General features: G+C 45.9%; 6 protein-coding genes and 5 long non-coding RNA genes across 21 annotated transcripts in view; 5 read left to right on the top strand and 6 right to left on the bottom strand.

Annotated features, from left to right (window-relative positions):
• The window catches only part of LOC141078405 (uncharacterized), a 6759-nt gene extending 5152 nt beyond the window's left edge, over positions 1–1607 (top strand). The window contains exons 7-8 of the mRNA XM_073565145.1: positions 1017–1084; positions 1528–1607. Of these exons, the coding sequence (XP_073421246.1) occupies positions 1017–1084; positions 1528–1607 (148 nt within the window). The remainder of the gene's footprint in view (positions 1–1016; positions 1085–1527) is intronic.
• Positions 1–96241, bottom strand: part of LOC141080491 (uncharacterized) — a 119013-nt gene extending 22772 nt beyond the window's left edge. The window contains exons 1-15 of one of the 6 annotated variants that reach the window (XR_012228941.1): positions 95865–96241; positions 91251–91463; positions 90400–90467; positions 89846–89961; positions 89663–89765; positions 89412–89579; positions 87690–88049; positions 86824–86922; positions 69899–70099; positions 69662–69802; positions 69421–69538; positions 66445–68894; positions 45318–45378; positions 45158–45241; positions 44386–45029 (exon numbers count right to left, since the gene is read on the bottom strand). Coding sequence is in view for 1 of the 6 variants with exons in the window: in XM_073565738.1 (XP_073421839.1) it covers positions 86824–86922; positions 87690–88049; positions 89412–89579; positions 89663–89765; positions 89846–89961; positions 90400–90467; positions 91251–91463; positions 95865–96241 (1504 nt within the window). In the remaining 5 variants the exon portion in view is untranslated. Of the gene's footprint in view, positions 1–44385; positions 45030–45157; positions 45379–59820; positions 68895–69420; positions 69539–69661; positions 69803–69898; positions 70100–86823; positions 86923–87689; positions 88050–89411; positions 89580–89662; positions 89766–89845; positions 89962–90399; positions 90468–91250; positions 91464–95864 lie in introns of those variants that run through there. The other 5 variants (XR_012228940.1, XR_012228939.1, XR_012228942.1 and 2 more) reach the window with 5 other exon arrangements.
• Positions 17699–18580, top strand: LOC141080496 (uncharacterized). Its single transcript, XR_012228949.1, has 2 exons — positions 17699–17837; positions 17934–18580. It is a non-coding gene; the product is annotated as an uncharacterized lncRNA (long non-coding RNA).
• LOC141080488 (uncharacterized) lies at positions 42258–44169 on the bottom strand. Its single transcript, XM_073565734.1, has 2 exons — positions 43861–44169; positions 42258–43750 (listed from the first exon to the last, which is right to left on the bottom strand). The coding sequence occupies exon 2, from the start codon at positions 43513–43515 to the stop codon at positions 42307–42309; it is 1209 nt and encodes a 402-aa protein (XP_073421835.1). The 5' UTR covers positions 43516–43750; positions 43861–44169; the 3' UTR covers positions 42258–42306.
• On the bottom strand, positions 77709–78220 carry LOC141078143 (uncharacterized). Its single transcript, XR_012227666.1, has 3 exons — positions 78100–78220; positions 77938–78011; positions 77709–77817 (listed from the first exon to the last, which is right to left on the bottom strand). It is a non-coding gene; the product is annotated as an uncharacterized lncRNA (long non-coding RNA).
• LOC141078136 (uncharacterized) lies at positions 85847–86657 on the top strand. Its single transcript, XR_012227665.1, has 3 exons — positions 85847–85965; positions 86054–86127; positions 86248–86657. It is a non-coding gene; the product is annotated as an uncharacterized lncRNA (long non-coding RNA).
• A 60118-nt stretch (positions 96242–156359) lies between the features above and the next one.
• On the bottom strand, positions 156360–287864 carry LOC141080493 (uncharacterized). Of its 5 annotated transcripts, XR_012228946.1 has the most exons (15): positions 287252–287863; positions 282415–282627; positions 281564–281631; positions 281024–281139; positions 280841–280943; positions 280590–280757; positions 278876–279235; positions 278010–278108; positions 260928–261128; positions 260691–260831; positions 260450–260567; positions 257731–259923; positions 236627–236687; positions 236467–236550; positions 235727–236338 (listed from the first exon to the last, which is right to left on the bottom strand). XR_012228946.1 is itself a non-coding variant. In XM_073565739.1 (9 exons), the coding sequence occupies exons 1-9, from the start codon at positions 287626–287628 to the stop codon at positions 156712–156714; spliced, it is 1521 nt and encodes a 506-aa protein (XP_073421840.1). In that variant the 5' UTR covers positions 287629–287864; the 3' UTR covers positions 156360–156711. The 5 variants fall into 5 exon arrangements, 1 of the variants encoding a protein (XP_073421840.1); XR_012228945.1 differs by having other exon boundaries at positions 235728–236338; positions 236467–236687; XR_012228944.1 differs by lacking the exons at positions 235727–236338; positions 236467–236550; positions 236627–236687 and having other exon boundaries at positions 255299–259923.
• On the top strand, positions 180896–206125 carry LOC141080494 (nuclear envelope pore membrane protein POM 121C-like). Of its 2 annotated transcripts, XM_073565740.1 has the most exons (11): positions 180901–181060; positions 182215–182292; positions 182496–182661; positions 182753–182844; positions 185313–185478; positions 185570–185661; positions 187062–187129; positions 187573–187691; positions 187772–187874; positions 187956–188123; positions 205479–206125. In XM_073565740.1, exons 1-11 carry the CDS (start codon positions 181044–181046, stop codon positions 205505–205507), a joined length of 1098 nt encoding a protein of 365 aa, XP_073421841.1. In that variant the 5' UTR covers positions 180901–181043; the 3' UTR covers positions 205508–206125. The 2 variants fall into 2 exon arrangements, with proteins under 2 accessions (XP_073421843.1, XP_073421841.1); XM_073565742.1 differs by lacking the exon at positions 187956–188123 and having other exon boundaries at positions 180896–181060.
• LOC141080487 (uncharacterized) lies at positions 233564–235463 on the bottom strand. The gene is made up of 2 exons (XM_073565732.1): positions 235170–235463; positions 233564–235059 (listed from the first exon to the last, which is right to left on the bottom strand). The coding sequence occupies exon 2, from the start codon at positions 234822–234824 to the stop codon at positions 233613–233615; it is 1212 nt and encodes a 403-aa protein (XP_073421833.1). The 5' UTR covers positions 234825–235059; positions 235170–235463; the 3' UTR covers positions 233564–233612.
• Positions 268957–269404, bottom strand: LOC141080486 (uncharacterized). The gene is made up of 3 exons (XR_012228937.1): positions 269284–269404; positions 269122–269195; positions 268957–269001 (listed from the first exon to the last, which is right to left on the bottom strand). It is a non-coding gene; the product is annotated as an uncharacterized lncRNA (long non-coding RNA).
• LOC141080495 (uncharacterized) lies at positions 277033–277867 on the top strand. Its single transcript, XR_012228948.1, has 3 exons — positions 277033–277151; positions 277240–277313; positions 277434–277867. It is a non-coding gene; the product is annotated as an uncharacterized lncRNA (long non-coding RNA).
• Positions 287865–288358: the final 494 nt, after the last annotated feature.

Below are 288358 nucleotides of genomic sequence, written 5' to 3'. Positions count from 1 at the left end.
TCTACAGAGATCTGAACAGCAGTGATATCATTGTGACTGATGCGCTCAGATCACAGTTCAGCAGTCCGTATCATACATAAGGGTAGATACATATGACTACCCTGCTCAGATTCTCTGCTATTACAGATGACTGACGAAAATTGTATCCCAGGCTACATATAATAGTGCCTGGCTCAACCTTCAGCTGTGAACTGGTCATGTTTAAGGTCATGCCCAGTTCATACCTGATAAAGTCACAGTATAGGTGATGGGGTTGGGTGTCGACTGCAATCTACTATGCCTTGTGGCTTCAGTATATGCAATGTGTAAAGGGCCCGTTACACATAGCGATATCGCTAACAATATCGCTATAACGTCACTGGTTTTGTGACGCAGCAGCGATATTGCTAGCGATATCGCTATGTGTGATACTAACCTCCGACCGGCTCCCCCACTGATTATCGCTGATCGCGCGAGAACGTCCTGGGCCGTTTCTCGTCGGCCGCTTCCTGTGGCGCCGACGAGCGACGCGTGGAGGCGGGCGGACTTCTTCATCGCCGCATCTGACAGGTAAGCAGCGTCCGCCGACCGCTGCTGTGTCGCTGGTGAGATCTGCCTGTTTGGCAGCTCACTACCGACCACTTAGCGATGCACCAGCGATCCTGACCGGGTCGTATCGTGGTCGGGATCGCTGGTGCATCGCTAAGTGTAACGGTACCCTAAGTGTTTGACTCTTATGCCAACAAATAGAAAAAAACTCAGTTACTTCAAAAAATAAAAATTGGCACTTCTCTTGTGTAAAAAAAAAAAAAAAATTGCATCGGGAAGTTCATTGTCGAATATCTAAGACTCACGCAGTTCCTAACACGTCCACGTCTGGGAAGGTCTACGGGACTTGGGGTGTGTGTTTTTCGTATGGCCCAAGTTAGAATCTTTCAAACTTTTACTGATGTCAAAGATCAGAGCTACAGGTCTTCTCACCAGCTCAGTTCTGAAATTCTGTAGTAGTTGTCATTTGATTTCCTTATTTCTTGTAGGGACGACACGCATGAAACGGGCCTCTCTACCCCAGTGAAATCAGGCAGTGGGAATCAGTTGGAGGACTGTAAGTTACACTGCTGCTGTCAACTTTGTAAAACGTAATATGAAGTATATGTTTTGGTGCTTACGTATATTATGCTAGCCATTGCAAAAGTTTGCGGAAGTGTATTTTGGTGGCATCAGACCAGTAGACTTCGTAGCTGACCAGAATGGGGTGCTGCTTGCTTCCGACATATTATTCCTCATTTTCTCCTGAAATATATAGATGCTGCAATCAGAGGCTTTTCACTTTCCGCATTGAAGTAAACCTGCATGCTCCTCCATGCCAATGCCACAGTTATAAGCAAGTGTCCGCTTTAATAACTGACTTTTCCTCCTGTTCTCAAACGTTTGTGTGCTTTCAAAAACAATATGAAGGAAAAGTGTAGCAGATGCCCATGGCAACTAATTACATCTATCATAAGTTGACATTCCTTTTTTATTTTTTGTTTAATTTTTCTCCCTTAGTTAACACCACTTTGTCCTCCAAGTCTTCTGATTTTAAATCATCTGATAATAGAAGTAGTGAGTCACTATTCACAATTTAGTGCCCGGCTTTTCCCGGCCTGCTAGGCCGCAATTTCAATAACGCCGCCCACTAGCGCCGCTCCGCCCCCCGACGCCTACCGCGTCACAAAACCATTTTTTTTTTTAGGGACCACCTCACATTTGAAGTCATTTTGAGGGGTCTATATGGCAGAAAATACCCAAAAGTGACACCATTCTAAAAACTGCACCCCTCAAGGTACTCAAAACCACATTCAAGAAGTTTATTAACCCTTCAGGTGCTTCACAGGAACTAAAGCAACATGGAAGAAAAAAATGTTTGTTTTATCATCAATATTTTAATTTTTACATGGGTAACAGGATAAAATGGATCCGAAAATTTGTTGGGGAATTTCTCCTGAGTACACCGATACCTCATATGTGGTCATAAACCACTGTTTGGGTGCACAGCAGGGCTCAGAAGGGAAGGAGCGCCATTTGACTTTTTGAATGGAAAATATGCTGTAATATTTAGCGGTTGCCATGTTGCGTTTGAAGAGTCCCTGTGTGCCGAAACATTGGAGCACCCCCACAAGTGACCCCATTTTGGAAACTAGACCCCCCAAGGAACTTATCTAGATGCATAACAGTGAGCACTCCGAACCCCCAGGTGCTTCACAAATTGAGCCATAAATATGAAAAAGTACTTTTTTTTTCACAAAAATTTTCTTTTAGCCTCATTTTTTTTCGTTTTTTATGGGCAACAGGATAAAATGGATCCTAAAATTTGTTGGGAAATTTCTCCTGAGTTCACCGATACCTCATATGTGGTCATAAACCACTGTTTGGGTGCACGGCAGGGCACAGAAAGGAAGGAGCGCCATTTGACATTTTGAATGGAAAATTACCTCCAATCGTTAGCGGACACCATGTCGCTTATGGAAAGTATGTAGTGTATGTCAGGTTGGTGTGTGGTGTAGTATACACCACCCACACACACACGACAACATGTACACTATATTACACCACACACCAACCTGACGTACACTACTCCACACATACCAACCTGACAAACTACGTCAGGTTGGTGTGTGTGGTGTAGTGTACATCAGGGTAGTGTAGTGTAGTGTACAGCACACATACTCACCAACCTGACGTACACTAGGCCACACACACCAACCTGATGTACACTACACCACACACACACACCAACTTGACACACTACGTCAGGTTGGCGTGTGTGGTGTAGTGTACGTCAGGTTGGTGTGTGTGGTGTTGTGTATATCAGCCTAGTGTGAGTGAGTTCTGTCGTGGAATGTCTGGATGTGTTTAGTCCATGGACGTGTGATGAATTCTGAAGCATTCATTCAAGCACAGTCCAGGTTTGTCAGGACACGTTTCACATTGGAAACAAGTCGTTTTTCTTGTCCCCCTTTTATAGCACACCCGACACCTTTTTCTTGTTATCCCCTCACTGGGAAAATGTTCCCCTGGTACCATACGGGAAACTTGAGTTCCAGAGGTGCTGGGGCGCGCTCCGTCCTCCTCTCCAAAAATCATGGCCTTTATCATCGCCTCCTGGAACTCAAAGAAGGAGTGGTTCTGGCCTGCACATCGTGATAGCACGCATGCATTATACAGTGCCATTTGTACGAGGTACACAGCCAGTTTTTTGTACCACACCTTCGCCTTCCGCATGGCACTATAGGCCTGGAGGACTTGATCAGAAAGATCAACTCTCCCCATGTGATGGTTGTACGCCAGGACACAGTCCGGTTAGTTGACCGGTACTGGGGTACCTCGAACGGTGGTGGCCGTGGTGCCGGGACCATGGATTGTGGTCAAGACAAAGACGTCTCTTTTGTCTTTGAACTTGACCACAAGCATGTTGCCGCTACGTTGGGCTCAGTTCTCACCCTTTCGGAGAGGCTGCTCAATTAGCGGCAAAGGGAGACCCCTCTGGTTTCTGCGCATGGTACCGCAAGTGACGGTAGCTCTGGCAGAGAGGGATTGAAATAGTGTGATGCTTGTTTAAAAGTTATCAACATACAGATGGTAACCTTTATCAAGCATTGGGTGGACCAAATCCCACACTATTTTCCCACTCACCCCCAAAGCAAGTGGACATTCTGGGGGCTGGATCCTACTGTTCTTTCCTTGGTAAACTCTAAAGCTGAGAGTGTACCCTGAGGTACTCTCACACAGCTTGTAGAGTTTTATCCGGTACCTCGCCCTTTTGCTGGGCAGGTACTGACGGAACTGAAGCCTCCCTTTGTAGTGGACGAGGGATTCATCCACACAAATTTCCCTTTCGGGAATGTACACTTCAGCAAACTTGTTGCTGAAGTGTTCGACGAGCGGACGAATTTTGAACAGTCTATCAAATTTCGGGTCATCGCGGGGAAGGCTTTCAGTGTTGTTCCTGAAATGGAGAAATTTATGAATCGCCTCAAAACGTTTGCGAAACATAACCATGCCAAATACTGAAGCTTGATATAAAATATCGGTACTCCAGTATTGGCGAATTTCTGGTTTCTTCACAATCCCCATGTGAAGGACCAGTCCCCAATATTTAATCATTTCTACAGACAAGTAGAGAATGAAGAAATTGGGTGTTCGGCCAAAAATTGCTGGGCATACAAGTTTGTTTGCTCCACCATGGAACTGACGATTGACTCAGAGAAAAAGACTTTGAAAAAGTCTATTTCTCTGAAGTTGGCAGTCTCAAACTGGATTCCTGACTGGGGAACGAAATTAGGAATCCGTGGAGCAAAATTTTCAGGGATGGGGGTCCAGGAGGGAGCACTAGTGCTAGGTTGGGCGTGACTAGCACTAGGATGGGGGAAACTCACACTTGACTGTGGGACTGCCTCCAAGGTACCCGACTCTTCCTCCCCCTTGGCTCCGGACGATTTCTCGTCCTGCGACATCTTGGTGGTGGCAAGTCTATGTCGCTGGAAGAGGAAGAGTGAGAGGTATAGGGAAAGGTGGGGTCCTCCTCACTATCAGTTTCAGAGGCAATAATTTCATATGCCTCCTCAACTGAGTAGACCCTTTGTGACTGGGATGAGCGGGACATTGTGTGTGTGCGTGTGTAAAAAAGCTTTATTATAGTGTGTATGTGCGAGTGTTTGGTGAAAAACTTTCTACTGCAGGACGGGGCAGTGAGGCGCGGGCGAGGGCACTCAGGCGGGGGCTGTCGGGCGCGGGCAGGAAGGGGCTGAGGAGATGCAGTAGCAGCAGGTATTCAGGGGTGATTGGGGTGATCACTGGGAGGGGGGGTGATGACCAGGGAAGGATGAAGCTATCAGTTGCGGGGGGGCAGAAGGGGAGCTGAGGACCAGCTACAGATGGAGCCGGCAGCAGCACGTGATCAGGGGGTGATCAGGGAACCACGGGGTGATCAGGGGGAGCAGAGGACCAGCTGTAGATGAAGCCGGCAGCAGATGATCAGGGGGTGATCAGGGGGTGATTGGAGTGATCACCAGGGGACGATGGGGCTGTCAGGTTCGGTTGGGGGCAGGAGGGGATCAGAGGACCAGCAGAAAATGTAGATGGCAGCAGCAGGTGATTGGGGGGGCAGGGGGTGATCACAAGGGGAGGAGGAGAGAAAATGGAGCTGTCAGGCGAAGGGGGGGCAGGAGGGGAGCAAATGGAGCCTGCAGGAGGAGGTGAGCAAATGCAGCAGGTGATTAGGGGGGGCAGGGGGGAGGGAGCGGAGGTCGGGGGCGTGGAGGACAGGAGAGGGGAGTACCTGTCCTCAGCACACAGCAGCGGCGGTACTAGCGGCGGCGGCGGGCAGCGGCGGCTATCGCGGGCTCTGTGGGGCAGGTCAGTGGTCAGGCACCTCGCTCCTTGGCTTCCACAGATGGGATGAAGCTAAGAAGCTAGGCAGACATTGTTTTTCTCCGCCCCTCCACATCTGATTGGAGGGCTAGCGTCACATGGGCGCTAGCTCCAATCAGATCTGAGGGGGGGTGACAAAAAGGTCACCAGTAGTGATCGTAGACCCGGGGGGGCTAAGCCACCCCCCTGGGGTCAAGTATAGGTCCCCCTGTACCTGCGGGCCGGGTGACCTTTCATTCACCCCGGTCACCCGGCCCACAGGAGGGCGATCATTTTGTGACACAGGGTATGCGTCACAGGTCAGATTGGCACTGACTTTCATGACGCATACGCTATGTCACAGGTCGGGAAGGGGTTAATCCCGCTCATGACCGGAGCTTTTTTCATTTTCGTTTTTCGCTCCCCTTCTGAGAGCCATAACTTTTTTATTTTTCCATCAATATGGCCATGTGAGGGCTTATTTCTTGCGGGACGAGTTGTACTTTTGAACCATTGGTTTTACCATGTCGTGTACTCGAAAACGGGAAAAAATTTCCAAGTGCGGTGAAAGTGCAATCCCACACTTGTTTTTTGTTTTGGCTTTTTTCCTAGGTTCACTAAATGCTAAAACTGACCTGCCATTATGATTCTCTAGGCCATTACGAGTTCATAGATATAAACGAACCTAAACATGTTTGATGTCTAAGTGGTGAAAAAAATTCCAAAGTTTGCTAAAAATAAAAAATTGCCCCATTTTCCGAGACCTGTAGCGTCTCCATTTTTCATGATCTCGGGGTGGGTGAGGTCTCATTTTTGCCTGTCAAGCGGACGTTTTGACTGAAACCACTTTTGTGCAGATACGTTCTTTTGATTGCCCGTTATTGCATTTTAATGCAATGTCGCTGCGACCAAAAAAGGGTAATTCTGGCGTTTTGATTTTTTTTTCTCGCTACGCCATTTAGCGATCAGGTTAATCTTTTTTATTGATAGATCGGGCGATTCTGAACGCGGCGATACCAAATATGTGTAAGTTTGATTTTTTTTTTTATGTTGACTGGGGCGAAAGGGGGGTGATTTAAACTTTCATGTTTTTTTTTTTAATTTTTTTACTTTTGGCATGCTTCAGTAGCCATAGTGCGATCGCCTCTGCTACATAGAGGTGATGCATAGATCACCTCTATGTAGTTGAATTACAGCATTGCTATGAATGCCAACCACAGGGTGGTGCTCATAGCAATCTGCCATCAACAACCATAGAGGTCTCGAGAAAACCTCAGGTTGTTATGGCAACACACTGATGACCCCCGATCACGTGACGGGGTCATTGATGCGCGTATTTCCGGCCGCGCACCAGAATCTCTAGTTAAATGTGCTGTTGCAGGCACATGTCAGCTGTTTAAAACAGCTGACATGTCGTGGCTTTGAGGTGGGCTTACCGCCGGAGCCCACCTCAAAGCGGGTGATACTGCCAGCTGGCTGTACTATTCCGTCAGCTGGCAGTAAGAGGTTAACCCACTAATCTGAGCGAAGCCTTAATTCCATTTGTTAATGTTGACAATATATTTTGTGATTATTCTGTTCCTATGTTCTGATTCCCAGGGATTGGAGGCTCACAAATATAAGAACAATTAATTCTTAATTGCACAATTACTTTCTGAACAACTCTCTGAATCTGTTGCCCTCACTGAAACCTGGATTCAGGATTCTGACACTGTCTCTCCTGCTGCCATTTCCCATGGTGGCTTATAATTCTCCCATTCTCCGAGACCCACAAACAGACTTGGTGGTGGAGTCGGCATACTCCTGTCCCCACAATGCACTTTCCAGGTCATTCCCTCCCCCAGTTCCAACACTCTCATTCCTTTCTTTTGAGGTCCACGCCATCAAGCTCTTCCATCCCCTCTCCCTCAGAGTAGCGATCATTTATCGGCTCCCAGGCTCACCCACCCACTTCTTTGACCATTTCTGGGCCTGGCTACTGCACTTCATGACCTCAGAACTACCAACCTTTATCCTGGGAGACTTCAACATCCCCATTAACAGCCCCACTTCTACATCTGCATCCCAGGTTCTATCACTAACCACTTCACTAGGCTTCTCACAGCTCTCAACCTCCAAGACACACAAAGATGGTAACACCCTTGACCTGGTCTTTGTCTGGCTCTGTTCAATCTCCTACCTAGATAACTCACGGCTTCCCTTCACTGACCACAACATTCTCTCCTTCACGCTCACAAATCTTCGCCCACCCCAGCACACTCCTACCTACCACACATTAAGAAATCTACAAGCCATTAACTCTCATATACTTTCAGACTCCCTCCACTCATCACTGTCCCCAATCTCCTTTGTTTCCTGTCCTGATCTGGCTGAACATCACTATAACAACACTATTAGAAGCACCCTTGACTAAGTAGGTCCCCTCACCCTCAGAACATCCAAGCACAGAATAAAACAGCCCTGGCTCACATGACAAACTGTACTTCTCCAGCAGTGCTCTAGGAGTGCCGAACGTTTATGGAGGAAAACCCAAACACCAGAAGACTTCATCCACTTCAAATTTATGTTAAGGACCTATAACTCTGCCCTTCACCTCACCAAACAGACGTACTACACCACCCTGATCTCCTCACTATCCAGCAACCCCAAGAAACTTTTTGACACCTTTCACTCCCTCCTCAGGCCAAAAGCACAAGCCCCTATCACTTAGATTTGTGCTGATGACATGGCCTCCCACTTTATAGAGAAAATAGATAATATCCATCAGGAAATCCTCTAACAGCTACCAGGTGCTGTGACCCTTATCCCTCCCTGCATTTCCCCTGGCTCACTCTCCACATTTGATCCCATCACAGAAGAAGTCGTCTCCAGGCTCCTGTCTTCTTCTCGTCTGACTACATGCACTACCGACCCAATTCCCTCACATCTCCTCCAGTCATCACTACTCGCCTTACTACAATCTTTAGGCTATGTGCACACATAGCTTTAGGTGCTGTGGATTTGTCCGCGCAGATTTGGGAAAATCCGCAGGTATAAATACCTGCGGATTAGCCTGCGGTTTCACACCTCTACAATGGAGAAGGTGTGAAACTGCTGCGGATTCCGCACAAAGAATTGAAATGCTGCGGATTTGAACCCGCGGAAAAATCCGCAGCATGTGCACAGCGTTTTTCATTTTACATTGAAAACAATGGTACTGTACAACGCAGCTAAATCTGCTGTGGTTTCGCAGAGCAAAAAACGCTACGGATCCGCAGCAGAATCTGCAACACATAGCCTCAATCGCTCCCTCTCCTCTGGCATTTTGCCATCCTCCTTCAAACACTCTCATTACTCCATTATTAAAGAAACCCACTCGACCCATCCTGCACAAACAACTACAGACCAGTCTCCAATCTCCCCTTCATCTCTAAACTCTTGGAGTGCTTTGTCTACTCCTGCCTTTCCCGTTACCTCTCCACTCATTCACTCCTAGACCCTTCACAGTCTGGCTTCCGCCACCTACATTTGACAGAAACTGCACTCACCGAAGTGACCAATGACCTTCTGACAGCAAAATGTAACAGTCACCACTCTGCTCATTCTTCTCGACCTTTCTGCAGTTTTCGACACTGTTGACCACCGTCTCCTACTCTCTAGGCTCCAGTCACTAGGTATTAAGGACACTGCCCTCTCCTGGTTCTCTTCCTATCTTTCTGACCGCTTCTTCAGTGTTTTGTTCACTGGCTCCACGTCATCTCCTCTTTCTCTCACTGTTGGGGTACCTCAGGGCTCAGTCCTTGGCCCTCTTCTCTCTCTACATGGCCATCAGCAGATTCGTCTTTCAGTACCATTTTTATGCTGATGACACACAACTATATACGTCATCCCCTGACCTTACCCGGCTGCACTACAGAACGCCAGTGACTCTGTCCGCAGTCTATCTGAAGCTCAAACTTTCCAAAACTGAACTTCTGCTCCCGCCGTCTACTAACCTACCCAAATCTGACATTTCCCTCTCCTTGGGTGACACCATAATAACACCCAAGCAGCAGGCGCGCTGTTTGAGAGTTATGTTTGACACCAATCTCTCCTTCACCTCCCATATACAATCTCTTGCCGCTTACACCTAAAGAACATCTCTAGAATCTGCCCTTTTCTCACCATGGAAACAACAAAAACTCTCACTCCCGCCTGGACTACTGCAATGCTCTATTAATTGGCCTCCCCCATACTCGACTTTCCCCTGTCTAGTCCATCCTTAATGCAGCAGCCAGGGTCATCCATCTGGCTAATCGGTACTCGGACGTATCTGCTCTTTACCAGTTGTTACACTGGCTGCCTATTCATTACAGAATCCAATTCAACGTACTTGTTCTCACCCACAAAGCTCTCCACGGTGCAGCACCCCCTTACATCTCCTCCTTCATTTGTCTATCTGCCTAGCCGATGGCTGCGCTCTGCAAACTACTTTCGACTAACCTCGGCACTAATCCGTGTCTCCCACTTCCGACTCCAAGACTTCTCCCGCGTTGCGCCAATCCTCTGGAATGCTCTACCCCAAGAAATTAGGACTATCCACAATTTGCACAGTTTTAAGCGCTCCCTCAAAACACATTTGTTCAGGGCAGCCTATCACATTCCCAAATCAGTCATTTCATATATGTGTGTGTATAGCCCATTTACTATCTCTGTCTATCCCCTACTCCCTCAAGATGGCTGGACCATCATTGTAAATACACGCCTGTACTTTTTATCTCCCCCACCTCATTGTAGATTGTAAGCTCTCACGAGCAGGGTAGTCTTATTTTGCTTTAATTATTGTATTGTTAATGTTGCTAATTATGTCTTATTTGAAACTGTTAAACTGTAATGCGCTGCGAAATATGTTGTGTTGGCACTATATAAATAAAGATTATTATTATTATTTTATTAGAAAATGAGAAATGACCGAAAGCTTGCATTAAAACAACTGTGTTCTCTGTCCTCCTGTCTAATATGCAGTTCTAGCTTCCAACGTGACAATTGCTGCCATATTTTTATATCCATGGCTTTCTCCATGTTTTGCATCTTCTACCATTATGGCAAGTGAGGGCCCTCATCTCCTTTTTTTTTTTTTCCAGGGAGTTATCTTTTTAAAGGAATACTCCACTTAATGTCTAAAAAGTTTGAATATCTCCTCCTATTACTTATAGGCATACGACTACATTAATTTTTTTTGTGTGTATACTGCCCCCTACAGATTAAAATCATACAAATTACTTTCAGCACATCTTAGTGCATAGCGTTTGTGTTCCTTGGAATATAAGTCAGGCTTGCTTTTATGAACACCTTTTGACATGGAAAAAATATTGTTTTTCCATGTGATTATTTACCAAAGTTAATAAAATAACACCAAGTTCCACTCTGGAATCTTCATTTCTTCATTTATTTTCAGGCCTTTCTTATGCAGTTTGCAGACATGGTCAACTGTGTCTTGCTGCCTGCCGTCAATAGGTGTATATAGCCTTAAAGGATATCTGTCACCTTTTTATGCCCTATCAGCTGCCGGCATCGACATCGGGGGCTTATCTACAGCATTCTGTAATGCTGTAGATAAGCCCCCGATGTTACCTGAAAGAGAAGAAAAACACATTAGATTATACTCACCGGAGGGGGCGGTCCGGTCCGGCGCCTCCCATCTTCATGCGATGACGTCCTCTTCTTCCCGTCCTGTAGTGGCTCCGGCGCACTGCTCTGCCCTGTTGAGGGCAGAGTAGAAAACTGCAGTGCGCAGGCGCCAGACATCTCCCGACGCCTGCGCACTGCAGGACTCTGCTCTGCCCTCAACAGGGCAGAGCAGTGCGCCTGTGCCGGAGCCACTACAGGACAGGAAGAAGAGGACGTCATCGCATGAAGATGGGAGGCGTCAGACCAGACTGCAACACCCATCGGACCGAACCGCCCCCTCCAGTGAGTATAATCTAATGTGTTTTTCTTCTCGTTCAGGTTACATCGGGGGCTTGTCTACAGCATTACAGAATGCTGTAGACAGGGGTGACCCTAGCCTCTCTGCTGCCTGGGGTGAACAGCTAAATGATGGCCCCCCCCCCTCGCGCACACAGTAAATTTTCATATCTATCCTGTAAAACTGAGTTCAATAGTGGACATTTAGATAAATAGAAAAAAAAGGTGTCCAAACACAAGGATGTCAGCGCCATCACACACACATACAAGAACAACACAGAAGTATCCAGAACAAGGGGCAATAATGGCAATGGTAGGCCTGGCACAGGGCCAGACTGGGACAAAAATGCAGCCCTGCCACACAAATCCCACCAGCCCACAAACTATACCACTCCTCAACCCGATCAGTGAATTTTTGCTATACTTTGTTGTCCCCTCATCACTCTCTTTAAGGAGTTATTTGAAGAGCCACATGTGAATGGCACCACAGTGCGTATGATTGACCACAGCTCCATTTACATGGTGCTCTTCAAAGCTACGTTTCCCAGGATCATGGGGGTCCCAGCGGTCAGATCCACAACAAACAAAGTCATCCCTTATCCCCACATAATGCTCCATACAGTATTATGGGTCCCATATATTACTGCATACAGTATAATGGGCACCATATAATTCTTCTCCCCAAACCCCGCTGCTCTCGTCTCCTCAGTGTATTCTGATCCTCCGCACTGCTTGGCACAGGGACATCATTACCTTTACGTATATAATTGTCCACTTAGACTGATAGTAATAGTGATTTGTTTGTACCCTGTTGTCTGGGGCTGGCCCTCTGTAAGGGGGGCTCAGGGCATATGATTATACACCAATAAAAAGTATGAGAGGCTCAAAGTGACCAGTGCCACCTAGTTTCCTACCCCCCTTATTCTACTGGTACTGTGGGCACGCTGACTGGTACTGAGGAAAAGAAACAACAGAGAGAAAGAAAGAACAGAGAAAGAAAGAAATAACAGAAAGAGCTAGAGAAAGAAAAAAAGAAAGATTCTATAGCAGCCCGGCTCCCACTGTAGTGCCCACCTGAGCCTCCCAATGCAGGACATATCATGAGCTGCTCACATGGCCGGCATCCCCGAGTTCAAGGCGATCCTGCTAGCCGCGCTATTGGAGGAGGACACGGTGATGCATCTGCAGCATTCCCTGAAGTGCCTCCATGGTTCCGTCACAATCTCCTTCCGAAATTACCTCATTTCCGGTCAGCTTCTAGCACGTCACTTCCGGTGGAACGTCACGTGCGAATTTTAAAGTGCTCCTCGGGGCTCTGGCGTGTACTCGTGTGTCCGCGGGAAAAATAAGCTCCAAGCCGGGGCAGTATCTCTCTCAAAATCGGGACTGTCCCGCTGGGAGGTATAAATGCTCCCCACCATACACCTTGTACATGTATGGCTCTGCATACATCATACACACACGGTTCTGCTTTTTATGCCTCGTACACACGGCTCCGTTCTGTACACCTCGCACACACACGGCTCCACTCAGTACATACATGGCTCCACTACGTAAACCTCGTACACATGCGGCTCTGCTCCGTACACCCTATAGGCACGTGGCCACGCTCTGTAAACCTTGCACAAAAATGGCTCCACTCCGTAAACTTTGTACACATGCGGTTCCGCTCCATACACCTCACACACACGGCGCCGCTCCATACACACATGTGAGACTCTGCTTCGTACACGTGTGGCTCCGCTCCGTACAACTCACACACTCGCGGCTCTGCTCCGTACAACTCACACATGGCTCTGCTCCGTACACCTCGCACACAGAGCTCTGCTACATCCACACTGTAAACTCTCCCTGACCCCACACATAAACTTCACCTCATCCAGGACTATGAGAACCAGCACAGACAGCAGAGTCCTGCATAAACCAAGGGCTGATACTGGGTACTGGGGGAACATTATACTGTGTATGGGGGGATGGCGGTACTGGGGGAACATTATACTGTGTGGGGGATGGCAGTACTGTGGGAATATTATACTATGTGGGGGGGGTGACGGTAGTGGGGAACATTATACTGCGTGTGGGGGATGGCGGTACTGGGGGAACATTATACTGTATGTGGGGGGGATGGTGATACTGTGGGAACATTATACTGTATCGCCTGTTTTCCATACTTGGGTCATATGCATCTATCAGAGGAAAAGGAACAAAATGCTATGATTCTTAGACAGTGACAACAAAAAAGCACCAAGATAGTCTCAGCTCTGAAAAGGTTACTTCCCCCTGTGCCCAGTAATGAGGAATCTCCAGCACCTACCTCCACCCGCAGAGCCCACACTCCACATGGAGGCCCCATTATTCTCTATGTGGAGCGGGGCTCTGCGGGTGGAGGTCGGTGTTGGAGGCCCCATTATTCTCTAGTACCGACCTCCACCCGCAGAGTCGCACTCCACATAGAGAATAATGGGACATCCAGCACCGAATTCCACCCGCAGAGCCACACTCCACATAGTGAATAATGGAGCCTCCAGCAACGACCTCCACCCACACTCCACATAGAGAATAATGGAGCCTCCAGCACCGACCTCCATCAGCAGAGCCCCACTCCTCACAGAGAATAATGGAGCCTCCAGCACCTACCTCCACCCGCCGCAGAGCCGCGCTCCACATAGAGAATAATGGAGCCTCCAGCACTGACCTCCACCCGCACTCCACATAGAGAATAATGGAGCCTCCAGCACCAACCTCCACCCGCAGAGCCGAGCTCCACATAGAGAATAATGGGACCTCCAGCACCGACCTCCACCCGCAGAGCCGCACTCCACATAGAGAAAAATGGGACCTCCAGCACCGAATTCCACCCGCAGAGCCACACTCCACATAGTGAATAATGGAGCCTCCAGCAACGACCTCCACCCACACTCCACATAGAGAATAATGGAGCCTCCAGCACCGACCTCCACCCGCACTCCACATAGAGAATAATGGAGCCTCCAGCACCGACCACCACCCGCAGAGCCGCACTCCACATAGAGAATGGGGCCTCCAGCACCGACCTCCACTCACAGAGCCGCACTCCACATAGAGAATAATGGGGCCTCTGGCACCGACCTCCACCTGCACTCCACACTACACATAGAGAATAATGGGGCTTCCAGCACCGACCTCCACCCACAGAGCCGCACTCCACATAGAGAATAATGGGGCCTCCGGCACCGACCTCCACACTACACAGAGAATAATGGAGCCTCCAGCACCGACCTCCACCCACAGAGCCGCACTCCACATAGAGAATAATGGAGCCTCCAGCACCGACCTCCACCAGCAGAGCCACACTCCACAGAGAATAACGGGGCCTCCAGCACCGACCTCCACCCACAGAGCCGCACTCCACATACAGAAAAATGGAGCCTCCAGCACCGACCTCCACCCACAGAGCCGCACTCCACATAGAGAATAATGGGGCCTCCGGCACCGACCTCCACCCGCACTCCACATAGAGAATAATGGGGCCTCCAGCACCGACCTCCACCCACAGAGCCGCACTCCACATAGAGAATAATGGAGCCTCCAGCACCGACCTCCACCAGCAGAGCCACACTCCACAGAGAATAATGGGGCCTCCAGCACCGACCTCCAGCCACAGAGCCGCACTCCACATAGAGAATAATGGAGCCTCCAGCACCGACCTCCACCCACAGAGCCGCACTCCACATAGAGAATAATGGGGCCTCCGGCACCGACCTCCACCCACACTCCACATAGAGAATAATGGGGCCTCCAGCACCGACCTCCACTTGCACTCCACACTACACATAGAGAATAATCGGGCTTCCAGCACCGACCTCCACCCACAGAGCCGCACTCCACATAGAGAATAATGGGGCCTCCGGCACCGACCTCCACCTGCACTCCACACTACACATAGAGAATAATGGGGCTTCCAGCACCGACCTCCACCCACAGAGCCGCACTCCACATAGAGAATAATGGAGCCTCCAGCACCGACCTCCACCAGCAGAGCTGCACTCCACATAGAGAATAATGGAGCCTTCAGCACCGACCTCCACCAGCAGAGCCGCACTCCACATACAGAATAATGGGGCCTCCGGCACCGACCTCCACCTGCACTCCACACTACACATACAGAATAATGGGGCCTCCGGCACCGACCTCCACCTGCACTCCACACTACACATAGAGAATAATGGGGCTTCCAGCACCGACCTCCACCCACAGAGCCGCACTCCACATAGAGAATAATGGGGCCTCCGGCACCGACCTCCACCTGCACTCCACACTACACATAGAGAATAATGGAGCCTCCGGCACCGACCTCCACCTGCACTCCACACTACACATAGAGAATAATGGAGCCTCCAGCACCGACCTCCACTCACAGAGCCGCACTCCACATAGAGAATAATGGGGCCTCCGGCACCGACCTCCACCTGCACTCCACACTCCACATAGAGAATAATGGAGCCTCCAGCACCGACCTCCACCAGCAGAGCCACACTCCACAGAGAATAATGGGGCATCCAGCACCGACCTCCACCCACAGAGTCGCACTCCACATAGAGAATAATGGAGCCTCCAGCACCGACCTCCACCCACAGAGCCGCACTCCACATAGAGAATAATGGGGCCTCCGGCACCGACCTCCACCCGCAGAGCCGCACTCCACATAGAGAATAATGGGGCCTCCGGCACCGACCTCCACTTGCACTCCACACTACACATAGAGAATAATCAGGCTTCCAGCACCGACCTCCACCCACAGAGCCGCACTCCACATAGAGAATAATGGGGCCTCCGGCACCGACCTCCACACTACACATAGAGAATAATGGAGCCTCCAGCACCGACCTCCACCCGCAGAGCCGCACTCCATATAGAGAATAATGGGGCTTCCAGCACCGACCTCCACCCACAGAGCCGCACTCCACATAGAGAATAATGGGGCCTCCGGCACCGACCTCCACCTGCACTCCACACTACACATAGAGAATAATGGAGCCTCCAGCACCGACCTCCACCCACAGAGCCGCACTCCACATAGAGAATAATGGAGCTTCCAGCACCGACCTCCACCAGCAGAGCCACACTCCACATAGGGAATAATGGAGCCTCCTGCACCGACCTCCACCAGCAGAGCCGCACTCCACATAGAGAATAATGGAGCCTTCAGCACCGACCTCCACCCGCACTCCACATAGAGAATAATGGAGCCTCCAGCACCGACCTCCACCAGCAGAGCCGCACTCCACATAGAGAATAATGGAGCCTCCGGCACCGACCCCCACCCGCAGAGCCACACTCCACATAGAGAATAATGGAGCCTCCAGCACCGACCTCCACCAGCAGAGCCACACTACACAGAGAATAATGGAGCCTCCAGCACCGACCTCCACCAGCAGAGCCGCACTCCACATAGAGAATAATGGAGCCTCCAGCATCGACCTCCACCAGCAGAGCCGCACTCCACATAGAGAATAATGGAGCCTCCAGCATCGACCTCCACCCGCACTCCACATAGAGAATAATGGAGCCTCCAGCACCGACCTCCACCCGCACTCTACATAGAGAATAATGGGGCCTCCAGCACCGACCTCCACCCGCACTCCACACTCCACATAGAGAATAATGGAGCCTCCAGCATCGACCTCCACCCGCACTCCACATAGAGAATAATGGAGCCTCCAGCACCAACCTGCACCCGCACTCCACATAGAGAATAATGGAGCCTCCGGCACCGACCTCCACCCGCACTCCACATAGAGAATAATGGAGCCTCCAGCACCGACCTCCACCCGCACTCTACATAGAGAATAATGGGGCCTCCAGCACCGGCCTCCACCCGCACTCCACACTCCACATAGAGAATAATGGGGCCTCCAGCACCAATCTCCACCCGCACTCCACATAGAGAATAATGGAGCCTCCAGCACCGACCTCCACCCGCACTCCACATAGAGAATAATGGAGCCTCCAGCACCGACCTCCACCCGCACTCTACATAGAGAATAATGGGGCCTCCAGCACCGACCTCCACCTGCAGAGCCACACTCCTCATATATGGCTGCTCTGTGCGCTACGCACAGGACCTGTGAAGAGGTCACAGGAGGGGAGGAGTCAGGGGTCACATGATCAAGGGGCACCGACTACTTCCCTCCTGTGATCATCAAGACAATTAGAGCCTCTTGCTGGACCGCTGCCGCAGCAAAGCACCAGCGTGCAGACTCAGAGGCTAAATTGTAGGTGCTGCAGGTAGAGGAGCACATAATGCCGCCCCCTGCTGCCTGCCGCTTCAGCAGGTGTCTCAACATGGCTCATTATAGGTGCGGCCCTGGCTGTAGATAAGCCCCGATGTCGATGCCGGCAGCTGATACGGCATGAAAAGGGTGATAGATTCCCTTTAAATGATGGACGGCCGAGCACACACTGATGCCTTCTCCATCATTCTAGTCAATGGTCCCGATGGCGCACGAATCCCGTTTTGCGGAGGTTCTGACATAAGCCCTGACGGAGCCACAGCATACTGTGTGAATACAGCCTAAGGGAATCCCTATTCTCTGGTGATTACTACAATTGTATTTCTTGTTTAATATGGACTAAATGCCAAAATCTCTCCTCTACAGGTTCTACAAAGGGACCGTGCCACATTTGAGCAGAGTGTGCCTGGATGTTGCCATCGTTTTTGTCATTTATGAAGAATTCGTTAAAGTTCTGATCAGAGTGTGTGACTGGGAGAGCCGCACGCAGCCTTCTGGAGGGACATGTCTTCTATCTACATTTTACCTCTTGAATGGATTGTGCTTATTGGAAATGATCAGAAAATGTCATTTTAACCTGTTACTATATTATGGTAAATGTCTAATCTCTGGCTTTGCCATAAAGCTGCCAAATACCTTGCAGTCAGTGATTGTCATACACCTTATTGTGAATTATTTCTTCTGTATTTGCCTGGATTCTTTGTAATAATTATGTGGATCTGATATATTTATATGACATAGACCGATGTCCTGGGTGGGCTATCGGGGTCCACCTGTTTATCCATCTCACCACGGCAGGGACAATACAGCACCCACCTGAGTGTCCCCATAGAAGATAAATTGGTATAAAGCTGCCCATGCACATTAGATCATCAGTGGATACCAGAAGATCCACTGGGCCCTACCAGCAGATAGAGGGGTGTGAAACAATGATTAGGCATATTGATAACGAACATGCCTCACCTGTGGTTTTTCTGAGAAATAAAGCTGGTTGCGGCTTTTTTTTTCTTTTTCTCTGTCCAGTAGAACTAAATATATTCTAAGCCAATGGTTGGCAGAGATGGTGATCAGCCAACCACTCTATCTTTAAGACCTATCTAAGTATGAATCTGCTTGTGATCACTACGACTTTTTAACATTTGATTTCTCCACATTGTAGGTTTGCGTTTATTCAGAGAATAGGTGATAACCTGCTGGTGGTCTGATCAATGGGACCCCCACTGATCCTGAGACCTGAGCTCTGAAATGCCTGCTCTCTGGGACAGGGGTGCTGTATTTGGCTATCTAGGCCCATAGACAATAAGTGTGGTGTTGGCATGCGTGTACATCCACCACTTGGAAATAACCCTTTAAGATCCATAGACCTTACACTCATGAATACTTTACACTGAAGCAAGCATGCAAGAAGTGTGATCTAAAGACTTGTCAAATAGATGCACTCAGATCTGCAAACCGTAAGGCCACGTTCACACAGTATTTCTAAGCCAAAACCAGGAGTGGGTGATAAATACATGTTTCTATTTGTTCCTCTCCTGGTTTTGGCTTGCAAATACTGAGGTAAAATACTGACCAACCACTGGTGTGAACGTGGCCTTAGAGACCTTGGCCATTTCTCCATGTGTTCTACTGAACAATGGAAAATATTCAGAAGTAATTCTCAGTAGGTTCATATCAATGTGTCTTTTTTGATTCTTCTGCATTTTTTTTTATTATTTACTTTTGATATGTTGTATATTTTTTTATCAAGTAAATATATCCCCTTATATGTGACCAACATGTGGTGTAAACCAAACACTAGGCTCCTGCCCGCCTAACATTAATGAAACCCCTAAATATACAACTTGGTAAAATATTAACACGACTGGCTGGGGACTGTTCCTGGTGTTGCACCTCATCCTAGTGAATGATATGAGCCATCATTTTCAAATAACTTTATTGAAATTTCAAAAATAACAGTAATATTTTGCAATAATGTTTAAATGTAGAGGTTACAATTATACGTATGACAAAGGGAAAGGAAGGATAAGGGATTCGGAATGGGTTTTAAGTTGCTTTATTAAGACGTACAAGGGGCAAAACAGAAGGAGGGGAGGGAAGGGTAAATATAACAGTAATATTATATATAAAGAAAAAGTTGAGATACAAATCTAACTATATCTAATAGTGTCGTGTCTCTTCATTATGATTGGGATTGAACAAACCCCATAAAGAAGAGACATGACAATCACCCGCCATACCGCAGATCCTAGGGTACTCAATAGCAGGAAAGAATTGTGTTTAAAAAAAAAAAAAAGAGTGTGTATATTCTTTCCTCTATATCTCTGAGGCCGTAGGGGGAATTTTTTTCTCTCTCAATGGAGATAAAGCAATTGTCTGATCGTGTGGAGCAGCTCGCTGCGGAAGTGCTGGGAATTTCCGCCTACCTTGCTCGTTCGCATGCTGTTGAACCAAAGATCCCTACACCTGATGTATTTTTTGGGGATCCATCTAAATTTTTGAGTTTCAAAAATAATTGTAAATTATTTTTTGCCTTGAAGCCTAACTCGTCAGGGAGCTCCGCGCAGCAGGTTAAAATTGTCATCTCTTTGCTGCGTGGCGATCCCCAGGATTGGGCGTTTTCTTTGAAACCAGATGATCCTATTCTGACTAATGTGAACGCATTCTTTCAAGCTTTGGGGTTGTTGTATGACGAACCTAATGCTATTGATCAGGCTGAAAAGACCTTGTTGGCATTAAACCAGGGTCGAGATTCTGCAGAGTTGTACTGTCAAAAGTTCCGAAAGTGGGCGGTCCTTACTACCTGGAATGATAATGCCTTGGCTGCTCTCTTTCGGAAGGGTTTGTCAGAAGCCGTAAAAGATACTATGGTGGGATTTCCTGTTCCCTCTGGTCTGGACGATTCTATGTCATTAGCCATTCAGGTTGATCGGCATTTACGTGAACGCAGGATTGCACGAGAGGTGTTGCCACCGGTTGAACTGACGTCTGAACCTATGCAATGTGATAGAGTTTTGTCTAAGGCGCAACGTCAGGAGTTCAGAAGGCGTAATAAGCTGTGTTTTTTCTGTAGAGATGCCTCGCATATTATTTCTGTTTGTCCTAAACGAGAGAAACGCTTTGCACACACGTTTTCTGTTGGTGGTGTTCAACCTAAGTTTCTTCTGGCAATTACTCTGATCTGCTCCCTGTCCACATTTTCCGCCAAGGCTTTTGTGGATTCGGGAGCAGCGTTAACCCTAATGGACTTGGATTTTGCTAAACGTTGTGGATTTCCGATGACACCTCTGCAGACGCCTATCCCTTTGAGGGGATTGATGCTACTCCTTTGGCTAAAAATAAACCTCAGTTTTGGACCCAGGTGGTTATGCGGGTCGCCCCAGACCATCAAGAAAATTGCAGATTTTTGGTGTTGCATGGTCTGCTTGATGCCGTTGTTCTGGGGTTTCCCTGGTTGCAAATTCATAATCCAGTTTTGGATTGGAAGTCTGTGTCTGTGGTGAGTTGGGGTTGTCGGTGTGCCTTTAGTGAGGCTCCGGTTTTTTCCACCTCTCCTCAGTCGCATGATGTTCCTATTTGGCGGACTTTTATGATGTATTTAGTGAGAATGAGTCTGCGTCCTTGCCTCCTCATAGGAGTTATGACTGTGCAATTGAACTAAGCCCGGGGTGTAAATTTCCCAAGGGTCGGCTCTTCAATTTATTTGTACCCGAGCACGAGGCTATGCGGTCCTATATAAAGGAGGCGTTGGAGAAGGGTCATATTAGACCATCCTCTTCACCCTTAGGTGCCGGGTTTTTTTTTGTGGCCAAAAAGGATGGTTCTTTAAGGCCTTGTATTGATTATCGTGCCCTCAATAAAATTACTATTAAATATCAGTATCCGTTACCCCTGATTTCAGATCTATTCTCTAGAGTTAGAGGTGCTTGCTGGTTTACCAAGCTTGACCTCAGGGGGGCGTATAATCTTATCCGCATTAAGCAGGGGGATGAATGGAAGATGGCGTTTAATACTCCGGAGGGACATTTTGAGTACCTGGTGATGCCTTTTGGGCTCACTAATGCCCCTTCTGTCTTCCAGTGCTTCATGAACGATATTTTCCGAGACTTTGTCGATAAATTTTTGATTATCTATCTGGATGATATTTTGATCTTCTCCAAGGATTGGGATTCTCATGTGGAACATATTCGGACTGTGTTCCGGATCTTGAGGGAGAATTCCCTGTATGTCAAAGGATCGAAATGCCTTTTTGGAGTACAGAGGATTTCATTTTTGGGATTTATTTTGTCTCCGTCAACTATTGAAATGGACCCGGCCAAGGTACAGGCCATTTATGATTGGGTTCAGCCCACTTCTTTGAAGGCCCTCCAGAAGTTTTTGGGGTTTGCTAATTTTTATCGGAAATTTATAGCAAAATTTTCTAGTATTGCCAAGCCATTGACTGATCTGACTAAGAAGGGTGCTGATGTGTTGAATTGGTCTCCGGAGGCTGTTGCTTCTTTTCAGGAGCTGAAGCGAAGATTTACCTCCGCCCCGGTTTTGCGGCAACCGGATGTCTCACTCCCGTTCTAGGTAGAAGTGGATGCTTCTGAGATTGGTGCAGGAGCTGTTTTGTCCCAAAAGGATCCTGTAACATCTAAAATGAATCCCTGTGCTTTCTTTTCCCGAAAGTTCTCTCCATCTGAACGTAACTATGATGTGGGGAATCGGGAACTGTTGGCCATGAAATGAGCATTTGAGGAGTGGAGACATTGGTTGGAGGGAGCTAAACATCAAGTTGTGGTCCTCACTGACCACAAGAATTTGATTTACCTAGAGTCGGCTAAACGCTTGAACCCTAGACAGGCTAGGTGGGCCTGGTTTTTTACACGTTTTGATTTTGTGGTTTCTTTTCTTCCTGGAACTAAGAATGTCAAGGCAGACGCCCTCTCTAGGAGTTTCTTTGCTGATTCTCCTGTGGTGACTAAGCCTGCTACCATCTTAGGCGAAGGGGTAGTTCTTTCTGCCATCTCGCCCGATTTGAGACTTGCTCTGCAAGAGTTCCAGGAGGACAAACCTGAGCGTTGTCCCAGTGGAAAGTTGTATGTTCCTGACCAGTGGAAGAAGAGAGTGATGTCTGAAGTTCATTGCTCTGCATTGGCTGGTCATCCCAGGTATTTTTGGTACTAGAGATCTGGTGAGTCGCTCTTTTTGGTGGCCCACCTTGTCTCATGATGTCAGGAATTTTGTGCAGTCCTGTGGGACTTGCTCCCGGTCTAAATCTTGTTCTCGCTCTAGTGGGTTGTTGATGCCTTTGCCGGTCCCCAGGAGGCCATGGACCCATATTTCAATGGATTTCATCTCTGATATGCCGGTCTCTCAAAGAATGACTGTTATTTGGGTGATTTGTGATAGGTTCTCTAAGATGGTTCATCTTGTACCACTCCCTAAGTTGCCATCTTCCTCTGAGTTGGTGCCCCTGTTTTTGCAACAGGTGGTTCGCTTGCACGGGATTCCTGAGAACATTGTATCTGACAGAGGAGTTCAGTTTGTGTCTAGATTTTGGAGGACTTTCTGTTCCAAGCTGGGAATTCAGTTGTCCTTCTCCTCTGCTTTTCACCCTCAGACCAATGGGCAGACAGAGAGAACAAACAAGACCTTGGAGTCGTATTTGAGATGTTTTATTTCCGCTGATCAGGATGATTGGGTTTCATTTTTGCCCTTGGCCGAATTTGCTTTAAATAATAGAGCTAGTTCTGCCACTTTGATGTCACCTTTTTTTTGTAACTTTGGGTTTCATCCTCGATTTTCTTCAGGGCAGGTGGAGCCTTCTGCCTGCCCAGGTGTTGACACTGTGGTGGAGAGAATGCACCAGATCTGGGACCAAGTGGTGGATAAGTTATCTCTCTCCCAGGAAAAGGCCCAACGGTTTTCCAATCGACATAGGACCATTGGTCCCCAGTTTAAGATTGGTGATATGGTGTGGTTATCTTCAAAAAATATTGCTATGAAGGTGGCTTCTCCTAAGTTTAAGCCTAGATTTATTGGACCTTACAAGATTTTGGAGATTATTAATCCGGTCTCTTTTCGTTTGGCTCTTCCTGTCACATTTAAAATCCATAATGTGTTCCATAAGTCCTTGTTGAAGAGGTTTGTTGAACCAGTTGTTCCTGGGGTGGCACCTCCAGACCCTGTATTGGTTGAAGGTAACATGGAATATGAGGTAGAGAAAATACTGGATTCCCGTCTGGCTAGAAGGAGACTCCAGTATTTGGTTAAGTGGAAGGGTTATGGTCAGGAGGATAATTCCTGGGTCTCTGCCTCTGATATTCATGCCAAAAGATTAGTGCGTGCCTTTCATCGGGCTCACCCTGATCGCCCTGGTGGCGTGGTTGAGGGTTCGGTGACCCCTCCTCAAGGAGGAGGTACTGTTGTGAGTTCATTTTCCCCTTCGTCACTGAGGTCTGGGGAACTCCCTATTCTGGTAAAGGAAGGTAATGAGCCTGATTATCAGGCACCTGAGTCTAATGAGGATGACTGGCTGAGTGGAGTCACTGACTGGATATAAGGCTGCCGACGCCCTTCTGCCCTGCGGGTGATTTCTCTGTGGACTTCTAGGACACCAGTCTGATTCCTGCTTCCCTAAAGCTAAGTTTCTGCTTTGCCTGTTTGCATTTATGTTTTGTGTTTGTTTTCCTTGCTTTTCTGGATTCTGCCATTCCCTGCTGGGATGAGCTGAATCTCCTTTTGCCGGTTGATCTGTCTTCAGAATATTCCTGAGTACTGACGTAGCTTTTTTGAAGCCTAGCGTCTTCAGGGCCTTTTTCACTGTCAGTCTGTTGGCTCTTATTTTCATAGGGTTTTTCACGGATTGCAGACAGCAGCCTTCCTGTCCTTTCCTAGCTAGGTAGTTTTGGGCCCCGTCTTTGCTCAGTCTATCTTTCTGTCTGTGTTAGTGTTTTCATCTTGCTTCACCGTCATTATATGTTGGGGGCTGCCTATTGCTTTGGGGTCTGCTCTGGGGCAGTTTAGATTTCCCCTTTCTTTCTTTAGGCCTATTTAATTCTCCGGCTGTGATCGAGGGGTCTAGGGCATCGTAGGAACCCCCCACGGCTACTGTTAGTTGTTGTGATAGGATCAGGGGTCTGCAATCCGATAGCTGCCAACCTCTCTGGTTTTCTGGACTTAGCTAGCATTTTTGTTCTTGCCTCCTACGGTGACTCATTCATAACATTCACCTGTAAAAAAAAAAGTTATTAATATTCCTATAAATAAAACCACTGATATACCAAAATGCTTATAAAGTACAAAGATGCCTCAAAATGATCTATATGTAGACTTGTCATAATTGGCCCGAGTACCCCGGTACCCATAGACCAAAACGGAGGAAAGTTCGGCTTCTTTCTCAAATTATTCTGGTAGAACATGAACCACAGACCATTAAAGTCACTATTATTAAGATAAATATTAATTGTAATCCAAATGATGAGAGAACAGTTCCGACAGACCAATTTAACGAGAACCCCTGGCAGTCTATAGAGTTCATGTATGATGGAGACGAAGATCCTGCGCAGATGGATGGAGAGCGTTGGAAGAAGATACATATGGGACCAATCCGGCCTTTCTAATAAAGTCGCTACCCTCCTCTGGAGTTTGAATATGAATCATCTTGGAGGCGTATTTCAGAAGTAGTGTGGACGATTGGGACCAATTGTATTGTATACCAGCACAGCGAAGTTCCACCGTTATTTGTCGAAAAGACCTACGTTTTGATATGGTAATCTTGGATAAGTCTTTAAAAAAAATTAAATTCTTATATGGTGAAGATAGGAAGATAGATTCAGTAGAGATTCTAAGAAGAGAGTTTCTCACCCATGTAGGGTAAAACGAGACGATGACATCGCTAGATAAATTAGACGGCAAGGAAGAAGGTCTTTGGATTCTATATACTTTTTCAATGAGGTTTTTTTCCTCAGTTCCAGGTATTAGGTGACGCACCATTGAGGAGATATATTCTTTTAGTCGTGATGAATTGATTGACTGCGGGATACCTCTAATTTTTACGTTGTTTTTCCTCTTTACGTCTTCATAGTTGGTCAAACAGCTTCTAAAAGAGGCAATATCTTTCTAAATGTTATTTAAAGAATTCGAGACCTCACGAAGATCAAAAACTTCTTTGGAACACAAAATTTTCGAATTTTCAAGCATAGATTTCACATTTTGAAGGGGAATGTTGGAAATACTGTTGGATTTTTCTTCACTCTCTTTGATAATTTTAATAATATATCTTTAAAAAGTTGCTTAATTTGGCTTCCTGATGTCTTAACATCTTCAGTTCCTGAATTGTCATCATTATTAAATCCTAGTTTATTCAATGAGGTTAAAAAAGCTTTGCATAACTTTACGAGGAGATTTTCCGTACAATAGTTTTCAGAAACCGGGATATTATCCAATGAAGATGAATAGAGAAAAGTCCCTTCTAAGCCCGCATCAAACTTTTTTTGGGCTATTATAGGTTTGTCAGCTTGAAGTATCAGTTGGTCTTCGATATCCTCATGATTACCAGAACCCTCCGAATATGAGCAGAGCGAAGAAGTCTCTTCAGATTCGCTCCCATCAGTCACGTCGCTTTCTGAATTTTTAGCAAATATCATCTCCCCGCAGGATTCCTCTGAAAAACCCCTTTCTGAGTCCTCCTTGCCCTCCGAAGAAATAACTGATTCACAATCTGATGTATGGGTTAACTCTAGCTTCTGACTAACATATAGCTCCTCAGAGATGGATATAGAAGGATTATGATGCCCTCCATACCTATTGTTTTCAATAAAATCATTTAGACAGCTTTTACAGGCATCAGTAATGAGCTCTTTAATAGTAGCTGATGAATTGGCGCTTTTATCACCTCTAGTATGATTAAAAAGAGTCTTAACAGACTCCTTCCTCTCTGAAGAAACAGTAGACAATTCCTCCCGTACCCCACTCAGTAAAATTATAGTTCTATTTTTTTGTAGTCCCTCATTAATAACTTCTAGAAACTTGCCCCCTTCATTGTTTTGAATATCAGCATGAATATTATCCCCGTTAGCAACCATCATTAAACTGACCCTTTTGCAATCTTGAGTAGCAACCTCCTCCACATCCAATCCCCCTGTTGCAAGACGGCTATTCCCCACAGTCGCTGCGCCAGGCACAAATTCTGCTGCATCGTGACTCAATTTGCTGTTAGAATACCCGTTAAACAATATAGACGCAGCAGAGCTAGGTAGTAATATAGAAGGATTTCTCTCCGATGATCTGGGAGCCGCCTATATTTTGATTGGACCCGGATTCCTCCCATAAGGGCTCAGGGAGAATAGACCAGAGTCTCCATATAACTGGAGTAGTTGAGCCGACACTGTCATCTCCCTGCAGTTGCGCAACTTCATCACATTTCAGTTTCCCGGCCCTCCTCCCCGCTCCCCTCCATTTGCCTGTATGTCTCAGCCAGCACCGCACCAAGTCCCGAGGTCCCCGACACCAGTGACCGGCCGACAGGATTAATTCCAGAGCCACCAACGGGCGGCTCAGCTGATCTAGGCAGCGACGCTGCAGAATCTTCACCGCCGCTTCTCCCCTGCAGGCGCGCGGCCACCGTACTCACCGCGGTCTACCCAGTCTTCTCATCAGTCTGCGCATCAGCTGATGTCGGGGCCACAGTGAGAGGGAGATCCCCGCCGGCGGACCGCTGCTGAAAAGGACCCGCTTCCTGTAGTCTCCCGACGTCTGAGGCTGCACAGGTCTTCCATCTCTTCTCCATTCTGCCCACCGATGTCTGGATCACTGTGGAGGGGGATTTCCCGCTGCTCGCCTGCTGCTTTGAAGACCCCATGTCTGAGAACTTCTTGGACCCCGGACTCCTCTCTGCATTGTCGGCCGATGTCCTCACCGCCGAAGGGGATCCTCCACCACCAGGCCCCCGCTGTGAAGAGGCCGCTGCTGAATTAAGTAAAGATCTGCGTTGTCCGCTCCCAGCATGATGGAGGCTTGGGCCCGACAAGTTGCCCAAGCTTCTTGGACCCGTCACATGGTCCCTCCTCACCGGAGCTGCTCTTCTCACTTCTCCTAGTAGACATGTTCTTTCAAGTCCGTGGCCCAGTTCTTCCAAGAAATAGTAATCTTCAGTTAGCTTAAAATAGGGAAAAGCAGGAGCTCCGAGAAACACGACCGCTCCGCTCCCCTGCAAGCCACGCCCCCATGAGCCATCATTGTCCTAGTTGCCAGATCAATATACAGCTGTTTATGGGAAAAATGAACTTTTCTAATCCTTTTTAAGAATGATCTCCTTTTTTTTGTCTTTCATGCACTGATTTCTTCAGTGATGGCTCTGACTGCAGCCTGTACAACCCTCACAACACTGGTTCTTCCTGCATATACACTATTCTTACTCCATTCTGTCGGCCAAGAACACTTCGAGTGGATATGGAAACCAAAATGGCAGAGCATTGAGATAACAACTGCAGCCAGATGGATCCACCAGCATTAAAGGGAATCTGTCACCCCTTTTTTGAGATATCATATAATGATATCACTCCATTGTGTGTCATATAAGGATTCTCTTAGTACTTTTGCTTCCCCCTGACCCCGCACCTTTCATGCATAAATACCTTTTTTATATTGGTTCAGATGTATGTAAACTGCCATGGTCCGGTCCGCTGGGAGGGGCTTATTCAACTGCTCCCCCCCTCCCTGCCTTGCTCTACACAAGAAGAAATGCATAGAGCAAGACAGGGAGGGGGAGCAGGTGAATAAGCCCCACCCGGCGGACCGGACAGCAGCAGTTTACATACATCTGAACTGATATAAAAAAGGTATTTATGCATGAAAGGTGCGGGGACAGGGGGAAGCAAAACTACTAAGAGAATCCTTATGTGACACACAATTGAGTGATCTCATTATAGGATATCTCAAAAAAGGGGTGACAGATTCCCTTTAAGTGCTGAATGATTTAAAGGAGCAAACTTCTGAGCATATGTAGCATACTGTCTAATGTGTGTTGCCATTTTACTGCACAGTGTCACACTTTAAGCCACGCCTCTTTGACTACGACTACACCATCTTCTGACTAATCCATGCCCCCTTATCAGATGAGTAGCAAAAAATGGCTAAATAAATGTGGTGCAAATATGTTTAGTTTCTGGGACCCCTGATGATGCTGGTAGAGAAGTGGCCGCAGCGATGGTTTACTTGGTTCTGCTGGGAACTGCAGTGGGTTCTCATTTACTTTAATGGGGCTACATTGCAGCTTCTTACACAGCATGTGGCAGGGGCATTCCTGTAAAATGGCACAGTGCTATATCAGTGCTATGGCCCCTACATTCTCTGGTTTGGTGGGGGTCCTAGAGATCGATGATAAAGTAATGGCATATCCTATCACTATGCAACTCTGTAGTATGGGAAGACACAATTAATGATTTATATTACAGCAGAATTGCATTGGTTGAGACTAATCACCCACTCGGTGGCATTTCACACAACAACTGTACACCTATTCTATGTAATTTGTATGGTAAAGGGATTCTTCGGTGAAAACAAGTTCTCCCCTCTCCACAGAATAGCTGATAACTTGCTGATTTGTGGGAATCCAACTGCTGGATCCTTCACATATTGGCAAAACATGGAATATTTATTGCCAACAGGGCACTTTTATCCCCGTTAGCATGCAGTTGTTAGTACACATGCCTGACTTCTGCTCCATCCATTCTCTATGGAGCAGCCAAAAAAAGCCAAGCACAGTGCTCCACAGGGAATATTTGGCCATACACATTAGCAGCTCCATTCTAAGAAAATCCGCTGACCTTTTTTCATTTAAATATCAATATCTCCTATATCCGCAGATTGGTTTATGTGAATGGAGGATGATTTGTTTTGTTTTTTACCTGTTGCACCTTACTCATGTTTTGTCTTTTCTAACTTTGTGCCAATTATGCATATTAACTATGTAACTGTGTGGCTATTTGCCAAATACAAAATCTCCTAAACTGATGGACATTTTCAGGCTCCATGCTGATTCATTTAAAGGGAATCTGTCACCTACTTTTGGTGGGCTATTAAAACGAGGTCTGTCCGGCCCGGAACACAGCAAAATACTTCCAGGGCTTAGTTAGTAACCGGTGCATGCGCAGTCAGGCTTTTCGGCTTTGCCCACAGTTGGGCAAAGCATACTGCGCGTACACGAGCCAAGAATGGTTAGCGCACGCGCGAAAAATGGTGGACACCTACTGCTATTCCTCAAAAAACTATGGATAGCGGCCAAGGATGGGGAGGCGGCAAAGATCGGGAACACTGCCCATCGGACCGGGCCTACCTTGTTTTAATAGCCCGCCAAAAGTAGGTGACAGATTCCCTTTAACTTCTAATATGTGAAAATAAGCCAACCACGTGATATGTATAGGGCTGGGGAGGGCAATTAATTTTGCCGAAGGGCCACATGAGCGACTGTGACTGTTGTGAAGGGTTGAAGCAACAGGCTGAAATTAATTTTTCTCAATATTAACCCCTTTACAAAGAACGACGGACATAGCACATCATGAGCAGGTATCGGTTCCCGCATCATGACCTGCGATGTCTGACATGGAACTGTGTGAAATCACAGTGACAGTTCCGTGTTGACAGCAATCGCTGACTTGGCGGAGATGCAGACTGACCGATCACAGCATAATCATGTGGGAGGAGCTGAAATATCAGAAATTCTCTACATGATTACTGCCGGAGCTCTGCTCATCTGACAGCTGAGCTCCTGCGGTAACTGCCAGGGCAAATGCCTGCACCACTCCTGGCTGATTAACCCTCCAGATTCCATGATTGATGTCGATCATGGTATTTGGAAGGTTGTGTGAGGGAGGGGCGCCCTCTCTCAACCCCATGATGAAATCATAGGGAGCTGATGGTTGTCATGACACCCGGAGGTCAAACAATGACCTCCTGATGTGTCAGGAACGGTGGCCTGTTAGACCCAGCCATAGGCTGAATGTAACGGGCGATCTGCCTTTGAAATATCACAGGACTCATGCATTGCAGTGCTGGTGCATTGCAATGCATGAGGAAACTGATTAGAGTAATAAAAAAAATTAATGTCCTATAGAGGGACTAAGTAAAAAAAAAGAAAAGTTAAGATTGAAAAAATTATTACAAAAACACAAAATGAAGAACAAAGTATTACACTAATAAATACATATATTTTTATAAAAAACAGAAGGACCCAATCTATAAAACTGTCACACTAGCTAACCCCTACAGTGAACGCTGCAAAAATCTATAGCTTTTCATTATACCGCTGGAAAAAAAATGGAATAAAACATGATAAAAAAAAAATGTAAATTAAAAATGTACTGCTGAAAATGTCATCTTGTCCATCGAAAAACAAGCCGCCATACAGCTCTGTTAGTGCAAAAGGAAAAAAATTATAGCTCAGAATATAGCGATGCAAAAACAATATTTTTCAATAAAATGGGTTTGATTGTCTAGAAGCGACAAAACCAGAACAATTGATATAAATGTGGTATCTCTGTAACTCTAGTGACATGAAGAATAAAGCTGCCTTATCAACTTTACCACGCGGTGAATGATATATACAAAAAGAAGAAAAAAAAATTGCTAGTTTTTGTTCATTCTGCCTTTTCAAAAACTGTAATAGAATGCGATCAAAAAGTGTTATGTTCCTGAAAATGGTACCCAAAAACATCATTTGCACCTGCAAAATTCAAGTCATAACATGACTTTAATGGCAGAAATATAGGAAAATTATAACTCAACATATAGATATGCAAAAAGTTTTTTGTGTGTGAAATGAAAAAAAATGCGTCTTTGATGTGTGTGTGTGACAGCAGTAAAAAAAAAGTCAATCGAATATCGTAATCATACTGACCAAGAGAATCATTGCCTAATCACATATACTGCAAGAAAAATGGTGTAAAAAATAAATAAAATCAGTTGATTTCTTCATTCTGCCTCATCACACATTTATCTTAAGCGCTACACTTAGAAGGAAAACTCCCAGCGGTAGATTCCCTATAATGAGGCATATGCAGGCATTGTGGAAAAGTGGTGTCCATCTTTTTAGGTGTGCATAAAAGTGCGGCCATCACCGGTTTGTGCATCTCTTAAAAGTTGGAATGAATCGCTCGCGAGTTTCATCAGAATCACGTATTTTGCAGATTTAGATGGAAGTGCTCAGGGACGGGCACAGGATAAATGTGATCCAAAATGTCACCAATAAAAGTTTCTATTCGGCCTTCAAAAAAAAAAAATCAAATCCTCTCTCAGGTCCGTCATCTGTTAACAAATATAGAGGGTGTCCATATTACTGGCAGCACAAAGGCTATGGAAAAAGAAATCCAGGAAAATCTACGCGCCCAAATCCAAATGGCCACGTCTTCCTTAGCCCCGCATAGTGCGTAATCCGCAGTTAGCAGCCACATGTTTTGCATTACTGTAGCGACAAGAGCCCACTTAATATGTGGGTGCTTATATTCAGAATAACAAGTTGGAAACTACAATGCATATTTGCATTTTCACTTAGCAACATCCATTGATAGCAAAATATTCAACACACCTAGATACATTTCCAGAGGGGTGTAATTTCCAAATTGAGTCCGCAAACGATTCTACAAAAACTTGTTCTCCAAGAGTCAAATAGCTCTCCTTCCCTTCCAAGTCCTGCCATTTGCCCAAACAAGAGTTTGAGCACACATGGGGCATCCCTGTACTCAGTAGAAATTGCACAACAACTTATGTGGTCCATTTTCTCCTGTTACCGTTCTAAGGGCCCAGTTACATTTAGCGATGCACCAGCGATCCTGACCACGATATGACCCGATTGGGATCGTTGGTGCATCGCTAAATGGTCGCTAGTGAGCTGCCAAACAGGCAGATCTGACCGGCGATGCAGCGACGCAGCAGCGGTCGTTACTTACCTGTCAGACGCGGCGATGATGATGTCCTCCGCCCATGCGTCACTTGTCGGCGACAGCAGGAAGCCGCCGACGAGAAACAGCCCAGGACGTTCTCGCGCGATCAGCGATAACCAGCGGGGGAGCCGGTCGGAGGTAAGTATCACATGTAGCGATATCGCTAGCAATATCGCTGCTGCGTCATAAAATCGGTGACGCTTTAGCGATATTGCTAGCGATATCGCTATGTGTAAAGCCCCCTTAAAAAGGCATAAAAACAGGCTAAAACAACATTTTCAGAGAAAATTTTTAATTTTCATGGTCCAATGTTTTAAAATTTTGTGACATACTTGTGGGTTCAAGGTGCTCACCACACTTCAAAATAAATTCCTTGACTAGTGTAGTTTCCAAAATGGGGTCACCTGTGGTAGGTTTCCACTGTTTGGACACAAGGGGCTCTGTAAATATGACATGGCGTCCACTATCTATTCTAGCCAATTTTCCATTCCAAAAGTAAAATGGTGCGCCTTCCCTTCCAAGCCCTGCCTTGTGCCTAAACAGTAGTTTTCCACCACATATGGGGTATCTGTGTACTCCGGGGAAATTGGACAACAAATTGTATGCTCCACTTTCTCCCGTTACCCTTGTGAAAATTAAAACTAAATAATGTTATGTTAAAAACAAGCACACCATTGTTTTTCTTGTGAAATTCTCAATAAGTTTGATGTGTCACATGACCCTCTTTCCATTGGAAAAAATAAAGTTGGATCCAAAATGGCTGACTTCAAAATGGCTGCCATGGTCACGACCCATTTTGAAAAGTTTCCCCCCTCCCATATACTAATGTGCCACAAATAGGAAGTTGATATCACCAACCATTCCCATTTTATTTAGGTGTATCCATATAAATGGCCCACACGGTATATACTGTACTAAAGTGCAAGTGGTAATGGGCTATATAGAACTGTGTGTATAAATAATCCCTGTGTAGGGAAGCAACTATGAGACATGGTAATCAGATGTTTGAGAGGTAACAACTACATGTACACAATATATGCCAAATAGGTTGAATGAAAAAGAGCATATACCTGAGCCTGTGGCATAAATCTGTATCATTTGCTGCATATACGATATGCACCTGCCCCGATGCGCATTTCGGCGGACCTTTGTAACAGGATGGAGTCATCTTAAGTCTGGCAAGTTTATAAATACTGTTTAAACCAATGGGAGGTGGCTGGGGTGATTGGCGACGCATGCTTACATGGAGGATCCCAGAAGATCGCCACCCACCCGTGTCACATGGTCCACAACATCACGGTCAGGTGAATGTGACATGGAAACGTGTTGACACAGGATGGAGACCTCCAAGGCACAATGCAATCATGCATTCCACCCCACCAACTGCATTGGGAGGAACATGTAAGCATGAGAAATGAGAGAATAAGGACGCCGCTGTGTTGTCTGAACTGGTCACAAGATGGCATTGCTATGAATAGTCAAATATTTGATGACATTGAATATTAGGTTGGAACTAAACATATGATGCATTGTATGGTAAAATATGGCAAAAAAAAAGAAAATAAATGAATAAAAAATGAAGAATGAAGAACAGGTCTCTAGTTTATAACTTTTTGGCTTCCATATACCGATATAAAATACTGACCTAATACTGAAGGTGGGGACATGGCCTAAGCAAGAGACTGGACAAAAATGTCCTGCATGGCAGAGTTCCAAGATTAAAACCACTGCTGAACAATAGGAACATAAAGGCTCTTCTCAGGTTTGCCAGAAAACAACTTGATGATCCCCAAGACGTTTGGGAGAATACTCTGTGGACTGACAAAACAAAAGTTGAACTTTTTGGAAGATGTATGTCCCATTACATATGGTGTTGAAGTAACACAGCATTTCAGAAAAGAAACATCATACCAACAGTAAAATATGGTGATATGGTGGGGGTAGTGTGATGGTCTGGGGCAGTTTTGCTGCATCAGGACCTGGAAAACTTGCTGTGGTAAATGGAACTATGAATTCTGCTGTCTACCAAAAAGTCCTGAAGGAGAATGTCCAACCATCTGTTCATGATCTCAAATTGAAGCGCACCTGGGTTATGCAGCAGGACAATGACCCAAAGCACACCAGCAATTCCTCCTCTGAATGGCTTAAGAAAAACAAAATTAAGATGTTGGAGTGGCCTAGTCAAAGTCCTAACCTTAATCCGATTGAGATGCTATGGGGTGACCTTAAAAAGGTGGTTCATGCTCGGAGCCCCTCCAATGTGGCTGAATTACAATAATTCTGCAAAGATGAGTGAGCCAAAATTCCTCCAGAGCGTTGTAAAAGACTCATTGCCAGTTATCGCAAACAAGCAAAAGAATAGGAAATAAGGAAGGGGGCAAACACTTTTTCACACAACTGTATTGCTTTCTTTCTGTGCCATACCGCTGTACCAGCAGAGCATGACCCTTGTACAAATAGAGCATTCCCCATATACCAGCACACCACTTCCCAAATACCAGCAGAGCATGCTCCTTGTACCAGCAGAGAATTCTACTTGTGTTGCAGAGCATTTCCCTTGTTCTAACAGAGAATTCATCTTGTATCAGCAGAGTATGCCCCTTGCACCAGAAGAGTGCCCCTTCTACCAGCTGAGTGTGCCCCTTTGCATCAGCTGTGCGTGCCCCTTGTACCAGATGTGCGTGCCCCTTGTACCAGATGAGTGTGCCCCTTGTACCAGATGAGTGTGCCCCTTGTACCAGATGAGTGTGCCCCTTGTACCAGATGAGCGCCCCTTGTACCAGCTGTGCGCCCCTTGTACCAGCTGTGCGCCCCTTGTACCAGATGAGTGTGCCCCTTGTACCAGATGAGTGTGCCCCTTGTACCAGCTGAGTGTGCCCCTTGTACCAGATGTGTGTGCCCCTTGTACCAGATGTGTGTGCCCCTTGTACCAGCTGAGTGTGCCCCTTGTACCAGCTGAGTGTGCCCCTTGTACCAGCTGAGTGTGCCCCTTGTACCAGCTGTGTGTGCCCCTTGTACCAGATGTGTGTGCCCCTTGTACCAGATGTGTGTGCCCCTTGTGCCAGCAGAGCGTGTCTCTTGAAAGTTGCTGCTCTAAAGGTTTTCTAAATTCCGTTTCCATTTTTATTCCAGATGGATGTCAATGAAATTAGGAATTCTCCACAATCCGAATAAGAACAATGAATATGTTGTACCCCAAATCAGAAGTCCTAGAATCATGATCTTTTCTTCCCTCCGAGGCCAAAATACTTTTGGTGCCAAATGATCTAAAATTTGTCTCAAACGCAACAAGCACAACAGCATCTTACTAAGGACACCCTGGTGATTTATCTCCTGCTCACCCACATGTATATCGGTGGTCTCCATGTAATGAAATAATAAGGGTATGTTCCTACAGTCAGTTAACGCTGCGGGTTTGATGCTGCGTATATCTGCAGCCGCCAGATGTTGCAAACAAAACAGAAAACAAGGAGTACAAGACACCTTTAAATATGAAATGTATTAAATTTATTAAATATATTCATGAATATTATTACATAATAAAATATTGTATAGACAAACTAACAATGTAAAGGACATAAGACAAAGTCGGACACAATTACATTAATATATCGATCGGGGATATTGAGATCATATTATTCAGTAACAATTACGCTTGCAATTTTACCAAAATACTAGACACAAATAAAAAGTTATCAGATACCACTCTGGGTGCACTAGAAAAACTCACAGCATATTGCCATTGCATATATACCCAAAATGGACCTCAGAATAAAAGTGCAATACTTAGGAAAGAATCTCACCCAGATAGATCCACGTAAATGGTCACACCGTGCAGCCCCAACGCATGTTTCGCGTGGGATTCCTCAGGGGGCTGTGCATACCTTTGATTGACTTTATTTGTAGTATCAATTTTAACCCCTTGTTTTCTGGAATTTTTTATTTATTAGCCGCCAGATGTTACAGCATAGTGGATGGGGTTTCAAAAACATCCCATGTTCACTATGCATGCTCCAACTCCAACACGCGTGGCTCACCTGTGGAGACTGACATGCAGCGCGTCTTTCCAGACCACAGCATGTCTATTTATCTTGTGGAGATGCGAGCCTCTGCAAGAAAAATTTCACCCGTCCAATTTATGGGACGCAGTGATTCCGCACGGTTCTATGAACACATGCAGAATCACCTGCGTTTCAAAGCCGTCAGCGCTTTTGACGCAGCGAACATGTGCTGTGTTCAAAGTGCTGCCGATTACTGACAGTGGGGACATAGCCTAAGAAGCAATGAAGAAAGACGATGATTGTGAAAGTCAAGGCGTCCCTTGTTTACAAGCAGCTGAGGTTTCTGAATTCCACCCTAGTGGTGACGTTTGGTACTACATGCAGCTTATTTGAAGCCACTAGTTACAGTACAACAAGAGACCTCTAGTGGTACAAAATTGTAAAAGACACGTTCTACGAAGGATTATATTTTTAATTGTATGGTGAACAAATGTTTAAATAAAAACACGCAATATTAATATATACGGTATTGATATCCAGCATGATCTAGAAAAGTGTGGAATGAAGTCTAAAAACTATCGTTAATAATCACAGATGTAGATAAACTGGTAAAGATTCTGCCCAAAACAGCATCTTATATCAGAGACAATTGTGTGGATTATCGGTATTGCCATGAGGTCGGTTGAGGCACTTCTATGAGAACTCTTCCCTCTATAGGTTGCAAGAATGAAGAGTAAGTCACTATAGCTTGCACCCATCCAGGAGGTGCTGGTCACGTTTTTCTGTACAGCTATTTTGGAGGGTGTGACTCCCTCTGCTCTGGCACTGCTCTCCTCCCATGGACCTGCAGGTGTTCTGAGCCAATTCTACTTGCCCATTCAAATTGTTGTCTTATAGCCCAGGAGAGGCATGTTTGGCCATTATTGTAGGCTTTTTAGCCCGAAAGTGGCATGTACAGTAGGATAGTGAAGGGTTATGATAGGACCCATCAGAGAAGCAGCACCTTGACATGGTTGATGGGCACACATGAATTGGCCAACTTATGTGCTAAGAACCTTTGCTTTTTTTGTAAGCACATCTTGCTGAGGGACAATGCGGTTGGAAGTTATTTCCATTGACACTATATGTCTTGCCACTCGCAGGGTGATATGGGATAAACAAAATGAGGAGCGTAGGAAAAGTTCCAGCACGCAGACTGCAACCCACTTAGCAATGGCACAGAAGTAGGCAAAAAAAAGAGGGCAGTACTTAAAAAAAAAAATACATACAAAAATGGTGTATTTATTGGCCCATGTGAACAGGTGGCAATGTTTACTCTCAGAAGAAAGTGAATTTTCATTGTAACTAAACAAGCCTTATCAGGGCTAAAAAATCTATTTAACCCCTTTCTGACATCAGACGTACTATCCCGTCCATGGGACCCGGGCCCCTATGCCCATGGACGGGATAGTACATCTAGCGCGATCAGCGGCGCCCACGTGGTGAGCGCCGCTGATCGCGGCCGGGAGTCAGCTGATTATCACAGCTGACACCCAGCACAATGTGTCAGGGGCGGTCACGGACCACCCCGACACGTTAACCCCTTGCACACCGCAATCAAACATGATCGCGGTGTACCGGGGGTTAAAGGGAAGCATCGGCAGGGAGGGGGCTCCCTCCGTGCTTCCCTGAGTCCCCCACAGCAGCGCAATGTGCAGCGCTGCTGCGGGGGTCTCTTTCCCTACAGGCCCACGAATCCAAGATGGCGACGGGGGCCTGCAGGGAGCTGGCTTCCTCAGTGCTTGCAAAGCGCAGGCATGAGGAAGTCTGCAGTAGTGCCTGTGACAGATTCCTCATCTGTCACAGTGATCTGTGATGTGACAGATCAGCGATCTGTCACAGGACAGTGAAGTCCCACCTGGGACTAAGTAATAAAGTAAAAAAAAAATAAAAATAAAAAAATTTAAAAAAAAAAAAAAAATCGCCAAATAAATTAGAAAAAAAAAAAAAAAAAAAAATTCCCCCAATAAATCCATTTTTTGGAAATAAAAAAAACAAAACAATAAAAGTACACATATTAGGTATCGCCGCGTCCGTAACGACCCGCCCTATAAAACTGTTCCATTAGTTAACCCCTTTAGCAAACCCCTTAAAAAATAAAAATAAAAAACGAAGCAAAAAATAATGATTTATCATACTGCCAAACAAAAAGTGTAATAACGCGCGATCAAAAAGACGCATATAAATATCCATGGTACCACTGAAAACGTCATCTTTTCCCGCAAAAAACGAGCCGCCATACAGCATCATCAGCGAAAAAATAAAAAAGTTATAGCTCGCAGAATAAAGCGATGCAAAAATAATTTTTTATATAAAATAGTTTTCATTGCATAAAACCACCAAAACAAAAGAAAATTACCTAAATGAGGTATCGCTGTAACTGTACTGACCCAAAGAATAAAACCGCCTTATCAATTTTACCGCACGCGGAACGGTGTAAACGCACCCCCCCCAAAAGAAATTCATGAAACACTGGTTTTTGTCCATTCTGCATCCCAAAAATCGGAATAAAAAGCGATCAAAAAATGTCACGTGCCCGAAAATGGTAACAATAAAAACGTCAACTCGTCCCGCAAAAAATAAGACCTCACATGACTCGGTGGGTCAAAATATGGAAAAATTATAGCTCTCAATATGTGCTGATGCAAAAACCATTTTTACAATAAAAAGCGTCTTTTAGCGTGCGACAGCCGCCAACCATAAAAACCGCCATAAATAGTAAATCAAACCCCCCGTTATCACCCCCTTAGGCTAGTTTCACACTTGCTTTTTTTTGCAGCGCGTTTTTCCCGCAAAAAAACGCATTAAAAAAACGCATACAAATGCATACAAACGCTGCGTTTTTTTCAAGCATTTTTATGCGCATGCAGGAAAAAAACGCAGCGTTTTTGCGCGTTTGTATGCGTTTTTTGTGCGTTAGCATTTTTTTACAGATTTTGGAAAAACCCCACAAAAATGAAAAAACAACCATTCAACAACACACAAGACCAATGGGACTTCATTGTGGGTGTGGTATGTTAATATATAGACCCTGTCTACAGTATTCTTCACATTTGCTTGATTCTTCTCGTGACCATGGATCTGCGCTGGAAGAGTTTTCACTTCAACTTGGATTTGGACATCGCGATGGCTCAGGCGTATGCAGTTGCTTGCCATGAACAAAGGAAGAGAGAGAGGCAGCGAAGACGGCGGCGTATGTGGATACATCCGATTGTTTAACTCCGGGAGAGCCGTGGGGCATACCACACCCTCTACAGCGAGCTACGGGCAAACCCGGAGAAATTTACAGATTATATCCGGATGTCCCACGAAAGTTTCATGGATTTGCTTGCTCGTGTCCAACAATCCATCCGGAGACAGGACACACAGCTCCGTCGTGCGATTCCTCCTGAGGAACGGCTACTGGTGACATTACGGTATGTTTTAAAAACCAAGGGGTGTGGTCTGATGTTTTTTTTTTAAATTTAGTATTCAAAACCTTGGGTAATTAGTTTTCGTGAATGTACTAATATTTTATTTTATAGTTTTTAAAAATAATATACATAAATATTAATTTTACTTCTTTGTCTGTTCACAGATTCCTGGCGACTGGAGAAACCCTATCTTCACTACACTTCCAGTACCGTATTGGAATCTCTACCTTGTCTGGAATTGTTGCTGACACCTGCCGGGCTCTCTGGAATGTTCTTTGCCCAGAATTTATGCCCCTGCCCACCGCTGAAAAGTGGATGGAAATTGCTGACAAATTCTGGACAGTATGCAATTTTCCCAACTGTTTGGGAGCTGTTGATGGGAAACACATACGGATCATCAAACCCCAAAGAACGGGATCTGAGTACTATAATTACAAAAAGTACTTTTCAATAGTACTCATTGCGATTGCGGATGCCGGATGTATGTTTGTAGCAGTGGACATTGGAGCATTTGGCCGTGGTAATGACTCACAGGCTTTTAAAAACTCAGACATGGGCCGGAGGTTGTATGGCAACCAATTTAATTTCCCTATGCCACGGCCTCTTCCTCACACCGAAGCTCCGCCACTGCCCTTTGTAATGGTTGGCGATGAGGCTTTTCAAATGTGCGGAAACTTACTGAAACCCTACTCCAGCCGGGACTTGGACCACACCAAAAAAATATTTAATTACAGGCTGACCAGGGCCAGAAGAACTGTCGAGTGTGCTTTTGGGATTCTTGTTTCCAGATGGCGAATTCTGGGCACGGCCATTAATCTTAAACTTGAAACAGTCGATGAGGTGGTGAAGGCCTGTGTGGTTCTACATAACTTTGTGATGGCTAAAGAGCACCCGACCTTTGAACTGGACGATGATGCTCCTAACCCATTGCCTGAATTCACTCAGCACACTCTCAGGTCATCCGTTGAAGTTGGCCAAATGAGGGACAAATTTGCGGCCTACTTTATTTCTGATGTAGGACGGGTGCACTGGCAAGATGAAATGGTGTAATGTTGTTGTTTGTTTATGGTAATAAAAATCCTTATTTGATACCATTACTGAGTGCACTATATTTTTTAAACTCCAATTAATTAAAAAACTTCCCATGTATAACTGAATTTTTTTATGTTCACACACCTGGGCAGGTAAATACACATATGAGTTAAAATGCAGCATTGCTAGTCTGCGTGAAATATATTGGAATGAGCAAAGCTGCAGGCCATGAATCAGGAAACCATTTTTTTTCAAGAGAAAATTGTGCAACTAGTTTAAAACAAAGTATGTGATTTTCTCAAAACACAACCCTCAAAACCCAACCCCAATGAAAGTCCATGGGGAATACAAGTCAGCATTGAGTGGATGAATGTAATCTGCTCCATTACAAGTTATTACACTAGGCCTTGGAATGACTATACTAGGCCGTGGTATTTCAAATATGAGTATAGTAGGCCTTGGGCCTACTAGTATAGTCATATGTGAAATACCACGGCCTAGTATAGTCATAACAAGGCCTACTCGATTTTGGCCAACTAGTATCTTGTTTCACGAAAAACAAACGGGTGAAACTTGACAAGTTTCAACAGTTTGTTTTTCATGAAAATAGATTCTAGTTGGTAAAACTAGAGTTATTACACTAGGCCTTGGAATGACTATACTAGGCCGTGGTATTTCAAATATGAGTATAGTAGGCCTTGGGGCTAGTAGTATAGTCATATGTGAAATACCACGGCCTAGTATAGTCATAACAAGGCCTACTCGATTTTGGCCAACTAGTATCTTGTTTCAAGAAAAACAAACGGGTGAAACTTGACAAGTTTCAACAGTTTGTTTTTCATGAAAATAGATTCTAGTTGGTAAAACTAGAGTTATTACACTAGGCCTTGTAATGACTACACTAGGCCGTGGTATTTCAAATATGAGTATAGTAGGCCTTGGGGCTAGTAGTATAGTAATATGTGAAATACCACGGCCTAGTATAGTCATACCAAGGCCTACTGTAATAACTCGATTTTTAACAACTAGCATCTTGTTTCACAAAAAACAAACTGGTGAAACTAGAAAGAAACTTATTTTTAAGACAAGTTTCAACAGTTTGTTTTTCATGAAACCAGATCCAAGTTGGTAAAACTCGAGTTATTACACTAGGCCTTGGTATGACTATACTAGTCCGTGTTATTTCACATATGACTATACTAGGCCTTGGGTTGGTTTTTAACATGTATTTACCCATCAGTGTGTGTGAGCGGCGCAAACAACATTAATGAAACTTAGCAATGGTGAACCACAAATGTAAATTTATTTTTTATCACAAAAATAAACCTAAAAATTATTTTTTACGGCGTTTGGGGGCAGATGGTTTCAATTTGGGGGTGTGCAGGGAATATGCAACACTTGCAGTTGAAGACGGTGTTTGAGGGGAAGGGGCAACAAAACTTGTGGGGGAAGGTAGTCCAGTTAAGGGAATTAAACTAGGAACACTTGGAGGAGAGGAAATCTGTTCAGGTACATTAGTTGTAATGGCATGTCGCCGTAGGCTTGTGTGCCTGGACCGACTTTGGCCCAATGCCCGCCTTGATTGATTTCGCCTTGAACTAGGGGCAAATATGGAATGTAGGTCCCCCGTCTGCTGGTATGGCTGCTGCTGCTGAGGTGGCGGCTGCTGCTGCTGAGGTGGCGGCTGCTGCTGCTGAGGTGGCGGCTGCTGCTGAGGTGGCTGCTGCTGCTGAGGTGGCGGCTGCTGCTGAGGTGGCTGCTGCTGCTGAGGTGGCTGCTGCTGCTGCTGAGGTGGCTGCTGCTGCTGCTGAGGTGGCTGCTGCTGCTGCTGAGGTGGCTGCTGCTGAGGTGGCTGCTGCTGCTGAGGTGGCTGCTGCTGCTGAGGTGGCTGCTGCTGCTCTTCGTTGTCAGTGCTCGTCCTTGCAGGAGGACTGGTGGCGGCAGTGATGGTCCAGGTTTGCAGAGTGGTGGTGGCAGGGCTACTACATGTTGTTGTAGCGGCAGGGCTGTTCCATGTTTGCCTAGTGGTGGCTGAGCTCCACGCATGCATGGGAGTGGCGGTGGTGCTCCAGACAGGAGCAGCGCTTGCCATGGTGGTGTCGGTGAAGTGACCAGCTGCACTCAGACTTGTGGTGGTGTAACGGTGGGTGTCCTGGCTTTGAATAGAGGTGTCCGTGCAGTGGTATGCAGCACAAGTCGGTAGTGAGGTGAAGCGAGTCAATGGTGGCACAGGTGGAAAGGACACCACTGACTGCTGACCGTACCGATTATGCTGCATAGCCTGCAAGAAAGCATTGTTGCAGGCCTGCAGCACATTCAGCTGTTGATCAGGACTAAGGTGTTCCGCCATGCCCTTTTCAATCTTACTAAAAAAATGGTGTGCTGGTCTGTTGAGGTCAGCCTCCAGACGGTCAAGGCGCTGTTCTACAGAATTGAAGCGGTGTTCAAAGTGGTTAAAACCACGTTCCATGAGTGCAAAACCGCTTTCAACTCTGTCGGACAGTGACTTGAGGCTGGAATTAAATGTCTCGCTCAAATGCATAAACTCGGGCAAGACATTCCTGTCCAAGGCCCTCTGCCGCTGGCGGGTAGTGCCCGCATAACCAGTGGCAGAGACCTGGGACAGGGGAACACCTGATGGCCCAGCTTCCTGGTCACCAGCTGTGTGTGTGGTTGACCTGCAAGGTGCTTCCTGGCTGTCGGATGGCTGGGACGGGTCAGAGGACGTCCGAGGAAGGACCGCTCCAGGGCCAGGTTGCAGGGTGCTGCTCCAGGTGCTGTGGAAGAAAGGAAAATCATTACTACCATGCCTTTACAAGAAGCATCAGCTGTGGATTAGAAAAACACAGATTAATAAAAATAAAAACCCAAAATTTATAATACTTACGATCTCGTGGCAAGGACCGGTCTTAGGAACTGCAACGCGTGATAGTGACGGTATCTAGTTCTGGTCCTTGACGCAGATCCACTGCGAACCTGGCCCTCAGCACGAACATCACTGTTGAAGCGGTCCTTGATCGAACGCCAACGTGTTCGGACTTTGTCCACTGTTGATAAAAAAAAAACAGTGCTGTCAAGGACAACAGTCACTGCGGCACAATGTAGCAATACAATACTCAAAGCAGTCACTGTAGACCCCGATGACACTGTTGGGTTTCCTGCTAGAATACACCTAGCACGAAACCCAACAGTGCCGTCAAGGACAACAGTCACTGCGGCACAATGTAGCAATACAATACTCAAAGCAGTCACTGTAGACCCCGATGACACTGTTGGGTTTCCTGCTAGAATACACCTAGCACGAAACCCAACAGTGCCGTCAAGGACAACAGTCACTGCGGCACAATGTAGCAATACAATACTCAAAGCAGTCACTGTAGACCCCGATGACACTGTTGGGTTTCCTGCTAGAATACACCTAGCACGAAACCCAACAGTGCCGTCAAGGACAACAGTCACTGCGGCACAATGTAGCAATACAATACTCAAAGCAGTCACTGTAGACCCCGATGACACTGTTGGGTTTCCTGCTAGAATACACCTAGCAAGAAACCCAACAGTGCCGTCAAGGACAACAGTCACTGCGGCACAATGTAGCAATACAATACTCAAAGCAGTCACTGTAGACCCCGATGACACTGTTGGGTTTCCTGCTAGAATACACCTAGCACGAAACCCAACAGTGCCGTCAAGGACAACAGTCACTGAGGCACAATGTAGCAATACAATACTCAAAGCAGTCACTGTAGACCCCGATGACACTGTTGGGTTTCCTGCTAGAATATGCCTAGCACGAAACCCAACAGTGCCGTCAAGGACAACAGTCACTGCGGCACAACACAGAGCAGGGAAATACTCACTAAACGCCTTTTTGGAGGATGCTGTGGCGCTGTCCCAGCCATCCATCAACGCTGCGGCCACCTCATTCCATAGCCGCCGGGTCACCACATTGTCCTTGTACAGCCGGTCACGGCTGTCCCACAACGGCGAACGCTCCTGGACCAGGCTGATGAGCTGCTCATTATCCAGGTAGACGTCTTCATCCCGTTGTGGAACCTAGACAAAACACATTCATTAGAATAATCAAATTTAAATTGAATAAAAAGTTACAAAAAAAGAAACATAAAAAAGAGTAAAAATAGAAGATAAAAAATAAAGAACATTACAAATCATTTGATACTTACATTCCGTATCACCACCGGGACTTGGCTTCGCTGCTCCTGCTCTTCGCCCTCACTAGTCCCGTCCGCAGATGATGATGACGATGTCTTAAAAAAGTTGAAAAAAACGTAAGAGATTTGGAGAAGCAGCAGATATACTTACCAGATGCACGAAAATAATCACCTCACGGTCTGCTTGCGCCAATTCCTGCCGCGATGGGGAATACTCGGATTCTGAAGACATACTGCATGTAAAAATAATAAAAATCATTAGTACATACATAATTTAAAAGGACAGGCATATAATGTAATATACTCACATTCTTCGCTGATATAATGGGTTCTTGGTTGACTGTCTGCTCTCCAATCTGTCAGTGTAGTAGTGGCAGAGTTTTGGCAGGCACCTCCTTTATATAGACTTTTTTTTTTTGACTTTAGAAGATTATAACTAGGATAACAAGTGGACACCACCCAAAAAACGCAGAGCTAAAAAAAAGCATACATGCGCATGCCAGTGCGCACGTATGCGCATCCATAGGCTATAATGGCCATTTTTAGCGCAAAACGTGCGCATACGTGCACATGCGCTTTTTTCCAGGGCCAAAAAATGCAACATGCTGCGTCTGGAAAATACCAACGCACACCCCAAAAAAACGCAGCGCATGAAAATCGCATACGTGCGCATGCCAGCGCGCAGGTATGCGCACCCATGTTAAATATAGGGGAAAAAATCGCATGCGCACGTATGCGTTTTTTTCCAGCGCTAAAAAACGCAAATGTGAAACCAGCCTTAGTTAGGGAAAAATAATAAACTTAAAAGAAAATGTATTTATTTCCATTTTCCCATTAGGGTTAGGTCCAGGGCTAGGGTTAGGGCTGAGATTAGGGTTAGGGGTGTGTTGGCGTTAGGGTTGGAGTTAGAATTGGGGGGTTTCCACTGTTTGGGCACATCAGGGGCTCTCTATATGCAACATGGCGTCTGATCTCAGTTCCAGCCAATTCTGAGTTGAAAAAGTCAAATGGTGCTCCTTCCCTTCCAAGCTCTGCCATGCGCCCAAACAGTGTTTTACCCCCACATGTAGGGTATCAGCCTACTCAGGACAAATTGCAAAACAACTTTTGGGGTCCAATTTCTCCTGTTACCCTTAGGAAAATAAAAAATTGGGGGCAAAAATATCATTTTTGTGGAAAAAAATGATTTTTTTATTTTCACGTCCGAGCGTTATAAACTTCTGTGAAGCACTTGGGGGTTCAAAGTGCTCACCACACATCTAGATAAGTTCCGTGGGGGGTCTAGTGTCCAAAATGGGGTCACTTGTGGGGAGTTTCAATAGTTTAGGTACATCATAGGCTCTCCAAACGCACATGACACCCGCAGACCATTCCATCAAAGTCTGCATTCCAAAACGTCACTACTTCCCTTCCGAGCCCCGACGTGTATCCATACAGTAGTTTTCTCCCACATATGGGGTGTCAGCGTACTCAGGACAAATTGGACAACTTTTGGGGTTCAATTTCTCCTGTTACCCTTGGGAAAATAAAAAAAATTGGGGACTAATTGATCATGTTTGTGGAAAAAATACAATTTTTTTATTTTCATGCCCGGGCATTATAAACTTCTGTGAAGCCCTTGGGGGTTCAAAGTGCTCACCACACATCTAGATAAGTTCCGTGGGGGGTCTAGTTTATAAAATGTCATTTGTGGGGGGTTTCCACTGTTTTGGTACATCAGGGGTTTTCCAATCGCGACATGGTGTCCGATCTCAATTCCAGCCAAAAACGTCAAATGGCGCTGCTTCCCTTCCGAGCCCTGCCATGCGCCCAAATAGTGGTTTACCCCCACATGTGGGGTATCAGCGTACTCAGGACAAATTGCACAATAACTTTTAGGGTCCTGTTACCCTTGGAAAAATAAAAATTGGGGGTGAAAAGATCATTTTTGTGGAAAAAATATGATTTTTTAATTGTACCGCTGTATGTTATAAACTTCTGTGAAGCCCTTGTGGGTTCAAAGTTCTCACCACATATCTAGATAAGTTCCTTGGGGGGTCTAGTTTCCAAAATGGGGTCACTTTTGGGGGGTTTCCACTGTTTAGGTACATCAGGGGCTCTCCAAACGTGACATGGCGTCCGATCTGAATTCCAGCCAATTTTGCATTGAAAAAGTCAAACGGCGCTCCTTCCATTCCGAGCTCTGTCATGCGCCGAAACAGTCGTTCCCCCCACATATCAGGTATCAGCGTACTCAGGACAAATTGCACAATAACTTTTGCAGTCCAATTTCTCCTGTTACCCTTGGTAAAATAAACAAAAATTGAACCTGAAGTATTTTTTTTGTGAAAAAAAGTTAGAAGTTCAATTTTTTTTTTTAAATATTCAAAAAAATTCCTGTGATGCACCTAAAGGGTTAATAAACTTCTTGAATGTGGTTTTGAGCACCTTGAGGGGTGCAGTTTTTAGAATGGGTATTTTCTATCATATAGACCCCTCAAAGTGGCTTCAAATGTGATGTGGTCCGTAAAAATAAAATGGTGTTGCAAAAATGAGAAATCGCTGGTCAATTTTTAACCCTTAACTTCCTAACAAAAAAAAATTTTGGTTCCAAAATTGTGCTGATGTAAAGTAAACATGTGGGAAATGTTAGTTATCAAGTTTTTTGTGTGCTGTATCTCTGTGATTTAAGGGCATAAAAATTCAAAGTTGGAAAATTGCGAAATTTTCAAAATTTTCGCCAAATTTCCGTTTTTTTCACAAATAAACGCAAGTTATTTGAATGAAATTTTACCACTATCATGAAGTACAATATGTAACGAGAAAACAGTGTCAGAATCACCGGTATCCATGGAAGCGTTCCAGAGTTATGACCTCATAAAGGGACAGTGGTCAGAATTGTAAAAATTGGCCTGGTCATGAACGTGCAAACCACCCTTGGGGGTGAAGGGGTTAATAATGTGAACAGTTTGTATTGTGGAGTCTGCTCCACTTGAAAGTTATCACATATATTGGGAATAAACCTTTAACCCCTTCTTTTTCACCTTCCTAACCGGGTCAAAATTTATAAACTAACATGTGCCATTTTATGCTATGATTTTTTACTGGACTAATTGTAGTTTATGCTCATGGTAAATATGATTGGCATTTATATATAAAAAAAAAAATAATAAATTTGATGAAAAATTCTTAGTTTGAATTTTGAATATTGTTGCCCTTTTGAGCCATACCACACAAAAATGGAATAACATTTACCATACTTCTACTTTAAATAAGTGTTATTTTAAATTATTAATTTTTGTTTAACTGTTTTATAAGGGTTCAAAGTTTAGCAGCAATTTTTCATTTCCAAACCCTGTTTTTTATATGGGACCAATTGCGCATTTGAAGTGATATTGAGGGGCCTATATGTCAAGTTTACCCCCAGACCAGATGACCCAATTCATAGAAACTTCACCTCACTGTGAATTACTCTATGGGTGGGGTGAGTGTCTTGAACCCACAGGCACTTCAGAGAATTTTATGACATGACTTTTTTTCCAAGTATGATGCTGAAGTAGTCCCCAAATTTTTCATTTTTACAACGGTAACATAAAAAAATGTATCTCCCAATTTGCGGTGCAATTACTCTTGAATACATTGATACCTCATAAGTGGTCTGAGACGACTCGTTGGGCAAATCGTCAGTATGTGGCCAGAGAATACTCTTTGGGCACACTGCACAGCTCAGAAGGGAAGGAGTGACAATTTTAACTGCAAACTTTGCTGGAATGCTTTGGGGTGCCATGTCACGTCAGCAGAACACCTGACATACCAGAAAAGCAGAAACCCCCAAAATGACCCCATTTAAAAAAAAACGCTGTACCCTACAATGAATTTAGAGGTATAGTGAGCATGTTGACACCAAATGTGTTTCACTGAATTTTACACAATTGGACCATAAAATAAAATTACATTTTCACTACTAAAATGCTATTTTAGCTCCAGATTCATGTTCCAAAGGAATAAGAGTCGAGAATGGGCCATACAGTTTAACTTTTTTCTGTGTGCGGTAATAGCCTATATGTGATCGTAAACTATTGTTCTATTGTTTGGGCACATGGCAGAGCCCAGAAGAGAGGATCGCCAATGGACTCTTAGAAAGCAGATTTTCCTAGTATTTCTTGTGGTTAGGCCAGGTTCATACTGCGTTAGGCAGCCCGATAATCGCATAGCGCTGACGGCTGCTTAACGCTATATGGCATAACGCGATCGCATTATGCTATATCGCTAGTGCAGATGCTTCACCTGCGCTAGCGGTGACGGAGCCTCAGACGCTGCAGCCCGCGTCCGAGGCTCCGTCACTGAATGACCGCACATCGCTAGCCGATAACGGCATGCGTTGGCAGTGCGCCCGATAATAGGGGTTAATGGCAGCACTAACGGACTGCGTTACACCACATTATGCCGCGGTGTAACGCAGTCTAACAGACTGCCATAACGCAGTATGAACCCAGCCTTAACATTTGGTGATCCTTAGGAGCCTGAGTATGATCTGATTTACGCATGCAAATCGTGTATGCTGCAAATTTTTTTCCCCCCAAATTCCAAGGAAAAAAAATCGGACAAGTGCACGGTCCCATAGCATAACATCGATCAAGTGTAATGTGACGTTCTGTTGGATCGCACTCGGAACTACGCTAAGCACTTACAATAGAGGGGGGTTCCATCCAAATCTGTCAGAAATGTGACTCGGATGAACCCCAACATTTCCATTTAATACAATGAGGCAGGTAGTCACTCTGGACTCCGTCTGGCCTCTATTCTAGCACCTTTTTAGAGGTCCGGGCTACTGCATTTTTATACATGCCTAAAAGAATTGAACACTGCAGGAACAGAGGTCACAGAGTAAAAACAAGTTTTGTTATTTAATCTGAGAGCAGCATAATGTAGCGGCAGAGAACCTGAATCAAATTATGTATAATTTATTAGGCTGTGGGATGTTTCAACACAATGTTTTATCAGCAGGAGAATATCACTGCCTGACTAGGTCTCACATGCAGGCTAGTCCAGATAATCGGCGTAACCCCTCCCGCACCACTGATTGGCAGTTTGCTAACACAGTACAGTGTACACAGGAAGCTGCATATCAGCAGTGGGGGAGGGGTTATGCAGGGCTCAGTATTCTGACCACTGACACATCTACAACAGATAAAACCGGGATTATATCAAAACTGCACCAAGCAGTCCAGTAAGTGATATATTGCTTGAATCAGGCTCTCTTGCCCTAAATTATGCTGCTTTCAGATTGCATAGCAAAAACCTGCTGGCAGATTCCCGTTAATCTAATATATAAAGCTCAATGTGTGTGTGTATGTATGTGTGTATGTCCGGGATTGGCATCTGCACCATCGCAGCTCCAACCACAAAATTTTGCACAGTCACACGTCTGGACCCCGAGAGCGTCATAGGCTATGTTGTGAGACAAAATTTTAACCCCGCGCATTTCAATTCACCAAAAAACTTTGCCTATTATTCTTATCATTTCTATGGTTTTATCATCTTTCTGTAAAGATGAAATAACACAATTTATTACTGTGCCAACTCAGACCACCCTCTGACACAGACTGCAGGGGTAGCCTAGCATCACACAGGATAGGACTAGATACACGGCTCAGCAGTCAGTAATTCACAGGATAGGATTAGATACATGGTTAAGCAGTCAGTATCACACAGGATAGGATTAGATACACGGCTCAGCAGTCAGTATCACACAGGATAGGATTAGATACACAGCTCAGCAGTCAGTAGCACACAGGATAGGATTAGATGCATGGCTCAGCAGTCAGTATCACACATGATACGATTAGATACATGGCTCAGCAGTCAGTATCACACAGGATAGGATTAGATACGCAGCTCAGCACACAGTATCACAGAATAATATTAGATACACAGCTCAGCAGACAGTGTCACACAGAATAGGATTAGATACACGGCTCAGCAGTCAGTATCACACAGGATAGGATTAGATACACAGCTCAGCAGTCAGTATCACACAGGATAGGATTAGATACATGGCTCAGCAGTCAGTATCACACAGGATAGGAATAGATACACGACTCAGCAGACAGTATCACACAGGATAGGATTAGATACACGGCTCTGCAGTATCACAGAGGATAGAATTAGATTCACGGCTCAGCAGTCAGTATCACAAAGGATAGGAATAGATACACGACTCAGCAGACAGTATCACAAAGGATAGGATTACATACACGGCTCAGCAGTCAGTATCACACAGGATAGGATTAGATACACAGCTCAGCAGTATCACACAGGATAGGATTAGATACACAGCTCAGCAGTCAGTAGCACACAGGATAGGATTAGATACATGGCTCAGCAGTCAGTATCACACAGGATATGATTAGATACACGGCTCAGCAGTCAGTATCACACAGGATAGGATTAGATACACAGCTCAGCAGTATCACACAGGATAGGATTACATACACGGCTCAGCAGTCAGTATCACACAGGATAGGATTACATACACGGCTCAGCAGTCAGTATCACACAGGATAAGATTAGATACACAGCTCAGCAGTATCACACAGGAGAGGATTAGATACGCAGCTCAGCAGTCAGTATCACACAGGATAGGATTAGATACACAGCTGAGCAGTCAGTAACACACGATAGGATTAGATACACAGGTCAGCAGAAAGTATCACACAGGAGAGGATTAGGTACACAGCTCAGCAGACATTATCACACAGGATAGGGTTAGATATAAAGGCTCTTGAATGAGTTGAAAATAAAATACTATCAATACTTGGGTAATCGTCTAGTTAATTTGTGTTGCAAATCTGTAGTGTTGAATATATGATGTGAAATGTTTTTATGTGCAATATAATCATTATAATTTGCAATAACTAACCACAGTTGGTTACTATGCCCAGGCAACGCCGGGCTCTTCAGCTAGTAGTTTATATAAGTAATTTGCTAGTAAGCAAGTTTTTGGTTATACTTTTTTATTGGTGCCTTTATTTTTTATTCAGTTCGGGTTTCTCTTTGTACATTTAGAATCACAATCATTAAGACTGGAGTTATGCACATTGGTTTTAATGAAAGGGCTTGCTGGACTGCAATGCGTCTTACTCATTAAGTTGAATACGACGCTTAATGAATTAGGTGCATCTGAGAACCAGCGTGCACCGTAGCCAGAAATGTACTCCAATTAGTAACTGGGGTACACTTCTGGAGTAAGTTACGCATTAGAGTGGCATAGCGTATCATGATGTGAGTAGCCGCGCCCCGTCCATGTCCTGCACATTAAGGACAGAATTCTGGCATAAATACCTTAATACATCATGGCCTTAAACTATTTAAGGAGTTGTCCTCTACTCCGACCAACCCTTCTCAATCACTATGTTTCTGTAAGGTGGTGGCGGAGAATGTAATCGTCTTCTCTCTCTCCTATGTCTTGGCCCCGTGTGCTTTATGCGGTACCCGGACAGTGTACCGGTTTATTTATGTTTTGTTGTGCCTGTACTGTGAAATGTGTGTACAAGCAATGTACAGCCATATGTTAATGTGTCCATGTATTGTGTATTCCTGTATATGTAGAGCAGGGAAAGTAAAAGGTTAATTTGGTGGGCGGAGCCAGCAGCCTCAAGGGAGCAGGAACCTCCTGCTTCCAGATCAGAGCCCAGCACATCTGCCCAGGCTGAGAGCCTTGCCAGACCCCAGGAGGGGAAAGGGTGCTGCCCCCAGACCTTTGGGCAGCGAAACGGGCACCAGGACTACGTAGGTACCCCATCGAAGGGACTTCAAGCATCTAGATTCCGGCATATGGATTACCTCCTCTTTCGGCCACCGTGGCTGTGGGTATGGCCGTGGACATCCTTAGGGAGAGAGCAGGAAGTTGATATTGCACTTTGTTCATCTCTTTCATTAAAACTTTTTCCCTGCTGGACTGCAGCTGTGTCTGGGGTTGCATCTGTCCTGTCCATTTCTGAACAAAGTGCCAGGGTGTACACTGATGGTGGCTTAGTTGACTCAGCTGGGACTACCACCCCGGGCCACCTTGCTACATTTTCACAAAGTAAAATAATAGCATCTATACCCCTCCAGTCCTGGCGCCATTCCAGCAGGATCACTGAGGGGTTCCTTCAGGAACTGAGCAGTCAATGTATTTGATCCTAGCTGTTAACTTTAACTAACCCCTTTGATGCCTCAACCTATAGTAACAGTGGCATCTAGGTTGTTAAATAAAGGTAGGGGGCTTTCTTAGTCAACCAACTCACACAATGGTCCCCACAGCTGCGATGGTAAATCATGCTTGGCAGAATCGTGTAAAAAAGACTAAAATTTTTATTTATATAGCACCATTGATTCCATGGTGCTGTACATGAGAAGGGGTTACATACAAATTACAGATATCACTTACAGGAAACAAACTTAACAATGACAGACTGATACAGAGGGGAGAGGACCCTGCCCTTTCGGGCTTAAGGTACCATCACACATAGCGACTTACCAGCGATCCCGACAACAATATCAACGTGTTAGGATCACTGGTGAGTCGCTATGTGATCGCTGGTGAGCTGTCAAACAGACAGCTTCACCAGCGACGCTGAGCGCCCGACATCCCTTAGAAACCCGATGTGTACCTTAGTTACCAGCTCCCTGCATCAGCGCGCTGGTAACTAAGGTATACAGAGGGTTTCTAGGCACCGAACGGTGCTTAGAAACCCTGCGTTTACCTTAGTTACCAGCTGATCGGTGGTCTGCCGCCTGTCACACGCAGCGATGCGTGAGGGCCAGCGGGAGACCAGCGATCTAAGAAATGTCCAGGGCTTTCCAAGAGCGATCAGCTATACCGGCAGGTTATAGCTAGGTCGGGTAAGGAAGATCTGTGAGATGGAGGAAAGATGATGAGTTCAGATTTGTCCACATTGAGCTTGAGGAAGTGAGAGGAGAAAGAGGATATGGCTGGTAGACACTCTGGGATTCTGGACAGTGTCGTCTGGGCCAGAGAGGTAGCTCTGAGTATCATCAGCATAAAGGTGGTACTGGAATCCGTGGGACTTTAGCAGTTTCCCCAGACCAAGTGTATAGATTGAGAAGAGTAGGGGTCCTAAAACAGAGCCTTGTGGGACTCCAACATAGAGAGGGTGGGATGAGAAGGTGGTGTGGGAGACGATGAATGTGCGGTTAGAAAGGTATGAGGAGAAAGGGGCGGGGCCTAGCTCTTGATGTGAGAAGTCGGGTGGCTGTGCTTCTCTGCCACCATTAGCCTCAATTATCCTGCACAGAGCCCGAACCAGCTAATTCCTTTACCAGGATTAGATGTCTGAAGGTCCCAGGAGTCAGGGGTGAGCTTCTGCCAGACTCAGAGAGACAGACATGGGCCGCAAAAGGCAGAAAGATGCCGGAGCCTGCAGCAGTGCCTCAGTCCAAGATGGTGCTGAGAGAGAGGAGGAGGCGGGAAGAAGAAACACAGCCTTTGCACAGAGGCTGGAAGTCTCAGCCCGGCTGAACAGGTATGTGAAGGGCATAGAGACAGATGAAGAAGGAAATGGAGAGAGAAGCACAGAGATGAGGAGGAAGATGATGAGGAGATGCCTGTGCTGAATGCAGAGCTGGAGCAGGAGGAAGAGGGGGATGGTGACACTGTGCAGTTAGCTGAAAGTGCAGATGTAGCAGAGCCCACCCTGCGGGATGTATTCCAAGCTGTCTTATACTGCAAGACTGCCTTAACTGCTCTAACAAAGCAAGTGAATTGCTTGAAAGAAGAAATGGGAGGCATAAAAGCATCTATGCAGAAAGTTACAGCCAGATTAACTGAGGTGGAGGACAGAGTTGGTGTAACAGAAGATCACTTAACCTCAGTGCAAAAGACACAACAACAGCACACTCAGAGGATCACGGTAGTAGCCAATAAAAATGATGACCTGGAGAACCGGTCACGTAGGAACAATTTGCGCATTGTGGGCATCCCTGAGAGAGCTGAGGGTGCTGACCCCACAACCTTTATTGAAACCTGGCTGCTGGACAAGTTTGGTGCTGATAACTTGTCGAGAGTGTTTGCGGTGGAGCGTGCCCATCGCGTACCCATGAGACCCCCAGTGCCGGGAGATGGACCTCGCACGATGCTAGCCAGAATCCTGAATTGCAGAGACAGGGACACTATCTTACGAAAGGCTGCAAAGTTGACAGATCTTAACCTGGAGGGCAAACGAATCGAAATATACCCGGATTACTCAGCCGAGGTGCAAAAGTTGCGACTGCGGTATGGCGAAGTGAAGAAACAGCTCCGCTCTTTGCATTTGAAATACTCTACAATTTATCCTGCTAAATTAAGAGTGGAAGCTTTTGGAAAGGTCATTTTTTTCCCGTCACCGGTTGAGGCTGCTTCGTGGTTGGAGCGCAACCGGAGCAAATTGAGCGAAGATAATGGCAATATGACCACATGACCCTGCTAGACTGATCACTGGACAGGGTTGTGGCGCTGCTTTACTCTGCGAAATAGGAGCGCAGAGGAGGGGGAGAACTCCCCACTGGGATCTACGTATTATGGTTAATTATTTGACTAATGGTTCGGGACTATGCATACTATTGACAATATGGCGGAGAGGCTGCCAATGATGGAGGAGGACACGACGCATGTTGAAGTGCGGAATACTGAGAAGTTGCTCAGGTTCTTTGAGCTCCCACTCTCACATTGGGGAGAGAGTGACAACTGCAAAAGGGGAAGGGTGGGGGGAGGGGAAGCGGAGAGGGATGGGGGGAGGTGGGTGGGGCGGATTTGTAGGGAGATGGGGGTTTTCATGCTGTTTGACCGGGTATGATTGGGACCACAATGTAATGATGTTACTTGATGATGATGGATTGTTCTTTCTAATGCACAATGAGTAACCGTACTGTTCGGATGTTAAGTTGGAATGTACGTGGTATATCTGATAAGGTTAAGAGGGCGGCTGTTCTGAATCATATCAAATCCTGTGAACCTATGATCGCGTGCTTGCAGGAGACACATCTCACTAGAGACACTATGCACTGGTTGTCAAGAGCCTGGATGCTAAAGACATATCATTCTACTTATTCCTCATACTCCAGGGGGGTGTCAGTCCTAATACACAAAAACACACATTATGAAGAGCTGGAAGTGCATGTAGACAGTGAAGGGCAGTATGTATGGATTGCTTGCAGATTGTTCGGACACAAAATGATTTTAGTGGCTTTATATATCCCTCCACCTTACTCTAAAAAGAAACTACAAGCAGTACTGGAACTGACGGGCAGATGGGGGGAGACTCCATTGTTGATTATGGGAGATGTTAATAACACTATGAATAATTTTTGGGATAAAGTACGACCGGCAGGTACGGAAGCTGGACAGGACAGGATGACTGCCTTTGGCAAGTATGTAGGGGAACTTGGGCTGGTAGATCTGTGGAGAGTACGAAATGAGGGTAAGAGGACTTTTTCTTGTCATTTGGCAACACATGGAACACTGTCGAGAATAGACCTGGCTTTGGGGGATACCGCTATGGACGGGATGGTGGGGGAGGTGGAATACCTACAGAGGACTCTCTCGGATCATGGTCCTATGGTGGTCACGCTTCTGGTGAGATCTGCTCGGGGTCAGAGGGGAGGTTGGCGTCTACACCCGACGTGGCTTAAAGTGGTGGACATGGGTGGCATAACCAAAGAGCTAGAGCACTTCTTCCAAATGAACGAAGGGAGTACTGAGGCCACAACGGTATGGGATGCCATGAAGACATTTACGAGGGGACTTTTTATAAGTGAGATTGCGAGGTGTAAGACCAAAACTAAATTGGCAGATCAACAAATAAAGGATGACCTGACAAGAGCGGAGGCAGACATGATTTTGGCGCCAACGAGTGAAGCTCACAATAGACTAAAATTGGCTCAGGAGGCAGTTGATAAACTGCACATGATGCAAGCTGAGTGGAAAAGGGCATTTCAGCAAGCTCAATTCTTTGAAGAAGGAGAGAGAGTAGGTCACTTGTTGGCGGTGATATCTGCGGCACAAAGGGAGTCTTCCAGGGTGTATAAACTGAGAGATCAAACAGGGGCGACTCTGACAGACACAAAGGACATACTGGAGGTCTTCAAGGCATATTACATGGCACTGTACACTTTGAGAGCACGGGACACAGAGGGGGATGTGGAGAAATTTTTGGAAGGCATTTCACTACCTAAATTGTCTGAGGAAGATAGGTTGAGGTTGGAAGAACCTGTGAGTGTGAAGGAGGTGGAATGTGCAATACTGTCTATGCCCAATAACAAATCACCGGGAGCTGATGGTCTACCTGGGGAGGTGTACAGGGAGTTAGTGGAACTGCTGGCTCCGAAATTGAAATCTGTGCTTGATGAGGCTTTAGTGATGGGGGCACTGCCGAGATCAATGGAGGAAGCGGTGATAGTAGTTCTGCCGAAGGAGGGAAAAGATCCCATGGATGCGGAGTCGTACAGGCCCATTTCGTTGTTGACAACGGATGTCAAAATACTCGCTAAGATCCTGGCCACCCGGCTCACCGGGGTTGCGCATACCATTATACACGAGGACCAGTCGGGCTTTATGCCTAACCGCTCCACGGCTGTTAACTTAAGAAGATTATTTCTTAATATGCAACTGCCTGCTGATAATGGTGGCAGGAGAATAGTGATGTCATTGGACGCTAGGAAAGCATTTGATAGCGTGGAATGGCAATACTTATGGAAAATCATGGAACTGATGGGATTCGGCCCCGCGTTCATGGCCTGGGTGAAGTTATTGAACTCATCCCCAAAGGCGGTAGTTAAGGTGAATGGAGAACAGTCCGGGATGTTTGACTTGCATAGGGGCACAAGGCAGGGGTGTCCGCTGTCCCCGCTATTGTTCGCGGTGGCAGTGGAGCCCCTGGCGGCCAAGATTAGAGCTGAGAGGGGAGTGGTCGGATTTAAATTTGGGAAGCTGGAAGAAAAAATATCATTGTATGCCGACGACATCCTGTTGTTTTTGGAAAGTGCAGGAGAGACACTGGGGTGTGCGATGGATGTAATTAAACAATTTGGAGCATTTCGGGACTGGAGATAAATTGGCACAAGTCTTATGTCATGGCTGTGGATAGAGCAATAGAAGCGGAGGAGATAGATGAGAGGGGGAAACAACTCCAGCTAGTTTCACAGTTTAAATACCTAGGGATATGGGTAGCTCTTCCACTGTCCCGATTCACGGATCTGAATTTGGTTCCTCTGCTAGAGAAATTTAAAGGGAAAATAGGTGCATGGTGCAAATTGGCTTTAACGGTAACGGGTAGAACTAACCTGATTAAGATGGTCCTTATGCCACAACTAATGTACGTTTTGCACAATTCGCTGATATGGCTACCAAAAAAACGGTTTCGGGGCATTGATTCTATCTTCAGATCCTTGATATGAGGCAAGAAGCAGGCACGGATTAAATTTGGAACTCTGCAAAAAGGAAAGGAAGAGGGAGGACTAGCCGCACCAAATCCATGGGTCTATTTCTTGGCAGTACAGGGCCAGCATGTCAGGGGATGGAGAGAGCTCGATTGTGGAGGAGCAGCTCACCGGGTGCTGGTACATGTGACGGGGAGAAGCCCACTTATCCAGGGTCTAGAGGATGGTACCTTTAAGAAACTGGGAGCACCATATCCTACCATAGGCATGATTCAGAAGGTATGGGACACCATTAAAAGGATCAGAGGGGTGGATGAGCTGACTAGGTACTCACCGGTGTGGGACAATGAGCATCTGCCGGAACTTAATAAGCTGCGTCAAATGGGCAATTGGAAGGCGAAAGGAGTAAGATATGTGTGCCAGCTGCAGAGTGGAACGGACCTGAAGACCTTTGAGACATTGAGAGAGGAATTTGATTTGCCTTCGGTATGGGGGTTTCAATACTATATGCTTCGACATGCTTGGAGGGCACAGTGTAGATTGGGAGCCATGACGGTTCAGGGCGACATTGTACTAGAATTTGTGTGCATGAAAGGAGGGACGAGGGGAGTTATATCGAGCATATATCATGATCTACTACACTCCTACCTGGGGGACAATCACCTCACTGCAAAGAGTAAATGGGAGAGGGAGGTGGGTACCCTCACAACAGAACAATGGGAGACTATTCTTGAATATGTCCCGAAGATCTCTCTAAGCGAGCAGGCACGGCTCTCCCAATTATATGTAATACATAGAACATACAAAACACCGCTGGTCCTATTCAAGGCGGGCTTGAGGGGAGACTCTAGCTGCCCTAGATGTGGCACAGACCAGGCCGGACTGTTACATATGTTATGGTCGTGTCCACGGCTGGTGGCATACTGGCTGGTCGTTATCAACAAAATTGAGAGAGCTTATGCATGTACGCTCGACAGGAATCCAGTGCTGTGTGTTTTGGGGGAGGTGGATGGGATACCTGTCTCAGAACATTACAAAGTGGCAATAGCGAGGTTGCTGTATGTGGCACGCAAACTAATAGCACGAAAATGGAAGGATTCGGAACCCCCCACTAGGAGGGAATTTATTGCTCAGACATGTACGGTAATGCATTTAGAGGAAAGCATTTACAGGCGAAGGCATGGTGAAAGCACTTTCGAAAAAATATGGTCCGCCTGGATGGCGGTGATATGATTGCTAAGACTCTCAAGTATACCCGGCATAAGGAGTATTGGGGGAGGGGGGAGGGGGGGATGGCTTTGATTGTATTACTACAAGATATGTGAATTGTTACATGTATATTGATATCCACTGTTTATTGTTTAAAATCTTTTGAAACCTAAATAAAAATAACTGGTTTAAAAAAAAAAAAAAAATGCTAAAAGAAAGGTATGAGGAGATCCAAGATAGGGCAAGGTCTTTGATGCCGAAGGAGGAGAGGATCTATAGTAGGAGGGAGTGGTCAACTGTGTTGAATGCAGAGGACAGGTCTTGAAGCAGGAGCATAGAGTATTGTCCATTTGATTTCGCTGTAAGTAGGGCGTTAGTAATTTTGGTCAGGGCTGTGTCAGTGGAGTGATGGGGTCGGAAACCAGATTGTAGATAGTCAAAGAGCAGATGATAGGTGGGAGGAAAGTTCAGCGTGGACGTGCTGCTCCAGGAGTTTGGAAGCGAATGGGAGCAACGATATTGGGCGATAGCTGAACATAGCGGTTGGGTCGAGGGTTGGCTGTTGTGAGTTCATTTTCCAGTCCACCAGTTGTGAGTTCTCCTTCCAGGCTTTCTCTGGTGGTAACTGGAGGTAGTGAGGCTGATTTAATCAGTAGAGATCTGCCACCTGATAATGAGGATGACGATTGGACCTCAGGAATCTCAGACTGGATTTAAGACAGCCGACGCCCTATTCTGGTGCTGGTGATTCCTTCTGCTTGTCAGGTCTTTGTCTTCAGCTCTGTTCCAGTCATTTCAAGCTAAGTTTTTCTGCTAATTTTTACACTTGATTTTGTTGGTCTATTCAGTTTTTTGTGTGGTCAGCCAGCCCCGGCTGGGGCTGTGCTGAATTTCCACTCTTATTTATCTGTATTTGCCAATTTGTTTTTTTTGTCCTTTATTAGATTGGCCTCTTTTTGCTCTGTCTCAGAATATTTCAGAGTGCTGATATAGTGGGAGAAGTCTAGTGACATCAGGGTTAATTTTGCTATCAGATGTGTTGGACATTTTTGTAGGGTTTTTGTCAGATTGCAGACAGTGTCTTTCCTATTCTGTCTAGTTAGTTTGGGCCCCATCGTTTGCTCAGCCTATTTTCCTGCCTGTGTTTGTGCTTTCATCTTGTCTCACCGTCAATACATGTGTGGGGGCTGTCTTTCCTTTGGGGTCTGCTCTGGGGCAGTTAGTTTTCCCCTTTTCTTGCTTTAGACTTTAGTCCTCCGGCTGTGACGAAGCGTCTAGGATCATCGTTGGCACGCTCCACGGCTGCTGCTAGTTGATTGGTTAAGATCAGGGATCTGCAATCTGCATAGTTACCAACCTCTCTGGTTTTCTGTGACTTAACTTGTTTAATCTTTTTCTCCTCGGTGACCCATTCATAACAGTTGGCTTTTTAAAGATAGGCGTGATTGTGGCATATTTGAAAGCAGAAGGAAAGGTATCGGACGTTAGTGATAGGTTGAAGAGGTGGGTTAGGGATGGGATAAGTGTGGTGGTGAGGTTGGGGAGGAGGTGGGAGGGAATGGGGTCAAGTGCACAGGTAGTGAGGTGCGATTTGGAGAAGAGACAATTAAGCTCCCCTTCAGTGATGCTGGAGAGTGAGGTTATGGGGTTTGGGCATTGGTCTGGTATACAAAGGAGTTGTGGTGGTTGAACGATGAAGACTTGCCTTGTTTGGTCAATCTTATTTTCGAAGTGTGTGGCAAAGTCCTCGGCAGAGATGAGGGAGGTTGGAGGGGGCAGTGGTGGGCGGAGGGGGGAGTTAAAAGTTTTGAACAACTGTTTGGGATTGTAAGATAAGGAAGATACGAGGGTTGTGAAGTAGGCCTGTTTAGCAGAGGTGAGGGCAGATTTGAAAGCAAGTGTTGCCCGTTTGAATGCGGTGAAGTAGTCTTGCGAATTTGTTTTCTTCCAGCGCCGCTAAGCAATCCTGGACACTTGCCGGAGCTTTTTAGTGGTGCTATTGTGCCAGGGTTGTCTGTTGATACGTCGCATTCTGCCATGAACGAGAGGGGCAACCGCGTCAATAGCTGATGCGAGAGTGGCGTAGAAAGCAGTGGCAGTGTCTGTTGTGGAGTGAGGCTATGGATGCCAGTGGTAGAATAGAGTCAGAGAGCGTGTGGGTGTCTAGGTGTGCAAAGTTTCTGCGGGTGTGCGCGTGTTGCTGGATATGGGTGACAGGGGAGGACAGGGATGAGAAAGTGAGTAGATGGTGGTCAGATAGAGGGAGAGGGGAGGTGGTGAAGTTAGAAAGAGAGCAGAGGCGGGTGAAGACCAGGTCTAATGTGTGTCTGTGTGGGTGGCTGAGGAGGACCACTGAGTAAGTCCAAAGGATGAAGTAAGGGACAGGAGTTTGGAGGCTGCTGACTGAAGGGTATCAGTGGGGATGTTGAAGTCACCCATGATGAAAGTGGGGATGTCAGTTGAAAGAAAATGAAGAAGTCAGGTAGAGAATTGGTCAATGAAGGCAGTGGTCGGGCCTGGAGGTCGGTATATGACGGCCACTTGGCGGTTGGAGGGAGAGTAGATGTGGAGAGAGTGGACTTCAAAAGAGGGGACGATAAGGGAGGGAAGAGGTGGGATTGGGTTAAAGGTGCAGTTGGAAGAGAGGAAAAGACCCACTCCTAAAATAAAATGCTTCTTAAAAAAAAATAACATGCATCCCTAGTCCCGCTCTTTGATGTGGGCTAGGGAACTGAGATGGCAGATGATGGCTGCGTTATTTAGCGATCATCTGCCTCTAATAACGGAGGGAAGCTCCGACTGTGGCTGTTATCCTGTTAAATGCCGCTTTCATTTTGCGATGGCAGCATTTACAGTGAGTGCCCCGGCTAGGGACCGCACTGTTGGAACTGTCCATAATCACCCCCGCAATGCGATTCTGGGGTGCCAAATGGTTGCCATGACAACCTGGGGTCTGCTGAACACCCCAGTGCTAGTCATGATAGTAGTACTCCTTTGAACACCAGCCTGTGGAGAGTAGGAGACTGTGATTTTTCCTATATACACAAGCAGGGCTTCCACCAGGAATTTTAGCACCTGATAATGGTAACATTTTCAAGTTCCTTTGAGACTCCACCCCAAATCTGCCTCCACCCCATGAATCTTCCACTGTACCACCGCCCACTCTTGGGAAAATTCAACTTCCGCACCTTGTCCTCACCAATCACACATTATCTATTCCCATTGAACACCATATCACATACAAAGCCATCAGCTTTTGTTTTGGACAAAAGTTTTTTTTTTTAAGCCTGCTACCACGACAAGGTAGACCCTTTTGGCAGGGCCCTACTCTACTCTAACCTATTAAACATTTCATAAAATATCCAATACTCTTTTTAGGTATAGTTTATTTCTTTTTCTTTTAGGGAATGTCACATGCATTTTTTTTAAACTAATTAAAACCAGATTGTGATAATTTTTCTATAATTTGAATTTCTGATTGCAGATTATTGTATTCTGTTTTCTGTACATTTATGGAAGCTGCTCTCTTGCCTGTTTGGAGTTATGGACATTGGACATATGCATATATATATATATCACAATACATTACAGGGGACTATTTATTTCCATGGGAGAGTTTTCTATACACATTCTCATTTAGTGACATGCAGATATCATTGTGCAGGAAGGGGAAAGAGGTGAGCTGTGACACTACCTAATGTGAATGATGGATTCTGTTATCTCTCATTGCAATCCTTTCTTGTTATGATAATGAGGGGACTACTGAAAAGTTATCTCTTCTGGATGTGTCGGTCTATTAGAAAATCAGTTTCTGTTAATTTATTATTTTATGATATAAGGGGTGACAAACTTTAAAGTAAATTCTTCCAAAACTTTAAACTAAGAGGCCTCGCCATTTTCTGGTTATTATTGACCAATGTGTTTGAGATGATGATAAGGCCCTTACTAATGCGGCCTTTCTTGAATTTCGGCACTAAATATGAAATATAGGAGATCAAAATACAGCTGTGTAGAATTTCTGCACTAAGTAAAGTGCCTTTTCATCATGTCACAAACACATTGGGTAACAATAACGATAGAGTGATCGATGCCTTTAACCCAAACCATTTGTAACACATTCCCACTATACATTTTGCTAACTAAATATTTTTTTCATAAGAGTCATTTAGTTAAAGCTATTGGCTAAATTATGTAAAGTGCAAAATTATAGTGACAGTAACAAAACAAACAAAACAAGCAAACAAAAAACAAGAACGAGGTGTTTCGTTCCGCTTTGCAGCAGAGTTGTTATTTTGACAGCTTGAAAAAAACCTGCATGCAACATTTTTCAGGCTGTCAAAATGAAGATCTCTGGACGGAATCGTCTCTATGTCAGTGTCTGGCTGGCGATTCCTCTTTTCATGCTAGCGCTAAACTAACAATCCAGCGCTGGCTTCTACTATAGAATCTAGTGATGGATCGTAGCACTGGTGTGAAACTGGCCTTTCCTGAGCCGAGTTGAGTTGCAAGAAATCTAGCCTTGTTGGTTTTCTTGCGACTGCCGCAGAGATCTATTCACTTCAAAGGGATCCCTGCACCTCGGTAATACTAGCTGCGACCCGTGTTGCGCCACCGGTGTCGCCGTGTAGCCCCTGCCTAGCAGGATGTAGAGAGCTTTTCAGACAAATGCTTTACAGCAGCCACATAGGCCATACACACTGTAGACTGGAGGGACCCAACTGAATTGCATGGGAGAGTGATCTGTACAAAGGTCTGTAAGATAAGCTGTAACAATCATCTATTGTGAATAGTGGAGCCTGTGCTATGTATACACAATGCTGATATCTCTCATTCTAATCCTATCTGTAATAATATCAGATAAGTGCAGCAAACTGATTTGTCCAGACCAAGAAGTGGCATCAATTACTACATGTCCCAAAACCAGTGCGAAAGCTCCACGATTTTATGTTTTTTTTTTATATATCGACACTGACCTGTAACATTAAAAACAACTTCAGCAAAAACACATTTTTTCCCTTTTTAGCCCCACACTAATTACGCCTCTACACAGCTCTATCGAAAGACAAAGTTATGGATCTCGAGAGGTGGCGATGAAAAAAAGACAATTACCTATTTTTGATAAGGGGTGCAAGTAGTATAAAGTAAAACTAAAAATTTTGTTATCACTATAATTGTACTGACCCAGAGAATATTGGAAAATTTATGTGAAAAATCAGTAACTGTATTGCTGTTTTTTCCAACCCCATCAGAAAGTTAATAAATTAATCTGCTATATATGTGTACCCCAAAGCGGTGGCATCAAAAACTAGAACGTGTCCTGCAATAAACAAGGCCCATACAGCTAAATCAATGATTATGAAGAAATCACTAAAGAAAATACTCAACCACCCCCTGAAATGAATGGAGCAGCTGGTCAGACATGTGTGAGGGCACTTCATTCATTTCAATGGGAGTTCCAGTTATTTCCAGAACTCCAAGTCAAATGATTTGAGTGTCTGCACACGTCTGAGAAACCGCTCCATTGATTTCAGGTGCCGGTTAGAGTTACGGGGCCCCTGTTCTCAGGATCAGTGGTTCTACTTCTGGGACCCCCCACTGATCACAAGATTGGGGGCCCATAAATCTCATTGCACCCTGAAATGAGCGGAGCAGCTGATTAGGCATGTGTGCCGCAGCCCGATTGTAAGAGCCAGCTCACACGGCACATTTTCAAGCAGAATTTTGGTGTAGACAGGTCCATTCTCAGCACGGCTGCTGCTAAAACCCACTATTCTGCAATCCTCATCGCTGTCTCCCATAGACAAGAATAGGAGTCATGAAGGAAGCGGTCACTGTGGAAATTCTGCGGAATGTCGGAGTAGCTGTCTGCGCCAAACTTCTGCTTGAAGATCCGCCATGTGAACTGGCCCTAATAATTATGCTATATGTTGTGTATAGAGGATTAGTATTAGGTTAATAGAATATCCCCTTTAAGACAGGCAACTGTACCGTATTGCAGGCAGACAGGCAGCAGTCAGTAGGATTGACTTTAGTAGTACTTAGGAGTTTGCAGGCAGGTAGCAGACAGAGACTGTCTCTATCTTCCTACTGTACAAGCAGGGAGGGGGGCACAAGAAGAGTAGCGGGTCAGTGGGCCAACAGGTGGGCAAATGGGAGGGCGGATGAGGGAATGGGAGGTCGGTCAAGCGAGTGGGCAGACATGAACTGCAAGGGCCAGGGGTTTTCCGCAGCTTAGTAACAAAGGGCATCCCATCATCAACTGATGTCAGACACGGCTGCCCCCCTCTCCTGCAGCCATACAATGTAAATAGCTGCGGGTGAGACTGCCTGGGACCCCGGTCACCTGCATTAAAAAAAAATCCGGCCTCCTCCTCCCCTTAATAGCTGGTCATCACACACCTTTTCCCAACACTCATGATAGCACTTTCATGAGTGTGAGGAAATCTTACTAACGGTAATGGTAAAAATGATCACAGACATGTGCAATAATGTTAGGTAAAAAAAAAAAAAAAAATCAGGCCTCCTCTTAATAGCCAGCCATCGCACACCATGTTATTTCTTCTTAGCCCAAGGCAGCACCGAAAGCTAGAGCTGTCATGAGCAAGAGGAAATCCAATTACCGGTTAGTGTAAAAAGTTCTGCACATGCCTATGGTTAAAGTGAAGCGCAGACGTTGGGGCGCTTATACTTACTGCCAGTGTATGATCAAATTGTCTAGCTTCTCCATCTTTGGGGTCCATCGGTATTGTGTCCATGGTCAACTACAATACAGCAGTGTTTCCAGTAATGTCCAATCTTCTGTTCTTCAAGGTCTTCTGGAGGCTCAGGACAGCTCACTCTGGTGATTATGGAGCTGGTGTCTTCAGGGCAGGCTCCAGGTTTTTCAGGGCCCCGGGCGAAAGAGTCTGTGGGCCCCCCTTTAACACATACCACATGGCATCTGTGGTGCAGGCCAAAAAATGGACTTGTCTCCATGTGGATCACACGGACACGCATGTGATCCACACGGACACACGCTCTATGGCAAAACACGTTCATGTGAAGGAGGCTATTGATTAGTAGTGTACGTATGAAAGATGATAAAGAAAGAACAGACAGACAGAGAGAGAGGAAAGAGAGAAAGAAAGAACAGAAAGAAAGAAAGAAAAGAAAGAAAGAAAGAAAAGAAAGAAAGAGTGGAAAGAAAACAGGGAAAGGACAGAAAGGAAGAACAGAGAGAAAGAAAGATTATAGAGAGAAAGAAAGATTATAGAGAGAAGAAAAGAGTGGACAGAAAAAAGAACAGAGAAAAAAGAACAGAGCGGTAGAGCGAAAGAAAGAGGGGAAGCAAAGGAGAGAGAGAGAGAGAGGAGGGAAAGACAGAAAGAGGAAAGAAAGAAAGAAAGAACAGAGAGAGAGAATGAAAAAAAGAAGAGAGAGACAGAAAGAACAAAGAAAGAAAAAGAGGGGAAAGAAAGAACAGAGAAAGAACAGAGAGAAAGGAAGAACGGAGAGAGAGAAAGAAAGATTAGAGAAAGAAAGTGGACAGAAAAAAAAACAGAGAGGTAGAGAGAAAGAAGGGAAGGAACAGAGAGAAAGAAAGAGGGGAAAGAAAGAACAGAGAAAGAGGAAAGAAAGAACAGAGAAGGGAAAGAAAAAGAAAGAAAGAACAGAGAAAGAGGAAGAAAACAGAGCGAAAGAAAGAAAAAGAACAGAGAGTAAGAGAGTGGACAGAAAAAAGAACAGAGAGAAAAAGAAAGGAAAGAAAACAGAGAGGGAGAGAAAATAAAGAAGGGAAGAAACAGAGAAAGAAAGAAACAAAGAGGGGAAAGAACGAACAGAGAGAGAGAGAAAGCACAGAGAAAGAAAGAAAGAAAGAAAGAAAGAAAGAAAGAAAGAAAGAAAGAAAGAAAGAAAGAAAGAAAGAAAGAGGGGAAAGAAAGAGAATAGAGAGAGAAAGGAAAAAAAGATTAGAGAGAAAGAACAGAGAGAGAGAGAAAGAAAGATTCTATAAAGATACTATAGCAGCCCGGCTCCCGTTGTAGTACTCACCTGAGCCTCCCGATGCAGGACATATCATGATCCACTCACATGGCAGGCATCCCCGATTCCAAGGCGATCACGCTGTCGGAGGACACGGTGATGGATCTGAAGCATTCCCTGAAGTGCCTCCATGGTTCCGTCACAATCTCCTCCCAAAATTACCTCATTTCCGGTGAGCTTCCAGCACGTCACTTCCAGTAGAACGTCACGTGCGAGTTTTAAAGTGCTCCTTGGGGCTACGCCGTGTACTCCTGTGTCTGTGGGAAAAGTAGCTGGGGCAGTCTCTCTCTCAAAATCGGGATGGTCCGGCTGGATCTGGGACAGTTGGGAGGTATGAATGCTCCCCACCATACACACAAGGCTCTGCACACCTCATCCACACACGGTTCAGGTTTGTATGCCCTGTACACACATGGCTCCGCTCTGTACACCTTGTATACACATGGCTCCGCTCCATACACACGCGGCTTCACTCTGTACACCCCCGTTTCTGCTCCGTACACACAGGGCTCCATTCAGTACACCTCGGACACACGAGGCTCCGCTCCGTACACCTCGTACACATGGGCTCCGCTCCGTACACCTCGGACACCCACGGCTCCGCTCCGTACACCTCGGACACATGGGCTCCGCTCCGTACACACACAGCTCTGCTATATCCACACTGTAAACCCCTCCTGACCCCACACGTAAGCTTTACCTCATCCAGCACGATGACAACCAGCACAGACAGCACAGCAGAGTCCTGCACTGAGGCTCCTGATCATGTGACCCCTGACTCCTCCCCTCCTGTGACCTCATCACAGGTCCTGTGTGCACAGAGAATCCCATTCCCTGCGATGTCATTGCTGGGATTTATCAGGGCTGCGGTGGTCGGTGCATGGGGGGGGCGTGGCGGCGACCATTGGGAGCTATGTACGGAATCCCAGACAGTGTGAGTGGGCCCCCAGTCTCGCCAGGGCCCCGGCACTTGGGTGTCTTGTCAAGGGTTTCCACGTTGACAAAAGAAAAACCCTTGAACATGGCCTGGGTCCTTTCCTGATAGAGGAAACTTTTTGGCATCTACTGCTTCTAATTTCTCCAGATGGTATGGTCGAGAACGGTGATGAGCTTTATTTGGCTGTAAAACACCAAAAAAATGAAATATAACATTAGGATTATGACCTTTTTATCAAAGTCAATATTTTCAATTGAACTAAAATAACCAAAATTTGAAATCTTCTGGAGAAGGATGAAATCCACATTAACTTGCATACAGCTAAAGTGAAATGATCTGAACCATCAAACCAGGACAGCAGCCCTAGATGATGTTGACTTTCCAATGCTAGTGTCAGCGGTAAGAAAAACTCAACAGAAAGTCAACATCAAAAAACTATAGAAATAACTATCAGCTTTCAATTAGTGTTCTCTAACCATCAGTGATTTCCCTATAGGCCGGGGTAACACTTGCGAGAAACTCGCATCTCAATACCCGGCAGTGGGACCAGAGCTCTCAGATGGTTAGAAATACATGCAGCCACACACTCCTGTCCCGAGTGCCGGCGGCAGTGCCGGGTATTGAGATGAGAGACTCGTGATAGTTTCTCGCAAGTGTGACCCCGGCCATACAGTGATGATGGTGCAATGTGATCAGGATATATACTTACTACAGGGATGTGTGGTGGAGGCACTTTCAGGGCTTCCGCAGTCAATACACTGAAAAAACACGTGCTCTCTGATGTTACCATGGACTCCTAAGCGTCTGACAGGATCTTTCTCAAGGAGCTAAAAATGATAAAGTAAAACCCATGAATGTAAACAGTAGAGGCAATAAAACTTTCTTGCAATACCACCATTTAAATGAATATTGTAGAAGCCATAGTACTAATAACTTGGAGTTATACTAACCTGCTTAATGATGTCATCAATGCCGGAGGATGCCTCATCAAGTGTCAGATGGTAAGTACACTCACTGGTAACCATATATTTTAAGATGATCCCAAAAGAATACCAGTCTACTCTGGCGTTATACTCCTTGCCAGGAAAAATCTGTCAATGAAGAGAGAACAAAAAAATCAAAATGTCAACATGCTCATGGTCTATAATTTTTGTGAAAACTACATGGGAAAGTACTATTGTTTGCACCTCAGGAGCCATGTAGCCTGGTGTTCCAGTGTATTCGGTGGCTGTTCTGTCTCTATGTTTTTATCAATTGCGAGACCGAAATCTGTGATCTTAAAGTGGCCCGTTTCAGCCACCAAGATGTTCTCGGGCTTGAGGTCTCTGTGAATGATGCCCTTGGAGTGGAGGTACTGGATTCCACAGACCAGTTCAGCAGCATAGAATCTGACAAAAAGACATGAATGAGTGTTCCCCAGAACCCCAAAGGCATGTAATACAACACCGAAGTGAACAGAACCAATCCTATACAGCTATATACAATTAGGATGAGGTTTGTAGGTATCATAAAAAGTACCTTGCACTGGGGATGTCAAGCCGCCCCTTCATCAGTAGAAAGGTGTCCCCGCAGCTTATATATTCCAGATCAAGTAGCACATAGCGCTGTAGCACAGAAAGACAGTTCCCTGAAAAATCCCCACAGGAAATAGGGATTTTTGTGTACTCACCGTAAAATCCTTTTCTCCGAGCCAATCATTGGAGGACACAGCACCCACCCTGTTTGGCCTATTGGCTCACACTAGCATCTTTAGGTTTTGACAGAGTTATGATTGTCATTCGTTTAATGCTCCTACTGCTTTTATCACCGAACTGGGGAATTCCCAGCCAGCGAGAGCGTGTATACTGCAGAGGAGGAGTTAACTTTTTTCTAAGCATACATCTAGATTGTTTTTCAGGGCTGAGACTATTGTACACATAATATTTACTATGTGGACTTGCTGCACACATTACATATGTATAACTGTGTGAAGTTATGTAGGACTTGTCACTGCTCCCAGGTTTACAGGTTATGCCAAAATAACCGTTGTTCCTTTTCAATGTTTTTAATATTGTGGTGTTTTTGTGTATCCTATGCAATAAAATTGATAATTTTTCTATGGTGATCCCTGCTTTTGGTGTGTGTCTTCTTGGCTTTTTTCTTTGATAGGAATCAGCCCCAGTCGTCGCAGGAAAGTGTGCGGGGAGGTATACTCCGCATGCTTGCCTGTTGTTGGTTCAGAGGAGAGCGGGCCGTAGAAAGGAACCGTCACCCCCTTCACGCCGTTAATTAAAAAAAATACAAATTTACAGAAAATTCAAAAATAAAATAAAAACGGTGGGGTCTGAAGCCAGACCCAAGTGCCTCCTGCAGACACTAAGCAAGAACTGGGGAATTCCCAGCCAGCGAGAGGGTGTATACTGAAGGGGAGGAGTTAACTTTTTTCTGTGTTACTTAGTGTCCTCCTAGTGGCAAGCAGCATAAAACCCACTGTCTGTGTCCCCCAATGAGGCGTAGGAGAAAATAACCCACAGGAAAATTGCCCACACAGGAAATAGCCCACATGCATAGCTCCCAAGCATCCTGGATTCCGCGGGACAGTCCCGTTTTTGCTCCGCCCACCCGCTGTCCCACACGGGACTCTATTTGTCCCGCACTGCAGGGAGATAAACAGCACGCCCCCCATGCACTGACTCCATTCTCGCCCTCCCCCACCGCAGCCCCATACAGCCTGCCTGCAGTGGTGTCGCTAGGTTGTGTTCTCTTCTGTGGCACAGGACCTGTGATGAGGTCACAGGAGGGGAGGAGTCAGGGGTCACATGATCAGGGGCCTCTGTGTCCGCAGAGCTCTGCTGTGCTGGTTGTCATGTTGCTGGATGAGGCAAAGTTTGTGTGTGGGGTCAGGAGGGGTTTACAGTGTGGATGTAGCGGAGCCGCGTGTGCACGAGGTGTACGGAGCGGAGCCGCATGTGCACAAGGTGTACGGAGCGGAGCCGCGTGTGCACAAGGTGTACGGCGCGGAACCGCGTATGTACGAGGTGTATGGAGCAAAGCCGCATGTGTACAAGGTTTACGGAGTGGAGATATGTGTGTACAAGGTGTACAGAGCAGATCCGCATGTGTATGAGGTTTACGGAGTGGAGCCATGTGTGTGCGCGAGGTTTAAGGAGCGGAGCCGTGTGTGTACAAGGCATACAAAGCTGAACCGTTTGTGTATGAGGTGTGCAGAGCCATGCATGTACACGGTGTATGATGGGGAGCATTCATACCTCCCAACCGTTCCGGATCCAGCAGGACAGTCCCGATTTTGAGTCTGCCCCACTGCCCCGGCCGGGAGGTTACTTTTCCCGCGGACACAGGAGTACACGGCGGAGCCTCGAGGAGCACTTTGAAATTCGCACGTGACTTCCACCAGAAGTGACGTGCTGGAAGCTGACCGGAAATTAGGTAATTTCAGGAGGAGATTGTGATGGAACCATGGAGGCACTTCACGGAATGCTTCAGATCCATCACCGTGTCCTCCTCAGACAGCGGGATTGCCTTGAAATCAGGGATGTCGGCCATGTGAGCGGATCATGATATGTCGTGCACCGGGAGGCTCAGGTGGGCACTATAATGGGAGCCGGGCTGCTATAGTCTGTCTCTCTGTTGTTTTTTTCTGTCTGTTTCTTTCTTTCTCTGTTCTCTCTTTCCCATCTTTTTTTCTTTGTTTTTCTCTCTCTGTTCTCTCTTTTCTTCAGTACCAGTCAATGTGCCAACAGTACCAGCCACTGTGCCCTTAATGCGAGCCACTGTGCCCTCAGTACCAGTCAGTGTGATCAGCAGTGCTAAATGGGTGCGATTTGGGTCTGCACCTCAAGCCTTCGATGCCAGGTGGAAATTAACTTTATTCCCCCCGGCAGTATTCAGCACTCCATCACAGGGATGGGGTCAGTGCTGGGTCAATCACAGATGTGTATATAGAGCAGCAGCTGTAACCGCACCGCCAGCAGATCACCGTTAGAGCCAAGTGTCAGTCTGTGCCACTCTGTACAGATCGGCAACTGCACCCGCATGGGCGCCTCCCCCATGCCTGAAACCCAAACAATGCCAGGGGGAATAAAAAGTTCATTTCCTCCCAGCAGCAGGTTTTTCACCCCTTAGCAATGGAGCCAATATTGGCCTTAATAACCAGGCCAAATTTTGACCGGTGTCACTTTATGAGAACCCTGGAACGCTTCAATGTATCTTACTGGTTCGAAGAGTGATATTTTCATAATTATACACAAATCCTATTGAAATTGACAATTTTTGCAATTTCTCAAACTTTACAATCTATGCCCTTAAATTATTTTGTGTGGTACAACTAACATTTCCCACATGTCTACTCAGTTTTGCAACACCAAAAAGTAAACCCAATAGTTTGTTACAGGATTTATGAGCATGGCGATACCCAACATTTAGTCAAAAATTTCTGTTTGGACAAACATCAAGGCTCGGAACGGAAGGAGCAATGTTTGAAGTTTGGAACACAGATTTGGCTGAAATTTGTAGAGCCTGTGGGGTTCAAGAGCAACAGAAATCCTCCATAAATGTCTTTTGTAAATTGTAGCCTCTAATGTATTTATCTAGGGAGGTAGCGAGTAGTGTGATGCACAAATAAAATAGTAGTAATAGCGGCACAAGTATATGTGGGCTGAATCAGCTGCAAGTACCAAAAGACCTTTATCACAATGGCGTAAATATAATATGAATCAAATAGAATAAAAAAAGTACTCGCGCTATGAAAGACACCAAAAACACTACTGATCAATTATGACAAATACCTGCAATGATTCAGAAGAAACCTTGTAAGGCCTGGACGATGAGGAAATTGTCTTCCAAAAGATTCAATGCAATAAACTAAAGGATAAAAACAGGTATTTAGGAGGTGAATAAAAATATATATAAAAAACTGCTAAATATAGAAGTTAAAAATTAGCAGTGAATTTGTGCCCTTCTTATTGTGCAAATAGGCAAAAAGAGTTACAATACCAGTAGAGGCAGTGGTTAAGCACCCTATGAGCTGTGCAAAATAAGCAAAAATTTAACAATATACAGTATAATAAGAGCACTAACTAAACGCAGAGGGAGGAGCTGCGGCCGAGGAACGTATATAAATACTGGCGATAGCGTCAAGGAAAAAGCAAAGTGTCCAGTGAGACCAGAAATATTCTGAAGCTGTGCCGTTGGAAATAAATAACACTGTACAATATAAGTGCCGAGGGTGCTCAGAACAAAGGTCCAGTTACAGATTATCCGATGCTGTACCGTTCACAGATAATTATTATGGCCAAAAAACAGGTGCTGGGGGTGTTCAGAACAGTGTCAGGAACCTGCATTGTTCATAGCTTGGAGTATCCACCAGCAAGTTACGTTGTACTTAACTTATGTCTCGCTGAGGAGGCCGTCCAGGGCAGCGGTGAGTGAACGGTACAGCATCGGATAATCTGTAACTGGACCTTTGTTCTGAGCACCCTCAGCACTTATATTGTACAGTGTTATTTATTTCCAGCGGCACAGCTTCAGAATATTTCTGGTCTCACTGGACACTTTGCTTATTCCTTGACGCTATCGCCAGTATTTATATACGTTCCTCGGCCGCAGCTCCTCCCTCTGCGTTTAGTTAGTGCTCTTATTATACTGTATATTGTTAAATTTTTGCTTATTTTGCACAGCTCATAGGGTGCTTAACCACTGCCTCTACTGGTATTGTAACTCTTTTTGCCTATTTGCACAATAAGAAGGGCACAAATTCACTGCTAATTTTTAACTTCTATATTTAGCAGTTTTTTATATATATTTTTATTCACCTCCTAAATACCTGTTTTTATCCTTTAGTTTATTGCATTGAATCTTTTGGAAGACAATTTCCTCGTCGTCCAGGCCTTACAAGGTTTCTTCTGAATCATTGCAGGTATTTCTCATAATCAATGGCGGATCTTAATAGGGGCGGATGGGGCGGTCGCCCCAGGCCCAAGGTTTTTTGGGGGCCCAGGGGCAGGGGCGGGCTGGGCAGGGTGGCAGAGAGGCAAATGCCCCCCGCACCGCTCCCCCAGCACCTGTACAGGGCCGGCCGTGCCCTGTGCTGTGACGCCGCTGGCAGCAGACAGCCGCCCGCGTCACATTCTATGAGGGGTCGGGAGCTGTGCACGGCCGTCACCTTGACGGCTGCTCAGCTCCGGCTGTACTTCCGGGTCAGATGTCGGGCGTGCGCGATGACGTCATCGTGCACGCGCCGACATGTCCCGGAGGATGCTGAAAGCAGAGGCGCTGCTGGGGAGCGAGCCGGCTGTGAGGTAAGTATGGGGAACTTTTTTTATTTTTTTTTATTTATAAAATGAATTAAATGGGGGAGGGGGTGAGTGGGGGCTGTACACAATGAAGGGGGGGTGACAGGGGCCTGTATATGATGAAGGGGGGGTGACTGGGGGCTGTATATGATGAAGGGGGTGACTGGGGGCTGTATATGATGAAGGGAGGGTGACTGGGGGCTGTATATGATGAAGGGAGGGTGACTGGGGGCTGTATATGATGAAGGGGGGTGACTGGGGGCTGTATATGATGAAGGGGGGTGACTGGGGGCTGTATATTATGAAGGGGGGGTGACTGGGGGCTGTATATGATGAAGGGGGGTGACTGGGGGCTGTATATGATGAAGGGGGGGTGACTGGGGTTGTACAGGATGAAGGGGGTGAGTGGGGGCTTCACAGGATGAAGGGGGGATGAGTGGGGGCTTCACATGATGAAGGGGGGTGAGTGGGGCTGCATATGATGAAGGGGGGGTGAGTGGGGCTGCACATGATGAAGTGGGGGATAAGTGGGGCTGCAAATGATGAAGTGGGGGATAAGGGGGACTGCACATGATGAATTAAGGGGTAAGTGGGACTGCACATGATGAATTAAGGGGTAAGTGGGACTGCACATGATGAATTAAGGGGTAAGTGGGACTGAACATGATGAATTGGGGGTAAGAGGGACTGCACATGATGAATTGGGGGTAACGGGGACTGCACATGATGAATTGGGGGTAAGGGGGACTGCACATGATGAATTGGGGGTAAGGGGGACTGCACATGATGTGGGGGTAAAATTAACTGCACATGATGATGGGGGAGTGGGGCTGCACATGAAGTTGGGGGGGAAGGGGACTGCACATGATAAAATGGAAGGGGGGATAAGGGGCTGCAAATGATGAAGCGGCACTGCAGATGAAGTGAGTGGGTGATAGGGGACTGCAATGGATGAAGTAAGGGGACTTCAAATTAAAGTGGGGACATTAAAGTGGATCCCCTATGGCCAGGATCACGTTGGGCGATTTTGTGCGTATTGGCCGTAGGCCTACAGCTTATGTGCAACATCTTTTTAGGCCATGTCCACACGTGGTGGAATGGTGGCGGGTTTTCCGTATGGACCCGCAGCAAACCAAGTGCTGCGGTCCGTACGGCTGTCAATTCCCGCACGGGGACCGCAGCGCTCAGGTGGGAAGGGGGGTACAGGGGCCCAGGTTTTATGAACAGCCCCGGCCCATAGTCCACTTAATCCGCCACTGCTCATAATTGATCAGTAGTGTTTTTGGTGTCTGTTTCATAGCGCGAATACTCTTTTATTCTATTTGAGTAGTGTGATGCCACTTTTTTTTTTATGCTGTTGATGCAACATAAGTTAGAGAAAAAAAAAATTACAATTTGCATTTTTTCCCCACTGTCACCATCATTAATCTTTTTTGTACTAAGAAAGACCTCCAATTTTATTGCACCAGTTTCTGTAGTAATAGTCCGTGTACATGTGGTACCCTTGATGAAGAAATGGCGTAGTTACAATTCTACCTGGGATGCCAATTGTCATGGGGTAGTTTGGTGTTTGGTTGTTTTTTGATGTCCCTACCTTCATATATTAGAAAGGTGCATGTGTATCCTGATGTGCTCTTGCATATTATATACAATTTTACACCGCATTTGGCACACTTGGAGGGGATAAACTGGCGAATGACAGTTGGTGGCAGACCGGACCGCGACACCCATCAGACCAAAACCGGGCTTGGACCGCCCCGGGTGAGTATAATATAAATCGTTTTTCTTCTCTTTCAGGTTACATCGGGGGCTTATCTACAGCGTTACAGAATGCTGTGATTGCAGATCTGTTGCCACGGTGGTACTCCTGTGAAGCCCATGAAGTCTTCATAATAGACAGTTATTTTAGCTATGCACTGTGACATTGCATTATATAGAACAAGCAATCAGAAACCTGCAATATAATCTCACATTAGGGACCCCCTCACTCCCAAAAAGAAAACAAAGGCCCACCACTGCCCTCAGTCACCCTCCCAACAGTGTCCGCGTTTTCTTTACTACGACAACATCATAGACAACTATACTAACCTGGAGAATCCTACTACAAGGTCATTTCTTCCACATACTACAAAGCAATCCCCCCAAAATCAATAGCACAATTATTTTGTGCAGTCCCCCCCATCCATCCCCTTTTCATGTCCTTCACCCTCCCAGAGTTCATTACGCTTGGAATTTTTAGTACATTGAATGGTGTCATACAAAACAATTAGGCTTGTAAAAAGAAAGCTCTCAAACAGCTCTGTCAATAAAACATTTATTGTTTTCCCCTCAAATCCTGCTGACGCCAAATCATAATAATAATGATGAACTTGGCACTCAAATGCGTGAAAAAATTGATTCTATTTTATTGGCATCCAAATCACATGTATTCTAAGCGTTTTCGGTCCTTCATAGGACCTTCATCAGAGAATTGTCAATATGATTTACTGTTTAAAGCCAAATGTAAAAGAACACAGAAAAAAAATTAAATATCACATGATGCACTAAAGAAAGTTAGGCAAAAAAAGAAAAAAATATATAACAAGTTACGTCGAATAAGCATATATACAGTGCTACATTTTAGAGACTGTTGCACAAAGACGTGTAATGCACAATCCGCGAAGATATATGTGAAAATTGATGTTAAGAAAAAAACCAACCATACTATTACTGGTTAAAGTGAGGAAGTTGAAGTGAAGCTCCTCTGGAATAGAAAAGAAGACAAAAACCAATATGGTAGTGCCTGTATCATATGTGGTCTGAATATGTTGGTCCTCCTAGGAGGAAAAAGGGAACAGTAAGGTTAGGCAATATGATGGTGCAATATATATTTTCATTACATACGTGCACAATCCATTTTATACATGAGAGGTAAGGTGTAAAACTCCCTATTTTACCTGGATGCTGCTTTAGAAGCTATGTATTTTAGATAGCGCTATTGTAATGTGACATAAGTCGCTATGGGATGGCGCTGGAAAGGAGGGAGAAAACAACAAATATTGAGTATACACAGGTTGTATATTTAAGGTGCCATATGTAGAGTCAGCCCCTTACTTTACCTGCGTTGGTGGCCCCTTGTGACTTGCGGTATGTACCGCTTTGAGCAGAGGACGCCATGGTCTGGCGTCTGCTTCCGGGTATTTAACCCGGTGGGAACGCCCCCTTAGACCGCGTCATCGCGGTCACATGGTACCGCTGTGTGGGCCTGCGCTATGTGTATGAAGCACATATTGGAACGCGTCACAGCGGTCACCTGACCCCGCTGTCCGCGCCTGCGCTGAGTGTAAAGATCAGGGCACAAGTGGTGCGCATGTCACTGAGAGAGATCAAAGATGTAAACAGTGTTAATGGACCACATTCTAGCGGTCACACAATCAGGGTGTATGTGAGCCATGACAGTAAGAAAACAGCATTTGTATTAGTGCATAAGGGATTCCTGATACTGCGTTTCAGTTGAATATGTATATTATATAGACCTGTACCTCTTTGATTCTCTTAGCATTAGTAATTACAAAGTCATACAAATAAAGGCATTCCCTATAATGTAGAGGTTGGTGAGGTGTATATCATACCAAGTAGACAGAGGTGCCCAGTGGGAAGAAGAAGAGTAGGTCTAACGATTCTATTTAGAGAAAAAGAGAGAGAATATATAATAAATAATCAATGAATATGTATAAATAAACATTAAAACTAGAGGTAAATGCACATTACACAGGTACCCGGTGTTTCACAGGAAACTCTGAATATCATAGTCTCTATTCAGTCCTTTTGGCTCCAAAGTTTGAAGAGTAAAAATCCAATAGGCCTCCCTTCTCTTGAGGGTCTTAGTCCTATCCTGACCCCTCCTGTTGGATTCAATCTGATCCAAAACTTGGAATTTGAGTTGAGAAATATTATGTCCTTTATCCAGGAAGTGGTACGGTAAAGGGAGATGAGTCCTTTTACACCTTATGTTTGATTTGTGTTGGGATATTCTATCCCTTACCATTTGGGTCGTTTCACCAACATAGGCCAGGCCACACGGGCATTTTATCAAATATATAACATATGTGGTCTCACATGTGTAAAATCCTTTGACCGGAATGGCTTGTCCAGTCTGTGGATGAAAGATTTGGTTCCCTGTTTGTATGTTATTACACTGTAAACATACTAGACATGGAAAAGTTCCCTGTTTCTGTGTCCAGAGAAATCTCAGTCTCGGTACTATTATGTTTGAACCTGCATCTGCTTTAACCAACATGTCCTTTAAATTTTTTGGTCTGCGATAGCATGAAAGTAAGGGTTGTTGAAACTCCGGTATTTCAGGGTAACTTTTAGTATGCTCCAGTGTTTATTGATAGTGGCCTGTATTTTTCTGTAATAGGGATGAAATGTATTTACAAATGGTATACGTTTGTTGGAATTTATAGTCCTAGGATTCCTATTAGAGCTAGGTTCTGTCAATAGTCCACTGGGGTACCCCCTTTCGGTGAATTTGTGTGTCACTTCCTCTAATCTTAATTTCTTTCTCTCAACATTAGTTGCAATCCTATCGATCCTACAGTACTGGGATCTGGGGATTGATTTCTTAATAGCCGGGGGATGAAAGCTGTTAAAGTGTAGAATGCTATTCCTATCCGTCGGTTTAACGTATAGGTCAATTGATAATTCTCCCCCTCGTTCTACAGACCAACGTATCCAAGAAGCTCATCTTATCAGTGCTATATTGAGGGCTAAATCTCAATTCGGGCCAAATGTTATTAATGTGGTGATCAAATTGTAACAGAGTGTCAATGGGGCCATTCCAAACAAAAAATATAGTCAATGAATCTAACCCACACACTCGAGTGCTGTAAAAACAGAGGGTGGGTGTATACAAAATTCTCCTGAAAAAAAAGCCATATAAGCAATGGCATACGGGGGCGCTACGTGTGACCCCATTGCGGTGCCCTGTCTCTGGATATAGAAAGTATCTTGAAATAAAAAGTAATTTTCTTTAAATACCAATCCTAAAAGGTCAGAACAAAGGTTACAAATGTTGGGGTCAATGCCCGCTTGCTCTAAGAGTATGTTTGTGGCCCTCATGCCCTTCTCATGTGTTATTGACGTGTATAAACTATTCACGTCCCACGTGACCAAAATTGAAGAGAAGGGAAGGGGACCCAGGGTTTTAATGAGGGTTAGAAATTCATTAGTGTCCTTAAGGTAAGATCTTGTTGTTTTGATTAATGGTGTGAGGATCTTCTCTAACATAGCGGATGGTGATAAAATAGAGTCTGTAGAGGACACAATAGGACACCCTGGTGGTTTATCCAACCTTTTGTGGATCTTTGGTAGAATGTAAAAAACGGGTGTAATCGGGTCCGTTTTCAAAAGGAATTCCCCCAATTTTTTATCTATAATACCATCTTTCAGATAATGATCTATGATGGGTTGTATCTTGTTGATAATGGAATTGAGTGGATTGCATGGAATGATCCCATATACCTCTGTGTCATTTAGCTGTCTATTAATTTCAGTAAGGTAGTCTGTCCTATCCATGATCACTATGGCCCCTCCTTTATCAGCTGGTTTTATGACCAGTGATTTGTCTGAGGATAGATCATCAAGGGCCGCTTTTTGTTGCTTAGACAAATTATTGTGGTAATGAAATCCCCCTTGAGTGACTTCCCTATTGAAATGTTGTATGTCCCTTTCACCTAGTGAAACAAAGGTTTCCACTGGTGGGTTCCCCCTAGGGAGCATGAATGAACTATGTGTACGGAGTCCCAACTTCTTGAATTGTAATAATGATGAGGTGGCCTGAACCGTCGGTACAGTGGGTTGTTTTGAGAAATGAACCTTTAGCCTAAGGTTTCTAAAGAACCTGTGTAAGTCCATATTAAGTTCAAAAAGTCAAACTTGTATGATGGACAAAAGGATAACCCTTTCTGGAGTAATGACAACTGATTTGTGTTCAGGTTTTTAGAGGAAATAATAACTACTAATGGTGTATTACCTGTGATCTGGTCGTTACGTTGATTCTTGCTTCCCCGGTTGCATTGGCCGCCCCGTCTTCCTCTTAGGCGGCCCCGGTTGTGGCCTAAAAAAAACGTGGAGGTAGCGCTGTTGGTTGTATCAGATCTGCTGTCTGCTGATCCAGACGAACTTTGTGAAGTGCGACGTCTGGGAAAACGTTGTGTATCCCGCCATCCGTATACTCTGTTTTGCAAGTAAAATTTGGTATCCCGTAGGAATTTCTATCTTTTCTTTTCCAGATCCTACCTGTGTGAAAGCAGATCTCCTTCGTCTCATTGGGGGACACAGGTACTGTGGGTGTATGCTACTGCCGCCTGAAGGCTGACACCAAGTGAAAAAGATGTTAGCTCCTCCTCCGCCGTATACACCCTCGCCCCGATTGCGGGCGGAAACCAGTTTTATGCTTAGTGTCCGTTGGAGACACACACACACGTCTGTTTTTCGCCAGACTTTTTCTCTTTTTTTCTATGAAAATGAGACAGGGGCGACGGACCCTATTGAAAGGGTCCGATTTTCCCAAACCATCAACGGGCGAGCACGTTCGAGTGTCCCTCCACGTAACCTCTCCCGTGACGTGGGACATCGTGCAGGACTTAGCCCTGACCACCCCTAGGTATTGAAACCATGGGCTGTACAGAGGCACAAGACAGTCCGAGCGGCCCTCACTTCTCCAGCAACGCTAGACGGCGGTGCTGCAAGGCGGCGGACGGTCCCTCTCCTCATCCCTGGAGGGAGGATGGAGCTATGGTCCCCCTCCCTTCTACCTGAGCTGGCGAAGTCATCATGGAGGGGATGGCCTGGGAGGGCCCTGCGGCAGCTTCCATAGGGCTGGAGCCCTTAGCTTCATGTGGTCGAGCGAAGGTCTTTTCCCCCTCCTCGTCCCTGGCGGCGTGTCTGACGCCGTGTCCCAACGCCGGCCACGCTTCCTTGGCTGATGTGCGGCGGCCTGACTGCCCGCCCCCCCCCGCCGCGGGCAGATGCTAAAAATCCAGCCCGCAGCTTCGGCCGGTGTTAGGCTGCGGGCGGGCGGGCAGGCCACCGCACATCAGCCAAGGAAGCGTGGCCGGCGTCCGAACACTGCATCATACACGCCGCCAGGGAGGGGGAGGGGAAAAAGACCTTCGCTCGACCGCACAAAGCTAAGGGCTCCAGCCCTATAGACGCTGCCGCAGGGCCCTCCCAGGCCATCCCCTCCATGACGACTTCGCCAGATCAGGTAGAGGGGAGGGGAGCCATAGCCAGGACGGTGCAAGCACCCTAGCTCCATCCTCCCTTCAGGGATGAGGAGAGGGACCGTCCACCACCTTGCAGCACAGCCATCTAGCGTTGGTGGAGCAGTGGGGGGGTCGCTCAGACTGTCTTGTGCCTCTGTACAGCCCATGGTTTCACTACCTAGGGGTGGTCAGGGCTAAGTCCGGCATCATGTCCCACGTCACGGGAGACTATACGTGGAGGGACACTCGCACGTGCTCACCCGTTGATGGTTTGGGGAGATCGAACCTTTTCAATCGGGTCCGTCGCCCCTGTCTTATTTTCATAGAAAAAAAGAGAAAAAGTCTGGAGAAAAACAGACGTGTGTGCCTCCAACGGACACTAAGCATAAAACTGGTTTTCGCCCGCAATCGGGGCGAGGGTGTATACGGCGGCGGAGGAGCTAACCTCTTTTTTTCACTTGGTGTCAGCCTCCAGGCGGCGGTGGCATACACCCACAGTACCTGTGTCCCCCAATGAGACGAAGGAGAAAATATGCTTTCACACAAGTCAGATCTGGAAAAGAAGAAACGATCGAAATTCCTACAGGATTCTGAAGATTACTTGCAAAACCGAGTATACGGATGGCGGGATACACAACGTTTCCCCAGACGTTGCCCCTCACAAAGTTCGTCTGGATCAGCAGACAGCAGATCTGGTACAACCAACAGCGCTACCTCCACGTTTTTTTTAGGCCACAACCGGGGCCGCCTAAGAGGAAGACGAGGCGGGGCGGCCAATGCAACCGGGGAAGCCAGAATCAACGTAACAACCAGATCACAGGTAATACACCATTAGTAGTTAATATTTCCTCTAAAAATCTGAACACAAATCAGTTGTCATTACTCCAGAAAGGGTTATTCTTTTGTCCATCATACAAGTTTGACTTCTTTGAACTTAATATGGACTTACACAGGTTCTTTAGAAACCTTAGGCTAAAGGTTCATTTATCAAAACAACCTACTGTACCGACGGTTCAGGCCACCTCATCATTATTACAATTCAAGGAGTTGGGACTCCGTACACATAGTTCATTCATGTGCCCTAGGGGGAACCCACCAGTGGAAACCTTCATTTCACTAGTGGAAAGTGACATACAACATTTCAATAGGGAAGTCAATCAAGGGGGATTTCATTACCACAATAATTTGTCTAAGCAAGAAAAAGCGGCTCTTGATGATCTATCCTCAGACAAATCACTGGTCATAAAACCAGCTGATAAAGGAGGGGCCATAGTGATCATGGATAGGACAGACGACCTTACTGAAATTAATAGACAGCTAAATGACACGGTATATGGGATCATTCCATGCAATCCACTCAATTCCATTATCAACAAGATACAACCAATCATAGATCATCATCTGAAAGATGGTACTATAGATAAAAAACTGGGGGAATTTCTTTTGAAAACGGACCCGATTATACCCGTTTTTTACATTCTACCAAAGATCCACAAAAGGTTGGATAAACCACCAGGGCGTCCTATTGTGTCCCCTACAGACTCTATTTTATCACCACCCGTTATGTTGTTAGAGAAGATCCTCACACCATTAATCATAACAACAAAATCTTACCTTAAGGACACTAATGACTTTCTAACCCTCATTAAAACCCTGGGTCCCCTTCCCCCCCTTCAATAGTCTATACACGTCCATAACACATGAGAAGGGCATGAGGGCCACAAACATACTCTTAGAGCAAGCGGGCATTGACCCCAACATTTGTAACCTTTGTTCTGACCTTTTAGGATTGGTATTTAAAGAAAATTACTTTTTATTTCAAGATACTTTCTACATCCAGAGACAGGGCACCGCAATGGGGTCACACGTAGCGCCCCCGTATGCCATTGCTTATATGGCTTTTTTTTCAGGAGAATTTTGTATACACCCACCCTCTGTTTTCACAGCACTCGAGCGTGTGGGTTAGATTCATTGACTATATTTTTTGTGTTTGGAATGGCCCCATTGACACTCTGTTACAATTTGATCACCACATTAATAACATTTGGCCCGAATTGAGATTTAGCCTTCAACATAGCACTGAAAAGATGAGCTTCTTGGATACGTTGGTCTGTAGAACGAGGGGGGAGAATTATCAATTGACCTATACGTTAAACTGACGGATAGGAACAGCATTCTACACTTTAACAGCTTTCATCCCCCGGCTATTAAGAAATCAATCCCCAGATCCCAGTACTGTAGGATCAATAGGATTGTAACTAATGTTGAGACAAAGAAATTGAGATTAGAGGAAATGACACACAAATTCACCGAAAGGGGGTACCCCAGTGGACTATTGACAGAACCTAGCTCTAATAGGAATCCTAGGACTATAAATTCCAACAAACGTATACCATTTGTAAATACATTTCATCCCTATTCCAGAAAAATACAGGCCACTATCAATAAACACTGGAGCATACTTACTAACAGTTACCCTGAAATACCGGAGTTTCAACAACCCTTCCTTTCATGCTATCGCAGACTAAAAAATTTAAAGGACATGTTAGTTAAAGCAGATGCAGGTTCAAACATAATAGTACCGAGACTGAGATTTCTCTGGACACAGAAACAGGGAACTTTTCCATGTCTAGCATGTTTACAGTGTAATAACATACAAACAGGGAACCAAATCTTTCATCCACAGACTGGACAAGCCATTCCGGGTCAAAGGATTTTATACATGTGAGACCACATATGTTATATATTTGATAAAATGCCCATGTGGCCTGGCCTATGTTGGGGAAACGACCCAAATGGTAAGGGATAGAATATCCCAACACAAATCAAACATAAGGTGTAAAAGGACTCCTCTCTCTTTACCGTACCACTTCCTGGATAAAGGACATAATATTTCTCAACTCAAATTCCAAGTTTTGGATCAGATTGAACCCAACAGGAGGGGTCAGGATAGGACTAAGACCCTCAAGAGAAGGGAGGCCTATTGGATTTTCACTCTTCAGCCAAAAGGACTGAATAGAGACTATGATATTCAGAGGTTCCTGTGAAACACCGGGTACCTGTGTAATGTGCATTTACCTCTAGTTTTAATGTTATTTATACATATTCATTGATTATTAATTATATATTCTCTCTCTTTTTCTCTAAATAGAATTGTTAGACCTACTCTTCATCTCCCCACTGGGCACCTCTGTCTACTTGGTATGATATACACCTCACCAACCTCTACATTATAGGGAATGCCTTTATTTGTATGACTTTGTAATTACTAATGCTAAGAGAATCAAAGAGGTACAGGTCTATATAATATACATATTCAACTGAAACGCAGTATCAGAAATCCCTTATGCACCAATACAAATGCTGTTTTCTTACAGTCATGGCTCACATACACCCTGATTGTGTGACCACTAGAATGTGGTCCATTAACACTGTTTACATCTTTGATCTCTCTCAGTGACATGGGCACCACTTGTGCCCTGATCTTTACACTCAGCGCAGGCGCGGACAGCGGGGTCAGGTGACCGCTGTGACGCGTTCCAATATTTGCTTCATACACATAGCGCAGGCCCACACAGCGGTACCATGTGACTGCGATGACGCGGTCTAAGGGGGCGTTCCCACCGGGTTAAATACCCGGAAGCAGACGCCAGACCATGGCGTCCTCTGCTCAAAGCGGTACATACCGCAAGTCACAAGGGGCCACCAACGCAGGTAAAGTAAGGGGCTGACTCTACATATGGCACCTTAAATATACAACCTGTGTATACTCAATATTTGTTGTTTTCTCCCTCCTTTCCAGCGCCATCCCATAGCGACTTATGTCACATTACAATAGCGCTATCTAAAATACATAGCTTCTAAAGCAGCATCCAGGTAAAATAGGGAGTTTTACACCTTACCTCTCATGTATAAAATGGATTGTGCACGTATGTAATGAAAATATATATTGCACCATCATATTGCCTAACCTTACTCTTCCCTTTTTCCTCCTAGGAGGACCAACATATTCAGACCACATATGATATAGGCACTACCATATTGATTTTTGACTTCTTTTCTATTCCAGAGGTGCTTCACTTCAACTTCCTCACTTTAACCAATAATAGTATGGTTGTTTTTTTTCTTAACATCAATTTTCACGTATATCTTCGCGGATTGTGCATTACACGTCTTTGTGTAACAGTCTCTAAAATGCAGGACTGTATATATGCTTATTCGACGTAACTTGTTATGTATTTTTTCTTTTGTTGCCTAACTTTCTTTTGTGCATCATGTGATATTTATTTTTTTTTCTGTTTTCTTTTACATTTGTCTTTAAACAGTAAATCATATTGACAATTCTCTGATGAAGGTCCTATGAAGGACCGAAAACGCTTAGAATACATGCGATTTGGATGCCAATAAAATGGAATCAATTTTTTCACGCATTTGAGTGCCAAGTTCATCATTATTATTAGTATTACGGCTGCATATCCTACTTGTGCACCTCCACGGATTTTCTGAAATTTTGAGTGCCTTGCTGTCCGCTACAACATGTCGTATCATAGCCAGTCAAAACATGCATCTTACCAAATGAGGTGGAGGCAGGGCTGCCAACCGAGGAGGTTGGAGTCCCAAAATTAATGGGTGCATGAGAGGCATGCTGACCAAATGGTGTAGCAGGTGTCCCTATAGGTAAAGAGATCATATGGAATAATTAGAATTAAGAGACATTCAACTCATAAGCCAGTCTGACACTTCGGCCTGGCCAGTCAATAAAGGGGATCCCGTCAGCACACTTATGCTGCTCGTGGGCAAATATAGATATTTTCAAATTAGGAACCAATCTATGTTTTACACAGACTTTCCATGCCTTGTAGCAGACCATTTTGCAACAGCTTTTACAGATTACAGTAAGGAAACCTGAAGTGCACGAGCCAGAAGGTCAAGAGGGAATAGTAGAGGTGCCAAAGCCTATTCTCCAGGTGAAGTTTGGTTACTCACCACATCAGGATGGACTTATTAAAAAGTGATTGCCTTATGGCCATACATTTTTAAAATTGGTGGCTGTAAATTAACTTTACATTAATCTCTGAAGATCACTAGATCCAGCCAGATTAGGCGCCCCTGCACTCGGGCCAACGGCTCAGTTACCTCAATATTCGGGAGTGCACTGTCCCTCAGCAATAAGAAACCCAGATGTGAAGAGCAGTGCGCTCCTGAATAACACATGAGAATCCCTTAGAAAGGGCTTGTTCACAGAAATAAATAAACCCTCATAAGGCAGCTCCTGTGATATAGTTCGCTGCTTGACATCTCCTTTATTAACCTTGGCCAGAAAGTGTGGGCAACTCTTAATGCCCTGTTGTATCAATAAACAGCTTTCAATAAAATATTGTAAAATATTGCAAAAACTATGAAAATCATATTTGACTCAAGGACAATTTTACACTCACCAAAAGACAGCTTGTTTTCTGTTGGTCCAGGGGTCCCAAGTGTGCTATTCTGAGCTGCAGAAGAGTTTCCAAAAGTCATAGCTGGAGCAGGCACAGCTTTGTGGATGCAAAGGACACAGGACTGGTTGTTTTTTCCCCCGAAAGAGAAGGGCTTTGAAGCTCCAAACTGGCTTGCTGCGGGGGTACTGTTTGTTTGTGTGCTATTCATTGTGCCGAAAGTCATTGGGTTTGCTGTAGCAGCTGTAGCTTGTGGGGACACCAGCTTGAGGGAAACATTCTCACCAGAAACATCTTTAGGAGACAAACCCAACGAGATCCCCTTCTGATTTGGAAAGTCTGCAGCAACAGTTTGTACAGGCTCTGAAGGACAAAACAAAGGCATTTTAGATGACAGCACATCAGGTCTCAGTTATACACTTTTGCCAGGGCTTACAAGCAGCATTTTGATTAGAAATGTCACATTGTACGTGTGACCACCACTGATCTTGAGAACAAAAAACAAAAAAAAAAAAAAAAGTGCTGCAGCAGTGATTTAGCCCTACCTGCCAGTCTAAGTACTCCCCGCAGAGCGGAGCTTCTGGCCTCCCACATGTGCAGTGAGACACACTGAACAGTCTAAAGGGATACACCAGAGCTGTAGATCCTAGGAGACCAAATCCCCCAAAGTGGTGGAATATTGTAGTGATATGCCATCACTTTCCATTTATAATTTCACATGCAACGACTGTCCCATCTTACAAAACGACACTTTGCAATTTAAACATATGAGGAGAGTCCTTTCAGTCTACGGCTCTTCCACATTGTCATGACTATACACTGGATAACAACCAGTGATGTAGAAAAGTTTGGTCTGAGAGGGTTGCCACAAATGTTGCTCCCCTCTCCCCCAATAAAATGGTTCCATTCCTGACCATAGACCTTTTTGGAAACTATTAAAAAAAAAAGTTCAAATCACCTCCTTTTCGCCCCATTCAAAATAAAAAAAAAAAATAACCACACATTTGGAATCGCTGCGTTCAGAATCGCCCAAAAAGAAAAAATGGATTATCCTGATTGCTAAACGGCGTAGCGAGAAAAAGTCAAAACACCAGAATTACGTTTTTGGTTGCCGCAACTTTGCATTAAAATGCAGTAACTGGCGATCAAAAGATCGTATCTGCACCAAATTGGTATCATTAAAAACGACAGCTCAGGAAGCAAAAAGCAAGCCCTCACCCAACCCGAGATCACAAAAAATGGAGACGCTATGGGCATCGAAAGTAGCGCAATTTTTTTTTAACAAAGTTTGGAATTTTTTTCACCACTTAGATAAAAAAACCTAGTCATGTTTGGTGTCTATGAACTCGTAATGACCTGGAGAATTATAATGGCAGGTCAGTTTTAGCAGTTAGTGAACCTAGCAACAAAGTTAAACAAAAAACAAGTATGGATTGCACTTTATTGCAATTTCACCACACTTGGAATTTTCCCATTTTCTAGTACATGACATGGTAAAACCGATGGTGTCGTTTAAAAAGTACAACTCATCCCGCAAAAAACAAGCCTCACATGGCCATATTGATGGAAAGATACAAAAGTTAAGACTCCGAGACGAAGGGTAGCAAAAAAACGAAAACGCAAAACTGAAAAAAGTGAATGGTACTGAGCTGCAACACCCCCTGTGGATAGGGGAGCTTAGACCCCATATTGTCATACATGCTGAGACATCATCAGCATCCTCACCTTGTGAACCCTCCTTGCTTTGCATTTTTGCTAGGCTCTGTAGTAAGGGGTTACTGCTTGCTGTAGAGGACTGTGATGTCAGAGCAGATGTGGTATTAGCTAAAATAAAGAGAGGTGATGCAGTAACCGTAGTGGTCATTGGTGGAGTAGAGGTGACAAGGATAAGATCTTAAAAAAAAATAAAAATAAATAAATCCGTGTAATTTGGACAAGGTTTCACCAATTCACCATCTAGTAACCAAAATACTCACCAGCAGGTTCTTCCAGTGCCTTGTTAAGCCTCTGTAAAAATGCCTTTTTCTCATTATCCAGATCCTTAGATGTAACGTTATATCCAGGAATAGGTGGTGGGGGCTACGGGGAGAAGAACACTTATGAACACCTCATGAAGGAGGAAAAAGGGTCAATGGGTAAGAACAGATACAAGTATTTACCAGTGGGTAAGGATCACGCCTTAAACACACCAACAAAACCTTCTTCCTACGTGACCCACTACTTCTATTATCAGATGATTTTACAGCAGAAGACTTGGAGGACGAAGTGGTGTTAACTAAGGGAGAAAAATAAAAAATAAAAAAGGAAAGTCAACTTTTGATAGATGTAATTAGTTGCCATGGGCATCTGCTACACTTTTCCTTCATATTGCTTTTGAAAGCACACAAACGTTTGAGAACAGGAGGAAAAGTCAGTTATTAAAGCGGACACTTGCTTATAACTGTGGCATTGGCATGGAGGAGCATGCAGGTTTACTTCAATGCGGAAAGTGAAAAGCCTCTGATTGCAGCATCTATATATTTCAGGAGAAAATGAGGAATAATATGTCGGAAGCAAGCAGCACCCCATTCTGGTCAGCTACGAAGTCTACTGGTCTGATGCCACCAAAATACACTTCCGCAAACTTTTGCAATGGCTAGCATAATATACGTAAGCACCAACACATACACTTCATATTACGTTTTACAAAGTTGACAGCAGCAGTGTAACTTACAGTCCTCCAACTGATTCCCACTGCCTGATTTCACTGGGGTAGAGAGGCCCGTTTCATGCGTGTCGTCCCTACAAGAAATAAGGAAATCAAATGACAACTACTACAGAATTTCAGAACTGAGCTGGTGAGAAGACCTGTAGCTCTGATCTTTGACATCAGTAAAAGTTTGAAAGATTCTAACTTGCGCCATACGAAAAACACACACCCCAAGTCCCGTAGACCTTCCCAGACGTGGACGTGTTAGGAACTGCGGGAGTCTTAGATATTCGACAATGAACTTCCCGATGCAATTTTTTTTTTTTTTTTTACAAGCGAAGTGTCAATTTTTATTTTTTAAAGTAATTTTTTTTCTATTTGTTGGCATAAGAGTCAGACACTTACACACTGCATATACTGAAGCCACAAGGCATAGTAGATTGTAGTCGACACCCAACCCCATCACCTATACTGTGACTTTATCAGGTATGAACTGGGCATGACCTCAAACATGACCAGTTCACAGCTGAAGGTTGAGCCAGGCACTATTATTTGTAGCCTGGGATACAATTTTCGTCAGTCATCTGTAATAGCAGAGATCTGAGCAGGGTAGTCATATGTATCTACCCTTAAGTATGATACTGATGTGTGAAAGAGGCCTAAGTGGACAAAAAATAACAACGTTATGACTCTTGGAAGAAGGGGAGGAAAAAGATGATTAACAGAATCAGGCGCTAGGTTTAGGAAGAGCAGCTTCACTGCAACCAAGCCATCCAACTTACTGTGGCAGTGGCCTAAATCCCACTTTACTCCATATAAAAACACCTTCAGCACCCCCAACCTCTGAAAAACTCCTAGAACAGCAGATCACTTACACTGGCGATCGAGCAATATTCGCATCAGGACGGGCAATTTTCACTGTCTCAGGACTGCACATCTGAGAATGTTTAGGAGACAGCAGAGGTTTTCTTGGAAAGCCATCTATATACACAGGAGGAAGAGATCCCGGCATACTGGATTGGGGCTGGTGGGTAGGGTACCGCCTGCATGGGCTCATGAACGTCCGGTTAATTACAATAGGAGTCTCCCTAGAGATGGAGAAAAAAAAAGCTTTAATATAGATCCATATTATCCACCCTGTTTGTCACCCCATTTTTGGACTATCAGCTGCCGGCACCGCCATCAGGGGCTTATCTACAGCATTCTGTAATGCTGTAGATAAGCCCCCCCCCACCGATGTAACCTGAAAGAAGTAAAAAAAAAAAAAAAAGTTATATTATACTCAACCAGGGGCGGTCCGTGTCCGGAGGGTGTCGCAGTCTGGCGCCTCCCAACTTCTAACGGTGACGTCCTCTTCTCTGCTTCCCAACGCATTGCTCTGCCCTGTTGAGGGCAGAGTAAAGTAATGCAGTGCGCAGGCGCCGGACCTCTCTGACCTGCAGTGCGCAGGCGCCGGACCAGTACTCTCTCCTCAACAGGGCAGAGCAGTGCGCCACGACGGGAAGCAAAGAAGAGGACGTCACCGCTGGAAGGTGCCGGACCTCGACACCCTTCGGACCCGGACTGCCCCTGGGTGAGTATAATATAACTCATTTTTCTTATCTTTCAGGTTACATCGGTGTGGGGGGGGGCTTATTTACAGCATTACAGAATGCTGTAGGCAGTGACGGCAGCTGATAGTCCAAAAATGGGGTGACAGATTCCCTTTAAGGAATCGATAGGACAGCAGTAGAAGATAAATCAGTCATATCAGACGGTCATCAATGTGCGAGACCTCCAATGGAGACCTCCAATGTAATTTCCATACATGTGGATATCAGGTTAATCTCCTTCCCTTCAGAGGAGATGGCACATGTTCAATGGCTGTGGGGTGAACACTGGTACTCAGACTTGTAGATGCATTCACCACCTCTGCTTAACCAATTCAGGGCTTCATAGAAAACACTGTACAGTTGTGGCCAAAAGTATTGACAACCCTGCAATTCTGTCAGATAATACTCAGTTTCTTCCTGAAAATGATTGCAATCACAAATTCTTTGGTATTATCTTCATTTGTCTTAAATGAAAAAACACAAAAGAGAATGAAGCAAAAAGCAAAACATTGATTATTTCACACAAAACTCCAAAAATGGGCCAGACAAAAGTATTGGCACCCTCAGCCTAATACTTGGTTGCACAACCTTTAGCCAAAATAACTGCGACCAACCGCTTCCAGTAACCATCAAAGAGTTTCTTACAATGCTCTGCTGGAATTTTAGACCATTCTTCTTTGGCAAACTGCTCCAGGTCCCTGATATTTGAAGGGTGCCTTCTCCAAACTGCCATTTTTAGATCTCTCCACAGGTGTTCTATGGGATTCAGGTCTGGACTCATTGCTGGCCACCTTAGACGTCTCCAGTGCTTTCTCTCAGACCATTTTCTAGTGCTTTTTGAAATGTGTATTGGGTCATTGTCCTGCTGGAAGACCCATGACCTCTGAGGGAGACCCAGCTCTCTCACACTGGGTCCTACATTATGCTGCAAAATTTGTTGGTAGTCTTCTGACTTCATAATGCCATGCACACGGTCAAGCAGTCCAGTGCCAGAGGCACCAAAGCAACCCCAAAACATCAGGGAACCTCCGCCATGTTTGACTGTAGGGACCGTGTTCTTTTCTTTGAATGCCTCTTTTTTACTCCTGTAAACTCTATGTTGATGCCTTTGTCCAAAAAGCTCTACTTTTGTCTCATCTGACCAGAGAACATTCTTCCAAAACGTTGTAGGCTTTTTCAGGTAAGTTTTGGCAAACTCCAGCCTGGCTTTTTTATATCTCGGGGTAAGAAGTGGGGTCTTCCTGGGTCTCCTACCATACAGTCCCTTTACGTTCAGACGCCGACGGATAGTACGGGTTGACACCGTTGTACCCTCGGACTGCAGGGCAGCTTGAACTTGTTTGGATGTTAGTCGAGGTTCTTTATCCAACATCCGCACAATCTTGCGTTGAAATCTCTTGTCAATTTTTCTTTTCCGTCCACATCTAGGGAGGTTAGCCACAGTGCCAAGGGCTTTAAACTTCTTGATGACACTGCGTACAGTAGACACAGGAACATTCAGGTCTTTGGAGATGGACTTGTAGCCTTGAGATTGCTCATGCTTCCTCACAATTTGGTTTCTCAAGTCCTCAGACAGTTCTTTGGTCTTCTTTCTTTTCTCCATGCTCAATGTGGTACACACAAGGACACAGGACAGAGGTTGAGTCAACTTTAATCCATGTCAACTGGCTGCAAGTGTGATTTAGTTATTGCCAACACCTGTTAGGTGCCACAGGTAAGTTACAGGTGCTGTTAATTCCACAAATTAGAGAAGCATCACATGATTTTTCGAACAGTGCCAATACGTTTGTCCACCCTCTTTTTTATGTTTGGTGTGGAATTAAATCCAATTTGGCTTTAGGACGATTCGTTTTGTGTTTTTTAATTTAAGACAAATTAAATGAAGATAATAGTACCAAAGAATTTGTGTTTGCAATCATTTTCAGGAAGAAACTGAGTATTATCTGACAGAATTGCAGGGGTGTCAATACTTTTGGCCACAACTGTATATTCCCCTTCTGCAGCAGCACTGTCCCAACCACACTAGTGCTGGTTCAGGGATAGTGTCCTGTGACCACAGTCGCATCTAGTCAACATTCCATCAGAACGGACACGCGCTCCGACAATACTATAAACTGCATAAAGTCGGCAGCCATGGACTATGAAGCTGAAGTCACATCAGCCGTGTACGGTACATTGTTCTCTGTGGGGCCCAGAAGCGATTAAACAGCCTCCTTTGAATACAAGTTTTTCTCTAAAAAAAATAATAGAAAAAGAGGAACGTGAGTGGCGTTATAAGCGTAAGGCGGCTACTTCTCTACATTCTACCATTGATGGTGCATGCACAGAAGTCACGATTGTGGCAACACCAGCCTAGTGACAGGAGCTCGGGTCTTGAACATGTAAACTGGCGCCAAAAATATCCATTTTGTGGTAATAAGAGGGGTCTAGACAAAAAAAACTACAGATAAATGATCTTCAGAGAGCCCATAATATAACTCGCCAGTCTGGTCCGACCGGGACCCCACTCCGCTGGGCACCTAAATGCGAATTCAGGACGGCAGCACGAGTGAAGGGAGACGAGGCGGCTCACAGCCAATTCCTAAATCAGACCCCTGCCCTAATGCAGAGATATACGTTCATCTTTAGGATTGTAGTGCAAATCCTTCTGAAGATGTCACTTTTAGGCTGAGTTCACACGTGGTGTTTTTTTCGCATTTCCGCAGCGGTTTTAACCGCGCGATTTTGCCGCGAAAAATAAGCATCCCATGCGTTCCTATGGGATTCCGCAATGCTGCAGTTTTTACCGCGGCGGAATCGCTTCGCGGTAAAAAACGCAGCATGCTCATTAATTTTGCGGAATCGCGGCGATCCCGCACCCATAGGAATGCGTTTTTCTGCTTACTTTCCGCATGTGGCTGTGCACACCATGCGAAAAGTAAGCAGAACATTTGGTACCCACGGTCCGGAGGAGAGGAGATTGTCCTCCGGGCTTTGGGTACCATATCCCTGTAAAAAAATAGAATTTAAAATAAAAAATATTGTTATTCTCACCTTCCGACGTCCCGCGCAGCCTTCCCGCCTCTCTCCACGCTCCCATTCCCAATAATCCTTTGCGAAAATGCCCGTGATGACGTCAGTTCTCGCGGGATGGCAAAGTCTCGCGGTCATTTTCGCAAAGGAATACTGGGAATGAGAGCGTGGAGAGAGGCGGGAAGGCTGCGCGGGACGACGGAAGGTAATAATAACACCATTTTTAATTTTTTTTTTACTATTTTTTACATTTTATCTTTTACTACTGATGCTGCATTGGCGGCCTCAGTAGTAACAAGTTGGTCACACTTGTCAAACACTATGTTTGACGAGTGTGACCAACCTGTCAATCAGTTCTCCAAGCGATGCTCCAGATCGCTTGGAAAACGCTAGCATTCTGCAAGCTAATTACGCTTGCAAAATGCTTGTTTTTCCGCGGGAAAAATCGTGGGAATTTAAAAATGCGATTTTCCCACGGAATGGAATTCCGGAACTATCACGGTGAACTTAGCCTAACCGTAAGAGAAGGGCTACACATCTAATCCCTGGGACCCCCACTGTCAGTAAAGGACCCTGGCAAAGAGCCTGATCATAGGACTGACCACAGGGCTCAGGACCCCCTCCCCACTACTGACCACAGGGCTCAGGACCCCCTCCCCACTACTGACCACAGGGCTCAGGACCCCCCCCCCACTACTGACCACAGGGCTCAGGACCCCCCCCCCCACTACTGACCACAGTGCTCAGGACCCCCCCCCCCACTACTGGCCACAGGGTCCCCATAGGGGCTTCTATTCCATGCATAGCTATCAGGCAGCCGCCACACACATGGGGTCCCACGGTAGACACGTCCCTGGCACTCAGATACGAGCATGCAGCACCCACCTGAACGACAAGCGCCGGGCAGGGGTCGGCACCGTGGGGTTGGGTCTTGTGAGCCTTTCTCTCAGGTCCCGGGCTGGCGGCTCCGTCTTCCCCAGGTAGCTGTCCATCAGTAGCAGTAAGGAGGCAGGAGTCCACTGGGCGGTCGCTCTCCGGAGCTGCACAGGTCTCTGCATCCCCGCGGCCTCAGGAATTCTCCACCAGCGGCCGCCCGAGCAGCTGAGAGCCCAGCCGGCGATCACACACAGCAGCAGCAGCAGGGCGCTGAGCCCGGGCCAGCAGTACACGAACAGCAGGAGGAGCAGGGCAGCGGGCAGGAGCAAGGTCACCGACCTCAGCCGGCCCCTGACCCCTCCTACCCGCCCTCCGGACGGACACATGATCGGCCGTCACCAAGCAAAACACAGAGCGACCCACACACTGCTGCTTTCTAGGTAAATGCTAGATTCTATGGAATCCTTCCAGGTGTGACGTCATGCTAGAATGCATGGGTTCCTTCCAGGTGTGACGTCATTTACGGGGGCGTGTCATACCGGGAGGGGGCGTGTTCTGTCAGCAAAGGCAGGAAGGGAAGCCTCCATTACAGATTTGTTGTCTCTGGTGTAGTGATGGGAAGTTCGGCTCTTTTTGGCGATCCGGCTCATTCGGCTCCGCTCACCATAAAGAGCCGGCTCTTTTAACGGCTCTTTTTTTTAATATTAATCTGTTTTCCACAGTCCTCGTTCCAGGTCTTTGCCTGTACAGTGAGGGCCTCATTCTCCACCTGTATAAGGATCTAGTGAGGCAGTGTAGACTGTTATTCAGCATTGCTGTCTCCTCAGATTGTCAGCTCTTGTGGTCAGGCCCCGGCTCCTTGGTTGCAGACAGTCTTACCATGTATTCCTTTCTAATCTGTGGCGTTTTATGTACATGTCCTGTCTGGATTAGTAAGTGCTGCAGTCTGTGCTGGCGCTGTATAAGAGTATAATCCGTAAAAGGTATGTTGGAAGCACTGTACACACACTGCAGAATATGTAAGCAAAGCCTACTGAATGGTAAAATCAGACACTGAGAGCAGCTGCCGGGCCGGGGGGCTCGGTGTCGCCCCCTCACTGGTCAGACATTGCTGACCTATTCTAAGGTTAGGCCGGTTTCACATTTGCGCTTTATGGCGCTGCGACGGCCTGCGCACGGCGCTGCTAAGCCCCGCCCCCTGCCGGCTCCCTGCCCGCCCCATCCGGTCATCGCCACCTACTAGCGCACATGGACGCTTGCGATCTGCGCACCCTATCTTTAGCATAGGGTGTGCAGATCGTGCGCTGGCCGTGCGCTGCGCACTTTTGAAGGTGCGCCCGTGTGCGCCGAACGCAGCATGTTGCATTTTGGCGTGCTCGGCGCATCTTCAAAAGTGTGCAGCGCATGCCAAAATCCTAGCGCACGGCCAGCGCACGATCTGCGCACCCTATGCTAAAGATAGGGTACGCAGATCGCCATCGTCCATGTGCGCTAGTAGGCGGCGATGATCGGATGGGGCGGGGCTTAGCGGCGGCCGTGCGCAGGCCGTCGCAGCGCCATAAAGCGCAAATGTGAAACCGGCCTTAGCCAGTATTAAAGTCATGGACAACCTCGCAGGTGTACTTATTTGAAGCCTACAAAATGATTTGGACTAGGGCCAGTTTTGTTTCCATATTACACTGAAAAGATCCTTTCTGTTCCCCCAGTGGCACCTTCCCCCTGACTCCCCTATTACTGCAGTGTAATATCATCATGTGCAGTAAGAATAGTTTCATATCGGCCCTGGTGATCTGATAATGAACCAGCGGGACATCTATCCCCCCAGACTAGTAGTCCGCACCCTCATTGTTGTAGTCATTCCCTCTTGGACGCGATTTATTCGCATCCGTGTTTTTTCTGCAAATGGATGAAAACGCATGGAACTGCGCCCTAATGATGATTTGGTTGGAAATGTGAAATTCTGACTTCTGGGGTAGAGGATAGGGGGAGAGAGAGAGAGACTGGTGAAAGAAAAAAAGACAATGGGGCTCGGAGCCTGCGCAGTATGAAATCCACATGCAGATTGGACGCAGGCATCCTGATTGAGGTGCATCTACATTGACAATCATATGGTTTTGCTGACATATATCAGGATGGCTGCAGATTTTTTTTAACAACCAAAATTCGCAGCAAGCGAGAACACGGAAAATCCTGATGCAAACGCAGCTCCGTGCCTCCCTATGTTAAGTATAGAGATCTAATCTGGATCAGGATTGCTACTCTTCACAACACACAGTACCACAACGCTAGTGTGAACGCAGCCCCACTCGTGCAGCCCCTAACCAGGAGCCCCCATGTCATATACAGGCTCCCAATACATTTTATTATCATTACCACACTGTAAGGCCTCTTTCACACATCAGGTTTTCGCCGTCAGGCGCGATCCGGCGCTTTTGACAAAAACCGGATCCGGCGAAATGCAATGCCGGATCCGGTTTCCCCCCCATTGACTTGCATTTGCGCCGGATCGCGCCGGATGGCCTTGCGTTTCATCCGGTTTTCGCCGGATCCGGCATTGTGTCTCAATCCGGCGTCTGGAAAAAACGGCTACTGTAACGTTTTTTGTCTCCGGCGAAAAAGCCGGACACGCCGGATCCGGCGCGTCCGGCTTTTTCACACAATGAAAGCCTATGAGCGCCGCAATGCGCCGGATCCGGCGGCCGGATCCGGTATTTTTGGTCTGAGCATGCTTAGTAGCTCTGCCCACAAGACACATATATAAAAGCAAGACAGTGGGACCCTCAGCCACACCCAACATGCCACCCAAGACAGCAACCAGGCGCAGGAGAAGGCAGGAGACCACTGCAGCACCATCAGCACCACCACCACGCCAAATGGAGCAGCAAATGGAACATGCTGAGGAGGGGAGTCCAGCAGCAGATGAGAGACGGTAATTATCAAATCCCCCATTCCTCCAAACTAGGGCCATGGAATATCAAGATATTCATTGGCCCTTTGTTTCTCTTTATTCAACAGCCGCCCAAGAGATACAGCAGCAGCAGCAGAAATGGCATCACTGGCAGCAGCAACAGCAGCAGCAATACCCACAGCAATGGAGTCTGGCCATCAACAGGACAGCACATCTTCTTCTGGGAGCCCTCCCTCGCATCGTCAGCGTTTGACGGTAAGTTTTTATTTCCAAAATCCATCATCTCTGTAATATACACTCACTGGCCACTTTATTAGGTACACCATGCTAGTAACGGGTTGGACCCCCTTTTGCCTTCAGAACTGCCTCAATTCTTCGTGGCAGAGATTCAACAAGGTGCTGGAAGCATTCCTCAGAGATTTTGGACCATATTGACATGATGGCATCACACAGTTGGCGCAGATTTGTCGGCTGCACATCCCTGATGCGAATCTCCCGTTCCACCACATCCCAAAGATGCTCTATTGGATTGAGATCTGGTGACTGAGGAGGCCATTTGAGTACAGTGAACTCATTGTCATGTTCAAGAAACCAATCTGAGATGATTCGAGCTTTATGACATGGCGCATTATCCTGCTGAAAGTAGCCATCAGATGCCTGTTCTTAGCTGAGAGGAGTGGTACCCAGTGTGGTCTTCTGCTGCTGTAGCCCATCTGCCTCAAAGTTCGACGCACTGTGCGTTCAGAGATGCTCTTCTGCCTACCTTGGTTGTAACGGGTGGCAATTTGAGTCACTGTTGCCTTTCTATCAGCTCGAACCAGTATGCCCATTCTCCTCTGACCTCTGGCATCAACAAGGCATTTCCGGCCACAGAACTGCCGCTCACTGGATTTTTTTTCTTTTTCGGACCATTCTCTGTAAACCCTAGAGATGGTTGTGCGTGAAAATCCCAGTAGATCAGCAGTTTCTGAAATACTCAGACCAGCCCTTCTGGCACCAACAATCATGCCACGTTCAAAGGCACTCAAATCACCTTTCTTCCCCATACTGATGCTCGGTTTGAACTGCAGGAGATTGTCTTGACCATGTCTACATGCCTAAATGCACTGAGTTGCCGCCATGTGATTGGCTGATTAGAAATTAAGTCTTAACACACAGTTGGACAGGTGTACCTAATAAAGTGGCCAGTGAGTGTATGTCTATTCATTGCCTTTTATTTCAAAACAGGAATCACAAGATGAAGAGGAGCTCCCAGAAGAAGAAGGAAGGGGTGGACAGACACCTGGAGTGGGCTCACAATTGGTAAGTTTTTGGCATCAAACGCAGAAACACAACATCACACTACACACAACATATAGAAAACAATGTTCTGCAGACCACACACAGCAAACAAATGCCTACATCCAAAGACATAACATTTTTTGTTTTCTTCTCTAGTCTTCCCAATCTGGTGCTCGGCCAAGAGGTCCTCGCAGTGCCTCCCAGGGTCGTCGGCGACAGCAACGCGGCGGTCACCAGCGTGTAAGTATAAATATTTTTGCTTTGTTTTTTTGCACTTTTTATTTCATTTCTTTTGTGGAGGCTAATTATGTTATTTTTGTCTTTTTCTTTAACAGCCTTCACAGCGTGCTCCCGACTCTGACGGTGAGGATGGAGGAATCGATGTGGACCACCTCATCGATCTCGTCAGAGAAAGGGAGCCGCTCTGGAATATGGCTGACCGCCGCCACGCTGACCTGATCGTTACCCGACGACTCTGGGAGGAAATCTGTTCGCTCCTTGTGGGCCGCTGGGAGGACCTCGATGCTCGGGCCCAGATTAAAGAGCATAAGTATATAGAGTACCGGTTGCTTGATGTAAACCAGTGTTTCCCGAACTCCAGTCCTCGTGGTCCCCACGGATCATGTGTTCAGGATTTCTATTTACTATGGAAATCCTGAAAACATGACCCCTGGGGACCATGAGGACTGGAGTTTGGGAAACACTGATGTTGTATACTAACCACTCCTTTCTCGTTTCAGGTAACAGAATTGTGAATCGGTGGCGGTCTGTGAGGGATCGTTTCAAGAAGGAGTTCAATAAAGAGATGCGGGCCCCGAGGGAAACAATGGTCACTAGAAGGTAAATATTACACACCACATGTGAAAAAAAATGTTAGATGTAACTTTTTTTTTTCAGCCAGGGCCATACCATGTCACTATTTTAATTGTTTTTTTTTCTCTTTATTCCACAGCACGGTGAGCAGCACTCGGGAGCCTGCACGATTGGACCCTTCTGAGGCGATCCCTGAGGAGACCGGCACCGAGGGACACTTCGACCGCCCCGGTACATCTGCACCTTCCCAGCCTTCCCACACATTCGACCCATCTGTCCCATCCACCAGCACAGGAGCATCGTGGCCGCCTACATTACATGAAGCTGCTGGTGAGGAGATCGATTTCCCTTTACCCCACCCTTCTGCCCCTGCCACCTCTAGTACACCTGCGGGTACTGGGCGGCAGCGGCAGAGGGGTCAGGAAAAGACTTATGCGCCAGAGTTCTTGCATCTGAATGCATCTTTCCAGAACTGTCTAAAAGTCTTGTCAGAGCAAATCTCCGCAGGCTTTCAGCAGATCAACTCCAGCATTCTGGAGGTGAAGACACTTCTGCAAACCATGCATTCAGAAGCAAGATCTTCGCCAAACCACACCTTTTTCAGGTCTGTTGTGGAGCACATGGAAACGCTATCTCCTACCCAGCAGATGCATGTAATGCATTCATGCCACGGTGCTCTCTAGCAAGTTACCTCCCAACCTCCTCCTCCCACCACAGTAGTTCCTCCACCTGCACCCCCTCCAGCCACTTTCCATCCTCCCCCTCCTATTACATCTGCCCCCCCTCCAGCCACTTTCCATCCTCCCCCTCCTATTACATACCATCCACCTCCCCAGTACCAGCAACCTCCCCAGTACCAGCAACCTCCCCAGTACCAGCAACCTCCCCACTTCCAGCAACCTGCCCCGTACCAAACTCCTTCCCCGTACCAAACTCCTTCCCCGTACCAAACTCCTTCCCCATACAACTTGCCATCAACATCATCTGCTCCTACAGTCCCTGCCCAACCCTCCACTCCACCGCCCACCACCTCTTCTGCCTCCCACATGTCCACCCCGTCTGTAGCTTTTTCCACACCATCACCTCTAACTGTTCCTTCCCCACCACGATCCCAATCCTCTCTCCACACTCCCAGTGTCGAAGTGTCCCGCAGCCCCTCCAGCAGTATTTCCACCCCACACTACACAGATTTATGATGTGTTTTGTAATAAAAATGCCCAGTTGGTTTCAAACCTTTATTAAAAAAGTTTTTTTAACTTTAAAAACAGTTTACAAAAAAAAAATATTTTAAATAAAAGTTAAATTATTGTTTACACTGGTTGTCTGTCATTTCTTTCTGCGGCGAAATATGTTTAAAACAAAGGTTAAATACAGGGTATTTAAAAGGTAAAAAGGTATTCTAAACCAGGTATATAACTGTGGGTAAATTTTAGCTTTTTGCCACAGTTGTGTTCCTGGTTGTGTTTGAAGCAAAGTATTTCACCTAAAAAGTTGTGTTTATTGTTGGTGATTTCCTAACAATGTACACAACTTTTGTTAAAAGGTGAAATACTTTGCATAAAACACAACCAGGTACACACCTGTGGCCTAAAGCTAAAAATAGAGACCATGACAAGATAGCCAACTTTGGTTGGCAAAGGTATATACTGTTGGTACAGAAGGTACACAAGTTTGGTTGGGCACAAATCTTTCACACTCTGTCATCCTGCCAGTGTACTCTGCCTTGAGGTGACATAAAGTATAGTGCAAAATTGTCCCTCATTACTGAAACCGTCACAGAATTTCTAGTGGTAATGTCATGGTAATCTTGCAAGGTGGTTTCTTCAGAGGTGTCCTCAATGGAAATGGGTTCCTTGCAGATAACAAAATTGTGGAGTACCACGCAAGCTTTGATCACCTCGTCCACAGTTTCTGTCTTGAGGTTGATCGCAGTCAATAGGACCCGCCATTTGGCTGTCAGAATACCAAAGGTACATTCAACCATTCTTCTTGCTCTTGTGAGGCGGTAATTAAAAATGCGTTTTGTTCTTGTCAATCCTCTGCTAGAGTACGTTTTCAAAAGGTGTTCTGACAGCTGGAAGGCTTCATCCCCTACACAGACAAATGGCATAGGTGGACCAGATGTTTGCGGCAGCGGTCTAGGGGGTGGGAACTGGAAGGTGTTTCCATACAGTTTACGCCCCATGGCAGACAGTTTGAAAACTTGAGAGTCATTGGAGCGGCCATAGGCCCCAATATCAACAGCAATAAATTTGTATTCCGCGTCAGCGATGGCCATGAGGACAATTGAAAAATATTTCTTGTAATTGAAATATTCCGATCCCGATCCGGCTGGCTTTACAATGCGGATATGTTTCCCGTCCACAGCGCCCAAGCAGTTGGGAAACTGACATATCTGTTGAAACTTTTCTGAAATTTCAATCTACCTCTCTGTTGTGGGCTCTGGTAAAAACTCTTCAGCTAAGGAGTCCCACAGTGCACGGCATGTGTACTTCACTATTCCAGATATGGTGGAAATCCCGAGTCTGTACTGGAAATGCAGTGACGAAAGGGATTCTCCAGTTGCAAGAAATCTGTGGGGAATTAAAAAACAATCAATTAGTTTTAAATCACAGCATTACATACCAAAACTCAGCTATAACACTTGGAGATACAAACTACCACCAACAAGATTGCAGTGAAAGTGTGCTCTGATGCGAGCACATCCAATAAATGTGGCTTACCTTAAAGTCACCATCAGACGCTCTGCGGGTGAAACAGAGAAGCGGCAATAGGTGTCCGCTTTTCTTATGAGGTTTGCAATGCGCTCCACCAAGTAATCAAAATTCTCCATTTTCATCCGAACATATCCAAAAAATTTATCCGGGTTTCGTCGAAGGTCCATGCAGAGTGTAGAATAGACCCCACGCGTCATTCTCTTGGCTGTGATGGGGTGGATCCACAAACGTCGTCTACGATGCCTGATGCGCTGCTGTCTCGCTCTCTCCTTCTCCAGAACAATCACCCTCAAACGATTCGCCTCCGCTATAAAATCCGCCAAATTCTTCAAAATATTTCCAATGACAACATCCATCTTCGCCAGTAACTTGCTATTCTCTCCAACCTGCACTTTCTCCTCTACAACCTGTCAAAGAAGGGCTGTAGGAACACGCTATATATAGTTTTCCAGTAGCCAATCCTGTTCGGAAGGCCACAAGGGGTGTTTTTAAAAACCGGATCCGGCGTAATCCGTCGAAAAACGGATAGAAAAACGGATGAACCGGATGAGACGGATCCGGTTTTGTCTGTCAAGAACAAGACGGATCCGGCAGAAAACCGGATCCGTCACATCCGGTTTTACAAAACATTTGCCGGATCCGGCGCTCCGGCACGACGCCGGATCGCGCCTGACGCCGAAAACCTGATGTGTGAAAGTAGCCTAACACAGGGCACAAGCCCTTCTAGTGAGGCGGGAGAGATCACTGTATGACAGAGCAGCATGCGGACAAAGTCTAGATTATGTCTGCAGTCTGTTCCCATACAGCACATCCCTCGCTTCCGAGCATCAGTGCCACAACACGGATCCCTGCACACGGACCCGTGTTGTCCTGGATCCGTGCTCCATAGAGCTCCATGTTAATTCCAGACATGTAGCCACAGATCCGTGCGTCTCCCTGTCCTCGTGTTTTTCAGATGACACAAAACTGCAACAAGTTACGTTTTTGTGCATCTGATAAAATATGCAGACATGCAGATCTGTGGGAAAATGGTGACAACTGGATGCACACGCAAGTCCCATCTGTCACCACTGAAAGTCAATGGAGACGAAAACGGATCCGTGTGCAGCCAAAATATGCAAGTGTGAGACCAGCTTAACCCTATAAGGCCATGTGCACACGGTGCGGATTCTGCTGCGGATCCGCAGCGTTTCAGGCTCTGCGGGTCCGCAGCAGCTTTAGGTGCGTTGTACAGTACCATTGTTTTCAATGGTAAACTGAAAAACGCTGTGCACATGCTGCAGATTTTTCCACGCGGATTTGCTGCGGGTTCAAATCCACAGCATGTCAATTCTTTGTGCGGAATCTGCTGCGGTTTCAAACCTCCATTGTAGAGGTGTGAACCGCAGGGCTAATCCGCAGGTCTTTTTTACCTGCGGATTTTTCCAAATCCGCAGCACCAAAAATTGTGTGCACATGGCCTAATTATTGGGGCTGGACCTAGATCTCTGCACAGTCTTGCCTGAAATCACTTTATTATATTGCTTACCCTTACCCTACCCTCAGTAAGAACTGACGCTTCTCCCTGTAGGGTTCCTGTCCTGTGTGACTGTCCTGAATCCTCCTCACTCACTCAGTGCTGCACTGCTGCTGATGCTGAGCTGAGGCTGATTTTAACTAATAGTGTACTATAGTATATGTGAGAGTCTACATGAGACCAGTTTGCTGAGTCACTTGAGTTTAACCCCTCTACAGTCACATGCCATGTACTGTATGCCATGCATGCATGTCTGAAGCTAGGAGGAGTATATCACTTTAAATATTTCCACTTCAGCACAGACAGCACACATTTCTCTCTGTCTCCTGACAGCTCCGCCTCCTCCCAGATGAGTCACTGCCACTGCCTGGGGCCAGAAAAAGAAAAAAAAAAAAGAACCGGCTCGTTCACAGTTTAGAGACGGCTCATTTCGTTCCCAGCGGGGAGCCGGCTCTTTGAATTGGATCGTTCATGAACGACACATCACTACTCTGGTGTCTGGTGCCGGCATCTGTGAGCAGCAGGGAGTGAGGTCAGTGTTATGAATGGGTCACCAAGGAGGAAAAAAGCAACAAACGCTAAAGTCTCAGAAAACCAGAGAGGTTGGTCACAATGCAGACTGCAGAGCCCTGATCTTAACACACAACTAGAAGCAGTCGTGGAGCGTGCCTACGGTGGTCCTAGACGCCTCGTCACAACCGGAGCGCTACATAAGCCTAAAGCAGGAAGACGGGAAAACTAACTCCCCAGAGCAGACCCCAAAAGAAAGACAGCCCCCACATGTATTGACGGTGAAACAAGATGAAAACACAAACAAAGGCAGAAAAATAGGCTGAGCAAATGATGGGGCCAAACTAACTAGACAGGAAAGGAAAGACACTGTTATGAATGAGTCACCGTAGGAGGCAAAAACAGAAATACTAGCTAAGTCCAGAAAACCAGAGAAGTTGGCAGCTATCGGATTGCAGACCCCTGAACCTATCAACAACAACTAGCAGTAGACGTGGGGGGTTCCTACGGTGCCCTAGACCCCTCGATCACAGCCGGAGAACTACATAGGCCTAAAAACAGAAAGGGAAATCTAAACTGCCCCAGAGCAGACCCCAAAGCAATAGGCAGCCCCCAACATATAATGACGGTGAAGCAAGATGAAAAAACACACAGATAGAAAGATAGGCTGAGCAAATGATGGGGCCCAAGCTAACTAGATAGGACAGGATAGAAAAGCTGCTGTCTGTAATCCGCCAAAACCCTATCAAAACAAGAGCCAACAGCTGATAGGGAAAAAAGCCCTGAAGACGCTAGGCTTCAAAAAGACTATATCAGTACTCAGGTATTTTCTGAAGACAGAGAAAAAAGGAATTCAGCTCACCCCAGCAGGGAATGGCAGAAATCAAGGAAAACAATGCAAAACAAAACCAAAACACAAATGCAAAAAGTAGAGCAGAAAACTTAGCTTTTGAGGAGCAGGAATCAGACTGGTCTCCTAGAATCCCTCAGAGAGATCACCAGCAAGGCAGAAGGGTGTCGGCTGCCTTATATCCAGTCAGTAATTCCCATCACCCAGTCATCATCATCATCCTGCCAGGTGCTTGGTAATCAGCCTCACTACCTTCCTTCACCAGAAGAGGGAGTTCATCAGACCTCAATGATGAAGGGGAAAATTAGCTCACAACAGTATCTCCCTCTTGAGGAGGGGTCACCGAACCCTCATCCACGCCACCAGAGCGATCAGGGTGAGCCCGATGAAAGGCACGCACCAATCTTTTGGCATGAATATCAGAGGCAGAGACCCAGGAATTATCCTCCTGACCATAACCCTTCCACTTAACCAAATACTGGAGTCTCCCTCTAGCCAGACGGGAATCCAGTATCTTCTCTACCTCATATTCCATGTTACCTTCAACCAATACAGGGTCTGGAGGTGCCACCCCAGGAACTACTGGTTCAACAAACCTCTTCAACAAGGACTTATGAAACACATTATGGATTTTAAATGTAACAGGAAGAGCCAAACGAAAAGAGACCGGATTAATAATCTCCAAAATCTTGTAAGGTCCAATAAATCTAGGCTTAAACTTAGGAGAAGCCACCTTCATAGCGATATTTTTTGATGATAACCAAACCATATCACCAACCATAAACTGGGGACCAATGGTCCTATGTCGGTTGGAAAACCGCTGGGCCTTTTCCTGGGAGAGAGATAACTTATCCACCACTTGGTCCCAGATCTGGTGCATTCTCTCCACCACAGTGTCAATACCTGGGCAGGCAGAAGGCTCCACCTGCCCTGAAGAAAATCGAGGATGAAACCCAAAGTTACAAAAAAAAGGTGACATCAAAGTGGCAGAACTAGCTCTATTATTTAAAGCAAATTCGGCCAAGGGCAAAAATGAAACCCAATCATCCTGATCAGCGGAAATAAAACATCTCAAATACGACTCCAAGGTCTGGTTTGTTCTCTCCGTCTGCCCATTGGTCTGAGGGTGAAAAGCAGAGGAGAAGGACAACTGAATTCCCAGCTTGGAACAGAAAGTCCTCCAAAATCTAGACACAAACTGAACTCCTCTGTCAGATACAATGTTCTCAGGAATCCCGTGCAAGCGAACCACCTGTTGCAAAAACAGGGGCACCAACTCAAAGGAAGATGGCAACTTAGGGAGTGGTACAAGATGAACCATCTTAGAGAACCTATCACAAATCACCCAAATAACAGTCATTCTCTGAGAGACAGTCATATCAGAGATGAAATCCATTGAAATATGGGTCCATGGCCTCCTGGGAACCGGCAAAGGCATAAACAACCCACTAGAGCGAGAACAAGGTTTAGACCGGGAGCAAGTCCCACAGGACTGCACAGAATTCCTGACATCACGAGACAAGGCGGGCAACCAAAAAGACCGACTCACCAGATCTCTAGTACCAAAAATACCTGGATGACCAGCCAATGCAGAGCAATGAACTTCAGACATCACTCTCTTCTTCCACTGGTCAGGAACATAAAACTTTCCACTGGGACAACGCTCAGGTTTGTCCTCCTGGAACTCTTCCAGAGCACGTCTCAAATCGGGCGAGATGGCAGAAAGAACTACCCCTTCGCCTAAGATGGTAGCAGGCTTGGTCACCACAGGAGAATCAGCAAAGAAGCTCCTAGAGAGAGCGTCAACCTTGACATTCTTAGTGCCAGGAAGAAAAGAGACCACAAAATCAAAACATGTAAAAAACAAGGCCCACCTAGCCTGTCTAGGGTTCAAGCATTTGGCCGACTCCAGGTAAATCAAATTCTTGTGGTAAGTGAGGACCACGACTTGATGTTTAGCTCCCTCCAACCAATGTCTCCACTCCTCAAATGCCCATTTCATGGCTAACAGTTCCCGATTCCCCACATCATAGTTACGTTCAGATGGAGAGAACTTTCGGGAAAAGAAAGCACAGGGATTCATTTTAGATGTTACAGGATCCTTTTGGGACAAAACAGCTCCTGCACCAATCTCAGAAGCGTCTACCTCTACCTGGAACGGGAGTGAGACATCAGGTTGCCGCAAAACCGGGGCAGAAGTGAATCTTCGCTTCAGCTCCTGAAAGGAAGAAACAGCCTGCGGAGACCAATTCAACACATCAGCACCCTTCTTAGTCAGATCAGTCAATGGCTTAGCAATACTAGAAAATTTTGCTATAAATTTCCGATAAAAATTAGCAAAACCCAAAAACTTCTGGAGGGTCTTCAAAGAAGTGGGCTGAACCCAATCATAAATGGCCTGTACCTTGGCCGGGTCCATTTCAATAGTTGACGGAGACAAAATAAATCCCAAAAATGAAATCCTCTGTACCCCAAAAAGGCATTTCGATCCTTTGACATACAGGGAATTCTCCCTCAAGATCCGGAACACAGTCCGAACATGTTCCACATGAGAATCCCAATCCTTGGAGAAGATCAAAATATCATCCAGATAGATAATCAAAAATTTATCCACAAAGTCTTGGAAAATATCGTTCATGAAGCACTGGAAGACAGAAGGGGCATTAGTGAGCCCAAAAGGCATCACCAGGTACTCAAAATGTCCCTCCGGAGTATTAAACGCCGTCTTCCATTCATCCCCATGCTTAATGCGGATAAGATTATACGCCCCCCTGAGGTCAAGCTTGGTAAACCAGCAAGCACCTTTACCTCTGGAGAATAGATCCGAAATCAGGGGTAACGGATACTGATATTTAATAGTAATTTTGTTGAAGGCACGATAATCAATACAAGGCCTTAATGAACCATCCTTTTTGGCCACGAAAAAAACACAGCACCTAAGGGTGAAGAGGATGGTCTAATATGACCCTTCTCCAACGCCTCCTTAATATAGGATCGCATAGCCTCGTGCTCGGGTACAGATAAATTGAAGAGCCGACCCTTGGGAAATTTACACCCCGGGCTCAGTTCAATTGCACAGTCATAACTCCTATGAGGAGGCAAAGACGCAGACTCATTCTCACTAAATACATCATAAAAATCCGCCAAATAGTCAGGAACATCATGCGACTGAGGAGAGGTGGAAAAAACCGGAGCCTAAGGGCACACCGACAACCCCAACTCACCACAGATACAGATTTCCAATCCAAAACTGGATTATGAATTTGCAACCAGGGAAACCCCAGAACAATGGTATCATGTAAATTATGCAACACGAAAAATCTGCAATTTTCTTGATGGTCTGGGGCGACCCGCATTACCACCTGGGTCCAAAACTGAGGTTTATTTTTCGCCAAAGGAGTAGCATCAATCCCCCTCAAAGGGAGAGGCATCCGCAGAGGTGTCAAAGGAAATCCACAATGTTTAGCAAAATCCAAGTCCATTAGGCTCAGGGCTGCTCCCGAATTCACAAAAGCCTTGGCGGAAAATGTGGACAGGGACCAGATCAGAGTAATTGCCAGAAGAAACTTAGGTTGAACACCACCCACAGAAAACGTGTGTGCAAAACGTTTCTCTTGTTTAGGACAGACAGAAATAATATGCGAGGCATCGCCAAAAAAAAAACACAGCTTATTACGCCTTCTGAACTCCTGACGTTGCTCCCTGGACAAAACTCTATTACATTGCATAGGTTCAGACATTTGTTCAACAGGTGGCAACACCTCTCGTGCAGTCCTGCGTTCACGTAAACACCGATCAACCTGAATGGCTAATGACATAGAATCGTCAAGACCAGAGGGAACAGGAAATCCCACCATAGTATCTTTTACGGCTTCTGACAAACCCTTCCGAAAGAGAGCTGCCAAGGCATTATCATTCCAGGTAGTAAGGACCGCCCACTTTTGGAATTTTTGACAGTACAATTCTGCAGAATCTCGACCCTGGCTCAATGCCAACAGGGTCTTTTCAGCCTGATCAATAGCATTAGGTTCGTCATACAACAACCCCAAGGCTTGAAAAAATGCGTTCACATTAGTCAGAATAGGATCATCTGGTTTCAAAGAAAACGCCCAATCCTGGGGATTGCCACACAGCAAAGAGATGACAATTTTAACCTGCTGCGCGGAGCTCCCTGACGAGTTAGGCTTCAAGGCAAAAAATAATTTACAATTATTTTTGAAATTCAAAAATTTAGACCGATCCCCAAAAAACACATCAAGAGTAGGGATCGTTGGTTCAGCAGCATGTGAATGAGCAAGGTAGGCGGAAATTCCCCGCACTTCCGCAGCGAGCTGCTCCACACGATCAGACAATTGCTTTATCTCCATTGAGAGAAAAAAAAATTCCCCCTACGGCCTCAGAGATATATTGGAAAAAATATACACACTTTTTTTTTTTTTACAATTCTTTCCTGCTATTGAGTATCCTAGGATCTGCGGTATGGCTGGTGATTCTGTTATGAATGAGTCACCGTAGGAGGCAAAAACAGAAATACTAGCTAAGTCCAGAAAACCAGAGAAGTTGGCAGCTATCGGATTGCAGACCCCTGAACCTATCAACAACAACTAGCAGTAGCCGTGGGGGGTTCCTATGGTGCCCTAGACCCCTCCATCACAGCCGGAGAACTACATAGCCTAAAGACAGAAAGGGAAATCTAAACTGCCCCAGAGCAGACCCCAACTCAATAGGCAGCCCCCAACATATAATAACGGTGAAGCAAGATGAAAAAACACACAGATAGAAAGATAGGCTGAGCAAATGATGGGGCCCAAGCTAACTAGATAGGACAGGATAGAAAAGCTGCTGTCTGTAATCCGCCAAAACCCTATCAAAACAAGAGCCAACAGCTGATAGGGAAAAAAGCCCTGAAGACGCTAGGCTTCAAAAAGACTATATCAGTACTCAGGTATTTTCTGAAGATAGAGCAAAAAGGAACTCAGCTCACCCCAGCAGGGAATGGCAGAAATCAAGGAAAACAATGCAAAACAAAACCAAAACACAAATGCAAAAAGTAGAGTAGAAAACTTAGCTTTTGAGGAGCAGGAATCAGACTGGTCTCCTAGAATCCCTCAGAGAGATCACCAGCAAGGCAGAAGGGCGTCGGCTGCCTTATATCCAGTCAGTAATTCCCGTCACCCAGTCATCATCATCATCATCCTGCCCAGGTGCTTGGTAATCAGCCTCACTACCTTCCTTCACCAGAAGAGGGAGTTCATCAGACCTCAATGGTGAAGGGGAAAATGAACTCACAACAAGACACTGTCTGCAATCTGCCAAAAACCCTACCAAAAATAATGTCCAACGTTTCTGATAACAAAATTAACCCTGAAGTCACTAGACTTCTCCCACTATATCAGCACTCTGGAATAATCTGAGACAGAGCAAAAAAGAGGCCAATCTAATAAAGGACAAAAAGGCAAGTTGGCAAATACAGATAAATAAGAGTGGAAATTCGGCTCAGCCCAACCGGGCTGACTGACCACACAAAAACTGAGTTGACCAACAAGAGCAAGTGTGAACATTAGCAAAACACAAACTTAACATGAGATGACTGGAGCAGAGCTGAAGTCCAAGACCCGAGTAGCAGACTGAATCACCAGCAACAGGATAGGGCGTCGGCTGTCTTATATCCTTTCTGATACTCCAGAGATCCAATCACTATCCTCCTCCTCAGGTGGCAGACCATTACCAATTAAACTAACATCACTACCTCCTGTCACCACCAGAGGGAGAACGGAAGGAGAACTCCCAGCTGGTGGAGCAGAAAATGAGCTCATAACAGGTCAGCGTCGTCCGTGAGGAACAGGAGTGTTTATTAACAAGTTGATGTCTTCTTAGATTTTTGGTTGATGAGGGCTGATACTTGGGGCTATCTAGTGGGATTTGGGGGCTTAATGTTTGCGTCACCTGGGAGCTGTTGGGCTCCTGGAGGGGAGGAGTCAGGGGTGAATTTGGCCTCTCTGCTGCCTGAGGCGAACAGCAAAATGACGCCCCCCCGGCACACAAAGTAAACTCTTATATCTATCCTGTAAAACTGAGTTCAATAGTGGACATTTTGATATAGATAAATAGAAAAAAAAGGTGTCCAAACACAAGGATGTCAGCGCCATCACACACACATACAAGAATAACACGTAAGTATCCAGAACAAGGGTCAATAATGGCAATGGTAGGCCTGGCACAGGGCCAGACTGGGACAAAAATGCAGCCCTGCCACACAAATCCCACCAGCCCACACACTATAGCACTCCTCACCCCGATCAGTGAATTTTTGCTATACTTTGTCATCCCTTCATCACTCTCTTAACCCCTTCATGACAGCCAATACGTATATTTACTGACCTGAGATATAAGGGAATATCATCCAGGGCTGTGGAGTCGGAGTCGGTGCTCATTTTGGTGGAGTCGGGGTTGGAGTCGGTATAAAATGGACCGACTCCTAAAATATATAATAAATTGGGTACAGTAGTTCAATGCAGAATGTGCTGAATATATTTTCATAGGAATTTGGGAAAGTTATGAAATGTCCTATAAATGACTGTTCTAGTCCTGATCTAAGGCTACATTCACACACAGCGTTTTTGCTGCGTTTTTTGAGGATACGCTTTTCAGCTGCAAAAGCAGATCAGCTTTTTAAAAAACCGAATCACCAGAAAGGTTTTTGAGCTCATAGATAATGTTTTCAATATCAAAAGCAGATTAGAAATCTGCTCTATCCATCCAGTTATCCATATCTGTCTCAAAAAGAATGAAAGCCGGATAGCACACAGACTGACACTTCCTGCCAGGCAAAGGAGGAGGAAAGAGCGTCTCAAACATCATTAACAAGATATTTTGTAAGTGACAAAGTTACTGTAACAATGACAGCAGATATGTCTGACAGACAGCTCCTCCAGCTTGTTGGGAAGGACGGTGTACCACTATCACTATTTGCACGACCAGCTTTTACAGCTCTTAATGGAGAAATGGCCGCAAACTTGGTGTTTCTCTGGAAAGAGAAAGTATTAGAAAACTAGTGATTGAAGAAGCCCTTAAACAAAAGGAAGATCTTAAAAAGACTCTCAAAAGACGCTTCATGTTTCTTAAATTGGATGCCTGCACACGTCACAGAGTGAACTATTTTGCCATCAATATTCGATAGGTTTGTGACAAAATTGTTACCAAAATGCAGCCAGTAAAAGATACTAGAGCTCATCACAGCAGCCAGTTTCTCCAGAGCTTAGTGGAAAAAGTTCTGCAAGATTACAAACTCAAAAAAGAACAGATTCTTGCTATTGTAACGGACAATGCTTAAAACATAAGTACAATTACACTGATGAATGAGAGTAATGAACAACAGCTAGAAGAACATTTAGGATTCAGTATGTTTGAGATGGAAGGCCACAGTGCTGTTCATGTAAGTGAGGAACAAACAGATATTACAACAGAAGAACAGCAAAATTATACTGTAGAAATAGATGATCTTGTTGAAGCTGCTTCAAAACACTTTCATATTCATCACATGCACTGTGTTGTGCACACGCTGCAGCTGGCAATAAGAGATAGTCTGTAAGAGGGACATGCTGAAAATCTGATTGGAAAAGTGAGGAAATTGGGTATTGCCACCAGAACCCCTAAAACTGATTCCATCTTGAAGAGACATGCTGGAAAACGGCAATTGTTGATCAACTAAAACCGTTTCTTATAGATGTGGCGAACCCTCAGGTAACCCTAAATGAAGGTCAATGGACACAGGTGGCTGAATTGAAGGAATTGCTTAATCACCCATTTACTGTGACTAAAAAATTACAAGCTGAGGATTTAACTCCTGGCCTTTTTTATGAGGGAGTGGAAGAACTTGCTATTTTGCTGTTTAATCGCAGATGGCATTTCTGCTTCAATGAAACGGAGAGAGACACAGCTATTGGAAAATAAAATTTTTCTGGCAGCTGTTTATGTGGACCCAAGTCATCGTATATTGCTTGATGATCAACAGCTTACTAAAGGAAAAGAAGCTCTGACTGAGGTAGCAGTTAGGAAGAGTGGCCTACAGGAGGACTGCCAGGCGCAAGAGGACTTGGGTCCTGACAGTGCTACTGCTACCATATCTTTATCCTCATCAGATGAGGAGTTTGACTTTGACAAGTATTTGGATGACATGGAGCAGGCAAAGCGTTGCCGCAAGGAAAAAGATTTCAGTCTGTCTCCTATAGCAAGCAGATTGACCATATTTCAGCAAAATGTTTCACTTGCTCTCAAAGAAATAGAAAAATTCAACCATTCATCAAAACTGACTGTGCATGAGGCAATTCCTTTATACCCGGAAATTGTTAGAGATGTTGCCCATGTGGTTATGGCTTTGCCTCCAACCCAAGTTACTGTAGAGAGGTTGTTCTCTAGCCTTAAAATTATTAGGTCAGATTTGAGGTCATCTATGAAGGAAGATCTGATGGAGGCAATTCTATTTCTTAGAACAAATTCATAGACTGCACAAATGCTATTTAGTATGTTTTTGTTGAAAACTGTTTTTTGCCACTTACATAGTTTATTGCATAGTGTTATATATTGCATAGTTTATTACATAGTGTTATATATATATACTGTATATATATATATATATGTAATCGATGTTGCATAGTGTATTACATATTTACAACTTATTACAGTTTTTTGTGGTCTAAAGTTGTATTCCAATAAATATTATGTTCTATCTAAATATCTTGATTATTGTATCATAAAAATCATTTAATGTCTGATGTTCTCATTGTACTACAATAAATTTTTCGCTTAAATATAAGCAATATATGTGGGAGTCGGAGTCGGTGTAAGGGAAATTGAGGAGTCGGAGTCGCAGGTTTGGCTTACCGACTCCACAGCCCTGATATCATCCCCATACAGGTGAAAAATCCAGCAGCTCTAGGCTGTCCACTATATCTGACAACTTGCTGTATCACAAATGATCAGTGTTGGCACTGTCCATATCTGTTTAACCCCTTAGTTGCTGCTGTCAAAAGTGACTACATCAAATAAATGGTTAATAGATTGTGAGGGCTTGCACTTTAATCTATTTGACACACCGAGATCATGATTGTGTGGTCCTGATGTTTGCCATAGCATTTCATTGCCAAATAGCGGCTTTAGGGCCCCGTCACACATAGCGATCTCGCTAGCCAGATCGCTGCTGAGTCACGAGTTTTGTGACACAACAGCGATCTCACCAGCGAGATCGCCGTGTGTGACAGCGATCAGCGACCGGCCCCCCTGCCAGTATCGCTGATCGCTGCAGGAAACGCCAGGACTTTTCTTTGGTCGCTGGTCTCCCGATGGCCAGCACGCATCGCTGCGGGAGACCAGCGATCAGCTGGTGACTAACGTACACATCGGGTATCCAAGGGACGTGCGTCCCTTAGATACCCGATGTGTACGTTAGTTACCAGCTTCCTGCATCAGCGCACTGGTAACTAACAAACGCAGCGACGCCGCGCGCTCGGCGTCGCTGTGCTGATCGCTGGTGAAGTTGTCTGACAGCTCACCAGCGATCCTGACACGTTGATATCGTTGTCGGGATCGCTGGTGAGTCGTTATGTGTGATGGGACCCTTAGAGTCTCCTGGCTATAGTGGTCAGTTCAGAAGTTAGCGACATTTAGATGGTAAACAAACACTTTTTCATTGCGGCTATACCACTTTGCATTAATTCCTGAACATCACCTGAAGGGTTAATAAACTACCTCACAGCAGTTTTCAATATGTCAGGGGGTGCAGTTTTTAAAATGGTATCATGTTTGGGGTTTCCCAATATATAGCACCCCTAAAGTCACTTCCAACCTGGATAGGTCCCTCATAAAAATAAATTTTGTAAATTTCCTTGAAAAAATGAAAAATTATTGCTACATTTTTAAAATCTCCTAAAAGGCTAACAAAATAAATTAGCATTATAAAAATAGTGCTGATGTAAAGCAGACATGTGGGAAATGTGATTTATTAATGTTTTTGTGTGGTACGACTATCTGGATTAAAGAGATAATCATTCAAAGTTTGAAAATTGCAATTTTTTTTACATTTTTGTCAAGTTTCTGATAATTTTTATAAGTAAACACAAAATATATCAATCTAAATTTACCACTATCATAAATTATAATGTGCCATGAAAAAAGTCTCAATCACTGGGATTTGTTGAAGCATTCCAGAGTTATGACCACATAAAGTGACATTGGTCAGAATTTTAAAAATTGGCCCAGTCACGAAGGGGTTAACCCCTTCGCGACCCAGCCTATTTTGACCTTAATGACCCGGCCATTTTTTGCATTTCTGACCAGTGTCCCTTTATGAGGTAATAACTCAGGAACGCTTCAACGCATCCTAGCGATTCTGAGATTGTTTTTTCGTGACATATTGGGCTTCATGTTAGTGGTAAATTTAGGTCGAAAATTTTTGCGTTTATTTGTGAAAAAAAATGGAAATTTGGCAAAAATGTTGCAATTTTCAAATTTTGAATTTTTATTCTGTTAAACCAGAGAGTTATGTGACACAAACTAGTTAATAAATAACATTTCCCACATGTCTACTTTACATCAGCACAATTTTGGAAACAACATTGTTTTTTGTTAGGAAGTTATAAGGGTTAAAAGTTGACCAGTGATTTCTCATTTTTACAACAAAATTTACAAAACCATTTTTTTTAGGGACCACCTCACATTTGAAGTCACTTTGAGGGGTCTATATGGCAGAAAATACCCAAAAGTGACACCATTCTAAAAACTGCACCCCTCAAGCTACTCAAAACTACATTCAAGAAGATTATTAACCCTTCAGGTGCTTCACAGGAACTAAAGCAACGTGGAAGGAAAAAATGGACATTTTAATTTTTCCAACAAAATTTTTTTTTTAGCATCAATTTTTTCATTTTCACCTGGGCAACAGGATAAAATGGATCCTAAAATGTGTTGGGCAATTTCTCCTGAGTACACCGATACCTCAATTGTGGTCATAAACCACTGTTTGGACACACGGCAGGGCTCAGAAGGGAAGGAGCGCCATTTGACTTTTTGAATGGAAAATATGCTGGAATATTTAGCTGTTGCCATGCCGCGTTTGGACTGCCCCTGTGTGCCTAAACATTGGAGTACCCCCACAAGTGACCCCATTTTGGAAACTAGACACCCCAAGGAACTTATCTAGATGCATAGGGAGCACTTTGAACCCCCAGGTACTTCACAAATTGTTCTGTAAATATGAAAACTTTTTTTTTTTCACAAAAAATTTCTTTTTGCCTACATTTTTCCATTTTCACATGGGCAACAGGATAAAATGGATCCTAAAATTTGTTGAGCAATTTCTCCTGAGTACACCAATACCTCATATGTGGTCATAAACCACTGTTTGGGCGCACGGCAGGGCCCTGAAGGGAAGGAGCGCCATTTGACTTTTGGAATGGAAAATTAGCTCCAATACTTAGCGGACACCATGTCGTGTTTGGACTGCCCCTGTGTGCCTAAACAATGGCGTACCCCCACAAGTGACCCCATTTTGGAAACTAGACACCCCAACGAACTTATCTAGATGAATAGTGAGCACTTTGAACCCCCAGGTACTTCACAAATTGATCTGTAAAAATGAAAAAGTACTTTTTTTTCACAAAAAATTTCCTTTTGCCTACATTTTTTCATGGGCAACAGGATAAAATGGATCCTAAAATGTTTTTAACAGAGATGGTATATCTGGTGGTTCTACAGAGAGCGGGCAAAGATCAGACCTCAAGAGTTCAATTAAGATTTTGTTAAAGAAAAGTACTAGGATGTGGTGGACTAAGGCATCATTAGAGAACTATCTGGTGAAAAATCTTATACCCCGTGGCCTAAGGGTTAGAATTATGCCATCATATCCTGTGGAAGATTCCACCTTTCGCACAAGGTGGGAAGAGGCGTGCAATTTATGCTCAAGATCCCTCATAGAATTACTTATTGGTAATAATAAAAAAAGTTTGGCTAAAACAGACTCAGAGATTGAGCAGATTCGAATCAAATTACTTGAGAAATTATCTGGATCAGAGGTGGAGGCCTTTAACAAGAAAATTGATGCCCAACTAAATATGTGGGAAAAAGAAGTAAAAGATGTTAAGGTCAAGAAGTTTCAAAGGGATCTCAATGACTCCAAAAATGATCGGGTGTATAGGTGGCAAACCAACACCAGGGGAAGCTTGGAGACTTCTAGTCATCCTCGATATCCTCCATTTCCTCTAGAGAGGACGAACATAGATCCAGCAATCGGGTCTATAATTTAAGAAAAAATATTAATAAGAGAAGAAATGAACATTACAGAAAGAGAGATAAGAGGATGGACATGTTGACCTCCTCTAGACTCCAGGTAATTAATCTGTCGGAGTTCCAATTAACTCAATCACAGATGGAAGTCTTGAGTTTAGGTCTTTCTTTCTCACCCACGGCTCCATTTAACTGTTTTACAGCGGTAAAAGATCTCCACCTATTTGCACGAAAATTAATACTTAAAAAATTACATGATAAGGGCACTAATGGGGACATATGGAGCCCTAAAGAAATGGATGCCATTGCCATCTTAGAGGAACTTAATGAAGAGTATGAAGGACCTGCTAATAAGGGTAAGTTCAAACCTCCGGTTCCAAAAAAAATTTCCCCCTCAATCTATACTCAAATGTTGAAATCTTTTTACGATTGGTTACTGATGAATTTGAAAAAATTTCGAGACATGTCTCACATGGTATCCTTTCATTTGCTCAGAGGGAAGCTCTTAAAGAACTCAGTAAGATGAAAGAGGTGGTGATAAAGCCCGCTGACAAAGGGGGGATCATGGTGGTATGGCCTGTATTGGCATATGAGAGAGAGGCATTTAGGCAATTGAGGGATGGGAGATGTTATCAGAAAATGACCTTCAATCCCACCATAGCATACCAACAGGAAATTAAAGCTATTTTGGAACATGCTTTTGTAGATGGGCTGATCAATCGAGAGCTTAGAGACAATCTTATACCTGAATTCCCCAAGGTGGCGTGTATATATTTTATACCAAAAATTCATAAAAACTGTACTACCCCACCTGGACGACCGATAGTGTCGGGCAATGGGAGTTTATGTGAAATTGTGTCTAAGTACTTGGACTCTCATTTAAAGCCTCTAGTCTCTGACCTGCCATCCTATGTGAAAGACACCAGTGATGTCCTTCGTAAAATCAAGGGCATCCCATTTGAAGATGATATGTGGCTCGTTAGTCTTGATGTTGAGTCCCTATACACATCCATTCAACATCAGGATGGTATACGGGCCACTCAGACTTACCTTATGATGGCGGATCATGATGAGAGGTTTGTTAATTTTCTGGTGACATTATTAAAATTTGCCCTTGAACATAATTACTTTATGTTCAAGAAAACCATCTACTTGCAAAAACAAGGCACGGCTATGGGGGCAGCGTTTGCCCCCTCATATGCCAATTTATTTTTGGGCATGTGGGAAAGGGACATTTTTTTCACTCGCCCAGTTGCCTTTATTGAGAAGGTCCTGTTCTGGGCCCGCTATATAGATGACATACTTTTGATTTGGCAGGGAACAGAACAGGACCTTCTCAGCTTCCTCAATATACTTAATGATAATGCCGTTAATGTCAGGCTTACGTGTAAGCACAGCCAGTCTGACATAGACTTTTTGGATATTAAAATCTTTAAGGGACCAGATGGTTTTCTACATACTGACATGTTTCGGAAAGAAACAGCGGTAAATTCCATTCTACATGCCACTTCCTCACATCCCAAATCATTGGTGGAAGGGATCCCAACAGGCCAATTTCTTAGGGCAAAACGCATTTGTTCGATTAGAAGCGTACCAGGGACAAGTAGAGGATCTTACATCTAGGTTCAGGTCTAGAGGTTACTCCAGACGTAGTATCCACAGAGGAATGAGGAAAGCCAATCAGGCGAAGCGAGTAGATCTACTTGTTCCTAAACATAGACCCATAGAAGTACAAAAAGTAAGATTTATCTCTTCGTTTAATGACAAGTGGCATGAAATGAAACAGGCCTTAGATAAATATTGGCCGATTCTTATGACCGATAGAACTTTGGTAAAATATGTCCCTAAACATCCCTCCATTACATACAGGAGGTCCAGTAACTTACGAGACAAGTTAGTGCACAGCTATCATATGGGTCAAAGGCCTGAGAAAGCATTTGGGTCTAAGGGTCCTAAGTGGGGATTTTTCCCGTGCAAAGAGTGCATTGCATGCCCCAACATGAAACAGGCCTCCTCTTTCAAATCTAGTGACGGTGGCACAACATACAATATCACGCAGCATATCACTTGTAACTCTATCGGTGTAGTTTATTATGCTGTATGTCCATGTGAAAAAATCTATGTCGGCATGACCTCCAGGCCTCTAAAAACTAGAGTAAGGGAACACTATAGAGATATCAGGAACGCCTCTGAAACTGAGGATAACACAACTCTCAAGTCAGTTCCGAGGCATTTCAAATTGTTCTATGAGAGCAACCCCATATTATTTAAGGTCTGTGGAATAGACAAGGTTCATATTGATCACCGTGGTGGAAACTGGAGAAAAATATTGGCTCAGAAAGAGGCGGAGTGGATATATAAGTTAGGCACGGTTCAACCGAGGGGACTCAATGAGGTTCTGAGCTTTGCCCCATTTCTGTAGGATGCCATAGGTATATGGTGCAGGTTTGTTTTTTATATGTTTTTAACTTTTTTTTTTATTCTCAGTTTCATTTTTAGTTTATCATTCTCGTATCACATTGCCGTGTGGTGTGCATGGATATTGGGCTGTGATGGCGTTTCAAGTCCACTGTTGGTGAAGTCGTCACAAGCCACCTTATATTGGAGGATATCCGAAAAGTAATTGATCCATACGCAGGAGAAATCAAGAGGGAATCTGACCATCGTGGGGTCTCCTTTTCAGGACTGCTGCATGTCTACACTGTGGAGTATTTTTTTGCATTGAGGATGTGTGACATCGGCGGCTATGCCCGCCGATGTCCCTTCCAGAGCAGCGCGCACCGCAGCGTTTCCCTACCTGCGCGCCCCCGTCCGGCCTCGCGCCCGTCGTCCACGCTCCCTCACGGCGGCTCCTGGCTTCCTCTCTCTGTCACGCGCGCGCCCCCTCCCCTCCTCTGTCTCCAGCGGTGGGCGGCGCTGAGGGCTCGGCCTGGCACACGCACTTCCGGGGGCTGGTATATTTCAGGCGTCCTCGCTGTTAGGAGGACGCCTGATGATTGTGTAGCAATCTGGCCCCTACAGTTCTTCTGTAGTTAGTCCTATCTCTGCCCATTCTTCCTGCCTGTCTCTGTGTCGTCCTCCCCGCTCTCCCCAGTCGGTCCAGGCCCTCCGGTTCCTCCATTCCACGTCCCGTCCCCTGTCTCCAGTTCGCCTTGTTTCCTCCTCTTGCCATTCCGTATTTAGCCCTTCCCCTAGCCACCTGTCCCTGCTAGTATATTTGTCCGCTGCTTCTCTAGGCCTTTTGTTTGTGGAGCCGTCCCTCTTGGTTCCGGCTGTCGCGCCTCCGTCCTCTGTGGTCCTGCCCCAAACGGTCCCTGTATAGGGGTCGGTCTTCACCTGGCGTGCTCGACCCGGGGGCTCCGGATCCGCGATCCAGAGGGTCCACTCTCTGACATAGTTTTCGTCAGCACTACAGTATCATCAGGCCATGGACCCCGCCGGTGCCGCGGCGGCCACTCAAAAGGAACTGCTTTTCCTAAGGGAAAATCAGACCCGTATCATGTCATTCATGAAGTCCATGGACACCCGGCTCTCCGCCTTGCAAACCGCTGACCCAGCGCATGCACCCCTCTTAGTCAGTCTCCAGCAGGAGCTCGCACAGCAGCGCGATGCGCAATCTCACATTTTGGGGTATATGGCGTCCGTGGATGATCGGCTGCTTTCTTTGCAGTCCTCAGCGGCCGCTTCTAACCAAGCCCGGGACGCTGCCTCTTTCCCTCCTCCCCGTCTTGGTAAGCCGCCTAGGTACTGTGGGGACCCAAAATTATGTAGGGGATTTTTAAATCAGTGCAGATTGCACTTTGATCTTCTACCCCAACAATACCCCACGGACCGTGCCAAGGTGGCCTTTATTATCTCCCATCTAGAGGGGGAGGCGCTGGCTTGGGTGAATCCGTTGTGGGAGAGGGATGACCCGGTGGTGACTAACATCCAGAGTTTTTTGGAAACTTTCCGTAAGGTTTTTGATGAACCCGGACGCCTTGCTTCCTCTACAGAGGCCCTTTTTAACCTCTGCCAGGGGTCCCTTACTGTAGGGCAATACGCCATCCGTTTCCGGACCCTGTCCTCGGAGCTGGGGTGGAATAACGAGGCCCTGGTTGGTGCTTTTTGGAGAGGCCTTTCTTGTAAAATCAAAGACGAGTTGGCCGGGAGTGACCTTCCTACCACCCTGGAGGATCTCATCTCCCTGGCTACCCGTATTGACCTGCGTTTTCAGGAACGCGCTAGAGAGTCAGCCAGGGAGAGGAGGTCCTTTAGGTTATACCAAGCTCCCATTCCGCGCACCGTTGCCCTTCCTAGTAACACTGTTCCCGAGCCTATGCAGGTGGATCGCATCAAGCTGTCCGAACAACGCCGTAAGGAGAGGATGACTAAGGGACTCTGCCTATATTGTGGTGGGGCCAATCACTTCGTCCGCACTTGTCCTGAGAGACCGGGAAACGCATCCGCCTAGGCCAGGTAGGAGAGGGCCCCCTAGGTAATCTGACCCCCTCTCTCCCACTTACTCTTTCAGCTCTGCTTATTGCAGGTCGGGGGCGTGGCTCTGTGGAGGCGTATGTGGACTCGGGCTCAGCAGGCAACTTCATCCGCCAGGAGGAGGTTGACAAACTCCAGATTCCCGTGGTCGTCCTAAGTAACCCTCGAGCAATCACCTCCGTCGATGGCAAACCTCTTCCTGGGCTCATTACCACGGTTACCATTGAAGTAAAGCTACAAATTGGCGCACTTCATTCTGAGAAGATTGCCTTCTATGTCCTGCCTCAATTATCCCATGCCATTCTCTTAGGACTTCCGTGGCTTAGGCGGCATGAGCCAGTCATCGACTGGCGCTCCGGAGAGATCCTTCGTTGGGGGCACCCCTGCCATGCCAGCTGTTTACGTACCCTGGTTCGTTCCCATCCTCAGCTTAGGCCAACGGACCTCCCCGGCCTTCCTGCTCCATACCACGCCTACGCTGATGTTTTCTGCAAAAAGGAGGCGGATTCCCTGCCTCCGCACCGGTCCTACGACTGCCCCATCGACCTGATTCCTGGAGCGGTTCCTCCCAGAGGTAGAACTTACCCTCTTTCTCCTGCCGAAACCTCTGCCATGACGGAATATATCCAAGAAAATCTGTCCAAGGGGTTTATCCGGAAATCCTCCTCTCCTGCGGGCGCAGGTTTCTTCTTCGTCCGGAAGAAAGACGGATCACTGCGGCCTTGCATTGATTACCGGGGTCTAAACAATATCACCGTAAAAAATCGTTACCCCCTTCCGTTGATTCCTGAGCTCTTTGACCGTCTGAGAGGAGCTCGGATCTTCACGAAGTTGGATCTGCGGGGAGCCTACAATTTGGTCCGGATCCGTGCAGGGGATGAGTGGAAAACGGCCTTCAATACCCGTGACGGGCATTATGAATACCTGGTTATGCCCTTCGGCCTCTGTAACGCTCCCGCTGTATTTCAAGAATTTATCAACGAGGTATTCCGGGATCTACTCTACTCCTGTGTGGTCATCTATCTTGACGACATTCTCGTTTTCTCGCCCGACTTGTCCTCCCATCGCAAAAGCGTACGCTTGGTCTTGCACCGCCTTCGAGAGAACCAACTCTACGCCAAGATTGAGAAATGCCTTTTTGAGCAGTCGTCACTGCCCTTCTTGGGATATGTCGTCACCGATTCCGGCCTAAAGATGGATCCCGAAAAACTCAGTGCGGTACTCAAGTGGCCCCGTCCAGTGGGGATTAAGGCCATCCAGCGATTTCTTGGGTTCGCAAATTATTACCGTCAGTTTGTGCCTCACTTTTCTACGGTTACCAAACCCATCACGGCCTTGACCCGCAAGGGTGTGAAGCCCAACAGCTGGTCCCCTGAAGCTGAAAACGCTTTCCAAGCCTTGAAACGTTCCTTTGCGTCAGCACCCATTTTGCATCGGCCTGTGACCAGCAGGCCCTTCGTCCTGGAAGTGGATGCCTCCTCCACTGGAGCTGGAGCAGTCCTGTCCCAGCAGGCTTCATCCGGACGGTTGGTTCCTTGCGGCTTCTTTTCTAAAGTCTTCTCACCTGCGGAGTGCAACTACTCCATTGGAGACCGAGAATTACTGGCCATTAAGATGGCTTTGGCTGAATGGCGGTATTTACTCGAGGGGGCTGTACATCCCTTTACCATCCTCACTGACCACAAGAACCTGGCGTACCTGCAGTCTGCCCAAAGACTCAATGCCTGGCAGGCCAGATGGGCCCTGTACTTCTCCCGCTTTGACTTCCAACTTCATTTTCGTCCTGGTAAAAGGAACATCATGGCCGATGCCCTTTCCAGGTCATTACAGTCATCGGAGAAGGAAGAAGTCCCATCCCATATTATCGAGCCCACCAAAATGATCACCGTGGCCCCTGTGAATTTTGCTATTCCTCCGCCCGGTAAGACTTTCGTCCCTCAAAACAGACGTACGGAGGTGTTGGGCTGGGGGCATTCCTCCAAAATTGCAGGGCACGTTGGGTCTAAAAAGACTCTCCTACTGCTGTCTCGGTATTACTGGTGGCCCACGCTTCGCCAGGATGTGATGGACTATGTTGCCTCGTGCACAACCTGTGCCCAGAACAAGGTGGCTAGGACCTTGCCCGCCGGTCTTCTTCACCCATTGCCAGTTCCTGAGGCCCCCTGGCAGCAGATCGCCATGGATTTTGTAACTGATTTACCCCGCTCAGCCGGATGTACCACCATCTTAGTCGTAGCAGATCGTTTTTCCAAAATGGCCCACTTCATTCCCTTACCGGGACTACCATCCGCTCCGAAGTTGGCCGAGATCTTCATCCACCAGATCTTCAGGCTGCATGGTCTTCCTCAGCGGATTCTGTCTGATCGGGGGGTCCAGTTCACCTCCCGCTTCTGGAGGGCTCTCTGCCGGCTTATGGGAACATCTCTCGACTTCTCCGCATACCATCCTCAGACCAACGGGCAAGTGGAGCGAATTAATCAGGTGTTAACCACCTACCTACGTCATTTCGCCAACGCCCATCAGGACAATTGGGTCGCGCTCTTACCTTGGGCTGAATTCTCGCACAACAATCATCCCAGCGAATCTACCACCAAGTCACCTTTTTTTGTGGTAACCGGTCAAAACCCAGGTATTCCGTTACCTTTCTCCACGTCTACAGGAGTACCCGCAGCCGATTCTCTTGCTAAAGAATTCTCGCAGATTTGGAGAGAGACCAGGGACGCGCTCAAGGGTGCCAACAACCGAATCAAGAAGCATGCAGACAAAAGACGGAGGGACGTGCCTCCGTACCATCCAGGTGACAAAGTCTGGCTTTCAACTCGACATATCCGTCTGAGAGTTCCCTCTTATAAGCTGAGTCCTCGGTACATTGGGCCGTTTGAAGTAATTGGACGTATTAATGAGGTGGCTTACAAACTGAGGTTGCCTGCTTCGCTCCGGGTTCCCAACGCCTTCCATGTCTCGCTCTTGAAACCCGTAGTCCTGAATCGGTTCCAACCAGTTTCCATCGTCCCTCCTTCACCTGTTATCTCGGACAACGTCTTCGAGGTCAAAGACATCCTGGCTATGAAAAGAGTCCGGGGTAAGACCCTTTTTCTTATCGATTGGGTGGGTTTTGGTCCCGAGGAACGGTCCTGGGAACCCCGGGAGAATGTCAATGCTCCCCGGATTCTGAAAAGGTTTTTTGCTAATCTCAGTAAGAAGGGACGTAAGGAGAGGGGTACTGTGACATCGGCGGCTATGCCCGCCGATGTCCCTTCCAGAGCAGCGCGCACCGCAGCGTTTCCCTACCTGCGCGCCCCCGTCCGGCCTCGCGCCCGTCGTCCACGCTCCCTCACGGCGGCTCCTGGCTTCCTCTCTCTGTCACGCGCGCGCCCCCTCCCCTCCTCTGTCTCCAGCGGTGGGCGGCGCTGAGGGCTCGGCCTGGCACACGCACTTCCGGGGGCTGGTATATTTCAGGCGTCCTCGCTGTTAGGAGGACGCCTGATGATTGTGTAGCAATCTGGCCCCTACAGTTCTTCTGTAGTTAGTCCTATCTCTGCCCATTCTTCCTGCCTGTCTCTGTGTCGTCCTCCCCGCTCTCCCCAGTCGGTCCAGGCCCTCCGGTTCCTCCATTCCACGTCCCGTCCCCTGTCTCCAGTTCGCCTTGTTTCCTCCTCTTGCCATTCCGTATTTAGCCCTTCCCCTAGCCACCTGTCCCTGCTAGTATATTTGTCCGCTGCTTCTCTAGGCCTTTTGTTTGTGGAGCCGTCCCTCTTGGTTCCGGCTGTCGCGCCTCCGTCCTCTGTGGTCCTGCCCCAAACGGTCCCTGTATAGGGGTCGGTCTTCACCTGGTGTGCTCGACCCGGGGGCTCCGGATCCGCGATCCAGAGGGTCCACTCTCTGACATAGTTTTCGTCAGCACTACAGGATGCATATACCAGCATATATGTATATGTTCTTGGGTCTGTATAATGCTTCTGTTGGAGTTTTACTCCTTTAATCCTGACATATTATGCACCAAGGGGTCTGCGATGTACTGTAGATAGGTAGATATTCCAGTGGTAATCATATATCATATGTTTTGAATGGGGAGTGATTATGCAGTGACAAGGTCCCTTTACAATTATAGATCTAGGCTCCAATATACATGTTATATGCCCCTTAGGGATTTATTTCCACATGGTCTTCTTCCGCACTAGGTTGTAGTATTATTTTAGATAACTGAGGATTAAAGGAACACTCCATGTTGTTATGCTACTTGTGTAGTTGGTGATTTACACTAAGTTTAATTGAGATCCTTATTTTTCATTATAAATGTTATTATAACATATTAAATTTATTAAATAAGGGTCACCTGGGCTTGTTCCCCACATCTCATTACATCGTTAGACAAATTTCGCATACTTCAATGGAGAAACTCTGGATGTATGGATTTTTGAACTCAGTTTGGTAGGACGCTATTTATGCCCATTATGTAGTTACAAATGATGCGTCTGAGCAGAATAATCCTTGGATATAACATCACACTGCTGTATATCATCATTCTCGTGCATCTCCCAGTGCACCGTGCACACTCTGTGTGGAAACGTCTGTCAGATGGGTTAGGCACCTCCTCTCTGCCCTGACACGTCGGGCGGAGGAGTGGCTTACCGATCTGCAGCGTTATCCTGCAGCGTGGTGCGTCGCCTTGGCGACGCGTTCTCCCTGGCTTCATTCAGCCATCTCCACATCATTACGTGTATGATGGGGAGTGGTTGCGGGGCCGGGATCGCGCCATGATGACGTCACACGCCGGGCACCGGGCGACTTCTCAGGTGTGAGCATTTTGCAATTAAGCCGCTATATATACTCCAACACACCATGCAACCATACTCACCTACCTCCCAGGACGAAGCTAAGGCAAAACGCGCGTCGGGGACTGCGGTATCACAGGTCATATGTGCTTTTCATCTTAGGGGGTTGCTTCATATTCAGAATGGAGGCATATGCTATAGACACACTTGTGTTGTGTATTGCACCTATGTGATGGCATAATACTGTGGGTATATATTACCTTTTGCCCCTGACCCAGATAATGCTTTATACTATTACTGACGACATATTTCATAGATATGTAGTGTTTTGGCCATATTATAGGTCACGTCTTTTGACTATATGTGTCTGTTCAGTGTCATTAGCAGGATATTAGGTCCAAACACACACCTCCTTTAGATTTGGTTTTTTGTTCAAACTATTATAGGATTGTTATGCATTGAATCTGACCATTATCCGCTGTGAACTCTTTCATGCCGGGCATATATTTTTGCAATGTCTATCACATTGTTATGTAATATCGGATGCCTCCAGTACTTTAATTAAGTTGCCATTATCTTTGCAGGCAACTATAGTCTTCTGCCTATGAATGTATATGTTTTGCATATCCCCAATTTTTCATATTGGTGCACTTTGCCATGACTTTAGTTTTGGTGTATCATTTTTGTGTACACTTGTACACGACTAGCACACTAGTACCTGTGATATCCACTGATATATCTATCTCCTTTTATCATGTTCATGTCTATTGTATGTGTTTCAATAAAGCAATTTGTATTTTATGGCATTATGCTTCCTTGATCTGTTTGGTGTATGCATTAGTTGGGAAGTGCCATGTTTTTTCAGGCCCCAGTTGTGAAAATTTGTAGATCCTAAAATGTGTTGGGAAATTTCTCCTGAGTACACTGATACTTCATATGTGGTCATAAACCACTGTTTGGGCGCACGGCAGGGCCCTGAAGCGAAGGAGCGCCATTTGACTTTTGGAATGGAAAATTAGCTCCAATAGTTAGCGGACACCATGTTGTGTTTGGACTGCCCCTGTGTGCCTAAACATTGGAGTACCCCCACAAGTGACCCCATTTTGGAAACTAGACACCCCAACGAACTTATCTAGATGCATAGTGAGCACTCTGAACCCCCAGGTACTTCACAAATTGATCTGTAAAAATTAAAAAGTACTTTTTTTTTTCACAAAAAAATTCTTTTTGCCTACATTTTTTCATGGGCAACAGGATAAAATGGATCCTAAAATGTGTTGGGCAATTTCTCCTGAGTACTCTGATACCTCATATGTGGTCATAAACCACTGTTTGGGCGCACGGCAGGGCCCTGAAGGGAAGGAGCGCCATTTGACTTTTGGAATGGAAAATTAGCTCCAGTAGTTAGCGGACACCATGTCGTGTTTGGACTGCCCCTGTGTGCCTAAACTTTGGAGTACCCCCACAAGTGACCCCATTTTGGAAACTAGACACCCCTTCGAACTTATCTAGATGCATAGTGAGCACTTTGAACCCCCAGGTACTTCACAAATTGATCTGTAAAAATGAAAAAGTACTTTTTTTTTTCACGAAAAATTTCTTTTTGCCTACATTTTTTCATGGGCAACAAGATAAAATGGATCCTAAAATTTGTTGGGCAATTTCTCCTGAGTACACTGATACCTCATATGTGGTCATAAACCACTGTTTGTGCGCACGGCAGGGCCCAGAAGGGAAGGTGCGCCATTTGACTTTTTGAATGGAAAGTTAGCTCCAATCATTAGCGGACACCAGGGCGCTTATGGAAAGTATGTAGTGTACGTCAGGTTGGTGTGTGTGTGGTAGGGTATGCACCACACACCCACACACACACCAACCTGACGTACACTACGCCACACACACCAACTTGCCACACTACATTAGGTTGGTGTGTGTGGTGTAGTGTATGTCAGGTTGGTGTGTGGTGTAGTGTAGTGTACGTCAGGTTGGTGTGTGTGGTATAGTATACACCACACACACACCAACCTGACGTACACTACGCCACACACACACACCAACTTGACGTACACTACGCCACACCTACCAACCTGACACTACATCAGGTTGGTGTGTGTGGCGTAGTGTACGTCAGGTTGGGGTGTGGTGTAGTGTAGTGTACGTCAGGTTGGTGTGTGTGGTATAGTATACACCACACACACACCAACCTGACGTACACTACGCCACACACACCAACCTGACGTACACTACGCCACACACACCAACCTGACGTACATTACGCCACACATACCAACCTGATACTTCATCAGGTTGGTGTGTGTGGCGTAGTGTACGTCAGGTTGATGTGTGGCGTAGTGTACGTCAGGTTGGTGTGTGTGGTGTTGTGTTGTGTATGTCAGGCTGGTGTGGGTGAGTTCTGTAGTGGAGTGTCAGGATGTGTTTAGTCCATGGACGTGTGATGAATTCTGAAGCATTCATTCAAACACAGTCCAGGTTTGTCGGGACCCGTTTCACATTGGAATCGAGTTTCCCTTCTTGTCCCCCTTTTATAGCATACCCAGCACCTTTTTTTTTTCTCTCCTCACGGGGAAAATGTTGCCCTGGTACCATACGAGAAACTTGAGTTCCAGGGGTGCTGGGGCGCGCTCCGTCCTCCTCTCCAAAAATCATGGCCTTTATCACCGCCTCCTGGAAATCAAGGAAGGAGTGGTCCTGGCCTGCACATCGTGATAGCACGCATGCATTATACAGTGCCATTTGTACGAGGTACACAGTCAGTTTTTTGTACCACACCTTCGCCTTCCGCATGGCACTATAGGGATGGAGGACTTGATCAGAAAGATCAACTCCCCCCATGTGATGGTTGTACGCCAGGACACAGTCCGGTTTGTGGACCGGTGCTGGGGTACCTCGAACGGTGGTGGCCGTGGTGCCGGGACCATGGATTGTGGTCAAGACAAAGACATATCTTTTGTCTTTGAACTTGACCACAAGCATGTTGCCACTACATTGGGCTCGGCTCTCACCCTTTCGGAGAGGCTGCTCAATTAGCGGCAAAGGAGACCCCTCTGGTTTCTGCGCACGGTACCGCAAGCGACGGTAGCTCTGGCAGAGAGGGATTGAAATAGTGTGATGCTTGTATAAAAGTTATCAACGTACAGATGGTAACCTTTATCAAGCAGAGGATGGACCAAAATCCCACACTATTTTCCCACTAACCCCCAAAGCAAGTAGACATTTTGGGGGCTGGATCCTACTGTCCTTTCCTTGGTAAACTCTAAAGCTGAGAGTGTACCCTGAGGTACTCACACAGCTTGTAGAGTTTCATCCCGTACCTTGCCCTTTTGCTGGGCAGGTACTGACGGAACTAAAGCCTCCCTTTGAAGTGGATGAGGGATTCATCCACACAAATTTCCCTTTCGGGAATGTACACTTCAGCAAATTTGTTGTTGAAGTGTTCGACGACTGGCCGAATTTTGAACAGTCTATCAAAATTCGAGTCATCGCGGGGAAGGATTTCAGTGTTGTCCCTGAAATGAAGAAATTTATAAATAGCCTCAAACCGTTTTCGAGTCATCACCATGCCAAATACTGGAGTTTGATATAAAATATCAGTACTCCAGTATTGGCGAATTTCTGGTTTCTTCACAATCCCCATGTGAAGGACTAGTCCCCAATATTTAATCATTTCTACAGAGTCCACGGGACTCCAAGTAGAGAATGAAGAAATTGGGTGTTCCGCCAAAAATTGTTGGGCATACAAGTTTGTTTGCTCCACCATGAGACCGACGATTGACTCCTAGAAAAAGACTTTGAAAAAGTCTATTTCCCTTACGTTGGCAGTCTCAAACTGGATTCCTGATTGGGGAACAAAATCAGGAATCCGTGGAGCAAAATTTTCAGGGACGGGGGTCCAGGAGGGAGACCTAGTGCTAGGTTGGGCGTGACTAGCACTAGGTTGGGGGAAACTCACACTTGGCTGTGAGACTTCCTCCAAGGTACCCGACTCTTCCTTTAAGGCCTCCGACTCTTCCTCCCTGGGCTTCGGACGATTTCTCGTCCTGCGACATCTCGGTGGTGGCAAGTCTGTGTCGTTGGAAGAGGAAGCGTGGGAGGAATAGAGAAAGGTGGGGTCATCTCTCTCACTATCAGTATCAGAGGCAATAATTTCATATGCCTCCTCAACTGAGTAGACCCTTTGGGACTGGGATGACTGGGATGAGCGGGACATTGTGCATGTGGTGTGTGTGCGTGTGTAAAAAACCTTTATTATAGTGTGCGTGTGTATGTGCGAGTGTTTGGTGAAACTTTTTACTGGAGGAATGGGCTGTCAGGAGGGGACTGTCAGGTGCGCGGGGGGCAGGAGCGGACTGTCAGGTGCGCGCGGGGCAGGAGGGGACTGAGGAGATGGAAGTGGAGATGGAACCAGCAGCAGCAGGGGGGTGGTCAGGGGGGCAGGGGGTGATCAGGGGTGATCACTGGGGCTGGGGGATGGTCACCGGGGGCAGAAAGGGGCTGTCAGGCGCAGGGGGGCGCTGAGGAGAATTAGGTGGAGACGGAACCAGCGGCGGCAGCAACAGTGGGGGTGATCAGGGGTGCAGGAGGGTGATCAGGGGTGCTGGGGGGTGATCAGGGGTGCTGGGGGGTGATCAGGGGTGCTGGGGGATCACCAGGGGCAGAGGGGGGCTGTCAGGCACCGGGGGGCAGGAGGTGGCTGAGGAAATAAGGAAATAAAAAAACCTGCAGCAGCAGGGGTTAATCATCAGGGGGGGCAGGGGTTAATCGGGGGGCAGGGGTTAATGAGGGTGGGCAGGGGTTAATGAGGGTGATCACTGGGGCACAGGAGGCCGTAGGCGGCTGAGGAGCTGGCAGATGTGGAAACAGCAGGTGGATGATCGGGGGTGCTGGGGGAGGATCAGGGGTGCTGGGGGATGATCAGGGGTGCTGGGGGATCACCAGGGGCAGAGGGGGGCTGTCAGTCACCGGGGGGGGCAGGAGGCAGGAGGTGGCTGAGGAGATAAAGAAATAATAAAACCTGCAGCAGGGGTTAATCAGGGGGGCAGGGGTTAATCAGGGGGCAGGGGTTAATGAGGGTGATCACTGGGGCACAGGAGGGGGCTCTCAGGCACAGGAGGCAGTAGGCGGCTGAGGAGCTGGCAGAAGTGGTAACAGCAGGTGGATGATCGGGGGTGCTGGGGGAGATCGGGGGTGCTGGGGGAGGATCAGGGGCAGGGGTGAGTGAGCGGAGGTGTGAGGGGCTGGAATTAGGCGGCGGAGGAGAGCGGTATACTACCGGAAGGCAGTGGTGGCAGCGGCGGCGGCAATGAGAGCGGCGGCAGCGGTGACGGCGGCGGCGATCGCAGGTCAGGGCGGCAGTCTGGCACCTCTTCCTCAGCTTCCACGGACGGGATGAAGTTGAAGAGCGAGACAGCCATGATTTTACACCGCCCCTCCACATCTGATTGGAGGGCTAGCGTCACATGGACGCTAGCTCCAATCAGATGCGAGGGGGGTGACAAAAAGGTGACTGGGAGTGATCGTATCCCCGGGGGCACAAATCCATCCCCCCTGGGGTCAAGTCTAGGTCCCCCTGTGCCGGCGGGTAGAGTGAACTTTCATTGAACCCGCTCACCCGACCCGCAGGAGGGAGATCTTTTCATGACGCCGCATAGGCGTCATGGGTCATTTTGCCACGACTTTTCATGACGCCTATGTGGCGTCAAAGGTCGTTAAGGAGTTATTTGAAGAGCCACATGTGAATAGCACCACAGTGCGTATGATTGACCACAGCTCCATTTACATGGTGCTCTTCAAAGCTACGTTTCCCAGGATCATGGGGGTCCCAGCTGTCAGATCCACAACAGAGAAAAAGAAAGATGGGAAAGAAATAACAGAAAGAGAAAGAAAGGGGACAGAAAAAAAGAACAGCAAGAGAGAAAAAAAGAAAGAAGGGAAAGAAAGAACAGAGGGAGAGAGAAAGAAAGAGGGGAAAGAAAGAACAGAGAGAAAGAAAGAGAAATAAAGAAAGAACACAGAGAGAGAGAAAGAATAGAAAGAAAGAGGGGAAAGAAAGAGAACAGAGAAAGAAAGAACAGAGACAAAGAAAGGAAGAACAGAGAGAGAAAGAAAGATTACAGAGAGAAAAAAAGAGGGGAAAGAGAGAAAGAAAGAGGGGAAATAAAAAACAGAGAAATAAAGAAACGGGAAAAAAATAGGGGAAAGAACAGAGAAAGAGAAAGAAAGATGGGAAAGAAAGAGAACAGAGAGAGAGAAAGAGGAAAGAAAGAACAGAGAGAAAGAATGAGGGGAAAGACAGAAAGAAAGAACAGAGAGAGAGAAAGGAAGAACAGAGAAAGAAAAGAAGAACAGAGGGAGAAAAAGCAAAGAGAAAAAGAAAGAAAGATTAGAGAAAGAGGGGAAAGAAAGAACAGAGCGAGATAAAGGAAGAGGGGAAAGAAAGAACAGAGAGAAAGAAAGGAAAGAAAGAACAGAGAGCGAAAGAAAAAAAGAAAGATTAGAGAGAGAAAGAAAGAACAGAGAGAGAAAGAAAGATTCTATAAAGATACTATAGCAGCCCAGCTCCCATTGTAGTGCCCACCTGAGCCTCCCGATGCAGGACATATCATGATCCGCTCACATGGCCGGCATCCCCGAGTCCAAGGCGATCCCGTTGTCTGCGCTGTCGGAGGACACGGTGATGGATCTGAAGCATTCCCTGAAGTGCCTCCATGGTTCCGTCACAATCTCCTCCCGAAATTACTTCATTTCCGGTCAGCTTCTAGCACATCACTTCCGGTGGAATGTCATGTGCGAATTTTAAAGTGCTCCTCGGGGCTCCGCCGTGTACTCCTGTGTCCATGGGAAAAGTAAGCTCCCGGCAGAGGGGCAGACTCTCTCTCAAAATCGGGACTGTCCCGCTGGGAGGTATGGATGCTCCCCACCATACACCTTGTACACATATGGCTCCGCACACCTCATATACACACGGTTCCGCTTTTTATGCCTCGCACACATGGCTCCATTCCGTAAACCTCGTACACATGCGGCTCTGCTCCGTACACCTTTTATACACGTGGCCACGCTCTCTACATCTTGTACTCACATGACTTCACTCCGTAAACCTTGTACACATGCAGCTTTGCTCCATACACCACGTACACACGCAGTTCACTCCATACACATGCGGTTCCACTCCATACACACATGGCTCTGCTCCGCTCCATACACACGGCTCAGCTCCGTACACTTCGTACACACAGGGCTCCGTTTTGTACGCCCCATACACACACAGCTCCACACCGTACAACCGTTACACACGCGGCTCCGTTCCGTACACCCCGTACACACGCGCTCCGCTCCATACACAGACGGCTCCGCTCCGTACACCTCGCACACACACGGCTCCACTCAGTACACACATGGCTCCACTCCGTAAACCTCGTACACATGCGGCTCTGCTCTGTACACCTTTTACACACGTGGCCACGCTCTGTAGTCCTTGTACACGCATGGCTCCGCTCCTTAAATTTTGTACACATGCAGCTTTGCTCCATACACCTCGCACACACGCGTGTTATGAATGGGTCACCGTGGAGAAAAAAGCAAACAAGTTAAGCCACAGAAAACCAGAGTGGTTGGTAACTATGCAGATTGCAGATCCCTGATCTTATCACACAACTAGCAGTAGCCGTGGAGCGTGCCTACGATGAACCTAGACGCCTCGTCACGGCCGGAGGACTACATAAGCCTAAAGCAAGAAAAGGGAAAACTAACTGCCCCAGAGCAAACCCCAAAGGAATAGATAGCCCCCACACATGTATTGACGGTGAAACAAGATAAAGGCACAGACACAGGCAGGAAAATAGGCTGAGCAAATGATGGGGCCCAATCTAACTAGACAGGAAAGGAAAGGGAAGACACTATCTGCAACCTGCAAAAAACCCTACAAAAAATAATGTCCAACACTTCTGATAGCAAAATTAACCCTGAAGTCACTAGACTTCTCCCACTATATCAGCACTCTGAAATATTCTGAGACAGAGCAAAAAGAGACCGAACTAGTAAGGGACAAAAAGCCAATTGGCAAAATACTGATAAATAAGAGTGGAAATTCAGCTCAGCCCCCAGCCGGGGCTGGCAGACCACACAAAAAACTGAATAGACCAACAAAATCAAGTGTGAACATTAGCAGAAAAACTTAGCTTTAGATTACTGGAACAGAGCTAAAAACCAAGAGCTGACAAGCCAGAAGGAATCACCAGCAACTGAATAGGGCGTTGGCTGTCTTAAATCCAATCTGAGAATCCTGAGATCCAATCGTCATCCTCATTCTCAGGTGGCAGATCTCCACCGATCAAAACAGCCGCACCACCTCCCGTCACCACAAAAAGGGAGTCCAGAAGGGGAACTCTCAACTGGTGAGAATGAACTCACAACACATGCAGTTCCGCTCCATACACACGCAGCTCCGCTCTGTACACCTCGTACACACATGGCTCCACTCCGTAAACCTCATACATATGCGGCTCTGCCCTGTACACCTTTTACACACGTGGCCACGCTCTGTGCACCTTGTACACACATGGCTCCACTTCGTAAACCTTGTACACATGCGGCTTTGCTCCATACACCTCGTACACACACTTGCACTCCATATACACGTGGCTCCACTCCGTACACACATGGCTCTGCTCCACACACACACGGCTCAGCTCCGTACACACAGGGCTCCATTTTGTACAACCCTTACACACGCGACTTCGCTCCGTACACGCCCTACACACGCGGCTCCGCTCTGTACAACTCGCACACGCGCGGCTCCACTCCGAACAACTTGTACACATGGGTCTGCTCCGTACACCTCTCAAACGCATGGCTCCACTCCGTACACCTTCACACACATGGCTCTGCTCCGTACATCTCGCACACGCATGGCTCCACTCCGTACACCTCGTACACACACGGCTCTGCTCCATACACCTCACACACGCTCGGCACTGCTCCATACACCTCGCACATGCACGGCTCCACTTCGTACACCCCATACACACGAGGCTCCACTCCATACACACACGGCTCCGCTCCATACACCCCGTACACGCGCGGCTCCGCTCTGTACACTCCATACACGTGTGGCTCCGCTCCGTACACCTCGCACACTCGCGGCTCCGCTCCGTACACCTCGCACACACATGGCTCCGCTCCGTAGACCTCGCACACGTGCGGCTCTGCTACATCCACCCTGTAAACCCCTCCTGACCCCACACAGAAACTTGCCTCATTCAGCACGATGACAACCAGCACAGCAGAGACTTGCATGCACTGAGGCCCCTGATCATGTGACCTCGACTCCTCCCCTCCTGTGACCTCATCACAGGTCCTGTGGGAGAGAATAGAACATAGTGGCAGAGCAGGGATGGAGATGATCGATAGACCGAGGGCTGATGCGCACAGAACAGGACCTGTGATGAGGTCACAGGAGGGGAGGAGTCAGGGGGTCACTTGATCGGGGGCCCTGACTCCTTCCCTCCCGTGATCTCATCACTTACAAGCCTTTGCACGCTACCGTAGCACCAGTGTGCAGGCTAAATTGTACGTGCTGCGGGTAGCAGAGCGAATAATGCCGCCCCCCTGAGCACAGCTGCTGCCTGCCGCCTGATCTACAGGCTCAATGGCCTCATTATAAGTGCGGCCCTGGGAGGATGGGGGTTAATGCACGCTTGTGGGGTCTGCTTGGTTTGACAGCGGGGTTAATGCTGGCTTGCGGGGTCTGTTGGGGGAGGGTTAATGCACGCTTGCGGGGTCTGGTTGGGTAGGGGGGTTAATGCACGCTTACAGGGTCTGAGGGGTTAATGCATGCTTGTGGGGTCTGTTTGGGTCGGGGAGGTTAATGTACGCTCGCGGGGTTTGGTTGGGTCCTGGGGGGGTTAATGCACTGTTATGGGGTCTGGTAGAGTCCCGGGAGGGGTTAATGCACACTTGTGTGGTCTAGTTGGGTCCCAGGGGTTGGTAATGCATGTTTCTGGGGTCTGGTTGGGCTCCCGGGGGATTAATGCATGCTTGTGGGGTCTGGTTGGGTCGGAGGGGGGTGGTAAATGCACGCTTGAGGGGTCTGGTTGTACTTCTGAGGGGGTACTAATGCATGCTTGTGGAGTCAGGTTGGGTCCCGGGGGGGGGGGGTTAATGCATGCTTGTGGGGTCTGGTTGGGCTCCCGGAGGGGAGATTAATGCATGCTTGTGGGTTCTGTTTGGGCTTCTGGCTGGATTAATGCATGCTTTTGGGGTCTGGGTGGGCTCCTCTCTGTGGAGGGGATTGGTGCATGTTTTTGGGGTTTTGTTGGGCTCCAGGGGGGGTGAATGCTCATCTGTGGGTTCCGGTTGGGTCCCGGAGGGGTTAAGGCACGTCTGTGGGATCTGGTTGAGTCCCGGAAGGGATTAATGCATGCTTGGGTCCCCCGGGGCCCTACCAGACCCCACAAGCATGTGCATTAATCGCCTCCCCAGAAGCCCAACCAGACCCCATAGGCGTTAATTAACCTCCCCCCCGGGACAACCGGACCCCACAATCGTGCATTAACTCCCCCTGGTCTGGTTGGGATCTCGGGGAATGGGGGATTTCATGCACAATTGTGGTGTCTGAGTGTCTTGGTGATTTGATGCTTGGGCAACGAGGCCTATGCTCGGGGCGGGCCTGTCTGCATCTGTTGTGACTTGAAAGGGGGGATTGATTTTGGGGTAGGCGCTCGACTGGTAGGGCTTTTTGTTTGGGGAACAGGTGCCATGTGGTGGGGGTTTATGCTTGGGGTGGCCGACGGAGTAGACGTTCGACGGGGGTTTATGCTGGGGAAGCTGGACATCCGATGGGGCTTATGCTGGGGAAGGTAAGAACAAAACCGTTGGCACAACCCTGAGAATTGTAGGTGGTGCCCAAGTAGGATCCCAATCCGTGAACTAAATATATATAAACTTGGCACACACCAAAGGTTTCTGATGCAGAATGGTGATTTTTAATTATACAACAGTACATACATACACAGACGTTTCGGTCTAGGACCTTCATCAATGTACGATATATTGTACTGTGAGGTTCTTAGTGACTGGGCTTTGTGAGATAGACCAATCCAAGCGCTTGGGATTCGCGGCGGATACCGCGTCCACACTCCACAAACCACCACGCAGTGGGACGGCTTCATGTGCCTCCTCACATGGACATCTGGGGAAACCTTCCTATTCATGCAGCCTCCACGTTTGACAGAAGCTCCTGTGACCCTACTCTTAAAAAATCCAGGCTCTTGTCTAGCCTTCTCCGGTAGCCAGGCCACACTGCCAGCACCCTGAACAATCATGCACGCCAACTTTCTAGTGCTTCCTGCCCTCTACCTATCAGGGTAAGAGAACTTTTCTTCTGCAACAGAGGACTAAACTCCTGCTTCCTAAGAGGTGCACAGTCCAATTGTGGTTGTTTCGGAAATGTTCAGTCCAAAATAGCAACCAACAGGACAACTCTCTTACCCGCCAGGAAGAGACCTTGCTTCAGGCCATCCCCCTCCTGGTATCCACAAAGCCATCTGCGCTGGTCTGCTAGGCCTGGATCTAGCAGACTCCCTTTGGCATGATGGAGGCGTTCCCACCCTGGATGTTACTTAGGGCCCCGTCACAAATAGCGACTCACCAGCGATCCCGACAACGATATCAGCTTGTCAGGATTGCTGGTGAGTCGCTACATGATCGCTGGTGAGCTGTCAAACAGACAGCTTCACCAGCGATCAGCACTAGCGACGCAGAGCGCGCGGCGTCGCTGTGTAAGTTACCAGCGCGCTGATGCAGGGAGCTGGTAACTAAGGTACACATCGGGTTTCTAAGCGGCGCGCGTCATTTAGAAACCCGATGTGTACCTTGGTTACCAGCTCCCTGCGTCAGCGCGCTGGTAACTAAGGTACATATCTGGTTTCTAAGCACAGCGCAGTGCTTAGAAACCCCGCGTTTACCTTAGTTACCAGCGCGCTGATTGCTGGTCTCCCACCTGTCACACGCAGTGATGCGTGCTGGCCAGCGGGAGACCAGCGATCAAAAAAATGTCCTGGCTATTCCAGGATGATCAGCGATACCCGGCAGGGGGCCAGTCGCTGATCGCTGTCACACACAGCGATCTCGCTGGTGAGATCGCTGTTGCATCACAAAAGTGACTCAGCAGCGATCTTGCTACCGAGATCGCTATGTGTGACGGGGCTTTTAGGGTTGGCTGCTGTCGCCTTCACTATTCAAGGCTGGTAATATGATATCTGGTCCTAGACACCGGAAGCCGCAGACCCTCCCATCCGTTCTGCCCTCATGCACCAACAGCAAGTTACAGTTGTACAATACATATGAAATGCATTACATGAAACAAGCAAATGTTTTCAATGCAAAAAATGCACTTTTATAAAATTAGAAAGGGTTCTATGTATTTTAGAATGTTATTTAGCCAATATTTCTGTAAGTAGAAGTCTGAGATTTCTGTGGGAAATCTTAATTTGTTCCTCTTAAACTGGTTCTGAATGTAAATAAAACATTGCTCTGATTTATAAGTCTCCATGTTGTAATTTAGCCTTTTATTTCATGTGTGGGGCAGGACAAGCCCATGATGCATCTGTGTTGACACATGTGAGGTACTGTAATAACAGGGTGAGACAGGGAAACCAGTTTTGAAACAGTGAAGTTCACTTGTACAAGCTGCATAGATGTAAACCTGCCTAAAGGGAACCTGTCACCAGGTTTTCTTCATAAAAAAACCCGATACAAACTGGTGTGTATGGAGCGTGTAAGCGCACGTTCACACTGGCCACTGAACAGAAGAAAAACAGACAAACATGATTGAATACCCTGCAGTAAATGGCATAGTGCATGAAAATAATATAGGGTGTTTAGTTAACATATTCTTAAAAAAAAACCCAAAGCCATCCCACCACTTCACGGTGACATAATTGGGACAGTCCTAACTCTAATATTAAAAACCTTACCGCTTTGTCCTGTGACTTGCATGTGGATAAGGACTGAGAAGGAATTATATCCAGTTTGGCTGTAGGACAATTCTTTTTGTGTTTTTTCATTTAAGACAAATTACGGCTTAAAAAAAACCCCAAAGCCATCCCACCACTTCAAGGTGACGTAATTGGGACAGTCCTAACTCTAATATTAAAAACCTTACCGCTTTGTCCTGTGACTTGCATGTGGATAAGGACTGAGAAGGAATTATATCCAGTTTGGCTGTAGGACAATTCTTTTTGTGTTTTTTCATTTAAGACAAATTAAATGAAGATAATAGTACCAAAGAATTTGTGTTTGCAATCATTTTCAGGAAGAAACTGAGTATTATCTGACAGAATTGCAGGGGTGTCAATACTTTTGTCCATAACTGTATATATAGTACCACAACTACCTGTATACCCTTTATATACAGCATTTTATAATGCACGACCACTATCTCACTGCCCTTATATATACACAACATTCTAGAATGCCAATCTGCGTAACTTTGTTGTTTTTTTTGTTAGACTTTCCTGCGGGGCAGTCCCATCCAATGAGCTTCGCTAGTCTTAATCCGCTGCCTCCTCCTCTTCTATCACTGTCCTTTCTTTGAGTCGACGACGTGTCCTAAGTTCATCCACACAGTGTCTTCCATCGCACTCCGGTGCAGGCTCATTTCTCTTTGCACTTCGCAGTATTTTGCTTTGTGCTCGGCCGGGCAGAGACTTGTTGTTAGGAATCTGGGTCATTCTATGCATATGCAGCAACCCAGATTCTCACATTTGTCTCCTGAGGCTAAGTCCTTTTTCCCTGCGTCTGAGCATGCTCACGGGACTAGCTCTCATTGGAGTTCAGGAGTCAGGTGCTCAGGTCCTGCTCCTGATTTGATTGGTTATGCTAGGGGCTCTGGAGGTTTCCAGCAGGTCCCGTACACTATAAAAAGTGCGCATGGCCGCTATGCCATGCGCTAGTATTTTCCATACTTGCTGCTGTGTGTTTGGTGATGGATGCTTGGACTGGTGAATGACTTATTATGAAACCCCTTCCCTCTGATAATACGAACGTGTGAGTGATTGGGATACAGCCAGTGTGCGCGCTAGCGCCAGCGCGCTCAAGCATCCTCTGTTGCAGCAGCCTGCGTCCTGCATTGCACCTGCTATATCGCGCCTGCAGCCCGCTTTTGGCGTTCGCAGTCGCGACGCCGTGCACACGCCTATTCATGGTAAGTCCATTCGGGTGTAGTGCTGTTCTTAACTACTCCGGCTTTGGCTACCGCACGTGTTTCCCGCTGAGTGTCTGAGGCTAATACAGACTCAGCGTTTTTTGCATTTGTGTTTTGTGTGCAGCTCTGTGAGTTTTTAACAGAGTTTGCTTTTGTGCACCAGGTTCAGTTCTTCCTGTGCACATTACCGTCCTGGTGCTCTGCCTTTTCAGCAGCGGTTATTACACCTGCCGCACGGTAGACCCCGGGCAGCGAACACGTTTATTTATATTTTTTTAAGCGTGTTCCGCCGCCGTAACATAATAATAGCGCCAGGGTCTGGCTAAAAATGGCAGATCAGCAGCAACTGTTGCAATGCGTGCGACAGCTCGAGGCTCGCGTGACCACCCTTGAGAGGGCCCTCGCAGCTTCGCAGGCCACGGATGCTGCTGTCCAGGCACTTACGGACGCAGTGGGACGTATGTCCATGTCTGCCCTTGCGCTGACAGTTACCCGCCTCCCGTTACCTGAGACATATTCTGGGGATGGCGCCTCCTGCAGGGGTTTTATCAGCCAGTGCTCGATACATCTGGAGCTGCTGGCTGCGCAATTCCCTACAGAACGGGCTAAGGTGGCCTTTATTATATCCCTACTGTCGGACAAGGCGCTGGAATGGGCAACGCCACTTTGGGAACGTGGTGACCCGGATGTTCGGACCGCGGCTAATCTGCTTACCGCTATCAAGCAGGTGTTTCTTGGTCCATGGGTTACCCACGATACCTCTCTCCAATTGCTGGCCTTGTCTCAAGGATCACTCTCAGTAAGCCAATACACCGTCCGTTTTCGGACACTGGCGTCTGAGTTAGAGTGGTCTGACAAGGCACTCATCCCAGTTTTTTGGAGAGGACTAGCCGAGCACGTGAAGGATGCTCTCTCCACTAGAGAGATCCCTACCACTCTGGAGGAGCTAATCTTCATATCCTCCCGTATTGACCTCCGTTTTTCGGAGCGTGGTTTGGAGCGTGCTCACACTAAACGTAGAGGTACTCCGGCTTCCAAATTTTTTGAGCCTTTGGATCTGCCCGAGCCAGAGGTTCTACCCCCTGAGCCCATGGAGGTGTCTCGCACCATTTTGGAGACATGTCCGGCGCAAGAGACCATGTGCGGTTGTCACCATCTGTCTGCTGCTTCTCAGGAAGACAGCGCCCCGCAATGGTCTGATTGCTAATCGGTAGGCGAGACTTTTGTCCCTCCTCGCCAGTGGCCTAAAGTTCTCGCGTGGGCACATGCGCCCAATGCGGACGGCCATCGTGGCTATATGCAGACCACGAAGTCACTGGCCGGTTCGTATTGGTGGCCGCACAGGGGTCGGAATGTAAAGAAATTCATTCGGGCATGCACCCTATGTGCTCGGCCTTCTCCTAAAACTCCCATTGTTTCCCGGGTGTCCCTCCTGAGACCTGGTGATCTGGTCTCCCCCGATACCGTCCGCATCTCCCGGTTTTCGGTTTCACCTACCGGGAGATCAGGCTCGCCTTTTGACGAGTCTGAGAACTGTGCTGCTGTCGGGCACAGGCTGGTGGATCGGAGGGTTCAGGGAGGAGGGGGACCTAGGAGGGGGGGTAATGTTAGGAATCTGGGTCATTCTATGCATATGCAGCAACCCAGATTCTCACATTTGTCTCCTGAGGCTAAGTCCTTTTTCCCTGCGTCTGAGCATGGTCACTGGACTAGCTCTCATTGGAGTTCAGGAGTCAGGTGCTCAGATCCTGCTCCTGATTTGATTGGTTATGCTAGGGGCTCTGGAGGTTTCCAGCAGGTCCCGTACACTATAAAAAGTGCGCATGGCCGCTATGCCATGCGCTAGTATTTTCCATACTTGCTGCTGTGTGTTTGGTGATGGATGCTTGGGCTGGTGAATGACTTATTATGAAACCCCTTCCCTCTGATAATACGAACGTGTGAGTGATTGGGATACAGCCAGTGTGCGCGCTAGCGCCAGCGCGCTCAAGCATCCTCTGTTGCAGCAGCCTGCGTCCTGCATTGCGCCTGCTATATCGCGCCTGCAGCCCGCTTTTGGCGTTCGCAGTTGCGACGCCGTGCACACGCCTATTCATGGTAAGTCCATTCGGGTGTAGTGCTGTTCTTAACTACTCCGGCTTTGGCTACCGCACGTGTGCCGCTGAGTGTCTGAGGCTAATGCAGACTCAGCGTTTTTTGCATTTGTGTTTTGTGTGCAGCTCTGTGAGTTTTTAACAGAGTTTGCTTTTGTGCACCAGGTTCAGTTCATCCTGTGCACATTACCGTCCTGGTGCTCTGCCTTTTCAGCAGCGGTTATTACACCTGCCGCACGGTGGACCCCGGGCGGCGAACACGTTTATTTATATTTTTTTAAGCGTGTTCCGCCGCCGTAACACTTGTTCCTGCACGGAAGCGTGATGGGGGAGGTTGTGCAGATGATGTAGGACCCATCATCCTCGGGAAGGAGGACTGTGCTGGAAGAAGACCAGTGACAAACATAATACCAGACCGCCCTGTAGGTGAGTATAAGATGTTATTTACATTTGCCTCAGACCACACGTGAGGATGTTGCTAGACTGTGCCTCAGATCACACGTGAGGACGTTACTAGACTGTGCCTCAGACCACACGTGAGGACGTTACTAGACTGTGCCTCAGACCACATGTGAGGACTAGTGATGAGCGAGTATACTTGTTGCTCGGGTTTTCCCACGCATGCTCGGGTGTCCTCCGAGTATTTTGGCGTGCTCGGATGTTTAGTTTTTGTCGTCTTATCTACATGATTTGCGACTTGTAGACAGGCTGAATATATGTGAGAATTCCCTAACAAACAGGCATTCCACACATGTATTCAGCCTGTCTGCAAGCATTGCAGATAAGACGAGGAAAACTAAATCTCCAAGCACGCCAAAATACTCGGAGGACACCCGAGCATGCTCGGGAAAACCCGAGCAACGAGTATATTCGCTCATCACTAGTGAGGATGTTACTAGACTGTGCCTCAGACCACACGAGAGGACGTTACTAGATTGTACCCGCCAGGCATCAGACCACACGTGAGAACATTCTTACGTTGTGCCTGCCATGCCAAGTGGCACAGAAAGCAGAGTAGAAAGTTGGTCATTGTATTTTAAGTCACTGCTTGTGGGGATCATTACTGTATATACAGGAGATGTGGTGGTACATACTTCATATAAAAATCTCTGTGGCCCGGTACTGTGCAGTGATGTGAAAACCTTTTTGCCCACCCCTCCTGATTTTTTACTCTCTTGCATGTTTGTCATACCTAAATGTTTCAGAGTAGCAAATAAATTAAAATATTTGACAAAGATAGTACAAGTAAACACAAAATTCAATTTGTAAATGAAGGACTTTATTATTAATGGGGAAGAAAATACAGGGCCCTGTGTGAAAGTTATTGCCCCCTACTTTGTTTTAACTGTGGTTTGTCACATCTTTGAAAAGCAAAGTTCAGTTTCCCTAGCCACACCCAGGCCTGATTACTGCAACACCTGTCCTCAATCAAAAAATCACTTAAATAGGACCTGCCTGACAAAGTGAAGTAAACAAAAAAGATCCTCAAAAGGTAGACATGCTGCGATCCGAAGAAATTCATGAACAAATGAGATGGAAAGTAATTCAGATCTATCAGTCTGGAAAATGTTATGAAGCCATTTCTAAAGCTATGATATTCCAATGAACCACAGTGAGATCCATTATCCACAAATGGAGAAAACATGGTACAGTGGTGAACCTTCCCAGGAGTGGTCTGGTCAATAAACTTAAAATATACTTGAGGGGATGAAAAAGTTATTGAAAATGGCATTTTTTTTAAGTTTATTTTATATGAAAAAAATTTTTTCTTCAACTGTACAATATAGGAACATAGAGATACATTGTACATAGCAATGTATCTCTGTACAACCTGCAATACAGCTCACTATTAACAAATGTTGCAATATTTTTTCAGTGTGGGCGGTAGATGACTGATTATTATCTGTGGGCATTATTTTTCATGATTTTAATGTTTTTGAATAAAGTTTTTAGTTTATGTGTTTTAATGTTGATGCAGAGTTTTTTTTCTCTCTTTATATGAACTCCATTCCGATGTCATCACTGATACAATTGTGCTCAAAAGTTTACATAACCCCACAGAACTTTTGCTTTCTTGGGCTTTTTTCAGAGAATATGAATAATAACACCAAAACTTTTTCTCCACTCATGGTTAGTGGTTGGGTCAAGCCATTTATTGTCAAACTACTGTGTTTTCTCTTTTTAAATCATATGGACAACTCAAAACATCCAAATGACCCTGATCAAAAGTTCACATCCCCTGGTGATTTTGGCCTGATAACATGCACAGAAGTTGAAACAAATGGGTTGGAATGGTTACTAAAGGGCCCATTACACATAGTGATATCCTATGCAGTAGGAATGGTGTTCCTTTCACCATAGTCCTTGTTGACCTGTTGACCTCTCTCCAAATGTAACGTTTATGGTTGTGGCTAAAAAGTTCAATTTTGGTCTCATCACTCCAAATTAGGCCGGTTTCACACTAGCGCTTTTTCAGCGCGCGCACGGCCGGGGGTAGCTCCGCCCCCGAGCCGGCTCTCTGCCCGGCGTGCCCGCCCCTTCCTTGTAGCGCCGCCTACTAGCGGACAGCGGCGCCTGCGATCGGCGCACCCTATCTTTAGCATAGGGTGCGCCGATCGTGCGCAGGCCGTGCGCTAGTTGCGCTTTGACCTGCGCTGCGCACTTTTGACGGTGCGCCGTGCGTGCCAAAATCAAACTTTTCGGATTTTGGCGCGCACGGCGCACCGTCAAAAGTGCACAGCGCAGGTCAAAGCGCAACTAGCGCACGGCCTGCGCACGATCGGCGCACCCTATGCTAAAGATAGGGTGCGCCGATCGCAGGCGCCGCTGTCCGCTAGTAGGCGGCGCTACAAGGAAGGGGCGGGCACGCCGGGCAGAGAGCCGGCTCGGGGGCGGAGCTACCCCCGGCCGTGCGCGCGCTGAAAAAGCGCTAGTGTGAAACCGGCCTTAACTTGTTTCAGAAGTTTTGAGGCTTGTCTCTGTGCTGTTTTGCATATTGTAGGTGAGATACTTTGTGGCATTTGCTCAGTATTGGCTTTCTTCTGGTGACTCGACCATGCCGCCCATTTTTCTTCAAGTGCCTCCTTATTGTGCATCTTGAAACAGTCACACTGCTAGTTTTCAGAGAGTCTTGTATTTCAGCTGATGTTATTTGTTTTTCTTTGCTTCCCGAACAATTTTCCTGGCAGTGGTGGATGAAATTTTTGTTGGTCTACCTGACCGTGGTTTTGTTTTTACAGAGCCCCTGATTTTCCATTTGTTAATCACAGTTTGAATGCTGCCGACTGCCATTATCAATTCCTTGGATATCTTTTTGTATCCCTTTCCTGATTTATACAGTTCAACTACCTTCTCCCATAGATCTGGTGGCAATTCTGTTGCTTTCCCCATGACTCACAATCCAGAAATGACAGTGGCTGGATGAAAGATGCAAGAGTCTCCCTGGATCCCAGAAAGTCACTCAGCTTTTATGCACACACACTGATTACAAGCAAGCAGGTTACAGGTGAGGATGTTACCTTTAGGGTACCGTTCCACTTAGGGATGCACCAGTGATCCCGACCACGATACAACCCGGTCAGGATCGCTGGTGCATCACTAAGTGGTCGCTAGTGAGCTGCCAAACAGGCAGCTCTCACCAGCAACATAGCAGCGGTCGGCGGTCGCTACTTACCTGTCAGACGTGGCGATGAAGACGTCCTCCTGCCCGCCTCCACACGTCGCTCATCGGCGCCTCAGGAAGCCCACCAGGAAGCGCCTGACGAGAAATGGCCCAGGACATTCTCGCGCGATCAGCGATAACCAGCGGGGGAGCCAGTCGGAGGTAAGCATCACACATAGCGATATCACTAGCAATATCGCTGCTGCGTCACAAAACCAGTGACGTTATAGCGATATTGCTAGCGATATCACTATGTGTAACGGGCCCTTTAGTAGCCATTCCAACCCATTTGTGTCAACTTCTGTGCATGTTATCAAGCCAAAATCACCAGAAACGCGTTGATAGCACATTTTTTGCTGCTATTTATGCTGATATTGTATCCTCTATCTCTGAAATTTTAAGTGAATAAAAGAATGGATTTTTTCACTTTCTCGTGAAGCTGGATTTTTCTCTATTTTTGCTTTGTTCCACGCCTTGACACGGCAGATCCGTCCTCCGAGTTCCATGATGTCATACTGGTGAGCTGGACTTCATTAATTTTATCTACAATAATATATACCTGACAGGAGCCCATACAGTCTATATCTACAATAATATATACCTGACAGGAGCCCATACAGTCTATATCTACAATAATATATACCTGACAGGAGCCCGTACAGTCTATATCTACAATAATATATACCTGACAGGAGCCCGTACAGTCTATATCTACAATAATCTATACCTGACAGGAGCCCATACAGTCTATCTACAATAATATATCTGACAGGAGCACATACAGTCTGTATCTATAGTAATATATACCTGACAGGAGCCCATACAGTCTATATCTTCAATAATATATACCTGACAGGAGCCCGTACAGTCTATATCTACAATAATATATACCTGACAGGAGCCCATACAGTCTATATCTTGTTAGGCATCAGGTTCCGGGCGCTGCACAGCGGGAATCCCGAGCCTTGCCATCAACGGTCTTCCGTTCCCCTCCGGCCACAGTGGAGCCTGCCCACACCAGCATTGTGGGTTCGGTTGCTGCTGCCACCTCTGGTCCAGTTATGGCAATGCAGCCTGGCCAGCAGCAAAAGACTCCAGAGTCTAAGTCCTTCCGGCGCTCCACTGAGCATGCTCAAGGGATGATCTCCCATTGGGGATCAGGAGTCACATGCTCAGGTCCTTCTCCAGTTCTGATTGGTCCATCAGGGGGATCAGGAAGGTCCCGGAAGGTCACAGCTATAAAAGACTCGCATGGCCGCTCAGCCATGCGCTAGTATAGACTCTAGTTGCTATATGTGTGGATGATGACGGATGCATGTACCTGGTGAATGACTTATTAAGATTCGCCTCCCTTGGATATTAGGCATGTGGTTAGGGTATTAGTATTAGAGCCAGCGCCAGTCAGTGGCTAAGCTATAGGCCACAGTGCACATCAGTCCACAGCACTAGCGTCTGATGGTGTCGCCTACTATAGGGTACTATCGTACCGTGGCAGTGACTGTCGCTCCGCTGCAGTCAGCCTCAGCGGCGTTCACGGTTGCAACGCTGCACGCTCAGTAGGTCTAGAGGGACGCTGGCCCTGTGTCCTTGGGCCTGAGTCCTGTGACCATATACTGAGAGTTCATCCCCCCGAGCTCTGTGAGCTTTAACAGGCTCGGTATTTGAGTTTAGCGGTATTGCGGCTCTGTGAAGCAACATAGTTCGTACACCGGGTGACGTTTAACCCGCGTGTGTTCCACTATTATACCGCCATATAGCGTCCGCCATTGCCGAGCAGCAGTTTACCATCCCTGCACGGTGGGCCCCAGGCTGCGAACGCACCAAATTTCCATCTTTTAATATTGGTGCGTTCCGCCAGCCGTAACATTATCTACAATAATATATACCTGACAGGAGCCCATACATTCTATATCTACAATAATATATACCTGACAGGAGCCCATACAGTCTATATCTACAATAATATATACCTGACAGGAGCCCATACAGTCTATATCTACAATAATATATACCTGACAGGAGCTCATACAGTCTATATTTACAATAATATATACCTGACAGGAGCCCATACAGTCTATTTCTACAATAATATATACCTGACAGGAGCCATACAGTCTATATTACAATAATATATACCTGACAGGAGCCCCTACAGTCTATATCTACAATAATATATACCTGACAGGAGCCCATACAGTCTATATCTACAACAATTTATACCTGACAAGAGCCCGTACAGTCTATATCTACAATAATATATACCTGACAGGAGCCCATACAGTCTATATCTACAGAAATATATACCTGACAGGAGTCCATACAGTCTATATCTACAATAATTTATACTTGACAGGAGCCCGTACAGTCTATATCTACAGTAATATATACCTGACAGGAGCCCGTACAGTCTATAACTACAGTAATATATACCTGAGAGGAGCCCATACAGTCTATATCTACAATAATATATACCTGACAGGAGCCCATACAGTCTATATCTACAATAATATATACCTGACAGGAGCCCGTACAGTCTATATCTACAGTAATATATACCTGAGAGGAGCCCATACAGTCTATATCTACAATAATATATACCTGACAGGAGCCCGTACAGTCTATATCTACAATAATATATACAGTCTATATCTACAATATATAAATGACAGGAGCCCATACAGTCTTTATCTACAATAATTTATACTTGACAGGAGCCCATACAGTCTATATCTACAATAATATATACCTGACAGGAGCCCATACATTCTATATCTACAGTAATATATACCTGACAGGAGCCCATACAGTCTATATCTACAGTAATATATACCTGACAGGAGCCCATACAGTCTATATCTACAGTAATATATACCTGACAGGAGTCCATACAGTCATCTACAATAGTATATACCTGACAGTAGCCCATACAGTCTATATCTACAATAATATATACAGTCTATATCTACAATATATAAATGACAGGTGCCCATACAGTCTATATCTACAATAATGTATACTTGACAGGAGCCCATACAGTCTATATCTACAATAATATATACCTGACAGGAGCCCGTACAGTCTATATCTACAATAATATATACCTGACAGGAGCCCGTACAGTCTATATCTACAATAATATATACCTGACAGGAGCCCGTACAGTCTATATCTACAATAATATATACAGTCTATATCTACAATATATAAATGACAGGAGCCCATACAGTCTATATCTACAATAATATATACCTGACAGGAGCCCGTACATTCTATATCTACAGTAATATATTCCTGACAGGAGCACATACAGTCTATATCTACAATAATATATACCTGACAGGAGCCCATACAGTCTATATCTACAATAATATATACAGTCTATATCTACAATATATAAATGACAGGAGCCCATACAGTCTATATCTACAATAATATATACCTGACAGGAGCCTGTACAGTCTATATCTACAATAATATATACCTGACAGGAGCCCGTACAGTCTATATCTACAATAATATTTACCTGACAGGAGCCCGTACAGTCTATATCTACAATAATATATACCTGACAGGAGCCCGTACATTCTATATCTACAGTAATATATTCCTGACAGGAGCCCATACAGTCTATATCTACAATAATATATACCTGACAGGAGCCCATACAGTCTATATCTACAATAATATATACAGTCTATATCTACAATATATAAATGACAGGAGCCCATACAGTCTATATCTACAATAATATATACCTGACAGGAGCCTGTACAGTCTATATCTACAATAATTTATACCTGACAGGAGCCCGTACAGTCTATATCTACAATAATATATACCTGACAGGAGCCCATACAGTCTATATCTACAATAATATATACCTGACAGGAGCCCATACAGTCTATATCTACAATAATATATACCTGACAGGAGCCCATACAGTCCGTATCTACAATAATATATACCTGACAGGAGCCCATACAGTCTATATCTGCAATAATATATACCTGACAGGAGCCCATACAGTCCATATCTACAATAATATATACCTGACAGGAGCCTGTTGTGAGTTCATTTTCCCCTTCACCATTGAGGTCTGATGAACTCCCTCTTCTGGTGAAGAAAGGTAGTGAGGCTGATTACCAAGCACCTGAGCTGGATGATGATGACTGGGTGACGGGAATTGCTGACTGGATATAAGGCAGCCGACGCCCTTCTGCCTTGCTGGTGATTTCTCTGAGGGATTCTAGGAGACCAGTCTGATTCCTGCTCCTCAAAAGCTAAGTTTTCTGCTCTGCTTTTTGCATTTGTGTTTTGGTTTTGTTTTTCCTTGTTTTTCTGGATTCCTGCCATTCCCTGCTGGGGTGAGCTGAATTCCTTTTTGCTCTGTCTTCAGAAAATACCTGAGTACTGAAATAGTCTTTTTGAAGCCTAGCGTCTTCAGGGCATTTTTCCCTATCAGTCTGTTGGCTCTTGTTTTGATAGGGTTTAGGCGGATTGCAGACAGCAGCTTTTCTATCCTGTCCTATTTAGTTAGCTTGGGCCCCATCATTTGCTCAGCCTATCTTTCTATCTGTGTGAGTGTTTTTTCATCTTACTTCACCGTCATTATATGTTGGGGGCTGCCTATTGCTTTGGGGTCTGCTCTGGGGCAGTTTAGATTTCCCTTTCTGTCTTTAGGTTATTTAGTTCTCCGGCTGTGATCGAGGGGTCTAGGGCACCGTAGGAACCCCCCACGGCTACTGCTAGTTGTTGTTGATAGGTTCAGGGGTCTGCAATCCAAAATCTGCCAACTTCTCTGGTTTTCTGGACTTAGTTGGTATTTCTGTTTTTGCCTCCTACGGTGACTCATTCATAACAGGAGCCCATACAGTCTAGTGTCTTCACCAGTGAGCCGGCTAGACTGTATGGGCCGCACACAGGACCTGGCCGGAGCCCATATATTCTGCTGGCTTTAATAATTTATACTTTGAAGGAGCACATACATTCTAGTGTCATGTATGGGCTGCAGGCAGGGCCTGTCTGAAGCCCATAAATATACTTCAAGAATATACACCTGGAAGGAGCCCATACAGTCTAGCATCTTCAGTAGTGAGCCGGCTAGACTTTATGGGCTGCAGTTAGGACCTGGAAGGAGCCCAGACAGTCTAGGCTCAACCCTGTTTTCAAGTACAGGCCCCCTACAGGTTACCGTCTTGTGGAAGGCGCTTATGTATGGTGACGTCATTTCCTGCAGTTATCTATTGGATAAAAAAAGTCCCGACTCCGCCTCTAACGGTATTTGGTGGCAGAAGAGGCTGACGTAGAAAATGTGGACTCGGCCAATGGCGAGCAAGATTGCGATTACGTGGCCTTGAAGTGCTACTTTTAAATAGTGTTCCTACAAAGTGCTGAAAGAGTGCTGTCTGTGAGCGGGCGGGAGAGCTAGGCTCAGGATAGTGGGGCGCGGGCTTAAAGGGGTCATCCACGATATTGATGATCAACCCTTTTGATAGGTCACCATTATTACAGTGGTGGAAACACCCTTTTAAATCTCTTGAAAACAGCAATTAATACTCTCATGCCTATTAAGGGAATGTGTCATCCAAAAAATGTTTTCAACAATTCAAAAAGTGTAAAGTATTAATGTTTTAATTAAAAACATTACTTTTTTTTAAATTGTATAAAAATATGAAAAAATATTTAAAGGGAATCCGTCACCAGCTTTTGCCGCTATAAGCTGTGGCCGCTGCCTTTCAGGGTTTATCTACAGCATTCTATCTAAAATACTGTAGATAATCCCCCGATCCAACCAGCAAGATAAGAAAAACAAGTTTTATTATACATACCTACAGTCCGGTCCGATGGGTGTTGCAGGTCCTGGTCCGGCGCCTCCCATCTTCTTGCGATGCCGCCCTCCTGTTGATTCCTCGCTCCTGCGCAGGCATAATACTTATTTGCCCTGTTGAGGGGCAGAGTAAAGTACTGAAGTGCGCAGGCACCGGGAAAAGTCAGAGAGGTCCTGCGCCTGCGCACTGCAGTACTTTACTCTGCCCCTCAACAAGGCAGATAAGTATTACGCCTGCGCAAGAACGTGATGCCGGGGAGTGATGAAGCAAGCAGGAGGACGGCATTGCAAGAAGATGGGAGGCGCCAGACCCGGACCTGAGACACTCATCGGACCGCCCCCCCCGGTGAGTATAATAAAACTTGTCTTTCTTATCTTACAGGTCGGATCGGGGGCTTATCTACAGCATTATAGATAGAATGCTGTAGATAAGCCCTGATAGGCAGTGGCCGCAGCTTATAGCGGCCAAAACAGCTGACAGGTTCCCTTTAAAGGCATTGATATTTTCCAGTTTTAAACACTAGGGGGTCCAGCTGCTGAAATAAGCCATGAAAATCTAGTGTAGGGCTAACTTACTTTAGACTACTGTAAATGTGGGCGGGGTCTGCACACACATCTGACGTCACTGCTCCCCTCTCCTGGGTGTTTGCGAGAGGAAAAGGGAGGATGACATTTACTAGGTTTAGATACAAGGCTCTATTCAGTCATTGTAACTCCTCATTCAGTTGTCTGCAGACACAGCAGTAAATTCAAACCATGTCCTATGAGGAACGGTTAAAGGATCTGGGAATGTGTAGAAAAAAAGAAGACTGAGAGGAGACTTAATAGCTGTCAACAAATATCTCAAGGGCTGTCACATTGTAGAAGGATCATCTTTATTCTCATTTGCACAAGGAAAGACTAGAAGCAATGGGATGAGACTGAATGGGAGGAGACACAGATTAGATATTAGAAAAAACTTTTTGACAGGATGATCAATGAGTGGAATAGGCTGCCACGAGAGGTGGTGAGTTCTCCTTCAATGGAAGTCTTCAAACAGAGGCTGGACAGTCATCTGTCTGGGATGGTTTAGTGAATCCTGCATTGAACGGGGGGTTGGACCAGGAGGTCCCTTCCAACTCTACCATTCTATGACTACAATAAAATGGCACCACACTCCTCCCTCAGCTGAGAATTGGAGGTGTGCTCAGCTCCCAGCTGAGGCTGCCACAATGTAGGAGATACCGATGGACACCGACTTCAGCCACCTATGCCCAGAGGCGGCCGTATCTGCGACAAGGGCTCATACTCACACGCGAGAAACCAGGGCCAGACTGGCCATCTGGCAATTCTGGCAAAAGCCAGAAGGGCCTATCTGGTCGTGGGCTGCCTTGTCTGCTACATTGTTGATAGAATCGATGTTCTCAAGACACCCATGCTGTTAAGAGTTGTGACGGAGCTGAGTCCGTCACTTACCCCAACAGGCCACAGATATCATTAGAAATATTGATCTTGTAATAAATCTTGCTTTCCTCCATCCAGGATAATATTAGTAATAAATACCATCTGGTGCTTAGGGGCGGGGACAGCATGGGCCTGTGTGATTTCAAATGCCTGGCCTGAATTTCAGCCCCAGTCCGCACCTGCGAGAAGCTCAGACAAGTCTTGCATCTTAATACCCGGCACTGCCACCAGCACTCGGATCGGAGCGTGCGGCTGCATGTATTTCTATGCAGCTGAACACTCCGGTCCCGAGTGCCGGCGTCAGTGTCAGGTATTGACGTGCGAGACTTGTCTGAGTTTCTCGCATGTATGAGCCCTAAGTGACATGCTCAGACACCTGCACACCAGCAAATACAAATGGTAGCCCCAAGCGGCTGCAGGAAAAGAAATAAAGTTTAAACAGTACATTCCATTTTGTATTATAGATAATTGATTATATATTGAATATTATATAAAAAAAAATCTGCAACACATTGTCTAGTAAAGCTGCCTTGTGACAACATCTGCTCCACTTCTCAGCTCTACACAACTCAGGAGGACAGTTCTTGGCTGATTGGTTCATATCAATATCTGAGCTGGGCCCTTCCTCTCATTTTCTTTTATGTTACTTATACGCGCCCTCATAGTCTGCTGTGCTTTACAGATATTATAATGAATACAGCACAAGGTATTGAGCCCACTGATTGGCTGCAGTGGAAACTTGCGCTGTAGCTCTGACATCACCGCAGCTGGTAGCAAACACCAGGCGCAGCGGCGGAGCAGCGACACTGGTGCAGGAGCCGGTGAGTAACCTGTTTAATATTTTTAACCCTTGGAATTGTATGGACTATAATAAGTAAAATATTAACAGAAACCCTTTTAATGATATAACTTTCTCTTTTCCTTTTTTCACCCTTGAATACGGAGAGCCATCATTTTCCATGTTGGTCATTGCCGGGGGCAATGATTGACTGCAGCGGTCATTTGAATGAAGTGATGTCATCTCTGTAGGACTGAGGAGCAGCAGTGATCGAGCGATGGAGGGGTTAGAATGGTTAGGTTATTAATGCATTTTTAGTTCCCATATTTATAAATAAATACAAAAAAAGACAATCCCTTTAAAAGGTTTACTCCATCTTCATTGTTTCTGTCTGATCGGGCGATTACAGAGCGAAATAGAGGAATCATATACAGGTGAGAATGCAGTAATGTGGGTGAATAAATATGTGTATTTATTGCTTTCATATATTTATTTTTTTCCATTTTCCATAGAGAACTCAGCATGTTCAAGTAGAATGGCCGAGAAGCCGCACATCTCACATCTAGAAGTTGTTAATGGAGATGGCTTCTCTCATCTGCATACAGATCACTTCATGGATGTACAGAGTGTTTTCCTTCACTTGGATCTCTTCCTCTAGAGACAGCTGCTTACGGATCAAGCCTTTCAGCTCGGCTTCCGCCTGATTCAGAGCCTCTCGTAGTCTGCAAAACAAAAGAATCAGAATGAGTCTAAGGCGATGTTCACACTGGGTGTTCGTGATGTGTTTTTTTTTCTGCAGAAAAATCTCTCTTGGCAGTAAAGAAGCTGCAGAAAAAAGCAGGATTTGCTTGGTTTTTCTTGTGTTGTTTTCTGCTTGTCTTTCCTTTTTTTTTTTTTGCTGCGTTATTATCATTCTACATTTGTCTCTTGTGTATGCTGATAAAACGACAAACTGAATCTTTAACTCCCCCCCGCCATAATTTGTCCAGGGTCCTCATACACATTAGACTGTTGGCCTAAGCGGGTTCGGCTGATATCTAATGTGTAAGGAGAACTTTGGAAAGGTTTTGGTGAAAATGACATAAGTGGAAACCAAACATAGAACACAGGTAGATGCCTAGCTCAGCTCACAGTCCAAAGCACAGGTCAATTGGTGATTTTCTGTTTTAGGCCAGGGTCACACTTGCGAGAAACTCGCACGAGCCTCGCGTCTCAATACCGGGCACTATTACTGGCACTCGTGTCCTGAGTGTGCGGCTGCATGTATTTCTATGCAGCTGAAGGCTCCGATCCCGAGTGCCGGCGGCAGTGCCGGGTATTGAGACACAAGACTCGTGCGAGTTTCTCACGAGAGTGACCCCGGCCATAATGGTGTTTTTTCCATCCCCTGCACTGTTATAAATCAGTAGTACACAAGAAAGTAAGCAACTTTGTAATATATCTCATCAGAGAAATCTGCTTTTTTTTCTGTTCCTGGACTGATCACATTTTTTTTCAATTCCTGGGTAAAAATCTGTATTCAGTGAAGACAGGTTGTTACATTACTGAGATAGGAGATGGCAGTTGGTGTTTTTGTAAGATTCCGTGTAAAGGGAGGAGCTCTGCCTTTAGCGCCTCCTTTTTCCCCTCTACGTAGAATACTATGGGTAGAAGCTGTCATCTCCTATCTCAGTAATCTGACAATCTGTCTTCAATGAATACAGATTTTACCCGGGAATTGAAAATTTTGAAAATGAATCATTAGTCCTGGAGGAGAAAGAAGTAGATTTCTCTCATATAATATACAGTGGGTGAAATCCATATTGAACATGTCACCAATTTTCTAACTAAATATATTTCTAAAGGTACTATTGACATGAAATTCCCACCAGATGTCGGTAATAACCCATCCAATCCACACGGGTAAAGAAATCATACCATAAATTAAGGTGTATAATAATGAGAAATGGCACAGGGAAAAAGTATTGAAAACATGAAAAAAAACAGGTGCAAATAGCCATGGAAAGTGATGACACCAGCTGAAATCTATCAGTAGTTAGAAAGCAATCCTGTCATTTAGTAAAAAATATCAGCTGTTCAACTGATGGTCTATAAAAAGGTGTCTCATTATCAAGGTGCCACAAAAGAAACATCTCATGTGTAAAACCAGTGAAGTGTCTCAAGACCTTCAAAACCTTATTGTTGCAAAACATACTGATTGACATTGGTTACAGAAGAATTTCTAAACTACTGAAGGTTAAAGTGAGGAAAGTTGGGGAAATAATAAGGAAGTAAAAAGCACAATTTCACCCTAAACCGGTCACGGCAAGGAGCTTTCTATATTTCAGGTAGAGGTATAAAAAGAATTATCAGAAGAGTTGTCCACAAGTCAGGACAACCTGTGGAGAGATACAAAAAATACCTGGTATCAGCAGGTACAATTGTTTCAAAGAAATCAAAGTAATACACTCAACCTCCATGGACTGTATGCACGCTCATCACCAAGACCCTATTGCTGAACAAAAAGCATATTCTAGCACATTTTAAGGTTGCTCAACTACATTTAGACAAGCCTGTAAAATACTGGGAGAATATAGTCGGGGCAGATGAGACCAAAGTTGAACTCTTTGGATGCCAGAATACACACAATATTTGGGAGTCCAAAAGGCACTGCATATCACTCAGTCCTCAATCTACTAAAACTCTTGTACATGCCCTCATCATCTCCCGCCTTGGCTACTGCAACACTCTCCTCTGTGGCCTCCCTGCTAACTCTCTTGCACCACTCCAGTCTGTCCTCAATTCTGCTGCCTGACTAACCCACCTCTCTCCTCGCTACTCCCCTGTCTCCACCCTCTGCAAATCCCTCCATTGGCTCCCAATTCCCCAACGAATCCAATTCAAACTACTAACACTGACCTACAAAGCCATCCACAACCTTTCCCCTCCCTATACTGCCCTCTATTGCTCTATATTGCCCTCTACTCCTCTTTGGTCAGACCTCATCTGGAATACCGTGTACAGTTTTGGTCACCACATTTTAAAAAAGACATCAACAAACTGGAGCAAGTTCAGAAAAGAGCGACTGAGAGGAGACATAATAGCTGTCTACAAATATCCCAAAGGCTATCACATTGTAGAAGGATCATCTTTATTCTCATTTGCACAAGGAAAGACTAGAAGCAATGGGATGAAACTAAATGGGAGGAGACACAGATTAGATATTAGAAAAAACTTTTTAACAGTTAGAGTGATCAATGAGTGCAACAGACTGCCACGAGAGGTGGTGAGTTCTTCTTCAATAGAAGTCTTCAAAAAGAGGCTGGACAGACATCTGTCTGAGATGACTTAGCGAATCCTGCTTTGAGCAGGGGGTTGGACCAGATGGCCCAGGAGGTCCCTTCCAACTCTACAATTCTATGATTCTATATCTCTGAACTAATCTCTCAATATCTTCCCTCACGTAATCTTCGATCCTCCCAAGACCTCCTACTCTCCTCCACACTTATTCGTTTCTCACACAACCGCCTCCAAGATTTCTCCTGAATATCCCCTATCCTCTGGAATTCCACGCCTCAACACGTCCGATTATCCACCACCCTCGGATCCTTCAAATGGAACCTGAAAACCCATCTTTTCAGGAAAGCTTACAGCCTGCAATGACCATTCTGCCGCCTCACCACCGCCTGAGCTGCCGCCTCATCACCACCAGAGCTGCTGCATCCCCGACCTTCTGTCTCTTTCCCACTATCCCGTAGAATGCAAGTCCGCAAGGACAGGGTCTTCTCCCCTCTGCACCAGTCTGTCATTGTAAATTTGTTTACTGTTAACGATATCTATAACTTTGTATGTAAACCCTTCTCATGTACAGCACCATGAAATTAGTGGCGCTATATAAGTAAATAATAATAATAATATCACCCCCAAAACACCATACTAAGAATGAATTTTTGAAGTAGAAATATCATATTTTTCAGCATACAGCACTGGCAAACTTCATGTAATTCAAGGGAGGCTAAATATACTGTAACAAGACATTCTTGATGATCTGCTATCACCTATCAGGGTGATGAAAATGAAATGAGGGAGGACATCTGTGGCGCCCCTGAGGGTTCAGTCACCACAGAGGTACTGCACCTCCTCCTAAGGTGTGGTACCCCACTATCCAGGTAAGGTGGAGACACCTGTCCACACTCCAACACTCACATCTCACATACACCAGTAGTGTAGCAGGGCACCCTTTGTGGTTCCCTGCTTGGAACACGAAGAGTGCTGGGGAGGTGGGTGGAGCTTAGGCTGCACAAGAGAGCGGGAGAATACTAGGAAAGGGTCAGTTGGAGAGAAGAGATCCCCTGAGAGGGATGGAATGAAAGCAAGTGCTGCAGCAGTCTCCTGTGACCCGGAGCTGTTGGCACGGGAAGGAGCAAAAGAAAGCCTAATTCTTCAGAAGGAAGATAGATTAGTATGGAACGTGGGGAGAAAAGAACTGAGGACAAGGGTGAGAGCAGAGCCCTTCCTTGAGTTTGAAGCGCATGGTCCGGAGTCCGGTCTCCGAGGTTGTATGGATACTGACGGTCCTGCAGCAGAAACCGGAGGAATAGAAGTTGTCACCACTTTATTCCCACCTAAGACTCGAGGGCACAACAGCAACGGGTGTGAGCCGGGACCTGAGAGTAGGAAGTCCCCGAAGCGGGCTACAGCTGTCTGCCGTACGAGTAGGGTTCTAAGAACATCTGAAAGGAGGAACTTGAGTTTAAGACACAACTACAAGTACTTCAGTTTAAGTGCTAGTGAGGAGACGTTCAGAGAAGGCACATGTTGGAGGAGTGTTGGAACGGTGTACTTTACCTTGCCTGGAAGTCGGCTGAGCCCCTGACCTGGAGGACACGGCACCGAAGCGGGCATCTGTGTGCACCAGACTGTGAGTAAAGCCTTGGAACTACATGCCTTTGTGTCCTCTACTTATTCCTGTGCCTTGCACCCGGCTCTGCTACATCTACTTCCTCACACCATCTCCTCATTTACTAACCTCATCTACTCTGCCCTGGGACTACAGCCCTACCTGTGGAGGGCTACAACATCATAGCTGCACTCAACACCCATCCCAGGGAAGCAACACCGCAGCGCTGGTCACCCTGACCAGGTGGCGTCACGAATTACCATAATAACTTTATCCCCATCACTCTACCTCTTTTACATTGACTGCCTGAGGCCACGGACCGGGCCACTGCCACTGTGACATCTCCCATAGAAATCTACGGGCCCGGTGCCGAGTACCCCACGGCCTCTGGGGCGCGTCACATCCTAAACACAAAGCCAAGGAAACTATCCATTGGTATCAGAAAAAGAAAATAAAGCTGTTAGAATGGCCCAGCCAATCACCTGTCCTGAATCCAATAGAAAATTTATGGAAGGAATTGAAGCTCAGTTCATGGAAGGAACCCATGGAACCTTTAGGATTTGACTTGTGTGTGGAAAAATGAACCAAAATCGCACCTGAGCAATGCATGCGACTAGTTTTTCCATACAAGAGGTATTTTGAAGCTGTCATCACTAGTGTTGAGCATTCCGATACTGCAAATATCGGGTATCGGCCGATATTCGCTGTATCGGAATTCCGATACCGAGTACCGATATTTTTTCAATATCGGATACCGGTATCGGAAGTCCCCATAATGCAATGAGCCACTATTGTGGCTGTGATTGGCTGCTGAAATTATGTCATCATGATGCGCGGTCTGTGCCGACTGCAGGGGGTCTGTACGGGCCTGCCGGGGGCCTGTGCCGGCTGCTGGTGGTCAGTGTGGGCCTGCCGGGGGTCTTGTGTGTGTGCGGGCATCGTCCGATGGGACTACAAGTCCCATCGGGCTATGCCTGCTACAATAACAGTGATTGACACATTAGCCAATGATGGGACAGTAGAAGTCCCATCATCCGGCTAATGTGTTGAATGTAAAAAAAAAAACATACATACTACATACATACTACATATATACAACATTCATACAACATACATACATACTACATTCATACAACATACATACAGACTACATATATACAACATTCATACAACATACAGTGGGGAAAAAAAGTATTTAGTCAGTCAGCAATAGTGCAAGTTCCACCACTTAAAAAGATGAGAGGCGTCTGTAATTTACATCATAGGTAGACCTCAACTATGGGAGACAAACTGAGAAAAAAAAATCCAGAAAATCACATTGTCTGTTTTTTTTTTCATTTTATTTGCATATTATGGTGGAAAATAAGTATTTGGTCAGAAACAAGCAATCAAGATTTCTGGCTCTCACAGACCTGTAACTTCTTCTTTAAGAGTCTCCTCTTTCCTCCACTCATTACCTGTAGTAATGGCACCTGTTTAAACTTGTTATCAGTATAAAAAGACACCTGTGCACACCCTCAAACAGTCTGACTCCAAACTCCACTATGGTGAAGACCAAAGAGCTGTCAAAGGACACCAGAAACAAAATTGTAGCCCTGCACCAGGCTGGGAAGACTGAATCTGCAATAGCCAACCAGCTTGGAGTGAAGAAATCAACTGTGGGAGCAATAATTAGAAAATGGAAGACATACAAGACCACTGATAATCTCCCTCGATCTGGTGCTCCACGCAAAATCCCACCCCGTGGGGTCAGAATGATCACAAGAACGGTGAGCAAAAATCCCAGAACCACACGGGGGGACCTAGTGAATGAACTGCAGAGAGCTGGGACCAATGTAACAAGGCCTACCATAAGTAACACACTACGCCACCATGGACTCAGATCCTGCAGTGCCAGACGTGTCCCACTGCTTAAGCCTGTACATGTCCGGGCCCGTCTGAAGTTTGCTAGAGAGCATTTGGATGATCCAGAGGAGTTTTGGGAGAATGTCCTATGGTCTGATGAAACCAAACTGGAACTGTTTGGTAGAAACACAACTTGTCGTGTTTGGAGAAAAAAGAATACTGAGTTGCATCCATCAAACACCATACCTACTGTAAAGCATGGTGGTGGAAACATCATGCTTTGGGGCTGTTTCTCTGCAAAGGGGCCAGGACGACTGATCCGGGTACATGAAAGAATGAATGGGGCCATGTATCGTGAGATTTTGAGTGCAAACCTCCTTCCATCAGCAAGGGCATTGAAGATGAAACGTGGCTGGGTCTTTCAACATGACAATGATCCAAAGCACACCGCCAGGGCAACGAAGGAGTGGCTTCGTAAGAAACATTTCAAGGTCCTGGAATGGCCTAGCCAGTCTCCAGATCTCAACCCTATAGAAAACCTTTGGAGGGAGTTCAAAGTCCGTGTTGCCAAGCGAAAAGCCAAAAACATCACTGCTCTAGAGGAGATCTGCATGGAGGAATGGGCCAACATACCAACAACAGTGTGTGGCAATCTTGTGAAGACTTACAGAAAACGTTTGACCTCTGTCATTGCCAACAAAGGATATATCACAAAGTATTGAGATGAAATTTTGTTTCTGACCAAATACTTATTTTCCACCATAATATGCAAATAAAATGAAAAAAAAACAGACAATGTGATTTTCCGGATTTTTTTTTCTCAGTTTGTCTCCCATAGTTGAGGTCTACCTATGATGTAAATTACAGACGCCTCTCATCTTTTTAAGTGGTGGAACTTGCACTATTGCTGACTGACTAAATACTTTTTTTCCCCACTGTACATACATACTACATACATACTACATATATACTACATTCATACAACATACATACATACTACATACATACAACATATATACTACATTCATACAACATACATACACTACATTCATACAACATACATACATACTACATACATACAACATATATACTACGTTCATACAACATACATACTACATACTTACTACATACATACAACATACATACAACATGCTACAGACATACAACATACATACTGCATACATACATACTAAATATCACATACAATACATTCATACATTCATACAATACATGCATACTACATATATACTACATTCATACAACATACATACATAGTACATACAACATGCTACAGACATACAACATACATACTACATACATACTATATACAATACATTCATACATTCATACAATACACACATATAGACATACAGTACATATAACATAGAGTACATACTCACCATCACTTGTCACTTTGTTCCCCGAAGCCAGTGTCATCTATGAAAAAAATTAGAAAATAACAAACAAGCGATATACTTCCTGATCCGCAGAAATCCACGAGTGTCTCACGAGCCACGACGATCTGCACTGCATCACTGGGAGGTTACTATCGTTCACTGGTGTCACTTTATGGCAAAAGCTGCGTGGGAACTTTCTCACACAGCAATGCCAAAAGTGAGACTAGGGACTATTTTTTTACAGTGGTGGAGGAATACAGTGCGGAAGGATACCTACCTCCCGTCATTGTATTCCTGGGGCCCCTAGAGAGCGGTCGCATCAGCTGATGCTGCTGTTCTCCACGGGAGATCGGCGTGGGACCCTCGTGGATTTCTGCGGATCAGGGAGTCTATCGCTTGTTTGTTATTTTCATATTTTTTCATAGATGACACTGGCTTTGGGGACCAAAGTGACAAGTGTTGGTGAGTATGTACTCTATGTTATATGTACTGTATGTCTATATGTATGTATTGTATGAATGTATTGTATGTAGTATGTATGTAGTATGTATGTTGTATGTCTGTAGCATGTTGTATGTATGTTGTATGTATGTAGTATGTACTATGTATGTATGTATGTATGTATGTTGTATGAATGTAGTATATATGTAGTATGTATGTTGTATGAATGTAGTATATATGAAGTATGTATGTATGTTGTATGAATTTTGCATATATGTAGTATGTATGTATTATGTAGTATGTATGTATGTATGCTGTATGAATGTAGTATATATGTAGTATGTATGTATGTTGTATTTTAAGTTTATGCTTAGAACATACAACACTGCCCTTCACCTCTCCAAACAAACCTATTTCAACACCCTCATCACCTCACTGTCCAATAACCCGAAACGTCTCTTTGACACTTTTCATTCTCTACTCAATCCAAGAGTACAGGCCCCAACCACGGAGCTCCGAGCTGACGATCTGGCCAATTACTTCAAAGAAAAAATTGACCAGATCCGACAGGAAATTATCTCCCAATCACCTCATACCATGCACTGTCCTCCCTCCCCCACTGCATCGAACTCACTCTCTGATTTTGAACCAGTCACAGAAGAAGAAGTAAGCAGGCTCCTTGCATCTTCTCGCCCAACTACTTGCACCAGTGACCCATTTCCGTCACAGCTCCTTCAGTCCCTTTCCCCTGCTGTCACCCCTCACCTAACTAAAATATTTAACCTCTCTCTCTCTTCTGGTATTTTTCCCTTCTCATTTAAGCATGCCATCATACATCCACTACTTAAAAAACCATCCCTCGACCAAAACTGTGCCGCTAACTATAGACCTGTCTCTAATCTTCCCTTTATCTCTAAACTCCTGGAACGCCTGGTCCACTCCCGTCTTATCCGCTATCTCTCAGAAAACTCTCTTCTCGACCCTCTCCAATCCGGTTTCCGCTCTTTACACTCCACTGAAACTGCACTCACTAAAGTCTCTAATGATCTGCTAACAGCTAAATCAAATGGTCACTACTCCATGCTAATTCTCTTGGATCTCTCTGCAGCATTCGACACTGTGGATCATCAGCTCCTCCTCACTATGCTCCGTTCCATTGGCCTCAAGGATACCGTTCTCTCCTGGTTCTCCTCCTATCTCTCCGACCGCTCCTTTACTGTATCTTTTGCCAGTTCCTCCTCCTCTCATCTTCCCCTTACTGTTGGGGTCCCCCAAGGATCGGTTCTAGGTCCCCTCCTCTTCTCCTTGTACACTGCCCCTATTGGTCAAACAATCAGTAGATTTGATTTCCAGTACCATCTCTATGCTGACGACACCCAATTATACGCTTCTTCTCCTGACATCACGCCAGCCTTTCTAGAAAACACCGGCGATTGTCTAAACGCTGTGTCTAATATCATGTCCTCACTATATCTGAAACTGAACCTGTCAAAGACTGAACTCCTGGTGTTTCCTCCCTCTACTAATGTACCTATACCCGACATTGCCATTTCTGTGTGTGGTTCCACTATTACTCCCCAGCAACAGGCCCGCTGTCTTGGGGTCATACTTGATTCCGAGCTTTCCTTTGCCCCCCACATTCGATCACTGGCTCGCTCTTGTCATCTGCACCTCAAAAACATTTCTAGAATTCGACCTTTTCTTACCTTTGACTCTGCAAAACCTCTTACTGTTTCTCTTATTCATTCTCGTCTCGACTATTGTAACTCTCTTCTAATCGGCCTCCCTCTTACCAAACTCTCCCCCCTCCAATCTGTCTTGAATGCTGCAGCCAGGATCATATTCCTCATCAATCGTTACACCGATGCCTCTACCTTGTGCCAGTCATTACACTGGCTACCCATCCACTCCAGAATTCAGTATAAACTTATTACCCTCACTCACAAAGCCCTCCAGCGCTCAGCACCACCCTACATCTCCTCCCTTGTTTCAGTATACCACCCTACCCGCGCCCTCCGTTCTGCTGATGATCTGAGATTAGCATCCTCAATAGTCAGAACCTCCCACTCCCGTCTCCAAGACTTTACACGTGCCGCGCCAATTCTTTGGAATGCACTTCCCAGGTCAATACGATTAGTCCCCAATCCCCACAATTTTAAGCGTGTCCTGAAAACGCATTTATTCAGACTGGCCTACCACCCCAACACATTAACCTAATCTATCCCTGTGTGGCAGAGCCAAAAGTTTTACCATAACCAGGTTCCCCGCATCATGTTCCCACATGCTTTATGCCTCCATTAGCCCTCTGTGTCTGTACTGTTACACACTTAACATTATGACTGGTCCATACAATCAGGGTAACTGTTACCACCCACCTTTCGTGTCTCCCTCTTTCCTCATAGACTGTAAGCTTGCGAGCAGGGCCCTCTTTCCTTTTGGTATTTGTTATAATCTACTGTATGTGATTATTGTTATGCTGTAATGTCTATTGTCTGTACAAATCCCCTCTGAAATGTAAAGTGCTGCGGAATATGTCGGCGCTATAAAAATAAAATTTATTATTATTATTATTAATGTAGTATATATGAAGTATGCAGTATGTATGTATGTTGTATGAATGTAGTATATATGTAGTATGTATGTATGTTGTATGAATGTAGTATATATGTAGTATGTATGTATGTTGTATGAATGTAGTGTATGTATGTTGTATGAATGTAGTATATATGAAGTATGTAGTATTTATGTATGTTGTATGAATGTAGTATATATGTAGTATGTATGTATGTTGTATGAATGTAGTATATATGAAGTATGCAGTATGTATGTATGTTGTATGAATGTAGTATATATGTAGTATGTATGTATGTTGTATGAATGTAGTATATATGTAGTATGTATGTATGTTGTATGAATGTAGTGTATGTATGTTGTATGAATGTAGTATATATGAAGTATGTAGTATTTATGTATGTTGTATGAATGTAGTATATATGTAGTATGTATGTATGTTGTATGAATGTAGTATATATGTAGTATGTATGTATGTTGTATGAATGTAGTATATATGAAGTATGTAATATGTATGTATGTTGTATGAATGTAGTATATATGAAGTATGCATGTAGTATGTATGTATGTTGTATGAATGTTGTATATATGTAGTATGTATGTATGTTGTATGAATGTAGTATATATGAAGTATGCATGAAGTATGTATGTTGTATGAATGTTGTATATATGTAGTATGTATGTATGTTGTATGGATGTAGTATATATGAAGTATGTAGTATGTATGTATGTTGTATGAATGTAGTATATATGAAGTATGCATGTAGTATGTAGTATGTATGTTGTATGAATGTTGTATATATGTAGTATGTATGTAGTATGTATGTAGTATGTATGGGTTTTTTTTTTGTTTTTTTTACATTCAACACATTAGCCGGATGATGGGACTACTACTATCCCATCATTGGCTAATGTGTCAATCACTGTCATTGTAGCAGGCATAGCCCGATGGGACTTGTTGTCCCATCGGACGATGCCTGCACACACACAAGACCCCCAGCAGGCCCGCACAGACCCCCGGCAGCTGGCACAGGCCCCCGGCAGTCCCGTACAGACCCCCGACAACCGGCACAGGCACCCAGCAGGCCCATACAGACCCCCGACAGCCGGCACAGGCCCCCGGCAGGCCCGTACAGACCCCCGACAGCCGGCACAGGCCCCCGGCAGGCCCGTACAGACCCCCGGCAGGCCCGTACAGACGACCGACAGCCGGCACAGGCCCCCGGCAGGCTCGTACAGACCCCCGACATCCGGCACAGGCCCCCGGCAGGCCCGTACAGACCCCCGACAGCCGGCACAGGCCCCCGGCAGGCCCATACAGACCCCCGACAGCCGGCACAGGCCCCCGGCAGGCCCGTACAGACCCCACCCGCACACACAGACACGCACATTGTCCGCCAACGCACCGCCCACATTCTTCCCCCCTCCCGAACTGGATGTACAAGCAAAAAAAGGGTTTTTTTGAATTCCAATATTTCTGTCCCATTGACTTGAATGGGACTTCCGGTATCGGAATCGGCAATACCTGATACTTTTTGGGTATCGGGCCGATCCAGTCCGATCCGATATTTCTCTATATCGGATGGTATTGCTCAACACTAGTCATCACCAGTAAAGGCTTTTGTACGAAGTATTACATTCATTTCAGTAAGCGTGTTAAATAGCTTTTTTTTCTTTCCTGTCATTTCTCTTTGCACACAACTTTCTTTTATGGACCTCTATAGTTTGATGTACTAGATAGGTTGCTATCGACATCTGGTAAGAATTTCATGTCAATAGCAGCTTTAGAAGTATATTTACTTAGAAAATTGATGCTTGATGTGTTTAATACTTCACCCTCTGAATTATAAAGTTTCTTATTTTCACAGGTATTATTGATTTCTACAATATAACTTTCAATGACGGTTACACTTTAAAGTGAACAATTTTCAAGGGCACTTTCCAATACCATTTATGTTGTCATGAAGGAGTTCGCAAATAAGCGATGATATTCATACAGCTCTGGCAAAAATTAAGAGACCACTGCACAGTTTTATAAAAATCAGCTTCTCTAAGTGTCTGACAGCCATTCCATTCCAGTGTCAGTTGAATTCCAACCAGAGTACTCCTCATTCTACTCAGTGTGCTTCCGATGAGGTGATCAGGAGCACGTGGAGGTCTGGCGCTTGACTGCTCCTCTGAGCCGAGTGTTCATGTGTATGGGGGAGTCTGAAGAGATGGCGGCGTGCAGCCAGCGATGTCATTTGTATGGCTTACTTTATATACAGTTATTTGTTGTCTTCACACTCTGACATTGTCGTTGAGGATTGATGATTACAATGTAATCCCTGGCCTTTCTGTGCAGTTGTAGATATGTTGGATACTTAATGCCGTGTGCTTGTTAATTGAGTTACATGTGTTTAATGTTGCTTTATATAAAGCTCACTAATACATGTTCATTATCAAAACTCCACCCGTATCTCACGATCTGCTCCACTTTCATGTTGGGTTTAACACATGAGTGGCACTATGGAGTTCTAGTCCTCTTACTCTCTGAAGAGGTAGTTTGTATATATATATATATATATATATATATATATTAAATAAAATAAAGAAATTACATATACACACTAATATATTTGTGTGTATGTGTAATTTATTTTTTTCTTTACTGTGTGTGTATAAAATAAATACTGTATATAATGCAAACTGCCTCTTCAGAGATGAAGAAAACTAGAAATAGATAGCGCCACCTGTTGGAAGCAGCAATCCTACAAGTCTCTATTGAACCTTTTAACCAGCCTTTCAATGACATAGGATAAAAACAACTTTGTTTCAAGCATGTGATGCTCGTTCAAACTCGCATGGGCCAAATCAGACAAGGTGATTTTCTGGATTTGTTTTCTCATTTTGACTCTCCATAGTTGTGGTCTACCTATGATGTCAATTACAGGCCTCTCTCATCTTTTTAAGTGGGAGAACTTGCACAATTAGTGGCTGACTAAATACTTTTTTTCCCCACTGTACATATAGGTCTTTATATATATTTTTCAGAGCCAAATTTTAACAAAAGACTTCATTACAATATTAGGACATTATATGGGGGCTTTAATTTAAGCTTTAGTTCTATAACTCTATAGAATATTAGTGCGTCACATAGTCCATATGCCGATGGGTTTATGTCCTCGGGACGCTGTCTCCTGGTATGGTGGCAGATGATTCTGCTGGGGCGACTGGGCCATGCATCATTGCAGAAACAATTTTAACCGTCCAGCTTTGCTGTCAGTGTGTCTGACTGGCAGGACTGATTATGTGTAACCGTCCTGTCTTCTTGATGGAGTGTGGCAGCTGTTCTGCTAAGAAAGCAAATCTTATGAAAAAATCAACACTTCAAATAAAATCCTTAAGACCAGGATAACTTTCTATGTGTTTTAGGCATCAATTAAGTATTTGGGGCACATGGGGGTGATCAGTGGCGGATTATAATGAGGTCAATTTGGGCAGTTGCCCCGGGCCCAGTGGGGTTAAGGGGCCCACAGCCCAGGCCAGTAAATTGCCCCATTATAATCCGCCACCGCGCAGGGCCGGATTATAGGCAGGGCAGGCGGGGCTTCAGCCCCGGGGCCCCCACCACAAGAGCTTCTAAGGGGGCCCCCACCACATTCCTGCTGGCTGCTGCAATGGCACTCCATCTTCTCCCCACCTAAAAGTGAGTGACCGTGGGGGCGGCATTATGTGCTCTGCTACCAGCAGCATCTACAAGTAGCATGAACGCTGATGCTGCTGGTAGCGTGCAAAGGCTTGTGATGAGATCACAGGAGGTAAGGTGTCAGGGCCTGCGATCATGTGACCCCTGTCTCCTCCCCTCCTGTGACCTCATCACAGGTCCTGTGCGCATAGCACAGAGCACTGAGAGCAGCCATGTATGTGGAGTGCGGCTCTGCGGGTGGAGGTTGGTGCTGGAGGCCCCATTATTCTCTATGTGGAGTGTGGCTCTGCGGGTGGAGGTCGGTGCTGGAGGCTCCATTATTCTCTATGTGGAGTGTGGCTCTGCGGGTGGTGATCGGTGCTGGAGGCTCCATTATTCTCTATGTGGAGTGCGGCTCTGCGGGTGGAGGTCGGTGCTGGAGGCTCCATTATTCTCTATGTGGAGTGCGGCTCTGCGGGTGGAGGTCAGTGCTGGAGGCTCCATTATTCTCTATGTGGAGTGCGGCTCTGCGGGTGGAGGTCAGTGCTGGAGGCTCCATTATTCTCTATGTGGAGTGCGGCTCTGCGGGTGGAGGTCAGTGCTGGAGGCTCCATTATTCTCTTTGTGGAGTGTGGCTCTGCGGGTGGAGGTCGGTGCTGGAGGCACCATTATTCTCTATGTGGAGTGCGGCTCTGCGGGTGGAGGTCGGTGCTGGAGGCTCCATTATTCTCTATGTGGAGTGTGTCTCTGCGGGTGGAGGTCGGTGCTGGAGGCCCCATTATTCTCTATGTAGAGTGTGGCTCTACGATTCGTGACCCCCGTCACGTGACGAGGGGGGCCCACAGAGTCTGAACTGCCCCGGGCCCTGGCTACCCTTAATCCACCCCTGGGGGTGATGGATCCTTCCCCCACACACTGATCTACACTGATCACAGGCAATCCCACCCTCCTTCAAACAGCTGCCTGTAGATGGGTCTCTGGCTTGGCTAATGTCTCCTGTTACAACACTTATTAAAGGTCGGGTACTGACTAAGGCTGGTTTCACATTTGCGTTAAAACAACGCTGCGCCCTGCGTCGTTAAGCCCCGCCCCGAGCCGGCTCCCTGCCCGCCCCATCCGGGATCACCGCCTACTTTCGCATTTGCACGCATGCGATCGGCGCACCCTATCTTTAGCATAGGGTGCGCAGATCATGCGCTGCCAGTGTGAAAGTAGCGTGCTGCGCACTTTTGACGGTGCACCGTCAAAAGTGCGCAGCACGCTACTTTCACACTGGCAGCGCATGATCTGCGCACCCTATGCTAAAGATAGGGTGCGCCGATCGCATGCGTGCAAATGCGAAAGTAGGCGGTGATCCCGGATGGGGCGGGCAGGGAGCCGGCTCGGGGCGGGGCTTAACGACGCAGGGCGCAGCGTTGTTTTAACGCGAATGTGAAACCAGCTTTATAGGGTATCCGCCTCCAATAGCGGGATCTTTTTTTTTTTTATACATGCTCTTTTGGCCAAAAAGGCATCTTTATGTGTGGGAGGCATACTGCTGTATGATTGGTGACCTCCTTTCATATCTATGGGAAACTTTTGTCACTGTGAAAATTGATGAATAGAACGGAGTATGAACAAAATGGATTTGACAAATTACCAGCTGTACAGAATAGCAGATAATAGAGGCTAGACCACATTGGGTACAAAAATAATGTATTATTATAGGACTACTGTTATACCCTTGCCTTGGACCGGACTTACCTGGAGGTGCACGGTCAAATGACCACTTGGTTTTACACTAGAGCTCCTGATGATGGAGCTAGACTTGAACGAGAGGTGGTCGCCAGGTGCCGCACCCAGGGCAGTGTTCGATATCGCAGCTGTTGACTCCAAGGGTGGCACACAGGCTATGACCCGGAGTAGCTGGCCACACAGGCACAGAGTCACTGGCAGGCACGGAACCGCAGGTGCTGTTTCTGGCTCAAGTACCACAGGAGCGGCTTCAGGGGGTCAGATTCCACAGATGCGACTTCAGGCTAGACGAGAACAGGGAAAGGTTCCGGATCAAACAGGGGGAACTCAAAGGGCGCAGGTTAACGGTATTTGTTCAGACACAGCAGGTTTAGAGGTAGATAATTGTAAGGGACACAAAGGAGTATCCGTAAGTGTACAGATATATGTGTGTGTATATATGTATATTAATATTTATTAATGTTGGATGTTATGTACCCTTTCCCTTTAACGTTAATCGTATTTATTGTACATGCCATGTAAATGTCTATTTATTGTATCTGTTATATGTACCTTATTTAACATTGGACATTGTTAGGCCAGGTGTGAGCTTGTTTTTGGCGAGTCAAGTTGTACTTTTGAACGACACTTTGTATTAACATATCGTGTACAAACGGGGGGGAAAAATTGCATTGTGGTGAAATTGCAAAAAATGTGTAATTCCAGTTGTTGGGTTTTTTTTTCTCCATGTTCACTAAATGCTGAAACTGAACTGCAATTATGATTCTCCAGGTCATTGCAAGTTAAGACACCAAACATTTCTAGGTTCTTTTTTTTTTTAAGTGGTGAAGAAAAAATTCCAAAATTTGGTTTAAAAAGGCGCCATTTTCTGGGACCTGTAGCGTCTCCATTTTTTGTTCTCTCGGGCTGGGTGAGGGCTTATTTTTTGAGTCACGAGCTGACTTTTATTGATCCCAATTTGGTGTAGATACAATCTTTTGATCACTTTTTTATTGTAATGGCGACCGAAATAAAATGTAATTCTGACGTTCTGAATTTTTTTTTTTTTCTCTTTACAACATTTAGCGAACGGGTTAATTCTTTTATATTTATCGAGTGATTCTGAACACGGCGATTCCAAATGTGTGCATTTCATTTATTTTTGAATGGGGTGAAAGGGGGTGATTTGAACTTTTATATTTTTTTTTTTTCAAACTTTTTTTTAACTTTTTGCATGCTGCAATAGCCTCCATGTGAGACTGGAAGCTGCATTACTTTGATCGCCTCTGCTGCACACAGGTGATGATCAGATCGCCTGTATGTAGCAGAAATGCTCACTTGCTATAAGCACCAAAGGAAAGGTGGCGCTCGTAGCAATTCGGCAATGAGAACCATAGAGGTCTGCTTCAGGCCTCTGGTTGTCATGCTGACCCATTGGTGTCCCGTGATCTTGTGATGGGGTCACTAATGGGCGGGATTTGACACCCTTCCGGTAAGCATGAGTTAATTGCCGCTGTCAGAAATTGGGGGTGAAAGGGGGTGATTTCATCTTTCTTGTTCCTAACTTTTTACTGTATGTAATAGTTCACTTAGTGGGCTTGAAGCTGCTTTTGTGTGATCACTTGTGCTATACTTGGTGATTAATCAACACTGCTATGTATAGATAAAATCATGGTCTCCTATGAGCGCCAGCTACGAGCTGGCTTTCACAGCAGAATAGTCATGCCAAGCATGGGGAACTTCAGCAGAGCTCACACTGTCATGGCAACCCTTCGGCGCCCCTCCATCACATCATGGACATGCCAGTGGTTGCATGGAATGATGCCCCTTCCTGCTGGTGCATGTTAGTTAAATTTAGCAGGATTGACAGGTTAAAAGTTATGGGCACAGCTCTTCTTCACCCACGGCAGTTAGACACCAGATGTCTGATTAAATCAACAATCATCTGCTGGGAAATATTTGGGCTCAGTGTCAGCCTGCATCAAAGACAGGGACGCGTACATATATGTCATGTCATGACTGTGTTAAACCATGAGTAATTACTCTGTCGCCTCATTGGGGGGACACAGAACCATGGGTGTTATGCTGCTGTCCACTAGGAGGAGACACTATGCATAATCTAAAAAAGATTAACTTTGGCTCCTCCTCTGCAGTATACACCCCTGGACGGCGTCAGACTTCTCCAGTTTTTGCTTAGTGTCACAAGGAGGCACACCTAAAGATTTTGTTTTTTTATTTTTACTCCGTTTTTTTTCCGACGGATTACAGATGAAGAAAAGTGGGTCTCCAGTGAGACTCCCGACATGGCTCCTTCCTCGGCCCCCTATTATGGGGTGCCCGGTTGAAGTGGAGATGGCTATTCCCCATGTCGCTCCTTCCCCAGTCCCTCGGGTACTGGTCCGAAGTCGAGACCCCCCTCCTTCCCCAACCCCTTTGGGGTCTGGGTTGAGGTCGAGGCGAGGATGAAGACCCCCTGATGGCGACAGACACACCCTCCCTAATCCCCCTCTGGGGGTATTAGGTTGAGACGCCTCAGGTAGGGTCTGTACGAGGCAGCATTCTGCAGCTTAAACAGCCGGGGACCCCAGCCCTGCTGCCGTCTCCTGTTGGGGCCGGGGGAGAGTGCAGGCAGACATGGCACATACAGAGACAGTGCTCCCTGCGCCCCTGTCTCTGCGGCACCAGCTCCATAGTGCCTCAGGGGGACCCCTCACATGGAACCGCTATTGCTGCCAGCCCCACCGCTATTCTGCCTTCCAATCCGGGGAGGGTCTGGTTCAGATCCAACCCCCTCCCGGACATCTGCCCCGCCCTGGGGCCCTTCTGGGCATCAGGCTGCTAATTTAGACCGCGGCTTCAGCCTAGCTGAAGCTGTCGCCTCCTCCCCGCCCCCCCGGATGACGAATATGACACTCTACAGTGTCATAGAAGGGGCGGATCGAGGCAGAAAGGGCGCATTTTTACATAGCCCTGCGCGCCCTTTCTCAGCTCTCCGCCCCCTTCTTCTCCTCCTCATCTTCACGGTGGCCATCTTTGCTGCAGCAGAAGCCATCTTTGACATCAGCAGCAATGTCAGCAGTCTCCGGGGGGCACAGGACTGTGATTTGTCGGCGCTGGACCTAGGGGCACACTGGTGGGGTAAGATCACAGCTGGGTTCTCTCTACTCAGCTGTGAATCCATATTACCTATAAGGCTCTCCTATAGGTTTCCTCTGCGTTGCCACCCCTGTAAGGTCCCTGCTAGCCAGCCTCTGTGCACTATGCTGGGCTCAAGGAAAAGAACCAGGCAGGACTGCTTTTATACATTCTTCACAGCCTGCAAAACCACTCTCCCCAGTGGCAGCACGTACCCGCACTGCCGGGATTGTATCCAAAATACTGTGTCAGAACCCCAAGAAGCCCCTACCAATGCTTCAGCGTCTGCTACCACGCCGGAATGGGCTACTCAGGTGTCGCAGTCTATGACACAGTCCATAGATAATCTAACCTCTACACTACTTCAGGCTCTGCAGGGTCATGTCTCAGCTATGAACGTTACCCAGCAAAGGGACGGCTTGTCTCAAGGACATGCCATTTGCGACACTCACAGACGTAAGCGGACCCACAGGTCGCGGTCATCTGCATCATCCCATAGCACACGGTCATCCCCCTCCAGGGAGAGACATCGTGGTTCCAGGTCACCTAGACCGTCCCCTAACAGAGACAGACAACGCAGATCTCCTCAGCGATCCCCGACCACAGAGGACCTCCGCCCCAGTTGACCCACCAGGGAACGCCTTAGCGACACGCAGGATTCGGAAGGCATCTGTGACTCCGACTCAGACAACGAAATGGAGAGGTCTTTGGTACCTTGTCCCCCCTAGCAATACAGCGCTAGTTGAGGACATAATCTCTTCCATCCATCGGGTGCTGGATATTTCTGATCCAACCCCGGAAGCCCCAGAACACAAGATTTGCTGTGAAAGTGTTCTGAAACCACCAAAGGTCTTCTCTAATCACCCGGAATTTCAGGCGATACTTACTAAGCAGTTTGCGCAGCCTGAGAAGAAATTTGCCAATCGTAAATATTTGGAAGCAAGGTACCCCTTCCCACAGAAGGACACCAAGGAGTGGACAGATCCACCCGAAGTGGACCCCCCAGTCTCTAGGCTAGCAGCACAGACCCTCCTCTCACTGCCAGATAGCTCAACCCTCAGGGACACAGCAGACCGGCAGGTAGAACGCATGGCTCGTTCAATCTTCGAAGCGGCAGGGGCCTCTCTGGCTCCCGCTTTCGCTTCAGTCTGGGCGGCCAAAGCCATTCTGGCTTGGGCCATAAAACTGCAGGCTGGCCTCCAAGCCACAAATCCTGAGCTGTCGGACCAGGCGGTTCAAATAGCGGTGGTAGCAGATTACATGCTTCATGCAGCTCTGAATTCCGCAAGAGGTGTAGCGGGTATATCATCAAACGCCATCACGATCCGGCGTATTCTTTGGTTGCGGGAATGGAAGGCGGACTCGGCCTCAAAGAAGTCCCTCACACATCTCCCGTACCTCAGTGGGCGGCTTTTCGGTGAAAAGTTGGACACCATGATATCCAATGCCACTGGGGGTAAGAGTACCTCTCTCCCACAACTAAAACCCAAACGCACGTTCAAAAGGCGTAACCAAACTCTATTCCGATCCTTTCAGAATTCTTCAGGCTAGTCCGTCTCACACCCAGCACAAAATCGTAACCGCTCTCCGCGCAGAGACAACCCACGGGCGGCGCAGAGGCTGGACAGGACCTGGCAGTCGAAAACAGGCCAGGCAAAGCCCAAAGGAGGAAAACCTCAGACTTTCTCCTCATCATGACTCACAAACTCCGGAAGACACCCCACCCGTAGGCGGATGACTGCTACTCTTTTAGCAAGTCTGGCTGCCGATTACAGAAGACAGGTGGGTCAAGGAAATAGTGTCTTCCGGATACAAGATCGAGTTCACTTCCAGCCCACCGCACCGGTTCTTCCTCTCTATTCCCCCAAAACCGCCAGACAAGGCTCGTGCCTTCCATCAAGCCGCTTCCTCCCTCCTTCAGACAGGGTCATAGTACCGGTTCCCGCAGACGAGCGCTTCCGAGGGTTCTACTCCAATCTGTTCGTAGTCCGAAAGAAGGGAGGCAGCGTCCGGCCCATACTAGACCTCAAACAACTCAACAAGTATGTTCGGGTTCGTCATTTTCGCATGGAGTCCCTTCGGTCAATCATTGCGTCCATGGAGCAAGGACAATATCTCGCCTCCATAGACATACAAGACGCATACCTACATATACCGATTGCTACCGCCCATCAGCGATTTCTCAGATTCGCAATCAACCAGGACCACTACCAGTTCGTGGCTCTCCCGTTCTGACTCGCCACGGCTCCCAGAACGTTTACCAAGATCATGGCAGCCACCATGGACGTTCTACACTCCAGAGGCATCGTAGTCGTTCCATACCTGGACGACCTTCTTATCAAGGCTTCCACCTTCAAGGATTGCGAGGTCAGCGTCTCAAGCACTATCGACACTCTGAGTCACCTGGGCTGGTTAGTCAATTTACAAAAGTCGTCAACTACCCCGAGTCAGTCTCTGATCTTCCTGGGAATGTTATTCGACACCTCCAGAGGTCTAGTGCTCCTTCCCAGGGACAAGGCACTGGCTCTCCGTCTAGGAGTCCGCATACTCCTCCACAATTCCCTCCCGATCTCTCCGGTTTGCCAAGAGAGTACTCGGCAGGATGGCAGCAGCAATGGAGGCGGTACCATTTGGCCAGTTTCACCTCAGGCCTCTTCAACTAGCCATCCTCAAGTCCTGGGAATCCTTTCTCCCTGGACATGGAGTTCCGGCTAACATCGAAAACCAGGAGGTCCCTGCACTGGTGGCTCAAGCCAACCTCGCTTGCAAGGGGAAAATCCTCTCAGGTCAATGGAAGGTTCTGACCACCGATGCAAGCCTGACAGGTTGGGGTGCGGTGCACCTACATCACAGGGCACAAGGCAAGTGGTCACCAGTGGAAGCGACCATGCCCATCAACATCCTGGAGATTCGGGCCATCTTCCTCGCATTGAGAGCCTTTCATCACTTGCTGGCAGCCTCTCATATCAGAATACAGTCGGACAATGCCACAGCGGTGGCATATGTGAATCACCAAGGCGGGACCCGCAGTACCCAGGCGATGAGAGAAGTGGCACATATCCTCCACTGGGCAGAAGACACGAGGTCGGTACTCTCTGCGGTCCACATTCCGGGTGTGGACAACTGGGAAGCCGACTTCCTCAGCAGACAAGGAATGGACTCGGGGGAGTGGTCTCTCCATCCCGAAATTTTTCACCAGATCTGCCATCCCGGACGTGGACCTCATGGCATCCCATCTCAATGCCAAGGTCTCCAATTTCATGGCCAGGACACACGATCCGCGGTCGCTCGGAGCAGATGCCCTGGTTCAGGACTGGACCCAGTTCCAGCTTCTGTACATTTTTCCACCCCTCCCCCTGATCTCCAGAGTTGTGAGAAAGATCAAACAAGAGGGCATTCCAACCATCCTGATCGTGCCAGACTGGCCCAGACGCAGATGGTATGCCGACATCGTACAACTTACAGCAGATGCCCCCTGGCGTCTCCCCGACCGTCCCGACCTTCTGTCACAAGGCCCGTTCTACCATCAGAACTCAGGGGCTCTCAATTTGACGACGTGGCCATTGAGACCTGGGTTCTAACCCAGGCAGGGTTTTCACCGGATGTCATTAGAACCATGATCAGGGCACGGAAGCCAGCTTCCGCCAAGATTACCGTACCTGGAGAGCTTTCTTTACCTGGTGCGAATCTCGTGGACAGAACCCACTCCCCTACTCCCTCCCAAAGGTACTCGGTTTCCTTCAATCGGGCCTGGATGCCATGCTATCCCTGGGCTCGCTTAAGAGCCAGGTGTCAGCGCTCTCAGTGCTCTTTCAGAGACACATTGCTAACAAGCCGCAAGTGAGGACTTTTCTCCAGGGGGTTTCCCAATTGGTTCCCCCCTACAGACGTCCACTGGAGACATGGGACCTCAACCTGGTCCTGACAGCATTGCAGGCACCACCTTTCGAACCCCTTAAGGAAGTCTCACTCCGCCTTCTATCACAGGTGGTTTTTCTGGTGGCAATCACCTCGCTACGCAGGGTGTCTGAACTTTCAGCACTCTCTTGCAGACGACCTTTCCTGGCTTTTCACCAGGACAAGGTGGTTCTCCGTACAGTCCCATCTTTCCTTCCGAAGGTTGTGTCCAGCTTCCACCTCAATGAGGAAATTTCACTGCCATCTCTTTGCCCGGTTCCAGTTCACAGAGTGGAGAAGGCTCTGCATACGCTTGACCTCGTCAGGGCATTGCGTATATATGTGTCTAGGACTGCCCCCTTCCGGAAGTCTCTTCCGGAAGTCGTTCACAAGGGTCTGCCGGCTTCCAAAGCTACCCTTGCCAGGTGGATCAAGTCCACCAAACAAGAGGCTTACCGCCTTAACAATTCTCCTCTTCCGGCCGGTATCACGGCACACTCTACGCGGGCGGTAGGGGCCTCCTGGGCCATTCGGCACCAGGCTTCGGCACAACTGTGTAAGGCGGCCACTTGGACTAGCCTACACACGTTTACGAAACACTACAAAGTTCATACCCAGTCCTCAGTGGACGCGAGCCTGGGTAGACTGGTTCTGCAGGCGGCAGTGCCCCAAGTTTAGGGACCTGTCAGCACAATATTCGTCCTTTGCTTCCCACCCAGGGACTGCTTTGGGACGTCCCATGGTTCTGTGTCCCCCAATGAGGCGACAGAGTAAAGGAGATTTTTGTGTACTCACCGTAAAATCTCTTTCTCTTACACTCTAATTGGGGGACACAGCTCCCACCCTGCTGCACTTACGGGCCGTTGTTACAGTTGAGTTCTCATATTGTTCTTTGAGCTCGTACATGGCCTTATTACAGGCATGGTTATGTTATTTCTGTTATGTTCCTCCTAATGCTTTTGCAAAAAACTGGAGAAGGCTAATGCCGTCCAGGGGTGTATACTGCAGAGGAGGAGCCAAAGTTAATCTTTTTTAGATTATGCATAGTGTCGCCTCCTAGTGGACAGCAGCATAACACCCATGGTTCTGTGTCCCCCAATTAGAGGCTAAGAGAGAGATTTTACGGTGAGTACACAAAAATCTCCTTTTTTCTCAGTCTTTAGTTGCACTGAGTGTTGCATTGAATGTATGCCATCAGGAAACATAAGATATCTTTGTACTGCATTCTTAGTGGAGGAATAAATACAAGATATAGGCTTCTATTGGATTCTATTCAGATCTAATCTATGCTGTCTGTTGTAACACTTCTTGGATAGTAAAGAATTTTTTTTCTTCCCTTCAAAGGCTGAACAGTCTGTTATCTACTAGCTTGACCTCCCCTTCGGTTACATGTCCACCTCCAGACCCTTGTGCAAAGGAGACTGTGCTCAATGCCATCCGAGAGCACAGAAAGAGATTTAACAAAGATGAAGAAAACCGTGAAAGTGGATAGATGGAGAACAAAAGTCGGTAAGAATTCAGAGTGCTGACTATGGCAGGAGGCTAAGCCACCTCAACTTTACGTTGACCTTGTAAGCTAGGCAATGTGGGAGACTCAAATAGAGAAGTACTAATGAAGGACTGCAGAGTATTCTTTTTTTTTTTTTTTTTAATTTGTTTATTAAACTACAGGCAGTTTTACAACACACACATATAGTACAAGGTGTTAAGCTTGATACAAAACATACATATGTCCAGACAGCATGAAGACGCGTGGCAAAATATGTACATCAACTGTGTGTAAATAAAGCAAACATAATATCAATTGAATCACAGTAGTGTTGTGTTATTGTACCAGTAATAAAACCTGCCTAGCTTCTAAACCCTACCTACATCTACCAAAACATAAACTATTCCGCAGCCTACTTCTATATAATAAGCAGTTTACTGTGCGACATCTCCGCTCTGCAAAGTGAGGTGAGCGGAGTTCCACCTCTCCCAAATCTTTTTAAATTTACCCGGGCATCCTCTATTCTGATACAGCGTACGTTCATATGGGATAATTGAATTTACCAGAGTGATCCAGGACCCAAGAGAAGGAGGCGAATTTCCCATCCACCGTAATGCTAGTACCTTCCGTGCCATGAACAGCGTCTCCCGTAGAAAAATCCCAACATAATGACCCATGCTTCCTCATCCCACACTCCAAACAGACAGATCAGTGGTTCAAGTGGAACAGGGGTTTGTACCAAGGATGTTAATAATAACGTCACCTCCCTCCAGTATTGCACAACAACAGGACAACACCAGATCATATGAATAAAGTCCGCATCTATTGAATGACATCTCAAACATTCCGATGACGAGTATCGGCCCATCTTAGAGTCGAGCCGGGGTCAAATATGACTGATTAATAATATATAACTGTATCATCCTGTTATTGGCAGATGGAGATACCCATATTGGCGACTCCAGGATTTCTTCCCATTCCTCACCCTGTACATCCGGGATGAGCCTCTCCCATTTCTTCTTTCATATATGTATATAGAGAGGAGCGTATTCTTTTTAGTGGTGAAAATTCTTAACTTTCTAAGTGGAGCTGTACTGATTAGTCCAGAGCTCAGTTAGCTCTGCTGTACATCTGTATCTGACAGTAACTTTTCTTGCCCCTCACCTTCCGCTAGGAGGCAGGTTAGCAATGGAATTGGGGAGTCTTCAGCTGAATCTCCAGTGGTAAATGGTTCCTTGACTTCTGGTTCCAAGTAAGTAATATCAGTTTCATTAGCATGTGTTGTTTTTTTTTCTTTTTTTGTTTTCCTTGACACTGTAGCACATTTGGGGGGTCATAATTCATTCTTTAAAGCCTTTACTGCTCCAACAGCTTTATTGGTATTTATTTTTTGGGCCTGACTATTCATTGTCATTTTTCTAACTTTTGCCTGTACCCACACACTTGTTTCTTTAGGTCAGACACCCTGAAAAGGGCTCTAAATACACTTGATGAGACGAGCAACAAATGCTCCCATACCTCCTCAAATGGCTCACTGAGTAGCTGCACAATAAATGGATTTACAATGTCCTCTCATAATGCAATCACCAGCTCTTTGAGTTCCAGCAGAGTACTCCTGCAGGTATTGTATGGGTGATAGATATATTATATGGCTCCATACCAGTGACCAATAATAACATTGTATTGATATGCAATTGTTTCACCTCCTTTAGAAAAGTAAAAGAAACTACCAGAATACATCTGTAATTTCAAGCCCATCCTCATCTCGGAGCCAAATGCCAGACGTGTTCTCCAAAAAGGCCAGGTAACGACTAATATATGCAGAAGGCTTTAGCCAGAATGTGTTATAAAAGGGGTAGGTGGGAGGGGGGAGCATTACAATATATGTATATATATTTATATTATTTTCAACTTTGAAACACTCAGGGAAGCTGTTGCTGTCATTTGCCATGAAAACCTAGTGTAGTGCTAGTTCACTTTACAACTGCAATACATGTAGGGGAGATAAGCTTGTACAGTCATGGCCAAAAGTTTTGAGAATGACACAAATATTATATTTTCACATGATCTGCTGCCCTCTGGTTTTTATGTGTGTTTGTCAGATGTTTTTATCACATACAGAAATATAATTGCAATCATATTATGAGTAGCAAAAGGTTATATTGACAGTTAGAATTAGTTAATGCAGCAAGTCAATATTTGCAGTGTTGACCCTTCTTCTTCAGGACCTCAGCAATTCTCCCTGGCATGCTCTCAATCAACTTCTGGATCAAATCCTGACTGATAGCAGTCCATTCTTGCAAAATCAATGCTTTTATTTTGTCTGAATTTGAAGGTTTTTGTTTGTCCACCCGTCTCTTGATGATTGACCACAAGTTCTCAATGGGATTAAGATCTGGGAAGTTTCCAGGCCATGGTCCCAAAATCTCTATGTTTTGTTCCCTGAGCCATTTAGTTATCACCTTTGCTTTATGGCAAGGTACTCCATCATGTTGAAAAAGGCATTGTTGATCGCCAAACTGCTCTTGGACGGTTGGGAGAAGTTGCTCTTGGAGGACATTCTGGTACCATTCTTTATTCATGGCTGTGTTTTTAGGCAAGACTGAGAGAGAGCCCATTCCCTTGGCTGAGAAGCAACCCCACACATGAATGGTTTCAGGATGCTTGACAGTTGGCATGAGACAAGACTGGTGGTAGCGCTCACCTGGTCTTCTCCGAATAAGCCGTTTTCCAGATGTCCCAAACAATCGAAAAGGGGATTCATCAGAGAAAATGACTTTACCCCAGTCCTCAGCAGTCCACTCCCTGTACCTCTTGCAGAATATCAGTCTGTCCATGATGTTTTTCCTGGAGAGAAGTGGCTTCTTTGCTGCCCTTGAGACCAGGCCTTGCTCCAAGAGTCTCCGCCTCACAGCACGTGCAGATGCACTCATACCTGCCTGCTGCCATTCCTGAGCAAGCTCTGCACTGCTGGTAGCCCGATCCCGCAGCTGAAACACTTTTAAGAGACGGTCCTGGCGCTTGCTGGTCTTTCTTGGGCGCCCTGGAACCTTTTTGGCAACAAGGGAACCTCTCTCCTTGAAGTTCTTGATGATGCGATAGATTGTTGACTGAGGTGCAATCTTTCTAGCTGCGATACTCTTCCCTGTTAGGCCATTTTTGTGCAGTGCAATGATGACTGCACGTGTTTCTTTAGAGATAACCATGGTTAACAGAAGAGAAACAATGATGCCAAGCAGCAACCTCCTTTTAAAGTGTCCAGTGGTGTCATTCTTACTTAATCATGACAGATTGATCTCCAGCCCTGTCCTCATCAACACCCACACCTGTGTTAATGGAGCAATCACTGAAACGATGTTAGCTGGTCCTTTTAAGGCAGGGCTGCAATGATGTTGAAATGTGTTTTACTGGATAAAGTTCATTTTCTAGCCAAATATTGACTTTGCAAGTAATTGCTGTTGAGCTGATCACTCTTTATAACATTCTGGAGTATATGCAAATTGCCATTAGAAAAAATGAAGAAGTAGACTTTGTAAAAATTAATATTTGTGTCATTCTCAAAACTTTTGGCCATGACTGTATATGTCTCACTCCTCCCCATCTGGGTGTTTGCAAAAACATAGGGAGAATGAAGTTTGGGACGGCAGTGCAATTTTTGTTTGTGAATGGCAAAGTGAACAGTGTCATAGAAAATGGCAGGCAGCCACAATTCTTTAGGTTGGCGCTGCTTACTGCTCTCTACAGAGATCTCAACAGCAGTGATATCATTGTGACTGATGTGCTCAGATCACAGTTCAGAAGTCCGTATCATACTTAAAACCGTAAAAGTGGATAGATGGAGAACAAAAGTCGGTAAGAATTCAGAGTGCTGACTATGGCAGGAGGCTTAGCCACCTCAACTTTGCGTTGACCTTGTAAGCTAGGCAATGTGGGAGACTCAAATAGAGAAGTACTAATGATGGACTGCAGCATATTCGTTTTAGTGGTGAAAATTCTTGACTTTCTAAGTGGAGCTGTACTGATTAGTCCAGAGCTCAGTTAGCTCGACTTTACATCTATATCTGACAGTAACTTTTCTTAATGTCAGTTTCATTAGCCCATGTGTTTTTTCTTTTTTTGTTTTCCTTGACACTGTAGCACATTTGGGGGGTCCTAATTCATTCTTTAAAGCCTTTACTGCTCCAACAGCTTTATTGGTATTTATTTTTTGGGCCTGACTATACATTGTCATTTTTCTAACTTTTGCCTGTACCCACACACTTGTTTCTTTAGGTCAGACACCCTGAAAAGGGCTCTAAATACACTTGATGAGACGAGTAACAAATGCTCCCGTACCTCCTCAAATGGCTCACTGAGTAGCTGCACAATAAATGGATTTACAATGTCCTCTCATAATGCAATCACCAGCTCTTTGAGTTCCAGCAGAGTACTCCTACAGGTATTGTATGAGTGATGGATATATTGTATGGCTCCATACCATTGACCAATAATAACATTGTATTGATATGCAATTGTTTTACCTCCTTTAGAAAAGTAAAAGAAACTACCAGAATACATCTGTAATTTCAAGCCCATCATCATCTCGGAGCCAAATGCCAGACGTGTCCTCCAAAAAGGCCAGGTAACGACTAATATATGCAGAAGGCTTTAGCCAGAATGTGTTATAAAAGGGGTAGGTGGGAGGGGGGAGTATTACAATATATGTATATATGTATATATATTTATATATATTTATATTATTTTCAACTTTGAAACACTCAGGGAAGCTGTTGCTGTCATTTGCCATGAAAACCTAGTGTAGTGCTAGTTCACTTTACAACTGCAATACATGTAGGGCAGATAAGATTGTATATGTCTCACTCCTCCCCATCTGGGCGTTTGCAAAAAGATAGGGAGAATGAAGTTTGGGACGGCAGTGCAATTTTTGTTTGTGAATGGCAAAGTGAACAGTGTCATAGAAAATGGCAGGCAGCCACAATTCTTTAGGTTGGCGCTGCTTACTGCTCTCTACAGAGATCTGAACAGCAGTGATATCATTGTGACTGATGCGCTCAGATCACAGTTCAGCAGTCCGTATCATACATAAGGGTAGATACATATGACTACCCTGCTCAGATTCTCTGCTATTACAGATGACTGACGAAAATTGTATCCCAGGCTACATATAATAGTGCCTGGCTCAACCTTCAGCTGTGAACTGGTCATGTTTAAGGTCATGCCCAGTTCATACCTGATAAAGTCACAGTATAGGTGATGGGGTTGGGTGTCGACTGCAATCTACTATGCCTTGTGGCTTCAGTATATGCAATGTGTAAAGGGCCCGTTACACATAGCGATATCGCTAACAATATCGCTATAACGTCACTGGTTTTGTGACGCAGCAGCGATATTGCTAGCGATATCGCTATGTGTGATACTAACCTCCGACCGGCTCTCCCACTGATTATCGCTGATCGCGTGAGAACGTCCTGGGCCGTTTCTCGTCGGCCGCTTCCTGTGGCGCCGACGAGCGACGCGTGGAGGCGGGCGGACTTCTTCATCGCCGCATCTGACAGGTAAGCAGCGTCCGCCGACCGCTGCTGTGTCGCTGGTGAGATCTGCCTGTTTGGCAGCTCACTACCGACCACTTAGCGATGCACCAGCGATCCTGACCGGGTCGTATCGTGGTCGGGATCGCTGGGGCATCGCTAAGTGTAACGGTACCCTAAGTGTTTGACTCTTATGCCAACAAATAGAAAAAAACTCAGTTACTTCAAAAAATAAAAATTGGCACTTCTCTTGTGTAAAAAAAAAAAAAAATTGCATCGGGAAGTTCATTGTCGAATATCTAAGCCTCACGCAGTTCCTAACACGGCCACGTCTGGGAAGGTCTACGGGACTTGGGGTGTGTGTTTTTCGTATGGCCGAAGTTAGAATCTTTCAAACTTTTACTGATGTCAAAGATCAGAGCTACAGGTCTTCTCACCAGCTCAGTTCTGAAATTCTGTAGTAGTTGTCATTTGATTTCCTTATTTCTTGTAGGGATGACACGCATGAAACGGGCCTCTCTACCCCAGTGAAATCAGGCAGTGGGAATCAGTTGGAGGACTGTAAGTTACACTGCTGCTGTCAACTTTGTAAAACGTAATATGAAGTGTATGTGTTGGTGCTTACGTATATTATGCTAGCCATTGCAAAAGTTTGCGGAAGTGTATTTTGGTGGCATCAGACCAGTAGACTTCGTAGCTGACCAGAATGGGGTGCTGCTTGCTTCCGACATATTATTCCTCATTTTCTCCTGAAATATATAGATGCTGCAATCAGAGGCTTTTCACTTTCCGCATTGAAGTAAACCTGCATGCTCCTCCATGCCAATGCCACAGTTATAAGCAAGTGTCCGCTTTAATAACTGACTTTTCCTCCTGTTCTCAAACGTTTGTGTGCTTTCAAAAACAATATGAAGGAAAAGTGTAGCAGCTGCCCATGGCAACTAATTACATCTATCATAAGTTGACTTTCCTTTTTTATTTTTTGTTTAATTTTTCTCCCTTAGTTAACACCACTTTGTCCTCCAAGTCTTCTGATTTTAAATCATCTGATAATAGAAGTAGTGAGTCACGTAGGAAGAAGGTTTTGTTGGTGTGTTTAGGGCGTGATGATCATTACCCACTGGTAAATACTTGTATCTGTTCTTACCCATTGACCCTTTTTCCTCCTTCATGAGGTGTTCATAAGTGTTCTTCTCCCCGTAGCCCCCACCACCTATTCCTGGATATAATGTTACATCTAAGGATCTGGATAATGAGAAAAAGGCATTTTTACAGAGGCTTAACAAGGCACTGGAAGAACCTGCTGGTGAGTATTTTGGTTACTAGATGGTGAATTGGTGAAACCTTGTCCAAATTACACGGATTTATTTATTTTTATTTTTTACAGATCTTATCCCTGTCACCTCTACTCCACCAATGACCACTACGGTTACTGCATCACCTCTCTTTATTTTAGCTAATACCACATCTGCTCTGACATCACAGTCCTCTACAGCAAGCAGTAACCCCTTACTACAGAGCCTAGCAAAAATGCAAAGCAAGGATTGTTCACAAGGTGAGGATGCTGATGATACCTCTCTAAGCTCTCCGTCCCCCTGCCCAGAGGGAGGAACAATCGAGCATCCCCCCTTCAAGAACTCCTCCAGCTGTGCTACATCAGCCCAGGAGGATGAGAAGAACGGACATCGGCGCTGACATGAGCACTGGAGTGGAGGTATGGGGTCGGGTCCTGCCCCCAGAAGCTCTCCATGGCGGCCCCCCCGCGCTCAGCGTTTTCAGAGGGCCCCAGAAATTTAGTGCCCGGCTTTTCCCGGCCTGCTAGGCCGCAATTTCAATAACGCCGCCCACTAGCGCCGCTCCGCCCCCGACGCCTACCGCGTCACAAAACCATTTTTTTTTTTAGGGACCACCTCACATTTGAAGTCATTTTGAGGGGTCTATATGGCAGAAAATACCCAAAAGTGACACCATTCTAAAAACTGCACCCCTCAAGGTACTCAAAACCACATTCAAGAAGTTTATTAACCCTTCAGGTGCTTCACAGGAACTAAAGCAACATGGAAGAAAAAAATGTTTGTTTTATCATCAATATTTTAATTTTCACATGGGTAACAGGATAAAATGGATCCGAAAATTTGTTGGGGAATTTCTCCTGAGTACACCGATACCTCATATGTGGTCATAAACCACTGTTTGGGTGCACAGCAGGGCTCAGAAGGGAAGGAGCGCCATTTGACTTTTTGAATGGAAAATATGCTGTAATATTTAGCGGTTGCCATGTTGCGTTTGAAGAGTCCCTGTGTGCCGAAACATTGGAGCACCCCCACAAGTGACCCCATTTTGGAAACTAGACCCCCCAAGGAACTTATCTAGATGCATAACAGTGAGCACTCCGAACCCCCAGGTGCTTCACAAATTGAGCCATAAATATGAAAAAGTACTTTTTTTTTCACAAAAATTTTCTTTTAGCCTCATTTTTTTTCGTTTTTTATGGGCAACAGGATAAAATGGATCCTAAAATTTGTTGGGAAATTTCTCCTGAGTTCACCGATACCTCATATGTGGTCATAAACCACTGTTTGGGTGCACGGCAGGGCACAGAAAGGAAGGAGCGCCATTTGACTTTTTGAATGGAAAATTAGCTCCAATCGTTAGCGGACACCATGTCGCTTATGGAAAGTATGTAGTGTATGTCAGGTTGGTGTGTGGTGTAGTATACACCACCCACACACACACGACAACATGTACACTATATTACACCACACACCAACCTGACGTACACTACGCCACACACACCAACCTGACACACTACGTCAGGTTGGTGTGTGTGGTGTAGTGTACATCAGGGTAGTGTAGTGTAGTGTACAGCACACATACTCACCAACCTGACGTACACTAGGCCACACACACCAACCTGATGTACACTACACCACACACACACACCAACTTGACACACTACGTCAGGTTGGCGTGTGTGGTGTAGTGTACGCCAGGTTGGTGTGTGTGGTGTTGTGTATATCAGCCTAGTGTGAGTGAGTTCTGTCGTGGAATGTCTGGATGTGTTTAGTCCATGGACGTGTGATGAATTCTGAAGCATTCATTCAAGCACAGTCTAGGTTTGTCAGGACACGTTTCACATTGGAAACAAGTCGTTTTTCTTGTCCCCCTTTTATAGCACACCCGGCACCTTTTTCTTGTTATCCCCTCACTGGGAAAATGTTCCCCTGGTACCATACGGGAAACTTGAGTTCCAGAGGTGCTGGGGCGCGCTCCGTCCTCCTCTCCAAAAATCATGGCCTTTATCATCGCCTCCTGGAACTCAAAGAAGGAGTGGTTCTGACCTGCACATCGTGATAGCACGCATGCATTATACAGTGCCATTTGTACGAGGTACACAGCCAGTTTTTTGTACCACACCTTCGCCTTCCGCATGGCACTATAGGCCTGGAGGACTTGATCAGAAAGATCAACTCTCCCCATGTGATGGTTGTACGCCAGGACACAGTCCGGTTAGTTGACCGGTACTGGGGTACCTCGAACGGTGGTGGCCGTGGTGCCGGGACCATGGATTGTGGTCAAGACAAAGACGTCTCTTTTGTCTTTGAACTTGACCACAAGCATGTTGCCGCTACATTGGGCTTAGTTCTCACCCTTTCGGAGAGGCTGCTCAATTAGCGGCAAAGGGAGACCCCTCTGGTTTCTGCGCATGGTACCGCAAGTGACGGTAGCTCTGGCAGAGAGGGATTGAAATAGTGTGATGCTTGTTTAAAAGTTATCAACGTACAGATGGTAACCTTTATCAAGCATTGGGTGGACCAAATCCCACACTATTTTCCCACTCACCCCCAAAGCAAGTGGACATTCTGGGGGCTGGATCCTACTGTTCTTTCCTTGGTAAACTCTAAAGCTGAGAGTTTACCCTGAGGTACTCTCACACAGCTTGTAGAGTTTTATCCGGTACCTCGCCCTTTTGCTGGGCAGGTACTGACGGAACTGAAGCCTCCCTTTGTAGTGGACGAGGGATTCATCCACACAAATTTCCCTTTCGGGAATGTACACTTCAGCAAACTTGTTGCTGAAGTGTTCGACGAGCGGACGAATTTTGAACAGTCTATCAAATTTCGGGTCATCGCGGGGAAGGCTTTCAGTGTTGTTCCTGAAATGGAGAAATTTATGAATCGCCTCAAAACGTTTGCGAAACATAACCATGCCAAATACTGAAGCTTGATATAAAATATCGGTACTCCAGTATTGGCGAATTTCTGGTTTCTTCACAATCCCCATGTGAAGGACCAGTCCCCAATATTTAATCATTTCTACAGACAAGTAGAGAATGAAGAAATTGGGTGTTCGGCCAAAAATTGCTGGGCATACAAGTTTGTTTGCTCCACCATGGGACTGACGATTGACTCAGAGAAAAAGACTTTGAAAAAGTCTATTTCTCTGAAGTTGGCAGTCTCAAACTGGATTCCTGACTGGGGAACGAAATTAGGAATCCGTGGAGCAAAATTTTCAGGGATGGGGGTCCAGGAGGGAGCACTAGTGCTAGGTTGGGCGTGACTAGCACTAGGATGGGGGAAACTCACACTTGACTGTGGGACTGCCTCCAAGGTACCCGACTCTTCCTCCCCCTTGGCTCCGGACGATTTCTCGTCCTGCGACATCTTGGTGGTGGCAAGTCTATGTCGCTGGAAGAGGAAGAGTGAGAGGTATAGGGAAAGGTGGGGTCCTCCTCACTATCAGTTTCAGAGGCAATAATTTCATATGCCTCCTCAACTGAGTAGACCCTTTGTGACTGGGATGAGCGGGACATTGTGTGTGTGCGTGTGTAAAAAAAGCTTTATTATAGTGTGTATGTGCGAGTGTTTGGTGAAAAACTTTCTACTGCAGGACGGGGCAGTGAGGCGCGGGCGAGGGCAGTCAGGCGGGGGCTGTCGGGAGTGGGGAGGAAGGGGCTAAGGAGATGCAGTAGCAGCAGGTGATCAGGGGTGATTGGGGTGATCACTGGGAGGGGGGGTGATGACCAGGGGAGGATGAAGCTATCAGTTGCGGGGGGGCAGAAGGGGAGCTGAGGACCAGCTACAGATGGAGCCGGCAGCAGCACGTGATCAGGGGGTGATCAGGGGACCACGGGGTGATCAGGGGGAGCAGAGGACCAGCTGTAGATGAAGCCGGCAGCAGATGATCAGGGGGTGATCAGGGGGTGATTGGAGTGATCACCAGGGGACGATGGGGCTGTCAGGTTCGGTTGGGGGCAGGAGGGGATCAGAGGACCAGCAGAAAATGTAGATGGCAGCAGCAGGTGATTGGGGGGGCAGGGGGTGATCACAAGGGGAGGAGGAGAGAAAATGGAGAAAATGGAGCTGTCAGGCGAAGGGGGGGCAGGAGGGGAGCAAATGGAGCCTGCAGGAGGAGGTGAGCAAATGCAGCAGGTGATTAGGGGGGGCAGGGGGGGAGGGAGCGGAGGTCGGGGGCGTGGAGGACAGGAGAGGGGAGTACCTGTCCTCAGCACACAGCAGCGGCGGTACTAGCGGCGGCGGGCAGCGGCGGCTATCGCGGGCTCTGTGGGGCAGGTCAGTGGTCAGGCACCTCGCTCCTTGGCTTCCACAGATGGGATGAAGCTAAGAAGCTAGGCAGACATTGTTTTTCTCCGCCCCTCCACATCTGATTGGAGGGCTAGCGTCACATGGGCGCTAGCTCCAATCAGATCTGAGGGGGGGTGACAAAAAGGTCACCAGTAGTGATCGTAGACCCGGGGGGGCTAAGCCACCCCCCTGGGGTCAAGTATAGGTCCCCCTGTACCTGCGGGCCGGGTGACCTTTCATTCACCCCGGTCACCCGGCCCGCAGGAGGGCGATCATTTTGTGACACAGGGTATGCGTCACAGGTCAGATTGGCACTGACTTTCATGACGCATACGCTATGTCACAGGTCGGGAAGGGGTTAATCCCGCTCATGACCGGAGCTTTTTTCATTTTCGTTTTTCGCTCCCCTTCTGAGAGCCATAACTTTTTTATTTTTCCATCAATATGGCCATGTGAGGGCTTATTTCTTGCGGGACGAGTTGTACTTTTGAACCTTTGGTTTTACCATGTCGTGTACTCGAAAACGGGAAAAAATTTCCAAGTGCGGTGAAAGTGCAATCCCACACTTGTTTTTTGTTTTGGCTTTTTTGCTAGGTTCACTAAATGCTAAAACTGACCTGCCATTATGATTCTCTAGGCCATTACGAGTTCATAGATATAAACGAACCTAAACATGTTTGATGTCTAAGTGGTGAAAAAAATTCCAAAGTTTGCTAAAAATAAAAAATTGCCCCATTTTCCGAGACCTGTAGCGTCTCTATTTTTCATGATCTCGGGGTGGGTGAGGTCTAATTTTTGCCTGTCAAGCGGACGTTTTTACTGATACCACTTTTGTGCAGATACGTTCTTTTGATTGCCCGTTATTGCATTTTAATGCAATGTCGCTGCGACCAAAAAAGGGTAATTCTGGCGTTTTGATTTTTTTTTCTCGCTACGCCATTTAGCATTCAGGTTAATCTTTTTTATTGATAGATCGGGCGATTCTGAACGCGGCGATACCAAATATGTGTAAGTTTGATTTTTTTTTTTTATGTTGACTGGGGCGAAAGGGGGGTGATTTAAACTTTCATGTTTTTTTTTTTTATTTTTTTACTTTTGGCATGCTTCAGTAGCCATAGTGCGATCGCCTCTGCTACATAGAGGTGATGCATAGATCACCTCTATGTAGTTGAATTACAGCATTGCTATGAATGCCAACCACAGGGTGGTGCTCATAGCAATCTGCCATCAACAACCATAGAGGTCTCGAGAAAACCTCAGGTTGTTATGGCAACACACTGATGACCCCCGATCACGTGACGGGGTCATTGATGCGCGTATTTCCGGCCGCGCACCAGAATCTCTAGTTAAATGTGCTGTTGCAGGCACATGTCAGCTGTTTAAAACAGCTGACATGTCGTGGCTTTGAGGTGGGCTTACCGCCGGAGCCCACCTCAAAGCGGGTGATACTGCCAGCTGGCTGTACTATTCCGTCAGCTGGCAGTAAGAGGTTAACCCACTAATCTGAGCGAAGCCTTAATTCCATTTGTTAATGTTGACAATATATTTTGTGATTATTCTGTTCCTATGTTCTGATTCCCAGGGATTGGAGGCTCACAAATATAAGAACAATTTAGACTGTGCAAGCCAGATACTCGGCAATGAGGGTCCCTTGGCATAAGTTACCAATAATAAGAATTTCTTCCTAGTGTATAATGTAATGTAGTAAGTCATAACAAACAGTGCATCTTGTCCCAGTTACCCATTACCCCAACATAATTTTACTGGTACAAGACATTTAATCAATGATTGTTACAAGCATTATATCAGATGTATAACAAAACGCAATTACTAGAATTATTTGTGCCCTCTGGAATCCACGGTCTGTATGTAACAAACTTTCTTAATTGCACAATTACTTTCTGAACAACTCTCTGAATCTGTTGCCCTCACTGAAACCTGGATTCAGGATTCTGACACTGTCTCTCCTGCTGCCATTTCCCATGGTGGCTTATAATTCTCCCATTCTCCGAGACCCACAAACAGACTTGGTGGTGGAGTCGGCATACTCCTGTCCCCACAATGCACTTTCCAGGTCATTCCCTCCCCCAGTTCCAACACTCTCATTCCTTTCTTTTGAGGTCCACGCCATCAAGCTCTTCCATCCCCTCTCCCTCAGACTAGCGATCATTTATCGGCTCCCAGGCTCACCCACCCACTTCTTTGACCATTTCTGGGCCTGGCTACTGCACTTCATGACCTCAGAACTACCAACCTTTATCCTGGGAGACTTCAACATCCCCATTAACAGCCCCACTTCTACATCTGCATCCCAGGTTCTATCACTAACCACTTCACTAGGCTTCTCACAGCTCTCAACCTCCAAGACACACAAAGATGGTAACACCCTTGACCTGGTCTTTGTCTGGCTCTGTTCAATCTCCTACCTAGATAACTCACGGCTTCCCCTCACTGACCACAACATTCTCTCCTTCACGCTCACAAATCTTCGCCCACCCCAGCACACTCCTACCTACCACACATTAAGAAATCTACAAGCCATTAACTCTCATATACTTTCAGACTCCCTCCACTCATCACTGTCCCCAATCTCCTTTGTTTCCTGTCCTGATCTGGCTGTACATCACTATAACAACACTATTAGAAGCACTCTTGACCAAGTAGGTCCCCTCACCCTCAGAACATCCAAGCACAGAATAAAACAGCCCTGGCTCACATGACAAACTGTACTTCTCCAGCAATGCTCTAGGAGTGCCGAACGTTTATGGAGGAAAACCCAAACACCAGAAGACTTCATCCACTTCAAATTTATGTTAAGGACCTATAACTCTGCCCTTCACCTCACCAAACAGACCTACTACACCACCCTGTTCTCCTCACTATCCAACAACCCCAAGAAACTTTTTGACACCTTTCACTCCCTCCTCAGGCCAAAAGCACAAGCCCCTATCACTTAGATTTGTGCTGATGACATGGCCTCCCACTTTATAGAGAAAATAGATAATATCCATCAGGAAATCCTCTAACAGCTACCAGGTGCTGTGACCCTTATCCCTCCCTGCATTTCCCCTGGCTCACTCTCCACATTTGATGCCATCACAGAAGAAGTCGTCTCCAGGCTCCTGTCTTCTCGTCTGACTACATGCACTACCGACCCAATTCCCTCACATCTCCTCCAGTCGTCACTACTCGCCTTACTACAATCTTTAGGCTATGTGCACACATAGCTTTAGGTGCTGTGGATTTGTCCGCGCAGATTTGGGAAAATCCGCAGGTAAAAATACCTGCGGATTAGCCTGCGGTTTCACACCTCTACAATGGAGAAGGTGTGAAACTGCTGCGGATTCCGCACAAAGAATTGAAATGCTGCGGATTTGAACCCGCGGAAAAATCCGCAGCATGTGCACAGCGTTTTTCATTTTACATTGAAAACAATGGTACTGTACAACGCAGCTAAATCTGCTGTGGTTTCGCAGAGCAAAAAACGCTACGGATCCGCAGCAGAATCTGCAACACATAGCCTCAATCGCTCCCTCTCCTCTGGCATTTTGCCATCCTCCTTCAAACACTCTCATTACTCCATTATTAAAGAAACCCACTCGACCCATCCTGCACAAACAACTACAGACCAGTCTCCAATCTCCCCTTCATCTCTAAACTCTTGGAGTGCTTTGTCTACTCCTGCCTTACCCGTTACCTCTCCACTCATTCACTCCTAGACCCTTCACAGTCCGGCTTCCGCCACCTACATTTGACAGAAACTGCACTCACCGAAGTGACCAATGACCTTCTGACAGCAAAATGTAACAGTCACCACTCTGCTCATTCTTCTCGACCTTTCTGCAGTTTTCGACACTGTTGACCACCGTCTCCTACTCTCTAGGCTCCAGTCACTAGGTATTAAGGACACTGCCCTCTCCTGGTTCTCTTCCTATCTTTCTGACCGCTTCTTCAGTGTTTTGTTCACTGGCTCCACGTCATCTCCTCTTTCTCTCACTGTTGGGGTACCTCAGGGCTCAGTCCTTGGCCCTCTTCTCTCTCTACATGGCCATCAGCAGATTCGTCTTTCAGTACCATTTTTATGCTGATGACACACAACTATATACGTCATCCCCTGACCTTACCCGGCTGCACTACAGAACGCCAGTGACTCTGTCCGCAGTCTATCTGAAGCTCAAACTTTCCAAAACTGAACTTCTGCTCCCGCCGTCTACTAACCTACCCAAATCTGACATTTCCCTCTCCTTGGGTGACACCATAATAACACCCAAGCAGCAGGCGCGCTGTTTGAGAGTTATGTTTGACACCAATCTCTCCTTCACCTCCCATATACAATCTCTTGCCGCTTACACCTAAAGAACATCTCTAGAATCTGCCCTTTTCTCACCATGGAAACAACAAAAACTCTCACTCCCGCCTGGACTACTGCAATGCTCTATTAATTGGCCTCCCCCATACTCGACTTTCCCCTGTCTAGTCCATCCTTAATGCAGCAGCCAGGGTCATCCATCTGGCTAATCGGTACTCGGACGTATCTGCTCTTTACCAGTTGTTACACTGGCTGCCTATTCATTACAGAATCCAATTCAAAGTACTTGTTCTCACCCACAAAGCTCTCCACGGTGCAGCACCCCATTACATCTCCTCCTTCATTTGTCTATCTGCCTAGCCGATGGCTGCGCTCTGCAAACTACTTTCGACTAACCTCGGCACTAATCCGTGTCTCCCACTTCCGACTCCAAGACTTCTCCCGCGTTGCGCCAATCCTCTGGAATGCTCTACCCCAAGAAATTAGGACTATCCACAATTTGCAGTTTTAAGCGCTCCCTCAAAACACATTTGTTCAGAGCAGCCTATCACATTCCCTAATCAGTCATTTCATATATGTGTGTGTATAGCCCATTTACTATCTCTGTCTATCCCCTACTCCCTCAAGATGGCTGGACCATCATTGTAAATACACGCCTGTACTTTTTATCTCCCCCACCTCATTGTAGATTGTAAGCTCTCACGAGCAGGGTAGTCTTATTTTGCTTTAATTATTGTATTGTTAATGTTGCTAATTATGACTTATTTGAAACTGTTAAACTGTAATGCGCTGCGAAATATGTTGTGTTGGCGCTATATAAAGATTATTATTATTATTTTATTAGAAAATGAGAAATGACCGAAAGCTTGCATTAAAACAACTGTGTTCTCTGTCCTCCTGTCTAATATGCAGTTCTAGCTTCCAACGTGACAATTGCTGCCATATTTTTATATCCATGGCTTTCTCCATGTTTTGCATCTTCTACCATTATGGCAAGTGAGGGCCCTCATCTCCTTTTTTTTTTTTTTTTTCCAGGGAGTTATCTTTTTAAAGGAATACTCCACTTAATGTCTAAAAAGTTTGAATATCTCCTCCTATTACTTATAGGCATACGACTACATTAATTTTTTTTGTGTGTATACTGCCCCCTACAGATTAAAATCATACAAATTACTTTCAGCACATCTTAGTGCATAGCGTTTGTGTTCCTTGGAATATAAGTCAGGCAACTGACATAATCGCTTGCTTTTATGAACACCTTTTGACATGGAAAAAATATTGTTTTTCCATGTGATTATTTACCAAAGTTAATAAAATAACACCAAGTTCCACTCTGGAATCTTCATTTCTTCATTTATTTTCAGGCCTTTCTTATGCAGTTTGCAGACATGGTCAACTGTGTCTTGCTGCCTGCCGCCAATAGGTGTGTATAGCCTTAAAGGATATCTGTCACCTTTTTATGCCCTATCAGCTGCCGGCATCGACATCGGGGGCTTATCTACAGCATTCTGTAATGCTGTAGATAAGCCCCCGATGTTACCTGTAAGAGAAGAAAAACACATTAGATTATACTCACCGGAGGGGGCGGTCCGGTCCGGCGCCTCCCATCTTCATGCGATGACGTCCTCTTCTTCCCGTCCTGTAGTGGCTCCGGCACACTGCTCTGCCCTGTTGAGGGCAGAGTAGAAAACTGCAGTGCGCAGGCGCCAGACATCTCCCGACGCCTGCGCACTGCAGGACTCTGCTCTGCCCTCAACAGGGCAGAGAAGTGCGCCTGTGCCGGAGCCACTACAGGACAGGAAGAAGAGGACGTCATCGCATGAAGATGGGAGGCGTCAGACCAGACTGCAACACCCATCGGACCGAACCGCCCCCTCCAGTGAGTATAATCTAATGTGTTTTTCTTCTCGTTCAGGTTACATCGGGGGCTTATCTACAGCATTACAGAATGCTGTAGACAGGGGTGACCCTAGCCTCTCTGCTGCCTGGGGTGAACAGCTAAATGATGGCCCCCCCCCCCTCGTGCACACAGTAAATTTTCATATCTATCCTGTAAAACTGAGTTCAATAGTGGACATTTAGATAAATAGAAAAAAAAGGTGTCCAAACACAAGGATGTCAGCGCCATCACACACACATACAAGAACAACACAGAAGTATCCAGAACAATGGGCAATAATGGCAATGGTAGGCCTGGCACAGGGCCAGACTGGGACAAAAATGCAGCCCTGCCACACAAATCCCACCAGCCCACAAACTATACCACTCCTCAACCCGATCAGTGAATTTTTGCTATACTTTGTTGTCCCCTCATCACTCTCTTTAAGGAGTTATTTGAAGAGCCACATGTGAATGGCACCACAGTGCGTATGATTGACCACAGCTCCATTTACATGGTGCTCTTCAAAGCTACGTTTCCCAGGATCATGGGGGTCCCAGCGGTCAGATCCACAACAAACAAAGTCATCCCTTATCCCCACATAATGCTCCATACAGTATTATGGGTCCCATATATTACTGCATACAGTATAATGGGCACCATATAATTCTTCTCCCCAAACCCCGCTGCTCTCGTCTCCTCAGTGTATTCTGATCCTCCGCACTGCTTGGCACAGGGACATCATTACCTTTACGTATATAATTGTCCACTTAGACTGATAGTAATAGTGATTTGTTTGTACCCTGTTGTCTGGGGCTGGCCCTCTGTAAGGGGGGCTCAGGGCATATGATTATACACCAATAAAAAGTATGAGAGGCTCAAAGTGACCAGTGCCACCTAGTTTCCTACCCCCCTTATTCTACTGGTACTGTGGGCACGCTGACTGGTACTGAGGAAAAGAAACAACAGAGAGAAAGAAAGAACAGAGAAAGAAAGAAATAACAGAAAGAGCTAGAGAAAGAAAAAAAGAAAGATTCTATAGCAGCCCGGCTCCCACTGTAGTGCCCACCTGAGCCTCCCAATGCAGGACATATCATGAGCTGCTCACATGGCCGGCATCCCCGAGTTCAAGGCGATCCTGCTAGCCGCGCTATTGGAGGAGGACACGGTGATGCATCTGCAGCATTCCCTGAAGTGCCTCCATGGTTCCGTCACAATCTCCTTCCGAAATTACCTCATTTCCGGTCAGCTTCTAGCACGTCACTTCCGGTGGAACGTCACGTGCGAATTTTAAAGTGCTCCTCGGGGCTCTGGCGTGTACTCGTGTGTCCGCGGGAAAAATAAGCTCCCAGCCGGGGCAGTATCTCTCTCAAAATCGGGACTGTCCCGCTGGGAGGTATAAATGCTCCCCACCATACACCTTGTACATGTATGGCTCTGCATACATCATACACACACGGTTCTGCTTTTTATGCCTCGTACACACGGCTCCGTTCTGTACACCTCGCACACACACGGCTCCACTCAGTACACACATGGCTCCACTACGTAAACCTCGTACACATGCGGCTCTGCTCCGTACACCCTATAGGCACGTGGCCACGCTCTGTAAACCTTGCACAAAAATGGCTCCACTCCGTAAACTTTGTACACATGCGGTTCCGCTCCATACACCTCACACACACGGCGCCGCTCCATACACACATGTGAGACTCTGCTTCGTACACGTGTGGCTCCGCTCCGTACAACTCACACACTCGCGGCTCTGCTCCGTACAACTCACACATGGCTCTGCTCCGTACACCTCGCACACAGAGCTCTGCTACATCCACACTGTAAACTCTCCCTGACCCCACACATAAACTTCACCTCATCCAGGACGATGAGAACCAGCACAGACAGCAGAGTCCTGCATAAACCAAGGGCTGATACTGGGTACTGGGGGAACATTATACTGTGTATGGGGGGATGGCGGTACTGGGGGAACATTATACTGTGTGGGGGATGGCAGTACTGTGGGAATATTATACTGTGTGGGGGGGGTGACGGTAGTGGGGAACATTATACTGCGTGTGGGGGATGGCGGTACTGGGGGAACATTATACTGTATGTGGGGGGGATGGTGATACTGTGGGAACATTATACTGTATGTGGGGGGATGGGGATACTGTGGGAACATTATACTGTGTGTGGGGACAGGAAAGGGACATTGTAATATGTGTTTCGTTACCGCCTGTTTTCCATACTTGGGTCATATGCATCTATCAGAGGAAAAGGAACAAAATGCTATGATTCTTAGACAGTGACAACAAAAAAGCACCAAGATAGTCTCAGCTCTGAAAAGGTTACTTCCCCCTGTGCCCAGTAATGAGGAATCTCCAGCACCTACCTCCACCCGCAGAGCCCACACTCCACATGGAGGCCCCATTATTCTCTATGTGGAGCGCGGCTCTGCGGGTGGAGGTCGGTGTTGGAGGCCCCATTATTCTCTAGTACCGACCTCCACCCGCAGAGTCGCACTCCACATAGAGAATAATGGGACCTCGAGCACCGAATTCCACCCGCAGAGCCACACTCCACATAGTGAATAATGGAGCCTCCAGCAACGACCTCCACCCACACTCCACATAGAGAATAATGGAGCCTCCAGCACCGACCTCCACCAGCAGAGCCCCACTCCTCACAGAGAATAATGGAGCCTCCAGCACCTACCTCCACCCGCCGCAGAGCCGCGCTCCACATAGAGAATAATGGAGCCTCCAGCACTGACCTCCACCCGCACTCCACATAGAGAATAATGGAGCCTCCAGCACCAACCTCCACCCGCAGAGCCGAGCTCCACATAGAGAATAATGGGACCTCCAGCACCGACCTCCACCCGCAGAGCCGCACTCCACATAGAGAAAAATGGGACCTCCAGCACCGAATTCCACCCGCAGAGCCACACTCCACATAGTGAATAATGGAGCCTCCAGCAACGACCTCCGCCCACACTCCACATAGAGAATAATGGAGCCTCCAGCACCGACCTCCACCCGCACTCCACATAGAGAATAATGGAGCCTCCAGCACCGACCACCACCCGCAGAGCCGCACTCCACATAGAGAATGGGGCCTCCAGCACCGACCTCCACTCACAGAGCCGCACTCCACATAGAGAATAATGGGGCCTCCGGCACCGACCTCCACCTGCACTCCACACTACACATAGAGAATAATGGGGCTTCCAGCACCGACCTCCACCCACAGAGCCGCACTCCACATAGAGAATAATGGGGCCTCCGGCACCGACCTCCACACTACACAGAGAATAATGGAGCCTCCAGCACCGACCTCCACTCACAGAGCCGCACTCCACATAGAGAATAATGGGGCCTCCGGCACTGACCTCCACCTGCACTCCACACTCCACATAGAGAATAATGGGGCTTCCAGCACCGACCTCCACCCACAGAGCCGCACTCCACATAGAGAATAATGGGGCCTCCGGCACCGACCTCCACCTGCACTCCACACTACACATAGAGAATAATGGGGCTTCCAGCACCGACCTCCACCCACAGAGCCGCACTCCACATAGAGAATAATGGGGCCTCCGGCACCGACCTCCCCACTACACAGAGAATAATGGAGCCTCCAGCACCGACCTCCACTCACAGAGCCGCACTCCACATAGAGAATAATGGGGCCTCCAGCACCGACCTCCACCAGCAGAGCCACACTCCACAGAGAATAACGGGGCCTCCAGCACCGACCTCCACCTGCACTCCACATAGAGAATAATGGGGCTTCCAGCACCGACCTCCACCCACAGAGCCGCACTCCACATAGAGAATAATGGGGCCTCCGGCACCGACCTCCACCTGCACTCCACATAGAGAATAATGGGGCTTCCAGCACCGACCTCCACCCACAGAGCCGCACTCCACATACAGAATAATGGGGCCTCCAGCACCGACCTCCACCAGCAGAGCCACACTCCACAGAGAATAACGGGGCCTCCAGCACCGACCTCCACCCACAGAGCCGCACTCCACATACAGAAAAATGGAGCCTCCAGCACCGACCTCCACCCACAGAGCCGCACTCCACATAGAGAATAATGGGGCCTCCGGGACCGACCTCCACCTGCACTCCACATAGAGAATAATGGGGCTTCCAGCACCGACCTCCACCCACAGAGCCGCACTCCACATACAGAATAATGGGGCCTCCAGCACCGACCTCCACCAGCAGAGCCACACTCCACAGAGAATAATGGGGCCTCCAGCACCGACCTCCAGCCACAGAGCCGCACTCCACATAGAGAATAATGGAGCCTCCAGCACCGACCTCCACCCACAGAGCCGCACTCCACATAGAGAATAATGGGGCCTCCGGCACCGACCTCCACCCACACTCCACATAGAGAATAATGGGGCCTCCAGCACCGACCTCCACTTGCACTCCACATAGAGAATAATCGGGCTTCCAGCACCGACCTCCACCCACAGAGCCGCACTCCACATAGGGAATAATGGGGCCTCCGGCACTGACCTCCACCTGCACTCCACACTACACATAGAGAATAATGGAGCCTCCAGCACCGACCTCCACCCGCAGAGCCGCACTCCACATAGAGAATAATGGGGCCTCCAGCACCGACCTCCACCCACAGAGCCGCACTCCACATAGAGAATAATGGAGCCTCCAGCACCGACCTCCACCAGCAGAGCTGCACTCCACATAGAGAATAATGGAGCCTCCAGCACCGACCTCCACCAGCAGAGCCGCACTCCACATACAGAATAATGGGGCCTCCGGCACCGACCTCCACCTGCACTCCACACTACACATAGAGAATAATGGGGCTTCCAGCACCGACCTCCACCCACAGAGCCGCACTCCACATAGAGAATAATGGGGCCTCCGGCACCGACCTCCACCTGCACTCCACACTACACATAGAGAATAATGGAGCCTCCGGCACCGACCTCCACCTGCACTCCACACTACACATAGAGAATAATGGAGCCTCCAACACCGACCTCCACTCACAGAGCCGCACTCAACATAGAGAATAATGGGGCCTCCGGCACCGACCTCCACCTGCACTCCACACTCCACATAGAGAATAATGGAGCCTCCAGCACCGACCTCCACCAGCAGAGCCACACTCCACAGAGAATAATGGGGCATCCAGCACCGACCTCCACCCACAGAGTCGCACTCCACATAGAGAATAATGGAGCCTCCAGCACCGACCTCCACCCACAGAGCCGCACTCCACATAGAGAATAATGGGGCCTCCGGCACCGACCTCCACCCGCAGAGCCGCACTCCACATAGAGAATAATGGGGCCTCCGGCACCGACCTCCACTTGTACTCCACACTACACATAGAGAATAATCAGGCTTCCAGCACCGACCTCCACCCACAGAGCCGCACTCCACATAGAGAATAATGGGGCCTCCGGCACCGACCTCCACCTGCACTCCACACTACACATAGAGAATAATGGGGCTTCCAGCACCGACCTCCACCCACAGAGCCGCACTCCACATAGAGAATAATGGGGCCTCCGGCACCGACCTCCACACTACACATAGAGAATAATGGAGCCTCCAGCACCGACCTCCACCCGCAGAGCCGCACTCCACATAGAGAATAATGGGGCTTCCAGCACCGACCTCCACCCACAGAGCCGCACTCCACATAGAGAATAATGGGGCCTCCGGCACCGACCTCCACCTGCACTCCACATAGAGAATAATGGGGCTTCCAGCACCGACCTCCACCCACAGAGCCGCACTCCACATAGAGAATAATGGAGCCTCCAGCACCGACCTCCACCAGCAGAGCCACACTCCACATAGGGAATAATGGAGCCTCCTGCACCGACCTCCACCAGCAGAGCCGCACTCCACATAGAGAATAATGGAGCCTCCAGCACCGACCTCCACCCGCACTCCACATAGAGAATAATGGAGCCTCCAGCACCGACCTCCACCAGCAAAGCCGCACTCCACATAGAGAATAATGGAGCCTCCGGCACCGACCCCCACCCGCAGAGCCACACTCCACATAGAGAATAATGGAGCCTCCAGCACCGACCTCCACCAGCAGAGCCACACTACACAGAGAATAATGGAGCCTCCAGCACCGACCTCCACCAGCAGAGCCGCACTCCACATAGAGAATAATGGAGCCTCCAGCATCGACCTCCACCTGCACTCCACATAGAGAATAATGGAGCCTCCAGCACCGACCTCCACCCGCACTCTACATAGAGAATAATGGGGCCTCCAGCACCGACCTCCACCCGCACTCCACACTCCACATAGAGAATAATGGAGCCTCCGGCACCGACCTCCACCCGCACTCCACATAGAGAATAATGGAGCCTCCAGCACCGACCTCCACCCGCACTCCACACTCCACATAGAGAATAATGGGGCCTCCAGCACCAATCTCCACCCGCACTCCACATAGAGAATAATGGAGCCTCCAGCACCGACCTCCACCCGCACTCTACATAGAGAATAATGGGGCCTCCAGCACCGACCTCCACCTGCAGAGCCACACTCCTCATATATGGCTGCTCTGTGCGCTGCGCACAGGACCTGTGAAGAGGTCACAGGAGGGGAGGAGTCAGGGGTCACATGATCAAGGGGCACCGACTACTTCCCTCCTGTGATCATCAAGACAATTAGAGCCTCTTGCAGGACCGCTGCCGCAGCAAATCACCAGCGTGCAGACTCAGAGGCTAAATTGTAGGTGCTGCAGGTAGAGGAGCGCATAATGCCGCCCCCTGCTGCCTGCCGCTTCAGCAGGTGTCTCAACATGGCTCATTATAGGTGCGGCCCTGGCTGTAGATAAGCCCCGATGTTGATGCCGGCAGCTGATACGGCATGAAAAGGGTGATAGATTCCCTTTAAATGATGGACGGCCGAGCACACACTGATGCCTTCTCCATCATTCTAGTCAATGGTCCCGATGGCGCACGAATCCCGTTTTGCGGAGGTTCTGACATAAGCCCTGACGGAGCCACAGCATACTGTGTGAATACAGCCTAAGGGAATCCCTATTCTCTGGTGATTACTACAATTGTATTTCTTGTTTAATATGGACTAAATGCCAAAATCTCTCCTCTACAGGTTCTACAAAGGGACCGTGCCACATTTGAGCAGAGTGTGCCTGGATGTTGCCATCGTTTTTGTCATTTATGAAGAATTCGTTAAAGTTCTGATCAGAGTGTGTGACTGGGAGAGCCGCACGCAGCCTTCTGGAGGGACATGTCTTCTATCTACATTTTACCTCTTGAATGGATTGTGCTTATTGGAAATGATCAGAAAATGTCATTTTAACCTGTTACTATATTATGGTAAATGTCTAATCTCTGGCTTTGCCATAAAGCTGCCAAATACCTTGCAGTCAGTGATTGTCATACACCTTATTGTGAATTATTTCTTCTGTATTTGCCTGGATTCTTTGTAATAATTATGTGGATCTGATATATTTATATGACATAGACCGATGTCCTGGGTGGGCTATCGGGGTCCACCTGTTTATCCATCTCACCACGGCAGGGACAATACAGCACCCACCTGAGTGTCCCCATAGAAGATAAATTGGTATAAAGCTGCCCATGCACATTAGATCATCAGTGGATACCAGAAGATCCACTGGGCCCTACCAGCAGATAGAGGGGTGTGAAACAATGATTAGGCATATTGATAACGAACATGCCTCACCTGTGGTTTTTCTGAGAAATAAAGCTGGTTGCGGCTTTTTTTTTCTTTTTCTCTGTCCAGTAGAACTAAATATATCCTAAGCCAATGGTTGGCGGAGATGGTGATCAGCCAACCACTCTATCTTTAAGACCTATCTAAGTATGAATCTGCTTGTGATCACTACGACTTTTTAACATTTGATTTCTCCACATTGTAGGTTTGCGTTTATTCAGAGAATAGGTGATAACCTGCTGGTGGTCTGATCAATGGGACCCCCACTGATCCTGAGACCTGAGCTCTGAAATGCCTGCTCTCTGGGACAGGGGTGCTGTATTTGGCTATCTAGGCCCATAGACAATAAGTGTGGTGTTGGCATGCGTGTACATCCACCACTTGGAAATAACCCTTTAAGATCCATAGACCTTACACTCATGAATACTTTACACTGAAACAAGCATGCAAGAAGTGTGATCTAAAGACTTGTCAAATAGATGCACTCAGATCTGCAAACCGTAAGGCCACGTTCACACAGTATTTCTAAGCCAAAACCAGGAGTGGGTGATAAATACATGTTTCTATTTGTTCCTCTCCTGGTTTTGGCTTGCAAATACTGAGGTAAAATACTGACCAACCACTGGTGTGAACGTGGCCTTAGAGACCTTGGCCATTTCTCCATGTGTTCTACTGAACAATGGAAAATATTCAGAAGTAATTCTCAGTAGGTTCATATCAATGTGTCTTTTTTGATTCTTCTGCAGTTTTTTTTCTTATTTACTTTTGATATGTTGTATATTTTTTTATCAAGTAAATATATCCCCTTATATGTGACCAACATGTGGTGTAAACCAAACACTAGGCTCCTGCCCGCCTAACATTAATGAAACCCCTAAATATACAACTTGGTAAAATATTAACACGACTGGCTGGGGACTGTTCCTGGTGTTGCACCTCATCCTAGTGAATGATATGAGCCATCATTTTCAAATAACTTTATTGAAATTTCAAAAATAACAGTAATATTTTGCAATAATGTTTAAATGTAGAGGTTACAATTATACGTATGACAAAGGGAAAGGAAGGATAAGGGATTCGGAATGGGTTTTAAGTTGCTTTATTAAGACGTACAAGGGGCAAAACAGAAGGAGGGGAGGGAAGGGTAAATATAACAGTAATATTATATATAAAGAAAAAGTTGAGATACAAATCTAACTATATCTAATAGTGTCGTGTCTCTTCATTATGATTGGGATTGAACAAACCCCATAAAGAAGAGACATGACAATAACTAACAGTATTGTGCCTTTAGATGTTTTTAGGTGTTGAATAAACCCCTAATAGTAATAGGACAAGCATACATTCACCTGTTGTGAGTTCATTTTCCCCTTCATCACTGAGGTCTGGGGAACTCCCTATTCTGGTAAAGGAAGGTAATGAGCCTGATTATCAGGCACCTGAGTCTAATGAGGATGACTGGCTGAGTGGAGTCACTGACTGGATATAAGGCTGCCGACGCCCTTCTGCCCTGCGGGTGATTTCTCTGTGGACTTCTAGGACACCAGTCTGATTCCTGCTTCCCTAAAGCTAAGTTTCTGCTTTGCCTGTTTGCATTTATGTTTTGTGTTTGTTTTCCTTGCTTTTCTGGATTCTGCCATTCCCTGCTGGGATGAGCTGAATCTCCTTTTGCCGGTTGCTCTGTCTTCAGAATATTCCTGAGTACTGACATAGCTTTTTTGAAGCCTAGCGTCTTCAGGGCCTTTTTCACTGTCAGTCTGTTGGCTCTTATTTTCATAGGGTTTTTCACGGATTGCAGACAGCAGCCTTCCTGTCCTTTCCTATCTAGGTAGTTTTGGGCCCCGTCTTTGCTCAGTCTATCTTTCTGTCTGTGTTAGTGTTTTCATCTTGCTTCACTGTCATTATAGGTTGGGGGCTGCCTATTGCTTTGGGGTCTGCTCTGGGGCAGTTTAGATTTCCCCTTTCTTTCTTTAGGCCTATTTAATTCTCCGGCTGTGATCGAGGGGTCTAGGGCATCGTAGGAACCCCCCACGGCTACTGTTAGTTGTTGTGATAGGATCAGGGGTCTGCAATCCGATAGCTGCCAACCTCTCTGGTTTTCTGGACTTAGCTAGCATTTTTGTTCTTGCCTCCTACGGTGACTCAATCATAACAGAATCACCCGCCATACCGCAGATCCTAGGGTACTCAATAGCAGGAAAGAATTGTGTTTAAAAAAAAAAAAAAAAGAGTGTGTATATTCTTTCCTCTATATCTCTGAGGCCGTAGGGGGAATTTTTTTCTCTCTCAATGGAGATAAAGCAATTGTCTGATCGTGTGGAGCAGCTCGCTGCGGAAGTGCTGGGAATTTCCGCCTACCTTGCTCGTTCGCATGCTGTTGAACCAAAGATCCCTACACCTGATGTATTTTTTGGGGATCGATCTAAATTTTTGAGTTTCAAAAATAATTGTAAATTATTTTTTGCCTTGAAGCCTAACTCGTCAGGGAGCTCCGCGCAGCAGGTTAAAATTGTCATCTCTTTGCTGCGTGGCGATCCCCAGGATTGGGCGTTTTCTTTGAAACCAGATGATCCTATTCTGACTAATGTGAACGCATTCTTTCAAGCTTTGGGGTTGTTGTATGACGAACCTAATGCTATTGATCAGGCTGAAAAGACCTTGTTGGCATTTAACCAGGGTCGAGATTCTGCAGAGTTGTACTGTCAAAAGTTCCGAAAGTGGGCGGTCCTTACTACCTGGAATGATAATGCCTTGGCTGCTCTCTTTCGGAAGGGTTTGTCAGAAGCCGTAAAAGATACTATGGTGGGATTTCCTGTTCCCTCTGGTCTGGACGATTCTATGTCATTAGCCATTCAGGTTGATCGGCATTTACGTGAACGCAGGATTGCACGAGAGGTGTTGCCACCGGTTGAACTGACGTCTGAACCTATGCAATGTGATAGAGTTTTGTCTAAGGCGCAACGTCAGGAGTTCAGAAGGCGTAATAAGCTGTGTTTTTTCTGTAGAGATGCCTCGCATATTATTTCTGTTTGTCCTAAACGAGAGAAACGCTTTGCACACACGTTTTCTGTTGGTGGTGTTCAACCTAAGTTTCTTCTGGCAATTACTCTGATCTGCTCCCTGTCCACATTTTCCGCCAAGGCTTTTGTGGATTCGGGAGCAGCGCTAAACCTAATGGACTTGGATTTTGCTAAACGTTGTGGATTTCCGATGACACCTCTGCAGACGCCTATATCCCTTTGAGGGGGATTGATGCTACTCCTTTGGCTAAAAATAAACCTCAGTTTTGGACCCAGGTGGTTATGCGGGTCGCCCCAGACCATCAAGAAAATTGCAGATTTTTGGTGTTGCATGGTCTGCTTGATGCCGTTGTTCTGGGGTTTCCCTGGTTGCAAATTCATAATCCAGTTTTGGATTGGAAGTCTGTGTCTGTGGTGAGTTGGGGTTGTCGGTGTGCCTTTAGTGAGGCTCCGGTGTTTTCCACCTCTCCTCAGTCGCATGATGTTCCTGACTATTTGGCGGACTTTTATGATGTATTTAGTGAGAATGAGTCTGCGTCCTTGCCTCCTCATAGGAGTTATGACTGTGCAATTGAACTAAGCCCGGGGTGTAAATTTCCCAAGGGTCGGCTCTTCAATTTATCTGTACCCGAGCACGAGGCTATGCGGTCCTATATTAAGGAGGCGTTGGAGAAGGGTCATATTAGACCATCCTCTTCACCCTTAGGTGCCGGGGTTTTTTTTGTGGCCAAAAAGGATGGTTCTTTAAGGCCTTGTATTGATTATCGTGCCCTCAATAAAATTACTATTAAATATCAATATCCGTTACCCCTGATTTCAGATCTATTCTCTAGAGTTAGAGGTGCTTGCTGGTTTACCAAGCTTGACCTCAGGGGGGCGTATAATCTTATCCGCATTAAGCAGGGGGATGAATGGAAGATGGCGTTTAATACTCCGGAGGGACATTTTGAGTACCTGGTGATGCCTTTTGGGCTCACTAATGCCCCTTCTGTCTTCCAGTGCTTCATGAACGATATTTTCCGAGACTTTGTCGATAAATTTTTGATTATCTATCTGGATGATATTTTGATCTTCTCCAAGGATTGGGATTCTCATGTGGAACATATTCGGACTGTGTTCCGGATCTTGAGGGAGAATTCCCTGTATGTCAAAGGATCGAAATGCCTTTTTGGAGTACAGAGGATTTCATTTTTGGGATTTATTTTGTCTCCGTCAACTATTGAAATGGACCCGGCCAAGGTACAAGCCATTTATGATTGGGTTCAGCCCACTTCTTTGAAGGCCCTCCAGAAGTTTTTGGGGTTTGCTAATTTTTATCGGAAATTTATAGCAAAATTTTCTAGTATTGCCAAGCCATTGACTGATCTGACTAAGAAGGGTGCTGATGTGTTGAATTGGTCTCCGGAGGCTGTTGCTTCTTTTCAGGAGCTGAAGCGAAGATTTACCTCCGCCCCGGTTTTGCGGCAACCGGATGTCTCACTCCCGTTCTAGGTAGAGGTGGATGCTTCTGAGATTGGTGCAGGAGCTGTTTTGTCCCAAAAGGATCCTGTAACATCTAAAATGAATCCCTGTGCTTTCTTTTCCCGAAAGTTCTCTCCATCTGAACGTAACTATGATGTGGGGAATCGGGAACTGTTGGCCATGAAATGGGCATTTGAGGAGTGGAGACATTGGTTGGAGGGAGTTAAATATCAAATTGTGGTCCTCACTGACCACAAGAATTTGATTTACCTAGAGTCGGCTAAACGCTTGAACCCTAGACAGGCTAGGTGGGCCTTGTTTTTTACACGTTTTGATTTTTGTGGTCTCTTTTCTTCCTGGAACTAAGAATGTCAAGGCAGACGCCCTCTCTAGGAGTTTCTTTGCTGATTCTCCTGTGGTGACCAAGCCTGCTACCATCTTAGGCGAAGGGGTAGTTCTTTCTGCCATCTCGCCCGATTTGAGACTTGCTCTGCAAGAGTTCCAGGAGGACAAACCTGAGCGTTGTCCCAGTGGAAAGTTGTATGTTCCTGACCAGTGGAAGAAGAGAGTGATGTCTGAAGTTCATTGCTCTGCATTGGCTGGTCATCCCAGGTATTTTTGGTACTAGAGATCTGGTGAGTCGCTCTTTTTGGTGGCCCACCTTGTCTCATGATGTCAGGAATTTTGTGCAGTCCTGTGGGACTTGCTCCCGGTCTAAATCTTGTTCTCGCTCTAGTGGGTTGTTGATGCCTTTGCCGGTCCCCAGGAGGCCATGGACCCATATTTCAATGGATTTCATCTCTGATATGCCGGTCTCTCAAAGAATGACTGTTATTTGGGTGATTTGTGATAGGTTCTCTAAGATGGTTCATCTTGTACCACTCCCTAAGTTGCCATCTTCCTCTGAGTTGGTGCCCCTGTTTTTGCAAAAGGTGGTTCGCTTGCACGGGATTCCTGAGAACATTGTATCTGACAGAGGAGTTCAGTTTGTGTCTAGATTTTGGAGGACTTTCTGTTCCAAGCTGGGAATTCAGTTGTCCTTCTCCTCTGCTTTTCACCCTCAGACCAATGGGCAGACAGAGAGAACAAACCAGACCTTGGAGTCGTATTTGAGATGTTTTATTTCCGCTGATCAGGATGATTGGGTTTCATTTTTGCCCTTGGCCGAATTTGCTTTAAATAATAGAGCTAGTTCTGCCACTTTGATGTCACCTTTTTTTTGTAACTTTGGGTTTCATCCTCGATTTTCTTCAGGGCAGGTGGAGCCTTCTGCCTGCCCAGGTGTTGACACTGTGGTGGAGAGAATGCACCAGATCTGGGACCAAGTGGTGGATAAGTTATCTCTCTCCCAGGAAAAGGCCCAGCGGTTTTCCAATCGACATAGGACCATTGGTCCCCAGTTTAAGATTGGTGATATGGTGTGGTTATCTTCAAAAAATATTGCTATGAAGGTGGCTTCTCCTAAGTTTAAGCCTAGATTTATTGGACCTTACAAGATTTTGGAGATTATTAATCCGGTCTCTTTTCGTTTGGCTCTTCCTGTCACATTTAAAATCCATAATGTGTTCCATAAGTCCTTGTTGAAGAGGTTTGTTGAACCAGTTGTTCCTGGGGTGGCACCTCCAGACCCTGTATTGGTTGAAGGTAACATGGAATATGAGGTAGAGAAAATACTGGATTCCCGTCTGGCTAGAAGGAGACTCCAGTATTTGGTTAAGTGGAAGGGTTATGGTCAGGAGGATAATTCCTGGGTCTCTGCCTCTGATATTCATGCCAAAAGATTAGTGCGTGCCTTTCATCGGGCTCACCCTGATCGCCCTGGTGGCGTGGTTGAGGGTTCGGTGACCCCTCCTCAAGGAGGAGGTACTGTTGTGAGTTCATTTTCCCCTTCGTCACTGAGGTCTGGGGAACTCCCTATTCTGGTAAAGGAAGGTAATGAGCCTGATTATCAGGCACCTGAGTCTAATGAGGATGACTGGCTGAGTGGAGTCACTGACTGGATATAAGGCTGCCGACGCCCTTCTGCCCTGCGGGTGATTTCTCTGTGGACTTCTAGGACACCAGTCTGATTCCTGCTTCCCTAAAGCTAAGTTTCTGCTTTGCCTGTTTGCATTTATGTTTTGTGTTTGTTTTCCTTGCTTTTCTGGATTCTGCCATTCCCTGCTGGGATGAGCTGAATCTCCTTTTGCCGGTTGCTCTGTCTTCAGAATATTCCTGAGTACTGACATAGCTTTTTTGAAGCCTAGCGTCTTCAGGGCCTTTTTCACTGTCAGTCTGTTGGCTCTTATTTTCATAGGGTTTTTCACGGATTGCAGACAGCAGCCTTCCTGTCCTTTCCTATCTAGGTAGTTTTGGGCCCCATCTTTGCTCAGTCTATCTTTCTGTCTGTGTTAGTGTTTTCATCTTGCTTCACCGTCATTATATGTTGGGGGCTGCCTATTGCTTTGGGGTCTGCTCTGGGGCAGTTTAGATTTCCCCTTTCTTTCTTTAGGCCTATTTAATTCTCCGGCTGTGATCGAGGGGTCTAGGGCATCGTAGGAACCCCCCACGGCTACTGTTAGTTGTTGTGATAGGATCAGGGGTCTGCAATCCGATAGCTGCCAACCTCTCTCGTTTTCTGGACTTAGCTAGCATTTTTGTTCTTGCCTCCTACGGTGACTCATTCATAACATTCACCTGTAAAAAAAAAAAGTTATTAATATTCCTATAAATAAAACCACTGATATACCAAAATGCTTATAAAGTACAAAGATGCCTCAAAATGATCTATATGTAGACTTGTCATAATTGGCCCGAGTACCCCGGTACCCATAGACCAAAACAGAGGAAAGTTCGGCTTCTTTCTCAAATTATTCTGGTAGAACATGAACCACAGACCATTAAAGTCACTATTATTAAGATAAATATTAATTGTAATCCAAATGATGAGAGACCAGTTCCGACAGACCAATTTAACGAGAACCCCTGGCAGTCTATAGAGTTCATGTATGATGGAGACGAAGATCCTGCGCAGATGGATGGAGAGCGTTGGAAGAAGATACATATGGGACCAATCCGGCCTTTCTAATAAAGTCGCTACCCTCCTCTGGAGTTTGAATATGAATCATCTTGGAGGCGTATTTCAGAAGTAGTGTGGACGATTGGGACCAATTGTATTGTATACCAGCACGGCGAAGTTCCACCGTTATTTGTCGAAAAGACCTACGTTTTGATATGGTAATCTTGGATAAGTCTTTAAAAAAAATTAAATTCTTATATGGTGAAGATAGGAAGATAGATTCAGTAGAGATTCTAAGAAGAGAGTTTCTCACCCATGTAGGGTAAAACGAGACGATGACATCGCTAGATAAATTAGACGGCAAGGAAGAAGGTCTTTGGATTCTATATACTTTTTCAATGAGGTTTTTTTCCTCAGTTCCAGGTATTAGGTGACGCACCATTGAGGAGATATATTCTTTTAGTCGTGATGAATTGATTGACTGCGGGATACCTCTAATTTTTACGTTGTTTTTCCTCTTTACGTCTTCATAGTTGGTCAAACAGCTTCTAAAAGAGGCAATATCTTTCTAAATGTTATTTAAAGAATTCGAGACCTCACGAAGATCAAAAACTTCTTTGGAACACAAAATTTTCGAATTTTCAAGCATAGATTTCACATTTTGAAGGGGAATGTTGGAAATACTGTTGGATTTTTCTTCACTCTCTTTGATAATTTTAATAATATATCTTTAAAAAGTTGCTTAATTTGGCTTCCTGATGTCTTAACATCTTCAGTTCCTGAATTGTCATCATTATTAAATCCTAGTTTATTCAATGAGGTTAAAAAAGCTTTGCATAACTTTACGAGGAGATTTTCCGTACAATAGTTTTCAGAAACCGGGATATTATCCAATGAAGATGAATAGAGAAAAGTCCCTTCTAAGCCCGCATCAAACTTTTTTTGGGCTATTATAGGTTTGTCAGCTTGAAGTATCAGTTGGTCTTCGATATCCTCATGATTACCAGAACCCTCCGAATACGAGCAGAGCGAAGAAGTCTCTTCAGATTCGCTCCCATCAGTCACGTCGCTTTCTGAATTTTTAGCAAATATCATCTCCCCGCAGGATTCCTCTGAAAAACCCCTTTCTGAGTCCTCCTTGCCCTCCGAAGAAATAACTGATTCACAATCTGATGTATGGGTTAACTCTAGCTTCTCACTAACATATAGCTCCTCAGAGATGGATATAGAAGGATTATGATGCCCTCCATACCTATTGTTTTCAATAAAATCATTTAGACAGCTTTTACAGGCATCAGTAATGAGCTCTTTAATAGTAGCTGATGAATTGGCGCTTTTATCACCTCTAGTATGATTAAAAAGAGTCTTAACAGACTCCTTCCTCTCTGAAGAAACAGTAGACAATTCCTCCCGTACCCCACTCAGTAAAATTATAGTTCTATTTTTTTGTAGTCCCTCATTAATAACTTCTAGAAACTTGCCCCCTTCATTGTTTTGAATATCAGCATGAATATTATCCCCGTTAGCAACCATCATTAAACTGACCCTTTTGCAATCTTGAGTAGCAACCTCCTCCACATCCAATCCCCCTGTTGCAAGACGGCTATTCCCCACAGTCGCTGCGCCAGGCACAAATTCTGCTGCATCGTGCCTCAATTTGCTGTTAGAATACCCGTTAAACAATATAGACGCAGCAGAGCTAGGTAGTAATATAGAAGGATTTCTCTCCAATGATCTGGGAGCCGCCTATTTTTTGATTGGACCCGGATTCCTCCCATAAGGGCTCAGGGAGAATAGACCAGAGTCTCCATATAACTGGAGTAGTTGAGCCGACACTGTCATCTCCCTGCAGTTGCGCAACTTCATCACATTTCACAGTTTCCCGGCCCTCCTCCCCGCTCCCCTCCATTTGCCTGTATGTCTCAGCCAGCACCGCACCAAGTCCCGAGGTCCCCGACACCAGTGACCGGCCTACAGGATTAATTCCAGAGCCACCAACGGGCAGCTCAGCTGATCTAGGCAGCGACGCTGCAGAATCTTCACCGCCGCTTCTCCCCTGCAGGCGCGCGGCCACTGTACTCACCGCGTTCTACCCAGTCTTCTCATCAGTCTGCTCATCAGCTGATGTCGGGGCCACAGTGAGAGGGAGATCCCCGCCGGCGGACCGCTGCTGAAAAGGACCCGCTTCCTGTAGTCTCCCGACGTCTGAGGCTGCACAGGTCTTCCATCTCTTCTCCTCCATTCTGCCCACCGATGTCTGGATCACTGTGGAGGGGGATTTCCCGCTGCTCGCCTGCTGCTTTGAAGACCCCATGTCTGAGAACTTCTTGGACCCCGGACTCCTCTCTGCATTGTCGGCCGATGTCCTCACCGCCGAAGGGGATCCTCCACCACCAGGCCCCCGCTGTGAAGAGGCCGCTGCCGAATTAAGTAAAGATCTGCGTTGTCCGCTCCCAGCATGATGGAGGCTTGGGCCCGACAAGTTGCCCAAGCTTCTTGGACCCGTCACATGGTCCCTCCTCACCGGAGCTGCTCTTCTTACTTCTCCTAGTAGACATGTTCTTTCAAGTCCGTGGCCCAGTTCTTCCAAGAAATAGTAATCTTCAGTTAGCTTAAAATAGGGAAAAGCAGGAGCTCCGAGAAACACGACCGCTCCGCTCCCCTGCAAGCCACGCCCCCATGAGCCATCATTGTCCTAGTTGCCAGATCAATATACAGCTGTTTATGGGAAAAATGAACTTTTCTAATCCTTTTTAAGAATGATCTCCTTTTTTTGTCTTTCATGCACTGATTTCTTCAGTGATGGCTCTGACTGCAGCCTGTACAACCCTCACAACACTGGTTCTTCCTGCATATACACTATTCTTACTCCATTCTGTCGGCCAAGAACACTTCGAGTGGATATGGAAACCAAAATGGCAGAGCATTGAGATAACAACTGCAGCCAGATGGATCCACCAGCATTAAAGGGAATCTGTCACCCCTTTTTTGAGATATCATATAATGATATCACTCCATTGTGTGTCATATAAGGATTCTCTTAGTACTTTTGCTTCCCCCTGACCCCGCACCTTTCATGCATAAATACCTTTTTTATATTGGTTCAGATGTATGTAAACTGCCATGGTCCGGTCCGCTGGGAGGGGCTTATTCAACTGCCCCCCCCTCCCTGCCTTGCTCTACACAAGAAGAAATGCATAGAGCAAGACAGGGAGGGGGAGCAGGTGAATAAGCCCCATCCGGCGGACCGGACAGCAGCAGTTTACATACATCTGAACTGATATAAAAAAGGTATTTATGCATGAAAGGTGCGGGAACAGGGGGAAGCAAAACTACTAAGAGAATCCTTACGTGACACACAATTGAGTGATATCATTATATGATATCTCAAAAAAGGGGTGACAGATTCCCTTTAACCCCTTCACCCCCAAGGGTGGTTTGCACGTTCATGACCGGGCCAATTTTTACAATTCTGACCACTGTACCTTTATGAGGTCATAACTCTGGAACGCTTCTATGAATCCCGGTGATTCTGACATTGTTTTCTCGTGACATATTGTACTTCATGTTAGTGGTAAAGTTTCATTCAAATAACTTGCGCTTATTTGTGAAAAAAATGGAAATTTGGCAAAAATTTTGAAAATTTCGCAATTTTCCAACTTTGAATTTTTATGCCCTTAAATCACAGAGATACAGCACACAAAAAACTTGATAACTAACATTTCCCACATGTTTACTTTACATCAGCACAATTTTGGAACCAAAATTTTTTTTTTCGTTAGGAAGTTATAAGGGTTAAAAGTTGACCAGCGATTTCTCATTTTTACAACACCATTTTATTTTTAGGACCACATCACATTTGAAGCCACTTTGAGGGGTCTATATGATAGAAAATACCCAAAAGTGACACCATTCTAAAAACTGCACCCCTTAAGGTGCTCAAAACCACATTCAAGAAGTTTATTAACCCTTTAGGTGCATCACAGGAATTTTTTTGAATATTTAAAAAAAATGAACATCTAACTTTTTTTCACAAAAAAAATACTTCAGGTTCAATTTTTTTTATTTTACCAAGGGTAACAGGAGAAATTGGACTGCAAAAGTTATTGTGCAATTTGTCCTGAGTACGCTGATACCTGATTTGTGGGGGGGAACGACTGTTTCGGCGCATGGCAGAGCTCAGAATGGAAGGAGCGCCGTTTGACTTTTTCAATGCAAAATTGGCTGGAATTCAGATCGGACGCCATGTCACGTTTGGAGAGTCCCTGATGTACCTAAACAGTGGAAACCCCCTACAAGTGACCCCATTTTGGAAACTAGACCCCCCAAGGAACTTATCTAGATATGTGGTGAGAACTTTGAACCCACAAGGGCTTTACAGAAGTTTATAACGTACGGCGGTACAATTAAAAAATCATATTTTTTCCACAAAAATGATCTTTTCACCCCAATTTTTATTTTCCCAAGGGTAACAGGACCCTAAAAGTTATTGTGCAATTTGTCCTGAGTACGCTGATACCCCACATGTGGGGGTAAACCACTATTTGGGCGCATGGCAGAGCTCGGAAGGGAAGCAGCGCCATTTGACGTTTTTGGCTGGAAATGAGATCGGACATCATGTCGCGATTGGAAAACCCCTGATGTACCAAAACAGTGGAAACCCCCCACAAATGACAACATTTTGGAAACTAGACCCCCTAAGGAACTTATCTAGATGTGTGGTGAGAACTTTGAACCCCCCCAAGGGCTTCACAGAAGTTTATAACATAAAGCCGTACAATTAAAAAATCATATTTTTTCCACAAAAATGATCTTTTCACCCTCAATTCTTATTTTTCCAAGGGTAACAGCACCCTAAAAGTTATTGTGCAATTTGTCCTGAGTACGCTGATACCCCATATGTGGGGGTAAACCACTATTTGGGCGCATGGCAGAGCTCGGAAGGGAAGCAGTGCCATTTGACGTTTTTGGCTGGAATTGAGATCGGACACCATGTCGCGATTGGAAAACCCCTGATGTACCTAAACAGTGGAAACCCCCCACAAATGACACCATTTTGGAAACTAGACCCCCCAAGGAACTTATCTAGATGTGTGGTGAGCACTTTGAATGCCCCAGTGCTTCACAGAAGTTTATAATGCCAGGGCATGAAAATAAAAAAATCGTACTTTTTCCACAAACATGATCAATTATTCCCCAATTTTTTTATTTTCCCAAGGGTAACAGGAGAAATTGAACCCCAAAAGTTGTTGTCCAATTTGTTCTGAGTAAGCTGACACCCCATATGTGGGAGAAAACTACTGTATGGACACACGTCAGGGCTCGGAAGGGAAGTAGTGACGTTTTGGAATGCAGACTTTGATGGAATGGTCTACGGGTGTCATGTTGCCTTTGGAGAGCCCCTAATGTACCAAAACAGTGGAAACACCCACAAATGACCCCATTTTGGAAACGAGAACCCCTAAGGAACTTATCTAGATGTGTGGTGAGCACTTTGAACCCCCAAGGGCTTCAAAGAAGTTTATAATGCCCGGGCATGAAAATAAAAAAATCATATTTTTTCCACAAACATGATCAATTAGTCCCCAATTTTTTCATTTTCCCAAGGGTAACAGGAGAAATTGGACCCCCAAAAGTTGTTGTCCAATTTGGCCTGAGTACGCTGACACCCCATATGTGGGAGAAAACTACTGTATGGACACACGTCGGGGCTCGGAAGGGAAGCAGTGCCATTTTGGAATGCAGACTTTGATGGAATGGTCTGCGGGTGTCATGTGCGTTTGGAGAGCCTCTGATGTACCTAAACTATTGAAACTCCCGACAAGTGACCCCATTTTGGACACTAGACCCCCCCACGGAACTTATCTAGATGTGTGGTGAGCACTTTGAACCCCCAAGTGCTTCACAGAAGTTTATAACGCTCGGACGTGAAAATAAAAAAATCATTTTTTTCCACAAAAATGATATTTTTGCCCCCAATTTTTTATTTTCCTAAGGGTAACAGGAGAAATTGGACCCCAAAAATTGTTTTGCAATTTGTCCTGAGTAGGCTGATACCCTACATGTGGGGGTAAAACACTGTTTGGGCGCATGGCAGAGCTTGGAAGGGAAGGAGCACCATATGACTTTTTCAACTCAGAATTGGCTGGAATTGAGATCAGACGCAATGTTGCATTTGGAGAGCCCCTGATGTGCCCAAACAGTGGAAACCCCCAATTCTAACTCCAACCCGAACCCCAACACACCCCTAACCCTAATCTCAGCCCTAACCCTAGCCCTAACGGAAAAATGGAAATAAATACATTTTTTTAATTTTATTATTTTTCCCTAACTAAGGGGGTGATAACGGGGGGGTTTGATTTACTATTTATGGCGGTTTTTATATTTGGCAGCTGTCGCACGCTAAAAGACGCTTTTTATTGTAAAAATAGTTTTTGCATCACCACATATTGAGAGCTATAATTTTTCCGTATTTTGACCCACCGAGTCATGTGAGGTCTTATTTTTTGCGGGACGAGTTGACGTTTTTATTGGTACCATTTTCGGGCACGTGACATTTTTTGATCGCTTTTTATTCCGATTTTTGGGACGCAGAATGAACAAAAACCAGCGTTTCATGAATTTCTTTTGGGGGAGTGCGTTTACACCGTTCCGCGTACGGTAAAATTGATAAAGCGGTTTTATTCTTCGGGTCAGTACGGTTACAGCGATACCTCATTTAGGTCGTTTTTTTATGTTTTGTCGGTTTTATGCAATGAAAACTATTTTATATAAAAAATAATTATTTTTGCATCGCTTTATTCTGCGAGCTATAACTTTTTTATTTTTTCGCTGATGATGCTGTGTGGCAGCTCGTTTTTTGCGGGACAAGATGACGTTTTCAGCGGTACCATGGATATTTATATGCGTCTTTTTGATCGCGCGTTATTACACTTTTTGTTTGGCAGTATGATAATAAATCATTATTTTTTGCTTATTTATTTTTATTTTTTAAGGGGTTCGCTAAAGGGGTTAACTAATGGGACAGTTTTATAGGGCGGGTCGTTATGGACGCGGCGATACCTAATATGTGTACTTTTATTGTTTTGGGTTTTTTTTATTTTCAAAAAATGAATTTATTGGGGAATATTTTTTTTTTTTTTACTAATTTATTTGGCGATTTTTTTAAAATTATTTTTACACTTTTTTTTAATTTTTTTTTTGCTTTATTACATAGTCCCAGGTGGGACATCACTGTCCTGTGACTGATCGCTGATCTGTCACATCACAGATCACTGTGACAGATCAGCAATCTGTTGTTAGTACACATGCCTGACTTCTGCTCCATCCATTCTCTATGGAGCAGCCAAAAAAAGCCAAGCACAGTGCTCCACAGGGAATATTTGGCCATACACATTAGCAGCTCCATTCTAAGAAAATCCGCTGACCTTTTTTCATTTAAATATCAATATCTCCTATATCCGCAGATTGGTTTATGTGAATGGAGGATGATTTGTTTTGTTTTTTACCTGTTGCACCTTACTCATGCTTTGTCTTTTCTAACTTTGTGCCAATTATGCATATTAACTATGTAACTGTGTGGCTATTTGCCAAATACAAAATCTCCTAAACTGATGGACATTTTCAGGCTCCATGCTGATTCATTTAAAGGGAATCTGTCACCTACTTTTGGTGGGCTATTAAAATGAGGTCGGTCCAGCCCGGAACACAGCAAAATACTTCCAGGGCTTAGTTAGTAACCGGTGCATGCGCAGTCAGGCTTTTCGGCTTTGCCCACAGTTGGGCAAAGCATACTGCGCGTACACGAGCCAAGAATGGTTAGCGCACGCGCGAAAAATGGTGGACACCTACTGCTATTCCTCAAAAAACTATGGATAGCGGCCAAGGATGGGGAGGCGGCAAAGATCGGGAACACTGCCCATCGGACCGGGCCTACCTTGTTTTAATAGCCCGCCAAAAGTAGGTGACAGATTCCCTTTAACTTCTAATATGTGAAAATAAGCCAACCACGTGATATGTATAGGGCTGGGGAGGGCAATTAATTTTGCCGAAGGGCCACATGAGCGACTGTGACTGTTGTGAAGGGTTGAAGCAACAGACTGAAATTAATTTTTCTCAATATTAACCCCTTTACAAAGAACGACGGACATAGCACATCATGAGCAGGTATCGGTTCCCGCATCATGACCTGCGATGTCTGACAGGGAACTGTGTGAAATCACAGTGACAGTTCCGTGTTGACAGCAATCGCTGACTTGGCGGAGATGCAGACTGACCGATCACAGCATAATCATGTGGGAGGAGCTGAAATATCAGAAATTCTCTACATGATTACTGCCGGAGCTCTGCTCATCTGACAGCTGAGCTCCTGCGGTAACTGCCAGGGCAAATGCCTGCACCACCCCTGGCTGATTAACCCTCCAGATTCCATGATTGATGTCGATCATGGTATTTGGAAGGTTGTGAGAGGGAGGGGCGCCCTCTCTCAACCCCATGATGAAATCATAGGGAGCTGATGGTTGTCATGACACCCGGAGGTCAAACAATGACCTCCTGATGTGTCAGGAACGGTGGCCTGTTAGACCCAGCCATAGGCTGAATGTAACGGGCGATCTGCCTTTGAAATATCACAGGACTCATGCATTGCAGTGCTGGTGCATTGCAATGCATGAGGAAACTGATTAGAGTAATAAAAAAAATTAATGTCCTATAGAGGGACTAAGTAAAAAAAAAGAAAAGTTAAGATTGAAAAAATTATTACAAAAACACAAAATGAAGAACAATTACACCAATAAACACATATATTTTTATAAAAAACAGAAGGACCCAATCTATAAAACTGTCACACTAGCTAACCCCTACAGTGAACGCTGCAAAAATCTATAGCTTTTCATTATACCGCTGGAAAAAAAATGGAATAAAACATGATAAAAAAAAAATGTAAATTAAAAATGTACTGCTGAAAATGTCATCTTGTCCCTCGAAAAACAAGCCGCCATACAGCTCTGTTAGTGCAAAAGGAAAAAAATTATAGCTCAGAATATAGCGATGCAAAAACAATATTTTTCAATAAAATGGGTTTGATTGTCTAGAAGCGACAAAACAAAAACAATTGATATAAATGTGGTATCTCTGTAACTCTAGTGACATGAAGAATAAAGCTGCCTTATCAACTTTACCACGCGGTGAATGATATATACAAAAAGAAGAAAAAAAAATTGCTAGTTTTTGTTCATTCTGCCTTTTCAAAAACTGTAATAGAATGCGATCAAAAAGTGTTATGTTCCTGAAAATGGTACCCAAAAATATCATTTGCACCTGCAAAATTCAAGTCATAACATGACTTTAATGGCAGAAATATAGGAAAATTATAACTCAACTTTTAGATATGCAAAAAGTTTTTTGTGTGTGAAATGAAAAAAAATGCGTCTTTGATGTGTGTGTGTGACAGCAGTAAAAAAAAAGTCAATCGAATATCGTAATCATACTGACCAAGAGAATCATTGCCTAATCACATATACTGCAAGAAAAATGGTGTAAAAAATAAATAAAATCAGTTGATTTCTTCATTCTGCCTCATCACACATTTATCTTAAGCGCTACACTTAGAAGGAAAACTCCCAGCGGTAGATTCCCTATAATGAGGCATATGCAGGCATTGTGGAAAAGTGGTGTCCATCTTTTTAGGTGTGCATAAAAGTGCGGCCATCACCGGTTTGTGCATCTCTTAAAAGTTGGAATGAATCGCTCGCGAGTTTCATCAGAATCACGTATTTTGCAGATTTAGATGGAAGTGCTCAGGGACGGGCACAGGATAAATGTGATCCAAAATGTCACCAATAAAAGTTTCTATTCGGCCTTCAAAAAAAAAAAATCAAATCCTCTCTCAGGTCCGTCATCTGTTAACAAATATAGAGGGTGTCCATATTACTGGCAGCACAAAGGCTATGGAAAAAGAAATCCAGGAAAATCTACGCGCCCAAATCCAAATGGCCACGTCTTCCTTAGCCCCGCATAGTGCGTAATCCGCAGTTAGCAGCCACATGTTTTGCATTACTGTAGCGACAAGAGCCCACTTAATATGTGGGTGCTTATATTCAGAATAACAAGTTGGAAACTACAATGCATATTTGCATTTTCACTTAGCAACATCCATTGATAGCAAAATATTCAACACACCTAGATACATTTCCAGAGGGGTGTAATTTCCAAATTGAGTCCGCAAACGATTCTACAAAAACTTGTTCTCCAAGAGTCAAATAGCTCTCCTTCCCTTCCAAGTCCTGCCATTTGCCCAAACAAGAGTTTGAGCACACATGGGGCATCCCTGTACTCAGTAGAAATTGCACAACAACTTATGTGGTCCATTTTCTCCTGTTACCGTTTTAAGGGCCCAGTTACATTTAGCGATGCACCAGCGATCCTGACCACGATATGACCCGATTGGGATCGCTGGTGCATCGCTAAATGGTCGCTAGTGAGCTGCCAAACAGGCAGATCTGACCGGCGATGCAGCGACGCAGCAGCGGTCGTTACTTACCTGTCAGACGCGGCGATGATGATGTCCTCCGCCCATGCGTCACTTGTCGGCGACAGCAGGAAGCCGCCGACGAGAAACAGCCCAGGACGTTCTCGCGCGATCAGCGATAACCAGCGGGGGAGCCGGTCGGAGGTAAGTATCACATGTAGCGATATTGCTAGCAATATCGCTGCTGCGTCATAAAATCGGTGACGCTTTAGCGATATTGCTAGCGATATCGCTATGTGTAAAGCCCCCTTAAAAAGGCTTAAAAACAGGCTAAAACAACATTTTCAGAGAAAATTTTTAATTTTCATGGTCCAATGTTTTAAAATTTTGTGACATACTTTTGGGTTCAAGGTGCTCACCACACTTCAAAATAAATTCCTTGACTAGTGTAGTTTCCAAAATGGGGTCACCTGTGGTAGGTTTCCACTGTTTGGACACAAGGGGCTCTGTAAATATGACATGGCGTCCACTATCTATTCTAGCCAATTTTCCATTCCAAAAGTAAAATGGTGCGCCTTCCCTTCCAAGCCCTGCCTTGTGCCTAAACAGTAGTTTTTCACCACATATGGGGTATCTGTGTACTCCGGGGAAATTGGACAACAAATTGTATGCTCCACTTTCTCCCGTTACCCTTGTGAAAATTAAAACTAAATAATGTTATGTTAAAAACAAGCACACCATTGTTTTTCTTGTGAAATTCTCAATAAGTTTGATGTGTCACATGACCCTCTTTCCATTGGAAAAAATAAAGTTGGATCCAAAATGGCTGACTTCAAAATGGCTGCCATGGTCACGACCCATTTTGAAAAGTTTCCCCCCTCCCATATACTAATGTGCCACAAATAGGAAGTTGATATCACCAACCATTCCCATTTTATTTAGGTGTATCCATATAAATGGCCCACACGGTATATACTGTACTAAAGTGCAAGTGGTAATGGGCTATATAGAACTGTGTGTATAAATAATCCCTGTGTAGGGAAGCAACTATGAGACATGGTAATCAGATGTTTGAGAGGTAACAACTACATGTACACAATATATGCCAAATAGGTTGAATGAAAAAGAGCATATACCTGAGCCTGTGGCATAAATCTGTATCATTTGCTGCATATACGATATGCACCTGCCCCGATGCGCATTTCGGCGGACCTTTGTAACAGGATGGAGTCATCTTATGTCTGGCAAGTTTATAAATACTGTTTAAACCAATGGGAGGTGGCTGGGGTGATTGGCGACGCATGCTTACATGGAGGATCCCAGAAGATCGCCACCCACCCGTGTCACATGGTCCACAACATCACGGTCAGGTGAATGTGACATGGAAACGTGTTGACACAGGATGGAGACCTCCAAGGCACAATGCAATCATGCATTCCACCCCACCAACTGCATTGGGAGGAACATGTAAGCATGAGAAATGAGAGAATAAGGACGCCGCTGTGTTGTCTGAACTGGTCACAAGATGGCATTGCTATGAATAGTCAAATATTTGATGACATTGAATATTAGGTTGGAACTAAACATATGATGCATTGTATGGTAAAATATGGCAAAAAAAAAGAAAATAAATGAAGAATGAAGAACAGGTCTCTAGTTTATAACTTTTTGGCTTCCATATACCGATATAAAATACTGACCTAATACTGAAGGTGGGGACATGGCCTAAGCAAGAGACTGGACAAAAATGTCCTGCATGGCAGAGTTCCAAGATTAAAACCACTGCTGAACAATAGGAACATAAAGGCTCTTCTCAGGTTTGCCAGAAAACAACTTGATGATCCCCAAGACGTTTGGGAGAATACTCTGTGGACTGACAAAACAAAAGTTGAACTTTTTGGAAGATGTATGTCCCATTACATATGGTGTTGAAGTAACACAGCATTTCAGAAAAGAAACATCATACCAACAGTAAAATATGGTGATATGGTGGGGGTAGTGTGATGGTCTGGGGCAGTTTTGCTGCATCAGGACCTGGAAAACTTGCTGTGGTAAATGGAACTATGAATTCTGCTGTCTACCAAAAAGTCCTGAAGGAGAATGTCCAACCATCTGTTCATGATCTCAAATTGAAGCGCACCTGGGTTATGCAGCAGGACAATGACCCAAAGCACACCAGCAATTCCTCCTCTGAATGGCTTAAGAAAAACAAAATTAAGATGTTGGAGTGGCCTAGTCAAAGTCCTAACCTTAATCCGATTGAGATGCTATGGGGTGACCTTAAAAAGGTGGTTCATGCTCGGAGCCCCTCCAATGTGGCTGAATTACAATAATTCTGCAAAGATGAGTGAGCCAAAATTCCTCCAGAGCGTTGTAAAAGACTCATTGCCAGTTATCGCAAACAAGCAAAAGAATAGGAAATAAGGAAGGGGGCAAACACTTTTTCACACAACTGTATTGCTTTCTTTCTGTGCCATACCGCTGTACCAGCAGAGCATGACCCTTGTACAAATAGAGCATTCCCCATATAACAGCACACCACTTCCCAAATACCAGCAGAGCATGCTACTTGTACCAGCAGAGAATTCTACTTGTCTTGCAGAGCATTTCCCTTGTTCTAACAGAGAATTCATCTTGTATCAGCAGAGTATGCCCCTTGCACCAGAAGAGTGCCCCTTCTACCAGCTGAGTGTGCCCCTTTGCATCAGCTGTGCGTGCCCCTTGTACCAGATGTGCGTGCCCCTTGTACCTGATGAGTGTGCCCCTTGTACCAGATGAGTGTGCCCCTTGTACCAGATGAGTGTGCCCCTTGTACCAGATGAGCGCCCCTTGTACCAGCTGTGCGCCCCTTGTACCAGCTGTGCGCCCCTTGTACCAGATGAGTGTGCCCCTTGTACCAGCTGAGTGTGCCCCTTGTACCAGATGTGTGTGCCCCTTGTACCAGATGTGTGTGCCCCTTGTACCAGATGTGTGTGCCCCTTGTACCAGCTGAGTGTGCCCCTTGTACCAGATGAGTGTGCCCCTTGTACCAGATGAGTGTGCCCCTTGTACCAGATGTGTGTGCCCCTTGTACCAGATGTGTGTGCCCCTTGTACCAGATGTGTGTGCCCCTTGTGCCAGCAGAGCGTGTCTCTTGAAAGTAGCTGCTCTAAAGGTTTTCTAAATTCCGCTTCCATTTTTATTCCAGATGGATGTCAATGAAATTAGGAATTCTCCACAATCCGAATAAGAACAATGAATATGTTGTACCCCAAATCAGAAGTCCTAGAATCATGATCTTTTCTTCCCTCCGAGGCCAAAATACTTTTGGTGCCAAATGATCTAAAATTTGTCTCAAACGCAACAAGCACAACAGCATCTTACTAAGGACACCCTGGTGATTTATCTCCTGCTCACCCACATGTATATCGGTGGTCTCCATGTAATGAAATAATAAGGGTATGTTCCTACAGTCAGTTAACGCTGCGGGTTTGATGCTGCGTACATCTGCAGCCGCCAGATGTTGCAAACAAAACAGAAAACAAGGAGTACAAGACACCTTTAAATATGAAATGTATTAAATATATTCATGAATATTATTACATAATAAAATATTGTATAGACAAACTAACAATGTAAAGGACATAAGACAAAGTCGGACACAATTACATTAATATATCGATCGGGGATATTGAGATCATATTATTCAGTAACAATTACGCTTGCAATTTTACCAAAATACTAGACACAAATAAAAAGTTATCAGATACCACTCAGGGTGCACTAGAAAAACTCACAGCATATTGCCATTGCATATATACCCAAAATGGACCTCAGAATAAAAGTGCAATACTTAGGAAAGAATCTCACCCAGATAGATCCACGTAAATGGTCACACCGTGCAGCCCCAACGCATGTTTCGCGTGGGATTCCTCAGGGGGCTGTGCATACCTTTGATTGACTTTATTTGTAGTATCAATTTTAACCCCTTGTTTTCTGGAATTTTTTATTTATTAGCCGCCAGATGTTACAGCATAGTGGATGGGGTTTCAAAAACATCCCATGTTCACTATGCATGCTCCAACACGCGTGGCTCACCTGTGGAGACTGACATGCAGCGCATCTTTCCAGACCACAGCATGTCTATTTATCTTGTGGAGATGCGAGCCTCTGCAAGAAAAATTTCACCCGTCCAATTTATGGGACGCAGTGATTCCGCACGCTTCTATGAACACATGCAGAATCACTTGCGTTTCAAAGCCGTCAGCGCTTTTGACGCAGCGAACATGTGCTGTGTTCAAAGTGCTGCCGATTACTGACAGTGGGGACATAGCCTAAGAAGCAATGAAGAAAGACGATGATTGTGAAAGTCAAGGCGTCCCTTGTTTACAAGCAGCTGAGGTTTCTGAATTCCACCCTAGTGGTGACGTTTGGTACTACATGCAGCTTATTTGAAGCCACTAGTTAAAGTACAACAAGAGACCTCTAGTGGTACAAAATTGTAAAAGACACATTCTACGAATGATTATATTTTTAATTGTATGGTGAACAAATGTTTAAATAAAAACACGCAATATTAATATATACGGTATTGATATCCAGCATGATCTAGAAAAGTGTGGAATGAAGTCTAAAAACTATCGTTAATAATCACAGATGTAGATAAACTGGTAAAGATTCTGCCCAAAACAGCATCTTATATCAGAGACAATTGTGTGGATTATCGGTATTGCCATGAGGTCGGTTGAGGCACTTCTATGAGAACTCTTCCCTCTATAGGTTGCAAGAATGAAGAGTAAGTCACTATAGCTTGCACCCATCCAGGAGGTGCTGGTCACGTTTTTCTGTACAGCTATTTTGGAGGGTGTGACTCCCTCTGCTCTGGCACTGCTCTCCTCCCATGGACCTGCAGGTGTTCTGAGCCAATTCTACTTGCCCATTCAAATTGTTGTCTTATAGCCCAGGAGAGGCATGTTTGGCCATTATTGTAGGCTTTTTAGCCCGAAAGTGGCATGTACAGTAGGATAGTGAAGGGTTATGATAGGACCCATCAGAGAAGCAGCACCTTGACATGGTTGATGGGCACACATGAATTGGCCAACTTATGTGCTAAGAACCTTTGCTTTTTTTGTAAGCACATCTTGCTGAGGGACAATGCGGTTGGGTTATTTCCATTGACACTATATGTCTTGCCACTCGCAGGGTGATATGGGATAAACAAAATGAGGAGCGTAGAAAAAGTTCCAGCACGCAGACTGCAACCCACTTAGCAATGGCACAGAAGTAGGCAAAAAAAAGAGGGCAGTACTTAAAAAAAAAAATACATACAAAAATGGTGTATTTATTGGCCCATGTGAACAGGTGGCAATGTTTACTCTCAGAAGAAAGTGAATTTTCATTGTAACTAAACAAGCCTTATCAGGGCTAAAAAATCTATTTAACCCCTTTCTGACATCAGACGTACTATCCCGTCCATGGGACCCGGGCCCCTATGCCCATGGACGGGATAGTACATCTAGCGCGATCAGCGGCGCCCACGTGGTGAGCGCCGCTGATCGCGGCCGGGAGTCAGCTGATTATCACAGCTGACACCCAGCACAATGTGTCAGGGGAGGTCACGGACCACCCCGACACGTTAACCCCTTGCACACCGCAATCAAACATGATCGCGGTGTACCGGGGGTTAAAGGGAAGCATCGGCAGGGAGGGGGCTCCCTCCGTGCTTCCCTGAGTCCCCCACAGCAGCGCAATGTGCAGCGCTGCTGCGGGGGTCTCTTTCCCTACAGGCCCACGAATCCAAGATGGCGACGGGGGCCTGCAGGGAGCTGGCTTCCTCAGTGCTTGCAAAGCGCAGGCATGAGGAAGTCTGCAGTAGTGCCTGTGACAGATTCCTCATCTGTCACAGTGATCTGTGATGTGACAGATCAGCGATCTGTCACAGGACAGTGAAGTCCCACCTGGGACTAAGTAATAAAGTAAAAAAAAAAAAAAAAAAAAAAAAAAAAATCGCCAAATAAATTAGAAAAAAAAAAAAAAAATATTCCCCCAATAAATCCATTTTTTGGAAATAAAAAAAAAAAAACAATAAAAGTACACATATTAGGTATCGCCGCGTCCGTAACGACCCGCCCTATAAAACTGTTCCATTAGTTAACCCCTTTAGCAAACCCCTTAAAAAATAAAAATAAAAAACGAAGCAAAAAATAATGATTTATCATACTGCCAAACAAAAAGTGTAATAACGCGCGATCAAAAAGACGCATATAAATATCCATGGTACCACTGAAAACGTCATCTTTTCCCGCAAAAAACGAGCCGCCATACAGCATCATCAGCGAAAAAATAAAAAAGTTATAGCTCGCAGAATAAAGCGATGCAAAAATAATTTTTTATATAAAATAGTTTTCATTGCATAAAACCACCAAAACAAAAAAAAATTACCTAAATGAGGTATCGCTGTAACTGTACTGACCCAAAGAATAAAACCGCCTTATCAATTTTACCGCACGCGGAACGGTGTAAACGCACCCCCCCCAAAAGAAATTCATGAAACACTGGTTTTTGTCCATTCTGCATCCCAAAAATCGGAATAAAAAGCGATCAAAAAATGTCACGTGCCCGAAAATGGTAACAATAAAAACGTCAACTCGTCCCGCAAAAAATAAGACCTCACATGACTCGGTGGGTCAAAATATGGAAAAATTATAGCTCTCAATATGTGCTGATGCAAAAACTATTTTTACAATAAAAAGCGTCTTTTAGCGTGCGACAGCCGCCAACCATAAAAACCGCCATAAATAGTAAATCAAACCCCCCGTTATCACCCCCTTAGGCTAGTTTCACACTTGCTTTTTTTTGCAGCGCGTTTTTCCCGCAAAAAAACGCATTAAAAAAACGCATACAAATGCATACAAACGCTGCGTTTTTTTCAAGCATTTTTATGCGCATGCAGGAAAAAAACGCAGCGTTTTTGCGCGTTTGTATGCGTTTTTTGTGCGTTAGCGTTTTTTTACAGATTTTGGAAAAACCCCACAAAAATGAAAAAACAACCATTCAACAACACACAAGACCAATGGGACTTCATTGTGGGTGTGGTATGTTAATATATAGACCCTGTCTACAGTATTCTTCACATTTGCTTGATTCTTCTCGTGACCATGGATCTGCGCTGGAAGAGTTTTCACTTCAACTTGGATTTGGACATCGCGATGGCTCAGGCGTATGCAGTTGCTTGCCATGAACAAAGGAAGAGAGAGAGGCAGCGAAGACGGCGGCGTATGTGGATACATCCGATTGTTTAACTCCGGGAGAGCCGTGGGGCATACCACACCCTCTACAGCGAGCTACGGGCAAACCCGGAGAAATTTGCAGATTATATCCGGATGTCCCACGAAAGTTTCATGGATTTGCTTGCTCGTGTCCAACAATCCATCCGGAGACAGGACACACAGCTCCGTCGTGCGATTCCTCCTGAGGAACGGCTACTGGTGACATTACGGTATGTTTTAAAAACCAAGGGGTGTGGTCTGATGTTTTTTTTTTAAATTTAGTATTCAAAACCTTGGGTAATTAGTTTTCGTGAATGTACTAATATTTTATTTTATAGTTTTTAAAAATAATATACATAAATATTAATTTTACTTCTTTGTCTGTTCACAGATTCCTGGCGACTGGAGAAACCCTATCTTCACTACACTTCCAGTACCGTATTGGAATCTCTACCTTGTCTGGAATTGTTGCTGACACCTGCCGGGCTCTCTGGAATGTTCTTTGCCCAGAATTTATGCCCCTGCCCACCGCTGAAAAGTGGATGGAAATTGCTGACAAATTCTGGACAGTATGCAATTTTCCCAACTGTTTGGGAGCTGTTGATGGGAAACACATACGGATCATCAAACCCCAAAGAACGGGATCTGAGTACTATAATTACAAAAAGTACTTTTCAATAGTACTCATTGCGATTGCGGATGCCGGATGTATGTTTGTAGCAGTGGACATTGGAGCATTTGGCCGTGGTAATGACTCACAGGCTTTTAAAAACTCAGACATGGGCCGGAGGTTGTATGGCAACCAATTTAATTTCCCTATGCCACGGCCTCTTCCTCACACCGAAGCTCCGCCACTGCCCTTTGTAATGGTTGGCGATGAGGCTTTTCAAATGTGCGGAAACTTACTGAAACCCTACTCCAGCCGGGACTTGGACCACACCAAAAAAATATTTAATTACAGGCTGACCAGGGCCAGAAGAACTGTCGAGTGTGCTTTTGGGATTCTTGTTTCCAGATGGCGAATTCTGGGCACGGCCATTAATCTTAAACTTGAAACAGTCGATGAGGTGGTGAAGGCCTGTGTGGTTCTACATAACTTTGTGATGGCTAAAGAGCACCCGACCTTTGAACTGGACGATGATGCTCCTAACCCATTGCCTGAATTCACTCAGCACACTCTCAGGTCATCCGTTGAAGTTGGCCAAATGAGGGACAAATTTGCGGCCTACTTTATTTCTGATGTAGGACGGGTGCACTGGCAAGATGAAATGGTGTAATGTTGTTGTTTGTTTATGGTAATAAAAATCCTTATTTGATACCATTACTGAGTGCACTATATTTTTTAAACTCCAATTAATTAAAAAACTTCCCATGTATAACTGAATTTTTTTATGTTCACACACCTGGGCAGGTAAATACACATATGAGTTAAAATGCAGCATTGCTAGTCTGCGTGAAATATATTGGAATGAGCAAAGCTGCAGGCCATGAATCAGGAAACCATTTTTTTTCAAGAGAAAATTGTGCAACTAGTTTAAAACAAAGTATGTGATTTTCTCAAAACACAACCCTCAAAACCCAACCCCAATGAAAGTCCATGGGGAATACAAGTCAGCATTGAGTGGATGAATGTAATCTGCTCCATTACAAGTTATTACACTAGGCCTTGGAATGACTATACTAGGCCGTGGTATTTCAAATATGACTATAGTAGGCCTTGGGCCTACTAGTATAGTCATATGTGAAATACCACGGCCTAGTATAGTCATAACAAGGCCTACTCGATTTTGGCCAACTAGTATCTTGTTTCAAGAAAAACAAACGGGTGAAACTTGACAAGTTTCAACAGTTTGTCTTTCATGAAAATAGATTCTAGTTGGTAAAACTAGAGTTATTACACTAGGCCTTGGAATGACTATACTAGGCCGTGGTATTTCAAATATGAGTATAGTAGGCCTTGGGGCTAGTAGTATAGTAATATGTGAAATACCACGGCCTAGTATAGTCATACCAAGGCCTACTGTAATAACTCGATTTTTAACAACTAGCATCTTGTTTCACAAAAAACAAACTGGTGAAACTAGAAAGAAACTTATTTTTAAGACAAGTTTCAACAGTTTGTTTTTCATGAAACCAGATCCAAGTTGGTAAAACTCGAGTTATTACACTAGGCCTTGGTATGACTATACTAGTCCGTGTTATTTCACATATGACTATACTAGGCCTTGGGTTGGTTTTTAACATGTATTTACCCATCAGTGTGTGTGAGCGGCGCAAACAACATTAATGAAACTTAGCAATGGTGAACCACAAATGTAAATTTATTTTTTATCACAAAAATAAACCTAAAAATTATTTTTTACGGCGTTTGGGGGCAGATGGTTTCAATTTGGGGGTGTGCAGGGAATATGCAACACTTGCAGTTGAAGACGGTGTTTGAGGGGAAGGGGCAACAAAACTTGTGGGGGAAGGTAGTCCAGTTAAGGGAATTAAACTAGGAACACTTGGAGGAGAGGAAATCTGTTCAGGTACATTAGTTGTAATGGCATGTCGCCGTAGGCTTGTGTGCCTGGACCGACTTTGGCCCAATGCCCGCCTTGATTGATTTCGCCTTGAACTAGGGGCAAATATGGAATGTAGGTCCCCCGTCTGCTGGTATGGCTGCTGCTGCTGAGGTGGCGGCTGCTGCTGCTGAGGTGGCGGCTGCTGCTGCTGAGGTGGCGGCTGCTGCTGCTGAGGTGGCGGCTGCTGCTGAGGTGGCGGCTGCTGCTGAGGTGGCTGCTGCTGCTGAGGTGGCTGCTGCTGCTGCTGAGGTGGCTGCTGCTGCTGCTGAGGTGGCTGCTGCTGCTGCTGAGGTGGCTGCTGCTGAGGTGGCTGCTGCTGCTGAGGTGGCTGCTGCTGCTGAGGTGGCTGCTGCTGCTCTTCGTTGTCAGTGCTCGTCCTTGCAGGAGGACTGGTGGCGGCAGTGATGGTCCAGGTTTGCAGAGTGGTGGTGGCAGGGCTACTACATGTTGTTGTAGCGGCAGGGCTGTTCCATGTTTGCCTAGTGGTGGCTGAGCTCCACGCATGCATGGGAGTGGCGGTGGTGCTCCAGACAGGAGCAGCGCTTGCCATGGTGGTGTCGGTGAAGTGACCAGCTGCACTCAGACTTGTGGTGGTGTAACGGTGGGTGTCCTGGCTTTGAATAGAGGTGTCCGTGCAGTGGTATGCAGCACAAGTCGGTAGTGAGGTGAAGCGAGTCAATGGTGGCACAGGTGGAAAGGACACCACTGACTGCTGACCGTACCGATTATGCTGCATAGCCTGCAAGAAAGCATTGTTGCAGGCCTGCAGCACATTCAGCTGTTGATCAGGACTAAGGTGTTCCGCCATGCCCTTTTCAATCTTACTAAAAAAATGGTGTGCTGGTCTGTTGAGGTCAGCCTCCAGACGGTCAAGGCGCTGTTCTACAGAATTGAAGCGGTGTTCAAAGTGGTTAAAACCACGTTCCATGAGTGCAAAACCGCTTTCAACTCTGTCGGACAGTGACTTGAGGCTGGAATTAAATGTCTCGCTCAAATGCATAAACTCGGGCAAGACATTCCTGTCCAAGGCCCTCTGCCGCTGGCGGGTAGTGCCCGCATAACCAGTGACAGAGACCTGGGACAGGGGAACACCTGATGGCCCAGCTTCCTGGTCACCAGCTGTGTGTGTGGTTGACCTGCAAGGTGCTTCCTGGCTGTCGGATGGCTGGGACGGGTCAGAGGACGTCCGAGGAAGGACCGCTCCAGGGCCAGGTTGCAGGGTGCTGCTCCAGGTGCTGTGGAAGAAAGGAAAATCATTACTACCATGCCTTTACAAGAAGCATCAGCTGTGGATTAGAAAAACACAGATTAATAAAAATAAAAACCCAAAATTTATAATACTTACGATCTCGTGGCAAGGACCGGTCTTAGGAACTGCAACGCGTGATAGTGACGGTATCTAGTTCTGGTCCTTGACGCAGATCCACTGCGAACCTGGCCCTCAGCACGAACATCACTGTTGAAGCGGTCCTTGATCGAACGCCAACGTGTTCGGACTTTGTCCACTGTTGATAAAAAAAAAACAGTGCTGTCAAGGACAACAGTCACTGCGGCACAATGTAGCAATACAATACTCAAAGCAGTCACTGTAGACCCCGATGACACTGTTGGGTTTCCTGCTAGAATACACCTAGCACGAAACCCAACAGTGCCGTCAAGGACAACAGTCACTGCGGCACAATGTAGCAATACAATACTCAAAGCAGTCACTGTAGACCCCGATGACACTGTTGGGTTTCCTGCTAGAATACACCTAGCACGAAACCCAACAGTGCCGTCAAGGACAACAGTCACTGCGGCACAATGTAGCAATACAATACTCAAAGCAGTCACTGTAGACCCCGATGACACTGTTGGGTTTCCTGCTAGAATACACCTAGCACGAAACCCAACAGTGCCGTCAAGGACAACAGTCACTGCGGCACAATGTAGCAATACAATACTCAAAGCAGTCACTGTAGACCCCGATGACACTGTTGGGTTTCCTGCTAGAATACACCTAGCAAGAAACCCAACCTTGCCGTCAAGGACAACAGTCACTGCGGCACAATGTAGCAATACAATACTCAAAGCAGTCACTGTAGACCCCGATGACACTGTTGGGTTTCCTGCTAGAATACACCTAGCACGAAACCCAACAGTGCCGTCAAGGACAACAGTCACTGAGGCACAATGTAGCAATACAATACTCAAAGCAGTCACTGTAGACCCCGATGACACTGTTGGGTTTCCTGCTAGAATATGCCTAGCACGAAACCCAACAGTGCCGTCAAGGACAACAGTCACTGCGGCACAATACAGAGCAGGGAAATACTCACTAAACGCCTTTTTGGAGGATGCTGTGGCGCTGTCCCAGCCATCCATCAACGCTGCGGCCACCTCATTCCATAGCCGCCGGGTCACCACATTGTCCTTGTACAGCCGGTCACGGCTGTCCCACAACGGCGAACGCTCCTGGACCAGGCTGATGAGCTGCTCATTATCCAGGTAGACGTCTTCATCCCGTTGTGGAACCTAGACAAAACACATTCATTAGAATAATCAAATTTAAATTGAATAAAAAGTTACAAAAAAAGAAACATAAAAAAGAGTAAAAATAGAAGATAAAAAATAAAGAACATTACAAATCATTTGATACTTACATTCCGTATCACCACCGGGACTTGGCTTCGCTGCTCCTGCTCTTCGCCCTCACTAGTCCCGTCCGCAGATGATGATGACGATGTCTTAAAAAAGTTGAAAAAAACGTAAGAGATTTGGAGAAGCAGCAGATATACTTACCAGATGCACGAAAATAATCACCTCACGGTCTGCTTGCGCCAATTCCTGCCGCGATGGGGAATACTCGGATTCTGAAGACATACTGCATGTAAAAATAATAAAAATCATTAGTACATACATAATTTAAAAGGACAGGCATATAATGTAATATACTCACATTCTTCGCTGATATAATGGGTTCTTGGTTGACTGTCTGCTCTCCAATCTGTCAGTGTAGTAGTGGCAGAGTTTTGGCAGGCACCTCCTTTATATAGACTTTTTTTTTTTGACTTTAGAAGATTATAACTAGGATAACAAGTGGACACCACCCAAAAAACGCAGAGCTAAAAAAAAGCATACATGCGCATGCCAGTGCGCACGTATGCGCATCCATAGGCTATAATGGCCATTTTTAGCGCAAAACGTGCGCATACGTGCACATGCGCTTTTTTCCAGGGCCAAAAAATGCAACATGCTGCGTCTGGAAAATACCAACGCACACCCCAAAAAAACGCAGCGCATGAAAATCGCATACGTGCGCATGCCAGCGCGCAGGTATGCGCACCCATGTTAAATATAGGGGAAAAATCGCATGCGCACGTATGCGTTTTTTTCCAGCGCTAAAAAACGCAAATGTGAAACCAGCCTTAGTTAGGGAAAAATAATAAACTTAAAAGAAAATGTATTTATTTCCATTTTCCCATTAGGGTTAGGTCCAGGGCTAGGGTTAGGGCTGAGATTAGGGTTAGGGGTGTGTTGGCGTTAGGATTGGAGTTAGAATTGGGGGGTTTCCACTGTTTGGGCACATCAGGGGCTCTCTATATGCAACATGGCGTCTGATCTCAGTTCCAGCCAATTCTGAGTTGAAAAAGTCAAATGGTGCTCCTTCCCTTCCAAGCTCTGCCATGCGCCCAAACAGTGTTTTACCCCCACATGTAGGGTATCAGCCTACTCAGGACAAATTGCAAAACAACTTTTGGGGTCCAATTTCTCCTGTTACCCTTAGGAAAATAAAAAATTGTGGGCAAAAATATCATTTTTGTGGAAAAAAATGATTTTTTTATTTTCACGTCCGAGCGTTATAAACTTCTGTGAAGCACTTGGGGGTTCAAAGTGCTCACCACACATCTAGATAAGTTCCGTGGGGGGTCTAGTGTCCAAAATGGGGTCACTTGTGGGGAGTTTCAATAGTTTAGGTACATCATAGGCTCTCCAAACGCACATGACACCCGCAGACCATTCCATCAAAGTCTGCATTCCAAAACGTCACTACTTCCCTTCCGAGCCCCGACGTGTATCCATACAGTAGTTTTCTCCCACATATGGGGTGTCAGCGTACTCAGGACAAATTGGACAACTTTTGGGGTTCAATTTCTCCTGTTACCCTTGGGAAAATAAAAAAAATTGGGGACTAATTGATCATGTTTGTGGAAAAAATACAATTTTTTTATTTTCATGCCCGGGCATTATAAACTTCTGTGAAGCCCTTGGGGGTTCAAAGTGCTCACCACACATCTAGATAAGTTCCGTGGGGGGTCTAGTTTATAAAATGTCATTTGTGGGGGGTTTCCACTGTTTTGGTACATCAGGGGTTTTCCAATCGCGACATGGTGTCCGATCTCAATTCCAGCCAAAAACGTCAAATGGCGCTGCTTCCCTTCCGAGCCCTGCCATGCGCCCAAATAGTGGTTTACCCCCACATGTGGGGTATCAGCGTACTCAGGACAAATTGCACAATAACTTTTAGGGTCCTGTTACCCTTGGAAAAATAAAAATTGGGGGTGAAAAGATCATTTTTGTGGAAAAAATATGATTTTTTAATTGTACCGCTGTATGTTATAAACTTCTGTGAAGCCCTTGTGGGTTCAAAGTTCTCACCACATATCTAGATAAGTTCCTTGGGGGGTCTAGTTTCCAAAATGGGGTCACTTTTGGGGGGTTTCCACTGTTTAGGTACATCAGGGGCTCTCCAAACGTGACATGGCGTCCGATCTGAATTCCAGCCAATTTTGCATTGAAAAAGTCAAACGGCGCTCCTTCCATTCCGAGCTCTGTCATGCGCCGAAACAGTCGTTCCCCCCACATATCAGGTATCAGCGTACTCAGGACAAATTGCACAATAACTTTTGCAGTCCAATTTCTCCTGTTACCCTTGGTAAAATAAACAAAAATTGAACCTGAAGTATTTTTTTTGTGAAAAAAAGTTAGATGTTCATTTTTTTTTTTTAAATATTCAAAAAAATTCCTGTGACGCACCTAAAGGGTTAATAAACTTCTTGAATGTGGTTTTGAGCACCTTGAGGGGTGCAGTTTTTAGAATGGTGTCACGTTTGGGTATTTTCTATCATATAGACCCCTCAAAGTGGCTTCAAATGTGATGTGGTCCGTAAAAATAAAATGGTGTTGCAAAAATGAGAAATCGCTGGTCAATTTTTAACCCTTAACTTCCTAACAAAAAAAAATTTTGGTTCCAAAATTGTGCTGATGTAAAGTAAACATGTGGGAAATGTTAGTTATCAAGTTTTTTGTGTGCTGTATCTCTGTGATTTAAGGGCATAAAAATTCAAAGTTGGAAAATTGCGAAATTTTCAAAATTTTCGCCAAATTTCCGTTTTTTTCACAAATAAACGCAAGTTATTTGAATGAAATTTTACCACTATCATGAAGTACAATATGTCACGAGAAAACAGTGTCAGAATCACCGGTATCCATGGAAGCGTTCCAGAGTTATGACCTCATAAAGGGACAGTGGTCAGAATTGTAAAAATTGGCCCGGTCATGAACGTGCAAACCACCCTTGGGGGTGAAGGGGTTAATAATGTGAACAGTTTGTATTGTGGAGTCTGCTCCACTTGAAAGTTATCACATATATTGGGAATAAACCTTTAACCCCTTCTTTTTCACCTTCCTAACCGGGTCAAAATTTATAAACTAACATGTGCCATTTTATGCTATGATTTTTTACTGGACTAATTGTAGTTTATGCTCATGGTAAATATGATTGGCATTTATATATAAAAAAAAAAATAATAAATTTGATGAAAAATTCTTAGTTTGAATTTTGAATATTGTTGCCCTTTTGAGCCATACCACACAAAAATGGAATAACATTTACCATACTTCTACTTTAAATAAGTGTTATTTTAAATTATTAATTTTTGTTTAACTGTTTTATAAGGGTTCAAAGTTTAGCAGCAATTTTTCATTTCCAAACCCTGTTTTTTATATGGGACCAATTGCGCATTTGAAGTGATATTGAGGGGCCTATATGTCAAGTTTACCCCCAGACCAGATGACCCAATTCATAGAAACTTCACCTCACTGTGAATTACTCTATGGGTGGGGTGAGTGTCTTGAACCCACAGGCACTTCAGAGAATTTTATGACATGACTTTTTTTCCAAGTATGATGCTGAAGTAGTCCCCAAATTTTTCATTTTTACAACGGTAACATAAAAAAATGTATCTCCCAATTTGCGGTGCAATTACTCTTGAATACATTGATACCTCATAAGTGGTCTGAGACGACTCGTTGGGCAAATCGTCAGTATGTGGCCAGAGAATACTCTTTGGGCACACTGCACAGCTCAGAAGGGAAGGAGTGACAATTTTAACTGCAAATTTTGCTGGAATGCTTTGGGGTGCCATGTCACGTCAGCAGAACACCTGACATACCAGAAAAGCAGAAACCCCCAAAATGACCCCATTTAAAAAAAACGCTGTACCCTACAATGAATTTAGAGGTATAGTGAGCATGTTGACACCAAATGTGTTTCACTGAATTTTACACAATTGGACCATAAAATAAAATTACATTTTCACTACTAGAATGCTATTTTAGCTCCAGATTCATGTTCCAAAGGAATAAGAGTCGAGAATGGGCCATACAGTTTAACTTTTTTCTGTGTGCGGTAATAGCCTATATGTGATCGTAAACTATTGTTCTATTGTTTGGGCACATGGCAGAGCCCAGAAGAGAGGATCGCCAATGGACTCTTAGAAAGCAGATTTTCCTAGTATTTCTTGTGGTTAGGCCAGGTTCATACTGCGTTAGGCAGCCCGATAATCGCATAGCGCTGACGGCTGCTTAACGCTATATGGCATAACGCGATCGCATTATGCTATATCGCTAGTGCAGATGCTTCACCTGCGCTAGCGGTGACGGAGCCTCAGACGCTGCAGCCCGCGTCCGAGGCTCCGTCACTCAATGACCGCACATCGCTAGCCGATAACGGCATGCGTTGGCAGTGCGCCCGATAATAGGGGTTAATGGCAGCACTAACGGACTGCGTTACACCACATTATGCCGCGGTGTAACGCAGTCTAACAGACTGCCATAACGCAGTATGAACCCAGCCTTAACATTTGGTGATCCTTAGGAGCCTGAGTATGATCTGATTTACGCATGCAAATCGTGTATGCTGCAAATTTTTTTCCCCCCAAATTCCAAGGAAAAAAAATCGGACAAGTGCACGGTCCCATAGCATAACATCGATCAAGTGTAATGTGACGTTCTGTTGGATCGCACTCGGAACTACGCTAAGCACTTACAATAGAGGGGGGTTCCATCCAAATCTGTCAGAAATGTGACTCGGATGAACCCCAACATTTCCATTTAATACAATGAGGCAGGTAGTCACTCTGGACTCCGTCTGGCCTCTATTCTAGCACCTTTTTAGAGGTCCGGGCTACTGCATTTTTATACATGCCTAAAAGAATTGAACACTGCAGGAACAGAGGTCACAGAGTAAAAACAAGTTTTGTTATTTAATCTGAGAGCAGCATAATGTAGCGGCAGAGAACCTGAATCAAATTATGTATAATTTATTAGGCTGTGGGATGTTATAACACAATGTTTTATCAGCAGGAGAATATCACTGCCTGACTAGGTCTCACATGCAGGCTAGTCCAGATAATCGGCGTAACCCCTCCCGCACCACTGATTGGCAGTTTGCTAACACAGTACAGTGTACACAGGAAGCTGCATATCAGCAGTGGGGGAGGGGTTATGCAGGGCTCAGTATTCTGACCACTGACACATCTACAACAGATAAAACCGGGATTATATCAAAACTGCACCAAGCAGTCCAGTAAGTGATATATTGCTTGAATCAGGCTCTCTTGCCCTAAATTATGCTGCTTTCAGATTGCATAGCAAAAACCTGCTGGCAGATTCCCGTTAATCTAATATATAAAGCTCAATGTGTGTGTGTATGTATGTGTGTATGTCCGGGATTGGCATCTGCACCATCGCAGCTCCAACCACAAAATTTTGCACAGTCACACGTCTGGACCCCGAGAGCGTCATAGGCTATGTTGTGAGACAAAATTTTAACCCCGCGCATTTCAATTCACCAAAAAACTTTGCCTATTATTCTTATCATTTCTATGGTTTTATCGTCCTTCTGTAAAGATGAAATAACACAATTTATTACTGTGCCAACTCAGACCACCCTCTGACACAGACTGCAGGGGTAGCCTAGCATCACACAGGATAGGACTAGATACACGGCTCAGCAGTCAGTAATTCACAGGATAGGATTAGATACATGGTTAAGCAGTCAGTATCACACAGGATAGGATTAGATACACGGCTCAGCAGTCAGTATCACACAGGATAGGATTAGATACACAGCTCAGCAGTCAGTAGCACACAGGATAGGATTAGATGCATGGCTCAGCAGTCAGTATCACACAGGATACGATTAGATACATGGCTCAGCAGTCAGTATCACACAGGATAGGATTAGATACGCAGCTCAGCACACAGTATCACAGAATAATATTAGATACACAGCTCAGCAGACAGTGTCACACAGAATAGGATTAGATACACGGCTCAGCAGTCAGTATCACACAGGATAGGATTAGATACACAGCTCAGCAGTCAGTATCACACAGGATAGGATTAGATACATGGCTCAGCAGTCAGTATCACACAGGATAGGAATAGATACACGACTCAGCAGACAGTATCACACAGGATAGGATTAGATACACGGCTCTGCAGTATCACAGAGGATAGAATTAGATTCACGGCTCAGCAGTCAGTATCACAAAGGATAGGATTACATACACGGCTCAGCAGTCAGTATCACACAGGATAGGATTAGATACACAGCTCAGCAGTATCACACAGGATAGGATTAGATACACAGCTCAGCAGTCAGTAGCACACAGGATAGGATTAGATACATGGCTCAGCAGTCAGTATCACACAGGATACGATTAGATACACGGCTCAGCAGTCAGTATCACACAGGATAGGATTAGATACACAGCTCAGCAGTATCACACAGGATAGGATTACATACACGGCTCAGCAGTCAGTATCACACAGGATAGGATTACATACACGGCTCAGCAGTCAGTATCACACAGGATAAGATTAGATACACAGCTCAGCAGTATCACACAGGAGAGGATTAGATACGCAGCTCAGCAGTCAGTATCACACAGGATAGGATTAGATACACAGCTGAGCAGTCAGTAACACACGATAGGATTAGATACACAGGTCAGCAGAAAGTATCACACAGGAGAGGATTAGGTACACAGCTCAGCAGACATTATCACACAGGATAGGGTTAGATATAAAGGCTCTTGAATGAGTTGAAAATAAAATACTATCAATACTTGGGTAATCGTCTAGTTAATTTGTGTTGCAAATCTGTAGTGTTGAATATATGATGTGAAATGTTTTTATGTGCAATATAATCATTATAATTTGCAATAACTAACCACAGTTGGTTACTATGCCCAGGCAACGCCGGGCTCTTCAGCTAGTAGTTTATATAAGTAATTTGCTAGTAAGCAAGTTTTTGGTTATACTTTTTTATTGGTGCCTTTATTTTTTATTCAGTTCGGGTTTCTCTTTGTACATTTAGAATCACAATCATTAAGACTGGAGTTATGCACATCTGTTTTAATGAAAGGGCTTGCTGGAGTGCAATGCGTCTTACTCATTAAGTTGAATACGACGCTTAATGAATTAGGTGCATCTGAGAACCAGCGTGCACCGTAGCCAGAAATGTACTCCAATTAGTAACTGGGGTACACTTCTGGAGTAAGTTACGCATTAGAGTGGCATAGCGTATCATGATGTGAGTAGCCGCGCCCCGTCCATGTCCTGCACATTAAGGACAGAATTCTGGCATAAATACCTTAATACATCATGGCCTTAAACTATTTAAGGAGTTGTCCTCTACTCCGACCAACCCTTCTCAATCACTATGTTTCTGTAAGGTGGTGGCGGAGAATGTAATCGTCTTCTCTCTCTCCTATGTCTTGGCCCCGTGTGCTTTATGCGGTACCCGGACAGTGTACCGGTTTATTTATGTTTTGTTGTGCCTGTACTGTGAAATGTGTGTACAAGCAATGTACAGCCATATGTTAATGTGTCCATGTATTGTGTATTCCTGTATATGTAGAGCAGGGAAAGTAAAAGGTTAATTTGGTGGGCGGAGCCAGCAGCCTCAAGGGAGCAGGAACCTCCTGCTTCCAGATCAGAGCCCAGCACATCTGCCCAGGCTGAGAGCCTTGCCAGACCCCAGGAGGGGAAAGGGTGCTGCCCCCAGACCTTTGGGCAGCGAAACGGGCACCAGGACTACGTAGGTACCCCATCGAAGGGACTTCAAGCATCTAGATTCCGGCATATGGATTACCTCCTCTTTCGGCCACCGTGGCTGTGGGTATGGCCGTGGACATCCTTAGGGAGAGAGCAGGAAGTTGATATTGCACTTTGTTCATCTCTTTCATTAAAACTTTTTCCCTGCTGGACTGCAGCTGTGTCTGGGGTTGCATCTGTCCTGTCCATTTCTGAACAAAGTGCCAGGGTGTACACTGATGGTGGCTTAGTTGACTCAGCTGGGACTACCACCCCGGGCCACCTTGCTACATTTTCACAAAGTAAAATAATAGCATCTATACCCCTCCAGTCCTGGCGCCATTCCAGCAGGATCACTGAGGGGTTCCTTCAGGAACTGAGCAGTCAATGTATTTGATCCTAGCTGTTAACTTTAACTAACCCCTTTGATGCCTCAACCTATAGTAACAGTGGCATCTAGGTTGTTAAATAAAGGTAGGGGGCTTTCTTAGTCAACCAACTCACACAATGGTCCCCACAGCTGCGATGGTAAATCATGCTTGGCAGAATCGTGTAAAAAAGACTAAAATTTTTATTTATATAGCACCATTGATTCCATGGTGCTGTACATGAGAAGGGGTTACATACAAATTACAGATATCACTTACAGGAAACAAACTTAACAATGACAGACTGATACAGAGGGGAGAGGACCCTGCCCTTTCGGGCTTAAGGTACCATCACACATAGCGACTTACCAGCGATCCCGACAACAATATCAACGTGTTAGGATCACTGGTGAGTCGCTATGTGATCGCTGGTGAGCTGTCAAACAGACAGCTTCACCAGCGACGCTGAGCGCCCGACATCCCTTAGAAACCCGATGTGTACCTTAGTTACCAGCTCCCTGCATCAGCGCGCTGGTAACTAAGGTATACAGAGGGTTTCTAGGCACCGAACGGTGCTTAGAAACCCTGCGTTTACCTTAGTTACCAGCTGATCGGTGGTCTGCCGCCTGTCACACGCAGCGATGCGTGAGGGCCAGCGGGAGACCAGCGATCTAAGAAATGTCCAGGGCTTTCCAAGAGCGATCAGCTATACCAGCAGGTTATAGCTAGGTCGGGTAAGGAAGATCTGTGAGATGGAGGAAAGATGATGAGTTCAGATTTGTCCACATTGAGCTTGAGGAAGTGAGAGGAGAAAGAGGATATGGCTGGTAGACACTCTGGGATTCTGGACAGTGTCGTCTGGGCCAGAGAGGTAGCTCTGAGTATCATCAGCATAAAGGTGGTACTGGAATCCGTGGGACTTTAGCAGTTTCCCCAGACCAAGTGTATAGATTGAGAAGAGTAGGGGTCCTAAAACAGAGCCTTGTGGGACTCCAACATAGAGAGGGTGGGATGAGAAGGTGGTGTGGGAGACGATGAATGTGCGGTTAGAAAGGAGAAAGGGGCGGGGCGGGGCCTAGCTCTTGATGTGAGAAGTCGGGTGGCTGTGCTTCTCTGCCACCATTAGCCTCAATTATCCTGCACAGAGCCCGAACCAGCTAATTCCTTTACCAGGATTAGATGTCTGAAGGTCCCAGGAGTCAGGGGTGAGCTTCTGCCAGACTCAGAGAGACAGACATGGGCCGCAAAAGGCAGAAAGATGCCGGAGCCTGCAGCAGTGCCTCAGTCCAAGATGGTGCTGAGAGAGAGGAGGAGGCGGGAAGAAGAAACACAGCCTTTGCACAGAGGCTGGAAGTCTCAGCCCGGCTGAACAGGTATGTGAAGGGCATAGAGACAGATGAAGAAGGAAATGGAGAGAGTGAGAAGCACAGAGATGAGGAGGAAGATGATGAGGAGATGCCTGTGCTGAATGCAGAGCTGGAGCAGGAGGAAGAGGGGGATGGTGACACTGTGCAGTTAGCTGAAAGTGCAGATGTAGCAGAGCCCACCCTGCGGGATGTATTCCAAGCTGTCTTATATTGCAAGACTGCCTTAACTGCTCTAACAAAGCAAGTGAATTGCTTGAAAGAAGAAATGGGAGGCATAAAAGCATCTATGCAGAAAGTTACAGCCAGATTAACTGAGGTGGAGGACAGAGTTGGTGTAACAGAAGATCACTTAACCTCAGTGCAAAAGACACAACAACAGCACACTCAGAGGATCACGGTAGTAGCCAATAAAAATGATGACCTGGAGAACCGGTCACGTAGGAACAATTTGCGCATTGTGGGCATCCCTGAGAGAGCTGAGGGTGCTGACCCCACAACCTTTATTGAAACCTGGCTGCTGGACAAGTTTGGTGCTGATAACTTGTCGAGAGTGTTTGCGGTGGAGCGTGCCCATCGCGTACCCATGAGACCCCCAGTGCCGGGAGATGGACCTCGCACGATGCTAGCCAGAATCCTGAATTGCAGAGACAGGGACACTATCTTATGAAAGGCTGCAAAGTTGACAGATCTTAACCTGGAGGGCAAACGAATCGAAATATACCCGGATTACTCAGCCGAGGTGCAAAAGTTGCGACTGCGGTATGGCGAAGTGAAGAAACAGCTCCGCTCTTTGCATTTGAAATACTCTACAATTTATCCTGCTAAATTAAGAGTGGAAGCTTTTGGAAAGGTCATTTTTTTCCCGTCACCGGTTGAGGCTGCTTCGTGGTTGGAGCGCAACCGGAGCAAATTGAGAGAAGATAATGGCAATATGACCACATGACCCTGCTAGACTGATCACTGGACAGGGTTGTGGCGCTGCTTTACTCTGCGAAATAGGAGCGCAGAGGAGGGGGAGAACTCCCCACTGGGATCTACGTATTATGGTTAATTATTTGACTAATGGTTCGGGACTATGCATACTATTGACAATATGGCGGAGAGGCTGCCAATGATGGAGGAGGACACGACGCATGTTGAAGTGCGGAATACTGAGAAGTTGCTCAGGTTCTTTGAGCTCCCACTCTCACATTGGGGAGAGAGTGACAACTGCAAAAGGGGAAGGGTGGGGGGAGGGGAAGCGGAGAGGGATGGGGGGAGGTGGGTGGGGCGGATTTGTAGGGAGATGGGGGTTTTCATGCTGTTTGACCGGGTATGATTGGGACCACAATGTAATGATGTTACTTGATGATGATGGATTGTTCTTTCTAATGCACAATGAGTAACCGTACTGTTCGGATGTTAAGTTGGAATGTACGTGGTATATCTGATAAGGTTAAGAGGGCGGCTGTTCTGAATCATATCAAATCCTGTGAACCTATGATCGCGTGCTTGCAGGAGACACATCTCACTAGAGACACTATGCACTGGTTGTCAAGAGCCTGGATGCTAAAGACATATCATTCTACTTATTCCTCATACTCCAGGGGGGTGTCAGTCCTAATACACAAAAACACACATTATGAAGAGCTGGAAGTGCATGTAGACAGTGAAGGGCAGTATGTATGGATTGCTTGCAGATTGTTCGGACACAAAATGATTTTAGTGGCTTTATATATCCCTCCACCTTACTCTAAAAAGAAACTACAAGCAGTACTGGAACTGACGGGCAGATGGGGGGAGACTCCATTGTTGATTATGGGAGATGTTAATAACACTATAAATAATTTTTGGGATAAAGTACGACCGGCAGGTACGGAAGCTGGACAGGACAGGATGACTGCCTTTGGCAAGTATGTAGGGGAACTTGGGCTGGTAGATCTGTGGAGAGTACGAAATGAGGGTAAGAGGACTTTTTCTTGTCATTTGGCAACACATGGAACACTGTCGAGAATAGACCTGGCTTTGGGGGATACCGCTATGGACGGGATGGTGGGGGAGGTGGAATACCTACAGAGGACTCTCTCGGATCATGGTCCTATGGTGGTCACGCTTCTGGTGAGATCTGCTCGGGGTCAGAGGGGAGGTTGGCGTCTACACCCGACGTGGCTTAAAGTGGTGGACATGGGTGGCATAACCAAAGAGCTAGAGCACTTCTTCCAAATGAACGAAGGGAGTACTGAGGCCACAACGGTATGGGATGCCATGAAGACATTTACGAGGGGACTTTTTATAAGTGAGATTGCGAGGTGTAAGACCAAAACTAAATTGGCAGATCAACAAATAAAGGATGACCTGACAAGAGCGGAGGCAGACATGATTTTGGCGCCAACGAGTGAAGCTCACAATAGACTAAAATTGGCTCAGGAGGCAGTTGATAAACTGCACATGATGCAAGCTGAGTGGAAAAGGGCATTTCAGCAAGCTCAATTCTTTGAAGAAGGAGAGAGAGTAGGTCACTTGTTGGCGGTGATATCTGCGGCACAAAGGGAGTCTTCCAGGGTGTATAAACTGAGAGATCAAACAGGGGCGACTCTGACAGACACAAAGGACATACTGGAGGTCTTCAAGGCATATTACATGGCACTGTACACTTTGAGAGCACGGGACACAGAGGGGGATGTGGAGAAATTTTTGGAAGGCATTTCACTACCTAAATTGTCTGAGGAAGATAGGTTGAGGTTGGAAGAACCTGTGAGTGTGAAGGAGGTGGAATGTGCAATACTGTCTATGCCCAATAACAAATCACCGGGAGCTGATGGTCTACCTGGGGAGGTGTACAGGGAGTTAGTGGAACTGCTGGCTCCGAAATTGAAATCTGTGCTTGATGAGGCTTTAGTGATGGGGGCACTGCCGAGATCAATGGAGGAAGCGGTGATAGTAGTTCTGCCGAAGGAGGGAAAAGATCCCATGGATGCGGAGTCGTACAGGCCCATTTCGTTGTTGACAACGGATGTCAAAATACTCGCTAAGATCCTGGCCACCCGGCTCACCGGGGTTGCGCATACCATTATACACGAGGACCAGTCGGGCTTTATGCCTAACCGCTCCACGGCTGTTAACTTAAGAAGATTATTTCTTAATATGCAACTGCCTGCTGATAATGGTGGCAGGAGAATAGTGATGTCATTGGACGCTAGGAAAGCATTTGATAGCGTGGAATGGCAATACTTATGGAAAATCATGGAACTGATGGGATTCGGCCCCGCGTTCATGGCCTGGGTGAAGTTATTGAACTCATCCCCAAAGGCGGTAGTTAAGGTGAATGGAGAACAGTCCGGGATGTTTGACTTGCATAGGGGCACAAGGCAGGGGTGTCCGCTGTCCCCGCTATTGTTCGCGGTGGCAGTGGAGCCCCTGGCGGCCAAGATTAGAGCTGAGAGGGGAGTGGTCGGATTTAAATTTGGGAAGCTGGAAGAAAAAATATCATTGTATGCCGACGACATCCTGTTGTTTTTGGAAAGTGCAGGAGAGACACTGGGGTGTGCGATGGATGTAATTAAACAATTTGGAGCATTTCGGGACTGGAGATAAATTGGCACAAGTCTTATGTCATGGCTGTGGATAGAGCAATAGAAGCGGAGGAGATAGATGAGAGGGGGAAACAACTCCAGCTAGTTTCACAGTTTAAATACCTAGGGATATGGGTAGCTCTTCCACTGTCCCGATTCACGGATCTGAATTTGGTTCCTCTGCTAGAGAAATTTAAAGGGAAAATAGGTGCATGGTGCAAATTGGCTTTAACGGTAACGGGTAGAACTAACCTGATTAAGATGGTCCTTATGCCACAACTAATGTACGTTTTGCACAATTCGCTGATATGGCTACCAAAAAAACGGTTTTGGGGCATTGATTCTATCTTCAGATCCTTGATATGAGGCAAGAAGCAGGCACGGATTAAATTTGGAACTCTGCAAAAAGGAAAGGAAGAGGGAGGACTAGCCGCACCAAATCCATGGGTCTATTTCTTGGCAGTACAGGGCCAGCATGTCAGGGGATGGAGAGAGCTCGATTGTGGAGGAGCAGCTCACCGGGTGCTGGTACATGTGACGGGGAGACGCCCACTTATCCAGGGTCTAGAGGATGGTACCTTTAAGAAACTGGGAGCACCATATCCTACCATAGGCATGATTCAGAAGGTATGGGACACCATTAAAAGGATCAGAGGGGTGGATGAGCTGACTAGGTACTCACCGGTGTGGGACAATGAGCATCTGCCGGAACTTAATAAGCTGCGTCAAATGGGCAATTGGAAGGCGAAAGGAGTAAGATATGTGTGCCAGCTGCAGAGTGGAACGGACCTGAAGACCTTTGAGACATTGAGAGAGGAATTTGATTTGCCTTCGGTATGGGGGTTTCAATACTATATGCTTCGACATGCTTGGAGGGCACAGTGTAGATTGGGAGCCATGACGGTTCAGGGCGACATTGTACTAGAATTTGTGTGCATGAAAGGAGGGACGAGGGGAGTTATATCGAGCATATATCATGATCTACTACACTCCTACCTGGGGGACAATCACCTTACTGCAAAGAGTAAATGGGAGAGGGAGGTGGGTACCCTCACAACAGAACAATGGGAGACTATTCTTGAATATGTCCCGAAGATCTCTCTAAGCGAGCAGGCACGGCTCTCCCAATTATATGTAATACATAGAACATACAAAACACCGCTGGTCCTATTCAAAGCGGGCTTGAGGGGAGACTCTAGCTGCCCTAGATGTGGCACAGACCAGGCCGGACTGTTACATATGTTATGGTCGTGTCCACGGCTGGTGGCATACTGGCTGGTCGTTATCAACAAAATTGAGAGAGCTTATGCATGTACGCTCGACAGGAATCCAGTGCTGTGTGTTTTGGGGGAGGTGGATGGGATACCTGTCTCAGAACATTACAAAGTGGCAATAGCGAGGTTGCTGTATGTGGCACGCAAACTAATAGCACGAAAATGGAAGGATTCGGAACCCCCCACTAGGAGGGAATTTATTGCTCAGACATGTACGGTAATGCATTTAGAGGAAAGCATTTACAGGCGAAGGCATGGTGAAAGCACTTTCGAAAAAATATGGTCCGCCTGGATGGCGGTGATATGATTGCTAAGACTCTCAAGTATACCCGGCATAAGGAGTATTGGGGGAGGGGGGAGGGGGGGATGGCTTTGATTGTATTACTACAAGATATGTGAATTGTTACATGTATATTGATATCCACTGTTTATTGTTTAAAATCTTTTGAAACCTAAATAAAAATAACTGGTTTAAAAAAAAAAAAAAAAAAATGCTAAAAGAAAGGTATGAGGAGATCCAAGATAGGGCAAGGTCTTTGATGCCGAAGGAGGAGAGGATCTATAGTAGGAGGGAGTGGTCAACTGTGTTGAATGCAGAGGACAGGTCTTGAAGCAGGAGCATAGAGTATTGTCCATTTGATTTCGCTGTAAGTAGGGCGTTAGTAATTTTGGTCAGGGCTGTGTCAGTGGAGTGATGGGGTCGGAAACCAGATTGTAGATAGTCAAAGAGCAGATGATAGGTGGGAGGAAAGTTCAGCGTGGACGTGCTGCTCCAGGAGTTTAGAAGCGAATGGGAGCAACGATATTGGGCGATAGCTGAACATAGCGGTTGGGTCGAGGGTTGGCTGTTGTGAGTTCATTTTCCAGTCCACCAGTTGTGAGTTCTCCTTCCAGGCTTTCTCTGGTGGTAACTGGAGGTAGTGAGGCTGATTTAATCAGTAGAGATCTGCCACCTGATAATGAGGATGACGATTGGACCTCAGGAATCTCAGACTGGATTTAAGACAGCCGACGCCCTATTCTGGTGCTGGTGATTCCTTCTGCTTGTCAGGTCTTTGTCTTCAGCTCTGTTCCAGTCATTTCAAGCTAAGTTTTTCTGCTAATTTTCACACTTGATTTTGTTGGTCTATTCAGTTTTTTGTGTGGTCAGCCAGCCCCGGCTGGGGCTGTGCTGAATTTCCACTCTTATTTATCTGTATTTGCCAATTTGTTTTTTTTGTCCTTTATTAGATTGGCCTCTTTTTGCTCTGTCTCAGAATATTTCAGAGTGCTGATATAGTGGGAGAAGTCTAGTGACATCAGGGTTAATTTTGCTATCAGATGTGTTGGACATTTTTGTAGGGTTTTTGTCAGATTGCAGACAGTGTCTTTCCTATTCTGTCTAGTTAGTTTGGGCCCCATCGTTTGCTCAGCCTATTTTCCTGCCTGTGTTTGTGCTTTCATCTTGTCTCACCGTCAATACATGTGTGGGGGCTGTCTTTCCTTTGGGGTCTGCTCTGGGGCAGTTAGTTTTCCCCTTTTCTTGCTTTAGACTTTAGTCCTCCGGCTGTGACGAAGCGTCTAGGATCATCGTTGGCACACTCCACGGCTGCTGCTAGTTGATTGGTTAAGATCAGGGATCTGCAATCTGCATAGTTACCAACCTCTCTGGTTTTCTGTGACTTAGCTTGTTTAATCTTTTTCTCCTCGGTGACCCATTCATAACAGTTGGCTTTTTAAAGATAGGCGTGATTGTGGCATATTTGAAAGCAGAAGGAAAGGTATCGGACGTTAGTGATAGGTTGAAGAGGTGGGTTAGGGATGGGATAAGTGTGGTGGTGAGGTTGGGGAGGAGGTGGGAGGGAATGGGGTCAAGTGCACAGGTAGTGAGGTGCGATTTGGAGAAGAGACAATTAAGCTCCCCTTCAGTGATGCTGGAGAGTGAGGTTATGGGGTTTGGGCATTGGTCTGGTATACAAAGGAGTTGTGGTGGTTGAACGATGAAGACTTGCCTTGTTTGGTCAATCTTATTTTCGAAGTGTGTGGCAAAGTCCTCGGCAGAGATGAGGGAGGTTGGAGGGGGCAGTGGTGGGCGGAGGGGGGAGTTAAAAGTTTTGAACAACTGTTTGGGATTGTAAGATAGGGAAGATACGAGGGTTGTGAAGTAGGCCTGTTTAGCAGAGGTGAGGGCAGATTTGAAAGCAAGTGTTGCCCGTTTGAATGCGGTGAAGTAGTCTTGCGAATTTGTTTTCTTCCAGCGCCGCTAAGCAATCCTGGACACTTGCCGGAGCTTTTTAGTGGTGCTATTGTGCCAGGGTTGTCTGTTGATACGTCGCATTCTGCCATGAACGAGAGGGGCAACCGCGTCAATAGCTGATGCGAGAGTGGCGTAGAAAGCAGTGGCAGTGTCTGTTGTGGAGTGAGGCTATGGATGCCAGTGGTAGAATAGAGTCAGAGAGCGTGTGGGTGTCTAGGTGTGCAAAGTTTCTGCGGGTGTGCGAGTGTTGCTGGATATGGGTGACAGGTGAGGACAGGGATGAGAAAGTGAGTAGATGGTGGTCAGATAGAGGGAGAGGGGAGGTGGTGAAGTTAGAAAGAGAGCAGAGGCGGGTGAAGACCAGGTCTAATGTGTGTCTGTGTGGGTGGCTGAGGAGGACCACTGAGTAAGTCCAAAGGATGAAGTAAGGGACAGGAGTTTGGAGGCTGCTGACTGAAGGGTATCAGTGGGGATGTTGAAGTCACCCATGATGAAAGTGGGGATGTCAGTTGAAAGAAAATGAAGAAGTCAGGTAGAGAATTGGTCAATGAAGGCAGTGGTCGGGCCTGGAGGTCGGTATATGACGGCCACTTGGCGGTTGGAGGGAGAGTAGATGTGGAGAGAGTGGACTTCAAAAGAGGGGACGATAAGGGAGGGAAGAGGTGGGATTGGGTTAAAGGTGCAGTTGGAAGAGAGGAAAAGACCCACTCCTAAAATAAAATGCTTCTTAAAAAAAAATAACATGCATCCCTAGTCCCGCTCTTTGATGTGGGCTAGGGAACTGAGATGGCAGATGATGGCTGCGTTATTTAGCGATCATCTGCCTCTAATAACGGAGGGAAGCTCCGACTGTGGCTGTTATCCTGTTAAATGCCGCTTTCATTTTGCGATGGCAGCATTTACAGCGAGTGCCCCGGCTAGGGACCGCACTGTTGGAACTGTCCATAATCACCCCCGCAATGCGATTCTGGGGTGCCAAATGGTTGCCATGACAACCTGGGGTCTGCTGAACACCCCAGTGCTAGTCATGATAGTAGTACTCCTTTGAACACCAGCCTGTGGAGAGTAGGAGACTGTGATTTTTCCTATATACACAAGCAGGGCTTCCACCAGGAATTTTAGCACCTGATAATGGTAACATTTTCAAGTTCCTTTGAGACTCCACCCCAAATCTGCCTCCACCCCATGAATCTTCCACTGTACCACCGCCCACTCTTGGGAAAATTCAACTTCCGCACCTTGTCCTCACCAATCACACATTATCTATTCCCATTGAACACCATATCACATACAAAGCCATCAGCTTTTGTTTTGGACAAAAGTTTTTTTTTTTAAGCCTGCTACCACGACAAGGTAGACCCTTTTGGCAGGGCCCTACTCTACTCTAACCTATTAAACATTTCATAAAATATCCAATACTCTTTTTAGGTATAGTTTATTTCTTTTTCTTTTAGGGAATGTCACATGCATTTTTTTTAAACTAATTAAAACCAGATTGTGATAATTTTTCTATAATTTGAATTTCTGATTGCAGATTATTCTATTCTGTTTTCTGTACATTTATGGAAGCTGCTCTCTTGCCTGTTTGGAGTTATGGACATTGGACATATGCATATATATATATATATCACAATACATTACAGGGGACTATTTATTTCCATGGGAGAGTTTTCTATACACATTCTCATTTAGTGACATGCAGATATCATTGTGCAGGAAGGGGAAAGAGGTGAGCTGTGACACTACCTAATGTGAATGATGGATTCTGTTATCTCTCATTGCAATCCTTTCTTGTTATGATAATGAGGGGACTACTGAAAAGTTATCTCTTCTGGATGTGTCGGTCTATTAGAAAATCAGTTTCTGTTAATTTATTATTTTATGATATAAGGGGTGACAAACTTTAAAGTAAATTCTTCCAAAACTTTAAACTAAGAGGCCTCGCCATTTTCTGGTTATTATTGACCAATGTGTTTGAGATGATGATAAGGCCCTTACTAATGCGGCCTTTCTTGAATTTCGGCACTAAATATGAAATATAGGAGATCAAAATACAGCTGTGTAGAATTTCTGCACTAAGTAAAGTGCCTTTTCATCATGTCACAAACACATTGGGTAACAATAACGATAGAGTGATCGATGCCTTTAACCCAAACCATTTGTAACACATTCCCACTATACATTTTGCTAACTAAATATTTTTTTCATAAGAGTCATTTAGTTAAAGCTATTGGCTAAATTATGTAAAGTGCAAAATTATAGTGACAGTAACAAAACAAACAAAACAAGCAAACAAAAAACAAGAACGAGGTGTTTCGTTCCGCTTTGCAGCAGAGTTGTTATTTTGACAGCTTGAAAAAAACCTGCATGCAACATTTTTCGGGCTGTCAAAATGAAGATCTCTGGACGGAATCGTCTCTATGTCAGTGTCTGGCTGGCGATTCCTCTTTTCACGCTAGCGCTAAACTAACGATCCAGCGCTGGCTTCTACTATAGAATCTAGTGATGGATCGTAGCACTGGTGTGAAACTGGCCTTTCCTGAGCCGAGTTGAGTTGCAAGAAATCTAGCCTTGTTGGTTTTCTTGCGACTGCCGCAGAGATCTATTCACTTCAAAGGGATCCCTGCACCTCGGTAATACTAGCTGCGACCCGTGTTGCGCCACCGGTGTCGCCGTGTAGCCCCTGCCTAGCAGGATGTAGAGAGCTTTTCAGACAAATGCTTTACAGCAGCCACATAGGCCATACACACTGTAGACTGGAGGGACCCAACTGAATTGCATGGGAGAGTGATCTGTACAAAGGTCTGTAAGATAAGCTGTAACAATCATCTATTGTGAATAGTGGAGCCTGTGCTATGTATACACAATGCTGATATCTCTCATTCTAATCCTATCTGTAATAATATCAGATAAGTGCAGCAAACTGATTTGTCCAGACCAAGAAGTGGCATCAATTACTACATGTCCCAAAACCAGTGCGAAAGCTCCACGATTTTATGTTTTTTTTTTATATATCGACACTGACCTGTAACATTAAAAACAACTTCAGCAAAAACACATTTTTTCCCTTTTTAGCCCCACACTAATTACGCCTCTACACAGCTCTATCGAAAGACAAAGTTATGGATCTTGAGAGGTGGCGATGAAAAAAAGACAATTACCTATTTTTGATAAGGGGTGCAAGTAGTATAAAGTAAAACTAAAAATTTTGTTATCACTATAATTGTACTGACCCAGAGAATATTGGAAAATTTATGTGAAAAATCAGTAACTGTATTGCTGTTTTTTCCAACCCCATCAGAAAGTTAATAAATTAATCTGCTATATATGTGTACCCCAAAGCGGTGGCATCAAAAACTAGAACGTGTCCTGCAATAAACAAGGCCCATACAGCTAAATCAATGATTATGAAGAAATCACTAAAGAAAATACTCAACCACCCCCTGAAATGAATGGAGCAGCTGGTCAGACATGTGTGAGGGCACTTCATTCATTTCAATGGGAGTTCCAGTTATTTCCAGAACTCCAAGTCAAATGATTTGAGTGTCTGCACACGTCTGAGAAACCGCTCCATTGATTTCAGGTGCCGGTTAGAGTTACGGGGCCCCTGTTCTCAGGATCAGTGGTTCTACTTCTGGGACCCCCCACTGATCACAAGATTGGGGGCCCATAAATCTCATTGCACCCTGAAATGAGCGGAGCAGCTGATTAGGCATGTGTGCCGCAGCCCGATTGTAAGAGCCAGCTCACACGGCACATTTTCAAGCAGAATTTTGGTGTAGACAGGTCCATTCTCAGCACGGCTGCTGCTAAAACCCACTATTCTGCAATCCTCATCGCTGTCTCCCATAGACAAGAATAGGAGTCATGAAGGAAGCGGTCACTGTGGAAATTCTGCGGAATGTCGGAGTAGCTGTCTGCGCCAAACTTCTGCTTGAAGATCCGCCATGTGAACTGGCCCTAATAATTATGCTATATGTTGTGTATAGAGGATTAGTATTAGGTTAATAGAATATCCCCTTTAAGACAGGCAACTGTACCGTATTGCAGGCAGACAGGCAGCAGTCAGTAGGATTGACTTTAGTAGTACTTAGGAGTTTGCAGGCAGGTAGCAGACAGAGACTGTCTCTATCTTCCTACTGTACAAGCAGGGAGGGGGGCACAAGAAGAGTAGCGGGTCAGTGGGCCAACAGGTGGGCAAATGGGAGGGCGGATGAGGGAATGGGAGGTCGGTCAAGCGAGTGGGCAGACATGAACTGCAAGGGCCAGGGGTTTTCCGCAGCTTAGTAACAAAGGGCATCCCATCATCAACTGATGTCAGACACGGCTGCCCCCCTCTCCTGCAGCCATACAATGTAAATAGCTGCGGGTGAGACTGCCTGGGACCCCGGTCACCTGCATTAAAAAAAAATCCGGCCTCCTCCTCCCCTTAATAGCTGGTCATCACACACCTTTTCCCAACACTCATGATAGCACTTTCATGAGTGTGAGGAAATCTTACTAACGGTAATGGTAAAAATGATCACAGACATGTGCAATAATGTTAGGTAAAAAAAAAAAAAAAAAATCAGGCCTCCTCTTAATAGCCAGCCATCGCACACCATGTTATTTCTTCTTAGCCCAAGGCAGCACCGAAAGCTAGAGCTGTCATGAGCAAGAGGAAATCCAATTACCGGTTAGTGTAAAAAGTTCTGCACATGCCTATGGTTAAAGTGAAGCGCAGACGTTGGGGCGCTTATACTTACTGCCAGTGTATGATCAAATTGTCTAGCTTCTCCATCTTTGGGGTCCATCGGTATTGTGTCCATGGTCAACTACAATACAGCAGTGTTTCCAGTAATGTCCAATCTTCTGTTCTTCAAGGTCTTCTGGAGGCTCAGGACAGCTCACTCTGGTGATTATGGAGCTGGTGTCTTCAGGGCCGGCTCCAGGTTTTTCAGGGCCCCGGGCGAAAGAGTCTGTGGGCCCCCCTTTAACACATACCACATGGCATCTGTGGTGCAGGCCAAAAAATGGACTTGTCTCCATGTGGATCACACGGACACGCATGTGATCCACACGGACACACGCTCTATGGCAAAACACGTTCATGTGAAGGAGGCTATTGATTAGTAGTGTACGTATGAAAGATGATAAAGAAAGAACAGACAGACAGAGAGAGAGGAAAGAGAGAAAGAAAGAACAGAAAGAAAGAAAGAAAGAAAAGAAAGAAAGAAAGAAAGAACAGAGAGAGAGAATGAAAAAAAGAAGAGAGAGACAGAAAGAACAAAGAAAGAAAAAGAGGGGAAAGAAAGAACAGAGAAAGAACAGAGAGAAAGGAAGAACGGAGAGAGAGAAAGAAAGATTAGAGAAAGAAAGTGGACAGAAAAAAAAGAACAGAGAGGTAGAGAGAAAGAAGGGAAGGAACAGAGAGAAAGAAAGAGGGGAAAGAAAGAACAGAGAAAGAGGAAAGAAAGAACAGAGAAGGGAAAGAAAAAGAAAGAAAGAACAGAGAAAGAGGAAGAAAACAGAGCGAAAGAAAGAAAAAGAACAGAGAGTAAGAGAGTGGACAGAAAAAAGAACAGAGAGAAAAAGAAAGGAAAGAAAACAGAGAGGGAGAGAAAATAAAGAAGGGAAGAAACAGAGAAAGAAAGAAACAAAGAGGGGAAAGAACGAACAGAGAGAGAGAGAAAGCACAGAGAAAGAAAGAAAGAAAGAAAGAAAGAGGGGAAAGAAAGAGAATAGAGAGAGAAAGGAAAAAAAGATTAGAGAGAAAGAACAGAGAGAGAGAGAAAGAAAGATTCTATAAAGATACTATAGCAGCCCGGCTCCCGTTGTAGTACTCACCTGAGCCTCCCGATGCAGGACATATCATGATCCACTCACATGGCAGGCATCCCCGATTCCAAGGCGATCACGCTGTCGGAGGACACGGTGATGGATCTGAAGCATTCCCTGAAGTGCCTCCATGGTTCCGTCACAATCTCCTCCCAAAATTACCTCATTTCCGGTGAGCTTCCAGCACGTCACTTCCAGTAGAACGTCACGTGCGAGTTTTAAAGTGCTCCTTGGGGCTACGCCGTGTACTCCTGTGTCTGTGGGAAAAGTAGCTGGGGCAGTCTCTCTCTCAAAATCGGGATGGTCCGGCTGGATCTGGGACAGTTGGGAGGTATGAATGCTCCCCACCATACACACAAGGCTCTGCACACCTCATCCACACACGGTTCAGGTTTGTATGCCCTGTACACACATGGCTCCGCTCTGTACACCTTGTATACACATGGCTCCGCTCCATACACACGCGGCTTCACTCTGTACACCCCCGTTTCTGCTCCGTACACACAGGGCTCCATTCAGTACACCTCGGACACACGAGGCTCCGCTCCGTACACCTCGTACACATGGGCTCCGCTCCGTACACCTCGGACACCCACGGCTCCGCTCCGTACACCTCGGACACATGGGCTCCGCTCCGTACACACACAGCTCTGCTATATCCACACTGTAAACCCCTCCTGACCCCACACGTAAGCTTTACCTCATCCAGCACGATGACAACCAGCACAGACAGCACAGCAGAGTCCTGCACTGAGGCTCCTGATCATGTGACCCCTGACTCCTCCCCTCCTGTGACCTCATCACAGGTCCTGTGTGCACAGAGAATCCCATTCCCTGCGATGTCATTGCTGGGATTTATCAGGGCTGCGGTGGTCGGTGCATGGGGGGGGCGTGGCGGCGACCATTGGGAGCTATGTACGGAATCCCAGACAGTGTGAGTGGGCCCCCAGTCTCGCCAGGGCCCCGGCACTTGGGTGTCTTGTCAAGGGTTTCCACGTTGACAAAAGAAAAACCCTTGAACATGGCCTGGGTCCTTTCCTGATAGAGGAAACTTTTTGGCATCTACTGCTTCTAAATTTCTCCAGATGGTATGGTCGAGAACGGTGATGAGCTTTATTTGGCTGTAAAACACCAAAAAAATGAAATATAACATTAGGATTATGACCTTTTTATCAAAGTCAATATTTTCAATTGAACTAAAATAACCAAAATTTGAAATCTTCTGGAGAAGGATGAAATCCACATTAACTTGCATACAGCTAAAGTGAAATGATCTGAACCATCAAACCAGGACAGCAGCCCTAGATGATGTTGACTTTCCAATGCTAGTGTCAGCGGTAAGAAAAACTCAACAGAAAGTCAACATCAAAAAACTATAGAAATAACTATCAGCTTTCAATTAGTGTTCTCTAACCATCAGTGATTTCCCTATAGGCCGGGGTAACACTTGCGAGAAACTCGCATCTCAATACCCGGCAGTGGGACCAGAGCTCTCAGATGGTTAGAAATACATGCAGCCACACACTCCTGTCCCGAGTGCCGGCGGCAGTGCCGGGTATTGAGATGAGAGACTCGTGATAGTTTCTCGCAAGTGTGACCCCGGCCATACAGTGATGATGGTGCAATGTGATCAGGATATATACTTACTACAGGGATGTGTGGTGGAGGCACTTTCAGGGCTTCCGCAGTCAATACACTGAAAAAACACGTGCTCTCTGATGTTACCATGGACTCCTAAGCGTCTGACAGGATCTTTCTCAAGGAGCTAAAAATGATAAAGTAAAACCCATGAATGTAAACAGTAGAGGCAATAAAACTTTCTTGCAATACCACCATTTAAATGAATATTGTAGAAGCCATAGTACTAATAACTTGGAGTTATACTAACCTGCTTAATGATGTCATCAATGCCGGAGGATGCCTCATCAAGTGTCAGATGGTAAGTACACTCACTGGTAACCATATATTTTAAGATGATCCCAAAAGAATACCAGTCTACTCTGGCGTTATACTCCTTGCCAGGAAAAATCTGTCAATGAAGAGAGAACAAAAAAATCAAAATGTCAACATGCTCATGGTCTATAATTTTTGTGAAAACTACATGGGAAAGTACTATTGTTTGCACCTCAGGAGCCATGTAGCCTGGTGTTCCAGTGTATTCGGTGGCTGTTCTGTCTCTATGTTTTTATCAATTGCGAGACCGAAATCTGTGATCTTAAAGTGGCCCGTTTCAGCCACCAAGATGTTCTCGGGCTTGAGGTCTCTGTGAATGATGCCCTTGGAGTGGAGGTACTGGATTCCACAGACCAGTTCAGCAGCATAGAATCTGACAAAAAGACATGAATGAGTGTTCCCCAGAACCCCAAAGGCATGTAATACAACACCGAAGTGAACAGAACCAATCCTATACAGCTATATACAATTAGGATGAGGTTTGTAGGTATCATAAAAAGTACCTTGCACTGGGGATGTCAAGCCGCCCCTTCATCAGTAGAAAGGTGTCCCCGCAGCTTATATATTCCAGATCAAGTAGCACATAGCGCTGTAGCACAGAAAGACAGTTCCCTGAAAAATCCCCACAGGAAATAGGGATTTTTGTGTACTCACCGTAAAATCCTTTTCTCCGAGCCAATCATTGGAGGACACAGCACCCACCCTGTTTGGCCTATTGGCTCACACTAGCATCTTTAGGTTTTGACAGAGTTATGATTGTCATTCGTTTAATGCTCCTACTGCTTTTATCACCGAACTGGGGAATTCCCAGCCAGCGAGAGCGTGTATACTGCAGAGGAGGAGTTAACTTTTTTCTAAGCATACATCTAGATTGTTTTTCAGGGCTGAGACTATTGTACACATAATATTTACTATGTGGACTTGCTGCACACATTACATATGTATAACTGTGTGAAGTTATGTAGGACTTGTCACTGCTCCCAGGTTTACAGGTTATGCCAAAATAACCGTTGTTCCTTTTCAATGTTTTTAATATAGTGGTGTTTTTGTGTATCCTATGCAATAAAATTGATAATTTTTCTATGGTGATCCCTGCTTTTGGTGTGTGTCTTCTTGGCTTTTTTCTTTGATAGGAATCAGCCCCAGTCGTCGCAGGAAAGTGTGCGGGGAGGTATACTCCGCATGCTTGCCTGTTGTTGGTTCAGAGGAGAGCGGGCCGTAGAAAGGAACCGTCACCCCCTTCACGCCGTTAATTAAAAAAAATACAAATTTACAGAAAATTCAAAAATAAAATAAAAACGGTGGGGTCTGAAGCCAGACCCAAGTGCCTCCTGCAGACACTAAGCAAGAACTGGGGAATTCCCAGCCAGCGAGAGGGTGTATACTGAAGGGGAGGAGTTAACTTTTTTCTGTGTTACTTAGTGTCCTCCTAGTGGCAAGCAGCATAAAACCCACTGTCTGTGTCCCCCAATGAGGCGTAGGAGAAAATAACCCACAGGAAAATTGCCCACACAGGAAATAGCCCACATGCATAGCTCCCAAGCATCCTGGATTCCGCGGGACAGTCCCGTTTTTGCTCCGCCCACCCGCTGTCCCACACGGGACTCTATTTGTCCCGCACTGCAGGGAGATAAACAGCATGCCCCCCATGCACTGACTCCATTCTCGCCCTCCCCCACCGCAGCCCCATACAGCCTGCCTGCAGTGGTGTCGCTAGGTTGTGTTTTCTTCTGTGGCACAGGACCTGTGATGAGGTCACAGGAGGGGAGGAGTCAGGGGTCACATGATCAGGGGCCTCTGTGTCCGCAGAGCTCTGCTGTGCTGGTTGTCATGTTGCTGGATGAGGCAAAGTTTGTGTGTGGGGTCAGGAGGGGTTTACAGTGTGGATGTAGCGGAGCCGCGTGTGCACGAGGTGTACGGAGCGGAGCCGCATGTGCACAAGGTGTACGGAGCGGAGCCGCGTGTGCACAAGGTGTACGGCGCGGAACCGCGTATGTACGAGGTGTATGGAGCAAAGCCGCATGTGTACAAGGTTTACGGAGTGGAGATATGTGTGTACAAGGTGTACAGAGCAGATCCGCATGTGTATGAGGTTTACGGAGTGGAGCCATGTGTGTGCGCGAGGTTTAAGGAGCGGAGCCGTGTGTGTACAAGGCATACAAAGCTGAACCGTTTGTGTATGAGGTGTGCAGAGCCATGCATGTACACGGTGTATGATGGGGAGCATTCATACCTCCCAACCGTTCCGGATCCAGCAGGACAGTCCCGATTTTGAGTCTGCCCCACTGCCCCGGCCGGGAGGTTACTTTTCCCGCGGACACAGGAGTACACGGCGGAGCCTCGAGGAGCACTTTGAAATTCGCACGTGACTTCCACCAGAAGTGACGTGCTGGAAGCTGACCGGAAATTAGGTAATTTCAGGAGGAGATTGTGATGGAACCATGGAGGCACTTCACGGAATGCTTCAGATCCATCACCGTGTCCTCCTCAGACAGCGGGATTGCCTTGAAATCAGGGATGTCGGCCATGTGAGCGGATCATGATATGTCGTGCACCGGGAGGCTCAGGTGGGCACTATAATGGGAGCCGGGCTGCTATAGTCTGTCTCTCTGTTGTTTTTTTCTGTCTGTTTCTTTCTTTCTCTGTTCTCTCTTTCCCATCTTTTTTTCTTTGTTTTTCTCTCTCTGTTCTCTCTTTTCTTCAGTACCAGTCAATGTGCCAACAGTACCAGCCACTGTGCCCTTAATGCGAGCCACTGTGCCCTCAGTACCAGTCAGTGTGATCAGCAGTGCTAAATGGGTGCGATTTGGGTCTGCACCTCAAGCCTTCGATGCCAGGTGGAAATTAACTTTATTCCCCCCGGCAGTATTCAGCACTCCATCACAGGGATGGGGTCAGTGCTGGGTCAATCACAGATGTGTATATAGAGCAGCAGCTGTAACCGCACCGCCAGCAGATCACCGTTAGAGCCAAGTGTCAGTCTGTGCCACTCTGTACAGATCGGCAACTGCACCCGCATGGGCGCCTCCCCCATGCCTGAAACCCAAACAATGCCAGGGGGAATAAAAAGTTCATTTCCTCCCAGCAGCAGGTTTTTCACCCCTTAGCAATGGAGCCAATATTGGCCTTAATAACCAGGCCAAATTTTGACCGGTGTCACTTTATGAGAACCCTGGAACGCTTCAATGTATCTTACTGGTTCGAAGAGTGATATTTTCATAATTATACACAAATCCTATTGAAATTGACAATTTTTGCAATTTCTCAAACTTTACAATCTATGCCCTTAAATTATTTTGTGTGGTACAACTAACATTTCCCACATGTCTACTCAGTTTTGCAACACCAAAAAGTAAACCCAATAGTTTGTTACAGGATTTATGAGCATGGCGATACCCAACATTTAGTCAAAAATTTCTGTTTGGACAAACATCAAGGCTCGGAACGGAAGGAGCAATGTTTGAAGTTTGGAACACAGATTTGGCTGAAATTTGTAGAGCCTGTGGGGTTCAAGAGCAACAGAAATCCTCCATAAATGTCTTTTGTAAATTGTAGCCTCTAATGTATTTATCTAGGGAGGTAGCGAGTAGTGTGATGCACAAATAAAATAGTAGTAATAGCGGCACAAGTATATGTGGGCTGAATCAGCTGCAAGTACCAAAAGACCTTTATCACAATGGCGTAAATATAATATGAATCAAATAGAATAAAAAAAGTACTCGCGCTATGAAAGACACCAAAAACACTACTGATCAATTATGACAAATACCTGCAATGATTCAGAAGAAACCTTGTAAGGCCTGGACGATGAGGAAATTGTCTTCCAAAAGATTCAATGCAATAAACTAAAGGATAAAAACAGGTATTTAGGAGGTGAATAAAAATATATATAAAAAACTGCTAAATATAGAAGTTAAAAATTAGCAGTGAATTTGTGCCCTTCTTATTGTGCAAATAGGCAAAAAGAGTTACAATACCAGTAGAGGCAGTGGTTAAGCACCCTATGAGCTGTGCAAAATAAGCAAAAATTTAACAATATACAGTATAATAAGAGCACTAACTAAACGCAGAGGGAGGAGCTGCGGCCGAGGAACGTATATAAATACTGGCGATAGCGTCAAGGAAAAAGCAAAGTGTCCAGTGAGACCAGAAATATTCTGAAGCTGTGCCGTTGGAAATAAATAACACTGTACAATATAAGTGCCGAGGGTGCTCAGAACAAAGGTCCAGTTACAGATTATCCGATGCTGTACCGTTCACAGATAATTATTATGGCCAAAAAACAGGTGCTGGGGGTGTTCAGAACAGTGTCAGGAACCTGCATTGTTCATAGCTTGGAGTATCCACCAGCAAGTTACGTTGTACTTAACTTATGTCTCGCTGAGGAGGCCGTCCAGGGCAGCGGTGAGTGAACGGTACAGCATCGGATAATCTGTAACTGGACATTTGTTCTGAGCACCCTCGGCACTTATACTGTACAGTGTTATTTATTTCCAGCGGCACAGCTTCAGAATATTTCTGGTCTCACTGGACACTTTGCTTATTCCTTGACGCTATCGCCAGTATTTATATACGTTCCTCGGCCGCAGCTCCTCCCTCTGCGTTTAGTTAGTGCTCTTATTATACTGTATATTGTTAAATTTTTGCTTATTTTGCACAGCTCATAGGGTGCTTAACCACTGCCTCTACTGGTATTGTAACTCTTTTTGCCTATTTGCACAATAAGAAGGGCACTAATTCACTGCTAATTTTTAACTTCTATATTTAGCAGTTTTTTATATATATTTTTATTCACCTCCTAAATACCTGTTTTTATCCTTTAGTTTATTGCATTGAATCTTTTGGAAGACAATTTCCTCGTCGTCCAGGCCTTACAAGGTTTCTTCTGAATCATTGCAGGTATTTCTCATAATCAATGGCGGATCTTAATAGGGGCGGATGGGGCGGTCGCCCCAGGCCCAAGGTTTTTTGGGGGCCCAGGGGCAGGGGCGGGCTGGGCAGGGTGGCAGAGAGGCAAATGCCCCCCGCACCGCTCCCCCAGCACCTGTACAGGGCCGGCCGTGCCCTGTGCTGTGACGCCGCTGGCAGCAGACAGCCGCCCGCGTCACATTCTATGAGGGGTCGGGAGCTGTGCACGGCCGTCACCTTGACGGCTGCTCAGCTCCGGCTGTACTTCCGGGTCAGATGTCGGGCGTGCGCGATGACGTCATCGTGCACGCGCCGACATGTCCCGGAGGATGCTGAAAGCAGAGGCGCTGCTGGGGAGCGAGCCGGCTGTGAGGTAAGTATGGGGAACTTTTTTTATTTTTTTTTATTTATAAAATGAATTAAATGGGGGAGGGGGTGAGTGGGGGCTGTACACAATGAAGGGGGGGTGACAGGGGCCTGTATATGATGAAGGGGGTGACTGGGGGCTGTATATGATGAAGGGGGTGACTGGGGGCTGTATATGATGAAGGGGGGGTGACTGGGGGCTGTATATGATGAAGGGAGGGTGACTGGGGGCTGTATATGATGAAGGGGGGGTGACTGGGGGCTGTATATGATGAAGGGAGGGTGACTGGGGGCTGTATATGATGAAGGGGGGGTGACTGGGGGCTGTATATGATGAAGGGGGGGTGACTGGGGGCTGTATATGATGAAGGGGGGTGACTGGGGGCTGTATATGATGAAGGGGGGTGACTGGGGGCTGTATATGATGAAGGGGGGGTGACTGGGGGCTGTATATGATGAAGGGGGGTGACTGGGGGCTGTATATGATGAAGGGGGGGTGACTGGGGTTGTACAGGATGAAGGGGGTGAGTGGGGGCTTCACAGGATGAAGGGGGGATGAGTGGGGGCTTCACATGATGAAGGGGGGTGAGTGGGGCTGCACATGATGAAGGGGGGGTGAGTGAGTGGGGCTGCATATGATGAAGGGGGGGTGAGTGGGGCTGCACATGATGAAGTGGGGGATAAGTGGGGCTGCAAATGATGAAGTGGGGGATAAGGGGGACTGCACATGATGAATTAAGGGGTAAGTGGGACTGCACATGATGAATTAAGGGGTAAGTGGGACTGCACATGATGAATTAAGGGGTAAGTGGGACTGAACATGATGAATTGGGGGTAAGAGGGACTGCACATGATGAATTGGGGGTAACGGGGACTGCACATGATGAATTGGGGGTAAGGGGGACTGCACATGATGAATTGGGGGTAAGGGGGACTGCACATGATGTGGGGGTAAAATTAACTGCACATGATGATGGGGGAGTGGGGCTGCACATGAAGTTGGGGGGGAAGGGGACTGCACATGATAAAATGGAAGGGGGGATAAGGGGCTGCAAATGATGAAGCGGCACTGCAGATGAAGTGAGTGGGTGATAGGGGACTGCAATGGATGAAGTAAGGGGACTTCAAATTAAAGTGGGGACATTAAAGTGGATCCCCTATGGCCAGGATCACGTTGGGCGATTTTGTGCGTATTGGCCGTAGGCCTACAGCTTATGTGCAACATCTTTTTAGGCCATGTCCACACGTGGTGGAATGGTGGCGGGTTTTCCGTATGGACCCGCAGCAAACCAAGTGCTGCGGTCCGTACGGCTGTCAATTCCCGCACGGGGACCGCAGCGCTCAGGTGGGAAGGGGGGTACAGGGGCCCAGGTTTTATGAACAGCCCCGGCCCATAGTCCACTTAATCCGCCACTGCTCATAATTGATCAGTAGTGTTTTTGGTGTCTGTTTCATAGCGCGAATACTCTTTTATTCTATTTGAGTAGTGTGATGCCACTTTTTTTTTTATGCTGTTGATGCAACATAAGTTAGAGAAAAAAAAAATTACAATTTGCATTTTTTCCCCACTGTCACCATCATTAATCTTTTTTGTACTAAGAAAGACCTCCAATTTTATTGCACCAGTTTCTGTAGTAATAGTCCGTGTACATGTGGTACCCTTGATGAAGAAATGGCGTAGTTACAATTCTACCTGGGATGCCAATTGTCATGGGGTAGTTTGGTGTTTGGTTGTTTTTTGATGTCCCTACCTTCATATATTAGAAAGGTGCATGTGTATCCTGATGTGCTCTTGCATATTATATACAATTTTACACCGCATTTGGCACACTTGGAGGGGATAAACTGGCGAATGACAGTTGGTGGCAGACCGGACCGCGACACCCATCAGACCAAAACCGGGCTTGGACCGCCCCGGGTGAGTATAATATAAATCGTTTTTCTTCTCTTTCAGGTTACATCGGGGGCTTATCTACAGCGTTACAGAATGCTGTGATTGCAGATCTGTTGCCACGGTGGTACTCCTGTGAAGCCCATGAAGTCTTCATAATAGACAGTTATTTTAGCTATGCACTGTGACATTGCATTATATAGAACAAGCAATCAGAAACCTGCAATATAATCTCACATTAGGGACCCCCTCACTCCCAAAAAGAAAACAAAGGCCCACCACTGCCCTCAGTCACCCTCCCAACAGTGTCCGCGTTTTCTTTACTACGACAACATCATAGACAACTATACTAACCTGGAGAATCCTACTACAAGGTCATTTCTTCCACATACTACAAAGCAATCCCACCAAAATCAATAGCACAATTATTTTGTGCAGTCCCCCCCATCCATCCCCTTTTCATGTCCTTCACCCTCCCAGAGTTCATTACGCTTGGAATTTTTAGTACATTGAATGGTGTCATACAAAACAATTAGGCTTGTAAAAAGAAAGCTCTCAAACAGCTCTGTCAATAAAACATTTATTGTTTTCCCCTCAAATCCTGCTGACGCCAAATCATAATAATAATGATGAACTTGGCACTCAAATGCGTGAAAAAATTGATTCTATTTTATTGGCATCCAAATCACATGTATTCTAAGCGTTTTCGGTCCTTCATAGGACCTTCATCAGAGAATTGTCAATATGATTTACTGTTTAAAGCCAAATGTAAAAGAACACAGAAAAAAAATTAAATATCACATGATGCACTAAAGAAAGTTAGGCAAAAAAAGAAAAATATATATAACAAGTTACGTCGAATAAGCATATATACAGTGCTACATTTTAGAGACTGTTGCACAAAGACGTGTAATGCACAATCTGCGAAGATATATGTGAAAATTGGTGTTAAAAAAAAAACAACCATACTATTACTGGTTAAAGTGAGGAAGTTGGAGTGAAGCACCTCTGGAATAGAAAAGAAGTCAAAAAGCAATATGGTAGTGCCTGTATCATATGTGGTCTGAATATGTTGGTCCTCCTAGGAGGAAAAAGGGAACAGTAAGGTTAGGCAATATGATGGTGCAATATATATTTTCATTACATACGTGCACAATCCATTTTATACATGAGAGGTAAGGTGTAAAACTCCCTATTTTACCTGGATGCTGCTTTAGAAGCTATGTATTTTAGATAGCGCTATTGTAATGTGACATAAGTCGCTATGGGATGGCGCTGGAAAGGAGGGAGAAAACAACAAATATTGAGTATACACAGGTTGTATATTTAAGGTGCCATATGTAGAGTCAGCCCCTTACTTTACCTGCGTTGGTGGCCCCTTGTGACTTGCGGTATGTACCGCTTTGAGCAGAGGACGCCATGGTCTGGCGTCTGCTTCCGGGTATTTAACCCGGTGGGAACGCCCCCTTAGACCGCGTCATCGCGGTCACATGGTACCGCTGTGTGGGCCTGCGCTATGTGTATGAAGCACATATTGGAACGCGTCACAGCGGTCACCTGACCCCGCCGTCCGCGCCTGCGCTGAGTGTAAAGATCAGGGCACAAGTGGTGCGCATGTCACTGAGAGAGATCAAAGATGTAAACAGTGTTAATGGACCACATTCTAGCGGTCACACAATCAGGGTGTATGTGAGCCATGACAGTAAGAAAACAGCATTTGTATTGGTGCATAAGGGATTCCTGATACTGCGTTTCAGTTGAATATGTATATTATATAGACCTGTACCTCTTTGATTCTCTTAGCATTAGTAATTACAAAGTCATACAAATAAAGGCATTCCCTATAATGTAGAGGTTGGTGAGGTGTATATCATACCAAGTAGACAGAGGTGCCCAGTGGGAAGAAGAAGAGTAGGTCTAACGATTCTATTTAGAGAAAAAGAGAGAGAATATATAATAAATAATCAATGAATATGTATAAATAAACATTAAAACTAGAGGTAAATGCACATTACACAGGTACCCGGTGTTTCACAGGAAACTCTGAATATCATAGTCTCTATTCAGTCCTTTTGGCTCCAAAGTTTGAAGAGTAAAAATCCAATAGGCCTCCCTTCTCTTGAGGGTCTTAGTCCTATCCTGACCCCTCCTGTTGGATTCAATCTGATCCAAAACTTGGAATTTGAGTTGAGAAATATTATGTCCTTTATCCAGGAAGTGGTACGGTAAAGGGAGATGAGTCCTTTTACACCTTATGTTTGATTTGTGTTGGGATATTCTATCCCTTACCATTTGGGTCGTTTCACCAACATAGGCCAGGCCACACGGGCATTTTATCAAATATATAACATATGTGGTCTCACATGTGTAAAATCCTTTGACCGGAATGGCTTGTCCAGTCTGTGGATGAAAGATTTGGTTCCCTGTTTGTATGTTATTACACTGTAAACATACTAGACATGGAAAAGTTCCCTGTTTCTGTGTCCAGAGAAATCTCAGTCTCGGTACTATTATGTTTGAACCTGCATCTGCTTTAACCAACATGTCCTTTAAATTTTTTGGTCTGCGATAGCATGAAAGTAAGGGTTGTTGAAACTCCGGTATTTCAGGGTAACTTTTAGTATGCTCCAGTGTTTATTGATAGTGGCCTGTATTTTTCTGTAATAGGGATGAAATGTATTTACAAATGGTATACGTTTGTTGGAATTTATAGTCCTAGGATTCCTATTAGAGCTAGGTTCTGTCAATAGTCCACTGGGGTACCCCCTTTCGGTGAATTTGTGTGTCACTTCCTCTAATCTTAATTTCTTTCTCTCAACATTAGTTGCAATCCTATCGATCCTACAGTACTGGGATCTGGGGATTGATTTCTTAATAGCCGGGGGATGAAAGCTGTTAAAGTGTAGAATGCTATTCCTATCCGTCGGTTTAACGTATAGGTCAATTGATAATTCTCCCCCTCGTTCTACAGACCAACGTATCCAAGAAGCTCATCTTATCAGTGCTATATTGAGGGCTAAATCTCAATTCGGGCCAAATGTTATTAATGTGGTGATCAAATTGTAACAGAGTGTCAATGGGGCCATTCCAAACACAAAAAATATAGTCAATGAATCTAACCCACACACTCGAGTGCTGTAAAAACAGAGGGTGGGTGTATACAAAATTCTCCTGAAAAAAAAGCCATATAAGCAATGGCATACGGGGGCGCTACGTGTGACCCCATTGCGGTGCCCTGTCTCTGTATATAGAAAGTACCTTGAAATAAAAAGTAATTTTCTTTAAATACCAATCCTAAAAGGTCAGAACAAAGGTTACAAATGTTGGGGTCAATGCCCGCTTGCTCTAAGAGTATGTTTGTGGCCCTCATGCCCTTCTCATGTGTTATTGACGTGTATAAACTATTCACGTCCCACGTGACCAAAATTGAAGAGAAGGGAAGGGGACCCAGGGTTTTAATGAGGGTTAGAAATTCATTAGTGTCCTTAAGGTAAGATCTTGTTGTTTTGATTAATGGTGTGAGGATCTTCTCTAACATAGCGGATGGTGATAAAATAGAGTCTGTAGAGGACACAATAGGACGCCCTGGTGGTTTATCCAACCTTTTGTGGATCTTTGGTAGAATGTAAAAAACGGGTGTAATCGGGTCCGTTTTCAAAAGGAATTCCCCCAATTTTTTATCTATAATACCATCTTTCAGATAATGATCTATGATGGGTTGTATCTTGTTGATAATGGAATTGAGTGGATTGCATGGAATGATCCCATATACCTCTGTGTCATTTAGCTGTCTATTAATTTCAGTAAGGTAGTCTGTCCTATCCATGATCACTATGGCCCCTCCTTTATCAGCTGGTTTTATGACCAGTGATTTGTCTGAGGATAGATCATCAAGGGCCGCTTTTTGTTGCTTAGACAAATTATTGTGGTAATGAAATCCCCCTTGAGTGACTTCCCTATTGAAATGTTGTATGTCCCTTTCACCTAGTGAAACAAAGGTTTCCACTGGTGGGTTCCCCCTAGGGAGCATGAATGAACTATGTGTACGGAGTCCCAACTTCTTGAATTGTAATAATGATGAGGTGGCCTGAACCGTCGGTACAGTGGGTTGTTTTGAGAAATGAACCTTTAGCCTAAGGTTTCTAAAGAACCTGTGTAAGTCCATATTAAGTTCAAAAAGTCAAACTTGTATGATGGACAAAAGGATAACCCTTTCTGGAGTAATGACAACTGATTTGTGTTCAGGTTTTTAGAGGAAATAATAACTACTAATGGTGTATTACCTGTGATCTGGTCGTTACGTTGATTCTTGCTTCCCCGGTTGCATTGGCCGCCCCGTCTTCCTCTTAGGCGGCCCCGGTTGTGGCCTAAAAAAAACGTGGAGGTAGCGCTGTTGGTTGTACCAGATCTGCTGTCTGCTGATCCAGACGAACTTTGTGAAGTGCGACGTCTGGGAAAACGTTGTGTATCCCGCCATCCGTATACTCTGTTTTGCAAGTAAAATTTGGTATCCCGTAGGAATTTCTATCTTTTCTTTTCCAGATCCTACCTGTGTGAAAGCAGATCTCCTTCGTCTCATTGGGGGACACAGGTACTGTGGGTGTATGCTACTGCCGCCTGAAGGCTGACACCAAGTGAAAAAGATGTTAGCTCCTCCTCCGCCGTATACACCCTCGCCCCGATTGCGGGCGGAAACCAGTTTTATGCTTAGTGTCCGTTGGAGACACACACACACGTCTGTTTTTCGCCAGACTTTTTCTCTTTTTTTCTATGAAAATGAGACAGGGGCGACGGACCCTATTGAAAGGGTCCGATTTTCCCAAACCATCAACGGGCGAGCACGTTCGAGTGTCCCTCCACGTAACCTCTCCCGTGACGTGGGACATCGTGCAGGACTTAGCCCTGACCACCCCTAGGTATTGAAACCATGGGCTGTACAGAGGCACAAGACAGTCCGAGCGGCCCTCACTTCTCCAGCAACGCTAGACGGCGGTGCTGCAAGGCGGCGGACGGTCCCTCTCCTCATCCCTGGAGGGAGGATGGAGCTATGGTCCCCCTCCCTTCTACCTGAGCTGGCGAAGTCATCATGGAGGGGATGGCCTGGGAGGGCCCTGCGGCAGCGTCCATAGGGCTGGAGCCCTTAGCTTCATGTGGTCGAGCGAAGGTCTTTTCCCCCTCCTCGTCCCTGGCGGCGTGTCTGACGCCGTGTCCCAACGCCGGCCACGCTTCCTTGGCTGATGTGCGGCGGCCTGACTGCCCGCCCCCCCCCGCCGCGGGCAGATGCTAAAAATCCAGCCCGCAGCTTCGGCCGGTGTTAGGCTGCGGGCGGGCGGGCAGGCCACCGCACATCAGCCAAGGAAGCGTGGCCGGCGTCCGAACACTGCATCATACACGCCGCCAGGGAGGGGGAGGGGAAAAAGACCTTCGCTCGACCGCACAAAGCTAAGGGCTCCAGCCCTATAGACGCTGCCGCAGGGCCCTCCCAGGCCATCCCCTCCATGACGACTTCGCCAGATCAGGTAGAGGGGAGGGGAGCCATAGCCAGGACGGTGCAAGCACCCTAGCTCCATCCTCCCTTCAGGGATGAGGAGAGGGACCGTCCACCACCTTGCAGCACAGCCATCTAGCGTTGGTGGAGCAGTGGGGGGGTCGCTCAGACTGTCTTGTGCCTCTGTACAGCCCATGGTTTCACTACCTAGGGGTGGTCAGGGCTAAGTCCGGCATCATGTCCCACGTCACGGGAGACTATACGTGGAGGGACACTCGCACGTGCTCACCCGTTGATGGTTTGGGGAGATCGAACCTTTTCAATCGGGTCCGTCGCCCCTGTCTTATCTTCATAGAAAAAAAGAGAAAAAGTCTGGAGAAAAACAGACGTGTGTGCCTCCAACGGACACTAAGCATAAAACTGGTTTTCGCCCGCAATCGGGGCGAGGGTGTATACGGCGGCGGAGGAGCTAACCTCTTTTTTTCACTTGGTGTCAGCCTCCAGGCGGCGGTGGCATACACCCACAGTACCTGTGTCCCCAAATGAGACGAAGGAGAAAATATGCTTTCACACAAGTCAGATCTGGAAAAGAAGAAACGATCGAAATTCCTACAGGATTCTGAAGATTACTTGCAAAACCGAGTATACGGATGGCGGGATACACAACGTTTCCCCAGACGTTGCCCCTCACAAAGTTCGTCTGGATCAGCAGACAGCAGATCTGGTACAACCAACAGCGCTACCTCCACGTTTTTTTTAGGCCACAACCGGGGCCGCCTAAGAGGAAGACGAGGCGGGGCGGCCAATGCAACCGGGGAAGCCAGAATCAACGTAACGACCAGATCACAGGTAATACACCATTAGTAGTTAATATTTCCTCTAAAAATCTGAACACAAATCAGTTGTCATTACTCCAGAAAGGGTTATTCTTTTGTCCATCATACAAGTTTGACTTCTTTGAACTTAATATGGACTTACACAGGTTCTTTAGAAACCTTAGGCTAAAGGTTCATTTATCAAAACAACCTACTGTACCGACGGTTCAGGCCACCTCATCATTATTACAATTCAAGGAGTTGGGACTCCGTACACATAGTTCATTCATGTGCCCTAGGGGGAACCCACCAGTGGAAACCTTCATTTCACTAGTGGAAAGTGACATACAACATTTCAATAGGGAAGTCAATCAAGGGGGATTTCATTACCACAATAATTTGTCTAAGCAAGAAAAAGCGGCTCTTGATGATCTATCCTCAGACAAATCACTGGTCATAAAACCAGCTGATAAAGGAGGGGCCATAGTGATCATGGATAGGACAGACGACCTTACTGAAATTAATAGACAGCTAAATGACACGGTATATGGGATCATTCCATGCAATCCACTCAATTCCATTATCAACAAGATACAACCAATCATAGATCATCATCTGAAAGATGGTACTATAGATAAAAAACTGGGGGAATTTCTTTTGAAAACGGACCCGATTATACCCGTTTTTTACATTCTACCAAAGATCCACAAAAGGTTGGATAAACCACCAGGGCGTCCTATTGTGTCCCCTACAGACTCTATTTTATCACCACCCGTTATGTTGTTAGAGAAGATCCTCACACCATTAATCATAACAACAAAATCTTACCTTAAGGATACTAATGACTTTCTAACCCTCATTAAAACCCTGGGTCCCCTTCCCCCCCTTCAATAGTCTATACACGTCCATAACACATGAGAAGGGCATGAGGGCCACAAACATACTCTTAGAGCAAGCGGGCATTGACCCCAACATTTGTAACCTTTGTTCTGACCTTTTAGGATTGGTATTTAAAGAAAATTACTTTTTATTTCAAGATACTTTCTACATCCAGAGACAGGGCACCGCAATGGGGTCACACGTAGCGCCCCCGTATGCCATTGCTTATATGGCTTTTTTTTCAGGAGAATTTTGTATACACCCACCCTCTGTTTTCACAGCACTCGAGCGTGTGGGTTAGATTCATTGACTATATTTTTTGTGTTTGGAATGGCCCCATTGACACTCTGTTACAATTTGATCACCACATTAATAACATTTGGCCCGAATTGAGATTTAGCCTTCAACATAGCACTGAAAAGATGAGCTTCTTGGATACGTTGGTCTGTAGAACGAGGGGGGAGAATTATCAATTGACCTATACGTTAAACTGACGGATAGGAACAGCATTCTACACTTTAACAGCTTTCATCCCCCGGCTATTAAGAAATCAATCCCCAGATCCCAGTACTGTAGGATCAATAGGATTGTAACTAATGTTGAGACAAAGAAATTGAGATTAGAGGAAATGACACACAAATTCACCGAAAGGGGGTACCCCACTGGACTATTGACAGAACCTAGCTCTAATAGGAATCCTAGGACTATAAATTCCAACAAACGTATACCATTTGTAAATACATTTCATCCCTATTCCAGAAAAATACAGGCCACTATCAATAAACACTGGAGCATACTTACTAACAGTTACCCTGAAATACCGGAGTTTCAACAACCCTTCCTTTCATGCTATCGCAGACTAAAAAATTTAAAGGACATGTTAGTTAAAGCAGATGCAGGTTCAAACATAATAGTACCGAGACTGAGATTTCTCTGGACACAGAAACAGGGAACTTTTCCATGTCTAGCATGTTTACAGTGTAATAACATACAAACAGGGAACCAAATCTTTCATGCACAGACTGGACAAGCCATTCCGGGTCAAAGGATTTTATACATGTGAGACCACATATGTTATATATTTGATAAAATGCCCGTGTGGCCTGGCCTATGTTGGGGAAACGACCCAAATGGTAAGGGATAGAATATCCCAACACAAATCAAACATAAGGTGTAAAAGGACTCCTCTCTCTTTACCGTACCACTTCCTGGATAAAGGACATAATATTTCTCAACTCAAATTCCAAGTTTTGGATCAGATTGAACCCAACAGGAGGGGTCAGGATAGGACTAAGACCCTCAAGAGAAGGGAGGCCTATTGGATTTTCACTCTTCAGCCAAAAGGACTGAATAGAGACTATGATATTAAGAGGTTCCTGTGAAACACCGGGTACCTGTGTAATGTGCATTTACCTCTAGTTTTAATGTTATTTATACATATTCATTGATTATTAATTATATATTCTCTCTCTTTTTCTCTAAATAGAATCGTTAGACCTACTCTTCATCTCCCCACTGGGCACCTCTGTCTACTTGGTATGATATACACCTCACCAACCTCTACATTATAGGGAATGCCTTTATTTGTATGACTTTGTAATTACTAATGCTAAGAGAATCAAAGAGGTACAGGTCTATATAATATACATATTCAACTGAAACGCAGTATCAGGAATCCCTTATGCACCAATACAAATGCTGTTTTCTTACAGTCATGGCTCACATACACCCTGATTGTGTGACCACTAGAATGTGGTCCATTAACACTGTTTACATCTTTGATCTCTCTCAGTGACATGGGCACCACTTGTGCCCTGATCTTTACACTCAGCGCAGGCGCGGACAGCGGGGTCAGGTGACCGCTGTGACGCGTTCCAATATTTGCTTCATACACATAGCGCAGGCCCACACAGCGGTACCATGTGACCGCGATGACGTGGTCTAAGGGGGCGTTCCCACCGGGTTAAATACCCGGAAGCAGACGCCAGACCATGGCGTCCTCTGCTCAAAGCGGTACATACCGCAAGTCACAAGGGGCCACCAACGCAGGTAAAGTAAGGGGCTGACTCTACATATGGCACCTTAAATATACAACCTGTGTATACTCAATATTTGTTGTTTTCTCCCTCCTTTCCAGCGCCATCCCATAGCGACTTATGTCACATTACAATAGCGCTATCTAAAATACATAGCTTCTAAAGCAGCATCCAGGTAAAATAGGGAGTTTTACACCTTACCTCTCATGTATAAAATGGATTGTGCACGTATGTAATGAAAATATATATTGCACTATCATATTGCCTAACCTTACTCTTCCCTTTTTCCTCCTAGGAGGACCAACATATTCAGACCACATATGATATAGGCACTACCATATTGATTTTTGACTTCTTTTCTATTCCAGAGGTGCTTCACTTCAACTTCCTCACTTTAACCAATAATAGTATGGTTGGTTTTTTTCTTAACATCAATTTTCACGTATATCTTCGCGGATTGTGCATTACACGTCTTTGTGTAACAGTCTCTAAAATGCAGGACTGTATATATGCTTATTCGACGTAACTTGTTATGTATTTTTTCTTTTGTTGCCTAACTTTCTTTTGTGCATCATGTGATATTTATTTTTTTTTCTGTTTTCTTTTACATTTGTCTTTAAACAGTAAATCATATTGACAATTCTCTGATGAAGGTCCTATGAAGGACCGAAAACGCTTAGAATACATGTGATTTGGATGCCAATAAAATGGAATCAATTTTTTCACGCATTTGAGTGCCAAGTTCATCATTATTATTAGTATTACGGCTGGATATCCTACTTGTGCACCTCCACGGATTTTCTGAAATTTTGAGTGCCTTGCTGTCCGCTACAACATGTCGTATCATAGCCAGTCAAAACATGCATCTTACCAAATGAGGTGGAGGCAGGGCTGCCAACCGAGGAGGTTGGAGTCCCAAAATTAATGGGTGCATGAGAGGCATGCTGACCAAATGGTGTAGCAGGTGTCCCTATAGGTAAAGAGATCATATGGAATAATTAGAATTAAGAGACATTCAACTCATAAGCCAGTCTGACACTTCGGCCTGGCCAGTCAATAAAGGGGATCCCGTCAGCACACTTATGCTGCTCGTGGGCAAATATAGATATTTTCAAATTAGGAACCAATCTATGTTTTACACAGACTTTCCATGCCTTGTAGCAGACCATTTTGCAACAGCTTTTACAGATTACAGTAAGGAAACCTGAAGTGCACGAGCCAGAAGGTCAAGAGGGAATAGTAGAGGTGCCAAAGCCTATTCTCCAGGTGAAGTTTGGTTACTCACCACATCAGGATGGACTTATTAAAAAGTGATTGCCTTATGGCCATACATTTTTAAAATTGGTGGCTGTAAATTAACTTTACATTAATCTCTGAAGATCACTAGATCCAGCCAGATTAGGCGCCCCTGCACTCGGGCCAACGGCTCAGTTACCTCAATATTCGGGAGTGCACTGTCCCTCAGCAATAAGAAACCCAGATGTGAAGAGCAGTGCGCTCCTGAATAACACATGAGAATCCCTTAGAAAGGGCTTGTTCACAGAAATAAATAAACCCTCATAAGGCAGCTCCTGTGATATAGTTCGCTGCTTGACATCTCCTTTATTAACCTTGGCCAGAAAGTGTGGGCAACTCTTAATGCCCTGTTGTATCAATAAACAGCTTTCAATAAAATATTGTAAAATATTGCAAAAACTATGAAAATCATATTTGACTCAAGGACAATTTTACACTCACCAAAAGACAGCTTGTTTTCTGTTGGTCCAGGGGTCCCAAGTGTGCTATTCTGAGCTGCAGAAGAGTTTCCAAAAGTCATAGCTGGAGCAGGCACAGCTTTGTGGATGCAAAGGACACAGGACTGGTTGTTTTTTCCCCCGAAAGAGAAGGGCTTTGAAGCTCCAAACTGGCTTGCTGCGGGGGTACTGTTTGTTTGTGTGCTATTCATTGTGCCGAAAGTCATTGGGTTTGCTGTAGCAGCTGTAGCTTGTGGGGACACCAGCTTGAGGGAAACATTCTCACCAGAAACATCTTTAGGAGACAAACCCAACGAGATCCCCTTCTGATTTGGAAAGTCTGCAGCAACAGTTTGTACAGGCTCTGAAGGACAAAACAAAGGCATTTTAGATGACAGCACATCAGGTCTCAGTTATACACTTTTGCCAGGGCTTACAAGCAGCATTTTGATTAGAAATGTCACATTGTACGTGTGACCACCACTGATCTTGAGAACAAAAAACAAAAAAAAAAAAAAAAGTGCTGCAGCAGTGATTTAGCCCTACCTGCTAGTCTAAGTACTCCCCGCAGAGCGGAGCTTCTGGCCTCCCACATGTGCAGTGAGACACACTGAACAGTCTAAAGGGATACACCAGAGCTGTAGATCCTAGGAGACCAAATCCCTCAAAGTGGTGGAATATTGTAGTGATATGCCATCACTTTCCATTTATAATTTCACATGCAACGACTGTCCCATCTTACAAAACGACACTTTGCAATTTAAACATATGAGGAGAGACCTTTCAGTCTACGGCTCTTCCACATTGTCATGACTATACACTGGATAACAACCAGTGATGTAGAAAAGTTTGGTCTGAGAGGGTTGCCACAAATGTTGCTCCCCCAATAAAATGGTTCCATTCCTGACCATAGACCTTTTTGGAAACTATTAAAAAAAAAGTTCAAATCACCTCCTTTTCGCCCCATTCAAAATAAAAAAAAAAAATAACCACACATTTGGAATCGCTGCGTTCAGAATCGCCCAAAAAGAAAAAATGGATTATCCTGATTGCTAAACGGCGTAGCGAGAAAAAGTCAAAACACCAGAATTACGTTTTTGGTTGCCGCAACTTTGCATTAAAATGCAGTAACTGGCGATCAAAAGATCGTATCTGCACCAAATTGGTATCATTAAAAACGACAGCTCAGGAAGCAAAAAGCAAGCCCTCACCCAACCCGAGATCACAAAAAATGGAGACGCTATGGGCATCGAAAGTAGCGCAATTTTTTTTTAACAAAGTTTGGAATTTTTTTCACCACTTAGATAAAAAAACCTAGTCATGTTTGGTGTCTATGAACTCGTAATAACCTGGAGAATTATAATGGCAGGTCAGTTTTAGCAGTTAGTGAACCTAGCAACAAAGTTAAACAAAAAACAAGTATGGATTGCACTTTATTGCAATTTCACCACACTTGGAATTTTCCCATTTTCTAGTACATGACATGGTAAAACCGATGGTGTCGTTTAAAAAGTACAACTCATCCCGCAAAAAACAAGCCTCACATGGCCATATTGATGGAAAGATACAAAAGTTAAGACTCCGAGACGAAGGGTAGCAAAAAAACGAAAACGCAAAACTGAAAAAAGTGAATGGTACTGAGCTGCAACACCCCCTGTGGATAGGGGAGCTTAGACCCCATATTGTCATACATGCTGAGACATCATCAGCATCCTCACCTTGTGAACCCTCCTTGCTTTGCATTTTTGCTAGGCTCTGTAGTAAGGGGTTACTGCTTACGGTAGAGGACTGTGATATCAGAGCAGATGTGGTATTAGCTAAAATAAAGAGAGGTGATGCAGTAACCGTAGTGGTCATTGGTGGAGTAGAGGTGACAAGGATAAGATCTTAAAAAAAAATAAAAATAAATAAATCCGTGTAATTTGGACAAGGTTTCACCAATTCACCATCTAGTAACCAAAATACTCACCAGCAGGTTCTTCCAGTGCCTTGTTAAGCCTCTGTAAAAATGCCTTTTTCTCATTATCCAGATCCTTAGATGTAACGTTATATCCAGGAATAGGTGGTGGGGGCTACGGGGAGAAGAACACTTATGAACACCTCATGAAGGAGGAAAAAGGGTCAATGGGTAAGAACAGATACAAGTATTTACCAGTGGGTAAGGATCACGCCTTAAACACACCAATAAAACCTTCTTCCTACGTGACCCACTACTTCTATTATCAGATGATTTTACAGCAGAAGACTTGGAGGACGAAGTGGTGTTAACTAAGGGAGAAAAATAAAAAATAAAAAATAAAAAAGGAAAGTCAACTTTTGATAGATGTAATTAGTTGCCATGGGCATCTGCTACACTTTTCCTTCATATTGCTTTTGAAAGCACACAAACGTTTGAGAACAGGAGGAAAAGTCAGTTATTAAAGCGGACACTTGCTTATAACTGTGGCATTGGCATGGAGGAGCATGCAGGTTTACTTCAATGCGGAAAGTGAAAAGCCTCTGATTGCAGCATCTATAATAATATGTCGGAAGCAAGCAGCACCCCATTCTGGTCAGCTACGAAGTCTACTGGTCTGATGCCACCAAAATACACTTCCGCAAACTTTTGCAATGGCTAGCATAATATACGTAAGCACCAAAACATATACTTCATATTACGTTTTACAAAGTTGACAGCAGCAGTGTAACTTACAGTCCTCCAACTGATTCCCACTGCCTGATTTCACTGGGGTAGAGAGGCCCGTTTCATGCGTGTTGTCCCTACAAGAAATAAGGAAATCAAATGACAACTACTACAGAATTTCAGAACTGAGCTGGTGAGAAGACCTGTAGCTCTGATCTTTGACATCAGTAAAAGTTTGAAAGATTCTAACTTGCGCCATACGAAAAACACACACCCCAAGTCCCGTAGACCTTCCCAGACGTGGACGTGTTAGGAACTGCGGGAGTCTTAGATATTCGACAATGAACTTCCCGATGCAATTTTTTTTTTTTTTTTTACAAGCGAAGTGTCAATTTTTATTTTTTAAAGTAATTTTTTTTCTATTTGTTGGCATAAGAGTCAGACACTTACACATTGCATATACTGAAGCCACAAGGCATAGTAGATTGTAGTCGACACCCAACCCCATCACCTATACTGTGACTTTATCAGGTATGAACTGGGCATGACCTCAAACATGACCAGTTCACAGCTGAAGGTTGAGCCAGGCACTATTATTTGTAGCCTGGGATACAATTTTCGTCAGTCATCTGTAATAGCAGAGATCTGAGCAGGGTAGTCATATGTATCTACCCTTAAGTATGATACTGATGTGTGAAAGAGGCCTAAGTGGACAAAAAATAACAACGTTATGACTCTTGGAAGAAGGGGAGGAAAAAGATGATTAACAGAATCAGGCGCTAGGTTTAGGAAGAGCAGCTTCACTGCAACCAAGCCATCCAACTTACTGTGGCAGGGGCCTAAATCCCACTTTACTCCATATAAAAACACCTTCAGCACCCCCAACCTCTGAAAAACTCCTAGAACAGCAGATCACTTACACTGGCGATCGAGCAATATTCGCATCAGGACGGGCAATTTTCACTGTCTCAGGACTGCACATCTGAGAATGTTTAGGAGACAGCAGAGGTTTTCTTGGAAAGCCATCTATATACACAGAAGGAAGAGATCCCGGCATACTGGATTGGGGCTGGTGGGTAGGGTACCGCCTGCATGGGCTCATGAACGTCCGGTTAATTACAATAGGAGTCTCCCTAGAGATGGAGAAAAAAAAAGCTTTAATATAGATCCATATTATCCACCCTGTTTGTCACCCCATTTTTGGACTATCAGCTGCCGGCACCGCCATCAGGGGCTTATCTACAGCATTCTGTAATGCTGTAGATAAGCCCCCCCCCACCGATGTAACCTGAAAGAAGTAAAAAAAAAAAAAAAAAAAAGTTATATTATACTCAACCAGGGGCGGTCCGTGTCCGGAGGGTGTCGCAGTCTGGCGCCTCCCAACTTCTAACGGTGACGTCCTCTTCTCTGCTTCCCAACGCATTGCTCTGCCCTGTTGAGGGCAGAGTAAAGTAATGCAGTGCGCAGGCGCCGGACCTCTCTGACCTGCAGTGCGCAGGCGCCGGACCAGTACTCTCTCCTCAACAGGGCAGAGCAGTGCGCCACGACGGGAAGCAGAGAAGAGGACGTCACCGCTGGAAAGCGACGGACCGCGACACCCTTCGGACCCGGACTGCCCCTGGGTGAGTATAATATAACTCATTTTTCTTATCTTTCAGGTTACATCGGTGGGGGGGGGGGCTTATTTACAGCATTACAGAATGCTGTAGGCAGTGACGGCAGCTGATAGTCCAAAAATGGGGTGACAGATTCCCTTTAAGGAATCGATAGGACAGCAGTAAAAGATAAATCAGTCATATCAGACGGTCATCAATGTGCGAGACCTCCAATGGAGACCTCCAATGTAATTTCCATACATGTGGATATCAGGTTAATCTCCTTCCCTTCAGAGGAGATGGCACATGTTCAATGGCTGTGGGGTGAACACTGGTACTCAGACTTGTAGATGCATTCACCACCTCTGCTTAACCAATTCAGGGCTTCATAGAAAACACTGTACAGTTGTGGCCAAAAGTATTGACAACCCTGCAATTCTGTCAGTTAATACTCAGTTTCTTCCTGAAAATGATTGCAATCACAAATTCTTTGGTATTATCTTCATTTGTCTTAAATGAAAAAACACAAAAGAGAATGAAGCAAAAAGCAAAACATTGATTATTTCACACAAAACTCCAAAAATGGGCCAGACAAAAGTATTGGCACCCTCAGCCTAATACTTGGTTGCACAACCTTTAGCCAAAATAACTGCGACCAACCGCTTCCAGTAACCATCAAAGAGTTTCTTACAATGCTCTGCTGGAATTTTAGACCATTCTTCTTTGGCAAACTGCTCCAGGTCCCTGATATTTGAAGGGTGCCTTCTCCAAACTGCCATTTTTAGATCTCTCCACAGGTGTTCTATGGGATTCAGGTCTGGACTCATTGCTGGCCACCTTAGACGTCTCCAGTGCTTTCTCTCAGACCATTTTCTAGTGCTTTTTGAAATGTGTATTGGGTCATTGTCCTGCTGGAAGACCCATGACCTCTGAGGGAGACCCATCTCTCTCACACTGGGTCCTACATTATGCTGCAAAATTTGTTGGTAGTCTTCTGACTTCATAATGCCATGCACACGGTCAAGCAGTCCAGTGCCAGAGGCACCAAAGCAACCCCAAAACATCAGGGAACCTCCGCCATGTTTGACTGTAGGGACCGTGTTCTTTTCTTTGAATGCCTCTTTTTTACTCCTGTAAACTCTATGTTGATGCCTTTGTCCAAAAAGCTCTACTTTTGTCTCATCTGACCAGAGAACATTCTTCCAAAACGTTGTAGGCTTTTTCAGGTAAGTTTTGGCAAACTCCAGCCTGGCTTTTTTATATCTCGGGGTAAGAAGTGGGGTCTTCCTGGGTCTCCTACCATACAGTCCCTTTACGTTCAGACGCCGACGGATAGTACGGGTTGACACCGTTGTACCCTCGGACTGCAGGGCAGCTTGAACTTGTTTGGATGTTAGTCGAGGTTCTTTATCCAACATCCGCACAATCTTGCGTTGAAATCTCTTGTCAATTTTTCTTTTCCGTCCACATCTAGGGAGGTTAACCACAGTGCCAAGGGCTTTAAACTTCTTGATGACACTGCGCACAGTAGACACAGGAACATTCAGGTCTTTGGAGATGGACTTGTAGCCTTGAGATTGCTCATGCTTCCTCACAATTTGGTTTCTCAAGTCCTCAGACAGTTCTTTGGTCTTCTTTCTTTTCTCCATGCTCAATGTGGTACACACAAGGACACAGGACAGAGGTTGAGTCAACTTTAATCCATGTCAACTGGCTGCAAGTGTGATTTAGTTATTGCCAACACCTGTTAGGTGCCACAGGTAAGTTACAGGTGCTGTTAATTCCACAAATTAGAGAAGCATCACATGATTTTTCGAACAGTGCCAATACGTTTGTCCACCCTCTTTTTTATGTTTGGTGTGGAATTAAATCCAATTTGGCTTTAGGACGATTCGTTTTGTGTTTTTTAATTTAAGACAAATTAAATGAAGATAATAGTACCAAAGAATTTGTGTTTGCAATCATTTTCAGGAAGAAACTGAGTATTATCTGACAGAATTGCAGGGGTGTCAATACTTTTGGCCACAACTGTATATTCCCCTTCTGCAGCAGCACTGTCCCAACCACACTAGTGCTGGTTCAGGGATAGTGTCCTGTGACCACAGTCGCATCTAGTCAACATTCCATCAGAACGGACACGCGCTCCGACAATACTACAAACTGCATAAAGTCGGCAGCCATGGACTATGAAGCTGAAGTCACATCAGCCGTGTACGGTACATTGTTCTCTGTGGGGCCCAGAAGCGATTAAACAGCCTCCTTTGAATACAAGTTTTTCTCTAAAAAAATAATAGAAAAAGAGGAACGCGAGTGGCGTTATAAGCGTAAGGCGGCTACTTCTCTACATTCTACCATTGATGGTGCATGCACAGAAGTCACGATTGTGGCAACACCAGCCTAGTGACAGGAGCTCGGGTCTTGAACATGTAAACTGGCGCCAAAAATATCCATTTTGTGGTAATAAGAGGGGTCTAGACAAAAAAAACTACAGATAAATGATCTTCAGAGAGCCCATAATATAACTCGCCAGTCTGGTCCGACCGGGACCCCACTCCGCTGGGCACCTAAATGCGAATTCAGGACGGCAGCACATGAGTGAAGGGAGACGAGGCGGCTCACAGCCAATTCCTAAATCAGACCCCTGCCCTAATGCAGAGATATACGTTCATCTTTAGGATTGTAGTGCAAATCCTTCTGAAGATGTCACTTTTAGGCTGAGTTCACACGTGGTGTTTTTTTCGCATTTCCGCAGCGGTTTTAACCGCGAAAAATAAGCATCCCATGCATTCCTATGGGATTCCGCAATGCTGCGGTTTTTACCGCGGCGGAATCGCTTCGCGGTAAAAAACGCAGCATGCTCATTAATTTTGCGGAATCGCGGCGATCCCGCACCCATAGGAATGCGTTTTTCTGCTTACTTTCCGCATGTGGCTGTGCACACCATGCGAAAAGTAAGCAGAACATTTGCGGATGGTACCCACGGTCCGGAGGAGAGGAGATTGTCCTCCGGGCTTTGGGTACCATATCCCTGTAAAAAAATAGAATTTAAAATAAAAAATATTGTTATTCTCACCTTCCGACGTCCCGCGCAGCCTTCCCGCCTCTCTCCACGCTCCCATTCCCAATAATCCTTTGCGAAAATGCCCGTGATGACGTCAGTTCTCGCGGGATGGCAAAGTCTCGCGGTCATTTTCGCAAAGGAATACTGGGAATGAGAGCGTGGAGAGAGGCGGGAAGGCTGCGCGGGACGACGGAAGGTAATAATAACACCATTTTTAATTTTTTTTTTACTATTTTTTACATTTTATCTTTTACTACTGATGCTGCATTGGCGGCCTCAGTAGTAACAAGTTGGTCACACTTGTCAAACACTATGTTTGACGAGTGTGACCAACCTGTCAATCAGTTCTCCAAGCGATGCTCCAGATCGCTTGGAAAACGCTAGCATTCTGCAAGCTAATTGCGCTTGCAAAATGCTTGTTTTTCCGCGGGAAAAATCGTGGGAATTTAAAAATGCGATTTTCCCACGGAATGGAATTCCGGAACTATCACGGTGAACTTAGCCTAACCGTAAGAGAAGGGCTACACATCTAATCCCTGGGACCCCCACTGTCAGTAAAGGACCCTGGCAAAGAGCCTGATCATAGGACTGACCACAGGGCTCAGGACCCCCTCCCCACTACTGACCACAGGGCTCAGGACCCCCTCCCCACTACTGACCACAGGGCTCAGGACCCCCTCCCCACTACTGACCACAGGGCTCAGGACCCCCTCCCCACTACTGACCACAGGGCTCAGGACCCCCCCCCACTACTGACCACAGGGCTCAGGACCGCCCCCCCACTACTGACCACAGGGCTCAGGACCGCCCCCCCACTACTGACCACAGGGCTCAGGACCACCCCCCACTACTGACCACAGGGCTCAGGACCCCCCCCACTACTGACCACAGGGCTCAGGACCCCCCCCCCCACTACTGACCACAGGGCTCAGGACCCCCCCCCCACTACTGACCACAGGGCTCATGACCCCCCCCCACTACTGGCCACAGGGTCCCCATAGGGGCTTCTATTCCATGCATAGCTATCAGGCAGCCGCCACACACACGGGGTCCCACGGTAGACACGTCCCTGGCACTCAGATACGAGCATGCAGCACCCACCTGAACGACAAGCGCCGGGCAGGGGTCGGCACCGTGGGGTTGGGTCTTGTGAGCCTTTCTCTCAGGTCCCGGGCTGGCGGCTCCGTCTTCCCCAGGTAGCTGTCCATCAGTAGCAGTAAGGAGGCAGGAGTCCACTGGGCGGTCGCTCTCCGGAGCTGCACAGGTCTCTGCATCCCCGCGGCCTCAGGAATTCTCCACCAGCGGCCGCCCGAGCAGCTGAGAGCCCAGCCGGCGATCACACACAGCAGCAGCAGCAGGGCGCTGAGCCCGGGCCAGCAGTACACGAACAGCAGGAGGAGCAGGGCAGCGGGCAGGAGCAAGGTCACCGACCTCAGCCGGCCCCTGACCCCTCCTACCCGCCCTCCGGACGGACACATGATCGGCCGTCACCAAGCAAAACACAGAGCGACCCACACACCGCTGCTTTCTAGGTAAATGCTAGATTCTATGGAATCCTTCCAGGTGTGACGTCATGCTAGAATGCATGGGTTCCTTCCAGGTGTGACGTCATTTACGGGGGCGTGTCATACCGGGAGGGGGCGTGTTCTGACAGCAAAGGCAGGAAGGGAAGCCTCCATTACAGATTTGTTGTCTCTGGTGTAGTGATGGGAAGTTCGGCTCTTTTTGGCGATCCGGCTCATTCGGCTCCGCTCACCATAAAGAGCCGGCTCTTTTAACGGCTCTTTTTTTTTATATTAATTTTCCACAGTCCTCGTTCCAGGTCTTTGCCTGTACAGTGAGGGCCTCATTCTCCACCTGTATAAGGATCTAGTGAGGCAGTGTAGACTGTTATTCAGCATTGCTGTCTCCTCAGATTGTCAGCTCTTGTGGTCAGGCCCCGGCTCCTTGGTTGCAGACAGTCTTACCATGTATTCCTTTCTAATCTGTGGCGTTTTATGTACATGTCCTGTCTGGATTAGTAAGTGCTGCAGTCTGTGCTGGCGCTGTATAAGAGTATAATCCGTAAAAGGTATGTTGGAAGCACTGTACACACACTGCAGAATATGTAAGCAAAGCCTACTGAATGGTAAAATCAGACACTGAGAGCAGCTGCCGTGCCGGGGGGCTCGGTGTCGCCCCCTCACTGGTCAGACATTGCTGACCTAT

The sequence above is a fragment of the Dendrobates tinctorius genome, unplaced genomic scaffold (assembly GCF_039654945.1).
Source record: "Dendrobates tinctorius isolate UK_male_01 unplaced genomic scaffold, ASM3965494v1 ptg000016l, whole genome shotgun sequence".
Lineage (NCBI taxonomy): Eukaryota > Metazoa > Chordata > Amphibia > Anura > Dendrobatidae > Dendrobates > Dendrobates tinctorius.
Note: the sequence above shows the minus strand (reverse complement) of the source record. Positions and strands in the feature narration are given on the sequence as shown.

Bases quoted from the DNA above. Each gene is read 5' to 3' on its own strand.
- LOC141080488 (XM_073565734.1), bottom strand. From the start codon at position 43,515: ATGCATTTGAGCGAGACATTTAATTCCAGCCTCAAGTCACTGTCCGAC.
- LOC141080494 (XM_073565740.1), top strand. The intron at 187,130-187,572 runs GTAAGTTACACT...TTTCTCCCTTAG, and splicing joins TGGGAATCAGTTGGAGGACT to TTAACACCACTTTGTCCTCC. The intron at 187,692-187,771 runs GTAAATACTTGT...TTCTCCCCGTAG, and splicing joins GTGATGATCATTACCCACTG to CCCCCACCACCTATTCCTGG.
- LOC141080487 (XM_073565732.1), bottom strand. From the start codon at position 234,824: ATGCATTTGAGCGAGACATTTAATTCCAGCCTCAAGTCACTGTCCGAC.
- LOC141080493 (XM_073565739.1), bottom strand. From the start codon at position 287,628: ATGTGTCCGTCCGGAGGGCGGGTAGGAGGGGTCAGGGGCCGGCTGAGG. The intron at 281,140-281,563 runs GTAAGTTACACT...TTTCTCCCTTAG, and splicing joins TGGGAATCAGTTGGAGGACT to TTAACACCACTTCGTCCTCC. The intron at 280,758-280,840 runs GTGAGTATTTTG...TTTTTTTTTAAG, and splicing joins GGCACTGGAAGAACCTGCTG to ATCTTATCCTTGTCACCTCT.